This window comes from Sturnira hondurensis, unplaced genomic scaffold (assembly GCF_014824575.4).
Source record: "Sturnira hondurensis isolate 20B ecotype Veracruz unplaced genomic scaffold, ASM1482457v3 Scaffold0021143, whole genome shotgun sequence".
In the NCBI taxonomy this organism is placed as follows: Eukaryota; Metazoa; Chordata; class Mammalia; order Chiroptera; family Phyllostomidae; genus Sturnira; species Sturnira hondurensis.
The window spans coordinates 23,425,859-23,682,621 of NW_028093774.1; the positions used below are offsets into that span (position 1 = coordinate 23,425,859).

The window sequence follows — 256,763 nt, forward strand, 5'->3', positions numbered from 1 at the left end:
GGTTCAGAAAACCATCTGACAAACGTTTTTAAGCAGTGAATCTTGCAGAGTGCGAAGTCTGGAAACGTCAGCACAAGGCACACTGGGCTCTGAATAACCGCCGCAGTTTTAAATTAGAACAAGGCAAGAGAAATAGGTTTGGGGTGGAAATGCAGTAAGATGCTGTACACTAACTACTTCCTTCTTTCCACTGAAGTGCTGTGCGGCGCTGTACGACGTACATCACAGCAGAAAAACAGCTTCTGTCTTCTGTCACCTCATCCAAAAGACCCTTTAAACCCATGCCGCCCAGTGTAGAAGCCACGGGGCCTGTGTGGCTAGTGAGTGCCTGCAATATGGCCAGTGTCACATGCTGACACAGTGATACGTGGGATCTATCAGATGAACTAAAATGTTCTATGAAGATCAACTTCACCTCCACTGTCATTCAGGAGGTCCAGCGATGGCTGCCCCTAAACACTCGGAGGAAACATACAGTGTTCTTTTTCACTTAACAAGGTCAAGTTTTCTGAAGGACTTTAAAAATGGCAACAGTTGACAAATATAAATTGCAGCTCCCACCTAGCCCAGTTGTAAATCTAGGTTATATATTTCCCTGAATACATGCATTAAAAAAATAAAATTTAAGTTATGAGACAACATATGAATTAAGTCAATTTCACAGTTATAAATATTTTAAATTACAGGTAAATGCTATAAATTACAAGAAATAAAATTCAAGTAATAGAAAAAGGAGAGAGAGAAAAATAAAAGACAAAGCTGTGAAAGAGGATATAACAATAAGAACTGCACCATCTGGATAATTTTGTTTGAAAAAATTTTACTTGATTAACTGAACTGCACGTGAATAACTTCAAGAGCTGAGAGCTCTTAAAATAAAAGGCAATCAATCCATTCTTTAAACTCCTGGACGTTCATCTTCTTCTTTGAAAAGCACAAGTATTTTCTTCCCAGGACTGACCCCCACAGAGCTGGCCCCACGTGGAAGGCAGCAGAGGGCCCGGGCGCTCCCCGCACGCGAGCCCGACTGGGGTGCAGACACGGGACCTGGCGGCAGTGTCCACAGGACTGGCTCGCGGATGCTGGCTCCGGGAAACACCCAGGATGAAGCTGTGTCTCTCTTGAGAGTCAGTGCTCGCCTTAAAGAAAGCATCCGCTGTACTGGCATGAAGTACAAACCCAGAACAGAACGGGCAGCGCAGCTCCTGCTGTGCATGGTGATGAGGGAAGGGAAGGGGTTAATCCCAAAGGCAATTTAAATAAGGGTATTTTATTTTTATATATAAATAAATGTTCTGAGAACTCTCAGACTTTAGTGCATTGTTGTAAAAAATTAGTGCAGTTTTTTTTCATTAAAATTTTTAGCGCTCGAGGAATAAGATAATCTGTTCATAGTCTCTTTCACTGTACATTAAACTTTTATACTGCTATATGTCAAACAGAAGGTTTCTACACCGGTCTGTTTTTAAAAATCAAGGTAAATGGATTTTGTGTTCTATGACAAAACATGGCAATTATTTTTGGCAAAGAAATTAGAAAAATATGAGATCATAGCTAGAAATCAAGTTTGTTGATTTAAAGCATAGGCAATGCATAAGAAAAACCTTTTTTAAAGGATGTATTTTAACAGAACTTTATCCTTCATGCAAAATGTTTTCTCGGCAGCTAACTTAGAAAAAATACTCCAGCTTTATTTGGGGACGAAGACAGTAACAGGAGCCAGGGCAAAGGGCAAAGGAGAGGTGCGTAACCAGGCCCATTCTGCGTTCAAGTCTCCCCTTCGTAGGATCGAAATGACACCTGCAAGCATCTTCTGCTCTCTCCCCTCCTTTTCCAATGTCTTGAGATTGAGAGGGAAAAGAAATGCAGTTGTAAAGCCCGGGCTCACACTTCAGCCCCGAGCTCGAGGACCCCAGTTTCAATCACAGTCACGTATTTATCGTCAATCTGGACCAGGAGCACTGTCTTGTCGATGTGGGATCTAGTGCCAGGATCCCTGCTGCAAGGCACCCATCGGTGAATCACCTAATGATCAGAGTGAAAGGAGAAGTTAGAGGCAGAGACCTTGAATACATGCAACAAGCTCCTGTCCTTCACTTAAGATTAGAGGCAGCAGTTCTATCAGGCAATTAATCATGAGGACATACATCGACTAAAACCATGGATACACGTCAGTCAGCCACGCAGAGTCCGCGCCCCGTGAGCCTCGCAGGAGAACTTACGTGGCCTTCCATGCCCTCCTGAGGACTCCAGTCCTTCCAGCCGTTTCTCCCGGCTTTCAACCGGACGCCCTCATCAGGCCACTGCAGCTCTTTTCGTTTGGACAGGTTGATCCCATCCAGAATCTGACTGGGGTCCACGATCTAAATTGTAAATACACTGAGATCATTTCCAATTCATTTTTCTCTTGAAGATGAAAAATTGCATCATCTCCAGCAAAATTTCACAGGACTCTCTGTGTCTCAAGTTCTCCACTGTCTACAATGGAATAAAAAACAATCTCAGGACCCACCTGCCGAATCCCTTCGGCCTGCTACGCAGACCTTCCTGCAACGGACACAGGACAGGGGCGCAGCAGGGGCCAAACGTCGGCACCGAGACACGGCTTGCTTTCGGTTAACCCATGACAGAAGCTTTTGTTTTAACATTCAAAAATGTTCTAGTGCCAGACTAAGTAACATAAGATGCGTTTTCACAAGAGTCCTTTACACAACAAAGAAACGGAAATAAATGTGTAGGATGAACAGTGCAAGCAGCAGCCTGGGCTTACTCACTTGGACTCTGTAAATCACCTCCCCCTTTTTGGCGTGTGAATTATTGGCAGGACTTAAGGTGTTGCCTGGTGGCGCATCGGAGGTACTGCTCTGGCCCCCGTCTGTCCCAAGAAAGCCCACGAGGGTGTGGTGTTTGCAGGCTGGGATGCTTTGGCTGGAGCTGCTGGAGGAAGGCAGGCCGTGCTGCAGGCAGGCCGTGCCGCCCTGGCCGGAGGGCTCCATCTGGTTCACCATGGACAGGCGGGACTGGATGGAGGACGGCAGGTTCCGGAGCGATATCTGACTGGTGGAAGAGCGCCGGCAGGGCACGAACCCCGTGGTGGACATCCGGAGGGAGGAGTGCCGGCTGCTGTGGCAGTAGGAAGACTGGCTGGCGACTGAGGCCCGAGCCGGGGACTGCCTGACCAGGCCCGACGGCACAGAGTGAGAGCTGCGGCTGGTGCCTGGGGAACGGGAGACATAGAGCCCATTCTGAGTGGAATGATTCAAACACGGGTATGTTTTTAACAGATTCTAAGATCTTCTAAGACTAACTATTTCTCAAACTACAGTATTAATATCCTTACAACCTATCCCGATGACAATCTACACTACCTACAGACAGTGATACCACAGCGCAGTTTTCACACACATTCAGGGTCACATATAAACTATCAGAGATACTAAACAGTGGGTTTTTCTGTGTTCTTTGTCACAAGGCTTGGAGAGAAGTTAAATAAATTATATTAATTGTTATTAGCTTTCAAAAAAGGATACTCTGAAAGAAATACTTCAAGTAATATATATATTTATACGTATAAAACAGTTAATATAAATACACAATAATGTCCAGCTGTGAATCAAACAGAATATTCCATTTATATTACTTCCAAGCAGGTAACAGGCCATCCTCTGCACACATGCCACCTGAACCCCACGACTAAGAGGTACTTGCACAATTCTGTTTCACATTACCCAGTGCTGGAGGGTAGGACGTGACGGGCGGGTGGAGTCCTGCTCCGGGCCCCTGGCCCGAGTTTCCTGTGCTTCCCGGGGACACGGTGCTGTGGGGATCACTGGCAGCTGCTGCACTGTTACTGGTGCAGGAGGTTCCACCCCCAGTATCAGAATCTTCGATATTGCCACCACTGTTACACCCAGCTCCACAGCCTTTCCGTAACCTAGGGACGAATACCAGAGCAGGCAGCATTATCCTAAGAGCACTTCAAAATAAGGTATTTTATTCATTTTTAGCTGCCCCGAATGCTTGGTGCTGTTAATATTCACCATGGAAAGTCTCTCTGGTGCCACGAACGCTAGGAACACAGAGTCTGTTGGGCTGCCCTCCCCTCCCCTCACACTCACTGCCCCGACACTCCCCCCCGTCCCCTTTCCTGCACCATAATCAAGAATTGCACATGACACAGTCGTACCACTAAGGTCACAGCTGGGAACAGAATTCTTGCCAGTGTCTACTCAGCACCTCTGAAGTTCGAAACACCCGAAAACCCAATGTATTTAAGCAAAACCCAATAGCATCTGAAGGGAGCTGCTGCAGTGACGCCTCCTCCTTTCATTATTTATTTTTTAACGTGGGAGGGGACCGGCTGTCCCCATCTCCCACGACTGTCTTGGTTTGCGCACTGAAAATCCAGCCCCTGGTTTGGCCCTCAGTCCTGGGCAAACAAGGCAATTTCATGGTAATGCCTCTTTTCTAAAAAACTTCTTTGAATATTACCCTGCTTTGAGTTCTTCCTCCTGTCAGAAGGGGGACTGCTGTTAAAACGCTGAAGCCTTACTCTTGAATACTGAGTATTCCTAGAAGAATTTAACAACATGTATTTGAGTTTATTGCCCTAATCTCAGATCCTGTTTTTCTTAAGCTCTGATTTATGGATCTGAACGACTCTTAAGGAACTGAAAAGAATACTCTGCAGTTTTTTCATCACCTATCACCAAGTCAGGATGTTTGCACACCACACACCATGATCCACTAGACTAAATACAGAGAAAAGATAACGTGCCTTCCTGGAGACACACTACAGATCTGAGACCTCAGTGGTGACTGGGCGGTGGAAACGGCAGCAGTCTCTTTGCGCTGCAAGACCTGAGTTTCAACCTCAGTGGAGTGCTCCCCCTACTGCCAGAACGGGATAAGACAGAAGGAATTGATCTGCACAAGTTTCTCGTGTTTTTCTCTAATTTGTCCTGTTTGCTGACTACACATTCTAACAGCAGCAATAGGCTGCAAATAAAATTAAACAAAGGGGGTTAGTCAAGACTATATTAAATGCTAAAGCAAGGGCTCTTAACCAGAGTTGTACATTAAGTTTCTCTACTAAAAATCTGAAGATAAAAATGCTCAGACTCTACTTCCTAAAGTTCAGATACAATAGATTCACATTGTGCTGTGGAATGTGTATTTTTTCTAAAAACTTTCCAGGTGACAGTAACATACAAGGCCTAGCTTGAGCGTCAGGATGCACCACCGCTGAAACACGCAAACCCATGGCTCACCTGTGCCAGGTTGACACTATGAAGTTTCTGATATTTCCCAAACTGATAGGTCCCCCAAGAATTTCTTTAAGCTGTTCATGGCTGTCGGAGTAGGAAGTTGTCAGCGGTGATACAAAGATTGGGTAGCCAATAGGCTGATCACAAGATGAGTTTATCATGTTTCTCAGAGCTTGCTTTGCATTCTGGATGCTGCCTCTCTCGGGGTTCCGGTTGCGCAGGAACACAAGCTCCTGCTGTTGCCCGGCCCAAAGGCCGCGGACACACTCCTTATTCACCTGAAACCAGAACACACAGGAACCGGGCTAAGGGGCCAGGAATGACATTCATATAAACGCAGGAAGGGGAGGGTACAAACGGTGTTATGACAGTCAACTGTGAAGCGCAGGCAACAGGCAGAAACAGGTCGCGTTCGACCAGGTTAACCTATTTTCCACTGCCATTAGCAGGCTGATAAAAATGAGCACCTAAAGAGAGTTTCTTCTGCTGTGTCCTGGAAAAATAGCAAGCAACATGTAGTCTATTTAGTTTTCCAATTAGTGAAGCACTGAATTTTGTAACAGATATTCTTTATAGAAACTAGAGGTAACAAAGATTTAGAGTTGAAATGTCTGTGACTTTGGGGCTTGATTACATGAAGTTGAGAGAAAAATAACCACTATAAACTATCAAAATACAATTTTAGGGATGAAGCCTATTAAAGCCCTAAGATGTTTACCAAAACAAACAAACAAAATCCAAGGAAATGTTAATGTGAATCATTTACTAATTGCTACTCAGTACAATCTATGGTACAGTTTTGCAACTTAGGAATTGCAGCATATCAGCAATATAGAGAGCTGATGTTGGACATTTGCCCAAATGGCACATAAAATAGATTTTTAAAACTGCCAGAATAGAAATAAGAAAAAATGTGAAGGCTTTATGGCATATTAGAAAACTTCAGAAGACAGACTAAATGACTGACAAAATAATAGAATTAAGTGCTTATAAATAAGAAATGCTAATGCAGTATGCTTATTTTTTTAAGAGTTTCAACTACTTTTAAAAGTTTGGGTAAGATTATACATTGCCATTTTCCCAGATGCCAGTTAATGCCTCGGGAACCTACTTTGATGACCCTGAAGCTGAGGAAGCGCCTGTTGAGCATGATGATCTTGTACTCGTTGGTGCCGTCGTCCATGACGTGCCGCAGCGCGAGCAAGGAGGGGGAGTTGGCAAGCACCGCGCTCCGCCAGGCAGGGTCCCCTTCATGAGCTATCACGAGGTTTTTTTCATGAGATACAATGGCTTCATAGAGCACAGTAGGGTCATCGTACTCATCTGGAGAAGTGAAATGATCCTGTACACAGAAAAAAAAAATTATCTTTTTTAGGAAACAAAGAGAATGACTTCCAGGATGATAAAAACTTCTGTAATTACTAAGTCTGTTACTAGAAAATTTCAGAAGACTTCCGCCAAGATGGAGGCATAGGTGGAAACACTGTGCCTTCTCCCACAACCAAGTTTGAATACAACAAAGGTTTGGAGAACAAAGACACACCCAAAGACCAGAAAACGGAATTATACAGAAGTCTGACAACTACGAACCGTTCAACGGGGACGGTAAGAGGGGCGGAGCCAGCAGCGGAGCTGGGTCGGGCAGGACAGATCCCCTGACCTAGACGCGAAGGCAGCCTGGAACCAGTCGGCATGTGGGGCAGACTGACCGAGGTCGCACATTCGCGCACAGTGAGACGGACCACGCAGGCCCCAGGGGGCGAACCCAGTGGTGGGGGGCTGACAGCGGTGGCACACTCACGTGCAGTGGAACGAAACGCGTGGGCCTGGTGACAGTGGTGGCTGCGGTGCCAGTGGGGGCCAGGGCGGCAGGCGGCAGAGAGAAGCCATTGTCCCTCTTTGACCCCGCCCACACATACAGCATCACAACCCAGCAACTTAGTTGCCCTGCTCTAGTGAACACTTTAGGGCTCCGATCCTGCTCCAGAACAGGCATGAACAGCCCAAAAGATGGCGCAAGAAGAACTCAAAGTCCCAGAGCCAATAATTCTAAGCGACCAAGAGATAGCCAACCTATCAGATGTACAGTTCAAAATACTGGTGATCAGGATGCTCACAGAACTGGTTGATTTTAGTCACAAATTAGAGGAACATATGAAGGCTAAACTAATTGAAATGAAGGGAGATGTCCAGGAAACCAATAGCGATGGAAGGGAAACTGGGACTCAAATCAATGGAATGGACCAGAAGGAAGGACGAAACATCCAACCGGAAAGGAATGAAGAAATGAGAATTCAAAAAAATGAGGAGAGGCTTAGGAACCTCCAGGACATCTTTAAACATTCCAACATCGGATTATAGGGGTACCAGAAGGGGGAAAGAAACAGCCATGAGTGGAAAACTTATTTGAACAAATAATAAAGGAGAATTTCCCCAGTTTGGCAAAGGAAATAGACTTCCAGGAAATCCAGGAAGCTCAGAGAGTCCCAAACAAGTTGGACCCAAGAAGGACCACACCAAGGCACATCAGAATTACATTAGCCAAGACTAAAATGAAGGAGAGAATCCTGGAAGCAGCAAGGGATAAGGGGACAGTCACCTACAAAGGAGTGCCCATCAGACTGTCAGTGGATTTCTCGAAAGAGACCTTATAGGCAAGAAGGGGCTGGAAAGAAGTATTCCAAGTCATGAAATCCAAAGACCTACAGCCAAGACTGCTTTATCCAGCAAAATTTTCATTTAGAATGGAAGGACAGATAAAGTGCTTCTCAGATAAGGTCAAGTTCAAGGAGTTCATCATCACCAAGCCCTTATTATATAAAATGCTAAAGGGACTTATCTAAGAAAAAGAAGATGAAAAAGATGAACAGTGAAAGGACAGCAAACACACAGTTATTAACAACCACACCTAAAACAAAAGCAAAGCAAGAGGACAGCTAGATCAGGAGTGGAACCATAGAAATGAAGAACACATGGAGGGTTAGAAACAGGGGGGTGGGAGGGGGAGAAGAAGGGAGAAGGCACAGAAAATAGCATAGATGGTAGGCAGAAAATGAATAGGGGGGAGGGCGAGAATAGTGGGGGAAATACAGAATCTAAAGAACTTGAGACACATGGTTATAAACTAAGGGGGGGAGAATGGTGGGGGAGGGAGTGTGCGGGTGGAGGGGAATGAAGGGGGGAATAGAACAACTGTAATGGTATAATCAATAAAATATATTTTAAAAAAAGAAAATTTCAAATTAGCATGTTATTATTAGATATGAACTACATGAAAAAATACTCTGAAAATGTTTAAGTCCTTGTATTACCATCTAAACCTAGGAAGTAGCTAAGACTCTTTGAGCTTCCATTTTGATATTTGTGAGTGCCAGTAACATCTGCTTAACCTACTTGGCAAGGTTGCTGTAAGAGTTAGAGGAAACAGTGTCTTGGAGAACTCTTGACGTTACCATTAAACATTATTCACATGCCCCGCGAACACTTTTATTATTCTCATGTAGCCTAACCTCCAGACTTGGGTGTACATCCTTGGGGATGCTGCCTTCCTGCTCCCTCTCACCTCCCCTTCACAGAGAGAACACTCCTCATTAGCTGGCTTACGTACAAATCCATTACTTTACCTGTATATGAAAATTTCTCAGCCTCTTAACTATAAATATGAAGGCAGCCAATGCAACATTTGTGTTTCCTTAATAACACACCATTTCAGAAATTCAGATTTGTGTTACGGTTAGTTGGGTACCTGTCCTGTATCTTCTGTTAATTTACAGGTTTCTGAATGGGAGATACATTTTATACACTCCTCTGTTTCATCCATGCTGCCTGCCACAGAATCTTGCATATGGTAGACAGTTATTAAATACCCATTTATTAAATGAGTGAGTAGTTATGAAGACCAAGAGGGTTTTTTCAGAAAGGGTTCTACCAGCTTGTCTAGAACTAGGACCCTTGCTCTGTCCGCAAAGCTCATGGCTTTGAGCCATATCCCAACTAGAGGAGAGGCAGAATAGAACGGTCTATGAGCATCATTCTAGAGATGTGGCTTTGTGAGAGAAGTGCCTGGTTAATAAGAAACGCAGTCTTAGAGGCCATTTATATAGTTTTAATCTTCCTTAACTGAAAACAGAGAAATACCCTTTAACAGAAAAAAGATATATGGAGATATGAAAAACCAACTTGAGTGAGGAAAACAAAGAAAATGTACAAAATTGGAAATCATATTTGTTTTGGTAAAAGAGGACAGGATTGGACTGAGGAATTTAAAAAAGTAATATAGCAATAATGAGCCATATTTTAAGCTCTCTAGGAACAAAATCATTTTTGAAAGTCAAGTTTGAGGTGTAACTTATATACAACAAATGACAGCCATTCTGAGAGCAGTTACGTGCACTTCGACATCTACGCAGACCCTGTAACCACTGCTACAGTCCAGGTACAGAACATTTGCTTCACCCCCAAAGTTCCTTGCTGCCTTCTGGCATTCAGTGTCTACATTCCAAGCAACCATTGATCTGCTCTGTCTCTACAGGTTAATTTTGCCTGTCTTAAATTTTATCTAAATAAAATCATACAGTGTGTCCTTTAAATGTCTGACTTCTCTTGCTCTGCATAATGTTTGAGATTCATTCATGCTGTGGTACCTAACAGTAGCTCATTTCTTTTCAGTGTTCAGTACCATTCCATCGTGCAGCTACCCCGTCAATTGTGTGTCCGTCCACTGACGGGCATGTGAGTTGTTTTCAGTTTGGGGCTATGTGAATAGAACTGCTGTGCACACCTGGGTTTCAGTCTTTGCATGGACACGCACTTTCGTTCTCTAGGGTAATGTCTAGGAGTGAAAGTGCTGGGTCACATGGCAAGTACGTGCTAACCCTTTCTTTTCATACATAGGCCGATCATTCACTTTTGTAGATGACCAGTTCTGATGTACACATTTATCTTTTCCTGGCTCAAGAGTACCCTCATGGACACTCCAACTCCTGGCTCAAAGCGGTGGTCAATAAACGGCTGTTGCTTACTGCTTTGTAGGTCAATCTCTCCTTTCCTCAAAGGCCTGTGGGAATTACATACTTGTCCAGGCTGTACCTGAATTCTCTCTCACTCTCTCTCTCTCTCTGACCCTCCCCAGCCCTCCATGGCCCCCAGGCGCCCAAGCCCATCTCCTTACCCACCCGTCTGTCACAGTCATAGCTAATGGTGAGAGTGTGCTGCACCAGGTGGGCTGGGCCCGACTCAAGGTAGAGGAGCACTGTCACAGGCAATGATGCCGCAGCCAAAGGCACACAGGAGGAAGTGGACCTGGCGGCCACAGGCAAGAGAACTTCCAGGGGGAGACTAGAGGTGAAGAGCTAGGGCATCGGAGGCTCTGGACCTGGTGCCCCAGCTTCCTCTCAGCCAGACAGAGAGGACGTATCTATAATAATGTTAAGGATTAACCGAAGATGTGTGTCAGGAACTGTCAGATAATCCTGCCATGTAAAATAGATGACTTCTTACACAGCGGGTATTTCATCGGTACCGTTTGAGAGACCTGAGGTCTTAAAAACATTGTAGGGAGCATTTGAAATCTTGCTTCCCAGTATTGCTGTCAGTTTGGCTCGGATAAAATCTCCTAAAACTTCCTTACAGGCTTAGATGTTTCTTAGGACATAACAAGACAGAGGAGAGATACCAAAGAATAACAAAATAAGAAAAAACAAAAACACTGTCATCTGGAGTCTACCTCTTTCTTTTAAATCTACTGAATTTTGTCATGAAACTGTAAAGCTGCTCTGATGATAAACAATTCTGTTTGATCCCAAATATGTATTTTCCCCATCATCCTCCAAAGGGTATTCTATTCTTTCAGAGACCTTCAAGTCATATATCCCGTATTGAAAATGCTCCTAAACAACATGGGACATTAACTTCACCCCAACATTTCAGATCACCTGAAGAGTGGTTCGCCTCTCATTTGGGGAAAAACAGAGTCAACCAGATCTGAGCACAGCAGATGCATTTTAGCGAGTCTTACCACACCGTCTCCACCATCAGACCCAGTAACCACTGTCGGGTGGAGTTATCAGAGCAGCAAGCGCCAGTACGCAAGTCCTTGAACAACGTCACTTCGTTGTAATGTTGACGAGAAAAAAACAAAAAGGCAATTCCTGGCGCGGCCATAGTCTGTGTGGAGTCGGCACACTCTCCCCACATCTGCGTATTTCGGGAGATATACAGATGGCATTTCTTCCCATGTCCCAAAGCTGTGCACGTGAGGTCAACTGGCATGCCCACATGGCCCCAGTCTGAGTGGGTGTGAGTGCTGTGATTTAAAGGCATCCCATCCCAGATAGGTGCCCACCTGACCCCCTGAACTGCAGGGAGAGGCTCTGGGCACCTGAAACCCTGAGCTGGAATGATCGGGCTGGAAAATAACTACCTAACTTGTTTTTATTTATCTGCCTTAAACACATGTATAGTTCAAATTTATTTCAATGTTTAACTTTAGAAGTATTTTGGATCTTTATTTAGAACTTTGGCTGTTTCTGTGGCCAGAAATAGGCCATAGGAACTTAACAGGTGTTTATATGAATTAGCCTACGGGAAAAATTGTTTCATCATATGTTGTTTCATTTAAAGTTGCAGTTTCCAGAACCTACTGACAACATTAAGTGAAGTCTTATTTTACTTAATTTCCAAATATATTTTTTAAATGATACAGCCCTGGCTGGCATAGCTCAGTGGATTGAGCGCAGGGCTGCGAACCAAAGCGTCACTGGTTGGATTCCCAGTCAGGGCACATGCCTGGGTTGGGGGCCAAGTCCCCATTGGGGGCCACATGAGAGACAACCACACATTGATGTTTCTCTCCCTTTCTTCCGCCCTTCCCCTCTTTCTAAAAATAAATAAATAAATAAAACCTATGGGAAAAAAATGATACACAGCACCCTGACTGGTGAAGCTCAGTTGGTTGAGCATCATTCCCCAAAGCAAAAGGTCATCAGTTTGATTCCTGGTTCCGGGCCTAGTCCCCGGTTGGGGTGCATGTGAGAGGCAACTGATTGATGTTTCTCTCATACACCGATGTTTCTCTCTCTTTCTCCCTCCCTTCCCTGCTCTCTAAAACTGAATAAATAAAATCTTTAAAAGAAGAGATTCAGAGCAATATGCATTCTGGGGCCTCATTTTAATTTTTTAACCCTACTGGGATTAAACTAAGATTAATTCTGTCCCAGCCATCTACTTCTCAATAAAATGTGCTGAACGAAACTCACAGCTCAGTAACAACGGCACTTCCAGGCCTCCTGAGATGCTGCTACACGACACCGAGCGGCACCTAACACCCGCTCACGGAAGAGGCGTGACCTATAATCACGCACAGTCAAAGCAAGCGTTGCAGGGCCTGTGCAATTTCTCCTCACGGCTCATGCCCAGATCATACCCTAATATTAATATCCAAATTCACTGTTAGAGACACAGGTTCGGGATTCTAAGATGCTGGCATCTTGCATTGAATCATGTTTCCTTTGTTTCAAATCAGAACATTTCTCAAAAGTTTCCCGAGAAATATAATTTGGAAGTCAAGTGAAGAAGCGCCATTAAGTCACAGCAATGAATCGGCAATCCCGTCTCCTTACCTGGTGAAGTTTAATGGACATCCGGACCCCGGGGACCACCACCTTTCTCAGTAACTCCATGTCGGCAAAGATCCACTCGTCTCGGATTGAAGAAATACGAAAATCGCCCTTGAACAGGGCATGCAATCCATAGAGGAAGGACTCCAAGTTACTGTTAGGATTGAAGACAGAAGTTTACATATTTCGACAAGGGTCTTTCATTACACCGACTCCTACGCCTGGCAGTGCATCACAGTCCCCAGGGAGCACTTTAAAAACACAGACCCAAGAACTAACGTCAGCACCTAAAACCAGGATTACAGGGCATGGGGCCTCTTGACCTGGGACCCTCGACTATGAAACACTGTAACACTGAGTCCATGAAAATGAACAACAGGCAGAGTACACAGGTTTACAAAACTGAGGGGCCCATGGAAAAGATGTAGTAATCAGAAAATTTTAAATATATGCTACTTTTAATTCTAATTCTTTTGGATGAGTATGTTCAGAAATCCAGTTTATATTTAGAGTTCCAAAATCAAATGCACAACTACATTAAAAGTATAAATTCTCTGGGCAAAAAGGAAATACGGAAAAATTTAAAAAGAGGTGAGTTGTTAGAAAAATAGATGTAGATTGAGAGGAGACCAATCAAATGTTATGCGCTGATTATTTTTCAAAATGCCTCATATCTGTTAAATTCTTACTATCAGTAGTTGCCCGCATATGTCAATTTTCAAAACCAATTTTGTTACCCACTTAACAGAACTCAACCAAGTTCAGCAAAAAGATCTATATCATAACCACATCTGAAGAGATTTTTTTCAATAAATTAGCATCACATGCTTCCATGAGAAACGATTCCAGATTCTTCAGAGTCGGACCGTACAGCTTCCCACAATGCCTTCCTGAAAAGGGAAACACCTTTACCTGGACATGTGGTGGGACGCAGTCCCCAGAGCTCTTCGTCCCAGAACACACAGTCCGTAACACAGAGTCACCAGGGAAGAATCTTTGTCCACATCCAGCGGCTTCAAAAAACAAACAACAACAAAAACAAAGAATAGGGTGAAGGAGGTCAAAAGGTACAAATTCCAGTTATAAAACAAGTCAGTCACGGATATTTAATGTAGTAACTATAGTTGGTAATATCGCATTGCACATTTGAAAGTTGTTGAGAGTAGATTTTAAAAGTTCTCATCATGCCCTGGCTGGTGTGGCTCAGTGGACTGAGTCCTGGCCTGCGACCTGAAAGGTCGCTCAATTCCCAGTCAGGGCAGGTGCCTGGGTTGCAGGCCAGGTCTCCAGTGGGGGTACGTGAGAGGCAACCACACACTGCTGTTTCTCTCCCTCTCTTTCTCCCTCCCTTTCCCCCCTCTAAAAATAAATAAACAAAATCTTTTTAAAAACAGTGCTCATCACAAGGAAAAAAACTTTGTAACTATGTATGATGATGGAAGTTAAAACTAGATTTATTGTGGTGACCATTTTTCAATATATACAAATATCAATCATTATGATGTACACCTGAAAATAATGTTGAATATCAATTACACCTAAAAAAAAGAAAAACAAAGAACATTAATTATGAGAAAGCCATATAAGTACTTATCAAATCAGAGTGTATCTATTTAACATATCAGAGAGGTTAAGGAACTCAACTAGCTTCTACCTCCTCAAATAAAAGTTTCAATGAAAAGAAACCACAGAACATTGAATGACACATCGATGTTTATGAGGAGGGTCTTTGGAATCTTTAGATAAAATCTAACACTTCATAATACTTGGATATACTAAAATAAAACCCTAGGTGTAAGTACTTTGAGATGTTTCGCTGAGATCCCAATACTCTATAGAAGAAATTCCACTGCCATACGTAGTTACACAGCTTTTCTTCCTGGTGATGAGAACTTGAAAGATCTACCCTCCCAACGACTCAGAACAGTACTGTCCCAGTAATGGGGAAGAAGCAGCTCCAAACTAAAGACTGGTCCCTCCTAAGAAGGCTTAAAAGCAGCTCTGAAAGGATCAAACTGTCCCCAAGGAACTCAGCTGTGTCACAGAGCAAAAGTCAGGGATATTTACAGGCATGCAAAACCATCCAGCACCTCTCAAAGCAAAATTCATAAAGTCTAGCACTCAATCAAAAATTGCCAGGCATGTAAAGTAGCAGGAAAAAAGAACCCATAAAAGAATAATCAATTAATTGATCACTTAATCAAAACTGACCCAGAATTGACACAAATGTCAGAATTAGTCAAAAAGAACACTAAAAACGTTATCTGTTCAAAAGACAGAGAAATGACATCATGCTAAGTAGAGACATAAAAGATTTATGAAAAAGACAAGTTAAACTTCAAGAGATACAAAAAATACAATGTCTGAGATTAAAAAAAATACACTGGATGAAATTAATCACATATTAAACAATGTAGAAGAAAAAAATAATGATCTAAAAATATAGCAACAGAGACTATGCACAATTAAACACAGAGACAGAAGAGACTGAAAAAAGCACTGGTGAGCTGTACAACATCAGGTAGCCTAATGGAAATGCAACTGTAGGGGAGAAGTCCACAAAAGAGGGAAGAAGACAGAAAAAAGCACCAGGAAAAGTGAATAGCTGAAAAATGTCCAAATCTGATGAAAACTGTATGCCTAAGACTACAGCAGGTGCTAGGTCTAAAGACGGCCAGTGCACACCCCCGACCAAGAGAATGGTGCTGGTTGTCACGGAGGCCCACGATGCTCTGTGACCCAGAGTCGTCCTGTACCTACAGTGCTGCTGGTTCAACCACACCAGACTTTTGCTCGGAAAGCAGCAGCGGTGGCAGGAATTAGCTTTGGGAACCACAGGCCTTGGTGTGGTGTGTTACACGGAGCCTAAGTAGGGGAGTAATAACATAGCCACGGGAGCACAAGACCTAGAAAGAAAGCAGTAGTTGATAAGGTCTATAACTTGCTTTAGTTACAGGATAAAATAAGTTATCCTGAAGTGTGGATGAGAAACCAGCTGAATTACAACCACCAAGGTGAAGAAGATTCTGGACCCCCAGCCCAGAATTAGAATCTCAGGTAAGGCCCAAAAATCTGCATTTGTACACATTCCTAGCTCATTTTACCCATGTTCACACCTGAAAGTCAGGAGTCTAGACGAACTCTGTCCAGTATGGTAGCCACTAGCCCACTAGTCCTAAAGATAAGCCAATTAAAATTAAATAAAATTTAAAACTGAGTTCCTTAGTCATACCGGCCACATTTCAGGCGTTTGATAATAGCCACATGTGGTGGGTTAGTAACTACCACATTGGATCAGCAGAGACCCCTTCCATCACTGCAGAAAATTCTATCGGACTGTGCTGGTTTAGACTTTGAATTTGAAATGAAAATATGAAACTGTCCTTAAATGTGGCTTGTGGCAGAATGGGTATGGGGGTAACGGCCATTTGTGTGCGTGCACAGAGGGACGGCAGGCTGATCAAAGGGAGAGGGTGAACTGCAGGTGAAAACACAAGGCGGGCCACTGCCTGTAACTTGACCCGGACTGAGGTGGCTGGTCTGGCCCAGCCATCAGGAACCAGGAAGGTCAGAAACAGAAAGGCTGGGAAAAAGTGACCTCACAGTAACAAACAGAGATACCCTTTCCATCTTCAGAAAAACAGATTCAAAGAGTTATAAGTGAAATAAACTCTACCTTCGCTCTTCGGGAAGAGCAGTACTCTATCCAGTTGAGATAAATCACACAGAAGCTCTCTCTGGATATGCCTGCTAGTCGGTGGTCATAGTCTTCGTCGATGTTCGGGTTAAATGTTGGGTCCACATCCACATAATTGCGGTCAGCACACAAGCGCAGTCCCTCCTGCATCGTCTCATTAGCCAGCCACTCCTCCAGCTTCGAAGAGGTCGTGACATAGTAGATGATGCCCTGACAAGAAAAAGAGTTGTGAAAAAATCCAAGCTAAATCACAGTTTGAATTAACGTCAATCCTCAGTAAGTACATTCCAAGTATTTATTATGACAGTACAACTCAAAAATATGTTATTCTGGCTCAATATTATAAATACACAGCATTTTTAGGACTGTAAGATGCACCCCCCCCAATTTGGGAGGAATAATGGTTGTTAATGCTGCTGTTGAGTTCTGTTTACAGTTACGTTGGTGAAATAGTTATTTATGTTATTAAATATTTCACCACATTTTTTGCTTCAAAAATTTTTTTCCTATTTTTCTCCTCTAAAACCTAGGTGTGTCTTATGGTTCAAAAAATAGGGTACATTTTAAGAATGCTATAATAATATACTTCAGGACTTCCTGGATGGAAAAACATTTAGTATTTTTAAAATCACAACCATAAATTCAGCAAAGCAACTTCAAAAATAATTCTAGTCTAAAAAATAATAACTCTAGTCTATTGGTTTTAGATCTTCTGAATTTAGGATCTTTTAAGAGAGGTGGAAAGCATTTATTGTGGTACATTCATTTTGAGAAATTTCTCAGAAAGCTACTATATCATACTGTGGCCATAGCTCAAGTTATAGAAATATATCTCACATATTTCTATAAAGCAACACAAATATACATATTCAGCCCTGGCTAGTGTAGCTCAGTGTACTGAACACAGGCCTGTGAAGCAAAGGGTCGCCGGTTTGATTCCCAGTCAGGGCACATGCCTGGGTTGCAGGTCAGATCACCAGTGGGGGACACATGAGAGGCAAGCACACATTGATGTTTCTCTCCCATTCTTTCTCCTTCCCTTCCCCTCTCTAAAAATACATAAATAAAATATTTTAAAAAGAAATATACATATTCAGAAACAAAAAAAATGCCATGCGCACAAACACACATATGAAATATGTTGTAAAATCAATCTCTTTATCTTCCTGAGGTTGTGTTTAATCAAACATTAAATAGAAGATTCAAGGTTCACCCAGTCAGTACAATAAGGCGGTATATGTAGATAACAACATAAGATATAGAAATTTCACATATGGGCTATTAAAATTTAGCACACATTTTCATCTTGAAACATATCAGCTTTGCCTGGAAGGCCCTAAATCATAGCCATGCTGTATTTTTATAAAATCTTTAGCAAAAGTAAAATACCAGTGCGGTAAAGACCTAACTTTGCCCAGAGGTTTGGGCTTTGCTCCGGGTTCCGGGCAGGTAGCCTCCAATAGGGTTTCTGTTCACCTGGAGGCTTGGAGCTGTGACCTCTAGAGGAGCCGGAGACTCGGGCTGGCCAAGCGGGTGGTCGACCAAGCCTAAGTGACTCTGCTCCAACACAAACCCTCCACCCTGGGGCTCAGGTGAGGGTCCCTGACTGACGATGCTCGGTGAGTACTGCCACACTTACTGCTGGGAGAAACAGGCGTCATCCGCACAACTCCACTGGGTCTGAGCACCTGGGAAGCTCGCCCCTTGGCATCTCGGGACCCTGCCCTGTGTGCCCTTCCCTTGGCTGATTTTAATCTGCTTCCCTCTGCTTCAGTAAATCCTAACTTTGAGTATAAAGGCTTTGCTGAGTTCTGTGAGTCCTTGTGTAGCAAACTGTCAAACCTGACGGTGGTCTTGGTGACCTCCCCAGTCTTGTAATGCTTTTATTCAGCTTGTTGAAACAGTGCAAAGTGGTGGTTAACAGCTAGGGCTCAGGAGTCAGACAAGCTTGGGTTTTAAATCCCTAACTTTACCGGTTAGTTGGAGGACTTTGGCAAACAAACTTCTAATTTTTGTTTATTTGTAAAACTGGGACATCGCTTTAGAGAATGAGGTAAGACACATGTATGTATATATATGTGTGTGTGTCTATTCCTCAGCACAGTACCTAGAACATCTGAGCTACAAGTTGTAGCTATTAATATTATTCACTAAAGAAAAAAAACCAGCAAGACCATCATAGGTATAAATTACTGGCTATACTGGATACTAGAGAATTTAAATCACTGCACAGAGGCAAAGCACAAGTGAAAAAATACACACACATATAAATAAGTATCTATATTAAAGTTATCTATCTATCTACATGCACATATCTTACCCACGAAGAGCCTTCAATTGCCAGAAGACTGAAGCAGGCACACACGCACCCTCACCTTGACATAGTAAGTGGTGAGTACTTTCCGCAGGTCAAAGACTTGAAGCATAGAAGCAGCACTGTTGTCAGTGATGCTGTAACCCTCCAGAATGTACTTGGTGACTATGACTTCCCAAGCCAGCCAGCGCTGGCTAAACGCAGCGTTCAAGGAAAGCCCGTGAGGAATGTGGCCAGGCTCACAACAGCAGAACCCTTCATCTTCTTCAACACCTTCGGTTATCGCCTCCACTTCCCTCTGCTGGCAGTAAGTACCTTAAAAACGGGGACAAAGTCATAAACTGGGAAAACAAATGCTTTAAAGATCAAGATACTTGGAGAAGAGACATTTTGTAACAAGTGGAAGTATGTGACTGACTGGAATGTCCATTAACAAACCACAGCTCCTGAGAGCAGGGATGCTATCTCCTGCAGAACGACAATGCGCATCAGCACATTCGAGGTCCTGGAATTTGTAGGGTAACCTCCTTAATTTTTATCCACAGACTCCCAAACCTTTCAAATTTGCATTTGCATTCCTACTGGATGAAGACCAACTAAGTAACGGTACCACTCAGGAGGGTTTGAGTGAATTCTGAGGAGGAGGAGCAGAACGAGAACTGAACCATCCTGGGGCACTGACACGCAGACGCGCAGGACTCGGAAGAAGCTGAGCTCTCTCAGCACCACGTCTGTGCCACAAGCCAACATACCGTACACATCCTGCTTGTTCGGCTGTCTAAATTGTCACAGTCTATTGTAATTTAATATTAAGTACATAATTGAAACTGTTTTTGTTGTCGATTCCAACAATAACTGGCCTTTGAAGTTTGCTGATAGTTTTCATTATGTATGTATGAAGTCTGATTACTCTGCACGATTCTTTGAAGTTACATTCTTTTATATGATATCAGATTGTGCATGTACTAAATGCCCCTGATTTGTCTGTTTTAAAATTGATAATTTCATGTAATGTGAATTTCACTCCAATTTTTAAAAAAGGCTGTTGAGGACAAAGGCTTGGTGTCCATATGAAAGTAAATCAATTAGCTACTCTCTGCCTCACACGAAAACACACCGCACTCTGCCAGCCATCTGACAGACACACGCACTGGTCACAGACAGAGACTGGCAAGAGAGCAAGCGCGGAACAACAGAAACCCAACACCACCAGGAAAACAAGTCGGTTACACACTCACATTACTACCTTTACATACACAGCACACCGTGAAAACGGTTCCTCTCCGAGTGTGTAGTATTGAGGAAAAATCAGGTAATTACTCTCTAGTAACTTTTCTTATTCTACAATTCCAAAGATTAAGGATCAAATTTTATGACAGCTTTTGACTTGTGATGTAAACACACAAAACTTAGATATCACAGGAGTACATTATGGAAATAGAAGGCGAACATCTTACCTCTGAATTCGAGTCCCCGCAGTTGGAAGGTGACCAGCCCATTGCCGATCTCTATAAGGTGCACTAACGCATTGAGGTAGTCAGAGGCAAGAATGAAACAGTCCCCTGTACTGTAGTTCCCCCACCGTCCTAGGAGCAAATCACCACAGAGACTGTGTTGTAGGGATCTGGTTAAATGTTCGTAGAAGATGGAATTCAGATTGTTGTCATCTGATCCTACAAGAAGGGATTAAAATAATGTTAAATTTTACCCTAAGTCCCCTTTATATCAACATACAGGATTGTTAAAAATATTAAAACTAGCCCTAGCTGGTGTAGCTCAGTGGATAGAGCGCAGGCCTGCGAACCAAAGGATCACGGTTGGATTCCCAGTCAGGGCACATGCCTGGGTTGCAGGCTAGTTCCTGGCAGGGGACACACAAGAGGCAACCATACATTGACATTTCTCTCCTTCTTTCCTTCCCTTCACCTCTAAAGATAAATAAATAAAATCTTAAAAGAAATTTAAAAATATTAAAACTAATTTCTAGTTAGGGTTGTATCTATTTTTGTCAAGGAAAATAATTGTCATACTCTTAACAAATTCTATATAAAAATGACATATAGAGTAATAGGTAAAGTTTCAGAATTCAGAGTTAGAAGTCACATAACCTCTCAATGGTTCCCATCCATAAAACAAGGCAGGTGGAATAGATAAAATCTAAGGTCTTTCCCACCTTTTTAAGAGTCCACGATTGTTTCTACCATTGTTGAATGAACTATGCCTTATTAAAGCCATTCAAGAGAAATGAAATAGATGAAAAAAATCAGAACTAGAACAAAAAGAATACCAATAAAGAAAGTGAGTAAGGTAATACAAGATTTTAACAAATAAGATAGTTCAAAACAAAAAGAAATTGTCTGTCAAAATAACTTGTATACTGAGATAGTTAAAACTAATAAACTGTACACACAGAAACAGTGGCAAAGAACCTACAAAATGTATTAGAGTCATCCTTTTAAAAAATAGGATAAAACATCACTCAATAAAAAAATGACCATCTTTAGCCCTGCTGTGGCTCAGTGGGTTGAGCTCTGGCCTGCAAACTGAACAGGTCACAGGTTCAATTCTCAGTCAGGACACATGCCTGGGTTGTGGGCCAGGTCTCCCATTGGGGGCGTGCAAGACGCAACCTATTGCTGTATGTCTCATACATCAGTGTTTCTCTCCCTCTCTTCTTCCCTCCTTCCCCTCTCTCTAAAAATACACAAATACAATCTTGCGGGGGGGAGGAAGTGGCATCTTCAGAAGTAACCCATGCAAAGCGATAACCTGCAAACGAGTGCCTAAAGTATCATACTGGGAAATGGCAAAATATGTAAAGCTTAATAATTACTTTAAACTCAGCCTAACTAAATAATGACATATGAAAGGGCACTCCAACTCTCACTTCAGTAAGATGGTCCTGTACAAGGCACTGTGTGCCCACCACAAACGTGGTACTCAGGACGTGGTCCTTGACGTGCAGGTGGCGTCCTCAGCATTGTGAGGCCGACGAGCCTTTTACTGGGACATACTAGAGCTGAGGTGGGTTCATCTACCAGAATGTGATAATGACAGTCATTAATATTGATTAATTAGTTCTCCTTAATTCAATTTTGTAATTATGATTTAATCTGATCGCTATAATTTAGTTTCTTAAGTAGATGGCATTTGAAGGAATCTGAGTCAGATGAATACCAATATTCCTGCCTATTTGGAGAGTAATAGTTCTTTTAGTAAATTAATACCTTGGATTTCTGGTTGATATGTTCATCTCTATGGTTGAAGAAATGAGATTCGCACTCTCTGTATCAAATTACTAATGGCTGGGCCAACAAAAGGATGCTTCCCAAATGACCAAACTGTGAATCAGCTGTAAGATCATGGTAACACCACTGAAGTGCCGCCCACTGAAGCCCTATGTTGAGTGGCTATTTGGCCCCCCTATGTGACATTTCTGTATACAATAAACTAAATTAATATTTATCTAAACATTCAGGGGAGGGAAAAACAAACATATTAATAAAACACGTATTCATCAGATTGCACAGTATTCAAGACCCCTAAGCAATTTTCCTTTTCACTGTGTTCTACTTTTTAACCTATGTAATAATAATCTTTGAATGACATTTTTTATCCTTATCGGTGTTCTTTAAATGCACTTTATAAGAAAAGGGTATATAAATTGTAGATAATCTAACTCACGTATATTTTGCTAAAGTAAAACAAAATAAAACAAAGGATATTTGGTTTCTAAAACATGACCATTTGGAACTAATACAAGATCACCAACACAAGAGTGAAATACATATATACGTAACTAATTCATTAGACATGGCTCTTAATTCACAAATAAAACTATTACCTGGATTTCTATCAAGCTGGGAAGCCAATCTGGTATTTGAATGATCCACACGTTTTGTGCTGAAGATGGCAAAATAAACATTTTTAGTAAACTTTTTATATTTAAAAACGCCCACTATTTGACAAGTGAAACAAGCCTTGTCGCCTCACAACTACCTCCGAGAGACCTGCGCTCGGCACGCTGACAAAGCCCGCAGCAGCACAGCACCGGGGCAAGGCTCCTTGTCCTCACTCTCCCACACCCACCGTGCACGGGCACAGCAGTTATTTCTCAACTCGTGTGACACTGAACAGTGTGCAGAGAGACACTAATGAGTTTCATGCAAAAAAACTGAGGATGAAAAAATCCATTCCATATAAAGATCTTAAAAATACACAGTGCATGAAACACTCTCTGCAAGGGGAAGGTACAGCTACTAACGTCCAGTGGCACGGTGGTTCCCAGAATCTCATGAGTCCCACAGAGGGGGGGACTCAATGAGACCCTTCCAGGGGGTTTCCCACATCAACACTACCTTCACAGCAGCACTGGGCTGCTGCCTGCTTTCTTTCACTGTGCAGACAATGGCCCTGACGGTGCAACGGCAATGTGGGACGCCGCTGCTCTTTAACACGAATCAAGGCAGGGTGCCCACCGGTACTGGTTGTCACTGCCACTCAGACACAGGCAAAACAATGTATAAAAAGTCAAGTCTCACTTTAAAATGTTCTTAATGAAGCAACGAAAAATACTAACTTTATTAAATTACCAGCCCTCAGGACAGGTGTGTTTCACACTGAGGGTGGCTAAACACTCATAGAGCACGTCCGCTGCATCCTAAAGGCGGACAGTGTCTCGGGAAAGCACGGGTGCAACGGCTTCACGTACAAGCCGCACAGGCCGCTTTTCTTCATGGGAGACCGTTTTCACTCGAATGACTGAGGGGTGATTGCATAGACAAGTATTTGACAAAGATTTCTAAAAAATGAAAGTGAGTCTGCCATTTCAAGGAAAAGAAGTGATAATGGTATCTTCTGCCAATAATAAAAAATTACAATTTTCAAGCAAAAATTCAAATTTTGGAAAACTTATTTATATCTACCACTGTGAGCTTGATAGCTTCCCAACACTCATACAGTTTTCTTCTGGGACTGGTGGTGATACAAATGAACATATTTTAAAAATATTATTGATTGGAATGTGTCAAAATTTGGAAGGTCTACATTACTCAGAGAACCAATATTTTCTATACGATCAATAAATGATGTTATATGCTTACACATGGGTAAAAAAGATCCATCCGAAGTCTAAGACACATCAGTAGATTCCAATGTAACACAGTTCCAGAAATTTATGGAAATGGTTTTAGACATTGTAACTAATCTTTAGGAAACAAACCATTTGTTCACTTCTAGTAAATGATCAAAGAATATCCACAATTGTCAAAAAAAAGCTGTTAAAAAGCTACTTAAATAACTATGTCTGTGAGCCCAGATTTCTTTCACATCCTTCAACTAAAACAACACATTCAACAACAGACTGAATACAGAAGCAGGTATGAGAATTCGGCTCTCTTTTATTAAGCCAGACAGAAAAGCGATTTATAGAGCAATGACATTTCTTACTAATTTTTTTGGTGGGATGGTAAATATAGTTCTGTGTATTTAAAAAATGTTATTTTTGTTTACATGTAATGGGTTTATTGTTGCCATTCTGAAATTAATAAACACTTAAAGTTTTAAAGTTTTCTAATATGGTTAACACTGACAGATGAAACCTATACCAACAAAAACTCTTTGGAGACTTCCAATAACTTTTAAGAATCTAAGAAGGTTCTGAGACCAAACAGGTTAAGAGGTACTGCCACAGATGTGATTTTGGACTACATTTAAGTTGGCCCAGAAGAACAGAAAATAAATAACATTAAAATCCAACAAAAGGGAAAAACACCACGTGTGGTTTTTGATAAGAGACCAGGGCAAAATTTCAAATCCACAAGCTAGTTCATTGTTTAAGAGGTGAGAATACTATTTTCTATTGTATTTCATATTATACAGTATTTCATATTATGTATGTGTCAATATGTGAAAGTGTAGGCAAGTGCAGACATGGAGCTGGCCAGAATTATAAATTAGTACAAGCCTATTCTGAATCAAGGTTAATGCATATTAAAAGCCTTTTAAAATGTTTAAGCCCCACAACTCAGTAAGTTTCCTTTTAGATATTCTCTCTTAAATTAAATAAAGACATTTTGAGCCCTGGCTGGTGTGGCTCAGTGGATTGAGTGTTGGCCTGTAATCCACAGGGTTGCCGGTTCGATTCCCAGTCAGGGCACATGCCTGGGTTGTAGGCCAGGTTCCCCCCAGTAGGGGACGCTTGAGAGGCAGCCACACGTGGATGTTTCTCTCCCTTTCTCCCTCCCTTCCCCTCTGTCTAAAAATAAAATCTTTAAAAAGAATAATTTAAATAAAGACATTTGGAGAGATTACATACAAGGACAATTATTAGGCATCAGATTAAACAGCCTGAAGAAACAAGCCTAAATGGGTACAACTTCATGTACAAAATGGTCCCTGAAAACTTTCTTCATGCCCTGGCTGGTGTGGCTCAGTGGACTGCATGCCGGCCTGCAAACCAAAGTGGTGCGGACTGGACGCCCAGTCAGGGCACACCGCCCAGGTTCCAGGCCAGGTCCCCAGTAAAGGGTATGTGAGAGGGAACCACACACTGAAGTTTCTCTCCCTCTCTTCTTCATTCCCTTCTCCTCTCTCTAAAAATGAGTAAATAAAATCTTTAATAAAAAACTTGTTCTATAAAAACATTTAGCTCTAGAAATAGCTATTTCTAAGAAAAATATGAGATAACTAATTACGACTATTATAATGATATAACACTGTATGGCATTAAATTTCAGAGTATTGTAAAAGTGGAACAATTCTAAGAAATAATATTTTAAAAAGACAGAAAAATGAGCATATTCAACCAGAACTATGTTCTAAAAGTCTCATAACTAGCCCTGACTGGTGTGGCTCAGCAGGTTCAGCATCGCCCAGCAAACCAGACTGAAAGGTCACCGGTTCAGTTCCATGTTGGTCAGGGCACGCACCTGGGTTGTGTTCCAGGTCCCCGGTTGGGGGCCTGTGAGAGGCAGCCAATCAATTTTACAATACCTTACAATTTTATAATATTTCTCATAACTACAAAAAAGGCAGAGAGATCAAGAGTAATCATTCTCCAGCTCTTCTAATTTTATATAGTTTTGAAACTTTACAAGAATTTATAAAATTTTAGCAAAATATTTTTAATACAAAAAATTAACAACCCTCAATCACTGATATTAATGCTGTTGATAGTTTTTCCTAATAAAAAAATAAAGTTGGCTTTCGCGTGTTTTATTTTACTCACTTGTAGTCTCTCTCCCAGAACTTCACAGGTCGGACATACGACGTGATGAATATTGCACTGCCCAGGAAGGGGTTCAGTGGGGCCGAAAAGAAGGCGGACACAGCGGCCTGAACGAACAACATGGCCGAATCTACGGGAAAACTGGTTAAGGACCTTAACGTCCATGTGAACACACACAAACACAACACACACACAAACACATCTCACAAACAAGTTGTAATGACAGCAATTAGAATAATAACATTCATGAGAGGACAGGAAAGACTGCCCTTAAACGGTGCCACTGACCCGTATCAGGGAACAGTAGGAAAACACAGCTAGAAAGCACAGCTTGGCATGGTGCTCTGAAGGGAGCTAAATAAATATTTGCTAACATGTATTTGATAAAAGCCCATATATCACTTTTGGGTAGAGAGGCTTAGATTTCATTTTCCGGAAGATAAAACTAAACTTTACTTGTATTTGAAAAATACTTTTAAGAAACGATGACAACAGAAGATTTTGGACATAAAGTTCAATTACAATCATATTCATTAAAAATGTTCCTTCATTTAAAAATATTTCTATACATTTTGCATTTATTAAAAATTCCTGATATACTGGGGATGATCTGAGAGTAAGTCTAATCACTGGGGTGCACACCTGAAACTATTATAATATTGTATGTCAACTGTAATTGAAAAATAAAAAATGATTTATAAAAAAGGAAAATTCCTGGACTTTAATACTCATATATATAAACATAAAATTTAAATCAGCATTATTTAATTATAAAACCTTAATACTTTTCTCATGTTCAGATGATCTGCGGGCCACAGATGTTATTACAACTTGAACAATAAAAATGAGTATAAGTATGAACTAAAGTATTGTGAATTTTTGATAAGTTATTACACAGTAACCTATATTCTATGCCTGTGAAAGGTTACGCGTACAAACCAAGGTTCTCATCAAGGATATGACTGTCCTTTCTCATAAACTTTTATCAGAAGGATACGGGGCACTGCAAAGGGCTGAGCAAACGCGTGGAAGGCAGAGCCCCAGGTGATCTGCCACGGGGCAATGTACGTGTACACAAACTGCAACTTATAAAGGAGTTCCCAAAGCTGCGGGAGGAAAACGAACACAATCAGTACAGAACTTATCGGACATTTGAAAAGAAAATGAAACAGCTCTACCCTGTTTTCCCTACCTAATAGGGAAACAATTTTGACATTATTTGATATTCGTATAAGAGGAAAAGATACATCAACTGCCAAACCACCGTGTATTTTTAAGTAAAAACAGCCAACTGACTCATGCTTCGTGTTTCATCTGTTTAAAGAATGTGACGCCCTCTACTGGCTCTAGCTTATGCCCTCCTGTTTCTGCAACAAGCAAAACAAAGGTAAATGTCTGCAAAGCTTAAGTAATACATATATATTTCGATTCTAAGACACTTCCCTCCAATTTCAGTGCTCTGGAAACTGAGTACATTTTAAAAACAATGTCAAAAGAGTTTGAAAGCAGCCAGGCAGGGGATAAAGTTGTCACCTAGTTGTCACTGCCTGTTTGCCTAAGAATTTAGTAGTGTATGCTGGACATCTGTATATGACCTCAATTGTCATTGTCAATGGAAACACAATACACTTCTCAATCCTATTTAAATTAGGATCTGTTTTGTTGTTGAACATGTCTTTAGCACTGAAACAAAATTAGTAAAAATGCCTAAGAGTGCCTCTGCATGCCCTGTAGTGCAAGGCCCAATTCTCCTACAAGGTCACAGCATCGTAAAAGCCAGAGGTTCTCATTTAGTCCCAAGATTCATGCACCAAACACCTCATACTTAAATCAGTTAGCTAATTTACAATGAACCTCTCTAACTTCCAATTAAAAAAGAACCATTAACTTCAACCAGTTAGAAAATGCAGATGAACCTCTGTATTCTTTGTCATGACCCAAATTACGCTGGCAACCCTTGGTACTAATGTGATCAGGATGACAGGAAGTAAAAGTGGGACGCATGTTATCAAGACTCTATTATAACTCCTTAAAAGCAGTGGTCCAGAAAACTTGCCAGATTCTGAATGTAAAATGTACTCAAATTTTGAGTGTAATATTAAAGAAAAAATAATATACAATAACATGGGTAAGTAGTTAGTGGGTAAAAATATTTTTGTATATATTCAGAGTAATTCTTCTTGAAAAGTTATTAAATCAGTAGTGCAGCTTACAATGGTATCTTACAAAATCTATTTCAAGAGATCCCTTCACTATTACTTACTTATCACTTATTAAGTTCTATCAAGTAACTGTATAAACCACAAAGTCCTACAGGGCAGAGCTTTCTCTGATTTGTTCAATGATGTAGCCCAAGCATCTAGGACAGTCGGGAACATGATACGCTCTCAAAACCAATTCCCTTAACAAATGAAAGCATTAAGGAAATCCAAACTAATACAAAATAAGTGTAGTGACTCCATTTCAAGGACTGTTTAGTGTATAACTTACTGCAACTTTATCTTTTTTTCCCCAACCAGTATAATAAGATGCAACACATTTCCGATCTAAGTATTTAAATTTGTGAGACACCACACACTTCTTTACACAAACAAGTCTCTGATTAACTCTGGCTTCCTCCTCTGGTTAACCATGCTCACCAGAAGAGGAAATAAATGATAAAAATGCATACAAATTAGTATTAAATATAATATTGCAAATTTTGAAGTTATTTATCATAATATTTAGCATAATATTTTGAAATTGATCATCACCAACACCTTGTTCAGACGAATGATTTTCAGTTTGTACTGTTCCCATCCGGTCGGACCTCTATCACATCTAAATTACTGCCACAGTCTGTTAAGCTGTTCTCCATACCTTTAGGTTCTCTCTTCCCCAATTCATCCCAAATGTGGGTGACCAGGCTAACTTTCCTAAAATTGGACTTTTCACTGTGTTTTGTTGCTCATATGCTTCAGCTCTGTTACCTATCAAATGGGATAATATATGTCAAAGTCCTTTGTATGTGGTCAGTGTTAACACGAAATCTAAGCCCCACTGAATTTACCAATAATCTGACTGCACAATCGACATCATTTAGAAAGGCAGTGTGGTTCAGCAAAAAGGTTTTTGAAACAGTAGGAAGCAGACCCAGATTTTAGCATCTAATTTATAAAAGGACTGAAAGCACCTCTCTTACGGGTGGACATCAAATTTTAGAAGCACTCTGTAAACTTCAGAGCATTCTGCAAATGTCCCCATCAAACTAATTTCTGGTCGTTCCCACATGGCCTCCTGCCCCAGGTTTCTACCATCTTTAATCAGCTGTCAGGTTATTTCTTCTGTCTATCCAGTCCACACAGCCCAGTCCAATTGTTACTCTTTGGATAATTCTGAAATTATCCAAAAACCACACCCCCTTTTGGAAGATCCTGCATATTTAAAAATATATACCTAGTGTTTCTCTAATGTTTCCACATAACTTAATCTCATCTTCCTAGCTATTGCAAGAACTATATGTTATGGATCATAGTTACTAGCACTACTTAGGGATTCTAACAGACTCCTAAATAACTGGATAAATGAAGAAAAGCAGTACTTAAAAGATAATGATGTGAATGGAATGCAAGGATAGCCCTTACTAGTGTATTACCTAGGGAGATGCTGTTTACAGAGAGGGCTACTCCTTTCAGTGATGAATTACCTTGTTGAAGAGTATGGACATGAAGAAGAGATCCAACAGCATGGTCTCTGAAAATGCTTCATAGTCAATTTTAAAGAAGAGCACAGTGAAGATGACTGTGACGTACTGATACGTGGGGCTGCTGAAAGAGGATCGCAGCAACTTCAGACCAGCAACGGTGATCATTAAAGCGCCTAATCTACGAAGAAAAGAAAGCACAACTCATCAACCAAAGACTGAAAACTTGAGAAAATCTACTACCCTCAAAAAATCACCATTTCGTTTAAATTTAATTTCTGGTGGTTCCAACATGGCCTCCTACTCCAGGTATCTACCATCTTTAATCAGCTGCCCCCCTCCACACACACACACACACACACACGTGTGTGTGTGTGTGTGTGTGTGTGTGTGTGTGTAGTCTGTCTGGAAAAACTCCAGCCACTGTTAATATAACAAGAATGGTTTGCATGACATCAGTATAACCTGGCAGCCAAGGAGAGTGGACTGGAATGTGCACATGTGAACAATGACGATTTCACTGTACTAATCAGTGAGGACGGTAGACACCATTGATTGAGCATGTTCACTGTGTGGCCATCACATTCAAAATGACTGAGTACAGCAATGACTCTGCATCAAATTTTGCATTAAACTTGAACAGTCCTCCACGGCAACTATGCAAATGATTCAGAAGACCATAGCTACGGGCAACTGGTGATTGGCAGCTTCATCACCCCAATATGCCTGCTTATGCAACACGTCTCATGCAGAGATTTTTGGCAAAACATCAAATCACTCAGGTGACTCAGCCCCACTACAGCCCAGATTTGGCTCTCTGTGACTTCTGGCTTTTCCCAAAACTAAAAATCAGCTTTGAAAGGAAGAGATTTCAGACTGTCAATGAGATTCAGAAAAATACAATGGGGCTGCTGATGGCGACTGGGAGAACTGTGTGAGGTCCCAAGGTGCCTACTACGAAGAGGACTGAGGCATCACTGTCCTGTATACAATGTTTCTTGTATCTTGCACATTCTTCAATAAAAGTCTGGTTTTCATAGTGCGTAGCTGGATACTTTCTGGACAGGCTTTTTTTGGGGGGGGGTGTGTACATGTGCGTGTGCACATGCATACACACATCACACACACACATTTAGACTTCTAGAAATGATTTATATAGCTAAGTGAATCACATCTGATAATAAACTATCATTGTACTTCCTCTTAATAATATATATTATGATTCTTATTCTTTATATGAATCAGTTTAAAAATAAGTTAACAGTTTACAATTCTGACATTTGGTTCTCCATTTTCTCAGTACTTCTATTGCTTTAACATTAACAACACTTAGCACATAGAAAACATATTAACCCCCAATAACACATGCCTCGTCTAGTGGGTAGGACTATATGATAACTCTACAAGGTGGGGCAAAGTAGATTTTTCATGGAAAATACTACAACAATCCCTACATAATAATAGAAGAATAAATTGTTTCTTCTCATACTAACAAACTACCCTTGCCCCACCCTGTATATGGACTGATTTACACAATACATAAAAACAACCACTTCCCAACCTTACCATCCACTATTACAGACTAACCTTATTTACTAAATGTCCTCTCCTAAGATATCAACTGACAGTGAGAGGCCAGGAGCAGAAACACACGTTCAGAAAAGGGAAGGCGAAGACAAAACTTCACCTGGACTTTTCATCTCACAGTGCCTTGCACCAAGAAGACACTCAATTATTATCTGTAACTTAACTAGTAACTTTAAGACATTGCTTCTGACTGTCCCCAGTAGTCCAGTTGAAATCAAAGGAATATTATACTTACTCTGTATCCAGCTTTTTTGGACTAGCAATTGTCTCTGCACTGCTACTAAGCTCATTGAGAACAATCAATGGATAGATGATATTCTTCTCCATAAAAAGAAGCCACACATGAAGTTTCTCAAACCACATCACAGTGGCTGCACCTAACAAGGGAATATAAGTTAACAGGACCACATCATCTTATGTAGAAAGTAGTTTGGCAATGTGATAACAAAGGAAACTCCTACAACCCGAATTCAGCTTTATTATAAATGACATGAGAAATCCAGTACTTTAATCAACTGTCAACTTCTTTGACTTCTGAGGCACATCCAACTTTGCAACTTAAATGTGGCTTAAATTTGGATGAAATTTATTTTAATTCTTATACCACAGTTTCTAAGCATAACTTTTTCCCACTTATGCCAAGAACTTTTGGAAAACAGTCTACTGTATTAGACAGCCCCTTTGTATTTAAAATCCTAAGACACAGACCCACACACCTTATAAGACATACATCTCAGAAGAGATATGTTTTTTTAAAGATTTTATTTATTTATCTTTAGAGGGGAAGGGAAGGAGAGAAGAGAAGGAGAGAAATATCAATGTATGGTTGCCCCTCTTGTGAGTCCCCTGATGGGAACTGGCCTGCAACTCAGGCATGTGCCCTGACTGGAATCGAACCACGATCGTGTGGTTTGCAGGCCCGCGCTCAATCCACTGAGCTACACTAGCCAGGGCTGAAGAGATATGTTTTTGATTCACACAATTCCTAAGAGTCATTTTCACTACTAATAATATTTTCCCAATACTTTAACATTATTTCATTGGGGAAAGTGCCTAGGATAAACTGGAAGATTTAAAACAAGGCTGTCTGGCTGCATGAAAACAGTGTTGCAGGCTTTACGAAGTTTTCTAACGAGCTATCCCCTTTCAGCCGCTAAAACCAGTAGAAGGAGGGGGGAATCAACATTGCTAATACCTAGTACTTCCAACAAGTCAAAAACCTTACGTTGATTCAAAATTTGTAAACATTTAAACGAAATGTTTTGTTAAGATAAAAAGTAAAGAAACAATATGACCAACGATTTACTCTAATGAAAACTGCTGTTTAAAACAAACCAGATACACTTGTTTTCATTTACATATGACAGCAGTACTGATAGTTTATCACCAAAAAACATCATTCTGAGGTACTTTCTTGATGGCAGGAATGGACCAGCACAGATTCTTATACAGTTTGATGCTATTTTCCCTTATTTAAAAAGCACAGACGTCATGAAAGGTCTGCACAGTGCTGTTACTGCAACCTACATGCTGGTGTTTATTCAGTTCTCTCTCCAGGATCGACCTGGTGACCAGGATTACCGTACCACGATGCTGTGAGCAACTCTGCTAAAGGCCTAGGGAACTGGCTCTGGGAATGCAAAGTCAAGATGGGTATAGAAAGTTTTCTGTCCTGGCTGGTGTAGCTCAGTGGATTGAGTGTGGGCCTGCAAACCACACAATTGCAGTTCGATTCCCAGTCAGGGCACATGCCTGAGTTGCAGGCCAGTTCCCAGCAGGGGACTCATGAGAGGCAACCATACATTGATATTTCTCTGCCTTTCTCCTTCCCTTCCCCTCTAAAGACAAATAAATAAAATCTTTAAAAAAAAGAAAGTTTTCTAAAACGTCCGAGTTCTCTAAAGAAAATACTGTATCTTCAAACAACAGAGGGATTTCCTCTCTATAGTAATTTACTAACTAAAGAAAAGTTTGAGAAAAAAACACTGCCTTATTTAGTCACTAGTGGGTACTAAATTATGACATAGGTATCAACTTTTAATATTTCTCTAAAATGAGGAGTATTACACGTGATGGGGCCAATCGGACTGAATACCTTACAGGACAGAAAAGTCAGGGTATAGATGGGCAAGCATGAATCTTGCCAAGTGGACTGGACTTATACCTCTTTTCGAGTCATTTTATATACTTTATCACAAATGTGAACAAATGACAGCAATTACAGATGTTTTACCTTCTTTTCACCCCTTCAACTCGTTTAACCCCATCTGCGGTAGGACCCAGTATCTCTGGTGGAAATAGGAAGAGAGACCTCTCTATTCCCCCTAAGCTCTGAGTTAAAATATTTCAAATAGAAGCCTTAGAGAGGACTGTTGCCTGCACATGGCAAGGAAACCGAATCGAAGAGTAGGGACTGGAAAGAGGAGTCACAGACACACACGGACGGATGCACCAGTGAGGTCTGTGAAGGACAATCTGGAGAGGGGAGAAGGGAGTTTCGTTCTGCGGAAAGCTGCGCTGTGGCACCGAGAGTTACGCTTCCACCAAAACTAAAGCATCCTGCAAAGCTTCACTCATTACAGCTTCAAACCGAAGCATAAGATGTGCAGCCAAGGTGTGTGCTATTACTGATACTTATCTATCTGTCATCTGAGAGCAGAACAGCAAAGACTCACAGTGTTCAACAGAAGGGCGCTAGCGAAGTACTTACTTCGAACCTCATACTGACTGTACTCCACCGTCTTCAGCAGAGGGTGGGAGAAACAGTGCCACGGCAGCTGCTTCCTAACTTGCGGCAGCACATAGTGGGTGACAAAGCCGACCAAGCCGACCAGTGCATACAACACATACTTGAGAGCAGGCTGAAAGAAGAACAAGGTTGAGGAGATTAAAAGTGATTTTCATTTCAACAGGAGACCTTCTGATTTGTCGGTTCAACTCTCCACTTGATACTGGAGAAAGCAAAGTCCATTTTAGAATCTAAGAATTAAATACTTGTCCACAGTTTCTATACTATGTAGTTCTTCTAAGTCGGCTATCAAAGTTAGTGATTGTTCACGTATTACAAATTTTGTAAAATGTATTTACTACTTTCTTTGGAGTCCCAAACTTCTATATAATGAGAAAAAGGCCTGAAGTGTATCACCTGCTGCTCTAAGAATGTTCTATGTGACTTGCAGAGCAATGTATTTAACTGTCTTAACTGGTACAGATAAAGTACAGCCACTAAATAAACCTGTAAACCTGACTGAAGAGCAGGCAGGTATGAAAAAAAAAGAATTCTAATGTATATATAAGTTCATAAATGAAAAAATCAAGTACCATTGCTTCAAATATTCAAATTAAAAGTTGCATATTTAGAGACTCTGGAACCTCTTGGCCATGCAGAGGCCTCCATCTGAGCCCTGAAAACCACCAGACCTGACTCAGTTGGCAAGTGCTCAAGAATTAATAGCTCAAGTTGAAAGAGTACAAAAACAGGCAAAAATGTTAAGGAAAATGAACATTTTTTGCTTCTGGCCAAATGGACTGTTTTAGGGATTCACTCTCCTACACGAGACAACCAAAACAGAATAAAATATACGAACCAAATGGTCTGCAATACACTAGGCATAAGGGAATAAACAGTGAACCCTGAGAGATAGGAAACTGGTGAGGTCAGTGTTAAGAGGTCTGCGTTGGCACTGCCCCCATTTACTGCTTTGAGGGAGTTTCCATGTTGCAGTGCGGGGCGGGGGGGAACCCACACAAAGCTCTGCACCCACAGCTGACAGGATGACGCTGAGAGCACAGAGACTTGAGACAGCTAGAGTTCACCAGAAGAGACAGCACACAAAAGAGAAGAATCTGAAGATTGCAGAAGGTCCCCCTGGCTTATTCACGGGAATTAGTACACGTGTGCAAGGAAACTCCATGAGACCAGAGAAAGAATCACAAGAAAGGGTGAGAGAGAACAGTATCCAGCACACGCACACTCCCGTCCCCAGAGCCAGGTTGCTGGCTCGAGTATTCAAAAGGGTGTCGCCTCAGTGGGGGGAGTATTAGCCCTACACTGAAAACAGCCCTGGTTTCACAGGGGCTGAAAGCATCGAACTGTTAACAAGTAACTAATAGTACCGGAAAACAAAATTCAAGATTATTTCTAGAAATATAAAACTATCCAATACCCAACAAGGTACAATTTGTAAAGCTCAGCATCCAATCAAAAATTACCAAACATGCAATCAGAAAAGTATGGCCCATGGAGTGGAGAAAAACTCAATTAATCAAAACCAACCTGCAAGTGACAGAAGTTAGAATTAGAAAAGAGTAAGAATGGAATGTTCAGAAAGTTAAGTAGAGGCATGGGAGAATTAAAAAAAAAAGAAGACAAACTTAAGATGAAAATTATAAATTAAGAGACGAAAAATACACTGGATAGGATTAATGGCAGATTATACAATACAGAAAAATTAATGAAGTTGACAACGTAATAATGGAAAATACTCAAAATTAAATACATGCATAAAAAAATTAAAATGAACAGTGAACTACGTAACAGCTTCAAAAGGCCTAAGATGTAGGTCAGTGAAGTACAAGAGGTGGGATTGAGACAGGGCTGAGAGCAGAGCAGAAAGAGAAGGGTGGATTAGCCTTCATACGTTCCTCTAATTTGTGACTATAATCAGCCAGTTCTGTGAGCATCCTGATAAACCATGTCTTGAACTGTGCTTCTGAGAGGCTGGTAATCTCTTGGTCGCTTAGAGTTATCGGCTCTGGGACTTTGAGTTCTTCTCCAAGATTGCTTTATCCAGCAAAACTTTCATTTAGAATGGAAGGGCAGATAAAGTGCTTCTCAGATAAGGTCAAGTTCAAGGAGTTCATCATCACCAAGCCCTTATTATATAAAATGCTAAAGGGACTTATATAAGAAAAAGAAGATGAAAAATATGAACAGTGAAAGGACAGCAAACTCACAGTTATTAACAACCACACCTAAAACAAAAGCAAACCAAGAGGACAGCTAGATCAGGAGTAGAACCATAGACATGAAGAACACATGGAGGGTTAGCAACAGGGGAGTGGGAGGAGGAGGAGGGGGGAGAAGGTACAGAAAATAGCATAGACAGTAGATAGAAAACAGATAGGGGGGAGGGCGAGAATAGTGGGGGAAATACAGAATCTAAAGAACTTGAGACACATGGTTATAAACTAAGGGGGGGAGAATGGTGGGGGAGGGAGTGTGCGGGTGGAGGGGAATGAAGGGGAGGGAATAGAACAATTGTAATGGTATAATCAATAAAATATATTTTTTAAAAAAGAAAGAAAGAGAAGGGTGGAAAAAAATTTAAGGCCATAACTTTTCAAATTTGATGACAACCAGACCAGAGAGTCAACGTAACTCAAGCACAGAAGCGAGAATGAAACCACGGGAAGCTGCACAATCAAACCCACAGCAGAGGACACAGAGACCCGCTTTGGGGAGCGGAGCGAGGGGCACCGAGTGGTCTGCAGGTGATCGGGCACTGCGCACGGGGGGGGGGGGGGGGGGGGACCTGTGCCGCCCACCCTCACCCCGCCCCCACCCCGCCCCAAGTTGAGACGATGAGGTCCCAGACTTCCAGGTGTGCTGGAACAGACTTCAGGGAGTTCATATATTTCAGCAGGATGAACAAACGTTACAATCAAATCAGAAATGAGCCCAACAAGTCATTGTCTCCCCAACAAAAGACCCAAATGCGTCCTCACCTGCAGCACCGTGAACACTGTGCTCACGTGAACAGCAAAGTACAGCACACCGATCACAACACATACTACTAGGTCAGACTGCAAACGTTCACTCTGAAACAAAGCAGAAGCAGTGAACAACCACCTAAAAATTTTACAAAATATTTCCTTCATTTCCAACTGGAAAATTGTGTAAGAAATAATTTCTCACTGATCCTATTCTACATACTTCTTAACTCTAAGCCTCATATTCTTCCCTAATTCCCACATTATTTTGCTTTGACACTCCAATACCAAGGAAATTAAACTTATTCATCTAGTTCCACACACTGTGTAATGTATCATTACAATGTCTTTTATAATGAAACTGTGTATTTTTTTTCCCCTTAATGGTCTTAACTTTTATGGAAAAAGGAAATGAGGTACTGAAGTTACTATATCATTCATAAGGCATATCCTTTTAGATAACAAAGTTATATTTTCATTAATCTATTAAAATGATGAACCTGCATGCATATATCCTATTTTACTTATTGGACTTTTGTTTTGTTTACTGGTTATATACTAAAAATCAGAAATCTCTAGATATCTCTCATTATTGACTGACTCATAGATTCACACTTTGAATCAGGATTCAGAAGTAATCTACATTACATGTAACATTAAATATCCTTTGCTAACATAAAAACTAAAGTCAGAAAAAATATATCCTGAAGCAGCTTTGTATTTCTAAAGTTTTCTTAAGAATATGCGAACAGCCCTGAACGGTACGGCTCAGTTGGTTGGGCAGCATCCTGCAAAGCTGAAGGTGGCAGTTCGATCCCTAGTCAGGGCACATGCCTGGGTTTCGGGCTCATTCCCTGGTTGGGGCACCTATGAGAGGCAACTGATCTATGTTCTTCTCTTTCTCTCTCTCTTCTCCTCTCTCTAAAAATAAATAGATAAAATCTAAAAAAAAATGTGAACAGCTCCTGTTCACTGACAGTAAGTACTGTGTCTAATTCAAGACCTATATAATAAGGTCAGTTTTTCACAAATGAAAAAACTCTGCCCTGGCTGGTGTGGCTCAGTGGATTGAGCACAGGCCTGAGAACAGAAGGGTTGCTGGTTCGATTCCCAGCCTGGGCACATGTCTGGGTTGCAGGCCAGGTCCCCAGTATGGGGGCGTGGGAGAGGCAACCACACATTGATGTTTCTCTCCCTCTTTCTCCCTCCCTTCCCCTCTTTCAAAAAAAAGGAAAAAAATCTAAAATAGTAACTTAGAAAAAGAATTTTATGTTTTGTTCCATAAAACAGATATAAATTTACAGAATTCATTTTTCAAGTAATGACTAAAAGAATGCAGGCAACATTAAAATTCACTAAATCAGAAAAAATTTTAAATTACTATAATTACTGGAGTATATTAAATTAGTCCAGGTTATTGTTCTCTCCTTCAACCAGGAAAATAAACACACACAAGATGTACTTTTTAGATTGTCCTTGAGAAATAAAACACACTAATAAACTGGCAGGTCACTTACAAGAACACAGTTTTTAGCAGTAAGATCAATAACAACAAACTCTAATTTATGTTAATAGTCTTCTTTCAAATCCCAGTTTAAGTGAAATAGGATTAAGACTTGTATAAAACAATGAAATAACTTAATTTTACCTGATCTAAAAATAAATGTTTTGCACACTGTTCTCTGTAGAAACCAATTTGAGGAATGAGCATTTCTTACATGTTAAAATTTTAAACAAAGGCAATCAACAATGTATAACTAATCTGTAACTATATGTAGTTACAGTCTGTAGCTATACATTTTCTCCCAATTGTTAAAAGCCTTCAGAAAGTGTTCATTACATAACATGATGAACTGTCTCAAATTTAAATCTTTTAAGTGATTTTAAAAAGGTTGAACTTACAACAGAATTTCTAAGTTTTTCAGGCAGTGGATCTTTTACTTCAGACAGAGGGTCTTCTGGATTTTTCTCTTCTGTTTTTGGAAAAATCTTAGATTGCATCAAAGAGCTTTATATTTTTAAAAAAGAGAGAAAACAATTAATATAAAAATACACATGTAACCTGAAAACCAGTACTTCCAGTGTCAAATACAGGTCATGATAAAAACTAAGTGATCCAAGCATACTTAGTCATCAGCAAATGGTACATTCTAAAAACATTTAAGACGCCATCAATAATCAGAAATGCCAGCTTATTTAAATTTCTTTAATTCGGTAACAACTGAGTTAACTTACAAAAGTACAGATGGATCACTGCTTTGTCGGCTGAGATGATAGGATACTGCCACTAACAAACCACAAAAGACGGAGAAAAGTACTGGAATATGCTGGCCATCCCAAGAATCCTGTTGAGGGAAAAATGTGATCGGTAATATGTTTCTAATTTACGGTCTGCCATATAATCCTGTAGCTCTATACTATGAAGAAAAGTAACTAAATGCAACAAAAAACTTTTAAACCACATTATTAATTGCATTTTATTCCGGAAATGTTTAGATTTATAACTTTCTGATGGGCTGGAATGGGGCTGCCAGACCACGTTCACATTTGTCGTGGGACAAGAGCTCTATCTGGACACTACGGGTGACTCATTTGCTCCTGATGCACGCTGCTGTCAATCCCTCTCAGATTTAAAGTAATACTAAGCTTGCAGTAAACTATATTCTCCATTTTGAGAAGAAAATAACTTGGTGTAGTAAACTTTTGATTATAATAATAGAGAAGGAAAAAACAACACATGACATCACATTGGGCAAAAGAAAATGTTAACATTTGCTGCTTCCTTGATGCCTTTGCTCACGCAATAGCCATTTTATCTTCCAGAGCACTGAGCAGGCACGCGGTGTCTCCTGAACGAATGAACTGCATCACTAGCCGCACAAAGGCTCAGGTCTAAGGCCAACCAAACACGCATCTGCTCTGCTCACTGCAGTCGCTGGATTCCACCGGCGTGGTGGCTGGCACCGACCAGATAATACCAGTTAACATCTTTTCTCTTTCTCTGGGAATTTGGGAAGGCAAAATAGTACAAGCGAGGGACCAAATAATAGTTTATTATACAACTTGCTTTTTCTCCCCATTTAATAATAGCCTTAGAAACTGCTTCACATTGCAACATAGACACCTTTTATTTTATAATGGCTAAATCAAAGTCTTATCATCACACGGAACACTGTGTATTAAGCCCCATTCTTAGATCTTTGTATTTCCTAAGTAATTATTACAATGATCCTTGGAGACACATACTGTTACTCCCCGATCTACAGATGAGGAAAGCAAGGCACAGAGGGTTTAATTAATGTGTCCAGTTAAGTGGTGGAGCCAGGAACTGAACTTCCTGGTGTTTGAATTTACTGAGAAGAAAGTTAAACAATCTGCGAAGAGTCTGAGAAGGAAAGATAAACACATAAGCAAACAAAATGTATGCCGGACGAGCACTTGCACAGTGGTGATAGGTGAACCTGTCCGGGTATGGAGGGGACCAGATCGCCGAGGTGGAGGCCTGAGACCTGGAGTGGGGTGGGCGATGAAAACAAGTTAAGCCCACAACTTCCACAAAGCACAGCCAAAGGATAATGCCTAAAGCTTAAGAAAATACAAGAAGTAGAAATATAAGTTAGTTTCTAAGAGATATGAAAATAAATACCCCCCCAAAAAGCAGCTCAAAGAACTGAAAGGGGTGACTGTGAGGAAGAGATAAAGGGGCAGGAACTGCTGTTCCTGGTGCAAGTCCTGGAACACCTGACTCTGAAATAACATGCCCGTACGACTCCGGCGACAGCAGATACACTGGGGCACATTCATGCGATGGGAGCAAAGACGATTTAAAACTAAATGGGATTCTTCCCTGCACTAAAAAGGAACAGACTACAGATACACACAGTGTAGATGAATCTTAAAAATACTGTATTCAACAAAATAAGTTAGACACAAGAGTAAATTCCCTTTATGTGACATTCAAGAACAGCAAACCAAACCTACAGTAAAAAGTGGTCAGGGCAGGGAAATTTCTGGTGGTGATGGGAGTATTTTATGTCTTGATAGCGGTGTGTACTACACAGGTGTATGCACTTGTCCACCTTACCGAATTGTGTACTTAAGTATATGCTTTTCACTGTACATAAATTTTGCCTAAATTAAAACAAGTACTTGGAAAAAAAACAAAAGATGATTGACATTATTTAACAAATATTGACACTACTTTTTGACTGCTCTCAGATAAAAGCAAAGTACTGTTAATCAACCTCAAAATAACTTAGTTCATTGAGATAAGGATTTAGAATCATCACACATTCAAAGTAATCCATGACTATATAAAAAGATAATTAAGTACTAACTTACTGAGTAACTTACTAGAAAAACAAACCAAGCCACTTCTGCATTTCTATCAAACTCAGACAGAAGCAGGAGATCGAAGACAGATTCAGAAGCAGGAGAAACAACAGAAACTGTGAGGGACAAAACTGCTCAGGGAAGGTGACCCCATTTGAAAGATGGAAAGATGGTTTGTTCTGCCCACCATAAACTTCCATGGTCTGGAAGTTTCTGCTTCATTATGTAATGGCCCAAATTCTAGTAATCTCTTACAGGTATGAGAACATATGCAAAGTAGTCTTAAAGAAAAAATTCAGCTTTTAAAGAACAAAATGTTCATAAAAAAAACAAAAGAGTAACGCAAGGAAAGCAGATACCATGAAACAATAGATGTAAAAGTCTGTTAGTGAGTCGATCAGAAGAAAAATCATTCCTAACGGTATGTGATGATTTTACCCATTGATTTTAACTGTCCAAAGTTAACACTGTCATGAACCTCTTATGTACTTGTCCATCATTGTGCTATGTATGCACAAGGCACTGTGTGGTTTAAAAAAGAAAAAAAGCACAAAGAAAACATCCTTTATTGGCATACTGCCTATCTTTAAAAAAAAGAAAGAAAGAAAATGTGGACTGAGTGTGTGTATAATGCGACACACATATATATGTATAAAGTGATATATATATACATATATATGTAAATGGAATATTATTCAGCCTTAAAAAACAAGGAAACCCTGTCATTTGCAACAACATGGATGAAATTAGAGGGCATTATGCTAAGTGAAATAAGCCAGAGAGAGAAAGATAAACACTACTGAATGGTACCACTTATAAGTGGAATTGTTTAAAAAAAAGAACTCACAGAAGGAGAATAATAAAGTGGTTGCCAGGAGCTGGAGGAGGGGAAACGGGGGGGCTGTGCAAGTGCACAAACTTTCAGTTGTAGATGAGTAAGGCGTGAGGATCTAATAGATGGCGTGGTGCCTGTAGTTGATAACACTATTTTACATAACAGAAATTTACTAAGACAGAACTTAAATGTTCTCACCAAAAAAAAAAAAAGGTAAACATATGAGGTGATGGATGTGTTAACTCAGTGGGGGAGATCCTTCCACAATGTATACATATATTGAATCATCATATTGTATAGCACACACATACACACAAATCTGTTTTATTTTTGGTGACTGTATAGTATTCCATTGTGTGGCTATATAAAATTAACCATTCACAAATGACAAATATTAGTTATTTCCAGCTTTTGCCATTATAAACGCTGCTATAATGAAATCCTTGCACATAATCTTTGTTCACATACATAACTAAACCGGCAGATTTGTTATAATAGGTGACATCTAAAACTAAAATAGTCTAATGCAAATGCCATGACTAAGAAAGAAGGGAAAAAACGCATCCTCCCACCTATCTTAAGACATGGTGTTCTTAGTTGGCAATTTTACAATCGCTGCTCTTCTGCTACATAATTAAACAGGCCTTTGTAAACGAGGCATTAAAAAACTAACCACACTGTTCACGTCTATAACTGCAACTTCCGAACAATAACTCACTTAACAACACGTGACTCAAAACACTGATCTAAACCTTTTACATGAAGAGGTTTTACAGGTGGTGCAGGTGGGAGAAGCGTGGATCGGGACGGCATTGTCTCCGGTTCCGTCTTGGCCTTAGCTCCATCAAATACCTCCCTCTCTACTAGGCTGTTCCCCTTCCCCTTTAAATGCAATCAAGTTACATATTGTTGTAAAAATCAAAAACCAGAAATCAATCCCCGGCCTGTGTAAGTTTTCCAACTACAGTCTAGAAAGAGTAGAATACATTTCCTTAATATCCATTCAAAACTCCATTTAATCTTCTTCAGCTGAAAGACCAAAGCTCCTGCTTTTGTTACAGTCACCAGTATCCTATTTACTGGTCAGTTCAATAAAAACCTTTTTCAGACTCTACTGCCTCTGAAGTCTCCTTTCTGTTTCCTCCAACACTTAAATATTGGCATTTCCCAGGGTTCTATCCTCACCTATTTTCTCTTAGCAATCCACAGTAGCAGTCTCTTTCTTACTCTTGATTTAATTTTGTTGATGAATTTCGAATCTATTAATTTTAAACCTCAAACCTTTCTACATATAGCTTTCTACTATGTATTTCTGGATACCCCTTAAATGTCAACAAATAAACATGCCCAAATTTAAACAACCACCTTCCTCACTAAATGCCAAGGTTTCCAAGTCTGTGCATTGGTATTACTATCTAGTCAGCTATATGAGCCAGACCATACCCAAAGTCATTTGGAGCTTATTCTGGTTCTTCTCTCTCTACCTAGAGTCCCCAAATAAATTGACCAAATCTAATTTTAAATAAGTCCCACATAATTTTAAGGGTGCAAAACCACAGCCCCTTGCTTCTGACCCTGCTTACATTTATATCCGATTGCTGGAGACCAGGTGATCTTTCCACAATGCAATGTCAATCTTGCCATACTTCCCCTATTTCAATGGTCTTGCACCCCAACCCCAACACGTTCAGGGTGGAAAGGATTGCATAAGCCAGCCATGGCTTACCTTCCCAAACTGACTGAAGCCCGGTTTTCCTTACGCACCAGACCTCCAGCAATTCCAAATGCCTCGCCATTTCCTAGACACACACTTTACAGTTTCATGAATCTTCCTCCCGTGTTTCAATGAACTGATTCCCACTCATCCTTCAAGTTTTCATTAAAAAGCCACCCTTAAAAATTATCTTTAATTCCTTAGGCTGAATAAGGTAATGATTAGTATACCCATAAGACTCCGTTTTCATAGCCTTCATCACCCTCTCTTGAAAGTGTCTGAGTCACTTTTCATAGTTCTTTCAATCCTATTATTCTCTGATTGTTTTATACTAATCATAAAGAAAAAGTAGTAATAGGGATTGAGGGTTGTTTATGAGAAATTTAAAGCTTTTATATTTACAATTTGGTCATGATCTTTTAAAAACAGAGCTAATAAGGCTCATCCAGATCCTTCTAAACCAATAAATAATACCATTAAATTTCAGCACATTAATTTTACTAGAATATGTCTTAAATTGCAATCTTTGAACTAGTTTTCAAAAGTTTTATGAAGTCTTGATAAGAACAGTAGTTACATATATTCTTACCCAGAAATCTAAAACTAATTCTGTATTGTTAATACCATTCCCACCTCTATTCCAGACTAGCCTAGGTTTTTTGTTTTTGTTTTTTTTTAAATATTTTATTTATTTATCTTTAGAGGGGAAGGGAAGGAGAGAGGAAAAGAAACATCAACGTGCAGTTGCTTCTCGTGCATCCCCTGCTGGGAACTGGCCCCTGCCGGGAACTGGCCTACAACCCAGGCATGTGCCCTGACTGGGAATCGAACCACGATTATCTGGTCCACAGGCCCGCGCTCAATCCACTGAGCTACACCAGCCAGGGCTCAGACTAGCCTAGGTTTTGATAATCTGTTTTTAATATTAATGTGATAACTGCATGGAAAAGAATTTTATTTTTATAATGGTTAACTATGAAAATTGCTTGCAAATTCAAAGTAAATGAGAAAAATGTTCAACATAGGAAGATCTTGGGAATTCATGCTGAAGTGGCAGGAGAAAAAAATCATTTTTACTCAATTTAAAACACGTTTCATACTGGAAAACAGCCTTAAAGACAAAACACAGCACCACACACTGCCTACCTTCAAAGCGCCATAACACAGCCCATAGAGCAAGGCTACCGCCACCACGCTGCAGACGAAACTGTAGAGTGCCGCCAGCAGGCTCGTAGTGGCTAGACAGGAGAGGAAAAATAATGCTTCATGAACATTTATGGGGAGAAAGTATCTTTAAAGGGCACTGGAAAGTATTTAAAATTGTATAATGACTATAGTTAAATCTTTTCGTTTGATGTTTTAAAAATTCAGTTACTTTATCCTGTGCTTTCAAAGGATTCTGAAATAACAAAGACTTACTGTTCACAACTTTTGATACAAGATAAAACATATTCACTTTGAAAGTAATGAACACTTACAGCAAAAAAAACTCAGGGCTATATTATGCTTCAAAAATGGTATGCTTTACAAAAATATGGGGAGACAAAGGTTGCCAAGGCCAGAAAAGGACTAGCGATATATTAAGCATTCACTAAAAGATATTAGGCTATGTAAGCAGAACCTGTGTGACCCACAGAAGTAAACTGTACTCCCACGTGTTTGTTATTTCTCACTAAAAAGAACAGATCTGACTAATTACTAACAATAACAACAACACTAAAATAGATCCAATGGGATTATAGTATTAGGGGATAGAGGATGGCTAAAATAGCTTGTCTTTATCTTTAAAATATGGATTACAGATTTTCTGTAATGGTAATATTATACGGTTAACAAAAAAAGACATCTACAGGAAAAAATTTTCCTTAGGAGATATTTAAAAAAAGCACAAGCCTGTTTTTAAAAAGAGACTTGCACAAGTCTGTCAATCACATGACAAAGCCCACTGCTACACATTACCTACATGACACCTAATGTAGGCATCTGAGTTAATACAGCACCTATAATGGTCCCTGAATCCTGAAACTGTCTTCTACGTATTAAGGTATGCTGAAGATCAGCCCAGTCTTATATTCGCACCCCTTTCAAAAATTTTTCAAAACGTCAAAAATGCTCTACAAACACAGAAATGTAGAAAGGCATAGTTTCTATTTAAAATTTAAGACGCATAAGCAGAGATCTCTCAATGCACATATTTGGAAGATAAATGACGACTGCAAATGTGAAGTATAAAGAGAAATAGACAATAACGGTAATTTCTTTCCCTTTTATATTATTTCTCTAGTTGTATATATATCTTTCAGTAAATTTTTAAATGGTTAAACCAAGTAAGACTGTATTTTAACCATGGTGGTTGCTCGTAGGATTATTTTCAAATTGTGCAAACCATCTCTATTCATTCCGGTGTAATACTGGTCTTACTTATTTTGAAAATGAAATACACATATAATAGGGAAATAATTTCTCAGTATATCAATTCATAACCAAACTCTAGAAACAGAGATACTTCTAAAAAACATATTTAGGAAAATGCTTTCGCTAAAAGCTTTTGGTGTTCCCCTTTAAAAGGCACAAGAAAGCACCCAAACCAAATATATAAGCACACTAAATGCATACACCGATTCGAAATCCAACGATAATGCCATGCATCAGAGCTCAATTTGGAAAAGACGACCTTTTATAAATATGCCGTAAGTCTATACAGGTTCCATGTGAACTCACTATGACTTCGAGTTTCAGACCACAGCATCTCACCATTTCTATGAGTCAACTCCATTAGCCCTATATGTTTCACTAAAGTGGCAGACTTGACTGCTTTTTCATATCTACAAATTAATTCCTGATCAGTCTTCAATTAATAAATAAGTATATGTTTCTAATTTCAATTCTAAAATGAAAATTTAAAAATTTAAATCTAAAAATTAAACTTTTAATGTTCAGTTTATTCCTTAATGATTTGTAAAAATAATATTGTCAACTGCAATTTTTATGAGCAAGTACTCACCATTACCACCAAAGATATGAATATCCAATTGTTCACAAAGGTACATGACAAATGTATTCACCTGAGGCAGGAGACCAACGAAAAAAACCACTGGGAAACAGAGTATAAACACTATAAAAGGAAAGAAAAGCATATTTAAAAATAGGATATGCCTCAACCATCATTTTGTTCATTTAAGATCATAAAATGATAAAAAAATCAAAAAGTAAACTACAAAGCAATTTTTTAAAGATATTTTATATTATTTCTCTCTATGTAACTGCTGGGGCATTAAATAATCTTTTCAACTATGAAAGCTTTTAAAATCTGTTTTAACCATTTTCACATCACAGAAACCTGAGCTATAGAATCCAAAGGAAACCTTTCACCGTCCTCTTCAAAAACAGAAGAACTATCGTATTTGCTCATTCGCTTTTCTTCATTCATAATAGTCCTATTGTTGTTTCTCACGGTGAGGCTTACAATAAATAACAAAGTAAACCTATTAAAACTATTTATATCCACATATTTATCAGTAAACTATTTGTATACAAATAAATTAATGTTAGGACATGAAACACTTTAAAGATGACTCACCTATAACTAAATCTCTGGCTGACACAAGCACCAGTGGATTAGTGAAAGTGACTCCATATAATTTGAACTTGGTTGTAGTGAGGTTTTTGCTTCCGTAATCCAAGAGCCAAATAAGACCACAACATAAACAGAAATAAACTGGTCTACTGTAGGCAATGATACGATTATGACCCTGAAAATGACATTTAAAAAGTTAGTTGAGTTCACTTTAAGAGTCACAACAGCTACTGAGATCTTCGATGGCTTATATTCTAAGGATTCAAAACGTTTCTATATGGAAGCCTGATTTCTGACTGTTGCAAAAGGGAATTACAAATATGGAAAGGAAGAAGAACTGAATGAACCCTGTGAAACTGGATTGAATTAGAGGTATCAGTATGAGCTCATTATTATTAATATCTAAATAAATAGAATAAGAATAGATGTGTGTATGTGTCAAGTTGATCCTCGAACAATTCAGGCTTAGGGGCACCAACCCGCCACCGCTGCCACCACCATCGCCAACCCCACCCCTGACCGTCAAAAACCTGCATAACTTGTGACTCCCCAAAAGAGGGTTAGAGGCACTGACATTCTCTCCGCAGTCGAAAATCTGCATATAATTTCTGACTCCAGAAAAACTTAACTACTAATAGCCTACTGTTGACCAGAAGCCTTACCAGTAACATAAATAGCTGACTGACACATACTGTGTATGTTATACATATCATATGTGGTATTTTTATAATAAAGTAAGCTAGAGAAAAAAATGTTATTAAGAAAATCATTAGGAAGAAAAACTACATTTACAGTATTTATTTTAAAGAATCTGTGCATATGTGGACAGATACAGTTCAAAACCATGTTGCTCAAGGATCAATTGTACATACACATCTATTCTTATATCTATGGATATATATATATCTGTACATATGTATATACATATATACATTTCCTAGCTTTATACAATGAGAAGACCTAGAAGCAATGACATTCTAGGAATATAGATTACTACTATCCACATTTTAGTTTATATATACCATTACTCACTAAAAAACAAACAAACAAACAAACCAGGGCTCCATAGAGAAAAGGCTGGTTTCACGCTAGGGTAGGGAAAGTATGCAACGAGCTTGGAACACATTATAGTGTACCTCTCCCACCCCCCAACTGAAGGACGAGATTCAAGAATGATAAGGATACGCCAAAAAGACACAGAAGGCAGCTAGATGGACTCCCAATGGCCAAATCAGAAACAATTTGAGCATTAAAATAAATGACAGTAACATATATAGTTGATTGGATAAAACAAGAACGCATGAATCTACACCAATATTAAAAATAAAGACAGAAGGGGAAGTTATTCCTTACAGTAAAAAGTCAACAAATACATTTAGAAGGAATGATGTAATTAGAAAATTACTATTTGGCAACAATCAAATGATGGTTCAGGCAAGAAACATCAATAAATATTAAAAACAAGTGGGTGGAAGTCTGAAGGGCAAATGAATATATATATTATCTCAAGTATCTCCCTGCAAGATATTTAACTACAAAAGAAAAATAATAACATTACAGTAGAGTAGAGGTTCTCAAGGGAGTGGGAGGGGATTTTGACCCCCAGGAGACATTTGACAATGTGTGGAGACATGCTGGCTGTCACAGTTGGGGTGGGGGTACTGACATCTAGTAGGTGGAGATTGGAGATAAAGCTAAATACCCTGTAATACCCTGTGCCCTACCGGACAGCACCCTAATCTACAAGAAAGATTATCCAGCCCAAAATGTTCATATTGCAGAGGGAAAATACCCTGCAGACACTACCCTTAGCCAAAACACAAGTTAACACCACCAACAAAACAATCAACCAGTGCCATGTGCATCCTGAAGTGATGCACTGAGAACATACCACTTTTGTAGTGTTCCTACCGATACAGGCATGGCCTGTATCCAATCGAGAAGAAATAGACAAATTCAAACTGAAGTACGGTCTATAAAACACCTGGCCGGTACCCACCAAAAATGCCAATGAACTGCTCCAGGTTGAAGCAGGCTAAATAGACCAAATGCACTATCAGGGATGTTTTACTGCCAATTAAGAAAATAGAAAACACCCAAGTAAGAACTGTAGCTTAGAAAATAGTCGTGTATCAACATTAACGTCCTGATTCTGGTAATTATATTGAATTAATGTAAATAAATACCTTTGTTGCTAGGAAACAAAGACATAGGGGCATCGTGTCTACAATTTCCTCTCAAACAGTGTGCATGTGTGCGTGTGAGAGAGAGTGAGAACGTGTGGAGGGAGAGGGAGAGAGAGAAGGACTAGGAAGGAAGCGTGCAAATATGGTGAAATGTTCACACAGGGATCTGGGCAAACAGCATCAGGAATTCTTTGTACAATCCCTGCAAATTTTCCCTAAGCCTGAAATTATGTCAAAATAAAAAGTCAAAGCCAGTAATTCCACATATCATTATATTTCAAAAGAATTTTTACAAAATAATAAATAAGCAGTTGAAAGAAAACCCTGTGCCTCCTTGTTTTGCCCGTCTACTCACACTGTTAAGTGTCCCAGTGCATGGCTGAAAATAATGGCTATTCAAGGAAGAAGGCATCACTATAAACCATTTTTGGAGTCTCATTTTGAACCACTTTGAAGAGAATGCCCTTTGGTTCTTTCTACTAAGTAAATATTCTAGGGTGAGGTCTAAACCCAAATCATGCTTTATAATAAATAGTGTTAGGTAGCTAATACTTCTGCCTAAAAGTCCCAAAGTGAGTAACAAGATTTTTAATCTTCTTAGTGTCCACAGCTCTAAACATCAAATCAACTCATTACTTCTTTATTCTGTCTCTTAATGATTACTTAAGCGAAATAATGTAAAGTTTTTCCTACTTCAACAATTCTATTTTTCAATACTCATGATTTATTGTTCAAAATTTATTTAATGCAAGTCATCAAATAACCGTGAGTTTGTATGAACCATGTCTACCTACCTGCAGGCCTCCACCTGCAACAGGCTGTCATAAACGAATTATGCTCATTTCCAACCAAGATTTAGAGTCCACAATTACACTGCCATTTTATTTCATGTTAATACATCACCTGTATTTCTAGTAGTGTGTCAAAACTTAGATGAGAATGTAATAACATAAATATTAATTCAACCTGACATATGACCTAAAAAAAGGTTTTGATGAATGTTAAAGAGTTACTAGAGTGACTTACATGTCTGGGGGAAGAAGAATCTGGTTGAACACTCTAAAAATAAAACAAAAAGAGAGATTACACTACTGAAGTCTTGGTAATTTTACAAGCAACTTTCAAGTGCCTAATATACTTTCAAGTATTTCACAGCTAAGAAATGACCTACATCAATTCTGCTGAAAAATCAACAAAAAACAAAATATCACCTCCAGATAGCAGTGTGACTGTGGTATTAAAAAACATCTCAAATCTTTCCAGACTCTTACTTACTGTGGTTAATTAATCACTCGCATCTAGCATAACATTTCGGAAATGGCGAATGGAGGAAAGATCCATCTTAATGCCTGGCTCATTACCATGAGTAAGTATGTTAAGGTAGAATGCTTTCTTTTCTTTTAATCTTATTTTTCAATCACAGTTTATGCTCAATAAAGCTAAACAGTTTCAGACGGTTAATCGCAGTGGGTTTTTTTGGGGTTTTTTTTTTAAATATATTTTATTGATTATACCATTACAGTTGTTCTATTCCCCCCCTTCAATCCCTTCCACCCGCACCCTCCCTCCCCCACCATTCTGCCCCCCTTAGTTTATAACCATGTGTCTCAAGTTCTTTGGATTCTATATTTCCCCCACTATTCTCGCCCTCCCCCCTNTTATGCTCAATAAAGCTAAACAGTTTCAGACGGTTAATCTCAGTGGTTGATCACATACTTTAGGTAGAATGCTTTCAAATGCAGCATCACTCCATTCAAGAAATGCACAGAATATGGGTGAGCTTATACAAATTCTAGTTCTGCCCACAAATTCCAAGTTTACTACGCAGTTCAATGTTATTTATATCAAATATATCGTCTGCATTCTCACAACAAAATCATCAAATAAGTTAGGCTACATCTTTGTAAGAGACTTTATCACCTTTCCATAAAAATGTTCAAAAGGTGTTACTCTCCAAATCATGACTTTTCTCCCAAGTTTCAGTTCACTTCCAAAAGCATAGCGCGCAATTTCTCTAGGATGGTCTATCATCACCCTACAATTCTAGACTGGGCCAAGCTTACTGAGTTTGGCACGTGTCCCTAGGCTGGACAGGAGACAAGGTAATCTTTAAATTCTCTCAGTTCCAACATCTATCTGTTCAGACCTTTCATATTTCTGTTTATGATATTACCATTCTTCTAGTTAACTCACTTCAAAAACCTCAGTCATATTTTACCTTTTCCATATCTAACCACAGTACCTAAAAGCAGTGGACAACATTAATTGGGCAGGGAAGAATGNTTGGTTGTGTCTTTGTTTCTCCAAACCTTTGTTTTATTCAAACTTGGTTGTGGGAGAAGGCACAGTATTTCCACCTATGCCTCCATCTTGGCGGAAGTCCCTAATCGCAGTGGTTGATCACATACTTTAGGTAGAATGCTTTCAAATGCAGCATCACTCCATTCAAGAAATGCACAAAATATGGGTGAGCTTATACAAATTCTAGTTCTGCCCACAAATTCCAAGTTTACTACGCAGTTCAATATTATTTATATCAAATATATCATCTGCATTCTCACAACAAAATCATCAAATAAGTTAGGCTACATCTTTGTAAGAGACTTTATCACTTTTCAATAAAAATGTTCAAAAGGTGTTACTCTCCAAATCATGACTTCTCTCCCAAGTCCCAGTTCACTTCCAAAAGCATAGCGCACAATTTCTCTAGGATGGTCTATCATCACCCTACAATTCTAGACTGGGCCAAGCTTACTGAGTTTGGCACGTGTCCCTAGGCTGGACAGGAGACAAGGTAATCTTTAAATTCTCTCAGTTCCAACATCTATCTGTTCAGACCTTTCATATTTCTGTTTATGATATTACCATTCTTCTAGTTAACTCACTTCAAAAACCTCAGTCATATTTTACCTTTTCTATATCTAACCACAGTAACCTAAAAGCAGTGGACAACATTAATCGGGCAGGGAAGAATGGAACCAGGGAACAAATTTAACTGCTTTAAGGCAATAAAGGAATGAATTAAGGTGGTTGAAATGGAAAGCAAGAACAAAGGCCAGAAATTTTAACAAAGCACACTGAAAATCAAAGAAACCTGGAAGGAGCAGAGGCTGTAAGGTTTTGAACAGTATACTACTGTCAAAAGCAAAGCAACTGGGAAAGAAAAATATCAGGAGATGATGATGTGCTAATTTTTTTAATGTGCCTGTTAGATAAGTAGGACTAAAGCTTGTGAGAAAAAGGTGAAGACTTTGAGATATAAATATGGACATAATTCATTTATGGGACAACCAATAAAGTAATAAAATAGGATGACTTCACTGGCAAGGAATTGCAAATTGAGAAAAGGGCCAAATAAAACCCTTGAGAATTCTCATAAATTAAGAAGTGGTCAAAAGAACAAACAGGCATCAATAATGGAAAATAAAGTTATCTGAAAAGTAGGATAATTTTCATGGTAGTATAAAGTCACAGACAACAATGAGGAGAATATAAAAAAGAGAAGGTAGTATTCATAGGTGTTAGGTGAATATTCACCGAAAATGAAGCCTAAAAAAAGGACACAGATTTAGCAATTGGAGATCATTAGCAACCACAGACTATAACTCAGTGCTGCAATGAGGGGAAAACATGGATGGGTCCTAAAGAAGTGAAGCGCTGACTTAGGTGGCTTATCCAGATGCCTCACTACAGACACCTGGTATAAACACAACGAAACCAACAGTTTTCAGGATGTGTTCTTCGTGACAGCGTGTATCAGGCAAATGAACAATACCGGCAGGAGTACTTACTGATTAAGAAAGGAAGGGAAGGAAACAGTCCATGCTGACAGTCCACAGATTTTGCACAGAAGGAGAAAAATTTGTTACCTGATTCTCCCATTTTTAGAAATCTTAAAATTGATAAATTTTGGTATTTTACAGCCATTATTAAAACAATAGCTAAGGGACATCAATCTTCTGTTTTCAATGTCCCAAAGGAACATACATACTTATTCTGACATTATCGTACCTATCCATGGTGGGCATTAATAAATTTCACCTACAGAATAAAAGACTTAAAATATAGAAGTAGAAGAGTTAATGTTGATAAATAAAGAAATAAATTTCAAAAATGCAAATTCTTATTTGTAACAAATACCCAAATATTCTTTTTCCTTTAAACGTTTTTATTCAAATTTATTTTTATTTTTAAAGTATATTTTATTGATTATGCTACTACAGTTGTCCCACTTTTTTTCTCACCTTTATTCCCACCTCTGCCCTGCACCCTCCAACCCTCCTGCATTTACCTCAACTCTTAGTTCATGTCCATGGATTGTACATATAAGTACCTTGGCTTCTCCATTTCCTAGACTATTCTTAACCCCCCTGTCTATTTTGTACCTATCATTTACACTTATTCCCTGTACCTTTTCCTCCTATATTCCCCCCTTCTCCTCCCCACTGATAACCCTCCAGGTAATCTCCATTTCTGTGATTCTGTTCCTGTTCTAGTTGTTCACTTAGTTTTAGTTTTTTTTAGGTTCAGTTGTTGGTAGTTATGAGTTTGTTGTCATTTTATTGTTCATAGTTTTGATCTTCTTTTTCTTAGATAAGTCCCTTTAACATTTCATATAACAAGGGAAGCACTTATTCTTCCCTTCCATTCTGGGAAGACCTTATCTGAGATCTTACCTGACCTTATCTGGGAAGCACTTTATCTGCTCTTCCATTCTAAAGGATAGCTTTGCTGGATAGAGCAATCTTGGATGTAGGTCCTTGCCTTTCATGACTTGGAATACTTCTTTCCAGCCCCTTCTTGCCTGTAAGGTTTCTTTTGAGTAATCAGCTGACAATCTTATGGGCACTCCTTTGCAGGTAACTCTCTGCTTTTCTCTTTCTCTTTTCTCCTTTTAAGATTCTCTCCTTATCTTTAATCTTGGATAATGTAATTACGATGTGTCTTGGTGTGTTCCTCCTTGGGTCCATTTTCTTTGGGACTCTCTGGGCTTCCTAGACTTCCAGGAAGTCTATTTCCTTTCCTAGATTGGGGAAGTTTTCCTTCATTATTTGTTCAAGTAAGTTTTCAATTTCTTGCTCTTCCTTTTCTCCTGCTAGCACCCCTATGATTTGGATGTTGGAACATTTAAAGTTGTCCCAGAGGTTCCTTAGCCTCTCTTCACTTTTCTGAATTCTTGTTTCTTCAATCTGTTCCAGTTGGATGTTTATTTCTTCCTTTTGTTCCAAATCATTGATTTGAGTCCTGGTTTCCTTCCCTTCACTGTTTGTTCCCTGTATATTTTGCTCTATTTCACTTTGGATAGCCTTCATTTCTTCCTTCATTTTGTGACCAAACTCAATAAATTCTGTGAGCATCCTGATTACCAGGGTTTTGAACCCTGCATCAGATAAGTTGTCTATCTCTTTGCTGCTTAGCTCTTTTTCTGGAGTTCTGATTGGTTCTCTTCATTTGGACATTCCTTTGTCTTCACATACTTATGTTGTAAGGGGGCGTATTCATATTCACTAAGGGGAGGCAACCTTCTTTGCTGCATTGTGATGCTGTCTGTGAGGGAGGGGTCGGAGTGGAGACAGTGCCACTGGCTCCACTCTAGCCCCGCTTTCCAACGAACTGTCCCTGTGAGACTTGGAGTTCCCCCCACCTTCACAACCCCCACAGTGTTTTACAGCTAGAGGTGCTGAGTCTTTAGTTTCCCGGTCAACCAGCCCCTCCTCACCCAAGTGGGCCTTGCTGCAGTCCTTTCTGTCAGCTGGCTGCCTGTCTCCACCCCTCCTATCGGTCTGGGTGACTGTTTCTTTAACTCCTTGGTTGTTGGAGTTCCACGCAGTTTGGTTTGTTGGCAGTTCAGTTGTTTATTGTTTTTAAATTGGTTGTTATCCTTCTTTTGGTTGTGTGAGGAAGCAAAGCGTTTCTACCTACACCTCCATCTTGGCCAGAACTCCCCAAATATTTTCTTTTAATACCAAAAATAGTTTTAAGATGCTTCATTTATATCACTGTATTTTTTAAAGTTGATTGTGTCCCTTTTGTTTAAATATCCAATGCAAATAATTTTAAGAATTAATACCCTTTTATAATTCAGTGAATGATATGAAATCCTTCACCTTTTAACACAAATATTATTCCATAGCCTATAAAGAAGAGAGATGCTGGTACCTTAAGCAGCGAGTATTGACAGCTGGCTATCACCAGGCAGAACTGGAAGACCCAGATATCTCTGAAGAAGCCTTGTATGAGAAGAATAGATCCCAGAAATGCCACTAGAATAGCCAGGATGACAGCTAACACATTTTCCAGGACCTCCCGGTTTCTGTAGGCATGAAAATTTATGAGTAAGTACACCATCAATATGAGAAATTTATCAGAGTAAAATAAGGGAAGGCATCAATATGAAGTCCATATTATACTTGCTGAGATTTTTTTCTAGTACTAGGTTTGAATAAGATTTTGGGTCACACTGAAAAAGAAACTAGTTTATGTGGAAAATTAAAATAAATAATGCATACTATAGTAGATTGTGAAGTTCTCATTTTAATGCATAATATAGCTTTAATTTCTATTTTAAAAACTTTACTCTTAACATCTTTTTCTGTCAAATTTGTTGCAAAATAATTAACCAGGTTGGATGGCAAATTAAGGAGCTATACAATAAAACAAGTTTTAAAAAATCTCAAAAATAGTGTCTAGAAAATTAAATTTTATATGATAAAGTTTGTAGCCCAATTTTGATACCAAGTGGGTGCACTTTCTCCATCTCTAAATCCTCTGAAATCACCTGACAAGTAACGCACTGCAATGAACACAAACACCGGCTCTCAGTTATGTTGAGAATGAAGGCCGTGATGAAGACTGTCTCAGTCCTGTCTCTGCGGATGAACGGGTCCGATGCCCACAACACTGCACAGAGTCATGAAGATGATGTTGATGTCACACCAAAAAATAAGAGCTGGTCTCACTACTTCCCGGGGAAATTTTATTCACAAAATGTTAAATATTAAAAGTCTTAGTTCTAAAGAATAGATACTGGCATGAGAACGTGCTCACCCCATATGCTACACAAAGAAGCAGGACACAGAACCTTGTGTGGAGGAGGATGTAAGTTCTGTTATTTAAAAACATGTAGATATGGGTTTAAAAAGACAATGTATCAAAATGATACTAATAACAGCTCTCTCTGAGTGGAAAGATTATGGATGATCTCTTTCTGTCTTAAAATCTTTCCATATATTTTTCTATAATGAGTAAAGAATTACTCTTATAATCATAAAAATATTTTTATTAAACACCTGTCATCAATGCTGTATCTATAGTCACCAACTGACCTAAAAACAAAATTCACAATAACCTCTGCACCATTTCATTCGTTAGCTCTGCTGGGTTAAAACAAATGCTGTCATATTTTCAAAACAATAAACACCGCCGTTTTCGTCGACCTGCTATGACAGTTGTAGAATTCCAGATTTGCCAAATCCAATGTTCCCTGTCAATTCTCCTACACTACCTACTGTCCATACTGCTAGACGTGAACTTGAGCTCTCTTTAGGTTTTCTTTAGTTTTCAATTTTGATAAATCCAATTTATCAATTTGTTCTTTCACTAATCTTATTTTTGGTGTTACATCTAAGGAATTTTGCCTAATGCCACAATTATTTTCTATGTATTTTTTCCAGAAATTTTATTGTCTGATTTTACATTTAGGCCTATGATCCATTTTGAATTAACTCCTGTAGTATTATGCAAGGTAAGGATACAAGTTCTTTTGCATATGGAAATCCAATAGTTCCCGCATCCATTGTGCTTTTCATCTCAGACACTTTAGTTTTCATGGGGTTTCTACTTCACATTTTAAACATTATGAAATACAGTTATAACAGTTTTAAAGTCTTTACTACTCATTCTAACACCTGTGACAGTTACAGGCTGGTTTCAACTGACTCGCTGCTTCCCTCACTCATCCCATTTTATCCCTTCATTGCACAGTTGGTAATCTTTGGGTGCCAGAAATAGTGAACCTTAACTTACTGGATTTCTACGAATCTTCTCCAGCTTTGCTATACTGCTTGGAAATAGTTTGATCCTTTCTGGGTTTACTTTTTGACTCGTTACGTGGGTGTGGAGCAGTGGTCACGTCAGAACTCAGTATTCCGCACTTCAAAGCGAGACTTTCCTGAGTGTGCTCCACAGTGCACCGCGCGGCACGAGCGGTGGGTCCCCTCCACCTGGCTGGGGGAGCGGGTGCTCTTCCTGGCCCTGAGTGCTGGGCGCGGCTCCCCTGTTCCTCTCACATGGCTCCCTCCCTGGCCTCAGGCAGTTTCTTCACATGTACTCACTCATCAACACTCTGAACAGTCGCGGAGACCCACCGCAGGTCTGAGACCCTCTCTCTGAGCAGCAGGCTTTCCTCTGATAGTCTGTCCTCTGGGCTCCTGGCTCCACCTCCGACACAGGAAGCCTGCTAGGCTCTACTGTAGCACCTCCACCCTGTGCCGCAGCCCGGGCACTCTCTTAAGGCAGTAAGCTGGGGCGGCTGCATGGCTCTCGTGTGATTGACGAATTGTCAGAAATCACTATCCTTTGTTGTCTCGTTTCCAATGTCTTGAAAACCATTATTTCGTACATTGTGTCAGGTTTTCATTGTCTCGGGTAGGAGGACAAAGCCAGTCCTTATTATTCCATGTTGACCAGAAGTAGCATGTAGTCACCAAGTTTACCATGGGCTAATACTGTTTATTATTAAAATTAGTGGTAAGAAGTAGGGAAACAGAAGTTTCCCGTTATGCCTTTTATATTTGGGGTCATGTTACCTATAATCTGAAAATCATCAACACACCATTTTCTCTAAATTTTAAGTACAGTTGCATGATTCTTATTGAGAATAAAAAGAAATTCTTTGTGAACACCTATTAAAATGGCCACAAAAAAGGTTTTTAATGAATTCAAGAGAGTCAATGTCTGAGAACCCTATTAACTTAGATTTTATCTCAAGAGGACCAAAACAGAAAACATTTTCCAACATGGTAAACAAGTACAAACATTAATTACTTATTAGGGACATTTGAAATCAAAAATAAAATCTGCACACACTTTAGTATCACACCATATTCTCACCTATCAAACAGGGCCAAAAGTGTGAGTCTGTCAAAGTTGATGCCGACCCACAGCTGGGGCAGGACCCAAAAACGATAGTAGTGTTTAACCTTTTGGGCAGCTTCTTCTGTTGGGCCATAAGTAGCTGCCAGGTCTGGGCTTAGGTCAATGTCCTGTTGCTCCAACAAATCTGTATCGATGGTCAATAGTCTGTTTAACCGAATCTGTGGGAGAGAGAGCTAAAAGAAAGTCAGTGTTGAAAGGCGTAAAATACCTTTACTCAAGCCACAATTCAAGGGCTACTCGATTAGCTTACAGATTATTTCAGCCCCCTTAACTTTGTAGCAGTCCACTCCTCGCGGATATCTCATAGCATTAGAACCTACAGAAGGCGACAACAGGAACGGAACTAAAATAAAACATTAATCAATAGGTCTTTTTGGAAAGGCTTTATTAGACAAGTGTTTGAAATCTTACCAGTTTATGACTGCTTAACTAGTAAATCCGTTAAAATCACTTGCAGTGAACCGTTAATGGCTTCCCTACTGCCTGTCACACTTATGGTCTTTTCTTACTAAGCTATGAACCTCATTACCACGTTGCATCTAAACTCCCCTGCATTGGATTCAGTGCCTTCAGCTCTCACCTACCACAGTCTCTTACCACTGTTACTGCTTGCAAACCCCTCCTATGCCCCACGTGCCCCCTTTTTTGTTTTGGCATGCTGCTCATCGGGGGCTTTACAGGAAATTACCACACAACGTTTCTTTAGCTGTGTGTAACTCCTCCATTCACCAGTTCACAAGCTTCCCCTTCTTCTGAAAGAATCAAAAATCTACTGAATCTAGCCGAGTTCTAGCCAGCACTTAGCTAACGCAAGGCTCCCATACATTTGCCACCAGAAAACCATAACCATTTTCCCATATTTTACTTCCTGTGGAGCCTCCAAGAATTCACGACAGCACAGGAAGGACGGTTTTCATTTGTCAATCACATACTGAGTACAGTCAAAAAGTGTGCTTTCTATATATAACCCAGCCGCTACCCATCAGCATTCACAAAAACGGCCCCCGAAACACTTTTCTTATGCTCTTGGCCAGGGTTTCTCAACTTTGACACTACAAAAACTGTCAGCCGGACAATTCTATGTTGGGAGGTTGTGCTCTCCACTCTAAGACGTTTAACAGCGTCCCTGGCCTCTGTCCACTAGCTACCAGTAAAATTCCCCCCCGCGTGACAAGCAAAAATATTTCCAGACTTTGCCAAATGCCCACTAGTTAAAAACCTTTGCTCTATGGCCAACTTTCATCTATGGTCTTAAAACCCTGTTCATTACTCTTCATCTTCAGGAAGCTGCTAATAATTAACCCCTTTGCCACTATATTTATTTACCTACACCTCTTATGTGTTATTTATAAGGGCTTCCTCCATTTTGTCTTTTCTATCTTCAACATATACATCCTGATGGCAAAGGCAATGTTATCTTGTTAAAATATCCCCACTATTTTATTGGCATAGTTTTTATATAGTGAGTCATCACTAGGCTTCTAAAACATATACACTGGTATATAAATAACCAATAGTTAACCAATAAATAACTGTACCAAAATCATAACATTCAAAGAAAAGTTTTCAAATGATACAATTAAAAACAGCACAACCAGATTATGACGTTGGTGAGTAAAGGAACCTTCCCATACTGTCAAAAGTGTAGTAACTGATTCCCATACAGCTATTTAAGCTTTTATGGTATTCTATGTTTAACAAAAGACTACTAAGAAGAGATCCAGTATGGGATAGCAAAAGTATTTTGCCATATTTTTCACCATAATTCATACATTTCTGACTTGTGTAGCAACTTAATCTGAAAATACATCGTTTTATAAAAATAAAGGAAAACCTACCACATCATGTGGATAAAATCGAACTGAGGTAGAACTGGATACATGAGAATCCGTGTCACTAAAATAAAATAGAAAAGACTTCATGGCATAAACAGCTTGCCAGGGAGCAGAGAAAAACAAATCCTTTAACAAGTGGATGACGTTTACAGTGTCTTCACTTTTCTAGGTCAACTTCAAAACGCAAAACAGCATTTCCCTAGAGTTGTGAGTAGAAACACAGCCTGTGGGTCAGAGTATCCGTATTCGAATCTCTTCGTCAGCTCAGTGAGACCCGGGACACTTACCAACCTTTTCACACTCCAGTTTTCCTATCAGTAACATAGGATATTAGTACCTTCATCGCAAGGTTCTCGTGAACAAAGTTTAAGAAAGCAATGAACGTATTGTCTGGAACCGCAATAAATTTAGCTATAATAGCTTGGAACATGACAATTCAGTTTCCGCAGTTCAGTCGAGTTTAGATTTCTAAACTTGAGACCTTACCACCATAGTGTAAGCAATTGTTTCTGTCTTCAATTAAATTAAACAAAATTGTTTTCACTGCTCCATCTCCTATTGTTTCTACTGTTACAAAATACAATTTAACCATTTTTGACAAAAATTCTGAAACCGGACTAAAAGAGCATAAAGGGTATGATTTTCTAAATGTTCTAGGTTTTCAGCAGGTAAGTGACTTTTCATCTATGTGACTACTAGATCCTACTGCTTTAAATAACACCTGAAAACTTAAAAAAAATCTAAGTGAATTGTTCATAGATGTGTAACATTTAAATGGGTGCATCCATTATTAAATGGAAATCCTAAAATAAGAATCAAATGATCCTAGTGAAAACAGTGAGCTAATTAATCAATAATGAATTTGAAAGCAACGTGCACTGATAAACAGTAAGATTAAAATTTTATTTATAAAAATTTAACACATTCTAAACTAATTATATCATATAAAACATTTCTAATTTCTTACTTGCTTTTCTAACTTCCCCATTATCTTACATAATTCCTTCCTAAGGGAAGGTGAAAAAAGAAATTAAATGGAACATGACTCATAATTTCAGAATTCCTTCTTTTTATAGGGGGTAAACACATTCTAAAACAAAATGAAAGCTCATCATTTAAGATACTTGACCAAATCTTTACAAAGAAATAAAATTTACAGTACAAACAGGAAAAAGAGAATGGATGGTTATGAACTTAGTTGTGTAAATATTTTTCTAAAAGTTTTTTTCACATCACATATTTATCATAAAATCTACAGTTAACTTTGCAACCACAAACCACTGTCCCACTATAAGATCAACAGGAAATTTTTACTTAACTTTTAAAAACCCAGAGTAGCTTTTGTTTTAAGAATGCTTTCTTTTTTCCATAGCAACATTCTACTTTATCTCTTTAGAGATAAATGCACTATGACAAATTATTTAAGCCAATATAAAAAATATTTTCAGTCCTGGTTTGTGTGGCTCAGTGGATTGAGTGCCGGCCTGAGAACCAAGGGGTTGCTGGTTCCATTCCCAGTCAAGGCACACGCATGGGGGTTGTGGGCCAGGTCCCCACCTGGTGGTATGTGAGAGGCAATCACACATTGTTTCTCTCCCTCTCTTTCTCTCTCCTTTCCCCTCTCTCTAAAATAAATAAATAAAGTCTTTTAAAAAATTTCAAAACAACATTTACATATAAAGGCTTACAAACATTAAACATAGCATATATATGCAAGTACACACACTCTCCTAAAATAATTTCACACATACCAGATATTGGATGCTCTTCTTGCTGCTGGTTCAAAATTCACAAGTGACATATCACAACCACCAGTCTCATAAAGCGTAGAAGAGAACTTACCTAGTAAATAAATTATTTTTTAAAAAAGTCATTAGAATACTCAGAATTTTTCCTTTAAGAAAAATTTCTATGAGAGGAGACCCAAAAAACCCTGAAATTATCTGGAGGGCAGACCCCTTACAGTACATACAGGTTTCCCCTGTTATGTGAGTGTTCTAGGAACCCACCTGCATCAGTGTACCAGCTGGCATTGTTGTGAGAGGCTGTGTTCAACTTCAGTGAACTTTTTTTGAGGACTCAATGCATTTGCCCATTTCACGATGGGTGATTTACGACGAGTGCACCTGCCCATAATGCACTGGGTTTTCAGCAGTTTTTGACCAAAACGGCATGACCCCTGTGCCCCACCTTCCCTATTCACTCCAAGTGACTTTTTTTTTTGTTTCCCAGGATGTGAAAAAGTCCTCTAAGGAAAGTTTTGCTGATGTGGAAGAGATGAAACAAAAAAATGGCAGACGCACTAAAAGGAATCAAAATCAACAACTCCCAAAACTTCTGAGCAGTGGGGAAAAAATAGGTGTATTGCATCAGATGGAGAGGACTTTGAAGGTCATTGAGGTTTAAACATCTAAGAATAAATACACCACTTTTATAAGTAAATTCCAGGTTTATTTGGGCCCCCCCTCGTAAATTTTAAACTTGTTATAATTTAAGAAAATGTACCATAACCTCCTTTTTCCAAAATATTTTTAAAGAAATGATTGGTGCATAATTCAGCATGTGAACTGAAAAGGAATGCTAAACAGTGCGACAAACATCAACATACATAATATCAAGTGTTAAAAGTAAAGGACTGAGTCAGCTTTGCAATACCAGTCTCCTCTTTTCTCCTCCCAGTACATTCTTAAGTAATCATATAAATAACTTTAATGTTCTTTAAAAGTCACCTGACCGCTACTTGCAAGTGGTAAGTGGCCTATTGGAAAGCTGCTTACATTTTAAGACAGCTCAAACTGCAGACCACAAATTTGTGTGACTACTTTCAGAGTTTTTTGTTTTTAGAAAAAATGAAGACTGTAAAAATGGATATAAAAATAAAGTATAATAATGTTGGTAATTAAACCACAGCATCTAACAAATGTTACTAATTGTATGATTATACAAGAACTTGAAAAAATTTAGGACTATCGTTTGCTGTAAGTAGCACTCCTAAACTGATAAAAAGTTTAGTAATTATGTTGGCTGCAAAGAAATATAAGTTAAAAAACACTCTCTTAAAATGAACTCTATAAGATAAATTACTCCTGACAGTGGAATTTAAAAGCTCTGGACACTATTGGAAATTCATTCCCTTCCTTGACAATCTATGGCAGACATACACACTGTGAGTTAGGGAGCATAAATAAATTAATGTAAATTTCCAGTAAGGCAATGAGAAAAGGTCCCTATCTCTAAAACCAAGCGGGTCTAGTTTAGGCTGCTTTTTGAGTATTTATGAAGTTTTTGTTTTATTAGCTGGAATTACTGAGGTTACGGATGTGAAGAATCTTAAAGGGCAATTTCACCTTCATGGAAGGGCTAAAAGATTTCCCTCCTATGACTACAATGAAAACAGCATAAGGATTTTTAGTTAAGTGAAAACATTGAAAAACGACAATAAAAGGTTCTCATACTACTAAGGATGTGTAGAGCAATTCCAACAATTACTTCATTATTTAAGAGGACTAGAATCAGAAAAATAGTGCTTAGATAGGATTATTTGAGCATTTTCTATGGATCAGACAGAATATGCAAGTATTTTACTTTATTATGGTATTTTCTTATAGTAGCATTTTTTGTCAGAATAATATACTCTTGCAATAAATAAGAAAAAAGGCATTCTGGGAAAGGCTCGGTTCATTTGCTGTTTTTCAAGGGAGGATTATTCAGCGTGTGGTTTATCTGCTGATAGTTATGAGTCATTAACTCTTAGTACCACTAGCAGATTAATAAACTAAAATTAAATGATACAAGCTGTCAATCTGGCTACTTCTCACATGTATTATTGACAATTTTTTTTGAACTGGTAGGATAGGTTGCAGAAATTGTTAGTGAAGAAAAAAATTAAAAAATACTGGCTTGACTAAGATTTAAAAATTATTTTTAAATTGCAATTTTTTATGCTCTGCTCCTTCCTCAGTCATTATGGATAGTCTAAAATTGGTTATGCTACTATAATTAACTTACATTAATAGAAAAAAACTTTATCAAATCACACACTGCATAAACACAGAAGAGTTATAAACCTGTGTTAATAGCTAAATTACAGAGTAACAAAGAGCTGGAGGGCTTGGTGACTATGCATGAAATTCAGAATAATGGATGCATAAATATGTCTTTATCACATAATTTGTGTGTACTTTAGAAATAAGTTCATTCTGTATTCAACAGCAGTTAAATTATTAAAGTAAATTCTGAGTATTTAAGTGTTCCTGTTCTTAGGATACTGAATATTTATATGCAACTGAAATCAACTAGATATGACCCTTTGTAAATTTCCAGTGGAAAAGTAAACGAATATTGTCACTATACAACTATGTCTTTTATGTACAGATGTCTAATATGAAACTTTTACAAAAATAATTGCATTTAAAAAAATATAAGCATAAAAATAAGGCATGTCCCCCCAAAAGCTTTTTAGACAGAAAGCAAGCTGAAAAATGGAGTTTTATTTCTACATAAATCTACAACTCTGAATGCTTTTACACAAGTCAGTAACAAGTAATAAATCTTAGAATAAAACTTAACGTCAAGCATGTCTGAGAAAAGAGCAGCTATAATCTTAACAAATGTTCAGACTTCAACAGTACTTTTTATTTTTTCCTAAGAAGCTTTTGACTACCTACTAACTTTAAGGAAATGTTCAGGTCCCTAAAAATATACATGCTCATGTCAGAAGAAACTAACATCCTATTAAGGCTTCACGGTGCATTCTCCAATTTATTCCATCAAAAGAACAGATTCAATGTCCCCTTATGTCCTTGAGCTTGGCGACTGACAGCACCTCAGAAGTAACAAATTTTATTCAGAGGATAAGTACCTTAGAGAAAAAATTACACTAAAAATATGGAGCTTAAGGCTTCAGTGAAAAACTTAGTAACATTTTCATATATTAATATGGTAATTTAAAGGTATCTTCAAAAATATCCACAACAGAAGTGCATATTTCTTTGGTTTCTAGAGCTGAAAAATATCTTAAATTTGTCCAAGTCCTCTTGGCATGTGTAACAATTTTATATACAGTGTCCAGAACAAATAACACCCCTTCTTATTGCAAAACCTTTTACTACAAAATCACAAAAAAAAAAAAAATCACAAGCATGTAATTCTGTAACAACACTATCACACCCAAGCACAGCATGTGACATTTCAGGTGAAATGTTCAAATTAAAACTATACATTATTACCCTACCAACCACACTCATGCAGGCATTACTTTTGCCGGATCCTATATATGTTGTTCGATTAAAACCATGATCACAGTTATTAACCTTTAGATCCAAAGTAAAACGTGCCCTTACTAATAACCCTACCTTAACATTATTCCGCACTGAGAAAGGCACTTCAATTTAAGTATTTCTAATGATCAGGAATTGGGAAGAAAGTAGAATATCAACGCAGTACCTCCTCTTCACATGAATTATGATTATAAACTAAGTCATCTCATCACAATTAAACTCCCAGATCATAATTGTATTTAATATAGAATGGCTCTATCACAACTTTAAAGGGAAAAATCTATTTCTGAAAAAATAAACAATATGGAGGGTGGAATTTCAAACTTAATAATGATATTGGCTATGACACAGCATCTCCAAAGATAAAGAAAAAAAATAAGGTATCCAGTATTTCTCAGTCTTGAATTTAGTAACTACTAACTTCTATACAACTTAAAATAAAAAAATAAAAATTTAACTTAATTACAAAAAACCATTTTCTTGAGGTAGAATTTCTACCATAGGCCAATTTATCCGTGATGATCAACAGGAAGACAAGTAAAACTGGATACTGATTTAGGAAACATGGGCATTTGACGCATGTGCCTGAAGGCACAAATGGTGCGGCAGACAATTCACATAACCACTGGCAAAAAACTGATAAAAGATGTAAGAAATGAATGGGATTCTCTAACTTGTCCTATCAATTAAAATCCTCAACTAGGAACACAAAACTAAATGCATAAAGACTTGTAAGGCTAGTGCTCACCTGAGAAACCCAACAATCCGGCCTGCGCTGCCGCTCTGATTTACCCGTGCGTCTTGGAAGGAGGCAGGCACGAGAAGGTCAAATCGCCTGCAGGGTTCTAATCATCCCAGTACCAACAGCACAGGTGACCTCTTGAATTTCCTAGATGCTTTTCTTCTTTGAAAATCATCCTGGTCAATCTGCATCCTCAAAACCTAATCCTGACATGTCTTACCTGACTTCACTTTTCTAATATCACTCTTAGGGCAGATGAGGCTGGCAGAGCAAAGAGAAATAAATATACAACGGAGGCAACTTTATATATAAAGTGTTTTTTTAGAAGGCTGTTAAAGGACCACATATATCTATCTATATGACTAACTTAAGTACTCTACAAAAAATGCTCACTTCTGATGGTGATAAGGATTAATATATCATTATACTTTTGAGAGAGGGCCTTTAAGATTAGTTCCAATTTCTTGGATAGCACCCCCCTTATTATAATTAGTGACTATGAGTCTCTGAGGAAACATGAGTTTTCATGCAGACAGAAATGACTCATTTATTGTGCTTGTAGGTTAATGGCTTTGCTTCTCCCTGGATGAGAAGTCAGGAGACTTTCTGTAAAAGACAAGATAAATATCTTAGGCTTGTGGGCCAGATGGTATCTGTTGGAACAACTGAAGTCTGCCATTGCAGTTGGAATCCAGCCACAGCAAACACATAACATAAGTGCATATTTATTTGATATATTTTATTTGCAAAATCAAGCATCAAGCTGGACTTTGCCGTAGGGCTGTAGTTTGCCAACCCCTGGGCTCAACTAAAAGTCTTAGGCTTCTAAAACCACTCTAACTGGTACTACAATGGAAATCAGGTCACTATGCTATTTTTAATTAAAAGGTTCAATGTGCAACAATGTGCTGTTTTAAAAACAGGGTAAGAATAAGCAAAGGGCAGGTACAAGAACAAAGAGGCTAGTTTGGAAGCGAGCTTTTGAGGACTGGTAAGGAAAGCCAGGTAAGTCTATTACCTGGCAACAGTGAAAGAGATTTACGTGATACATTTACCGATGCGACCTAACAGGACACGCCTCAGTTCATTAAGTATTTAGTCCTACCATCTAATCCCCAGATCAGGGGACCTTTCCAAAAGTGAATATACAAGTTCATATTCTGCTATGATTTCATCATTCACTCACATTTTCTTTCTTATCTTGGTTAAATAATTGGTTATGATGATATTGATGACATCACAACTGATCAAGGAAACAGAAAGGTAAGCCACAGAATGGGAGAAAATATAATTTGTATCTAACAAATTAGTTCTATCTAAAATATGAAAAGAATATGTACATCTCAGTAATGAGACAAACCACCCAATTTTGAGAGTACAAGATTTAAACACACTTCACAGAAGATGTATGTATAGCCCATAAGCACATCAAAAAATTCTCATCATCCTTAGTCATAAGAGAAACGTAAATTCAAACCACAATGAGATACCATGCTATATCCATTGCAGCTAAAACTTAAAAGGCCGACAATAGCAAATGTCATCAAGAATAGTAACAACTGGAATTTGCATACATTGCCAGTAGATAGTAAAACCACCTTTGAAAACTGCTTAGAAGCTTGATTCCCACAGCCCAACTGGAAACAACCCAAACACTCATTAACCAATGAATGGACACAACAGACAGTGTGCCCACACACCGGAATAACACCCAGGAATACGAAACTATGAACACGTGCAAATCACAATGAATCACTAACGCACCAAGTGAAGCAGAAACTAAATACAAACGTCACAAATTGTGTAACTGTATTTAGATGAACTTCTTGGAGACAGAAAACCATAATGACATAAAGCACAGCGGTTGCCTGAGGCCAGAGGTGGGGGAGGGATGAGCGGCAATGGGGACACAAAGAATTTCTTGATGATGGAAATGTTCTATATCTTATGGTATTTCACAGGAATGCACATTTGTTAAAACTCATCCAATTTTACACTAAATGTACACAATTTATCATACCTAAATAATATATCAATAAAATTGATTTAAAACCAAAGGGGGAAAAAGAGTAAGAAAGTAAATGAGTGAGTGTAAGACAGCATGAGGTCAGGGAGATTCCACAAGATAACAATCAAGATTTTTGGAGACTGAATGTTTGTGTTTATTTTAAAAATACTATGCATTAGAAGATTCTAAAGTAGTCTCTTCAATGAAGAAAGTTCATGCCCCTCAGAGACAGCCACTGCCAAGAGCGGTTTCTGTGTTCCCCTGAACAACCTTAATACACCTTCTGTCCAAAGACAAATGAATCGCTCCCTACACGCTTCCTAAATATTTACCACTTCTGCTTACTAAACAGCTTCGTTTTTCATGTCAATACTGATGTGTCAAGTCTCAAATACTACACTACGTTGATGTACTATCACTTCTCTCGGGGTTCTCTACTGATGGATACTTGGGTTGTTTAAAGTTTTCAACATTACAGTGAATATCCATGCACATCTCTCTTGGCAGGCTTACAAAATTTGTACATCAAAATTTGGTCTATAGTTTTAAACACCCCCCCTCCCCCCGCCACATCATTCAGTAGAAACATTTTACTTTCATTTATATACACTTTATGTTGCTCTTCCCCACAAAAAGAAACAAGAAATAGAATTTAGTAGTTTTTGTATTTAAAAAAAAGGGTAACATCAAGGTTGCTGCAAAAAGCATGTAACATTTTGTTTAGATAAATAAAAATGGTCTACAGTAACACAGGGGATTGAAGGGAAGACTCCAAGGACCTGCAGACCCCTCTTACATCTGTGTTCATAGTAACAAGGAAAGGAAAGTACTTACGATGTAGCCCCAAATGCTACAGAGTAGTACATAGTACATGTAATCGTTTTTAAAAACCAGAACAACTCTAATAAAAATCACTGAAAGTATAGATCCTCTGAGTGTCTACTTTTTAAAGTGAAAACTTTTAAAGCCTTCAAATCATATTACTGCTTAATAAACAGCTGGGGTAAACTGCTTAATAAAAAGGGCAGTGGGATCCTGCCAAATTTCCTGTAGGCCTTTTCCCAGAGCCGACTACAGGTTCAAATTAATGAATTCTGTAGTGAAGCGGATTATCTCAGAGAATACCTTCTTTGTCAACCCTTGTTACGGTAAGGAAACAAAAGAATACCTTAGAAAAACCAATTCACTCACCACTTTTTACACCTCTAATACATAAATGAAATTAGGAAAGTCTTAAATTATCAGAGGAACACGACCTATGGTATTTACTATTTTATATTTATGTTGTGATAAACATAAAATCATTGCCCACTCTTCTTACCTTTAACATAATAATATTTTTTACATGAAAATAAAGTAATTTTGTATATACTTTTTCAAAGCAATGACTACCACTAATTTCACACAAAGAAAAAGGCATGTAAATTTTCCAACTTAATTTGACTTTAGCTGGAGCATTTCCTCTGAGAAGTTATGTTACATATTGAGTTTAACTATCAACTGCAATACAATGTTTCATCATTTCACCAATTTATTAGTTTTAATTCAAAATAGAAATTGGGATTCACTTGACAACTGAGAAGTAATTGCTAAATTTTATAGAAAAAGCTTAACAGATACAAAACCAAATTTCAAAGCTCCCTGAGTTCAGAGTCTCTTGTGTGACTTATCTAGCACCAACCACAGTTTTTTTTTTAATTTAGTAAAACTGCAATTTAATTCAGAATATAGTAGGTAATCAACTGAAAATAAACAAATCCAATAAAAGACTGATAGAAAGAAAATTAACCTTTAAGATGTGTTTTTTTTAGAAAGAGCAACTCTGAAGAATTAGAGAAAGTCTTTGATAGTAATTTCCTTTTTGAAAGATACTAACTTTAAAACTTATCCATCACTTGTATCATTTGAACCTTTTTTAAAGATAAGTTTGCATGGAAATAAAGTCTATCAACAAGAAAACCATCCAAATTTTTCCAACCAGGTTTTAAATTATACACTTATAATTCAGTTTTACCTAGTAACTTTGAAATGCTACTCAAAATGCAAGACAGAAATAAGGATTCTCAGTATAAGAAATGGTTATCTACTATGACACCACAGAATAAACATATAGAAAACAGTTAAGGAAAACTACCTGGGCCTTTAAGTTAATAATGTCTGACTGCAAGTTTCTTTTAATCCAAAAGGGCTATTCCTCAGGTTAAAAGTAAACACACAGAACAGTGAGAGGCCTTGAAATTAAAAACAAGGAACCAATTACATATATGTGCACAGGTATTTATACATGCTCAAACATACATATGTATGTGTATATTAAGTTTGAGTGTGTGTATGTGTGTGAGCATTTCATATAAATGTATTATGTATATATACGAGGTCTGTCTGGAGAAAGTCCAACCACAGTTTTTTTAAATTTAGTAACAATATAATTTTTAATCTTATATTAAAATAATATTAAATAACGAGATTTAATATTAAATATTAAATATCTGTTAATATAACGAGACCAATTTGTGCAACATCAATGTAACCTGGCAGCCAAAGGAGAGTGGACTGTAATGCACACGTGTGAACAATGATGAATTCACTATACTAGTGGGTGGGGGCAGCAGAGGCCACTGAGTGAGCATGTGTACTGTGTGGCCATCACATTCAAAATGACTGAACAAGCAGCCCTGACTGGTGTGGCTCAGTGGATCAAGTGCTGGCCTGCAAACCAAAATAACTGCGCAAGTAGAGCAACGCACCCGCATTAGATTTTACGTTAAGCTTGAACATTCCTCCACAGAAACTATTCAGATGATTCTGAAGGCTGCAGCTATGGGCAACCCGTGACTGGCAGCTTCATCACAACAATGTTCATGCATCACGTCTCACACAGAGTTTTTTGGGAAACATTAAATCACCCAGGTGACTCAGCTCTGCTACAGCCCAAATTTGGCATCCTGAGACTTCTGGCTTTTCCCAAAACTAAAGTCACCTTTGAAAGGGAAGAGATTTCAGACCACCAGTTGAGATTCAGAAAAATACAACAGGGCTGATAATGGCAATTGGAAGAACTGTGTGAGGTCCCAAAGTGCCTACTTTAAAGCGAACTAAGGTGACACTGTCCTATGTACAATGTTTCTTGTATCTTCGTCAGTAAAAGTCTATTATTTTTCATATTACATGTATATATTTTCAAACACAAATACTGTACATTTAAAATTTTTCAATTAAAGAAGCAAAATTTGGAAGAAGGATATCTTCATAAACAATCTGTACTTTTAGAGAATATTGTGGCTAACTTTAACATATTTGATTATATAATACCAAATTAATTCACACAAAATTATCTTACTATCGTCAAATTAAAAAATGTAGAAAACAAAAATATTCGAGTAGACTATATTATAAAAATCAATGCCTCTACCAATTCCATCAGCTCATCTGCAGTTCATTTTCAGAACCTTACTGGGCCAACGTCACACGCTGTGAACAGGCACGCACTGGCCTTTCATCACTTGTTTCGTGTTCATTATTACTGTGCATTCCATGTGGCAGTGCTCGGCTACCACAGGCCAACAACTAGCTCTCAGAAGGCAGCTAATATAAAAGATAAAACCCAATTTTCAAGAAAATATTCTTCACCAGTAGATGCTAAAGTCACCTCCAATCAGAAGAGCTTTTTGATCTTCAGAACTGCCAAGATAGTTCATATACACACATTTTCAATACCGTATTTTTCGGACTATAAGACGCCCCCACCCCCATTTGGGAGAAATAATGGTTATTAATGCTGCTGTTGAGTTCTGTTTACATTTACATTGGTGAAATATTATATTATTTATGTCATTAAATATTTTACCACATTTTTTACTTCAAAAATTTTTTCCTATTTTCCTCCTCTAAAACCTACGTGCATCTTACGGTCCAAAAATATGGTAATCTGTTTGTGCATTTAGGATGAGACTTTACAATTAAAACTTACTAGGCAAGTTTTTTGAGCAATGTAAGTTTTACAAAAGAAAATCATTTACTGTTTTCATGTTATGCTTGAGTCAATAAAAAGTCTAAAAATCCAAACGGATAATATCTGAGCCTTTCCACTTTAGAAGATCCACCACCACAAACCCAATGGGCAACAGTGACGGTGACTGTAATTTCACAGCCACAAACTGACAAGTCCTCTGTCCACAGGAACTCCAGAGCAACCCAAGAGAAGTATCAATAAAAGATATTATTCACTGACATATCTGTAACTAAAAAAGTCTCACTGCTGTAAGCCAAAGCTAGTAACTCAACTGAAGTCCACCCTATTCCCTCTCAAACAACCTCCTCATGGATTCCCTCGCTTCTTTAAACTACAAATTCAAAAGCAAAAGCATTCTAAAATGAAATCTTTTGTTGCCCTTTCACTGTATTTAGAAATCACCACACATTCTAATGTTATAAATATCTTAGGTGACCATTTTCGTTTCTACAGATTTTCTACAGATTATTTTAATCAATATGCATATCTAATATTTATTAATATCTCTCTGTAACTAAGTATTATCACAAAATGGGAAGAGAAAAATAAATGGCATTTGAATTTTTATTATACCTAATTTGGGCACCTTACACCACATAGCTTTCTAGCAAAGCAACAACTGGATTATCATTTTTATAAATGAAAGTTATAAATGGATCAACAAAATCATAGTGAACAAATGGAATCCCTTCAAATGTGTCCTTTTTAATAACAAGGTTTTCTTCATTATATTCATTTAAATTGTTATTCATTGGCATTCTGAGCACAAGAAAATGAAACTGTACAGAGAAATAGAAACCAAAGTGGTATAAAAAAACTAATGAAGGCCCTCGCTGGTGTGGCTGAGTGGACTGGGTGCCAAAGGGTCACCAGTTGGGGCACATGCCTGGGTTGCAGGCCAGGTCCCCAGTAGGGGGGTGAATGACAGGCAACCACACATTGATGTTTCTCTCCCTCAAAAAATAAATCAATGAAATCTTTGGGGAAAAAGGCTGTCATTAAGGCACGAAACTGGTACCTGTATTTCAGTGGAGATGCATTATTAAGATTTTAAACTACACCACCTCTCTGAGAATTAACTATTTAATAACATGTTTACAGATGTATTAAGTATTAAGAGAAAAAGAAAATTTAATGAAGTTATTATTTGATGAGTATAGAGCTGTAACGTCTTCGGAGTACTGTCTCCGGAACGATGGTAAGTTCTACTCCAGGTGAAGGGCGTCAGAGTAGACGCAGCACACCTAAAAGGAAGACTCTAGACATACGGACCGCTAGAAAGCGATGCCGCCTTTCCTGCGGCACACTCGGAAAATTCAAAGAAATTAAGGATTAATCAAAATAATTTTTTAGCATTTCCCAACATGGTACAAACCCCAAGGACTAACAGAACTGTCCAAACCATTATAAAAGACACCAAAGCATGAATATTTGTTAATACGTTTAACTACCTATTAATAATAAACATGCTCAAAAGAAAATACAGAGTAACAGTTGGAACAGAGAAGGGAAAAGAAAGTCAAATGTTCCTCACGCGCAGAGCAAATCCTATAAAAACTGCCTTTATGCATAGTTCCAAAATGAAGCTATCTCAGGAAAGAACTGCAATCACTGTTACCCCTTATCTGCTGCATTAAAGTTGTACCACCAAGATTACATAAGGCCTGCATACCAAGTTCATCGTGCAAACTGCTGCCGCCTACAGCAGATGCATTGTCATGTGACGCTTCTAAGTGGACACTCCCATTTCTCACCAGCAAGGAGGCACTAGCACTGAGCACTGCAGCCTGGGAAGGGGGGCGGGACTGCACTTTGACCTGGGCTGTGGACTGCTGGCCTTGCTGCCCATCTTGAAGGCTAGGAAAAAACATGGATTGGGGAGACATTACAGGGAAGAAAAGAGAAAACAATAGCTAGAATGAAGTCAACATAGAAAAAACGGATCTGAAAAAACTCAAAACTTTCTCAATGTAACATAAAAATCAACACACTTTGCAAAATATACAGGTTATACTGCCACCTTAAATCTTCTCGTCCTTAAAATCTGATTCATAGTGATTAGCGCAGGAAACATCTAAGGTATATGTAAATTAATCAATCTGCGACTTTTTTCCACCTCAAACCAAAAAAGTGCCAGTATATATAAGGAAAGAGATAGCAGCAAAGAAGAATCACAAGTACGTAAAATATATGTGGGTTGTAGCTGGTCCCCAATAAATAAATCCCATTTTTCAGTTAAATATGCACTTTTATTTACAATACTAATTCTAGAGTTGCACTTTCAAATATTCTGACCTCTCAAATTCACAATAAAACAGAATTTCTATACATCTAAAAACCAAAGAATCTTTATGAAATTCAACCAAGGTAATAATTTTGAGTCAAAAGAAAATCACAAACTAGTGCAAGAGAATCTGTATAACAAACACCAACTTGACCAAGTGAGTTAGTGACCGCTGGGACACCAGAAGAAGTATAATTAGTACATAAAGGGTTTTTTCTCTTAAAAGCCTATATAGTTCTGAAATAAGGCCATAGGTTTTATATACAAGATGTTAGTTAACAATAATTATGTTCCCTTACATTCTGTTAGTACCTTTCCAATCTATATCATAGTATCATTAACAAGAACCCATCCTTTTAGAAAGTCTTAGGAATAATCTGGAAACCAGTAATTTCGCAGGGGAATTACAGTCTTTCCTAAATTTTATAAAATTCTAAAAATACTTAGTATTGTGCTTATACATTTATTAAAAATTTTAATAAAAATTATGTTATCTTAAAATTATCTAAAATTAAGAAACTATACTATATTCTTAGCTCATTTTAGATTTTTATACTTATTTTAAAACACTGAAAATTTTAATATTCCTAGTACAATACTCAATTTAAACTGATTAAATTCATGAAAATATTTTGAGTATAATTATTATATGTCATTCTCTACATTATGTTCATGCAATACCGCATTCTTTTACTAAGGTCATTAGACCTTTAAGGAAACAGAGAAGAATGCTCCTTAAGACGGACGTCCTCCTTCAGTTACTCTATTATCTTCATGATTATCAACTTCTCTCTAATCCTTTGAATTCAGTGCAATGGTTTCTCTGATACCTACAAAATAAACTCATCTGCTGTAGACTATGAAGAGAGCTATCATTTGAAGTAACCATAAAATAAAAAACTAAGTAGAAAATGCTGCATATATTGCTTAAGTCTATGGTTACAGCAACAGAATACACTCTGTCTGATTCAGCAGCCACATATGATAATTTAAAGTATCTAAAAGGTCATTTCCACAGTTTCACTAACCCTATCAAGTACTTAACAGCCACTTAAAGTAGCTAGTGGCTACCATAGCTAAAAGCCACCAGAGTAGATAGAAGCTAGTAGTTAGTGTCTATCGTACTGGTCAGTGTAGATTATAGAATATTCGAACCACCACAGAAAGTTCTAGTAATCACCACTACCTGGAACATTCCTATTCCAGTCCTCATTTACAGTCGATGGAAAATATGCACTCTACATAGAGCACAGGAATGTACACAACATACAAAAAACCAAGTCTACAAAATGCTGACTTATCGATGCTTACAGGCATTTTTTAAGCTATAACTGTATTCATTTAATAACTTTCTTAGAGTAGAACTTTTGTACAATAGACACAAATCAAAAAATAATCCTGAGAACTAATATAATGAAATATTTTAGTATCTTCTACACATACATAATGTCTGTTATTCTTCCTCAGAAATGATCTAAACTTATCCACAAACCTTACCAAAATGACCAAATTTCACAAGGGAGAGAATTCTGAGGAAAAAAAACGTTTAGGTAGTTCAAGTACTATGTCCCTTCAGATTCGGAAGAGAATTTTACAGAATATATACTCAACAAATTTTGCTATCAATTTTTTCACTTAAAGTCATAAACAAAGGTGTTATATGGCAGTTAGGTATATTTTAATGTGAACACATGAGAACACACTAATCTTCAACATATCCAAGTACACAGAAAGGTTTTCAAAACATCAAGCGATGTCTGAAAACTCCAGGAATTTTTGTAAATGTCAAGTTTCTGAACATCAAAAGCCAGTCATAAAATGTTTATTTCCCTTGAATTCCTGTTTCCAAAATCCTTCAGCAACTAAAAGCCTGTCATTTTTCCAGAAATTATTAGGAAAACTGTTCCTCAAGGGTTGTATTTCACCTAAAGCTAATAATTGACCATAATCAATCCTTTTTAGAGTACAACTGCATATCAAAAACTACCAGTTTCAAGAAAGATAGCAACTATTTTATAACGAAGCAAAGGAAAGGTAGAAATTTAGGTCTGCCTTTGTTGGCTATCAATGGCGTCGCTGACATGCGTTCTTACTAATTAACATTTCCAGTTGGAATGACAGAATACAGGTGGCCTTTCCTTCCTCCCTACCACTTATTTAGTATTTGGCATATTCTGATGCATACTATTAGTTCTGTTTGCATGTGTCTCTTCAACTAAAAAGCAGACTAAGAGAGGATGATCGCATTATCAAGACATGCAGAAGAGGGTCTTGAACACAGTACACAGACAACGAACACGTGATGGACCCACTCCTGACCTTCACAGAATCATCTCTGTGAATTCCTGATCACAGACGCTTAGATACTGCTGCGACCTTATTTGGTTACAGATCTTTTAATCTTACGATATTTTTAAAAATAAATCTAAGGATACACTAAAGCTTTGTTCCCCCCAAATGCACTGATAATTTCTTTTCATTCCACCCCATTACCTAGAGTTCTAAAAAATGTCGCATTTAGGTTGATAACTACAGACATATAGACTTATTATTATTACCAAATTTTTAGATTTTTGTCTTTGCCTTTATCTCTAGTAACCAAAGAACTAGTAAGGGCCTACAAAACCTATCCTACAATGCTAACTTAACAACACAAAAATACTTTTAAAATTAGTTCTGAAATGGGATATTCAAATAAGCATTAAAAATTCTTGCAAATTTTCTTTATGAGGAAATTGATGATTCACCTCCAATCCTTGGAGACATATTTACCCAGTTGCTTTTTAGACTGTTGATCATTTAAACTGTTCACTAAAGCTTAAAATGTGAGTAGACTTTACTTTATATTTTAATTATAAAGTATTATCATACCTATTCCATTTCTTTTTGACAAATTTTTCAAACTTTGCATGACCATGCTATCCTGTATTTAGTTTAAGATGAGATTATCTTGATGTAACTCACACTGAGAATTAACACCAATATACTTTTCCTGAATATTTTTGCAGTTAAAAAAGGATTATTTTATTGAATCGGTGTTGCTCGGAATTCCTCAGAGCTAAATTTTCTATCACTTCACCCATGGCGAAGTCAGCCTATTTAAGACAGGTACAACCTTTGTACTGGAAATATCCTGGAGTCTGACAAAGTCTGCATACGAACTACTGGAAGATGACTTTTTAAAAATTCTAATGTGAGCCGTTTATAAATAAGTTTTATAGCATATCTTCATTTAATAGTGAAATATTTAAAATTCTACAAAAACATGGAGAAATCCTGCATGACTGGCTGGAGTTAGAGCACAGTTCTTCAATATTCCACCAAGGGGAGGAAAAAACTGTCTATATTTGTTTGATGAGTGGGGTCCAGCAGACTTGTTTGTGGCAAAGAATTAAAGGATAAAGAAATAGCAACATGGAGTGAATAGGAAAGCAAAAAGCTCTATGGCAAGTATTATTCAAGGGACAAAGAGGTTAGAAAACACAAAATAGAAAAAGTAAAATAAAATGCTAAGCTCCTTCTGCAGTTTGGTATCAGACCCCAAACCCATCGGCAGAAAGAAAAGCTCAGGAAGCGCAGGAAGGGAGGTGGGACGGAAACAGGAGACGAGGGCTTTAAAAAGCAAAGGAGCTCAGAAAAGGTTTCTAGATCAAATATTTTGTGAATTGGTGCCTACCCATTTTTATATTTTAAATATGGATTAAACTAATCTACATTACTTTTTACGGAATTATGTATTACTGCAAGATTAATTAGGAACATGACCTATGAAAGATGAAGTTCCTGATTATAATGTAAAATAACCAAGTCATAAATCCTAAAAGAATATAAAATAAAGAAGTAAGGATTCTGCTACTCTAAAGAACAATACTTTAATAAAGGAAGTGATTTATCTCTCTTCCAACCTTCCACGTATTCACCAGCCATTATTTCATCAAATGCCCTTCAAATTTCAAGGGGAAATCTAGAAAAACAATTTCAATAATGGCGCTTTCAAACACAAAGATTAATAGAAGTATGTGGTATAATACATGCACTGCTTAAGCAAGCACATGTACAGTATTTCTGTTTATATTTGTATTCTTTAAAAAAGCACAGACTTTTATAATTCTAACACAAGACATAGTCTCATTAGATTTGACAAAATTGAAAACACCAAAATTTTAAAGGAATACAAATAAAATAAAATTTAATATTGTTCCCAATATTAAAAATAGACATTTTCTTAATTAGGATACTGAAAAAAATTAAAATGTTTTTGTTCAGTACACTATAATAGGCAAGAAACTCAACATAATGTGCATTCAAAAATATGTATATATATCCAACTAGCCATACTTTATCACAAATTAAATATTTCAATTTCATATCATTTACCAGGTCCTGGTGATTATGAAATAAAAACACCAATTTTTCAGCAATATAAAATAAATGTATATTTTAGTGAAATAATCTAACTAGTTTCAAGCTGAGGTCAGTTATCTGTTATTACTCAACAAGTTTATATTTGTTGAGGAATACTCAGTCTATATTTGTTTGTATTAAACAAAGTCAAGATGTTGTACTATTATTAATTTGGAGTACAAAAAATGAAGAGCTGGCTTAAGGCCTCTATTTACATTTCTAAAACTACTATAATGTGATTTTTCCCAAAAGAAAACTGGCTACACCGATCTGATCATTTTGTTAAGAAGTGCAACATAAGGCATGCATAATGCAATAGGTCCATGGTCACATGCAGAAAAAACCTAAAGAGCATAAAAGTAAATGAGAGAAACTGGAATAAAGAGAAAAACAAAGCTGTTTCAATGCTTTCCTGGGACGGACAGAACACGTTAGAACGTCTGTGACAGGCATGCTAAGCTTGGTGGAACTTTAAGATACCGTACCTTAGGGGCGATCCGATGAGCAAGGTAGGAGGGGTAGGGTTACTCCCTGCATTGTGCCGGCGCCGTACTGCCTGGCGCCTAAAAGTGCTGCGTTCACGGCGAAATGCCACCGCCTCCTCGCTGGCCTGTGCTGCTGCATTAAGACAGACTTAGGTCAAATAGGAGCCTAGGTCGGACATTTAACTAGCAGCTGTGCCTTTCTCTCTCCCTGGCTTCCCACCCTCAAAGGTAAAGGGAACTTGTTTAACTGAGCTAAATGGTTTTCTTACATATACTGTTAATCCGTCATAGTAAGGAATACACAAAACATGAGTCACTTCTTTAAGGATAATTTTTCCTTTAAAAACAATGTCTTTGACCTGTATTATCTGTCCTCCCCATTGTCTCTTCGACCTCAATTTCCTGTTTTAAGATCTATGTTTTAAATGTTTTTCAAAAAGTCTTACTTATTTAGCTCCATATTCCTCTTTCCCCCTTCAATTAAGTCAGCCTTTATAATTGTGTGTTAGTTCCTACCAACAGCACGGGGCCCTAGTTTCTTACTCTCGTGAGGACAGAAAAAGCGGCCATGACCTTACCTCATCTCTGATGCCCAGGAACAAGGCCCTAGGTGTGCCTCATCCTACCCCGGGCCACAACTCTGGCAGCACTAAGGAAACCACTGACTGTGAGGATGCACGGCCAGTCTTTAAAAAGTTCAACTCAAGGCAGGAAGAACATGTATGCACCGTGAAGCAGTTTGCTGCCATCAGACTTGATCAACTCTATGCCCCGAGCACTGTCCCCTCAACATCAGGAAGCAAATATCAGCAAAAAGGCAAGTATGGAAACTCCTAACTTCATCCAAAAGCAATGAGGTACAAACTAAAAACAATACACAATGAGAAAAATCACAGCAATTGCTTAACAGAATGACTACATAAAATTTTACAAAACGATACTAATAAACTTGAGTTTCTAAAACAATATGCAAAATTATGTTTATCCATCTAAATTTAAAACAATTGTTTGCTAGTGATCTAAATAATTTAAGAATCATTTTAATTTATAGAAAGGATATTTTGAAATGAAATATGACTAAAGACAAAACAACTAAGTATAGAAGCACTGTTTCCAAATACATGAAAACTCCCATTTGTAGTAAGTATGAAATGGATTACAAAATCAAGAATATTATATTTAGATTTCAGCTCTATTGTAAGCCTTCTTCACATTTTAAAACATCACCAATTCTTAAATCATTACCCTGCTTAGCAACAGCCATTTCCATCAATGCAAATGCCAATCAATAAACAAACTATTCTTTTAAATGTTTACATTTCATCCCCTCCTCAGGCTGTACCAGTAAATATTCTTTGTGTAGTTAATCCATCATGACTGGTGATATACGGACTACCTCCAGAAGACACCGACTGCTTTGTCTTTAGGTACTGTTTTCATTATTGAAGGGATGACAAGCACAGAATGAGTTTACACATTTGGCAAGCTCCTGCCAGTAAGAAATGTAAGTCACAAATTATAGGATGCTTACATTATTTATAATTACATACTTACGTACACTTATTTCTTTTTCAGCTCACATACTACAGTGACATTTTAAAGTTAGGCAGCTAAATAAGAATTAAGCTTTGGATCCAAACCACAACTGATTCTTTGAGCTAATATTTCTTTTCTTTTTTCTCTAGTTTTACTGATACAATGAAAATTTTGCTGTGAGAAAGACACGATCTATAAGCTCACACATGCAAAGTTATATGTGACTTGTGAGAACAAATGATGATGATCAAATCTGGTCATTTAGACCATGCTGTCTAATGTAGTAGCCACTAGCCATTTGTGGTTAAACTTAACTAAAATTAAATAAAATTTAAAATTCAGTTTATCAGATTCATGAACCATATTTCAAGTGCTCAGCAGCTACCTGTGGCTAGTGGCTACCATTATTTTATAGTACAAATACAGACCATTTCCATCAACATAGGAGGTTGTACAGCACAGTGCTGATTCCAAAAGTCAAGGGCACCTTTTTGTACCACAATCTACAAAGCATATTGCGTGCTTTGCCTGTTTCTGACAACCTCGAACTCGACAAAAGAAAACCATAACCAGCACTGTCACCGGGGGAAAACTTACATTGGCGAGGTGTCGCTGGATGAAAGGAAGCAGAGCAAAGGGAACAAGCCACATGGGGGACAGGGAGACCCAGGTGAGAGACTGCTGTTAACTGTTCACAGCTCTTAGACATCAGTAAGGCGATCTCGGGTTGTGGAATTTAAAACCAATTTAATATTTTGTGAACTTATATTGAAGATTTCTATTCTACTGTAACAAACTATTGGTCAATTTACAGGTCTAGTCACTTCACTGAGAAACTTTCAAACATTCTAATTTTAGATACTTTCCTTCAACCAAAATAGAAGAATAAAATTTATACAGACATAATTTATGGAGAATAACTTAATCCATACTATGTACTGAACTTATTCAGAAGAACTGGGGAAAAAAGCAGTAAGTTATCACCAGATACTGAGAATGGGAAATAGGAAAACAGTCTTCTTTACTATCTTTCTCCCACTGAAGACTTCATGGAGCTAATTTCAAGTAAAAGTACTTACTCCATAGTATGGGATGAGAAGCCAAACTACAGTGTCTACTTAACACAAACTGTTCTTTAGCTTCAGAAAAGACAATTTGTTTTTGCTCTTTACACACCATTTATATTTTGTTATCTACAAAATCACTACACATATTAACACTTCTTACTTCCTTAATAGTTTTGTAAACATATCAAGAAGTTTAGGCATCCATTGAAAAATGTATTAAAATGGAGTTATGGTTATTGTCTAAATTGTCCTCTCTAATATTCAGTATATAAATATCTAATGCTAAAAGAATTTTCAAAGCTTAATACAGCAATTACCTTAACAGTGTCTAGGATCACACATTCAACCGAAAACACGACATTATCTATGGGCACAACAAACAAGACTAAATAATGCCTTTGGGAATGTGCCACTTACACAGAACATTTCTATTTGGCATAGGGTCCAGAGCATAGGGAGTCCGTTCTATCAGAGTCAAGAAAAGTGTCTTTAAAAACACTTAAAATAATATGCCATAAGCACAGTCACATAAATTATAGCCAAGCTTAATGAAAATTCACTTCCACAATCCAACTGCAATAAACTCTTTTTGAATCCTTTGACTTTGTAAAAGAAAAACAACAACAAAATCTTTAAAATGGGAAACTAGACAGCAGAGAGAAAACACTTTAAAACCAGGTTTTGAAGTTGATATTTTGATATTGCTTAAAACTCAGTGTCTCCTGGCAAAAAAAAAGAAAGAAAGAAATTAACTAGTAAAATAGTAAGAGCATAAAATGCAAACAGTAATGATTCGGAACTCTAGGTACAACTAAATTTTATGCATGTGTAGGCAAAGGAGAAAAATAACAAATATTCAAATGATTGAAAAACCATAATGACAAGACTTATGAAATACTTTCAAGGACATGTATTTAGATGATGTGGTTTTTAAATGTATTTTTTTAATTACAAGAGTCTTAACTTTTTTTTTTTTTTGCTGCCAACCTGCAAACCAAAGTGACAGGTCCCTAGTTGGGGGTGCGCAAGAGGCAACCACCCACAGATATTTCTTGCCCTCTCTTTCTCCCTCCCTTCCCCTCTCTCTAAAGATAAATAAGTAAAATATTTAAAAACAAACAAAAATTTCAAATATTTTTTTTAAAGATTTATTTATTTATTTATCTTTAGAGGGGAAGGGAAGGAGAGAGAAGGAGAGAAATATCAGTGTATGGTTGCCTCTTGTGAGTCCCCTGCTGGCAACTGGCCTGCAACCCACGTATGTGCCCTGACTGGGAATCGAACCGCGATTGTGTGGTTTGCAGGCCCGCGCTGAATCCACTGAGCTACGCCAGCCAGGGCTCAAATAATTTTTTTAATTTATTGATTTTAGAGAAAGAAAAACATCAATTTGTTGTTGCACTTATTTTTTCACTCATTGGTTGATTCCTGTATGTGCCCCGACCAGGGGCAGAACCTGCAACCTTGGCTCATTGGGACACCACTCTAACCAACTAAGCTAGCCCGCCAGAGCCAACATTTAAATGATTTGCAAAATTTTAAAGAAATACTATAGTGTAGGCATGAAATCCATTTTACCTATTCATCTTTTCCCTGTCTTGACTTCCTATGTCAGCCAAGGATGCCACTAACACCAGTGTGCAAAGATTTGTTCTAATACTGAAACATATTTTTTTTATGAGCACCATTTTTCTGGGAGGGCAAAGAATGAGAATCCACTGAACAACTGCTCATTCTGAATTAAAATAATTTTCATCTGTAAAAACACTATAAAGGACTATTCTACTATTTTTTTATCTTCACCCAAGGATATGTTTTATTGATTTTAGAGAGAAGGGACAGAGAGAGAAACACCAATGTGACAGGGAAACATCAACTGGATGCCTCCCGTTTGCACCCAGATTGGGGATCAAACCCACAACCTTTTTGGTTTACGAGACGATGTTCCAATTAAACAAGCCACCAGGCCAGGGCAAGACTAATCTTCTTTTTGACAAGTAAATCAACAAACAACAGCAAGTAACAAAATTATTAGCTGTGACTTGAGTTGAAGAGAATTTGCATATCCTTATTGATATTTTCCACAGCCCCAGAGAGCCAAATAAAAATAGCTGGGTAGAAGAAATGTTTTTAGGAAATAAAGTAACTCTGGAGTCGTAATTCATACAGAACAATTCCTAAAAGATACAGTTTAAGAATTACTTTCCTAGGTAGTTCCTAATCTTTTTAAATCCTTTGGGAATAGGATGAAAGACACTGACTCTCTCCCAAAAAGCTACACTCAAAAGCAATTTTATATATATTGTCAGGAGATTCAACTAACAAGGGGACACTAATGAAGAGTATTTGCCATGACCTATTCAAAAAAGAAAACTCAAATGATTAAAAGGCATCAGTGTCTTCACTTCCATAATAAATCTATAACTTACAAAACACTTTCACATACTTAAGCTTATTAGTCTCATAGTTAATTGTGAGACAAGTCTACACAGTTATTTCTGTTTTACAACTGAGGAAACTGAGGCACAGAATTAATGGCTTACCAGAGTACCCAGTTAGTAATTAGAGGTGGTATTAAAATGTAACCATTCAATCCCTTACCCAGAACTTCACTGCTTGTAGAAAGGAAAGACTATCATGTCGATTCCTGCCACACAGAATCAGGTGTGGGCTGGTGTTCGGGATTCCACACACAAACACTTATTTGCCTCATCAATAAATACCACTTTTTTTGATGCTTTTAGGATAATTTTTCCAAGTGACTGACACATCCAAACCTGTTTATTGCATCTAATGAGCATTTTTCTATATGGTTTTACACGTCTAAGCTTTCTTCTCAGTATAGACTAATACAATCTTTCCGTAATGAATTATGGTCAGTCACATATAGGGTGGGCAAAAGTAGGTTCACAGTCATGAATGCACAAAAGTGGTTATTCCTGTGTTGCTATTTATTAATTACTGTAATTTTTCCCATAACAACCATATGCATTTATTCTTGGATTATACTACAATACCGTATTAAGTTATGATACTAGGATGTCACTGACCACTATTAAAATTAAAAAGACAATCTGTTCCTGCACTCAACGACCCCACATCACTGTGGTGTTTTGCTTTGGTTTTATATGCTTATTCCAGCTCCTCCTTTAGTGTTAGCAGAGTATGTCATCTGCTGTCATCACTTTTGCTCTGCAAGTACCCTGCCCCTCCCACTGATTTCCTTCTAACTTGCCACGTGGACCAGAAGATCAGAAAATTAATTCGCTGGAATCTAGAGTCCCTCTATTTAGTAAACTACAAAGCTTTAATTTCTATGTTCTTGTCTGTGCAGTAGTCTTTGTCTTTTCTAATGTTCAGTGACATTTGGGTTCAAAAAAAACAGACTTCAATTTACATGTATGGCACACACCCTCAAAAACTATCAAAAAGATTTGACTTTCTTTGGGTAAAGTAATATTCCCTTAACAGAAGATTATCTTTGCTTCCCAAACACAAAAATATTATAATAGGATCCTATTTTTGTGCTTACAGGATGATGACCCGAACATTACACTGGACATCATTCTCTCAAACAAAAAAAATAGGTTAAGAAATTCCGAAAAAAAGTACAAAAAAATAATAGAGTGAGTATAAGCCTTTGCATTCTGATTGTTTTTTATAATCTGTTGACGCATGCAAGAAATAAGTTTAAGTGACCCAAAAGAAAATGCTTTTTTAAAAGTGATACCAGCAAGAAAAACAATACTTTTCTATCATATGTAACTTGTCTGTATTTTACTTTCAAAATATTAGTGAAATTATAATAGATATGCTTTATAACTGTAAAATTATATAAATTGAGAGCAACAGAAGAAATGCCTTCATTGGAATCTAGGACATTTTTCCTGCCTAAGCAATCACAGAACACTATTGATGAAATATAATATTAACCGAAGTACTTAGCTAATGGTGAGTAGTCCTAGGAAAACAGTTACTTGTCATGTGACTAAATATCAAAAGATAAGTTACATGACATTTTGCTGCCAAAATAAGATTAAAATCCATATTACCAGACTAAGATACTATAAAAATGATTTTCTCTTGGTATTATGTTAAGAAAGTAGAATTCAAGTATTATTATTTTTACCACTGTCGAGATTTACTATTGTAAAAACCAGTGGTTTCCAGCATGTTGTGAACGTGTATGATCTGATTTTCATGAGAAATCACCGAAACCAAACAGACCTTTGATGAAGAAGACAACGATATCCACGTCAAAGACTCAAGGGGTGGTTACAATCACTTCAAATATAATTAGTTCTCAATATTTAGGTCTGAGACTACTTTCTTTCTTAGATTCAAAAGATCATTTTTTTCCATTCTCATTAGAAATTAATCCTTGTTACAAGCTATTATACACAAAGAAACAATAGAGTCTTTACCACAATATGGACTTTTAAAATACTCTGGGCAAAATTAGAATCCTTTAAGAAAAAAAAGCATGTCTTTGTATTTCAGAATGTTTGTACAAACAAAAAATTCAGCATAATTTTTAATGTTGAATGTTATCACACCAACAGACTGTATAAGGTTTAAAACTAAAGACACAAGCTTGAAAAGAGGGAGTGGGCATGCGGGACAAAGAAGCCACGGTGCCAGCAACGGGTTTCACCCTTCTCATCTAGTCAAGGACCAGATTCCAAAATAACCAGGACGGAACAAACAAGCCACTACAGACAGGAGGAAACCCCAAGAAACAACTCTGAAATGAACGAAATGGCCAAAGCATATAAAATCACCTACCAAATTTATACGATTTCCCATAAATTTGAAATAAGCTATTACTTCAACCGAAACACTGTCACTGTTATCACAGAGAACACCACATATGTATTAATAGATACTAAAGGCCAAAATAAATTACAAATATTGACTTAATAAACACTAAGGAAAGTGTCAAGTTACAGAAAAATAAATGTTCTCAATGCCTGAAACCTAAGTAAGAAAAGATCCAACCAAAGACACAGACACAAAAGCACCACGAGTCTCCAAAGTGCACAGAGCTGCGCGCTGCAGTGTCGGGAGCGGGGGTGGGGGGGGGGGTGGTGGTGGTGGCTCTTTACAACAGGTCGAGTGCCCTGATTCTGAAGGCTCGCCGCACACACTTTCACTGTACAGAAGAGATAACTGAAAATGGTCTGGTGCCCCAATGAAATTGCCCATTTTGTCGTTGCTATTGTTGTACAAAGAAGGAAGAGGACCAATTTTTATTATTGACAGGTGGTAACTGGCTTAGAAAAAGGTGAATGCCATCAAGAATAAACTGATATATTCAAAAGCACAACTGAAAAATATATTTTCTTGGTGTTCATACCAAAACCTTATCTAAGATAATCATTTCCTTCTTTGTGGAAGAAAGTCTATTTCAATAACAGAGTGGAAGGGGAGCAAGAGTAACACAAAACATATTTCAATAAGTACTGCTCTAATCTATAGCAGCAATAATTGCGATGACTCTTGGGGAAATCTCTGCCTGTAATTTACTTACCTCCACTGACTGCATCTTGCTCTTCACCTTCAGGAAATGCCACCTGGCTTGGCAAGCTATTCCTGGATCGAGTGACTGTCTCTAACTGGGAAGCCCTTCCCAACAAAGACAACTCATCTAGCACCTCTCCCTCTTTGGCCTCGAGGTCTGATTTTGAAGTGGTTAAGGGTTTTATACTTTCAGGTGCCATTAGCCTAGTGGAGTCATTCAAACAAGCCACTGTGCCACTGTCCAGGCTCAGCACTCGGGCCCGGGTCTTGGCACTATTTGTGCTGGAAGTCCGACGTGCCGTCCGCTTTTTGCCAGTTCCTTCAGGACCCAAATGAGCTTTGTGTGTGTGCTCAGAGTCACTGCCCTTTTCTTTAGGGACGTGTTTGGTCTTCAGAGCAGTGTACCTGCCCTCGGGAGACTGGCACGAATGAGAGGTGGTGCTAGAAGAGCTATCACTGCTGAACTGGTGAGCAGACTGAACACTGGATGCTCTGCTCAAGTCACTTTGGTCACTGGAGTCCTCATCGTGACAGAATATAGCACTGTGGGGCTTGGTACCAGAAACACCTCGAAAGGAAACATAGTCCCTATGCCGACTTGAATCAAAACTGCTGGCTCGTTTTTTTCCTGTCCGTCTCCTGCCTGACTTATGGGCAGAGGCTGTCCGGTGGATTAGGCTGGAGGATTTAGGTCGTACATCTCCTTCCTTTTGCTTTCCACCATCTTTCCCAACTTTTGAATCCACTGAAACAGTGGACTTATTATTCTGCTCCTCTTTGCTCTCAGCAGCTTTCCCAAGTGGTTTGTCCCCCAGAGAAGTAAACTCATTTGCATGGGGGTTTTTATTGGCTTCTTCAGACGCAGAGGTGCTGAGACCTCTCTGATTGTGCATATCATCAGAAGTATTAGACTCCTTGGCCTCTTGAACCCCACTATTTGTACTCACTTCCAAGACAGTCTTTTCACTACTAGTCCTTTTGTCACTGGTACAGCTACTCTGGTCCTCGGGGTCGGCAGAGCACTCTTTTTTCCTACCACTCTTCTTTCCTACTCTGGGAGACTCCTCGTGCTCCGACAGGATGCTCTCTATGTGCGTTGAGCTGGTCTGCTCACTCTTATAGCTGCTGACGGTACTGTTAGTGTCTCGGTCCGTCCCACTGCAGTAGCTCTCTGTGGACCCACTGCTCCGCGAGCTCAGGCTCCTCAGGCTGTCCATGCTTTTGTCTGCTTTCAAAGGTTTGCTCTTCCCACTTTTGGTAGGTGGCTGAGAAGTGCTGCTTTTCAGCTCACCAACAAGCTGAAATTCCCCAGATAAATGAGAATTTTCCACCATGGATTCTTTGGATCCAGAATGAGGTTTGGAAGATTCTAACTCACTAACTGGATCTAGCCCACGTCTTTGCTGATACAGGGGGAAGTCATTCAGTGAAGTATCTGGAAAAGCCACAGCAGAGCTAGAGGTCCGTGGCACACCTCGTGGCCGGTGATCTTTCCTATACGAGTGTGAATGTAAAGGGACAAGAGAAGCTACTTCTGTGTCACAGGCACTGGACAGAGACTGATNTGCTCACTCTTATAGCTGCTGACGGTACTGTTAGTGTCCCGGTCCGTCCCACTGCAGTAGCTCTCTGTGGACCCACTGCTCCGCGTGCTCAGGCTCCTCAGGCTGTCCATGCTTTTGTCTGCTTTCAAAGGTTTGCTCTTCCCACTTTTGGTAGGTAGCTGAGAAGTGCTGCTTTTCAGCTCACCAACAAGCTGAAATTCCCCAGATAAATGAGAATTTTCCACCAAGGATTCTTTGGATCCAGAATGAGGTTTGGAAGATTCTAACTCACTAACTGGATCCAGCCCACGTCTTTGCTGATACAGGGGGAAGTCATTCAGTGAAGTATCTGGAAAAGCCACAGCAGAGCTAGAGGTCCGTGGCACACCTCGTGGCCGGTGATCTTTCCTATACGAGTGTGAATGTAAAGGGACAAGAGAAGCTACTTCTGTGTCACAGGCACTGGACAGAGACTGATCGACATGGTGGTGGTGGCTGTGACTTGGCAGGCTCACTTTGTCGCTGCAATCTCTTGGCAAGTCCTGTCCACAGGAGGATAAGGAAGGCTGAATGGAGATGAAGGAATCATTGGAGACCAGGCGGAAGAGCTTCCGATCAGTTGCCAAATCTGTTTCAAACACATATTTGGAAATGTTAACCCAAATCCATGATCTCCTTTCCTATTGTTTAACAATGGAAAGAATTCAGAACACATACTAAATCGAGTACAAAAAATTTCTCAAGTAATTCACTAACAATTGGCCAGTCATTCCAAAGATCTGGTTTCTTCTTCACAGCTATACAAGAAGGCAGTCTACTGATGGAAGGAACTAATGGCCTCAGGAAAGGTTCTACAGATGATCAACAATAAGAGGCAACAAAGGATTGTATTTTACACGGACCTAGATTTTTATGTGAGCTCTGTCTCTAACTCACTACCTGGGTAACCCTGGGTTACCTTTCTAAGCCTCTGCTTTCTCATCTACAAAATGCAGCATCCACCTCCCTGAGCAGGACCATGGGATAACTGAGACATGACCTACAGTGCCTGACACAGTGAATGGTAGCTATCACTATTTTACCTAACATAACACAAAAATATTTCTGAAAAACTAATGACTATTTCACTAATCAACAAAAACCTAGGATCATCAGAAACAGAAAAAAAGATTAAAAGGCTGACCAATACCCAAGCAAGATATAATATCTTGATGTTCATAACAACTAAACGATTAAAACAATAACTGTGTGGCAAAATATTGCACTTTCTCATTTCCCCGTCGATGGAACAATTTCAAAACGCCTCATAAAAAGGCTATATGTCCCCTTATTCTGTAAGACTATTCCTCTAACCCTCCATTTAGGGTAGTGGGTTAGTGACTTGAGTTACCACATATACTATGTATACAGGTATAAATATAAATAAATCCACCTACCTACCCACTTACACTGTAATTTTTCTTGAAACATAGCTTGACAACCAAATTGCCACAACAGCTTATTTTTAATACACTTTTGAGAAACAAGATGGTTGAATCTGCTGTTAGTTTAATAAGAAGAAAAATTATTCTTATTTGTCATAACTCCTTAGAAAAAAATACAATGATACATTCTGTTGCAAGTAAGACTCTTCCCAGTAAAATTTCCACAACAAATTCAGAGTTCCCCTGAGATTAATATATAATAAATTATTAGAAATGTGTACTTTTTAAAACATCTAAATCTAGATTAAATCTAAATAATAAAAACTTAAGAGACAGTCTCTAGGATGTATCATAGAAATTGTGATTTACAAATGACCTGTTAGGCTTTCTTTTATGTTTTAAAGTCCTTAAGGTAAGTAAAATCCGGGTTATTTGTTATTTGTTAGAAACAACTGTCACTGTGCTTAGGGTCCTATATTCTCTAAACACCAAAATTTGAAAGTTAGCACTTTATTTACTTGTTGCAGTATGAAATTATAAAGTTATTGTTATAAACTCTCTATATTTCTAATAAGCAACTACAGAATAGTGTGATATTCACATTTCAAAGTTGTGAATTTTATAGAGCAAAACTGAACTGAGCAAGTAGCTAAAGATCACCATTTCTAATATACAACAAAAGACTTTTTTAATACTAACAATCAAAATCAACTCCCAAGACATTAATAAAGCAGAAATGTTAAGTTCTTCATTCTAACAAAGAGTCAAACGCACTTTTTAGTACATGTGCTCTTTTCAACATTGCAAAATAAATATAGCATAAAAACTTTAACATTAAATGGTTTCAGGACACTTTTTAGCCAACATTAGATATTTTTCTTATTGGTAGTAATAGTCAAAAACAGGCTCAAATCAATCCAGAGAGATGTTATTTTCCACGTAACTAGACTTCTCCCCATGACTGCCACTATGGATTTGAGAGTAGGACATGCTCACACACTGCTCACAGTGGCACTAACTGGTGTATGACCCTCTGTAAGGCAATAAGGCAACATGGACAAAGCCTTCCAAAAGTGTACTCACCCATGATTGGTAATCTATTTCCAGACATCGTTGCTAAAGGATTAAACCAAATATGTATATACACTTTAGCAAAAAATTATTCCTCTCATGTTCTTATTAAAATTCTTAAAACACACAAAAATATAAAAATCTCCCAAAAAAACGGTTGAATAAATTATGGTGTCTATTAATATCATGCACTAATATCAGGCATGAAAATTTTTTTCAGAAATTATGTAATAATATGAGAAAAATACTTAAGTGAAAAAGATGACACTATATTAAAGTATTATTCCAATCTGTAAGAGTTAAAAAGAATACTAAGGGTATGTGCACATGTTTGTAGGAATATTAAAAGTAATATACCACATTGAACCATAAAAAAAGAATAAAGTCCTAATACATGCTACATGCCAAACAAAAGAAAAAGATACAAAAAGCTACACATGAGACAATTTCATGTATGTGAAATGCCATTCAGAATGGGCAAATGCCCAGACAGAAAACAGACCAGCGGTTGCCAAAGGTCAGCTGAAGAAAGAAATGTGAAGTATAATGGGTCTAGGCTTCTTTTGAGGATAATAAAAATACTGTGATATTGGATAGTGGTAATAGGCTTAGAACCTTAAGAATATACTAAAAACTCCTGAATTTTACACTTTAGAAGGGTGAATTTTATGGTATGCGAATTACATCACAATAAAAAATAAGAAAAAGTGACACACCAAAAAAATATTAGCAGTAGTTATCTTGGTGGCAGTAATATGATTAATTTCTTCATACATAACTATATTTTCTAAAATTAGCATATACTACTTTTATAAATAAAAATCACACTTTCATCCTCTCTTCTGGATCATCCCCATCAATTATATATCTAAAAAAGAGCTGTTACTTCTCCTACATAGTCTTCCAAAACCCAAATCTCCCCTTTATCATCACTTCCCCTCCTAGCATCTACTATTTCTGTCCCCTTTACATAAATTCACCAGAAGAGAAATCTGTCTTCACGGTTTTCAGTACTTTTCCTCTAATTCCCTCTCCTATATATGCTACTTCCACCCCATTAAGATGCTTGTCACAGTCATCAGCAAACCTCTGCACTGTTAAACTCGATGGTGGAGCCTCGGTCTGCTGTCACTCACCCGATGGGCCACATGCGACAGAGCTGATGAGGATCACCTTCCTGGGACTCTGGCTACAACACCTTCCTGGGACTCTGGCTACAACACCCCTGGTTCTCCTTCTGCCCACCCCCCCCCACCCACCCCCGTTGTCATGCTCAGTCCCCTGGACTCACTCACTGGAGTGCTTCAGGGTGCAATCCTGGGAACTTTTCACTTTTCCATCTCTAGTCTCTTTCTACAGAAAACTCGTTTTTCTGGCCCGATAACTAAAACCCAGAAATACTTATAACTAGTTCCTCCATCTTCTACCCAGCCCCCTACTCATATGGGGATGGGCTAAAGTTCTGATCTTGAGTCGAGAAATCATGAATGAATCTGGAGAGGGGAACTGCAGGTAATCTCCTCCTAGAAGTGAAAGAGTACACATCTCCATTTGCTCAGTTTTCTCCCAATTATCCTGACTCATGCTGATAAAACAAGTGCCAGCTAAGCAACTAACTAACTAAAGATCAACATCCTGTAAATCCAAACCATCGGGAAACAAGAACCCCAACAGATATTTAAGCCAGAATGGACACTTGCCACTAGGTGGTGCCAAACCGCAGCCCAGGCTAACATAGATTTGGATCTCCGAGCCAGGCTACCTCACGTCCAAACTGGCTAACCATGCAGGCTTGCCCTGTTAGTTTATGAACGTCATGATAACACAACCCTACAACTAACGTGACTGAGTTTTATGATATCTACATACTGAAAACTCCTAATTTTAAAACCTGAGCCTGGGCTTCTTAACTGAAATTCAGATCTAAATAGTTATCTAATTATTGCCACTTAAAGGTCTATCAGCATCTCATACCTGATATGCCTCAAACTGAACTCCGTATCTTACCCTCCTCCTCCTGCTCTGCCTACCCCTAAATCTGCTCCTTCTCAGTCTTCTCCCTTTCAGTTAACAGGGACCCCGCCCTCCTCAGTGCTAACCCCAAACCTCAGTCATCCATGACTACGATTTCTCTCACGTGATACATCCAAATCCATCAGCATCAACACATCCTCTCACTGCTATCTTCTACACACAGTCAAACATACTTCTCAATACCCCAATCTCATCTGTGTCCTGAATTATTCCAATAACCTACTAACTGAACTCCCTGCTTCAGCCTTTGCCCCTTAACATATCCTCAACATGGGGTCAGTGACTCTGTTACACTCTAACAGGTCTCACATGCTGCTCATCTGCACCACACTTTTAGCAGGTCCTGATCTCACTGGAAATTAAAACCAAAATCTTTAAAATGGCTTACCAGACTACAATTTGTCCCCTCACTTACTCCACACCAACCACACTATCTCTCAAGGCTGACAGGCCTGTCCCTGCTTAAGGACCTCTGGAGGGAATATCTTAATAACTCACTCTTCACCTCCTCGGCGTCTTTGGTCTCAGTGAGGCTTTCCCTCAACCACTCTATTGAAACTCCCAATTCCCCAGCCCCAGCGCCTCCCCGCCCTCTGTCTCCATTGCTGTATACAGTTATACATATTCTAGTATAACTCCACATAAACAGTATGGAAGTTACATGAGGGCAGGAATTTTTTTAATCTTTTGTTCACTGATTTATTTCCGGTACTTAGAGTGGTGGTGCTCAGCATGTACTAGATAATGTTACATGTTAACTCTGTGAGAAAATGTTGTGTAGTAAAAACAAGTTATAAACCTACACGAAAGCAGAGCAGCATAGCATTAAAAGCATAATTCAAAACTAGATTTCAATTACAGGACTGTCACTCTTTAGCTGTATGACTTTGGTCAAGTTTTTTATAAGTTCTCTCTAAGCCCAGGGGTATCAAACTCACTTTCACCAGGGGCCACATCAGCCTCGAGGTTGCCTTCAAAGGGCCAAATGTAATTGTAGGACTGTATCAACGTAACTAGTCTTTAATAATTCAGCAAGAGCTCAGCACTGCCACCAGGTAGAAACAAGGTGCCAGGCCAGATAAAACAGGGTGGAGGGCCAGATTCGGCCCACGGGCCTTGTGTTTGCCACCTGTGCTCTAAGCCATGATATGTGCATCTGTAAAGTGAGAGTAATAACAGTAGTAACATTAAATGCTTACAGTAAAGATTAACTGGGTGAGTGCAAGTAAAAGCTGAAAGAAGACCTACCCCAGGGGTTAACAAACTGAGGCCTGCAAGAGCCATGTAACACAGCCATGCCCCTCATTTATATGCTACTTGTGGCCCCTTCCACTCTACAATGCGGAGCTGAGCAGGCTGCAAGAGACCTTTCGGCCTAAAAGGCTGTCTGTTTATAGAAAAAGTTTACTGACCCCTAACCTAGATAACACTATGCACTCAGTAAATGTTAGACATCATTATCTATGTCAATAAGCATCTGCAAGGGTAGGTCTGTGGTGTATTAATTCTTAACCTGCCACACTACAAAATTCCCACTTGTGCATGGTGCTTTCCAGATATAAAGTAAAAAGATTATGTCCCCTAAATGCACTAGCCCTTCTGAGATCAATAATTAATTTTTCAGACATTTTGATAATTAAACATTAGAGAAAGGAAAATGTAATTCTCAAACCAATCAATTTATCTTTACTCTAGATGAGAAAACAGAGAGTCTGCACATCACAGACTATGTTTAAGAGTCCTGGGGTGGTCTACAAAAGCAAACAAACAATGGGGCACTGCAATCCTAAAAAAGCAGGGTTACAGTGATAAACTTAAAACTCCAACCACCAGAAAAAAAATACAGGTGTCAGAACTGAACTTGTATAAATGGGAAAATGCCACCATTCAGTGATCTACTTATAACTTCATAAATAAGTTGCGTAATTAATGACAGGAAATTTATCAGCCTGCCTGCCTACCAAACACCACCAACAGGCTAATAATAACAATGAGCCGGGATGAGGGAGACAACTTCCTGTCTCACTGATTATAACCTGGGATAGTCTCCACTTGAAAATCAGGATGACACATACATCCTTTCATGTCTGAATAAAAATCAAACGTGAGCATGTTACAGTCCTTTAAAAAACTGACTCCAAGAAAATCCAAAATACTCATTTATAATGGAGTTGAATAAGGAGGAAAAAAATCACTTAAATCCAAAATTTCTGTTAAAAATCTACTTACAGGAGGCAGGCACCATGTTGGTGGCAAGCATACAGTTTCTCAGAAATTCCAACCACAAGTTATTTCTCATAAAACGTATTGTTAGACAAGATATGAAGCACGGTTGGCACCCAGAGATCTTATTGAACGGAACAAACTGTTTTACACAAGCAGGATGCTCTGACCAGCTAAAGGAACTGCAGTCTTATCTCCCACGTCACGCTCGCCCTCGGGCATGCACTCATAAAATTTCCCTCTTCACGTGTAGTTTGCAGCACATGTCCAGCTGAATTCCAGCCAGCTAAAAGTACTCATAGCACTGTATAACTATTATCCTAGTAAATCATTTTATTTTAATCCTTAAAAAAATCCATATTAAATCATTAAGTCATCTGCCCACATGTGAGCAGCATACTCTACAAACTCATCCTGGCCCCTCACTCTGTAACGTCACTGGGAGGCATGAAGTTCTTACCTTGTTCTTCACTTCCTTCCTTACAAAGACTAGAGCTCTGGCCCAGACTTAAACTGATATCGTCAGAAGTCTTAGCAGTGTCTGTATCTCCTACAAAGTAAAGACAAACGTGTGAAGACATTATATGAAAAGTAATGCCTGTACAGCGTGTCGTAACAAGGAAGGACATCAAGGAGTACAGCAAACACCCACTACCTCAGTTCGCCACACACTGTATCAGTGCACAGTAGCTACTGAAGCAGCAGACCATCAGGCCACACGAGTCTCCTAATAGCACTGTAAGCAAAGTAATATGGAAGGCATCACGTTGTTAGCTAATAAACCTAGTTCTTCTTTTAAAAAAGCAGTTTAAAAAATAAAGATCACGTAATAAGTTGAATCAACATAAATTTCTTTCCCAGGGCAAATTAGCTAAAAAATTATAGGGACAAAATAATATAATTTATCTGAAATAAGTGTACAAAATAAAGGGCATATATCAAAAGTATAGAAAAAACATTTACCTCTTTTTAGTATCTCATTTGCAGCCAATTTAAAGGTTCCACATTAAATTACTCAGTTTTCCATAAACCTCACTAAAACCCACACAAAAAAAGTATTTTCCCTCGAGGCAAGGAAGTTTCTTTATAGATCAAAATGTACACTCCATGCATTGCAATGAAAATGGTCAAATACTTTTGTGCAATTTGGGTGATGAAAAGGAAACACAGTATAAATCAAGTAGCCTTTAGTAGAAGATGCATAGTTTTATCTACAAAGTAATTTCAAGAACAATTTTTCATTACATGTGAATATAAAATGCTCAGTTATCTGTATTTATTACAACTAAAAATGAAATGGAAAGTCCAAGACAACTTTCAAGTTAGATCACATCTACCTTTAATAGTAGCTGCTGTTCCAAGACGAGAGGAGCCAGATCCAATCTGAAAACATGACATGAAACAAGAAAAACTAATTAAAGTGCTAGCTCTGTTATTACCAATGTACACTAGCAAGATAAGCAAATGCAATTATTATGTTATCAAAGCATAGTATCAGTCACTTTTATCAGGAGGAAAAGATGCTGCTTAGGCATTTTTACAGCAGAGCCGCAGACATGCCCGCCACGGCACGTACTGTGTCTACATCACAGATGCACCAGTACTCGGAGTCCCTGCATCCCTCTGTGCGCTCAGGACTCCTGGAGCCCCCAGGGAGGGTGCCTCCCACCTTGAACAGTTTACTTTACACTATTATCATCACTTTTCATACTGCACCATGACATGTTCATGCTATAAACAAAAGCCAAATTAGGTGTTGAGTCTATCTGAAATAAATGTAGACCTGTCAGGAGATATAAAGGGAATGTTTTGAGCACAAAACAATATATGCAACAAAAAGCAACCTAAATCTTCAACTGTCAAATTGTGAACAAATCAATATGCAATTTCCTCAGTTGCAGACAAAAAAGTAACTACTTCTTTGCAAACCGCTATAACATGTTTAGAAAGAATAAAAAACTAAGGCATCCGTGAAAAAATGAATTTTTAGCAAAAACTAAACAAAAAGCTAAAATCTACTGAACTTTTAGTGCTTATACTAAAGATGGCATAACACTTCCCTAAAATTTCATAGCCATCATTTATTATACTACTATAAAAATTATATAAACAGCCCTGGATGGTGTGACTCAATGGATTGAGCACAGGCTGTGAACCAAAGGGTCACCAGTTCAATTCCCAGTCAGGCACATGGCTGGGTTGCAGGCCAGGTCCCCAGTAGGAGGTATATAAGAGGCAACCGCACATTGAGATGTTTCTCTCCCTCTATTTCTCCCTCCCTCCCACTCTCTCTAAAAAAAAATAATTAATAAGTAAATAAAATCTTTAAAAATATATATTTAAATTTGTAACAAATACCACAAATTCCACAAACAACTTCAGGAAACAAAATATAACAACATGACAATTACTAAATTAATAAGTCTTAGTAAATCTTTCTATAATCTGTTTTCAAGGGAGCCAAGAAGAAAATTCTCATGCAAATTTAATATCTTAGAAGAAAATTTAAAACTTTCAAATGATATTTTATATTTTAGTAAATCTATCCTTTCATCGATTCAATGGAACAAAAATACACAATAAGAAACTTGCTCAAAATATAGGTAAATATTGAACTGGAAAGGGCATGGACAATATTCTTGATCTGGATGGCAATTAAATTGGTGTGTGTTTATGTATATAGTATATACATGTGTGTAAAAATCTACTGAGCTGTACACTTAAAGTATGTATACTATGCTCTATGAAATTTACATCGCAGTAAAAATAAGCACACACAACATGTTAAAACTACTAATAAATTCTTGATATAGGCAACAAAAATGAGCTTTGTAATATTTTAAACTGTTTATTAAGCTCTATGCTAAGGAAAAATTGTACTTAATGTGAAAACTCAGTTAAAAATAGAATATTAACAAGAGATATTAATAAACAATAAAAAGTATTAACAAGCAAGATAAACCCAAACACTAAACGACTATTGCAGACAGGAGAATTCCTAAGACCCTTTATCAAGAGGGGGGGAAAAGGCAAAATAATATCATACAGGTTCCCACCTGGTTACTTGGATCCAGGCCAGCATAAGAATTTCTTGAGCTGCACCCAACTGGCGGTGTGGCCTCTCGAATGAACTCAGACATTTCGATCCCTCCACCAGGATCGCTGTTGGAAAAAACGAGTAAGAAAGAGTAACTGCCATTACTCCACCACCGATGGTTTCCTTTTTATTATTTTTTTCAAAGTAAAGAAGTTCTGATTTTTAATAGAACAAATGGCAAAAAAAAGATTATTCTTCACTTATAAGTCTAATAATTTGAACTATTTTATAATCACATCACTACTTTAAAATATTTTTTAAAAACTTTCCCAAACTGTCTACACTCAATCCAGCATTAGAAACTGACCTTAATTAGAATTACAGCACACTAAATATGGCACATATTTTATGATATGAGCCATGTGCACACTATAGCAAAGAAATGATTTGTCTTTTACTTCCTAAGAGCAAAGACAAATCAGTCACCGTAAATACAGAAAGTAGTCCTGGCTGGTATGTCTCAGTGGATTGAGCGCTGGCCTGCAAACCAAAGGGTCACTGGTTCGATTCCCAGTCAGGGCATATGCCTGGGTTGCAGGCCAGGTCCCCAATAGGGGGCATCAAAAAAGCAACCACACACACACTAATGTTTCTCTCCCTCTCTTTCTCCCTCCCTTCTCCTCTCTTTAAAAATAAATAAAATATTTAAAAAAAAGAAAAACTGTGGCATGTAAATAAGTAAAATGCCATAAACTAAAATATTTGACACTAAGATAATTAATATCCTTTATAAATATCTTCTCCAAATCAATAGCAAAAAAACTAACCATTAGAAAGACAACTGACCAATAACACAAGAAAACGACCTCCATTTCACTAGTAATCCAAACACTGGAAAACTAAACAACAAGATCTCTACCACAGTTCTGTCAAAATACTCAACACTCAGTGTTATCAAAAGTACAAATAAAACAAAAAGCCCTCAAACTAGTGGTCATTGTAATTACAAGGTAAAATCTTTAGAATTTGGCAATATATACTGAAAATCTTAAAAATTGATATAGTTTTCTAGTAATTCTAAATTATGATTAAATTTACTCATTTAAAATGTAAACATAGTGATCAATATTTGAATTTGAAAATAATTAAAATTACTTAACTAACTTATTACATGATCTAACTTAAAACATGATAATATAGTATACCCACAAAATGGAAAACTGTTAAGTCAAAAATAGTATCAACAGGAAAAAAATGATTTCACTACTTCAAATATTTCATGAGTACCTCTCAGTGTCAGATGCTATTTTAGAGCCTGGGAATATAACAGTTTATAGGGGGAAAAAAGTCCTCTGCCTTCAAGAAACTTATAAATGTTGTACTAACAAATGACTAAGTAAGATAATTTCAGATACTGATTAATGGTATGAACATAATTATGACAAGCATAAATCACTTGCTCAATGCAGAAAAAGGGTAATCATGTTAGAAATGGAGAAAATACAAGGGGTGGGAGTTTTTAAAAAATATTTTAAACTCCAAAAGAAATGGAGTTTACTTTTTAAAAATTGTGTATTTATTCTTACACGTTTAAACTTTAGTCACCTTTGAAGTATTCTACATTTGATGCAATACACCTATTGAGACATTTTTTCCACTGCTCAAAACAGTTTTGAACTTGTCAATTTTGAAGCCTTTTAGTCCTTCTGCCATTTTTTTGTTTCACCTCCTCCACATTGGCAAAATGCTTCCCTCTTAGGACTTTTTCATTCAGGGTAACAAAAAAAGTCGCTCAGGGCAAGACCAGGTAAATAGGGCGGATAGGGCATGGCGGTCAAGGCGTTTTTGGTCAAAAACTGCTGAACACTCAGCTTGGCGTGGGCAGGTGTGCTGGTAAATCACCCATCATGAAATGGGCGAACTGGTGACAGAGTCTTCAAAAACACTCACTGAAGCCAAACGCAGCCTCTCACAACGTCAGCTGGTCCACTGATACACATGGGTCCCCAGAACACCCACCTAGTGGGAGAAGCTGTACTACAAGGGGCACATGCTCCAGAAGATAATTCCTGGGGGTTTTTTGAGGCCCCCCCCCATATATTTGAAAAAGGATAAATGAATTTCATTGCACTGGAAAATATACAGAAACATTACCTGTCTTACAGCATTTCTATCTTGATACCTGAAATACTTCACATCTTACTGAGTGGAAACATCGCATAGTTGTTAAAGGCATGGACTCCAGATCTGACTCTGGATCTTTCTCACCTTAGTTTCCACATCTGTAAGTCAGGGATAATCACAATGTGTACCTTAGAACTGTTTTTAAGACTGAATGAACTTATGGATGTCAACTGTTCACATAAAAACTGTTTTTTAAGTTATATTGGTGGTAATCATGTCTATAAAGTTTTGACTATGGATAAAATCCCTCTATCAAAAAGAGACAGTGGGAGGGGCCAAGATAATGCAATAGAATGTGACTGACCCCCAGGGAGAATACTTGAGCTGGGACAGAAAAGGGAGCCTCCAGGAGAAGGTGACATTTACACGGATTTGAACTCCAAGAAGTCAGTTATGTAAAGATCTAGGGAGAGGGCAGCTAGGTTTCTAGAGTGAAAGTAAAAAATTGAAAAATATTTACAATAGATTAAGTGAAAAATTCAATTATAAATATGAAGTAAAATATTCCAGTTTACTAAAGATATATATATTTTACTTAAAAGTATAAAAAATATATAAGTACTAAGACTTATAAGTCATGCTTTATTATTTCTTTAGACTGTTTTTCATTGACTTTTTCAATTATATAATTATATACAATTATAATTATATATACATATAATTATATAGTTATTGTATATAATATACAATTATAACTATTGATTCCAATATAGTATTTAGCAGTAAGGATAAGGACATTGATTTAATCCCCCAGCTTTGCTGTGATCTAATGTGACAATCTGTACTTGTCACGGTATCCATAGTGGTAAGACCCAACACTGCCTTAAAACCACACAGACAGAACAGGCACAACACAGCATCAAATCACTATACACGATCTACATCATTACAGAGTGACATGGGTTCCCGTACCTTGGTCCATTGCTGTCCTTTCTCCTAGTTGAACAGTTGCCTTGCTCAGCTTTGGCTCGCTGATCTGTGAACTCATTTGTGTTCCTATCTACAACTTCTCCAGCATCAAGTGCTCTGTGGAGTCGATAGTTGACCATCTTCAGAACAATGAAAACAGCGGCTATCACAGGACAATAAACTGCAACTATAATCATGGAAGAAGGAAGGGCCTTTAAGAGAAAAAAATATGCATTTTTAAATATCTTATTCTTGATTCAATGAAGGAACTCTGTAACTATAATAAACGTACACAGTCACACACAAAGCAACAATTATGCTACTAGCACTAAGTTGCAGAGTATAAGACAGTACTGCCCAGTACAGTAGCCACTAGATACCAGGGGCTATTGAGCACCTGAAATGTGGTTAGTCTGACCTGAGGTGTGCACTGTAAGTAAAATAACCCAGGATTTTGCCCTGGCTGGTGTAGCTCAGTGGATTGAGTGCTGGCCTGTGAACCAAAGGGTCCCCAGTTTAATTCCTAGTCAGGGCACATGCCTGGGTTGCAGGCCAGGTTCCCGGGGGGGGGGGGGGGGGGGGGGGGAAACACCNGCAACCACACATTGATGTTTCTCTCCCTTTCTCCTTTCCTTCCCCTCTCTCTAAAAATAAATAAACAAAATCTTTTTAAAAAATAACACAGGATTTTGAAGACTTGTTATGAAAAACAAAAGAATGCTAAATATATCAATAATTTTTGTCTTGAGTACATGTTGAGATAACATTCACTGTACTGTTAAATAAAATATTATTTTTTAAATATTTTATTTATTTATCTTTAGAGGGGAAGTGAAGGGGAGAGGGAGAGAAATATCAATGTATGGTTGCCCCTGGTGTGTCCCCTGCCGGGAACTGCCCTGCAACCCAGGCATGTGCCCTGACTGGGAATCGAACCTCGATCATGTGGTTCACAGGCCCGCGCTCAATCTACTGAGCTACACCAGCCAGGGCTAAATAAAATGTTAAAGTTAATTTCATCTGTTTATTGTTACTGAATTTTAATGTGGCCACTAGAAAAACTTTAATCATGTATGCGGTTCACGTTACGTCTCCATTGGATAGCACTGGCATAAAGTCCACGCCAAAACGTGTATAATACACAATTGGAGAGTGAAGGTATCACATTACATGATATGAACAAGACAGGGCTGTGATCCAAATATATATAAGCTCTGTTCATGTGCTCTCTGTAAGTTTAAAACATAAACATTCTTTGTGTTCCAGAAAATTGCAAGTTAAAACTGTCATGAGAATCCTTAGAACTGTAACTGTAAACCCAGATAAGACATGGGACACATGCATAATCCAAGTTGTTTTATTTTAAAATATACTTAAAACACTTAGAAATTATAGACTGCCAAATAAAATAATACAGAACTGAATCAAGTAATAAACACAACTGAAACAGGCCAGAAGCATCCTAGGCACAGGGCTTACAGGCTTGACCGTCAGACTTGAGGATTCAGTGCTGTGGCCCTGGGTCCCGGGTGGCAGGCTTGGAGACCACCTGACTCAGAAGGCACGGCTGCAGGGTCACTATTGGTAGAGACTAAAAACTAGGCTCGACTTATGTCCACTTTCATATGAAAAAAATCCTTCTGGATACCTACAACTCTAGATTCCAAATGTTTTCATAAGATTCAACTTCAATTATCTGAACACACGACTCTAAATTTGCTTGGAAAGGTAACCTCAAATTGCCTCAGATGGTGAAAGCGAAAAGACCCTGATGATCCAGGGAGATTCAGAACACAGGTATACCAAAAGGGCCTTTTGTTTATTTGTTTGTGTAGTGATTTGGGAGGGAGGGAGAAAGTGTGTGGGTTAAAACTGGGAGGGAATAGAAAAAGTAACTCGCGCCCTGGCTGGTGTAGCTCAGTGGATTGAGCACAGGCCTGCGAACCAGAGGATCGCGGTTCGATTCCCAGTCAGGGCACATGCCTGGGTTGCAGGCCAGTTCCCGGCAGGGGACACACAATACATTGTGTGTCCTCGGCAGAGGCAACCATACATTGCTATTTCTCTCCCTCTCTCCTTCCCTTCCCCTCTAAAGATAAATAAATAAAATATTTTTTAAAGAAAAGAAAAAGTAACTTGGGCCTACAGTTTAACAGTTTTGGGTTGGATATGTGCGTAACAGGTACATATTTGCTATTTCTAAATACTTAGATTAAGAAGCCATTTATATTAGTATATCTAGAGAATGAAACTGCAATTCCAATTTAAAATGTCCTAACGGATTTCGGCTTATAACTGTAAAATGAAAAATGTATTTAAAATTTTATAAAATCCATAAATATGTTTAAAAGAGTTGAGTACTTAGAAATATTTGCCATATAACTTCAGTGCTTAAAATGAATACTAAATTTATAAATGCCATTTAAATTAAAAGGATATTAAGCTATATTTCAAAAAGCAAACTTCTAAAAATTGTTAAAATGTTTTCAATCTATAAAGAGTTTAAAATTTTAAGTAGTTTAATTTGTAGCATTAATAAATTTAACATACGTTGTAAAACAAAAGTGCCCTGAATAACTTTTGTCAAGCAGGAAATACACATAGTACACATACACTGATTCAAATTAACAAATGCTCATAGTATTTATCAAAAGTCTGCATGATGCTGGTCTACATATGATATGTTCACATGAGAACTAGAATTCTTGGAGATCATTTAGTCCAAAACCCTCATTTCCACACAGAAAACTGAAGGCCTACTAGCTTTGGATGACCTGGCCGAGACTACCATCTTAATACCATCTGCACGACAAAATTAGGCAAGGTTTCTAACACCTGCGCTCTGGTGCACGTGCCAATGAAAACACGCGCCCAGGTTCCATCATCATTCACCAGGAGTCCGTATTAAGATTAAAATGACTGATTACATTATTAAGTGGATAGGAGAGCAACCTCACCATTACTCTTCGGAGTGGCAAATTCAATGGAAATGTTAATGGCCTTTCCACACAGAAAAGATAAAAGAGACTCCTTAATATTGAATGGTCTATCGTCTTTGCCTCTACAAAAGAGTCAAAGATTATGAATGCTTAGAACAGATCTAAGTAAACTCTCCCCACCCCTGTATTGTCAAAAGCAGTAGATAAGTGAATGTCAAGAAACACACTTAAATATGTAGGACCTATATAGTTAGTACAGAATACCTTTATTTTTACGTTGAATATTGAAAAGAAGACTGAAAACAAAAGTTTAAGTGACCATTTCACACTAGAAACCAGTATCAGATGATGAACACTTATATCTTCTACTCAAACTACAAACGGTATCCATTTATTTTACACCGTGGGATTCAAATACTTAAACCCTGTCAGAGGTGGTTAACCTAGAGGTTCCTAGGTGCAGAGGACAGCTGTGCTACGAGTTTCACTTGTCCCAACTGAGGTGAAGTGCTCAGACACATTGGGCTGTCGTGTGACCCCATCCTCTGCCTGGTCTCTACTCTCCTTGCATTACTTCATTGGGCTCTCAGCGGATCCCAGCACACCTGACAATATTATTATCAAGTCATAAATAAATCATAAAACTCCTCTGTAACTGTGTTTCACCATTTAAAAGATGTCTGCATTTAATAAATATGTAATATATATATTTTTAAAAGCCCATGTTAGTGTGGTTCAGTGGATTGAGCCAGCCTACAAACCAGAAGGTTGCCGGATTGATTCCCTATCAGGGCACATGCCTGGGTTGCAAGCCAGGTCAGCCCAGTTGCAGGTGAGTAAGAGGCGACCAACTGATGTTTCTCTCCCCCTCTTTTTCCCTCCCTTACCCTCTCTTTGAAAATAAAGAAAGAAAAACTTTAAAGAAAAAAGAGTCTGCATTTAAAGTCTCAGTAAAAAAAAAATCAAACACCAAAAAAACCCTGAAATTAGGTCACCTAATTTTTAGTTTTACGGGTTATATACCAGAGAGCAAACCTAGTTTTATTTATTATTTGCTTTTACATTTTATTAAATTAAAGATATCAATACTGTGTTTTCAAAGAAAGATTTTCAGAATTCCATTTACCAATAAGCAGCATCTCATAGAAAAGCAAGTTCTTTTTTCTGAAGAAAAAAAATTTAAAAAGATAAAACTGCTTATGTTGCTATTAAAAATACAATTCTTATATCCCGTTCAACAACCCAATTCTAAATTAAAAACACCTATTTTAAAATTGTTTTGGCAGGTACCTATTGACTTAAGGTTAATTATGTTCCCTAACAAGAAAGAGTACTGGTATTTTGTAAAGGACATCTTTTGTCTTCTTAGATTCTAATATTTTGTTGCATATTTCATCTTTAAGTTAGTGCTGGTGCAACCAAGCACATTAGCTGCCCTCAGGTAATAAAAGCCAATCTATCTCATCTTCACATAAATGTCTGTCTTTTGTTACAAATTGCTCATATAGAGAGGCTGGTTTTACTTCTTTCCTGGGATACCACCAACAGTGAATAGCAGGGAATGAAGGTTGTGTAGCAGGTGGTGCAACACTGATGGAAACACAAGGCCCCCATTAAGTAACCGGAAAGGTCACAGCACTGCAAGCTGGAAATAAAGACCTGCGGTCATCACAGACTTCAAAGTACTCTCCCTGTACGTCTTAAACATCTGTCTCACAGCAAAAAGTTACAATACTAAAACAGACAAGCTGAGATTTATTCAGTTGAATTATGCTATAGTTAACTTCTTGATTTCTGAGATTTCCTTATCATGTAATCATACTCAGGCATTTGGGCCAGTTCGGTCAGAAATCCATGACCTGCAAATGAACAAAACAGAGAGCCCAGAATGAACCCGCACCTAGATGGTCAATTAATATATGACAAAGGAAGCAAGAACATACAATGGGTCAATAAACTACACTGGGGAAATTGGACAGATATATGCAAAAAAAATAAAACTAGACCAACTTCTTACACAAATACAAGAATTAATTCAAAATAGATTAAAGGCCTAATCGTTAGACTCAAAACCATAAAACTCCTAGAAGAAAACAGAAGCAGTAAAATCTTGGACATTTCTCTTAGCAATATTTTTTTCTGATATAGTTCCTTAGGCAAGGGAAACAAATGAAAAAATAAACAAAAGGGGCTAAATCGAACTAAAAGTTTTGTACAGCAAAGGAAACCACCAACAAAATGAACAGACAACCAATTGCATGGGAAAAGATATCTGCATGCCCTGGCTAGTATGGCTTAGTGGACTGAGTGCCAGACTGCGAACAAAAGGGTCACCGGTTCGATTCCCACTCAGGGTACATGCCTATGTTGCAGGCCAGGCCCCCACTAGGGGATGCTCGAGAGGCAACCACACATTGATCTTTCTCTTCCTCTGTCTAAAAATAAATAAAATCTTTAAAAGAAAAAGATATTCACCAATGATACACCCAATAAGGGGTTAATATCCAAAATGTATAAAGAACTCATAACTCAACATCAGAAAAACAAACAATCCTAGTAAAAAATGGGCAGAGGACCTGAATAGACACTTCTCCAAAGAGGACACGCAAATGGCCAACAGATATATGAAAAGATGCTCAACATCACTAATCATCAAAGAAATACAAATTAAAACCACAATCATATATCACATCACATGTGTCAGAATGGTTATTATCAATAAATCAACAAACAATAAGTGCTGGCAAGGATATGATGAAAAGGGAACCCTCATGCACTATTGGTGGGAATGCAGACTGGTACAGCCACTATCAAAAACAGTATGGAGGTTCATCAAAATATTAAAAATTGAAGTGCTTTATGACCCAGCAATTCTACTTCAAGGAATATATCCAAAGCAACCCAAAACACTGATTCAAAAGAATATATGCACCCCTATGTTCACTGCAGCACTAAACAATAAACAAGATTTGCAAACAGCCCAAGTGCCCATCAGTAGATGAGTAGAATAAAAAAAGCTGTGGTACGTTTACACAATGGAACACTACTCAGCAGTAAAAAAGAAGGAAATCTTACGTTCCGTGACAACATAAATGGGTCTAGAGAGTATTATGCTAAGTGAAATAAGCCAGACATTTTGTAGTGTAGAAAATAGTGAAAATTATGAATCCAACAAAGTATAAACAATCAGCATATGTCTTCACATCGCTGCCTAAGGAAATGAGCATTGTATTACAGATCACTTTTTTACTGCGCAGTAAAAGCTATAGCTAGCTTACTGCGCTAGCTATAGGGGAGAATTAGTCACTTGAGTTTTGAAATGAAATGTAAGATAAAGAGGTTACTTCACAACTGTGATAATTCTAGTCTGATCACTTTTTGTAAGTCCAACTATATCCTACACTAAGAACTATCTTGATTCATACCTCTTTTTATAACCTAGTAACTTGACATTTGGGGTATGAATCACTCTTTTAACAGTTTGATCAATCTAAGTAAATCCAAGTAATGTGAAAAAACTCAGTGAATTCATAACAATTCATCTAAATGGTAAATATGAGGACCAGAAGCTGTCTCATAAACTCCAACTTAAATAACCTGACATTTCTTTATTCCATTTGTTTCTGATATACTTTATTGAAACAATTTTAAGAACTCATTAACAAGGTCTATTAACACTACTTTGCAATTCTTAAGAATAGCAGCCAGGTTATCTTTTTCATTATACCTTACAAAATACCAGTTCAGGACATATTCAATGGGATTATTTTATAGGCCAAACAAGAGGATTCCTCTTACACTTATGAACTATGCTGGTATTTTTTAAAAGATTTATTTATTTTAAAAAATAAAATAATAAAAGATTTATTTATTTACTTTTAGACAGAGGGAAGGGAGCGAGAAAGAGAGGGAAAGAAACATCCATGTGTGGGTGCCCCTCAAGTGCCCTCTACTGAGGACCTGGCCTGCAACCCACGCATGTGCTTACTGGGAATTGAACCAGAGACCCTTTGATTCATAGGCCAGCAGTCAATCTACTGAGCCACACCAGCCAGGACTAACTATGCTGCTATTGATGTAAATACCATACAAGTACAAAGTAAATAGCTCGAATTTCATGCTTAAAAGTTAAAATAATTCAATTCAGTAACAAAAGTATAAAGCCAAAGGAAAGATAAAACTGTAAGGATCAAATAATAAATACTTTGAGATAAAATCATCATACACAAAAAACTAGGTTTTCAGAAGTTATTTATATATAGTCTTTTATGTTTCACTAAAATTCACAGGAATAAATTACAAGCTGAGACCCTAACACACAAAGGTAAATCAGTAAAAGATATAAATTTAAAGTATATTAACTCTCAAGAGTACTAATAGAACCCATGTATCATTTTGCCCCAAGCCCACTCAATTTGTTTGAAACAGAGTAATGGTATTGTATGCTTATATAACCCATTTTTATCTTTAAAAGTAAACACTAAAATTAGGTAATGTATCACACACAAGAGTTAAGGTGAGGTAAATATGAAAAGATACAAAACAAAAATGAAGGAAGGTATACAACATGTCTTACTACTACCACTTCCTCATTTTCCTGAAGGCAACTTTGACACAACGTGTCAGAGCTTTGTTCATTCATTCAACACACGCTTACTGGACACCTACTAAGTCCCTGGTACTCTCCTGAGGCATGGTAACACTGCCACATGGTAATACTGTCTCTAAAACAAGACCCCTTCCCTCCTTGGTCCTCTTAAAAATGACTAATTTAGTGTTTTACCAAGCAGTGGGCACTTTAAATGAATATTTTATAACAGTCTTTTGAAGAAAGCACTATTATCATCTCCATTTTACAGAAAAGAAAATTGAAACTATGAAGTCATTTACTGGCAGCTGGTAAGTGGTAGAAACAGGAGCTCTACCCAGTCTGACTTCAATGACTAAGAACCCAAGTTTTAACCACTGCATTCAACAGTCTCCTTCCAAGGCAGTGTTTTTCAACTTTTTTTCATTATTGCCTCCCTAAGGTACTTTTTTAGACAGACATTGTTTTCCCTAATCACTCCCTGAGAAATAACAGAATACATATACATGTGTACACACACACACACACACACACACACACACACACACACACAGGTTTCTGTGCCTGGTTCCCAGAACAGAGCTCCTAAAACCCTTGGAATTTCCCAAGTGGTAAGAGCAATAGGCACATCTTTTGTTCTAATATTTGGTCTTTGACTCTGGTTCCTGACACCTAAATTTCTAAAGTGATAGGAATGTCTCTTGTTCCAAATAAGTGACTCCGGGTGGGCTCCTGGTGGTCACCTGAAAGACCAAGAAATATTAGAAACTTGCAATTTTCAACCTCACTCCTCATTCTCCAGAGATGGGAGAGGAGCTAGAAATGGAGTTCATAACTGATCATGTCTACATGATGAAGACTCCATAAAACCCCAAAGTAGGGGTTTGGGGATCTTCCAGGTTGGTGAATTACTACAGGTGCTGGAGAGCTGGCACTCCCAGACTGGCGAAGAAAATTCTGCACCCCTTCCCATACATCTTGCCCCATGCAGTCTTTCCAGCTGGATATTCCTCTGTATCCTCTACTATATCCTTTTACTATAAACTGTAAACAGTAAGTAAACTGTTTTCCTGAATTCCATTGGGCCGCTCTAGGAAATTAAACAAACCTGAGGACGGGGTCATGGAAACCTCCAATTTAGAACCAACTGGTCAGAAGCACAGGTAGATACCCGCACTTGGGATTGGCATTTGAATGCAGCGGGGAGAAGGGCAGTCTCGTGGGACTGAGCCCATACACTACGACTAGGTGCAAGATGTCAGAAATGAATCAAATCACAGGACACCCAGCTGGTGTCACGGAAAACTGCTTGGGGCCAGGGGGAGACCGCACATCTGGTGTCAGAAGTGTTATACGTGTGGTAGCAGTATGAGTAAAAGAAAATCACACAGAAGTGTTGGTTTTCTCACCACCCTCCCCCTCACGAAATTTTACCACTGATACACTGTATTTCTGCATGTACCATATGTCTACCTGTACTTTATACATTAAGAGATGTTTTCATCACACCCCCAAGAACTAATTTTCACCCTCTTCAAGGTGACATCATACCCACTGAAAATGCATGCTCTACAGTAAAGTTTCTCAGCCTCAGCACTGTTGACATTTTGAGCCAAACAAACCTACGTTGTAGGGAGCTGTCCAACGCATTATCGGATATTGATGCTGAAATAGAGACAGTACCCACCTGAAACCAACAGCACCCCTGTGCCAAAGTTAAAATTGGCCGAAAAGTTTCCAACTCTCAAACCATACAGCTAAGTAGCAGCAGCTGCATTCTTGCTGCTATTTATATGTTCACAAGGACCACAGTTCCAGGTTTTGTTCATAAAAAACTGGAATGGACAGAATGTAAGCCAATAACAAATGCTGCCATCTCTGTAGCTGGAGTGAAAGAGCACGTGCAACAGCAGAGGCAAATGCAAGGAGGAAATAGTCTTTTACACAAACACAGCAGGAAAAGAACCGCACATTGGGACAATAAGCGAAAGGGTAATTAAACTTTAATAAAATCCATTTATAATACATGCCATACAACAGGCTAACTAACCCCCACCCCCTCCAAAATGATGAGCGAGACAAATTTAAGCCTATGCGAGAACCATAATGAAGCCCTAGGAGAACACTGTGCTTTGTAATGGGCTTCCACTGTATTCAGAGAATATGCGAGTCAAAAAGGGGAACCAGCCCTGATGAAAGGGGGTTTGGGGTGTTGCTGGTTTGATTCCTGGGTTCAATTCCCGGTCCGGAACAAGCCTAGGTTGAGGCTGGCCCTCGGTTGGGGGAGTGCTGAAGGATCGGTTTCTTTCTCTCCCTCTTTCTCCCTTTCCTTCCCCTCTCTGAAAATGAATAAATAAAGTATTTTTAATAAAAGGGGTAACCAAAATAAGGCTATAATTAGATGGTGATGGAAAGGGCAGCTCTGAAAATTATAGATTCAGAATACATATTGAAAAGATAAGGGGGACACTTAGTTCATCTCAATTCAATCACAGGTAGGCTTTCAGGAGCAGATTAATCAGAAAACCATCTTTTAGGACTGTGGACAGGAGGATGGTGGACAGTGACTGGTGGTGGTCCTGAGGTCAAAGGGAAGAAATGGCAGAAGTAACCTGCAGAACCCTGAGCCACTGATTTAACTTCTAGGAGCCTCTGTTTCCTCGTCTGTAAAATGGGGATAGTAACAGCTGTCTTCATTTCATAGGGCTATGATGAGGATAAAGTCAGAGAACTTTACATGGTGCATGGCCATATACATCACAGTGACTATGTGATAGTTTAATAATATTTAAGCAATGTAGTGACAAAACCAACATAAGTAAACAAAAAAACCTCTGAGTAGATATGGTTCAGTGGTCAATGAGTAGAAATGATTCAGAGGCACCAAAGATGAGCTACAAGGAGAGGAGGTAGGTTAAGACTTGTGAGACCTCAGAATACGTGAAGGCAAATACTAGACTGTAATGAATGACAAGAAGCCACTGAAAAACATATAAATACTTCCATAATATGATAAAGAAATAAACAAACTGTATGTTTAACAGTAAAACACTAAAGTTCCCATTAAAGTAGAGAATATGGCAAGGCTATACATATTTTAGCATTATTTAATACAGATGTATAAAGTATCATGCAAAGTAATTACATGACAAAAATATAAATATTGGAAAGAAGTTAAAATTTTTATTTACAAATATAATTGCATACCTGAAAAATCCTTTTAAAATAAAAGTATTAGAAACTATAAGATAACTCCACAAAGTTTCCAGTTGCAAAATTTATAGATTAAAAACAATAGTTTTAGATGGCATCCTAGAACAGAAAAGGATATAGGTAAAAATTAAAGAAATCTGAATAAAATATGGGCTGTGAGTTAATAATGATGTGTCAATATTGGTCACTGGCTGCACAAATGTATCACAGTAATCTGAAATGTTAACAGGGGAAACTGGGTGCAGGGTATATGGGACTTCTCTTTACTATCAACTTTTCTACGTATCTAAAACTTCTTTTTTTCTGCCTTTCCCCCCACCCCTCCCCACCTCTTTCCTGTTTCCAACCCCTACTCCTTATTATTATCCATGTGTCCTTAATAATTGTTCCTGTAAACCCTTCACCCTTTTCCCCCATTATCCCCTCCCCTTTCCCCTCCAGTCACTGTCAGCCTGTTCTCAATTTCAATGCCTTTGGTTCTATTTTGCCTGCTTGTTCGTTTTGTTGATTAGGTTCCAGTTAAAGGTGAAATCATATAGTTTTTGTCTTTCATCACCTGGCTTATTTCACTTAGCATAATGCTCTCCAGTTCCATCTGTGTTGTCACAAAGGGTATAAGCTCCTTCTTTCTTTCTGCTGCACAGAATTCCATTGTGTAAATGTACCACAGTTTCTGGAGTGCATTGAGCATGGGCCTGTGAAGTAAAGGGTCGTTGGTTCGATTCCCAGTCAGGGCACGTGCTCAGGTTGCGGGCCAGGTCCTCAGTAGAGGGTATGCAAGAGGCAACCACACACTGGTGTTTCTCTCCTTCTCCCTGTCCCTTCCTCTCTAAAAAGAAATTTTAAAATACTTTAAAAATATAAAATAAAATCTACTGAGGCACATAAAAGAAATGAAGAGATCACCTTAACTCAATATATAAAGATGTCAAACTTCCCACATAAAGTAATCTATACATTCAACCTCTTTCAATAAAAAATTCAATGGAATCCCTGGGAGACTTAAGAAAATGGAAGAATAAACATACAAGAATAGCAAGGAAAAAGGAGGAGGAGGAAGAGGTGCAAAGGAGGAGGAAACAATGACAAGGAAGAGTAACAAAGACTACAACTATAAAAGAAAAACATAAATATATCAAATTAGGATTACTGAAAAATACGGTATTCATGTAAGGACAGACAAATTGGTAAAACAGAAAATGCAAATACCACAGTGGGAACTCATATTAAAAAGGCGACATTTAAACCACTAAGAAAAAGATGGGATTCTTTATTAAGTTAGGTTGACTGGGACAACTGCCTATCCAAAAAAATAATTTTTTTACTAGGTGTTCACATATTGTTTATAGCAAAATAAATTCCAAATGGGCTAAACTATACAACTATTACATATTTGCATATACATTACAAACGGCTAATCTCCTTAATATATAAAAGGTCTCAGATATCAATAAGAAATAACCAAGCAGAAAATGGATTTAAAAGATGCATAAAGCACATGAACTGGTTCCCCTACACCCGCAAAGACACTAAGCTTACGAAAAGCTGCTCAACCCCTCTCAAAGTAGGAAAGATGCAAATTGAAAACACTCTAAAATACTATTTCTTGCCAATGAAAACGGCAAACTGTATGAGACTGTGGCACACAAGAGCACGAATGCTCGTATGAGGCTCGCAGGCACGCAGAGCGAGGGAGACAACCCTTCTGGGAGGCAGCTTGGCAGTTCCTTTCAAACTTTCAAAAGTACTTAACCTTTAATCTCAAGCAACCTCATTTCTAAGAATTTATCTTAATACTGTATCTAGACACACGTAAGATGACATTTGTAAAAATTACAGCATAGGCCCTGGCTGGTGCAGCTCAGTGGATTGAGAGTGGGTCTGTGAACCAAAGGGCTGCCGGTTCAATTCCCAGCCTAAGGCACATGCCTGGGTTGTGGGCCAGGTCCCCAGTACAGTGCACACGAGAGGCAGCCACACATTGATGTTTCTTTCCCTCTCTTTCTCCTTCCTTTCCCCTCTCTAAAAATAAAAAAATAAAATGTTCTTAAAAAATTACACCACAGTTTGTGTTAGCAAAAGACTACAAATTAAATGTCTACTGGTAGAAAACATGTTAAATAATACACATCCAGGCAATCGAATAATATGCAACTATTTTTTAAAAAAAGAAACCACCCTGACTGGTGTAGCTAAGTTGGTTGGGTGTCTTCCTGCAAACCAAAAGGTCACCTGTTGGATTCCCAGCCAGGGCACATGCCTGGTTCCTGGTCAGGGTGCATGTGAGAGGCAACCGATCAACATTTCTCTCTTACATAGATGTTTCCCTTTTTTTCTCCCTCCAATCCCCTCTCTCTAAAAATAAATAAATAAAACCTTTTTAAAAAGTGGCCCTGGCTCGTGTGGCTCAATGGATTGAGTGCCAGTGTGCAAACCAAAGGGTCACTGGTTTGATTCCCAGTCAGGGCAGAAGCCTGGGTTGCAGGCCAGATCCCCAGGAGGAGGCACTCAAGAGGCAACCACACACTGATGTTTCTCTCCCTTTCTTTCTCCCTCCCTTCCCCTCTATAAAAATAAATAAATAAAATCTAAAAAAAAAATGAACCCAACAAAAGAAAGTCCTGGACCAGACAGTTTCACTGGTGAATTCTACCAAATACTTAAGTAAGAACTGATACCTCTCAAACTCTTTAAAAATATGAAATACAGAGTAACATTTCCAAATTCATTTTATGAGGCCGGCATCACCCTGATACCAAAACCAGACAATGATGCCACAAAAAATGAAATTAGAGACCAATATTCCTTATGAATATCCATGCAAAAATCCTCAACAAAATATTAGCAATCCAAATAAATAATGTATTAAAAGGGTCACATGACATGATCAAATGGGATCTACTCTAGCAATGCAAAGATGGTTTAACATCAATCAATGTGATACACATTGACAAAATGAAAAACAAAATACGATCACCTCAATAAATGCAAAAAGAGGATCTGACAAAATTCAATATCCCTTTCTGATAAAAACTCTCAACAAGGGAGGTATAGAGAGAATGCACCTCAACATATTAAGCGTCATATATGACAAGCCCACAGCTAGTATCACAATCAACAGTGAAAAGTGGCTTATTGGGGTTTTCTTAATTGTTTGTTTTTACAACGTTTCTTTTAACTATTCCAGATTCTGCCCAGGAATAGTAATATTATAAACATAAATTGTATTCTGAGAAGTTAAAAAATAATTACTAAGAAAGCCTTAACATGTTAGATATATTATAATACTATAATACTGACAGCAGAGCAAACCACTACACCCAAGAACACATATTCTTTTAATAAACTATCTTTTCGCTGGAACAAAGATGCACTTGCCTGGTGGGAAGATTATGGGGAATGATGCTTTAGGACTAATAACAAATCTCACAAAGGTTTTCTGCATAAATCCGTCTAGGAAATAAGTGGATGTGCCTTCCAATTCCTGAGCACTTCGTGACACATAAGGAATGAGTCATATTCTACCTTGTAATATGGTTATTGTCTCATTGCTCCAATTTACAAATTAGGAAAAAGCAGCATTATACAGAAAGCTAAGACATTGGTTATGTGAATGGGAATGAGGTCTAAAATCTTTTTCATTTTTAGAATTATTTCATTTAATATAATTATTCATATGTAAAATACATCAATTTTAAAACAGCCTAACATATGTTAGTGGTCAATGCATTTAAAAATTATTCTGAATACTCTGTTCTTTTGTCCATCTAAAATGTATCTACAAGGAACATAAAACCTTTTACTAATTTTTCTTATGACACAATTTGATAAACTTTTATAAACTGTAAAGTCCTTTAAAGAATAACATCTTGGCATGGTAAGAAAAAGAGTAAGAAAACAATATTAAAAATTATGCTACTAAATGCAATATTTTATCCTGAACCGGATCCTGAAAGAGAAAAGGAACATTAGTGGAAAAAGCGGTGAAATCCAAGTTTGCTAATAATACTATACAATGTTAATTTCTTAAATTTCATAAATGTACCATGGTTATGTAAGATTTTAATACTAGAGGAAGCCAGGCAAAGGGTATAAAAGAACTCTATACTATCTCTACAACTTTTCTGTAAATCTAAAATTACTTCAAAACATAAAGTTTTAAAGACATTAACTATGGTGGATGAATCTGTTTAGTTTATGTCTAGACAACACCCAGGGAGTGAGGAGGAACAGTAAAAGTAAATGGCCAGATACACGATTCAAGCTTCTCAAATTTGTGACTAATCTTCCTGCCTATTCTTAGGGCAGCTGGCACTCAGGGTTCTATGTGGTTTGCACAAAGTAGTACAGAATAGGACTCTTTTTCCCCCTTAAAACCTCAAAAGGAAATGGCTTGCTTTCCCTAGGTTTTCTTTTCCTTCTTATCATAACACAAAGCAAAAGAGACTAGCACCGACAGTGCAAGTTATGAAAGATCCAACCCCTCCGTTCTGAAGATAAAGGAAGAGAATGCAGGTCTGAACTGTTTTTGCAACTCTACCAAAGAAAGCATTGAACCAACTCCTTGGGGGGCAGGCAGAGGAACCAGAGGAATCGGAATATTAACTACTTATTTCACTGGGAATCGGTAAAATTCGTCTACATGCTAAAACAGTAGTAAAATCTACAGAATGTCTGTTATAATCTGCCCTTTTTCATATCAGTCTATACTATTTCAGTGTTACTATTCCTGGGTGTCCTAGGTACAAAATAATTCTCTGCCTTCCCTAGCTACACAGAGACAGGAAAACCAAGTGATTTAAGTCAGATTAAATAACAGAAAGATGCAATCAATCTCCCAAAGAAACATTTCTGCTTGTTTATCAGTTGCCTGCTGTGAAAATTATCTGAGTACAAAATATAGGAAAGATCAGATAAAGTCATGTGACATATGCCAGTGCAATAAACAGCCTTAATTCAGACTAAGAAAAGTCTGAATTAGAAAAGCACTTTGAGGGTACTTTTTAATCTGCCTATTATCAAAAACAGACTATTACTGAAATGATTTTACTCAAGGTTCCATTGAATAAGAAATTTGTAACACTAACACCCTGTTTTGGAAAGTGTTGAGTAAAGGTGGGAAAACAAGTACTCCTAATACTGGTGATAAAAATTTAAGTTAGCAGTACCTTTCAGGAGGGCAATTTGGCATTTCAACCATTTTCTTTTTTTATTAAGATTGTATTTACTTATTTTTAGGGGGAAGGGATAAGAGGAACACAGAGAGGGAAACACCCATGGGTGAGAACCATGGACCAGTGGCCCCTCACATGCACCCAGTTAGGGACACAGCCCACAATCCAGGCCTGTGCCCTGACAGAGAATTGAACCAGTGACCTTTTGGTTTGCAGGTCAGTACTCAATCCACTGAGCCACACTAGCCAAGGATCAATAATTTTTTTTTAACTTTTTTATTTTTTATTTATTTTAGAAGATACTGTGTTTTTTTAATTTTATTTATTTATTTATCTTTAGAGGGGAAGGAGAGAGGCAGAGAGACATTAATGTATGGTTGCCTTTCTCGCATCCCCTGCTGGGAGTTGGCCTGCAGGGAACTGGCCTGCAACCCAGGCATGTGCCCTGACTGGGAATTGAACCTCGATCCTCTGGTTCACAGGCCTGCACTCAATCCACTGAGCTATGCCAGCCAGGGCCCAAGGATCAATAATTTTCTTCTCTTCAAAATACTGTCTTGCCTTGGCTTCTGTAACAGGTCCCTTCCTTCACTTTCCTCTTACTTTCTTGTCTCCTTTGCTGAACCATTTTCTTTTTAAAGAATTATACTTTTCCCTAGATCTTATCTACTCTGTAACTTGGATTGTCCTCTATCATGCTGATAACTTCCAAGTAAATTTTATTCCAAATTTCTCTCCTTAACATTTCCTTCAACACTCTGAACGCATGTTCTCCATCCTCAAAGGCACCCTCAATATTGCCTGGCAATTTCCCAACTCTTGCTAGTCAGTTCACTTCCCACTCTCCAAAAATAAGAATTACATTTCACCTACTGGAAATCCACTGCAAACCTTGAATATCCTCCTTACTCCCTCCTTCACTCAACAAAAAAATACTCACTCTGAACTTCAAGGAGATTACATAAATCAAAAAAGATCTACCTCAACTTTCACCACCAAAATCTTATCCCCTCCCGCCATCAGCATTCATCCTTCCCTTCCTCCTTCTGGAGAGTGAGCCCTTACTCCCTGTGTTTCCTGGGCCACAAAACTATTTTGCCTTCGCAGGAACCTCGTATTATCAGTTTCTCATTCATATTCTTTCTTGGAAAGATTTACTCAATGTTTGTAAAATGAATTATTTATCAAATAAAAATATGCATATCCTTTAATCCAACAAGTTTACTTCTGGAATTTATACAAAAGACTGGTACAAAGATTTAGCTTCCAAGACTATTTACCCAAGTGTTATCTAAATAGCTAAAAACTACAACCTACATAACCAATGACCAAATGATTAGACTCACCCCTACTACGGTCACCCAGAGAGCTGTTAAAACTGCATTTTTTCCCACATGGAAACTTCATAATCTCCAGTCAAGTGAAATAGGAGGCTTCAAAACAACACAAATTATATGAGCCCACTTTTGTATCCAAAAAGTATAATATATATTTATTTATAAGCTCCAAATACATTTTGATTACTATACTGTTTAACAGCCTGAGTGAATGGGACTGCAAGTGGTTTTTATTTTCCTCTTTTTACTTTTCTATAATTTCTGATTTACTATACATATATTTGAATTTAAAAGGTTGTAGTGCGTTAACAATACAGAAAAATCTAAATACCGAGAAAATAAAAGTAAGTACGGCACTACGGTCTACTGAATTTTAAATGCGAGGATAAAGTATGCAATTATCATTAACTTATTTTAAATTGAAACACAGCCTTATTTGGAAAAACATTTTTGATACTCGGTTGTTTTCCAATTTCTTTGAGTTGGGATAAAACCTTCCCTCATGTTAGGGTGCTACCTTTTACAAAGCAGCAAAATCTGGAAAGAAGTGCTCATCTCCAGGAGACTGGATGAAGACAAACAAACTAGCACATTCATACAGAGGAACGCTGCTCATCAATAAAAGGGAACAAGCTACTCACATGCACAATATGCGTGAATCTTAAAAACATTATGCTGAGTGAAAAAGGCTTACACAAAGTATATGCTATATACGATTCCATTTATATGAAGTTCTAGAACAGAATAAACTAATCGATGATGAAAACATCAGGCCAAGGTGGAGGGGGCTGTTTGGGAAGGGCACACAGAAACTTTCTGGGGGATGCTAATGTCCTGTAGCATGACAGGTTTGTACTACGCAGGTATATTCATTTATCAAAACTCAAAATGCAGCCATTGATTCACTTAGGATTTGTGCCTTTTGCCCTGGTTGGTGTAGCTCAGTGGATTGAGCGTGGGTCTGTGAACTAAGGGATCGCAGTTTGATTCCCAGTCAGGGCACATGCCTGGGTTGCAGGCCAGTTCCCAGGGAGGGACACCTGAGAGGCAACCATACATCGATATTTCTCTCCCTCTCTCCTTCCTTTCCCCTCTAAAGATAAATCAATAAAATATTTTTAAAAATATTTTTAAAAAATTTTTGTGCCTTTTAAAACTATCTGATAGTATGCATGCTGAAGTGTTTAGGGATGATCTGGACTGAGGTCAGTAATCTACCTCACACGCATCCCTCAAAAAAAAAAAGCCTTGATAGATAGAGGGATGCATAGACAAAGACATGTAATAAACAAAGACTGTAGAATCCAGGTAGCAGGTACAATTCTTTCAACTTTTCTGTAAGTCTGAAAACTCTCATAGTAAAATGTTTGAAAAGCATTATTTTAACTTCAGCATAGTCAGCTAGAGAAAGCAAACTGAGCCCTGGCTGGTGTAGCTCAGTGGATTGAGCATGGGCCTGAGAACCAGAGGATCGCGGTTCGATTCCCAGTCAGGGCACATGCCTGGGTTGCAGGCCAGTTCCCGGCAGGGGACACATGATACATTGTGTGTCCTCAGCAGAGGCAACCATACATTGATATTTCTCTCCCTCTCTGCTTCCCTTCCCCTCTACAGATAAATAAATAAAATATTTTTAAAAAAAAGAAAGCAAAGCACCTAGTTAAATCTGTATATTCAAAAGCTGGAAAATAGAAACATTCCTAGCTTTTCAATTGCCAAATAATTTTACAACTTGGAGTAATTTCTCAAATAGCAGAAAACATCTTTAACAAAAAACACTAAAACATTTTGCAAGTTCGCAGGTTTTTCTAACAGCTAACAAATATGGCTGCTTTCTTGGAAATTTATTTGTAAACCATCTTTAGACAATGTATCTTTAATTGTTACAGGTGACATCACAGAGAGATAAGAGCTACATCTGTGCCATAGCCAATTATGGAAATAATGACATTAATCTCAATGCTAAATACTGAAATACCAGTAACCAAAGGCACCAAGTATAGGTCAAAACATACCATCCACTATTCATTAAACTTTTCCTAAAGGGCACAGAAAATACTCTACTACTAAATAATCATGTTTTTAATTACTGATTTATAATACAATAACTTTCTTAACTGGAACTTTTTTTAGGAAATAGAAAAATTCCAGTTTTAGCCATCATACCTTAATCTGGTTTACATTGGTCTTTAAAATATTTTTAAATCTTTGGAAAAGAAAATGACTTGAGAGTCTCAGAGAAATCCTCACTAATAAAGGATCTATCATTCTGTAGATGATAAAGATTAGCGACAGAAAATAGTAAGATAACCAGGAAGGAAAATTGAAACCTTCATAAAATTTACATGAGTAATTCAGTTTCTGAATATGATTTCTCCAAAGATTTATATTACATGTGTTACTGTATGTATCACATGTACACAGATATGCATGCATGTGTAACTGTACCAAGTGGTATAACCAAAAAGCTCCATACGCTGCACTTTGACTTAAGGGTTTCTCGAGAGTCATTCTGCACTTGATTTTTAAAGTAATCCTGTATCTGATTTTTGTCTTGCACACTGGTATTGCACACTGGTATTACCTAACCCCCAGGTAAAATGTGACTCTACCACCTAACACTGGCTATCACAGTTCTCCTCTTACCGCCAACTAATCCATATATTACTTAAGTTGATAAATCTGAAGAAGATCCTGTATATAACACAAAATTCATTCAACAAATATTTATTCAGAAACTACTACAAGCCAAGCCCTGGAGCAGACACTGGATATACACTGCCTAATAAACCGTGCATGGCCCTGGCCCTCAGTAAACTTACAAGGCATTGGAGGGAGGGAAAGTTAGAGGCAGCAAAAAAGTAAACAAGACGTGAATACAACTGTGATAAGCACTGTGGAAGGAAGATACAGGATAGAGTGATGGAAAAGAGAAACTGTTTACAGTCATCTGGGCCAGGCCTCTCTGGGAGGATGACATTTAAATCCAGCTCTAAAGACCAAGCAGCAACCAGCCCTACAAGGAGCAAAACGGAAGAGTAGGTATCCCTTCGGAAGGCAGCACCTGCGGAGGCCAGGGTGGGGGAAGGGGGGAAGGCACGAGCTCAGTGGGTTGAAGTAACAGAAAGCGGGCCAGTGCGACTACGGCACAGAGAGAAAACTGCACAAACTGCAGACAAAGGCAGAACTGGCTTTGTGGGGCGGGGGCTGTAGTAAAGATGCTAGACTCTATTCTAAACGCAAAAGATGCTAAAATAGCATCAAATGATATTAAAGGGGAGTGAGGGGGTGACACAAACAGACTGATGTCTTCTGCTTTGTGGAGAAAGAATTGTAGGAACAGTGGAAGCTAAGGTAGCAATGCAGACAGAAAGTTAGTGTGGCCGAGAAAGCGGATGAAGGTTTGAGATGCCTATAAGACAATCAAGAGAAGACGCTGAGTAGGCCACTGGATTTGAGTCAGGGGTTGGGAATTGTGATCAAGTGCTTTAAACTGACCTGGATGTTTATAAAACACAAGTTAATGGGCAACACTCCACATCTTCTGCATCAGAATGGACGTGCACAAGTGCACATTTTAAACATGTTCAAATAATTCTATCAACTGGAGTCGGAGATACACTAAAGAGATTTTAGTGTTATAGTTCATCACCTGGGGTGTAACTCTTTATGGAAGAAAACAATACGTTAAGCAATGTGTTAAGACAACGGTTTCACTTCTAATAAAACGGTTTTACCGTTTTACCCCTATCTAATCTCCTGAAGTCACAAAACATTACAGAGGAAACATGTTTTAATAAATCATTCTTCAAAGGACTTTTACTGAAGGCCACTCAGAAGGTGAATGACTTTTCCTATTTCGCAAGTATTTTCTTACACAATGCCCACGTAATTTCTCACAAATGAGTAAATCAAGGTTCAGAAAGGTGGTGAGTCTTGCCCGAAGGACACACATTCAATAACCGACCCAAGACACATAAATCAAGATAACACCAACCCCAGTCTGCTTTCCAGCACACAAAAATGCCGTGAAGCTCACACCCACAAAGCTCACCATCTGTGACATGTCATCTGCAAAATTAATCTTAACAAGATAAAACGGGGTGAATGTCTTAAGAGAAACAGAAAAGACAGTGAAAGAAGAAAAACGTGACTTCCACAACTTACAAGTATTATAACTGCAGAAACAATAAATTCTACCTTTAAAGTCTCCATAAAAGCTACTAACAGCAAGTGTTTGAATCCTATACAGAAAGTCCTAAGACCTTATTGTGCTAAGCAAGATAAATCAGACAAATACAAGTACTGTATGATTGTAACGGGGTGCAGCCAAGAGGGGGGCCCAGTAAAGCTGGAAGAATGCAGGAGTGCTGGCAGGTGTAACTGATTGTAGGAGGAGCTGGAAATGGGGCTGCAGCGGAGGACTGGCTGGGATTTAAACCCAGGCGCAGCTGCCATGCCAAGAGATGACCATGCAACTTCAATGGAATAGACTGGGACCCCACAGCTTGGTGAAAGTTAGGACCATGTGACTTTGGGGTACTTCTTTTTGCCACGCCGCTTAGGAAGCAGGAGAGACTTTGCCAGGAAGAAAAGGGGTGAAAGGCCTCTTGCTGGTGGGACATGAGAAGGTGCTGCATGGTTTTGGAATAACTGGAAATCATGGCAGCAACACAGCTGATGGTGCCAGGAGCCTGAATCACAGACTTCCACTTCTTTTCCTGAGATACAGGACCCAGACTGGGCAGAGAGGGAAGGAAGGACTGTGTGCGTTTGTGGGTGTTCTAGAGGACTTTAGTATTTTAATGAAGACATTAAGTCACTTCTCTAAGTCTGCATAACTTTTAAATAAATAATTCCTTTCCTTTTCACCAATCTCTGGCATTGAGAGATGTCCTCCCTCTGGCAGCGGGTAAAATGAACCTAGTGCGGGGGGAACCCCTGGAGAAAAAAGGGGAGTCCTTTTGGTAACAGTATATCGTACACCACCCCCATCTGTTCTGTGACATGATCACTTAATATACGGAATCTAAAACAGTTAAACCCATTTTTATAAGGGTACAAACTTACAACCAGTAGTAAATAAAACACAGAGAAATGGTGTGTATATGTATAAAATATTATACTATTGTTATGTAATGTGATAAATCTCACAACAACAGCAATCACATTACAATATATAAATGTGTTAAAATAACAAGTTGGGCCCTGCCCAGTGTGGCTCAGTTGGTTGGAGCGTCATCCTGTAAACTGAAAGGTCACGGGTTTGACTTCCCAGTTCAATTCCTAGGCATATGCCTAGGTTGCAAGTTCAGTCCCCAGGCAGGGCACGTACAAGAGGCAACTGATTGGTATTTCTGTCCTTCTCTTTCTCCTTCCATTCCCCCTCTCTCTATAATAGATAAGCATGTCCTCGGGTGAGTATAAAAACAGAAGTTGTACACCTTCAATTTATACAATATTTTATGTGAAATTTGCTCAATAAAAAACTTTTAACGAAAACAAACAAAAAAAGAAAAGCACTGATTACATTTACCAAAACAAACAGATACTAAAAACAACAAAAGCTCACCCTGGCTGGTGTAGCTCAGTGGACTGAGCAGGGGGCCTGCAAACCCAAAACAACCAAAGTCCTAAGAATCTTCCTAAGTCAATGTATGACCTCTCCAGACTCTGAATCTAAGAAAAGGCTGCCAGTGTGATGGCTTTTAGAGTTCTCCGTAAATCAAATCCCAGCTCACATCTGCCTCAGGCCACGAAACAAGGCAGCGATGGCTGAACCTCAGGTATCATCATCAATAAAATGAGGACACTGGGTTTGGGTGGAGAACAGGACCAATAAGTGGCACTGGTCCAACTATGATAGCATCAAGTACATAAAATAAAGTGGAGTCACTTATGTCAATTAAAATGGCTGTCAGTCAGCCATGACACTTTGGTTCAAAAGGAAAATTCCCTAAGTCAGAACAAACACATCTGCAAAGAGACACATCTGCCCACATGGTCAGAGCAGCCGTGTCTGCAGAGCGAGACCACCCATAGACAGGCTCCTGAGCAAATTCCCCACTTGGCAGCAGGGGTGCCAAGACATTTATCGAAAAGACCCAGAGGGGTGGCGCTCACCACTTGCAAGGTATCACTGAGGCAGGCTCCAGACCACTGCTGAGACAGCCGAGCTCCACACACCAGAGTGCTGCCCCACACCACGCTCATTTCACGTGGCATCGGCCACCGAAGGTTCTGCCCTGCTGGACTGAGGACCACGCCTGCCCTGCTGCCCACCTGGATCCCAAAGTCCTTCCATGCAAGACTCTGACAATTCCCTTGCCCACCATGCTGTCTCCTAGATCTTCACATTGAGATTCTGGGACTCAGGCTCCTTATCCCCCATTGACTGTTCTGTGTGTAGGATATTATTGTGTGCTGATGTTCTACTATGAGTGAACCTGCACTCAATAAAAGCTGAGTGAACAGCATAATTACTGTGTGTGACTCTTGTCTATTCCTGGGTGCCAGGCTGCTCAGCAGACAGCTAGCCGAGAGGTTGCCGGCTGACTTAGAGAAAAGACTATATCACAAATATATACTCATGACAGTTGGGGATAAATAACATCATAAAATAGTTATCATCTATAATTATTATTGGAAGAACAAAGAGTAATAATCTATAACTGTCTGAGTTTTTAACATGAAATCACGGATTTTCCTTCCAGTGTGTATTTCAAACTACCTACCTTAATACTGAAGTACAAGCATGCTTTCTAAAACGTTAACAAATCCTCTTTGCCGGCTGCCCAGGAACTAAGATCATCCCCCGGACTCTAAGCTCAGGGTCACAGACAGTCCTAATGCTTATAACTGTTCACTGTCCCCGAGCTAGACTTTAGGTTCCTTGATGGCAAAAGCTATGTCTTCTTCACTTCCAATCATTTATTTAACATCTGAGTATTGACTCTGTGCTTGGCACTGACATTGGCCCTGACAATAACACAGTGAACTTCCAGAAGATTTGTTTTGGTTGGTTCACAGCCTTTTCCTGCCTGTTGCTGAATCTGGTACAATCAGCTTCTCCAAATGATCTAAGTTTTTAAGCTCTATTTTCGCCAAAAGCTGTAAGCACATTTTTAAACACATTAGTCTCTGCCCCCTTATACCTTATAATCTAATGAGACAAGAGAGACATTAAGCAAGTAAATGTGTACCAATTAGTGGTAAGTGCTATCAAACAAAGACGGGTGGGGGCTAGGAAGTATTGTAGGAGCTGGGAAGTTGGTATTTCACATAGGTTTTTAGGGAAAGCCTCACATATAAGTAAAAGCTGAACTAAGTGGAGCACGTCACATAGCTACCTGGAGGAAAGGAGTCATCCAGACAGAGGGCAAAGAGCATGTGCAAAGGCTATGAGGCAGGAACACAGTGTGTGGAATAAATTGTAAGAAGGCAAATGTATACGGCGGGAGCGGGTGACAGACACAAGGGAGGGCAGGCTCTGAGCAGAAGAGTTTAAAGAATCTCTCAGATTTCTGTACGGAGAACAGAGAATAAAGAATGGAAGCAGGGAGCCTGATTAGAACACTGAAATAATCTAGAAGAGATAGCAGTGGCTTGAACCCAGGAAGCAATGACGATGATTGCTGGACTCTAGTTAGGTTTTGAAGGCAGAATTCACAAGTGTTGATCAACTGGACGTGATGAGAGAAGAAGAATCAAGGAGAGCTTTTAGCCCTGGCTGGCGTAGCTCAGTGGATTGAGCACGGGCCTGGGACTCAGACGATCGCGGTTCGATTCCCAGTCAGGGCACATGCCTGGGTTGCAGGCCGGTTCCTTGCAGGCTAACTACCAGCAGGGGACGCACAAAAGGCAACCATACATTGATGTTTCTCTCCCTCTCTCCTTCCCCACTAAAGATAAATTTAAAAAAAAAAAAAAAGGAGAGCTTTTAAAAGATTTAATAAGAGTAGGGTTTCCATTAACTGAGACAAGAAAGTCAAAGAAGCAGTTCTATTTTCCCAAAACCCAACAAACTGCCCAGTACATAGCAGATACTGAAATATACTTGCGAATTAAATTTAACTGAATAAACTCCCCCAAATGAAGCATTAAACTCAGTGTATTGCTTTCTATTTGCTCTCAATTTTCTTTAGTAATGTTTGTTAAATACCCAAAGACTTGGCCACCAGCACAGTTCACATGCTAACATGGAAACCTCACACTGGGACACAGCACCTAATCCTTACATCTCAAAGACCTGTTTCACTTTCAAATTCACAGTCCTCCTGGATATAACAGGAATCCACTACAAAAGAAAGCTCTGTGACAGCCTGAGCCTTCTTACAGCCAAAGTAATTAACCTGTACATTAATGATGTCATATTCCTGGAAGGTACAGAAGCACAAAGAGTACTCCCTAGGCCAGGATTAATTGAAAATTGTAATACTTTGTGATAAATTTTCAGAATGGGACAAGACTGTACAAATCCCCTAAAAACAAACAAGCCATCAGTCATCAGCATTTTTGAAATGATTTCTTTGCCTCAAGCAATAAGTCCCTTCAAAACAATTTCAATGAAAAATTAAAATCTTGAGAAAAGTGAGATTTAGCACATCTTTTCCCAAGCAAGCGCTTTTCCTACCAATTAGCAAACATAATCTTCGCTTAAGGAAAAGTTGGGTGTTCTGACCTTTAGCACTTCTTACAGTCCAAGTGTCAGATTTTCTAACCCAGCACCCTCATTCAGCTCCACAAAGAACCACAAAGTTAGCTGAAATATATTCAAAGCAACTCTCCTAAAACAAAGTTACTATCTTTTTCTCCCTTCCCGTTATATAAAAAATTTTAATTGAAGCTGAAGTACCATCCCTCTTCCACATTATTTCCCCTATTGCCCCACCCTAACCTTAAGTGTTAAAAAAAATACGTTTACAACTTTCAGTAAAAATACAGCTTAAAAACCTAGATCATTCGGAGAAGGCTGATCACACACTGAACTCAGCAACAGGCAGTACTTGCCTTCTGCCAATCAGTGAAAGGCCTTGAACCAACCCAAACAAATCTGCCGAAATGCCAGCCAGATTCCCCGTATTGCCCCCGCGCCCTACCCCCAGAGCTGGCCAGGAAAGAACACAACAGCCACTGACCACGGAGCCGAACCGAAAAGAGCCCGTGGTAAGCAAAAAAACAATGATTTTTCAGAGGCAAGAAGGTTAGGAGGTAGATTTTCAACCACCACCTCTTAGTGAGTTAAGAGGCGGCGACCCACAGTTCCCAAAAGAGCGGCGCCCGGTCCTCCTCGTTCCCAGGGCTCCGCGTGCGGATCAGGGCGAGGTGGATGGAGCGAGGGTTCTCCCGCGAGAGAAGGCACAAAGCGGCCCCGGGTGAAGGGAGTGCCCCGGGGTGCCCCAGGAACGGAGCGCGAACGGGCGCGCGTGCGGGGCTGGAATGCGGCGTCCCCTCTGGCGAGGCAGGCTCAGCGCCCAACACAAAACGCTGAGGGCGGGGAGCCCCACTAGGGCTTTGCCCACCCGGGTAGAAAAGCTGAAGAGGCTAGGGGTGCGGGATCCCCCCACCCCATCCCACCCTCCCACGAAAGGGCCTAGGAAGCTACCAGTTTCCAGTTCACCGGTTGGTTGGGCGCACGGGGGCGGGAGGTGGGGGCTGCTGCTGTTTCGTTTCTCGTATCACCTCCAAGATAGAGGAAACCCTAAAGAGGCGAGAGCGGAGAGTGTGGGTGGAGGAGGGGAGCATGACAGCGAGTGGGGCAGCGGGCTCCGAGGGACGGAGGGTGGGGAGCAGCCTGGGGAAGGGAAAGAGGGCGCAACCACGGCCCCGGGCCAGGGAGGCGCGACTGCCCGCCGGATTCTGGAAAGCTGGCGCTCCCCGACCAGCCAGAAAGGGAAGGAGCCACCTCCTCCCCGCCCCCACACTCACCATGTAGAGGGTGAAGGGCAGGCCGAGCAGAAAGAGCCACAGGTAGAGGTGCAGCGCGTTCACGAAGGTGGCTTGGTGCGGGTCGTAGTACCAGCCCCCGCTGAGCGCGGCCCACACCCCCTGCCGGAGGATCTGCAGCGTCTGCGACCCCATCCCTCCCCGGCGCCGCCGCCGCCGCCGCCGTCGCCCCCGCCCCGGCCCCAGCTCTGCCTCGGTCACCGGAGCCCGCGGCTGCCCCGTCTATCCTCCTCCGGAGCTCCGGCACAGCGGGCCGGCGCCTCGGCTGTCGCTAGGGCTGCTGCAGCGGGAGGAGGAGGCAGCGAGCGAGGAGGAGGCGGCGAGCGGTGGGGCGGAGGAGAGCGAAGAAGAGGAGGAGACCGGCCTCCGGAGCGCCGCCGCCATCTTGTCCCCTGACACCCAGAGCCGGAGCCAGGCCCCGCCACGCGCGGCCCGCCAGTGTCGCCGCCGCCGCCGCCGCCGCGACCCCCCGCCGGCCGCCAGCCCCGGACCCGGCGGAGACGTAGGCCCTGCGCCCGGGAGGGACGGGCAACAAGCCGCGCCCCCTTCAGCTCCTCCTCTTCTCTCCTCTCCCCCCGCCCCCCCCAACCCTCTCAGCGCGGGTGCGCGCAGCCCCTGGGTCGCCGCGGGCGCCTCCTGCCTGCGCCCGGGAGAAGCACGCGCCGACGCGGGCCCGGCGGGCGTGGGGCTGGGCTGCGGGTGACACGCCGCAGGGGCTCCAGGAAACCCCATTCCTCTCCGGGCCGCAAATCAGGCAAGTTCATTGATTAGTCCCTGAATCTGGACTTTCACTCTGCAAACCCTTGTCTTCAGAACCTTGACAGCACCCTGGCTGGCGTTTTATGATATTTAATAAAGGCCTAGGAACAATGAGGCTAACACTGAGATATTCACTGAAGGCCTGGAAGAATTAGGTACAGCGATGACACTGTTGAAAAATCACAGATGCACCCAGTTTGAACAAGAACTGCGTTGGTGATTGGAGTGGCCTGGGAGTCCTAGGGTGAGAAAAACAGCTTTGTCAAGTGTTGGGAGGACTTACCACTTCCGAAAAGAGATTCATTAATAGAAGTTACAAGAGATGTGAAAGTGTGGAGTGGACAGGTTTATCACGTGCGTGGTGATTTTATTGTTTACCGCGCTGTAACTTGTAACCATTGTTATTAATGGGCCAATCTAAACAGGGATGAAACATTAACTGTAATTGTGCCGCAAGTCACGATAGGGTCTTGTACTTTTCAATAGCTGTAAACACTGAGATTCATTCTTGGCTCCATTTAGTGTTTATAAGGCATGTCTGATCTCATTGAATGAAATTTGTGTAGCGTTTGAAGTTTGAGTTTTGATAGCAATAGCAATAAAAGTACTCTTTTATATTCCTGGATTAAAGTTGCTGTAATTAATGAGAAAAGAAAGAGAGCCAAAAGAAACTGGTGACATTTTAAGAGTGTGGAAGAACCATTGCAGTACCTTCTAGTGCCGTACCACTTTGCAGTTCAAACATTTTCACACCCATTTCATTTGCCTTCACAACACTCCAGGGAGGGCAGCATAGAGGCTGCCCTTATTTTATGGATGAGAAAAACCAAAGCTCAAAGAAACTGTCCCCATTCTGTAAGTAATAGGTTGTTGCAAAGACCTCTGACATCAGCAGCCATCCTAACAGTGGGAACTGAACTTGGGAAGTCTGTTTCTCAGTGCTGTCTACCCTAAGCATTCAGATAAGAGTTTGAACTGATGAATAACTGCCCAGTAGCTTCTGCTTACCTGTGGCCTGTTTGAATGTATGACCAGTTCTCAAAGTAGTCCCAGAACCAGCTGTATAAACATCACCTGAGAGCTTGTTAGAGATGCAAATGCTCAGGCACTACTCCAGGGAAACTCTGATCTTCGGACCCAGCAATCTATTTTAACAAGCCCTCTGGAAGATTCTCACGTGCCTTGAAGATTGAAACTGCCACTATAGACCTATCCACAAGTTGCAATAAGATACCTTGAAATTGAGAGATAGGAACCACCATTGGCCAAAATTAGCTTTTAAATACATTAGTATGTCTAAAAGCAAAGTTAAGGTTAAATAATACAAGTTTTACAATGAAAATAGTTGCCTTGAGGCTTGGTCACGGATACAAGGTATTGTCAAGTGTTCATTTGTTTCTTCCAAGGAGACAGGAAAGCTCCCTGAGCAGATTTTGGAACTGATCCCAAGCTTTCCAACACAAAGAAAGATGTAAACAAGGATAAAATTCCAGTACCACATCAGTTTCCACACCAGTAAATACCTGCTGTAGCTTAATATAGAAGGATTAACTGTAATAGGAGTGAGGTGGACTGGTAGAAGTAGACACATCCATGGAATTGGAGGCAGACCCCCCCTGGTAGGACGAGCTTGCAGCCAAAAGACAGTATCTGGAGGGTGTGGAACAGCAGCCAGGACGGCAGCCAGCATCAGGCTGGTTCAATGCAGAGAATGAGTGTTGTAAACTGGCAGCTGGAACACAATCTTGGGAAATCCAGGAGCAGACAAAAATTGGGAAATCATGGCAGGCATTAAGAAAACGTGTTGCTTAGAGCAGGGCCCAAGCCTCAGTGCTGGATTCCAGGTCTGGATTCCTCTTCCAATGAGGAAATGATGAAAGCAGATAGAATGCAGCTCCCTGAGATGATGTAAGACTGGGCAAGTTTGGGGGGCAAGGACTTGGGCTCAAGGCAGTAAGACAAGTGTCCGAAGGCCAGACCTGGTAGACAGAGTGAGAGTTAGAAACGAAGCAGGAACTTAATGCCCAGAACCGGGACCAAATTTCACACTCATCATGGTTGTCTTATGTTGAAGTCCTGGAGTGTTAATATGGAACTCGAATTCCCCTCCGGTATAGCTGGAATTGATCCAAGAACTTGAGATGGGAGTCATGTGGCATCAGCCACTGAATAAAAAGGGGTCAGCAAGATGGGCAGGCCCAGAAGGTCAAAAAGGCAGTAAGGACTGCATCTTTCAGCTCAGGACCCGTGAACGCATTTTAGAAAAATGCTAATTAACTGACTTAAAGAGTTAGCAATTGAAAGGATTCAGTGAAATGGATGACCTTTCAGAGAGACTGAGTCAGTAGTTGGAATGGGGGTGGGAGGAGAAAGAATCCTACAGTGCCTTTTATCTGTGGCTTTCCAAATGTTTGTGAACGCTGCCTCTAAAGCTTCCTACTCTAGAGACACGAAGTCGAGCCACGGAGGGTTAAATGTTTTGCCCAAAGTAACGTACTCTATCACACCCATAAATGATACGAGCAGGGCAAAAGTTTTGGAATCTAGTGTGCTAAGTGTTAGCCCTCTTGGCCATGCATAAAAGCCATTAATAAGGTTACACTTAGCATGTCAAAATTAGCAGCCATGACACACTTCCAGACCACCACCTGACATTTGCTCATCTTTCAGCTAACTCTATTAAAATCGTACTCCCTGACAGTTTATAAGTCCCTTGAGGACTGGGGCTGCTCTGACAGCAGATGCTCTCTCCTGCCTAAAAGGGACAAAGCTGAGCGAACAAAACCTTTTAATAACTGCCCCCAAACCCACTTGGAACAGAGGCGTACAAACTGCACCTCTGGCCAGTTTATATGGCAGAAGTCGCCTGTTGTATTTTGGACATCATAGCCCACGCGTCCAGCGCACAACCTAAATGCAACAGGTTTCCACGTCTCCCCCATGTCACCCCAGACTAGCCCTTCTTATTTATTTCTCTCAGTGAAATCCACATTTTCCAACCTGCTCACACTTGAAACCTCATATACCCTCCCCCATTGTTTGGTTTGCTACAGTCTTTTTCCTGCTCAATCCTTCCTTCACGTTGCCAGAGCAACCATCCTCCTGGATGCCCGCATCAACTCCAACCAAATAGCTTCCTCTTGCCTCCAATCTCGCTTCAAAACCAGGCTACATTCCACCAACAAATTAATCTCCCTAATCCACTCTCCTTGTGCCCCTTCCTTTCTCAAAAGGTTTCAATTCTCTTCTGTCACCAGTGGTACTAAAAGCGTACTCCTGAGCCGGGCATCCACAGTCCCCACAACCTAAATCACCGTTTTCCCTGACTTAGCTCACGTTACTCCTCACCGTGAACCCCTTTTTACTGGTGAAGATCAGCCTACCCGTGTATCCAGTTTTATTTACCAGCCCAGCCGTGTATTGCATCCTGCCTCCAAGCTCCTGTGCCATTTGCCTGATCTAGAAAACCTTGTTCCTCCAACTGCCTCTAAAGCCCACTATGACTACTCCAAGAACATTCATCTAGTTTTTAAATAGCCTGGAGCACTCACGTGTTCCATTTATAGCCCTGCAGTGTGTACTATTGGATAGCCCCCAACAAAACTGTCCGTTTCTTGAGGGCAAGGCACTTGGCCTGTAGGAAAATGCCTAGCAGAAAGCTGTGGGGATCAGCCGACAGTCAATGTTAAGTGGAAAAAATAAAGCAATACAGAAAGTGCTGTTTTCAATTAAAGATTTTCATCTATTTTAGCTTTTTTTTTTGGTAGCTCTTCAACATTCTAAAGCATTTCACCGGCCTACAAGATCAATTCAAAATAGGAGAAAAATACAGAATAAAGGCGAAGAGATTTGGAAGAGAAGGGAAAAACCCTAAAATTCTCTCAAGATTCTCTTTTTAGTCATTCGCTGTGTACTACTCTACGTCCCACCAGGAAAAGTAATGTCAGAGGGAGAGGGGGGCTTTCCAAATCTTAGGTAATATAATTACAAAATACCAATGTCTGGATGTGGAGCTAAATAACTAAAACAAGAGCAACTCATCCTTCTTGGAAATCTCAACTCAGTCTATTATTCTGTTTTCTTAAATATGTCAATTCCGTCTGATGAATACTTCAGAACATGTTTTAATCAACGCTAACTAATTCAGTAATTCTCACTATGGTTTTGTGTCATTTGTTGTATCTCAATTCACTTTTCTTGAACTCACACACAGGACTTTGAAGAGGAGTGATAAAAGGAAAGAGGAACTATGTGGATATTGCAAAACTCCCCAAACTGGGGGGGATCCTGAATTAGAAACAATACATACACGAGTGATTTCCCATCTTTTACCTTTAAACTATTCTCCTACGTCAGTTAGATATCTGGTGTGTTTAGCTAGACCATATTAAAGAGCTGGTCTGTCTCAGCCAGGGCAGCGTAATCCCCACAAAATCTATGTAGGCCAAAGGATGCGGCTGGGTGATTCTCAGAAGAGCTCGCTGGATTGTCACCTGGGTCATCTGCAGGGCCTGCCTGGAGTTAAGCGGAGATTAGGCAGTCGTCCCCTCGGGAGGATGCATGCCCGGCTCCTCCAGCAGGGAGCATCATGAACACCCTTGGTGGGAAGGAGTGTCTGGTGGTGGAAAGATCATGGTGCGGGGAATCAGATAAACTCATGTTTTAATCTATAGTCTGCTATTTTCTTTTTTAATGTATTTATTTACTTATTTTTATTGAACCTATTGGGGTGACACTGGTTAATAAAATTGTATAGGTTTCAGGTGTACAAGTCTATAATACATCATCTGTACACTGTATTGTGTGTTCACCACCCTGTATATTGTATTGTGTGTTCAAGTCTCCTCCCATCACCATTGATCCCCCGCCTTTACTCTCTCTTGCTTCCTCCCACCCCCATTTCCCTCTGGTAATGGCCATACAGTTGTCTGCCTGTGAGGTGTTTTTTGTTTCATTTTTTTGTTTGTTTTTAGTTTTGCTTAATCTTTTCACCCGGTCCCCCATCCCCTTCCACTCTGACAGCTGTCAGTTTGCTTTCTGTTACTTTCTAAATCAGTCCTAGCCCCAAGTCAAGAAATCCAAGCAGAATTGAAGAACGTCAGGGAATTCAACGCTGCAGAGTCACTGTATTGCTAGAGCTTTTTTCTCATGGAAAAAAATGAACATTTTAATGATCTAATAAAAAGCCCTTTCCCATGGAGATTTTCACAGCTTTCTTTATGGAAACCCTGACGGCACATGGGAATGTAGTTCTTACTGGTTTTGTTTATTTGATTAGTTTGGTTTGGTTGGTTTGGGTCTTTATTTTTAGTTTTGCTTTGCCTATGGTCACTGGTATTTAGCAGCTGTTAATATACATAATGATTTTCTAATCACGCACGCATAGTATATTTTGTGTACTGGTCTAGTGGGGTGATATAAATCAGTAGCAATCATGATGTAAAGTAAAACCTCTGTCATTCCATTTTTCTCATGTCCTTCTCTAGTTTGGGTCACATGGTTTTGCAATTTAGTCATTTGGTGGCTAGTGCCTTTTCACTCCCTCACCTCTCATTTCTGCCATCAACCAGAACCGTAATTCCCAACTCCAGGCGGATCTTTTTCTTCCCCCAGCACACAGGCTAACCTTCCAGGTTCTAAACTCAGCTACTGCCTGGATTCTTCCTGACAGTTCTTGGGCTCCTACTCAGCACATGTGGCATCCCTCTCAATGATTTAAAATCTCACCAAGGTTCTCCAGACATCTACACCACTCTCGCTCCCAGAGCACAAAGTAAATAGAGGATATCAGCCTATAAGCTCTCAATTTGCTGCCCTCATACTTCTAAATTTATCTACACGTACATCCATCTTTCCTTTCCTTTTCCTCTTTCCTGTTTCCCCTTTCCCCTTCCCCCTGTCCTGTCCTGTCCTGTCTTCTCCGAGTGGAGTAGGTGGTGTTCTGTCAAAGAGCTCACTCTACCTGTTCTCTGTTCCCATCTCCGGCTGTTTCTGAATCGTACTCAGTGTATTAACCTTGGTCTCACAGGCACCGCAGGCTTTTCTTTTTTTTCCCCCTCCTGACACTTTCCTTACACCTGTAAACAGGTACTCTGACCCCAAAGCTTTCTGTCTCCTCTAGCTTCCACCCTCTTTCTCCTCTCCTTCACAGCCAGGTTTCTTAAGAGTTCAAGGATGCCCCTTGAACTTAACTCGTCACTGCTCTTGCCTCAGCCACCAGTGACTTCCTAGCTGCCAAGTCCAACAGGTACTTTTCAGTCCCTATCTTATTAATCTTTTTGCTTCTGGCTATTGCTCCCACTTCCTGGCTTCCTCTTACGTCCCTGATCATCCCAGACTCAAGATTCCTTTATAGAGTTCTCTTCTTCCTTCTCCTCCTTAAAGGTTATCAGTGGGCTAATAAAGGGGAAAAAATCTCTACCATGCACTTCCAAGTTCAGAAGATGCTGAAGCTTCCTAACCTGAATCCTGTAGTGCCCTTCAGCTTGTGGGGGTTACCTGAAAATGAAAGCAAACTTTATGTGAGGGGTGATTAGAAACAGGACACCTCAAAAGTATTTGTCAAAATCATTGTCTCAAAAACAGGAAAAAAAGCTTAGTTTTCAATATTATAGCTGTAACCTAATGTTGCTTTTTGGTTTTTCTTTGTTTTTCTTAAATCCCCCACTTGTATTAGCTTAATGGAAATTTCTTAAAGTTCCTGATCTCTAATTTATGAAGAGCTTTGTTTTAAGCATTTATTTATTTAGCCTTCGGGCTTGTATTTTGAAAACCCGACATTAACTTATGGGTGGTTTGCTTGGCCCACGCTCTCTATCATTCTGCTTCCAAGTGGCCTTTTTGGCTGGTATTTAGTTTTTCATCATTAAAGTATTACATTCATATTTTTTATCTGAAAAAAACATAGAAAAGAAACCCGTAAGCCCCCCCCTACTCAATCACAACCACTATAAATGTTTGATATCTTCTCAGTTTCTCCAGCCCTTCCCCCCAACTACTTCTGTACCATATTCTAATTAGAGTTCAGAGCCTGATTTGGAAAGTTTTTGTGTCAACACATGCCATGTGCCTTGGCAGTTTGCTTAGTCTGAGAAACTTCGGGAGGCATTTTTTCCTTCTGACTTACCCATGTGTTTCCCTTAGATTCTTGGACACATACCCCTCTGTGCAACATGGACATGAGCCCACAGCTTCAAGTAACAGAAAATTCCATTTAAACGCACATCAGCAATAAGGAAAAGTGTTGCTTCATAGAACTGCAAGGCCATGAAACAGGGCAGGCTTCTGGGGCCGTTTAATTTAGTGGCTCTGGATCTATTTCTCTGTAATGCCCCGAGATGGCCTCCTCTAGGTATTAGCTTTGACCTTGGCCTTCTTTCTTCATGGGGGCAAAAATGGCTGCAGCAGTCACTGGTTTCACATGGAGATGACATTAGTTTGGGTGAAGTTCACCTAAGAGCAAGGAAACTTCTTTCCTGGGAACCTCTAGCATATTTTTGGTCACATGCCTATTCTCGAGTCAGCCTCTGCTCTCAGGTCAATGCCACACAGTGATTCTGGTCTGGGTTCCTGAAACAAAGATTGGTCAGGGGAATAGAATTAGCCTTAGACTGGGCAGTCCAGAGGCAGACTGACACACAGGGGCTAGGTGGGGAGGGGCAGATGCCTTAATAAAACAGGGTTATATTGAGAGACATAGAGGAGGAATAGAAATTGAATAACAACCATGCATGAGTTTAGAAACTTGGCCATTTGATTAAATTTATTTATTCATTTATACTTTTGACGTATTTTTATTACATTTTAAAATTTTTTGTTTATCTTATTTTTAGAGGGGGGGAGGGAAGAAGGGAGAAAGAGAGGGAAACTCGGATCAGTTGCCTCTCACATGCCCCCTACTGGGGACCTGGCCCACAACCTAGGCGTGTGCCTTGACTGGGTATCAAACTGGTGACCTTTTGGTTCATAGGCCAGCACTCAATCCGCTGAGCCACACCAGCTGGGGATATGTGTGTCATATTTTTAAAAGTTTGAATAGGTGATACCTTCATACAGTTCAATATTTTTTAAAGAACCAAAACATACATGTGAAACATTCTTTCCACTGCTGGCCCAGCCAAGCAAATTCTACACATATACAAACATACTCTCTTTTTGTACACCAAGTATAGCGTGCTATCACACTGTTACGCACCTTACTGTTTACTTGACAATATGTATCGCTGATTATTAGACCAGTACATAAAGAGTGTCATTGTTCTTCTTTGACACTGCATCGTTCATATTGTATGGATGTGCCACCGTTTATTTAATGGCTCTAGGTGAGCATGGAGGTGACTGGTACTGTTTTGCTCTAAAAACACTGCCATACGGGATAATATCATATATATTTTATAATGTCCATTTGGGGAATATCTAAAGCAGGGGTGTCAAACTCATTTTCACCGGGGGCCACATCAGCCTCACCATTGCCTTCAAGGCTGTGAAATAATTTTAGGACTGTATAAATGTAACTACTCCTTAACTGCTAAGGAGTTGAAATTATATTTAGCCCTTTGAAGGCAACCGTGAGACCGATGCGGCCCCCGGTGAACATGAGTTTGACACCCCTGATCTAAAGCGTACATTTCTCAGAGTGGACTTAGGCCAAACTGCTCCTACTGGCTGTTGCACCAGCCTGTGTTCCCACTGGCAGGGGACGGACGTGCCTGTTTCAGAACGCCCTCCTCAACAGCATGTTATGGGACTTTCGGGGCCTTGCTTATTTCATCATCAAAAATTAATGTCTCAGTGTAATTTTAATTTGGATTGTTTTCTGTTGTGAGTAGGGCTGAGCTGCTTTCATGTGCCTGGGAACCATTTGAGTCTCTTCTTCTAGGCCTTGCCTGACCGCATTCTTTGCCCACATTTCTATTGCTCTGCTGGTCTGTGCCTTTCTGGTTTGTAGGAGCTCGTATGTTAAGGGAAATTAGTCTGTGGTCTGTGATAGAGCTGCATGTATTTCCATCCAGTCTGGCATTTGTTTTTCAACTTTGCTGAGGGTCTTTTCCATGCATAAAATTTTAATATTATAAGATTGAATACGTTCATCTTTTCTTTTGTGGTTCTGGATTTAATGTCATAACTAGAATTGCCTTCCCCACCCTGAGGTGACTAATTCTCTTTTAGTTTCCTCTAAAAGAGAAAACAGTTGAATTTTATACATTCTAATATTACATCTACTTGGAATTTATCCTGGTCGGGTGTAAGAAATAAATTTCACTTTGATTTTTTTCGCATTTGATTGACTTTAATTTTGTGCTGTTTCATGACGATGCTCCTTCTTGTTTTGCAACACTCAAGGTGTTGCCAATATTCTCCATAAATGACTAAAGATTTAAGTCTTCATTGGCTTCAACTAGCCAATGAATAACTCACAAAGTTTCTGATCTTACCCCAGGCCATGATCTATTTTGGAGACTGGGGAGATGATGAAGCGAAAGACCTTGAAATCAGACAAAGAATAATGTTTGTTGCATGTCATCATCATTGCTGTTTGGAAATCTGCATATTCAGGACAGGTACTCACAATAAAAACCATTAAAAACAATAAATACAGCTTAAGTGATTTAAGTCACTTAAAACTGCCGTGTTTAATGTTCTCATTGTCCTATTAGGCTCTTTTTAGACATGGCATGATGAATATGCTGCAGCATTCTGGCTCCTGTGTGCACTGTAAGGGGCTGCTGCACCCCCAGAATCTTCAGAGGCAGCCCACCATGGGGTGTGAAGCCCCCTCCAAGGCTTCCCATGGAAAGGGGAGCTCAGCAGCAAAGAAAGAACAAAGACAGATCTTGGCTCCTTAAGGTGTGGATTTGGGCGGTTGGCCTGGCCAAATCCAGATACCCAGGGACACTCTACTCAACTCTCTTTCGCTGCAAGGAGAATGTCCTTTGTGCTGATTCTCTAGTAAGATAGAAACTAATGTCTACCCACAGCAAAAGGGTGTCATGGTCACTGCTGAGTAAAACTCCTTTGATGAGAACAAACAGACTTCTGCCGACACACTGTCAAATTGCATTATGGTTATTTGTTTACTTCTTCGTCTTTCCCAGGAGACTGGTTGTCCTCTGAGCGCAGAAGCTCTTTGTCTTCTCTGAACGGCGATAGTGCAGCACACTCACCCCGCTCCATGGGAGTGTGCCTATTGCGTGCTTTTCGTCTTACGTGGGCAGTCTCCTTATATATCCCACTCTTCAACACTCACCAGTTATTGAAGAGCTTCCAAGTGTCAGCCACTGAATTCAAAAGTGCTTCACATACATTACCTTCTACACTTCTCACAACAGCTCTGTGAGGTACATACTCTAGTTTCCCTCATTGTAATAGTGAGAAAACTAAGGAACAGAGACGTTAAGTAACTTGCCCAAAGCCACACAGATAATAGATGATGGAGTCAAGATTCAAATCCTAGATGGTCTAACTCCAGTGCCCACTGCTCTTAACAGCTACATCACATTCTCGTTGCTCCCCAGCCTGTTGGGAAGAAAGAAATTTCAATGTAAAACAAGAGCTTAGAATTTTGACTTCCAGAACAATGTCCTGATATATCCCAGGGGACATGGGATTGTTGTTGTTTGGTGATCACTGTTGTTTGTCTAAGATAGAAACTTTGATGTTCCTGTTTGAGGCATTCCTCTCTCACCCTACCCAGGCCGGGGGAAGAAGAGAGTAAAATGAAGAAGGCCAAATTGTTTTATATAAGGAAGAACTAGGAATATGCGGGTTTTCAGCAGGCCATTCAGGCGACAGCCTAAGGGACAGCAGGGGTGAGATGTGAAGGGGTGAGGAACTCTGGCAATTGGGTGGGACAGTTAAACCCAAAGCAAGATCATGGCCAGTGAGAAATTTCTTCTAGTGAGTAGGACAAGGAATTCACAAATCACCCTGAATAACAGTGCAATAGTTGCAATAATTTGCAACCCCCCATAAGCATGAGCGTATGTAAGAGGTGTTTGGCCAGGATCTGCAGCGAGGGAGAAAGAAGAATGATACCTACCCTGGAGCCGAGTGGTCCTGGGCGGAGGGTAGCAGATGCCTGAGCTGAAAGCAACAGTTTGGAACTGGCAGTAGCAGTGAAGAAGCAAATAGTGTCAACAGCCCACCACTAAAACAAAAGCCACCTGGAAACCTACAGGAAATGCCAGGAGTCACTTTCCACTGAGGATTGGGGACTTGAGCAAAACTGATTACCAACGCTGAAGGCCAGAGGGATGGCTGGGGAATAGTAAACATTTTCTCCTCTTCTATGATTGAATCAGCTGCATTAGATATACATTGCTACAAATATGCTTATCATTTTGGTGTCAGTGTAGACCAGAGTCCCTTAACCTCAACCCTGTTGACATTTAGGGGTGAACAATTCTTCGTTGTGGGGGGCTGACTTGTGTCTTGTAAGATGCTAAGCAGCATCTGTAGCCCTGGCTGGAGTGGCTCAGTGGATTGAGCACTGGTCTGCAAACCACAAGGTCACCGGTTCAATTCCCAGTCAGAACACATACCTGGGTTGTGAGCTAGGTCCCCAGTTGGGGGCATGTGAGACGCAATCTATTGATGTGTCTCTCACACACTGATGTTCCCCTCTCTCTCTCCCTTCCCTCCCCTCTCTCTAAAAAAAAAAATACAATCATTTTTTAAAGCAGCATCTCCAGATGCTAATAGCAGTGGCATACCAATCCCCGCACAATAAAAAAAATGTCTCCAGACATTGCCAAGCGTTCCCTGGGGGGACAAAAATCACAACAGCACTACTTTGTGTAAAAATAGCTCCCCAGTGTATTTCAAGTATTTCTACTAAGTCCCACTAAGTCTACAAAGTTTACTAAGCACTTTAAGAATGTTTACATTATATTTGCATAATAATAGGGTTATAGTTTTCTACAGCCTGTATTACAGACATAGTAATAATACTACTATTAATAGAAAGAGCATTGTAGTTCTAACATTGTGTACAAATAGGAATAGAGTTGGTTATACGAGTTTTTCCCTATAAGCAAAAGTCCATTAGATTAGTAGGTTAGGGTTCAGTACCCAGCTTGGACACGGAGCAGTGTCTCAAAGGAAGTGAACTGTGCCCTACACGTCAGATCTGTTGGGAAGGCTGATGATGTGCCACAGTGATTCACCACTTTTTTCTCTTGGAGAAACTCAAGACAGATGACATTCACATGGGCAAAGCACTGTTGTAGCAGAATCCAGAATCATACTTTGGTGAGATGCAGTTCTTTGCAGGGATGCAAAGCAAGTACAATAATTTATAACCATGTCAACCCTTATTGTCTCCCCCAGGCATGGTCTTTTTTTGCTATCGCATAGATGAATCTGACATGTGTGATTTCCCAACGATCTGGCTGCCATTCAACCCATTCTCTTTGCTCTAAAAGCACATTTGAATACAAGAAAACGAGAGGGAGCGTCTCCCCTGATTTGTGTTTCTAAAATACATCACTATCAGACCTAACGTTTTTGTTAATGACATTATTCTGTGACATATCTCACAACCCATCACCATGCAGTGATTTAGAGCATCTGGTTTATTGTGAAGGATACAAAATTGGGACTCAGACTGGGTTCATTTCTAGATTGCAATGGATGGACTATTGTTTAAGAAAGTCAGCCTATTTCTTCATCTGTAGGTACTAAAATAACAATGAAATCACCCCTTTTTCTCAGGCTTGTTGAGAGGATTAAACAAGATTTAAAACAATCTTCTAGAAATTGCTAAGCTGGTGTCAATCATTGTCATTCCCTCCTACCACCATCAGCACCTTGCATGGATCACTACGTCCATAAGACAGCCCTGCAGTGTGTCTGGCTTTTTCCTTCTCCAAGCCCACAGAAAAACCTCCTCGGGAGTGTGGTACCTATGTTATTTTCTTAAGGTGGAAAAATAATTCCTCTAATTGGGGTGAGCTGATATGCTTTTCTAACCCAAATGTCAGGTCTGCTTAAGCAACTGCTAAAGGAAAAGGATTAGCTCAGCTCCTATTTCTTGCTGCTACTGCAGAGTGCAGGAGCAGCTGAGAGCCAAGATTCTCTGACACCATTTCCCTTCTCAGCATTATAGGCCAATATCCTGGGACCTGACACTAACCATTAGGAATTTCTTAAGCAGCAGTAGGCTGAGAAGGCAACTGCCAATGCTAAGGAAGCATGTTAAAACTGTTTTTTTTTTACAGTAAAAGTCACGAAGACAGATGAGTATGCTGAGTTGACTCATACCCCTCAATTTAGAGTAAGCATCCTGCTGGTGACACTCATCTTGATGATGCTAAACAGGTGACCTATTCTGTCAGTAGTGGGATCCAGAAAGGCTGGAACACAATGTGTACCATTATGTCATCTATGGGGGGAAAAGGTTGACTAAGACTCCAGATCCCAGGGGTTTAAATTAATAGGAAATTGTGATTCAATCGTAGTCATTAAACAAGTGGAAAGGAAACAAGGAGTTGGAGTGATATGGGTGGGGAGCATAGGCAGGAAGCACAAAGGAAAATGCCCAGTGGGCTTGCAATTGGCACTTGTGCAAGTCAAGACTAAATTAGCAAGGATGCTGAAACAGGCTCAGCCACAGGTACAGAGGCTGGGAGCTACCTCCACAGTCTTTCTCAGTGTGTTCTCTTATCAAGCAAACTCCACTTCCTGTCTTTATTCCCTACCTCCTCAGTGCTCACGAGCCATTCTACTAGTGGCTTCTCTTGCAGGAATGAGAAGCTCAACTATTCCTGCTTGAGGAGGAACAGGATGAGGGAGATATCTCAGGCTGTCTCATCCTCTTCTCTCCACCTCCATGAACATTTCCCACTCCTAATGCCCCCAATCTGCTCTTCTTTGCTTAAAAAAAATTCAAGCCATCCTCCAAAGCTCATCTCTTCCATGAAACCTTCCTTGACTTCTTGCATATGAATTTCTTCTTAACCCCCACGACTTATACCTAGCACAGTTCATGAACTCGGAGACCTATATTTTTCTCTGTCTCATGTGTGTTGACCTTTGCTTCCTAAATAGGTTATGAGAACCTTAAGGACAGGAACCTCATCTTAAACCTCTTGAAATCACACACCTGATGCTATGATTTGGAAGTTAGCCCAGTTGAGGCCCTACAGTACCTCTACATATGGGAGAATTGAAGGAGCCCTAAGTTGGTTCCCTCAGTAGAATAGAACCAAATCAGCCTTGCCGTTGGGACTACACAAATGTTCCTCCTGGTTCTAACAGCAGCCTGCATCTGGGTCCCTTTTTGGTGACCCTTGCTATCTCCAGTTTGTTCTGGATTGGGTGCTATGCTTTCCCTCCTGTCAATCCTCCCTAAGACCCCCACCCCACCCCTGAACCATACTGTCAAGCCACAGTCCCTGGTACCCACTACCTGGAGCAGCTCATTGGGAGTTCAGACTGCTCAGACCTCTCTACCCACTGGCAGTGCACATCTCAGCCTCCCTGGCACTGCCCAGCCAGTCCACTTCTCAGTCGGACTCTTTCTGCCAAGACGATGGAATGCCTGCCTTGCTCCAGGGTTTCTGGATGGTCTCTGAGTCTCTTCCAGTCTGTCATCAACAGAGCCATCATTTTGAGGTTACATATGTATGTTTATATTTACCTCCATGTTGGAGACAAAAAGACACACATACCCACCCTCACAAATTCTTTCACCAGTTGAGATTTCCACTACCTCTTCCTCAAGAGGGAGAGTATGAATTTATCATCATTTCTAAGCCTTCCATTGTCTAACTTGGAATTTTCTTTAAATCAAAGGGGTGCTTAGAGCTCACTGACTCTCAGCCTCTCATTTGACTCCTAGCCTCTATTTTACACAACCCTATGTTTATGCTTCTATTTAGAAGCAAGAGGCATAGGATTTTTGTTAATGATCACTTTAACGAGGAATTCTCTTTCTCCATTAGTAAGTTGCCGTGGAGCTAGAAGATGTTATAGATCTCCACTTAGTAATCAGTTACCATCAAAATGCATCTATACATTGCTAGGACGAGATCATTCCCTTCTGTGCCTCAGAAAGGAAACACGGACACCACGGAAGCACATACCACTCACATTCCCAATGTGACCGCTTTCTGTCTGGAATAATCAAAATGCCTCTGGGCTGGAATGACAGCACTGTTTTATTGACGCTGAAAGAGGAGAGCGATAAAGCAAGTCTCAGCAGGCCTAGCAGAAATGCACTGCTTTCGTGATTCATATTTCAAAAATGATGCCATGAGATCCACAGAGCAAAGCAGAGTTTGTCCTGGGTTGGCAAAAGTGTAGTTAAGAGCAGTCACTTCAGCTGTGCCTTTCAAGCTTTGGAGGAAGAAACGCGACAACCAATTTTGCCTTCTTGTCCTGAAGTTGCAATGGGCACTTGGATTTTCCCACAGCCATGCTCTCACTGTGCTCTATGCTGTGAGCAGGCTAAGGAAATTGTGGTATTTCTTATGTGGTGATCTTACTGTCGCTTTGAGAGTGCTATGGAGACTTGCAGTGCAAACAGTATTGCCAGGATTATGTCCTGCTGAGCCCCACCTCTTAATGGCAGGCCGTCTTTGGGCAACACTCTCCAAACCCAGACGCTCCAGGGTTTGCACATTGCTTCTCTCCCCGGTTTGCTTTGACAGGGTGATCTCCCCACTCTAGAAAACCCCTGGGAATTCCCGCCCCTGCAGGTTTCTAGTAACTTGTTTCCCACTTCTTACTTTGACTTGTCTTCTCTGTAGACCCAAGTAAGAAAAACCACGCTGGGTTAACACTTTATGAGCCATGTAACTATAGGCCAGTGTCATTGGGAAGAAAATAGGATGGAACTCAGAAAAGAAGGGAGTTAAGTTCTGGGACTTGAGACAGATCTTTGACTTCAAGGTATTACAAACTCTATTTCTTAAAAATGCAGGCACTAATATTTATTAGCTCATGTCACCTAGAGAGCATTTCGAATTCCTTGAGTAGAAGCTGCTGCCTTCATGTAGGCACTGCTGTGCCTGGAGACTTACTCCCGGACACTGGTTATGAGCCAGTTAAAAAACCCCAAATGACCTATGTATCAGTTACTATTTTATGCTTTTAGTTTGCACAACAAACAGGAAAAGGGGCTTCCCTCAATTTGCTGTAATCTTCCCCAGGACAGTTCAGTTTTATTTTGAAACCATTGTCGGTAAATTTTAATACTGAAGGAGAGGCTTATAACAAATGAATAGAAATGAAAGCAGAAATGAGGCAGTTTATATAGTCTCAATTTCTTTTTTTTTTGGTCACATCTACCATTGTTTTTTAAACTATTTTACATTTTTAAGTATATTTTATTGAATATGCTATTATAGTTTTCCTAATTTTCCCCCTTTGCCCCGCTCGGCCCGGTAACCCCCTTCTCTCCAGCAATCCTCTGCTTAAATCATGTCCATGGGTTGTGCATATATGTTCTCTGGCTTCTTAATTTCCTATACTATTCTTAACATCCCCATATCTATTTTGTACCTACCCAATTATGCTTCTAAATCCCCATACCCCGTCCCCCATTCTCCCCCTTCTTCCTCCCAGTTGATAACTCTCCAAATGATCTCCATATCCATGATTCTATTCCTGTTCCAGTTGTTTGCTTAGTTTGTCTTTGTTTTTTGGGTTTTAGATCCAGTTGTTGATAGTTCTGAGTGTGTTGTCGTTCCAATGTTCATAGCTTTGACTCTTTTTCCTAAGTAAGTCCCTTTAACATTTCATATAATAAGGGCTTGGTGGTGATGAACTCCTTTAGCTTACCTTGTCTGGGAAGCACTTTATCTGCCCTTCCACTCTAAATGGGAGCTTTGCTAGATAGAGTAATCTTGGATGTAGGTCCTTGCTTTTCATCACTTTATGTAATTCTTACCTGCAAGGTCTCTTTGGAGAAACCAGCTGAGAGTCTTATGGGAATTCCTTTGGCTGTAACTCTGCGCTTTTCCCTTGATGCTTTTAAGATTCTCTCTCTCTCTTTAAACTTTGGCATTTTAATTATGATGATTCTTGGTGTGTTCCTCTTCAGGTCCAACTTGTTTGGGACTCTTTGTGCTTCCTGGACTTGCATGTCTAATTCCTTTGCCATATTGGGGAAGTTTTCTTTCATTATTTTTTCAAGTAAGTTTTCAGTTTCCTGCTCTTCCTCCTCTCCTTCTGGCATGCCTACGATTCAGATGCTGGCACTTTTGCAGGTGTCCCAGAGTCTTCTTAAGCTCTCCTAGTTTTTCTGAATTCTTATTTTTTTATTTTGTTCTGGCTGAATGTTTATTTCTTTCTTATGTTCCAAACAGTTGATTTGAGTCCTGGCTTCCTTCCCTTCAGTGTTGGTTTCCTGTGCATTTTTCTTTATTTCACTTAGTGTAGCCTTCATTTCTTCTCTTATGCTTTTGCTGTATTCAGTGAGCTCTCTGAGCGTTATGATCACCAGTGTTTTGAACTCTGTCTGCAAATTTGGTTGTCTCCACAATGCTTAGTTTTTGTTTTTTTTTCTGGGAGTCTGTTCTGTTCTTTCATTTGGGCCATATTTTTTTGTCTCCTCAATTTGGCAGCCTCCCTGTGTGTGTAATAGGTAGAGCCGCTTTGACTCCCTATCTTATAGTGCACCTGTTCATTTGGAGCCTTAGGTACTCCCCAGGGTGGGCAGCCTGCTTCACTACTTTATGGCTCTGTGTGTGGGGGAGGGGCCAATGAGGGGAGGATAGCACTGCTGGCTGACTTCTGGGGACTTGCCTTGCACTTGCCCCATTTCCAATCATTTCACCCTCTTCCCATATGCAACTGGTGCCCTTCCAGCTGCTGTCCTGGTTATGGTTCCCAGAGTGGGTGGGTTTGCATATGTTCCAGGGACTCCTGAGAAACTGGCAGTTTCTTCTGCCATACCACTCCCCACTGTTTTTTACAGCCAGAAGTTATGAGGCTTTGTTTTTCCCAGTGCTGGAACCCTGGGCTGTGCAGTCTAGCCTGGGTCTCAGATTGCTTTCTCATAAGGTGTCCTCTGGTTTTTATTTACCACGTGTGACTGTGGGACTGCCTGTTCCACTGGCGACTGCCTCCACTGGCTCGCTGCTGCCACACTGCATCCTACTGCCCTGGCTCCCTAGCTCCGCCCCTCCGACCCATCTGGATGAGTATAGCTTCTTTAAATCCTTGGTTGTTGGACTTCCATACAGTTTAATTTTCTGCCAGTTCTGGGTGGTTTTAATTTTGAAATTAGCTATAATCCTTCTTATGGTTGTACGAGAAGGCAAAGCATGTCTACTTATCCTTCCATCTTGACTGGAACTCAATCTCAATTTCTATGACTCTAAAAACACCGATCAATCAACAATTCAGCTCACCCAAGAGAATGGAAACACTTTATTATAGGCAGACTTCTCAGAAGGCCCCCAAGATTTCTGGCTGCTGGTATACTCAAAGCCTTTTCCTTTTTCTCAAACACTAACCTACATCAGGCTGTGAAGAAATTTTGCAGATATAATTTAGGTCCCAAATCAGGTAGAGGGATTGTCTCGGTGGTCATGACCTAATCACATGGCCCTTTAAATCTGAATCTGGAGGTCAGAAAGAGAAGGAGCCCAAAAGATTTGACATATAAGGAGTCAACAAAAGGGACATTCTCCGTTGCTGGCTTTGAAAGTGGAAAGGCCCAGTGGCAAGAATTGCATCTCTAGGAACTGAGAGTGGGCCCAGTTCACAGGCAGCCAGGAAACAGGGACATTAGTCCCACTAGCTAAAGAAACTGAATTCTGTGTCAACCTGAATTCAGGTTGGACAAGAGCTCTGGGCTCTTGGACAAGAGCCCTGAGCTGCAGATGAGAGCTCAGCCCAGCAGATACCTTGACTCAGACTTCTGAGAACCTGAGCACAGAGTCATGCTGTTCCCAGGGGCCTGAGCCACAAAAGCTGTGAGATCATAAACAGGCATTGTTTTCAGGTGCTAACTTTGTAGTAACTTGTTACTCAAGACAGAAAATGAATATATACTACATAAGTGGTTTAAAAGCTTCTTATCCAAGACGAAAATCCAACCTCCTCGGAAGAGAAAACTACCAACTATTGTAAACCAAATCTATCAGGCAGCCTCCTTCCTGCTGAAAATACGGGCCAATGGAGACCAAGAGCCAGGGAGCTGGTAGAAATGCAGCATCTCGGCCTTCATCCAGATCTTCTCAATCAAAATCTTCACTCTAACAAATCTGCTGGTGACTCATATGCACATGAAAGTGTGAGAAGCACTGGTTAGCATTCTAATTCCCATCTGGAGGTCTGGAATCAGTCAAATCTGGATTCCCAACCTGGTTCAACAGTGTTCCTAGCCGTGTGGTCTTGGACAACTTGCTTAACCTCTCTGAGCCTCTATTAATCTATAAAATGGAGCAAACAAATAGTACCAACCTCATAGGGTTGTGGTGAAGCTTAAATGGGACAGGATATAAAATGCTTTAGCCCAGTGTCTAGCATGCAGTAAGGGCTTAATAAGTGTTGGTTGTTATTGGATGGGGCATCTAGAGCTGGGTGATTCAAATGTAAAGCAGGCAAACCACATCAGTTGGAAACATGCAGGATCACTGCAGTCAATGTCCTTGTCTGATGAAATATATTGTCACAGACTCCTCAGAAGCTATGGAAGGTCATGACCTTGATTTTCTAACCCAGTGAGTACCCCCTGATACCAGACTGGGTTGGTCGCACCCTCCCATCATGAGCACCATCTCTCATAACCACCTGTGTCTCCCCTTCCCTCCCCCGGGATCCACACTGCCCCGCAGACCCCATCTCCCCTGCCAGCATTAACCTATTAACCTCCACCTCACTTAGCTAATTAGATCTGGCCAGAAACCATGGAGACAGTGTCAGAAACTCCAAGCAGGTGGTGTCCCTGGTGTTAGATGACAGCTCACCCCCCAGAAAAGACAAATGGATATGCCAGGGGCAGAGCATAGGCAGCGTGGCTGGTTTTACAGAAATCTAAGGTTCTTTCTATTTTTGTTGGAGGGAATAATGGCAATGATGACAATAGTGATAGTGGCCCCAGGAATAAGAACAAATGAGCATAGTGACAATTACAAATGGCCAAACGTGAGAGAAGTCATCTGTGATCAGTTCTGGGGAGGCCCAGCTCCCCCTCCTGGTTTCTCTGTTCTTGGTAAATGCTTCTCTCCCATGCTTTATCTTCTCAGCTGAGCCGAAGAAATTTCTGTGGTCCGATATAAATAATGAGTATGATGTTAATAAAGAGAGCTCTCATTTGCTGAGTGCTCTGAGAATGCCAAGTACTTTTCATGAATTATTTATGCACCTGATAACAAACCTTTTATGGGAGACATTGTTATGTTTCTTCTTAGACAAGGAAAAGGAGGCTCAGAGAGGTTTAGTGGCTTGCCCAAGTTTACACAGCAGATAAATAGTCATCCTTGGATTCAAACCTGGGTCTGTTCAACTCTAAGGCCTGTGCTCTCTTTGCTTTGTCTCTGCCACATAGCTGTGGTCCTGACTCCTGGCCTAGACTCTAGCCTCTGATGCTACTTTCCACTCAGCCCCTGAATTGCTTCTCTCCTGTCCTTCCCAGGAGTGCACCACCTCTGTGTCCTGTCTTCTCTGCTCAGGTGCTCACCTGTCTGGCCCCTGCAAACATATAGCACTCACCTACTTCTCATTGGTTCGCATGGTTCCTTCCAGGGTTTTCCTTACCTCAGTGCTCATAGGTGTGTTGGCTGGGCCTGAGCAGCGAGACACCTGACACTAGGCTTGACACTCCCAGGCTCTGGGTTCCTGTCCCTCCCTCCAGACCCACCTCACACGTAGAGTCTCTTATATCCTTCAGCCTCGTCCATGACTACAGGGGAGTGTTTCCCGGATGTTCCAGGTGTTAGAGTAATTAAACAAGAGGTGGCCCTACTGACTTGCTAGCCCCTGGAAGCACACCAAAACCTGAGCCACAGACAGTGCGCTCCAATCCAGGACAGTGAAACTTAAGAACGACTCATCACAAGTAGCCAACTAGGCTATTCGTTGGCTTTCCCAAATAAAGCAACTGCTTAAGCTATAGCCAATCAAGTAATTTCCTAGCAGGTAGTAGATGCTCAGTAAGTATTTTTAAAATGACTAATTAAAATTGTCAATAATGCAAGTATTGGCTTGGGGGGCTGGGTGGAAAAGGTGAAGGCAGTAAGAAGTACAAATTGGCAGTTACAAAATAGTCACCAGGACGTAAAATACAGCATAGGGAATAGAGTCAAGAATATTGTAATAACTATGCATGGTGCTGGACGGGTACCTGAAATATGGGGGGATCGCTCTGTAAAGTATATGATTGTCTAACCACCATGCTGTATGTATACCTGAAATTAATACAAAAATAGTGACTGTCAACTGTAATTTAAAACTAAACTAAAATAAATAATGTCAGTATTGACAGAAGGGATTCTTTGGAGGTAATATGGCGATGCAGGTGTCTTCACAGCCATGAGGCCACGCAAGCCGTTTCCAGATTAACGTCAGACTCAAGCTGGGGGTTGTTAGGGGTCCCTCTTCCTACGTGCTTAGGGTCTGGCAACTTGAAATGACACGCAATTATCGTGTGGCGGTGGCAGTGCACTGTGCTTGGAGTGCGGGTTCTGAAGTCAACACGAAGAGCAGAAGTCACATGAAAAGACAGATAATCCCCCTAGGACGCTCTTAAATCGCTCGTATGGTGCAGGTGACATGGTTTCATGAGTTCTGCGCCATCCCCCGTAAGTTCAGCACAGCCAGTTTCTCCCCGGAGTTGGAGCAGATGGCCGTGATGGAGCACCAGATGCAGGAGTTGGCTTGAATTGCAGGGCCATATTGTCGGGGGGAAAGTTACACATGTATGTGTATATCCATCCGCATCATTTCCTTTTGTTGAACATGTAGTTGACTTCAAGCACCTTAAATATGTACGTATGTAACTCCATTGTGCTCTCTGATCCTGAGTGTTGAGTGCTCTTTTCTGTTTATCATGGAGACAGGAGCAAAGGAGGTAAAAAAAATTCCCCTCCGGAGGCACTGCAGTAGTTGGCATGACCAACTAGGAGAATGTCAACTGTAATGATTTTCCAAATTAAAAAAACAAAAGCGTGTATCTAAATTGTCTGCAGGCTCTAAATCTCTACAAAAAAATAATAAAGAGCATGTGTGGAGTGCCCACTGTGTACTGGATACTAAGTTCTTTCTGTATATCGTCTCATTGAACTGCCTCATAGCAACCCTTTGAAGAAGGTTTGTAATTCCTGGGACCCTGCTGTGATTCTTCACAAGGGCCAGGCGTGCCCTCAGGCTCCACCCACTGTCTGGGGCAGCAAGCTTGGCTGTAACCAGCGCTGGAGACACCCCGAGCCCAGGGCAAGATACAAATATTTCTGTCCTTTTCTCTTGGGCTGCGTGTCTTTCAGTGCACACCAAGACAGCCTTGCAGCAGTGTTTGGAGCCCTTTGGAACGTGTTCTCTGCTTGGCGTCCTACTTTCCACGCTGAATCAATTCTTTGCTTCAAGCCGCTGCCGGGGACAGGATACGGCACCATCACTGCAGACCAGCACCATTGGAACATTCCTTCTTGTTCATGGTTCACACCTCTTCGTGCATTTTCCCTTGGCTTCTTTAGGTGTCACAGTCTCTTCCACATCTCCCCCAAATGTATTTAATATCGATCGTAAGCCTGATCTATGTTGCCAAGCTATCTAAACCTTTTAGCATTTTTCCTTCCTTTCTTTTCTATCCCCTCTTCCTTAGGAGCCCAGCTTTGCCCTACCAACAGACATCATGTTCGATATGGGGACAAAGAACCCTCCATGGTCACAGTGGTGAAGATGGGGAAGAAGCAAGGGGGAGGAGGCAGAGGTGTGGTGATTCTGCATCTCACATTTATAGATGACGATTGTGGTTCTTGGGACCTTAAGTAGCTTTTCCCATGTTACCCAACTAGTAGGGAGCAGTGCTGGGTGTTGAACCTTGGTGAGTACAGCTCCCAAACCCCTACTGTTTCCATTATACCCCACTGCTTACCATAAGCAAGAAAATCCCATTAAATTCAGGTTTGGGGCCATGATAGGCAGGCTTTGTGTGAACGGGTAGAATCCTGTGTGACTCACTAAATGGGGCTGCTGGTGTGGCTCTTTACAGAACCCCGCCCATGCTGTTCTGGGATAGCTGTAGGGCTCAATTGCCCGCCACCAAGGAGCTTGACTCCCAGCGCAAGAGTCTGGTGAAAAAGGAAAGGGGTTGTTTACTTAAAGGCTGTACAGATTTAGAATAGTGGTGGATTTCTGCTGTTAAGTCCCACTCCCTCCGAAACACCCCAAAACACATAGTCCCACTTCCCTTTGCCAAACCAGAGAAGTTTCAGAATATGCCAGTGAGAGGTACCATCCTTCAGAAAAGCAGAAGTCTGCAGGTCAGCATTCCCAGTCACAGTTCGGCTCCAAGCATCTCTCACGAACCCAGGTGGCTAGGCAGGTCCCCACACAGCTGCATCAGGTGTGCCACTGTCTTCTCCAGGCCACTTCCCAGTGGGCTTCCTCTTTCTTACTCCAGACCTCATGGCATGCTCTTACTCCAAACTGCGTGGCACCCCTTACACACCAGACCTCATGGCTGACAGGACCCTGTCCTACACCCTTTCAGACTGCGTGGCTGCTTCCTCTCTCTCAGCCCACGTGGCTTCATCCTTCTCTCTCAGCCCACCCTTATTTTAAGTGCTCAGCCCAGGATTTCCTATGTCACCTCGTATCTGGCCCCTCGTGTGATGTGTCACTTTTGCCAATTCCCGCATACCTTTTACCATCTTTCAGCTACCATCTTTAGTCAGGACCAGAGTTTCCCATGATGCATAGACATCCGGGGTTGGCATCCACCTGCCCTGGCTGTGTCACAGGACACTATGTGCTTGTAAATTCACACACACCTTCCACCCTGGGTTCTAGAAAGGCACAGCTATTAATTAGCCATTGTTATGCAAAGTATCTTAAATGCCGTATCATCCACTCCCCCCTCCGCCCAACCTTTGTTTGGGGGATTTTCTCCCACTTTCAAAGGACCCCCACTCTGCACCCTGTTATATGACCTTGGAAAGAGGGACCAAAGTAAGTGAAGGACTTTCTTGAGATGATCCGCAAGCATTAATGGCCAAGTTTCCTCTGTGCAAAGGACCATGCTAGAAGTTTCAAAGGAGATACAAGGCATCCTATAAGACTGAACCTAAGAGACAGTCTAGCTGAAGAGAAAAATTATACCGTGTACTAGTCAGGGCATCTCCTGGAAGCAGAGAGCACACTCAAACTGTACAATTAAAGAGGTGAGCAATAAAGGTGTGGGTGGGGTTCAGGGAACTGCAAAGCAAAATGCAGCACCTTGGGGTGAGCAACAGCAGGATTCTCTTACCCAGCCCCCAAGCGTGCAGGGGCGAGGGGAAGCAGCAGAGTGCAGCTGCTTAAAGAGGAAGGGACACTCCCCTCTCCTAGGAGCTGTGACCTTCAATAGTGAGAAGCAGCCAAGGTGTGGTCACCCATCAGGGTGGGGACCACAGCAACAAGTATATCCACCTCACTCTGGCTTCTCTTCAGTCTCCTCTTGGTGATGCTGCCCAGTAGCTAACCCCACGAGAAGCTAGAGGCCACTGATTTCATCCATAATGATCATTGGTCCAGGCACAGCAAGGAGTGAAAAGGGGGAGACAATGAATGGAAAAGGCAAATGAAAGATAATTCTATACATCAGCATGCCATTTAAGTGTACTGTAGAGGTTGCTAATTGTAAGTGTGTGACTGTGAATTATTTTGTGAAGTAATATCTTCTTTAAGCACTTTCAGTCCACAGTATCAGTTTTATACATCCTGTTGTCTACTTGTTAGGTTAGCTTCAAGTAAAAACAGCCTGAAGCCAGATTGAAATAGACTGGCTTCCTGGCCCACCCAAAATGAAAAGGCAAGGTGGGCCTCAGCCTTCTGAAGAGCGCATTCCAAATGCTTGTCATAAGCAATGTTTTTGCTCAATTTTTTCTCAGTGTAGAATTTTACTTCACTGACTCAGATTTTTCTTCATAACTTTCTGTATCTTCCTTTTTTTTCCATTTTTACTTTCTCCTTTCCTCTAGTAGAAAGGGGCTTCTTGGGGCCTTGGCCAGGTGCTCAGTTGGTTAGCACATTGTCCCAATACACCAAGGTTGCAGGTTTGATCCCTGGTCAGGGTACATACAAGAATCAAACAGTGTGGTAATTTCTAGGGGGAGAGGGGTATAAGGGGACTAAATGATAATGGGGAAAAAATACAATAAAGATTACATTTTTAAAAGAATCAACCAATAAGTGCATAAATAAGTGAAACAACAAACTGATGTTTCTCTCTCTCTCCCCCACCCCCTTCCTCACTCTCTAAAAAAACACTTTAAAAAAGTGGGGCTGCCTGGCTCACACTTCCATCAACAGATGCTTGGAAATAATGCACCGTGGCAGCTTTTCAAGGACTTTTCTCTTCCTCCCTCCAGAGAGAAAAACAAAAGGGTAAGGATGGCTTCAGGGGTTGGATCCTAATGCAGTTTTACTGGCATTTGCAGCTGTTTCTGGATTGCAGAAGTCACTGGAGGGAAACAATGTGCTCGGGGCCTGAAGGAAATGGTTTGGCTCCAATCTGTCCTAAGTCATCTGGGGAGGAATTTTCTCATTGTTGCGGGGATTCTGCACCTCTTCACAGGGAGTATGTGTGAGGAGAAGCATGGGAAAGTCACGTATGAAAGGAGCAAAGAAGGCAAAGGTCAACAGTAACTGACCTTTCTCTGGGCACACACCATTCTGTGGGCTCTGGCCTAGAGGTGTGGCTTGTGAATGGTTCACCATTTACTGCCAAGAGCCTGAGGACTGGGTAAGTCAATGAGATTTCTATGTTCACCCAGAAGACAAAGTGAAGACTGGATTTATAAAAGCAGGTGGTTTCAGTTGATAAATGAATGAGTGAAAACAGTCCAGGGGACGATTTTCAAATGATATTTATGTAGGAGACTCATGTTGGCTTCTCTCCAAGGGTGAAAAATCTTGATTTATGTGCTTGAGTATTGCTGGCACTATAGACACACAAATAAATCCATCTATGCCTTTTCACTTACGTGTATGTATTATTGGTGCTACTTGAAGAAGCTTTGGAAACTCTGTTTTCCTCCCTCATTACTATGCCTGCCATAGATTCTGTGATCTCTATGGAAGGGGCCCGTAGAACAGTCTGCAATTACATGGAGATCAGGCGAGGTGGGCAGCTGTAGTCACCTACCCAATATTCATTCCAGCTTCTCCTGGTAGATATTTCAGTTTACTTTTAGGTACACATACATTTCCCCTTCTTTTTTACAAAGTTAGTGCTAGCGATTGAATTGTGTCCCCCTAAAAAGATACTAAAATGTTAGCCCCCAGTAGCTATGGATGTGACATTATTTGAAAATAGAGTCTTTGCAGGTGATCAAATTAAGATGAGGTCATCAGGATGGGCGCTAATCCAATAAGACTGCATCCTTGTAAAAAGGGCAAATTCGGACACAGACACAGACATGCATAAAGGAAAGACAGTGTGAAGGTGTAGTGAGAAGACTGCCATCTACAAGCCAGGAATGCCTGAGGCTACCAGAAACTAGAAGAGAGACCAGGAAGAGTCTCCCTCACAGCCCCAACCCTGCCAAAACCTTGGTTTCCGATTTCCGGTCTCCAGAGCTGTGAGAAAAAAATTCTGTTGTTTTAGCCACCCAGTTTGTGGAGCATTGTTAAAGCAGGAAACTAACAGTTAGGTTGATGAAATCTTCTGATATCATCCTTTAATTTCTTCAGTGAAGAAACTGAGTCTTAAAAAGTAACATGGCTGTCCTGGCCAGGTAGCTCATTTGGTTCAAGCATTGTCCCCAGACAACAAGATTGCAGATTCGATTCCCGGTCAGGGCACATGCAAGAATCAACCGATGAATGCATCACGGTGGGACAACAAAATAGGTGTTTCTTTCTCTCTCTCAAGTCAATTTTTAAAAAGTAACATGGCTTAGACAGTTAAAAAGCCAGACAGAGCCAGGGTAGAGCTCTAAATTCCCAGATCATCCCTCCATCCACTGTTGCAGCTCACCTGATTTCCATAAATCACAGCAGGCTCAAGAGGATGGAGGTGATTTCCCTGTTGTCTAGTATATACGCTACTAGACTTTGAACAGTTCAAAGAAGACTTTGGCGTGGTTGATTGAGTCATTTGCCATAGGATTGAACTCAGTCTTCAGATTCCTCCCTCCCCTTTCCAGGAGGTCAGGCTGATAGCACAAGGTTCAAAGCCATGTCCCGCTAATTGCACAGTTGGTCTTTCTGGTTCAAACAGCCCCTTCTTAGCACAAACTCAGGTGTACTGCTAAGGCCTACTGTGAGTAACAAAAACATTAGCACTCAAGAAATCCCAAGGAGTTAAAGTCTCCCACCCAGGAATCAGGGACAAAGTCCAGTCAAATGCTTTATCATATATCACTACCTATCATATTTGATATGAGATCAACACATTTAAAATAGTATGGTACATACTAGGCACTCAACAAATGATGATTACTAGTTATTAGTATGAGATTGTTTATATTATAAACTATTGAGAAAAGGTCATTGTATAGCACCTGTGTAATACCACATGTAAAAAGACAATGAAGCATTTAATAATGAGATTACTCCATTATTTTATAGAGTCTCTGTTTACTAAAGTTGTTGGATCCACATGGGATTGGTACCAGGCTCTCTTTGTATTTTGCAAAGGACCTGCTAGCAGATCTTTTAGTTGTGAAAGAGAGGGTATTAAATGGGAAAAGGCCAATTTTGTTCACGATTATGTTGACACTAAAATACATTTTAATTAAAAAATGTTTAATTCATAGGATTCAAACAGGCTTAAAATATATATATATGTTCTTTCTTACCAATGGCCTTTTGCACCGTTGAGGGTGCTTGCAAAAACTGTTGCCTCATTTGCTTGAAAAATTTCCTACCTAAGCATACCATCATTTCAATAAATTTAAAATCTCCCAGACTGGATTTTTAATTCAGGAAGCCTATGATCAGGTTGTTAGAATTGTGAGTGTTAGCTACATCACTAGTGATAGTTAATGATGTGGAAACTATATTCTCCTATATAAGACTATACACCGAGATGATGTCATTCTACTTGAGTGGTTCCAGTGCAGAAGAATAGTGATTACAAGGAAGTTCTCCAAAATGCTATGGGTGATTGTGTTAGGATGGTGGGATTGAGGATCATGTATTACCTTTTCCTGGAACCTGAGAAAAGTCCCAGTTCAAAAAGGAGTTGGGATAGGAGGTAAGGGATGAGCACAGACCACAGACTAGGACACTTGGGCAGAGCCAAAGGAACACAGATTGGGTGGGTGGACCCATGGACAGGAGCCAAGCAGGAAGATTCCTCTAAAAGGTAAATAAATAAGAGCTCCCTAAGGGTTTTGTGTATAGTTATGACATTCGCCAGACAAAAAGAAAGAGGGAGGGAGGGAGGGAAGGTGGAAGACAATGGGAGAATGTCAATGAGCTGCTTGTCAGGACACAGAGAGGACACGTTTAGATCAAGAACTGGTCTGCTTAATGCAGAAGTTATTTTCATTTCACTTCATGGGTGTGCTAGACAAGCCAACTCTGACATTTGCTATTTTCCTAATCTTTACTATCTGCATTTCCATTGCCTTTCAGTCTCCAATAGAAAATTAGCTCCAGTTACATTTTGTTAAATGAACTAGCTTCAGAGAACTCTATTAAGCCAGCTTCATAAATCAGCTTCTCTGTGTCTTAATCATTTATTCTGCTCTCTCCTGAATTCTCTCCCACTTATCTCTTTCCGGCATGGAGTTATCTACAGCTGAACACAGTGTCCTTGGGCACAGCACCCACTGTTACTAAATGTCCTTGCTACTATCTTCCCTCGGTCCTTTCTCTTAATTTCTCCTTTCCAAAGTCTTCGTTTTAGCGGAAGGTGTTTCAGATGCCATTTTGTTCTCAACTCTGCCTCCAGACTAGACCCTGGACCGAACGTTACCGAGGTACTTCCTGTGCAGGTCTCTGTCTTTGTCTATACTCTTGGCAAACCTGTTTTTCTTTTTTAAAGATTTTATTTATTTTTAGAGAGAGGAGAAGGGAGGGAGAAAGAGAGGGAAAGAAACATTGATTGGTCATCTCTTGCACGCCCCCAACTGGGGAGGTGGCCAGAAACGCAGGCATGTGCCCTGATTGAGAATCACACTGGTGACCTTTCAGTTCACAGGCCAATGCTAGTCCACAGAGCCATACCAGCCAGGGTTCTTGGCAAACATCTTCAGGCAAGAGCGACATATGGTGCACTTCTGAAACAAGAAAGCCCCATAAAACATGTCATGAAATTGAGGCTCTCAGAAAATCTGGGGGCTGAAATGAGGTGTTAATGGTGATAAAACTGTTAAGGGGGACTGGAGGCCAAACTTAGACAAAATTGTGAAGCTGGCAAAATCTACCTTCAGACCTACCACTCTCCTTTCAGCCCTCGTCACCCTTTTCCAAGTTTTCAACATCCACACACTCTTCCTGCATGTCAGGTCTCCCTTCACAGGTCTGCCCAATCTGGACAACTAGCAAGATTTTGGATCTAATTTTTTATGCTTACGCTCATTTGAATTTACATTGTTATCTCACAGTCAATTACAAAAAGGGCAAAAGACTTGAATAGATCATTCACTGAAGAAGATAGAAGGATGGCAAATAAGTGTATGAAAAAACGACCAACAGCATTGGCCATGTGGGAGGTGCAAGCTAAACTCACAATGAGATGCTATGGCACATTTACCAGAATAGTGAATTAAATTGCTATTTAAATTATTTAAAATAAAAAAGATTGTGCCAAGTATTGGTGAGACTGTAAAGCAATTGGAAGTCCTATGCACTGCTGGAGGGGATGAAAAATGTTACAGCCACTTTGGAAAACAGTGTTGACAGTTTCTTGAAAAGGTAATGTACATGGAGACAACTGTACTTGAACAACAATTTTTTTAAAAAGGTAATGTACAGATCCTTCTGTAGTTCATAAGTGTGATAATTGGGTGTTCACACTCTTGTGTGAGATGTGTCTCCCTCAAACCTTGTAACAACATCAGCACATTACCCATTTGATGTTAAAAAGAAATAAAGGCAATGTACATGTGTACCCGTATCACAGAACCTGGCCATTCCACTTGTAGATATTTACTGAAGAGAAACAAAAGCTTTTGTCCACACAAAGACTTGTATACAAAGGTTCCTAGGAGCTTCATTTGCAATAGCCCCAAAGTATAAATAACCTGTATTGGTCACTCAGGTTGCCATACAAAATATCATATACTACATGTCTGAAACAACAGAAGTTCATTTTCTCACAATTTTTGGAGAGGTCCAAGATCAAGTTTCTAGCAGTGTTCAGCTTCTGGTAAGGGTTCTTTTCCTGGCTTGCAGATGGCTGCTGTGTCGTTTCCTCTGTGCTGGGCATGGGGTTGGGGGGCTGAGAGAGGGCACTTGAGTGAGTGCAAGAGTTCTCTGGTGTTTCTTTTTTAAGGACACTGCTTCTATCTGACTAGGGACCCACCGTATGATTTCATTTCATCTTTTTAAAAGGATTTTATTTATTTATTTTTAGAAAGAGAGGAAAGAAGGGAAAAAGGGAAAGAGAGAAACATTGATGTGAGAGAAAGACATCTATTGGTTGCCTCTCATTTGTGCCCCAGTCCAGGGACCTGGCCTACAGCCCAGGCATGTGCCCTGACCAGGAGTCGAACAAGTGACCTTTCACTTTGTGGGATAATGCCCAACCAACCAAGCCACGCTGGTCAGGGCTACTTTATCTTAATTACCTCCTAAAGACTCATTCCCAAATACAGTCACACTGGGGGTAAGGGCTTCAACACATGAATTTCCATGGGGAAAACATTAGTACACAGCATGACCCCAATGTCCATCAATAGGAAAATAGATAATTCTGGTATATTGGTACAGCAGTATGCTACTCAGCAGTTAAAAGGAATAAACTATTGCTGTATTCAACACTGGGGTAAAACTCAATCTAGAGAGTGAAAGAAACCAGACAAAAAAAGAATGCATACTTGATAATCCCATTTATATAAAATCTTAGAAATGTAAAGTCATCGGTAGCAACAAGAAAGCAGATTAGCAATGGCCTGGCGATGGAGGAATGGGAGAAGGTCAGAAGGGAGGGATTATGAAGTGGCACAAGAAAACTTACGGGGCTGGTGTACCTGTTTGTCGTCTTGTTTGTACTGATGCTTCCATGGGTAATAGCTGCATCATCGTATCATCGACTATAAATTTGCGCAGCTTGTTGTGTCCGTTATGCCTCAGTGAAGCTGTAAAATAATTTGCATTCAAATAGCTCTCCCCTGGACAGGTCGAATTCAAATTTTTAGCGATGTTGACTTCTCCTAGTTATCTTGTGCTGAGCCATTTCTGGCTCTTTCCTCACTTGCTGGCCTCGTTGGAGCCAATTTTTGTTGTTCTGCCAAATATCCAGAGGTCGGCCTATGAAGACAAACAACAATCAAGGCTAGAAAAGTATTTAATTTGTTTTATTTTTATTTATTTATTCTATTTGAAACATTTTATTTATTTATTGTTAGAGGGGAAGGGATTGCGAAAGAGAGGAGGGGAAACATCAATGTGTGGTTACCTCTCGCGCGCCCCCTACTGGGGACCTGGCCTCAACCCAGGCATGTGCCCCAACTGGGAACCCTTTGGTTCGAAGGCCAGCGCTCAATCCACTGAGCCACACCAGCCAGGACAAAAAGTATTTTCCTTTAAAATACATTTTGAAATCTGAAGAAAATTTCTAAATTCATCTATGTGGTTTTACTTATTACTCTATAGTAACTGTCTTTGGAGAAATGATGTCAGCCTGGAGATGCCAACCTATCACCTGAGAAATCATTGCCCATGAATGTATGTCTGACCTGTGCACCTGCACACGGATGCCCAGGCAGCAATCACCTAATGAATGCATCTACACAATGGTTAATAGTCTGCAACTGCGATTATAGTTTCAGCATGTATTTGGGAAAATATCCCAGGAGTCTGGGTATCATTCAGGGGCTAGGCTAAGTCTCCAAGCTTCCACGCTCCAGTGTAGATGTTTCTTGCCACTACCCGCCCCGCCCCCCACCCCCCGGCAGCAGGGGCTGGTAGATGCTGGCCAATTCCTGGCTGCGACAATAACAGCCCTTGCGTGTGGACTGGTAAAAAAAGAGCCACCTCTCACTGTGAGAAGCGCAGTCACAATATTTTGCATCTCCTGCTTTCAGGAGGTGGAGTCTGTTTCCCCACTTCTTGAGTTCGAGCTGGCCTTGCCACTTGCTCTGACCAGTGGGATGTGGCAAAAGCGACACTGTGCAAGTTCCAGAACCAAGGCCTAAGAGCACCCGCATCTCCCTGGTGGCGCTCTTGGCACCCTCCTGCAGCCAGAGAAGCCTGTGCTAGACCTCAGCTGTGGAGAAGCTGACAGCAAGCATCAAGGCCCCAGTCCTGCAAGCGAGGCCAGTAGTATCAGCCTGCTCCAGTCCACCCACAGAAGATCGCAGGCTCACGAGGGACCCCAGTGAGATCTGGAGGATAGTCCCAACTGCAGAATCACGCACCAACAGAAGGGTATTGTTGTTCAGTGGCTACGTTTGGGGGTGGCTTGTTACGCAGTGATAGGTATCTGCGATGCTCACAGAACTGCCAGCCGAACGTGAAACGTAAGGCCAGTGAGCTCCTCAGAACCAGTGTCCAGGGTTTTCACTGCCTTGTGGCATAACAATAGGCAAGTCATTCATCATCTCCACCTCGATTATTTTGCTCGTCAAACGAGACAGCATCCTGTATTTCAGAGAGTGTGTTGAAAAAAGTTATTCTTGGACGATTTTTCTATATGCAGTTGTGGGGGAGTAAAAGCTTTAGCTACATATTTAGAAAGTGGATTTATTTGGATAGTTTTGGCTAATAAGATTTCTCTCTTGAGACTGTCCTGAAATAGACTTAATGTCAGGCTGTTCTGGTTTTACTAGCAAATAGTTTTCAAATTGATTACTGCCTCTTCCTTCTTGTCTACCCCCGCCCCCCTTCTTCTATCCCCTCCCCATGCCCTTTCTGTCATCTTTGGGGCAGGAGCCCTGGGATGGATGTTGCAGCCTTGTATACCTATTATCTGTTTCATTTAGGAAAGCCTGTATCTTATTTCTACATCTCTCTCTCTTTTTTAAAGATTTTATATATTTATTTATCTTTAGAGGGGAAGGAGAAAGGGAGAGGAACATCAATGTATGGTTGCCTTTCATGCGTCCTCTGCTGGGGCCTGTGACCCAGGCATGTGCCCTGACTTGGAATCGAACCGGTGACCCTTTGCTTCACAAGCCCGTGCTCAATCCACTGAGCTACACCAGCCGGGGCTTATTTCTACCTCTCTTGCTCCTGGCACAGGGACCTACATGTAAAAGGTGCTCATTATATGTTAAGTGATGATACAATTAAACTCCCAATGCTTGGATAGAAGGACTTAAGGAAGGTAAAAATTAATTAAAAATTCCATTGAAGAGAATAGCTGACCTCTAAAAGAGGCGCCTGACAAATCCTGGGTTGGGTGCAGCAAAGGATGTTGGGGAAGATTCTGTTCTGCAAGACTTGTCTGAATTGGCTCTTTGGTTATGCAAAAATAAAGCCAATGGTGGTCCATTGTCCTGAAGGAAGGAAGCTAATAAGGTGAGTTTCATGGCTAAGGCTTGGTCTAAGCCCAGGTATGTAGTTGACTGTTGGGGAGATGTTGAAGAAATACCAAAGCCATAGGTGGCTTTGGGGGCCAAGAACTATACTTTGAATGAAAGGGATCTAATACTCAGGCTACTTCCATCTCAGGGTTAACCTTATTCTACACCTCTGATGCCTGAAATGGTCCCAACGGAGGTCAGCAGGCCGGAAGGGGTGCCGAGGTTCCCCAAGGGGAGGCTTAACTTGAGAGCAAGGGAAGCCTGCCATGGCAATTTGGACTCCACACCAGCCCTGCAATTGTGCTACCGGAGAGACTGGTATGTGCCTACTTGTCTAAAGCTGGGAACCCTTCCTGACCTAGTCACTGAGCGCTTTGACTGAGCTTTGGAAGCAACTGTGTGAATGTGAGAAACACACAGATGAAACTTTAAGAGCCGGGGCCATTAGAGGTGTGGTAAGACCACTATCACACCCAGGAGGCATGAAAGAGTGGAAAGAACTCTAATCCGGTATTAAGAAGGCCGGAGTTTTGGTCCTAGGGCTGTTATTGCTGATTGAGCATTATTAAGGAGTTACGGGGTGTTAGTGTGCCATTTCCTGTCTCTGCACCTTACTTTCCTTATTTGTAAAATGAGGGGTTGGGTCAATGGTCCATTACTTGGGGTTCTGGGAGTGTTACTTTGGGAGGACATCTTTATGAAATTAGGAATGCACTTTCATGAGAAATCTGTGTTGATTAAAAAGAATATGTAATGTCCATCAAGAAAGTTTATGGCAAAAATTACAGGCCTGCTTCCTTAAGTACCACTCATGTCCTACTTTGGAACCTGGGTCCCGATCCCTTTTTCTTTGAAAATGAGCCATCGGTGGTTTGGCAGAAGAGAGAACAGGTGTGGAAGGATCTAACGGGGGCTTTGGGACAATGGCAGACTCGCTTTCCTGAATCAAGCTTTAGCCTTCAAATGACTTGTGCAGATTAAAAAAACCCTCATGGCAAATATAGATTCATTAAAGTGTCTTAAAAATAGGATCTAGGCTTTGCCTATAGGCTTGGGTAGGGTACACAATGCAACTTCCCCAGGGCACCTGGGGATTGTCTGTATGTGCTACTGCTGCGAGATGACCTTCTGTATTTTTATCTCAGCTCAAAATTCAGATCCTCCAGAAGGACATTCTGATTGTCCAGCTGAGGTTTTATGTCCACCACGGGATCAGGGGGAGGGCGCCTGTGGTTAAAAGCCTCATCAGAGGAGCATGGAATAGGGTGGGGCAGCCCCCCAAAGTGTGTATGCGTGTGGTAGGAGAGGGGTCTAGTTTATGCTACCAGAAGGGGCAGAGGTGACGAGCAGATAAATGTCATACTGTCTGAGGCTCCGGAACTACTCAGGGATAACTCCGGTGACAGCAAGTTCATGTATTAACAAAGCGCTCCCAGGGCACAACTGGGCGGTTTCAGGAGCTTTCAGGGCCTGCTGGTTAGAAGGCTGACACCCAGTGGCTGGTTTGTGTCATAGACGGTGCAGTCAGCCTTTTTTGAACCTTGTAAATATTTGACATTCAATAGCATTCATTGACTGACTGACTGACTGACTGAATGAATGAATGAATGAATGCTATAGCTCTTACATGGGCTAAGAAAGGACTTCTGTTCTACATTCACCTGAGTTGAATTCATTTAGAAACTGTTTATGAGTCTTTTAGCTGCAAGTGATTGAAGCTCACCCATGCTATCTTTAGCAAAATACGGTCCTTGCTGGGATGTCATTCCCTGCAGGTGGGGACAGACACCAGCTAAGACCTCTGCCTCTTGTCTTTCTTCTTCTTTGAACCGCTGCTCTATTCTTTTATTCAAATATGGCAGCTTGTCATTCTTTAATTTTCAGTCCAGCTTGTCGGAATATCATGCCCCCAGGATCTGTACCTCGTCTACACAAGAGCCCGGGGTGGATGGGACTGAGTTTCCCTCGTTCCCATTACAAACCCAGAGCCAGGAGTCTAAGTGGCCCAGCTTGAGCCAGGGGTCTGCATTTGGCTCAATCGACCAAAACGGCCAAAAGGTGCTTGGAAAGGGGGCACCTCGATGATCATGTGGATTTGGCTATAGGAGCAGTTCTTGGAGAAGAAGGGGGATTTAAGCCAACAGCCAAATTGGTGTCTCCTACAGAAGCCAAATAACAGTGTTTGCTTATATTTACATAGTGCTTTAAGAACACTTGATATTCATGACCTCATTTGGTTCTTGGCACAGGCCCATGAGATAAGCAAATCAGGTATCTATAGTCTTTCTTCCATATCTGCTTTATTACTCTGCCGCGAGGTCTACTTTTCCATTCTTATCCCTCTGTTTGACTTTACCTTTATTGAGAGCAGAGACTAGGTCCTATTTATTTTTGCATCCATAGCCCACATACCTAGCTCTGGGGTCTGTATGAGGGGCATTCTAATACATATTTATAACACTGAATTTCTGTTTTACAGATGAGAAAACTGACATCCAGAGTATTGAATGGCTTGCTTCAGGACACAGGGAATGTTAGAAGCCTGAGGTCTGGTAGCCTCTCAGAGGACAGTCTCAGCTTGCCAGGGGTATTTGCCAGAGGACATAGACAATGTGGACAAAAGGGGCCACCTACTGACAGGAGTGGCCCCTGACAAGGGGAGTACGTAAGGCCACCATCAGGGGAGGCCTGCATGGTGGTCTTATATACTCAGAGACTGAAAGGAACCACATATCATGGTCTGAACTTAAAAATTCCGAACTAAAAGTGAGTCATAGCAGATAGTCACATCCTAGGCCAGTAACTTCCTTGATGTAAGTCAATCTTTATCTTAACTGAGCCTGTCTGCTCTCTGTTTTGCATCTGCGATAACGTACCCTTGGAATGTCAGAGTAATCCTCTTTTCCAGACCGCTCAGGGCACAGCCTCCCACCACAGCAGGAGACCACAGAAGCCTCACTGTCATCTCGTTGCCCGCACACCGTCTCTGTGTGCTGTACGTGTTCATCATTAACTATCCGGGCCCCACCAACAGAGAAGAAGTACGAGTCTCTGTTTTACTTTTTATCTAATCCCAGAAATTTTACTGCTCCCCGCCCCTCAGTCTACCACCAAGGAACTGCATGTGACCCTCCTTACATTTCCTTCATTGACTCTAATGTATAAAATACCCTGCAAAACTGCCATTCTCCGGAGCATTTTTTCAATCCCTGGAGATTTTGCTTCCTGGCTGTTGTCAGTTTTGCTTTAGGCTGGACATCCTTTTGTTGACAGCCAGCAAGAGGGCAGATTATTCAAACTTCCATTTCCTTGGGAGTTGGTGCAGTTGTCTTGGCTGCCTGACATTTGAACCTGATGGGAGAGAAAGGAAGAGGTCGGAGGAGGACGCTGCCTTTGGGAGCAACTTTGTACCGCACGGCACCTGGCAGTCAGGGATGGCTGCCAGCTGCGGTCTGTGGTCTCTAAACTGCACTAAATCGTCCCGTCCTGTCACTTACCAAACGACCTGGGCAAGTCACTTCTCTTTGTATCCACCCTCCCAGGGCTGTGTGGGAGGGCAGAATGAGAAAATGTGGGGAAGAAAGCTTTACAGACGGCAGACCATTATACAAGTGGTAGCACCTCTCTCCATTCAAGTGGGACCAGCAGGAAATTGTGCCCGGCATGGGTGAAGAAGGCCAAGTCTCTTTCTTCAAGGATCTGATGGTCAAGGGAGGGGAACAGATGGCAGTGGAAAGTGGTAAGGGCCCTAAGTGTGGGTCAGTCCTGTGTGACCTGCAGAGAAAGCCTTTAGGGTCGTCAGGAAAGGGTTCCCAGAATGCAGAACTGTCCCAGAAAGCGAGGTCGCACAGGATGGGGGGAACTCACTGGGCAGAGGAAGCTCTCTTTGCAGGAAGCGGTGGAGTTATAACAGGGATGCTGAAGCGATAGGGATGCTGAAGCGATAGGGATGCTGAAGCGATAGGGATGCTGAAGCGACAGCACGGCCTGAGGGTGCCATCACTCCTGTCAGATATCGTCAGTGTCTTCATGTTTACGCTGGTTAGGCAGCACTTGGCCGTCTGATTTTGGGGGACCAATCAAGAAGTCTCTCTGGTATTTGCAGGTTCTTAAGATTCCTTCTCCCTGACTTGCTGGTAGCACCCATTCCTCTGCTCAACGCCACATCTTCAGAGCTTGAAGGAACCTGAGAAACGATCTGGTGCCGCCCTCTGCACCAGGGTAGGTGTGGAGGAGGCATTTCATAGATGAGGCAACTGTGGGTGAGAACCCCATCGTTAACAGGGGACAGAGAACCCAGGATGGCTTCTCCTCGACTTCTTATTCTCTTCCATCAAGATGCTTCTTTTCTTTGGTCCCTTTTAAGTATCAAACCCCCATTTTGGGTAATACTGGAGGTATTATTTATTTTATACTTCCAGCATCAAGTCTTCTCTTGGAAGGTTATAAAAAGAAGTTGGGACAGGGAGGAAGCCAACAGGCTGCAGAGGCTGAAGGCTTCATGGACAAGATAGTAAACTTCCTTGTCTGTTAGTGGGTTCAACATCCGCAGCAATCCTGCCCAGTGGAAAGGCAGGATCCCAACCACAGACCTTGGCCGCTTCCAGACCAGAACCACTATTTTCATAAGCCAAAGACCAGAAGGAACCAAGACGTATAATGTAAAGGGTTTGAGGGTTTACCAGAATAGATTGCTACTGAAATTTTTCCAGTCCCTTCTCACCTACCCCTACTAATGTCATGGCCACTAAAGAGAGTAACCACCTGGAGCAAAGAGCCAGCAAGTTGGGGGAGGCGGGTACGGGTGGGGAGCCAAGGAGAGGAACTGTAAAGCGTGTGCAGACCCAGCTGCAGCCCAGAAGGCCCGCGGATGGCTCTTCCAGTGCACGCAGAGCTGTGGAGAGGAGGGTGGCGGAGTGAGGGGTCACTGTGGGAGTAATCAGAGTGACAGGGGACAAGTGTGCTGACTGTGGGTTATTAATAGGCACTAAGACATATATTTACAACCGGTGGCTTAAATTAGGGGCAGAACAGTCACCTAGCCAAATCCGTGCCCCGTAACAAAGACACCTGAAGCATGTACAGTGACCTGTGATGAACCCAGCTCACCCAGCTAGTGGGAGTTAGTGTGCAGGCTGCCAGGGGCCAGAGTAGCAGATCTTTGGTGCTTGCTCAAGGGTATGTTGCAACTCGGCCCCTGGGGGCAGCATTCTCTTTGACGAGAAGGAAGGAAGGAATGGATGAGGGTGGTAGAGAGTGAAAAAGAGAGAGACAGCAGCATGCTAGCTCAGGCCAAGCCCTTCAGAGGTTTTCTATCCAAAACCTATCTCCCACGGTCTGGCCTCATGTCAACGGGAAAATTGTGCCTGTTTAACCCCGAGAAGAATTCTACTTAGGACATGCTGGAGGCCCAGAAGTGAAGCTGGGGAATCTATACTTCAAGAGGCAGGGAAGGAATCGAGGCAGGTTCCCAACCAGCTGCAGGAGGCGGCTTCGGAGGGGTGCAAGGAACCCCTGGTTCCCAGTCAGGAACCACGAAGTGAGTGTGGAATTGAGTCCAAACCTCATTTCCTCTGCACTCTCCCCTGGCCCAAACAGACACCCTCAGTCCGTCCTCCACCGGGAGAGATGCTCTGAACTGGGGACTCTCTGCGCTGGAGGCTGCACTGCCTCTGGAGTGGGCCCTGGGTTGGGAGGGCTGCCAGCTTGCTCAGCCTCTGAATTTAGGAGGAAAGGGAAGGGGCTGAACCCAGGGCGGGGCCGCCCCAGGTGTCACTCTTTGGCAGATGCCCCCTTGGCCCCGGGCTGGGGTTATGATCTTGGGGTGGGAGGCAGTGTGTCTCCCCCAATCCTACTGAAGTCCGGCAAGGGAGCTGCCACCGTGAGAGTCCAGTGAGCTTCCCACAGAGGGAGCTGCTGGGGGATGGAAGTCTTTCTGCGAATAAACGGGGTGGACCTTGGGTTGTGTTCCAATTCCCCTGTAGTTATACCACCCCTTGGATTGAGTTCTAACTGCCCTGAGTTACACCGCCCCTGTGACTTCATGGCTCTGGGCCCCAGGTTTTGCACAAAAGGCTTATTGAAAGTACCTAGCACCTAGGGTTTTGGTGACGACGGAGCGGGAGCAGCACCCAAGCGGCACCCGAGGTGCTCGGCCCAGACCTGACAGCCTGCTGCGCCCAAGAAAGATTGTTTATTTTGGCTGTTACTCCCCTGCAATCCCAGTGCATCATCTCACTAAGACAAAGCCAGCGGACACCAGGAGACCTGGCGAGAAAGTCTGGGATGTTTAACACAAAGTCAACACTCTTGGAGGAAGCGGATTCCAAGGGGGAAAAGCCTGGGAACTGAAGGCTGGGGCTAGTGCTGGTGCCGTGTTTCCCTGTGTTGTTTCACTGGTGGAGCCTTTCTGAGCCTCAGTTTCGTCGTTAGTACTTGTGGCTATAAGAGTATCTACCTTACAGGACTTTCTGAAGGCCCAAAGAGGCAATGTAATCACTTCTGCCCTCACTGAGTGGCAGGCACTGCCCTTGACATCCTGCCTCGTTAATCCTTAAAACCACTTTCGATCACAGGTGTTTGCATCTGTCTGCGCTCATCACATTGTGTCCATTAAACATGTGTGGCTCCTTGTAGTCAGTTATCCTGCCCTAAAGCTATTAAAGAAAAACACTTTAAGAGGTAGGTATCATTGTTTTATCCCTGTTTGGCAGTTGAAGAAACTGAGGCTTAATAGAAAAGTAAATTGTCCTAGACCACACCACAAAGCACAGCAGAGCTGAGATTCAAACCAAGCGGTCTAGCTCCAGAGTCTCTATTCTTAAGCAGTGTACCAGTGCCTCTATGTAAGAGTGTTTTTGGAATTGCAAAACTCTGGTTAAATGTTGGTTGTTGTCCTAATGGGTGACCCAGGTGGTAGGCTAGGTGGCATTGTCTTGGCATAGTAAATGAGGGCATGTTGCTCAGCTCCTAACGTACTCAAGGTACTTGGTAAGCTGTGTGCCATCCCTGGCCCTTGTCCCCAACAGAGGACATGATGCAAAAGAAAGAATGTCAATTCCATCACATATAGAGCTACAAGGGGAGGAGGGTGATGGGTGAAGGGGCATTAGTTACAAGTAGGTAATAAAATAATAGCGACAGATCACACAACTGCAAGAAATTGTACTTGACCTGAGCATCCAAGGCAAGTCCCCAAACCGGGTTCTTCTCCCTCTTTTGTAAAACAGGAAGCACAAAACAGTTTCCCTGAAGTTCCACTGAATGGACAGGCTCCCCTCTGGGCTCCTGCTGACCTCGTGAAGGGCTCCCTCCATTAGCCCAGGGAACACACACACACACACACACACACACATTGTCCTAAAGATCTAACCTCGTCAAGAGACTTGTGTCTCATGTCTGCGGGCAAAAGTTTCACAGTCTTCACATATGCGGGGCAGAAGCCACTTGAAAAGGTTTCTTTGGGTAAAAATCTGGAAAGTCAAGTTCTAAAACAGAAATTACTTTCCCATTTGGCCCCAAATGTTTTCTAATCATTACGATGCCCGTAGACACTTTATGGAGTTAATGTTTTCGCTGACTGGGCAGTTAACGACCTAACAGTTCTTGGCCGAACTCCAGACCTACACAATCACCTGCCTACTTGGCATCTCCCCCCGGGTGTGGAGTAGTGATTTCCAACTTCGAGTGTCTAACAGTAAACTGCTGAGGTGTTTCTGGTCTCCTTTAATGGCAATGCTACGCTTCCCATGGCTCAGGCCAAAAACCTGGGTGTCATCCTTGACCTTCTCTTTCCTTTATACCCCTTCAGATACATCAGCAAAGCCTGGTTGCTTTATTCTCCAAATGTTTTAAATTCTAACCACCTTTTGCCATATCCACTATTGCCTCCCTGTCTTAACTTGCTGTTATCTCTTTTCAGGATTACGGAAGTGCGTCCTTGTCTCCTGTGCTTGCCCTTGTTCTCTGAAGCCCACGGTGAACCTAACAGCCTGAGCGTTATAAAGTCAGTCCGACCACACCACCCCTCGGCTTGAAACTCTTACATGGCTCCCATCTCCTTCAGAGTAAAAGCCAAAGTCCTCCTTTGACCTGAAAGTCCCACGTGACCTGTCCCCTCTCCCCAACCTTACCTCTCCTACCTCTTACTACCCTGGAACTCTCATTCCTGCTAGGTTGGCCTCTTTGCTCTTTTCTTGAATACACAGGCACTATCCTGCCTCAGGGCCTTTGCACTGTTGTTTCCGCTGCCTGTGTGCGCTTCCCTAGTATCTGTACAGCTGGTTCCCTCAGTTCCTTCAATCTTTATTTCCAAAGCCACCTTGCTAAGGAGCCTTTTCTGGTCGCTCTGAAATGGAATCACTTCGAACATTCATTTCCCTCACTGCACCTTTCCCCCCTTTCAGCACTTATCTCTTTAATATTATGTTATACGATGTATTTTACTTGCTTATCTTACTGGTCTGTCTCCCCTATTAGAAAATGAGGTTTATAAAGGAACTTCTGTCTAGTCTGTCTATTTTGTGTACTATTATATCATCAGTGCCTCAGACAGCCCCTGACACACAGTGGACACCCCGAGGAATAGTTAGTGAGTAAGCAAGTAAACTCAATAGGAGAACAGGGGACTCAAAACGAGCTGCAGACACTTAGCAAGTCATGTATCCTCTCGAGGCTTCAGTTTCCTTGGATGTAAAATCGACTTTTCGCACTAGAGAGTACTTGGGCTCCCTGCAGCTGGCAGGCAGATATCCTTAAGTTAACTTGAAGAATTGGAAGCATTGTGTGGCAAGAAACGGTCTGAAAAGGGCCCATCTGAAGATTTGGGTTCAAGCTCTAGCGATTCCACTTGTCTGGGGCTTGGTTTCCACAACAACAGCAAACTGAAAGAGCTCCTCCCAGAGACCACCCTGGTTACTTTCAAGGCTAAACGTGGAAAACTAGAAAAAAAATTCTTACCAAAAAACAAACAAAAAACACCCCCAACAAAAACACCCCAAACTGGCCGCCATACCTCCTCAATACCACAGGGTGGCGCAGTTGTCTATCATTGCCTCTAAGGACTTTGCTCCCGGAATCCTTAAATAAGCAGCTTCGGCTCTAGTGAAGTATTTTCAACTGTGAGTTGCATGAGCATCAGATATTACTGGTTTGTTTAAATAAAAACTGATAAAAATATTTAAATGGATTTTTTTCAAATAGAAGGCATAAATCTTAAAAGCAAAACAGTGAGCAGAAGTTTCAACTAAATCTTAGTCACTGTGATTAAAAGAACAAGCTTTGAAAAGCTGAAGAATAAGACAAGTTTATTGCTAGTGTTAGGTGAGTAAGATCACAGCTACATTAAATTAGTTCTAAAGTATGTAGTCACCTATCTGTCTGCACATAACCAAGAATGTTCCATCTAGGAAGTAGGAATGATAGGGAAAGACTGGACTATTCATATTCCAGGACATTTTTGTTTGCTTGGAAGAACTGTTGAAGACTCTGATAAATAGAAAACATTGTGATAAAAGACTTAAATATAAGCCATAACACCATTAAAGTCCTAAAGGAGAACATTGGCATGAAAATCTCAGATATTTCATGCAGCAACATTTTTACTGATATGTCCCCTAGAGCAAGGGACATAAAGGAAAGAATAAACAAATGGGATCTCATCAAAATAAAAAGCTTCTGCACAGCTAAAGAAAACAGTATTAAAATAAAAAGAGAACCAACTGTATGGGAAAACATATTTGCCAATGATATCTCAGACAAAAGTTTAATCTCCAAAATATACAAAGAACTTACATGACTCTAAGAAGACAAACAACCCAATTAAAAAGTGGGCAAAGGACTTGAACAGACATTTCTCCAGGGAGAACATACAGAGGATCCAGAGACACATGAAAAAATGCTCAATATTGCTAGCTATCAGAGAGATGCAAATTAAAACCACAGTGAGATACCACTTTATGCCGGTCAGAATGGCCATCATAAACGAAGTAACAAACAACAAGTGTTGGAGAGGTTGTGGAGAAAAGGGAACCCTAGTGCACTGTTGGTGGGATTTCAGACTGGTACAACCACTATGGGAAACAGTATGGAATTTTCTAAGAAGACTAAAAATGGATCTGCCTTTTGACCCAGCAATTCCACTGCTAGGATTATATCCTAAGAACCCTGAAACACCAATCCAAAAGAACTATGCACCCCAGTGTTCATTGCAGTACAATTCACAATAGCTAAGAGTTGGAAGCAACCTAGGTGCCCATCAGTAAATGAATGGATCCCAAAACTATGGTACATTCACACAATGGAATTCTATGCAGCAGAAAGAAAGAAGGCGCTCCTATCCTTTGTAACAGCATGGATGGAACTGGAAAGCATTATGCTGAGTGAAATAAGCCAGACAGTGAAAGACAAATACCATATGATCTCATCTTTAACAGGAACCTAATCAACAAAACAAACAAGCAAGCAAAATATAACCAAAGACACTGAGATAGGGAACAGGCTGACAGTGACCAGAGGGGAGAGGGGAGAGAATTTCAGGGGAAAAGGGGAAGGGTTTGCAGGAACAAGTATAAAGGACACATGGACAAAAACTAAGGTGGGTGGAAATGGGAGGGAGGTGGCAAGCACTGGGGGGGTATGTGGGATGGGATGGGAGTAAAAGACAGAAAACTGTACTTGAACAACAATTAAAATAAATAAATTAAAATAAAAAATAAATAAAAACTAGAAAACATTGTAAACAGGCCCTGTCCAGGTAGCTAAGTTGGTTGGAGCAGTCTGGACACACCAAGGTTGCAGGTTCAATCCCTAGTCAGGGCACATACAAGAATCAACCAATGAATGTGATATTTTTCTGTTTCTCTCCCCACTTCTTTCTCTAGAAAATCAATAAATAAAAATAGAAAGTATTGTAAACAATGCATGTCATCCAGTAAGCCCTCAATTCATAGGAGCTGTTATCATTATTATTGTTATTATTATCATCCTCTGGTTCCAGTTTTATCCCTTCCTCTACCATCTCCCCAACAAACAATAAGGCTTTCTGCTTGAAATGTATTTCACTATTACAAAACATAAAAATGATTTGTGGATGTTTATCCTAATTATAACAGTATCACATGGTTATTGTAGCTATACGGGAAAAATGTTCAAAAGGAAAATGAAGATGAAGGCAATCCAATTATCCACATTCTGCCACTCAGCTCAGAAATAACTAATAAAAGAAAAAGATTCTGATACTACACAAACACATAATCATACACATTTGTGGTCATAGTGTATAAAGGGGTTTTTCATTAATCATTATATTATGCACATTTCCATATCATTAACTTTTTTTTCGATTTTATTTACTTTTAGAGAGAGAGAAAGAGAGAGAAACATCCACTGGGTTGCCGCTCCTACACCCCTGGAACTGGGGACTGAACCCGCAACCCAGGCATGTGTCCTGACAGGGAATAGAACCAACAACCTCTTGCTTTGTGGGATGGTGCCCATCTGGGCCACACTGGTCAGGGCTCATTAAATATTTTCATGATCATCATTAACAATAATATACTTTCTGATTAGAAAATCAGTACATTTTAATGATAGAAAATATTGAATATTCTGGGTCAAAGAACAATAAAAATAACAATCCCATCATCCTCCCTCCCTCCCTCGCTCCCTCCCTCCCTTTTTAAAAATTGTTTGGTCTTCCCTCCCTTTCTTCCTTCCTTCATCCTCTCTCCTTTTTTCCTTTCCCACCACCCTCCCTTTCTAAAGAGAAAAGCCCTAGTTCAATTTCTAGTCAAGAAACTTTTGCAGTATTTTAGGGTGTAATTAAAGATGTTTCTGAAAGAGATGGGCAGAGGTAAGAAGGAATACCTCGAGTTGTTAGTAGATGCTAAGCAACATGCTAAGACCTTTTGTTTTGTTTAATCCTACAAACCTCTAGAAGAAGCAGTTTCTATTTTACACCTATTTAAAAGTGAGGAAACGGAGGTTCAGACAGATACCTTGCCCAAAGTCACATAGTTTTTCATGAAAACAACCACGACAAATCATGATCTTCTGACGTAGGTCTAGTGGTGCCACGCTGTTCTACTCCCATATGAAACTCTTTTTCTTTTTCCATATGAAACTCTTTTTCTTTTTCCATATGAAATTCTTGATCCCTTTCTCTGGGATGTGTCTAACTCCCATATGATTTAAATCTTTAATATTATGGCATGTATTTAGGATCTCATGAGCAGTCATTCATCAAACATTTCAAAAAGCCATTCAGTAAACATTTGTTGAATGGATAAGTGTTATAACATGTCTTATGCTACGCTTCTGAATGAGGTACAGAAAAATGGTCCTTTTTGGGGGGTGACATGTGTCAACCCCTGCTCAAGAACTTTTTATTACCTTTTAATTATTTTTTTCAGAGAGAGGAAGAGAGGGAGAGAAACATTGATCAGTTGCCTCTTGCATCCCCCCAATTGGGGGCCTGGCACACAACCCAGGCACATACCCTGGCCGATAAACTGGTGACCTTTCACTTCACAGGAGGATGCCCAACCCACAGAGCCACACCAGTTAGGGCCCCGCTGAAGACCTCAATTGTGGTAAAATCTTGGTACTTCTACCTGGTTTTCAAGTCTTTGCAATTTGCCCTTCTTTTATTTGGTCCATTTATTTCCCATCACTCCGTTTCTGTACTCACTCCTCTTCTCAGACGGGCATTTCTAGTATTGCTATACGTTACACTAATTTTCAGCTTCACACTTTCTGTTCTCCACTAATCAAGTTGTATACCTCCTTCAGTGCCCAACTTAAGCACCTCCTTATGCATTTCTCATCTATTCTAGGCACTAACATTTGATCACCCCTCAGCCCTGCTCAAAAACTTTCAGTAATAACCTTCATCTGCTCAATGAAACCTAGGCTTAACTGGGTGCTCAAGCCAGCCATTCATTCACAAATAGATACCGAGAGTCAGTTACATGGCAGGCACTTTCTAGGTACCGGGAGAACTATAGACAGCCAGACAGATGGGTCCCTGCCCTTATGGTAAACTGGGCATTAAATAATTACAAACAACCAGTTACCCATATTTTGCCATGTATAATGTGCACCCACGTTTTTGGCCCAAACTTTCACCAAAAAAATCTTTCATTTTAATTTTTCAGTTCAATTATTTATTTATTTATATGTAGACACTTATTTATTGTATTATAAAGGTATTTCAGCATTTTTTAAATTTTTATTTTTATTTAATTCTTGTTCAAGTACAGTTTTCTGTCTTATATTCCCAGCCCTGCCCCCACCCCAGTGCTCCCCACCTCCCTCCCATTTCCGCCCCACACCTTTAGTTATTGTCCATGTGTCCTTTATACTTGTTCATGTGAGTCCATCCCCTTTTCCTCTGTGATTCTCTCCCCTCTATCCTCTGGACCCTGTCAGCCTGTTCCATATTTGAGTGTCTTTGGTCATATTTTGCTTGCTTGTTTGTTTTGTTGTTTAGATTCCTGTTCAGCATTTATTTTTGAACATATTATGGTACAAGACATTTTATGTAACAAGGAATTACAAAACACAAGAACAGATACAAGGTACTTCAGGTATTATATATATATATATAATGCACATCCATATTATTCCTTCAAAAATTTGGGCAAAATAGTGTTCATTACACACAACAAAATACAGTAAATGATTATTAGTGTGAATCAAGTCATTACAAGGCCCTCTGCAATCTGGTTTCAACCTATCTTTTCAGAGTTCCTTTTTGCCCTTTTATTCCATCCAGATGGGCTTTCTCACCTCTGGCTGTGCCCACATCCTCCCTCCTTTCCCGGCTCCATCCCGTACCCCCCCAGGACCAATTTTGGTTCTGCCTCTTCCATGAAACCCTGCTGGACAAACATAGCCTGAAGAATCTTTCCTCATTTGAATCCCTATCACTTACCCATTGTACAAGTATTTACGGAAAGACTTCTTGAAACGTTTGATGAATGACTCCTCATGATGTCCTAAACACATGCTAGGGTATTAAAGATTTAAATTATTAAGGGGACTTAGACTTTCCCTACTGAGAGGGATCAAGAAATTTTTTTCCATTCTCCTCTGGGTAAAGGAGAAATGAAGAGCCACAAAACTATATAGTAACACATACAAAATTACAAATAAACAAAATGACAATAAAAACTGTCCACTTACTCTTAATCCTACTACTTGAAAGAGACCTACCACTGAAGATTTTTCTCTGTATCTTTCTAGTGGTCCTTTTTCTGTTTCTCTCTGTGTGTGTCTACACCATTTTGTAAAATTCCTTTTATCTCCAAAATAAATTTTTATCAAGAAATACTTTTTCCTTATGGTCTTTTTAAAAACACAAAATACCTCTATCTCCATTAACCTCTTCTGTTCTGCTTTGGGGGGGTGGAAGAGTTTGTCTTAAACAAAACCTAGAGAATTGACTCAAAGACTCATCCATATCTTCCCCAGTTCACTGAACCTATGAGCAAGAAGAATCTAAACAATGTTTTAGGGCACCTACTCCGAGGGCCTTTCTCCCATCCAAGTACTAACCAGGCCCGACCCTGCTTAGCTTCTGAGATCAGACGAGATCGGGCGCGTTCAGGGTGGTGTGGCCGTAGACTCCCGGGGTCCTTTCTCAATACCTACTTGGGACACTTTTCAGAACAGCACTCAAACGTCTCTTTTGCAAGACCTCAAATGCGTGGGTATGCAGTGCGGCCATACTCGTGTGCAACTGCAGAATGTCGGGCCTACAAGAACACAGCAGGCCCTCCAGTCCACCCGCTCACTCTGTGGATGAGCACACTGCACTGTAACCTTAGTACTTCCCCAAGATCATGCAGCTGCTGGCAGAGGAGCCAAAGATGCCAGCCCTGCTATCTTTTCAAGTCACCCCACTGTCTCCACAGTTTGTCCAAGAATTAACCTGAACTATTGATAACATTAAATAAAAAACACTCAGTGAAGCACTAAATCTTGCTAAATAAATTGTATCTATTCTTACCACTAAAGGGGAAAGGGCAAGGCAGTTGGGTAGAGATTGCACTGGGTCTTGCAGCATTGAGTTGTTTTGAAATGCCAGAAAAACCTTCTATTTGGAAATCTTCCTTGTTACGATAGGACTAAAGCGTAGAAGAAATAGTAGGGCCCACCTATCTAATTTTTTCTTAATGTTTGAGAAGCGGAGGATCACAAAAATATGGAGACAATGGTCAGCCCTTGGTCATGAACTGCAGCATTGTCTTGAACAGCAGTCTCATCTTGTATGTATGTTCTACTTCGGTGGTTCTTCTCTTCCTTCTTCTTTTTTGTTTACTTTAGGTCTTAACCTGATTTCTGTGTAGGTCACCACGACCCGAGGTGCAGTTCACCCAGGTGAAAGAAACCCACGATTGTAAAATAGTTGTCTCTTCAGAGAGACCAAGCCGATTTCGCCATAGTTTTCCCGGTCTCAGTTTGAAGTCCCTGTAAGGTGGTGTCTTGTCTTTCTGAATTCTAAAAATCACTGTATTGGGATCTCTTCTTACAGGCACCCAGGAAAGGGAGGGCTGTGTGCCCTCTTCATAAAGGCGAGAACTGTAGTTTTAAAGTTTCTAAAAAACATTCCAATGGGCCTTAAACTAGAAAATGAAAGGTTACGGAGATGGGGTGGAGGGGTGTAACTCAGTCCGCTGGGAGCTGAAGCTGATTCACCTGGGCAAAGGCAAATCCAAGAGGGAAGAATCCAACTGTAAGAGACGGAGATGGGGAAGAAGGAGCTCTTCCGTGGGGTGCAGCTCAGCTCCCTTCTCTTTTGCTCACCTTCAAAAACTAGGATGAAAAACACCGGTGCCGCCTAACAGCCCATACCCGTCCACCGCAAACAAAGGGAAGAGGATCCTCCAGCCTCTTTGGAATGAATGAAGTCTTAGCTTTACCTTTTAGGATCCACCCATCCCTCCTCACGCACCCAATGAAGATGCAGCCTCTTTTCAGCTGGGAGGTGTTGTACTCTCCCAGGAAATGGACAGGTACATCGGGCCAATGGTTGGAGCGGCGGCTGGCCAATGGGAGAGAGAACTGCGTGACTGGGGTTTGAGAATGAGAGAGCCCGCAAAAGAGGGCGGGAACGAGGGGGGCGGTGGACGTAGGCGCAGGGTGGAGAGGGGCGGGCCGGGTGGCTAGCTTGTGTGCTCCAACCACCACTGTGGGGTCGGCGGCGGCCAATGGAAAGGCGGGTTGGAGCAGGGGCGGGTCCGGGTGCCGGGAAGCCCCGCCCTTCGGTTCCGCAGGGCTGAGGCGGAGCCAGGCCTGCGTCAGGTGGTCCTGGGCGGGTGGCCGGCTCTGGGGGCGGGGCGCGGCGCGGAGAGGGGAGCGGCCGCTGGCGGGCGGCGGCGGGCACCAGCTGCGGGAGCAGGTAGTCTACGCGGAGGTGGGCAGGTGGCCCCCAGCGGGTGAGCGCGCAGACTGGGGCTCCGACTCTCCGCGCCCCGATGCTGCGGTGAGCACACGCGCTCGTTGCACTTGCCGCGCTAGCCCCCGGCAGCCCGCTCTCTCCGCTCAGCCATCCCGGGCCCTACCTGCGGCCGCCGTCGGGGGAGGGGGTCCCCCCAGCTCTGCGGAGCCGCATGAACAATAGGCGGCTGCGGCTCCTGCGGGCGGCGGCAGCCCCGCACCCTATGGATCGGCCGCTCCATGGAGCCCTCCAGAGCGCTTCTCGGCTGCCTGGCGAGCGCCGCCGCTGCCGCCCCGCCGGGGGAGGATGGAGCCGGGGCCGGGGCGGAGGAGGAGGAGGAAGAGGAGGAGGAAGCGGCGGCGGCCCCCCGGGAGCTAGGCTGCGACGCGCCGCTACCCTACTGGACCGCCGTGTTCGAGTACGAGGCAGCGGGCGAGGACGAACTGACCCTGCGGTTGGGCGACGTGGTGGAGGTGCTGTCCAAGGACTCGCAGGTGTCCGGCGACGAAGGCTGGTGGACTGGGCAGCTGAACCAGCGGGTGGGCATCTTCCCCAGCAACTATGTGACCCCGCGCAGCGCCTTCTCCAGCCGCTGCCAGCCCGGCGGAGAGGACCCCAGTTGCTACCCGCCCATTCAGTGTAAGGCGAAGGCGGGGCCCGGGACCCCGGCGGGAAGGAGGGAATGATCGAGGGGGTGGTTGAGAGGAGACAGGCGCCCTCCTCGAGGGTTAGATTGAGAGTGGGGAATAGTTCATCTGGGGGGTAGATATGTGAGCGCGCGCACTCGGGCCACAGGGGCTTTGGTGGGTGCTACGGGTAAGATAGAGACGCCGCAGGCCTCGCCTGGAACCTCAAGCGCTTGGGCTTCTTAACCTTGATCTGACCACCTCAGCAGCGACTGCTGATTCCACTTCCTGAAGCTCCAGCATGAGAATCTCCCCATTTCGCACCCCCCACCCCCTCGCCCCGAAGAAAATCTGGAAGGATTTCAGGCAAGCTGGTGGTTTCTGTCGTAACCTTAGTCCCCAAGTCTGGGACCTCCCGGCCTTTTCGTCGGCTGTCCCCGCCTCTTAAAGGCATTTGCTTTGAAGGAGATGGGGGTTGTCTCCCGCAGGGCTAGGTTGGCTCACAAGTCCCGGAAGCCTGTGTGAACTCAGGGACGAAGTGTCTTTGAAATGTCGTGTGGATTTCTTGGATCCTAATCTTGTAACTCAGAAGTTGTACCTTCAGGAGTCTCACTGAATAATGTGCTAAGAAGGTGTGTGTTGTGTGGAGGGGCAGGTGATGCGAGGAGAAATGATTAGAGAAGGAAAAGTGTGTCATTCTCCCACGAGAGATCTGGAGGTCAGGATACAGTGACTAAATCCTAGTCCCTTGGCACCCAGGATGTTAAGACAATACATTTTCCTTTTCTTCTCACCCTAGATCCTTGCCTATATTTGGTATTTGCTAAACCCCGGGGACTCATGCCCAGAGGTCTCTTCCAGGGCCTTTCTTGCAGTGTCCTGGTTTTCACCGATTTCCCAGGCGTCCCCAGTTCCACACCCTGTAATGAAATTTCCTTTGTTTTTTTAAAGGAGTTAAGTTGCTATTAAAGTCCCTTAACCAATGATACTAAGTGGTTTTAGCAGAAAGATGTAGACATCTCATGGTACAGTTTGCACTATTTTGTATTTGAGGGTTTCTGTAATTTCTGTTAAAAAAGTATTGTTAATACATATTTATCATTCTTTATTCCATATTCTGTACATTTTGCATCTTAGTTGATTAAAAAAACCATCACCAATGGCCAACTTCAAACATTTAGTTTTAAAATTTCATTTCTGACAGTTAACCTTCTGGCCTTGTAACTTATTTTCACCTGAACAATTGTGTTATTATCGTACAACATTTATTAAATACCATCACTTAATATCAAATTCATAATCTCTTAGCCTGTTTTTCTATTGGCATTTTGACTGTCAAGTTAATGTTCAAATTTTTAATTTTTTTCTTCTCTCTCTCCCTCTCATTAAGTTAAAAACTTTGTTTCTACATTTGATAGTAGGTGGAGGCAACAGATCACTTTACGTTGTTTCTAGGTGTTAGATCCTTTCGGCACTAGTACTGGGAAAATGAAGGCCAAGGGTCGCAGCATAATGTCTGAAATAGTGTTGAAGATGAACTTGGTCACCCACTGGAAAAAATATTGGAAGGGTGACCTGGTGTGTTAGAAAGCAGTGTAGTTTTAAACACAAGTCAGATTTTCAGGTGTTTTGTGAGCAAAGTTGGTGATTTCTTTTCGCTTTTCAGGAACAGCTAATGTCAGAGCAGAAGGCTGTGTGAGGCTCATGAGCAGGAACTCAGTTCCCTCACTGTCTGGGGCTCCGTGCTGTGAGAGCAGTCAGGAGTGAATACCACATAAGCTGAAAGAACCCAGCCAAAGAAGGCCAGATTTGTCCAGCGTGCTACATTAGATGCTCCTTCTCCTTTAGGTGCCCAGGACTTAATTTTTATGGAACAAAAGTTACCTTACATAGAGTAGATTCCTATACCTAGAATGGAGATGGTGAGAAAGTAGGAAGTACCTTGTGCTTATTGAAAGAACTGACTTGATGAACATGTGGCATTTGAAGGTTCTGGTAAATTATTTAGCGTCACCAGGAGTTCTGATCTTGACTGGAATGAATTCTTGGTAATTCAGGAAATATAGTTCCAGTCAAAAACCAATCAGAGGACCTAGTGAAAATGGAGACTGTGTTAATTACCCAGGGATAGAGAAACGATAAGGTATGAAGGTGGTTATAAGTCACACATAGGGGAGATTGGTGGTATAAATATATACTTTCAATGCAGCACTTTGATAAAGATGGATGCTGGAAGTTGCTGACTGGTGTGCTTCTGATCTGTGCGCTATGTCCGCCAGTTCAGTTAGCGTCACCGAGAAATTGAAGGTGATCGACAACCTTTCTCCAAAGATTTGGCATGAAAGTGAACCACTGGTGGCTTTTCCCCAGTTACCCTTTTGAACTTCCCCTTTGGGACATGAATAGTGACATTAGGTTGTGAACAGAAAACATTGAGTAATAATGTTCTGTTTTCGTTTTAAATCCTGCTTTCAAAGTGAAAATTTTGTTTCACATTTTATTCAAAGCAGAAGAGGAAGAAATGATTAAGTCTTATGACAAAGAACAATATAATAGTGATATTATAAATCAGCTGACATTTACATCGCACTTTGATCCCCTTCAAAGTAGATATGAGAGTAGAGCTCTCCATGAAGCTGACAAATAAAAGCAGCCCACGAGGGGCCCTGGTTTGTGTGGCTCAATGGTTGGGCATCATCCTGCAAACCAAGAGGTTGCTGGTTCGATTCCCTGTCAGGACACATGCCTAGGTTGTGGGCCAGGTCCCTGATTGGGGGTGAGCAAGAGGCAACTGTTGGATGTTTCTCTCACACATTGATGTTTTTCTCCTTCTTCTTTCCTTTCTCTCTCTCTAGAAATAAATAGTCTTTTTTAAAAAAAAAAATAGCCCATGAGCTCCCTCATCTTCCTCATTTTAGAAAAAGATGGAAAATGTAATTCCAAATCTATCATCTTGGGAGATATATGCATATTTTTAAAAGTTTCTCCTATAGGAGAGTCAGATCTGTTTTCAAGCAGGGCAGGTGTTAAGGTTATTACAATTTACTTTTTTTCTTGCACCCACTAGAAATATAAGGGTGCATTTTCTGAAGTACTTAAGATTTTTAAATGAGTAAGATATGTACCACTTGTTTGCTAAAACCTACCAGAATATGCCTATACATTTCCAAGGATACTATTGGGAGGGAATAACATCTTGACTCTGAAAATGAAAGAAATAAGGTTTTGTTCCTGATATTCCTGGAAATGTCCTTCCACAGAAACTGAGAAATCTGATGAGTGCAACTTGACCTGATTCTTACTTAAAACCAGGTCTTGACTGGAGCAGGGAATGGAAGGAGAGCCCCACATCCTGTCAGGTGCAACTGAAGGTCTAGTTCTTACTCCAAGGGACTTCTTAGCAGGGAAGGGAAAAGAAAGTGCGATCCTCCAGTGCCCTCATCCCCCTCTGTTCTGTCTTCTATCTGCTTGTAAGCTGTGTTCCACACTTTCCTTGAAGTCTGGTCATAATATTTTCTTAACTAAGTAGCAGAAACCTGAGCATTAATGTTCTACCCAGAGCAAGACTTGCTTTGCCTTCCCCACAGAGGTTTTCCATCTTCTGCAAAATGCCACCAGAGGAGCTGTCCTTTCAGCACCCTGGTTCAGAATCCCATCTTTTAAATCCTCAGGCATATAAATAAATATTTAATATAAATACCTCCTATGTGTTCACAACTATGCTTCAGATCAAAGAGAAGAAGGCAGGGTACCAGAGAAAATACCATGGTTCATTCCCTTAAGAAGAATTCAGATATTCAGTTAAAGAAATAAGATGTATAAAAGTTTTTAGAAAAAATGAATGCTTCTTTCCTCCATGGTCTAAGAGACTCCTGATGTATATTTCTCCAAGAGGGTTCTAATCTCTCTTTAGCATAGGCATATTTTTTCTCATTCATGTGGTTGCAATAAGGCAGATATTAGTAATGTCAGATTTCATTTCAGGACCTAGAAACACTCAAGCTCTTTTAGCAGGAAGTGCTGGAGCTCAGGAAATTAGGAGTTTACAAAATTATTGGAAGGATAGGGAGGAGGGATGATCAAGTGGGTAAAGCTCCCAGAACATCGCAGACCTGGCCCGCCAGGCAAGCTGCTACTTCTCTAAGTGGGGAGGTACAGAATCGGGCGTTGCCATTGAAGCTGTCCACTTCGGGAACACTCGGTGGTTGTTGCAGTCCACAATTAGGCAACCGCCTGGCCTTGCAGCGTGCCTCTCCACATCCACAGAGCTAATGACCGGACACTGGTGTGCCATTACAGAAAGACCCCACTTCCCCGCAGCCATGCTTGCTAGGAGAAGCAGCAAGAAGATGGTCTCCATCTCAGTTCTGCCTTATGATCTTCTGCATCTAATTGGCAGAACCTAATCTGCATCCAGAACTCCAGCTGTCAGGGAGCCTGGGAAATGTAGTTTCCAGCTTTCTGGCATCTGTAGTCCTGAAAGGCATGCCAGAAGCATTTTAGAGTGGATGCTGATTGCTAGTCTGCAGGACCTGCTGCACCATAGATTCTTCAGGAAAAGGACTGGATGGGGTGATAAGCTTGACCACAGACCTTTGGGAGTCAAGATGGCTATACTTTTTATATACCTGAAGACAGTTCAGCTAACTTTTCCTAAGAGTTTTTTTTTTGTACAGACTGCCAGTTGCACTACAAAATACAAGTCAACATCAACCCCCAATAGGACAGAAACACTACAATTAAGCAAGAACGTAGTTTGGAGCACCACTGGCTTCTGAGTGGAGAGTGGAATCATCATGAGGCTGGCTGTGGAAGGAGGCCGTGGGCAGTTCCTCTTTTGGTCTTGCCTAAAGTTCAGAATCATAGTTTTGTTTTCTTAGTTCTTTAGAAAGTTCTTTTTGCTTTGTTTTGTCTGTATGTGTGTGTGTGTTGCCAAAGTACATACTATTCTCTGTATTTGTTTTAGGAAGTCCAATTTAATTTTTCCTTTCAGATCTATGTTTGGTTTATTTCCTACTGAGGTATGCAACCCCACCCCCCACCAACATCCATTTTGCTTCACCTGCTGAATATTCAGCATGATGAATATGGTGGTGAATAAGGCAGACAGAATCCACCCTGGCGGATCTCACAGTCCAGCAGCACAGCAGGCATTGAACAAGTAATGGTAACTGCATTGTTGCCAACTAGAGACTGCTATGGAAGTGTTTGATGGGGGCCTGATCTCATTTAGTTGGGAGTTAGGAAAAGTTCCTCTAGGAAATTGAGGTCGAAGCTGAGACCTGAGAGATGAGCGTGAGGAAGTCAGGTAGAGAGAGTGAGACTAAGAAGATAGAAAACAGGGCTTTCATGAGAAAAACATATAATCACACTTTGCTCACATAGCAGCACCATATCTAGCCCAAGGTTTATGTGCTAGTTGCTGAGGATATTGCCACAGAAAATAAGTTTATCACACTTCCTGCTGTTATGGAGTTTACCTTGTAGTAGGAAGACAGAAAAGCCAAGTGAACAGACCACTTGCTATGTTTGCCCATCCCAGTAAATGGGTGATTAGATGGTGTTTTCAGAATGTTTTTGATTTGATTTTTTTTCTTCCTTCTCTTTCTCAGTGTTAGAGATTGATTTTGCGGAGCTAACCCTGGAAGAGATTATTGGCATCGGGGGCTTTGGGAAGGTCTATCGCGCTTTCTGGATAGGGGATGAGGTTGCCGTGAAAGCAGCTCGCCACGACCCTGATGAGGACATCAGCCAGACCATAGAGAATGTTCGCCAGGAGGCCAAGCTCTTCGCCATGCTGAAGCACCCAAACATCATTGCTCTCAGAGGAGTGTGTCTGAAGGAACCCAACCTCTGCTTGGTCATGGAGTTTGCTCGTGGAGGACCTTTGAATAGGGTGTTATCTGGGAAGAGGATCCCCCCAGACATCCTGGTGAACTGGGCCGTGCAGATTGCCAGAGGCATGAACTACTTACATGATGAGGCGATTGTCCCCATCATCCACCGCGACCTTAAGTCCAGCAACAGTGAGTGTGAAGGGAGGGGGCCGGGGGGCTGGAGGGCTCGAGGGCACGTTCAGACTCAGGCCGTGGCTTCAGTTGGAGTGGATTCCTAAAGGAATCTTAGTGGACAGTGGAACTCCTTGCTTAAAACCGTTCCATCCTTGAGCTGAGATGTAAGGCCAGAATCATGCCTTCCAAAATTGGTTTAGGAAGAGAAGAATGAGACACCTGAGGGGTTGGAGGAATTCTGAGCTCACATTAGCAGGCAGGTTCGGCAGTGTGTACCTCTGATGTGCTGTGCAAAAACACTGCACAACAGCATAGATTTATTTTTCCCTTTTAGGGACCTGTGTCTGTAATCACAAAAAGGGATTTCCTCTTTCATGGAACATCAGGTGAAGCACACCTGTGCCACCTGTTTGCATTTCTGTCCAAACACCCGACTAGAGGTACCCCCCAGACAAGGGGCGCTAAAGGAGAGGAGGCATGCAGTTGAAGCTGCGAGGCTGATTCAGGTGACAGTGTCAACTTGGAGAGCATGACCTGACTGGTAGTATTACGGACCTGGGCTGCGATAGCCTAGGGGTAGTGTTAATTAATTGTCGTAATTACCTAGAGTTTAATAGCAGGGCACAGAGAAGGAACTGTTTATTAAACATCTATAATCCATAAACTGGGTTGTAAAGCGAGTGTTAGACATAATTAAGTGGTGAGTTGGTAGACACTTCCATCTCTTTCCGTGGCTGAATCAGCAGTTACTGGAAATAGGCTTCTTTCGTGTGGTCATTTGTGTTTCCTCTTTGCTACACTGTGTGGTAAATGGTATGTACTTAAGATCACTGTGAGCACCTGTCTGGGGAGGGGGTGTTAGGGCTGTGGGGGTTGTATGGGCCCAGGAACTTCACTCTGTACCCCTTTATAGCTACGAGCCCAGAAATCCTTCAGGCTCCATTTTATTCCGGGTTATTCCGGGCTAAAGTCTTTTCTGTTGATGCTAATGTGAATCTGTTTAAGAAAATGCATTCAAAATTATATAAGTAGTGAGTGTTTTTGTTGTACGAAAATTATAAAGTGTAGATGAATGGAAAGGAAAGAAAAATAACCTATGAGGTTTTCCCTCAGGGAGTATAACTTATATTTGGCATTCCTTCCAGACATTTTTAGAGCATATATGGTTTTTATGTATACAGATATACTTCCCAATTTAGTTTGAGTAGCTTTTATTACCCTTATCTCTTCCACCTGCACTCTCTTCCCCTTTAATTCGTTCTTGCAAGAGTATGGAACGTTAGGTATGTATTTTAGACACAATGCATGTGAAGGATTTAAGTTCCATAAAGGAAAACCTGGTGTCTCTTTTCCTTCCATGGTTATTCTCTTCACCCTATGATTATTCTCATATGAGCCTCCAAAATTCTGCTCTTTAAATGTACTAGGTAAATTAAAACTTTGGTGACCGCTTTTCAAAGTAATTTCTACCTAGAGATGGCTTTGGATGATGGGGTAATAATAAGATGTATTGTTATGACAATGATATAGAAGCTGAATTGTCTTTATTTGCTTTTGTCTTATATCCTTATCGTGCTGGGAGAACGGAGTCAAGTGCTTTAACCTTAAATATTGAGTCCACAGAGACTCGGGCTAGGATGATGGAATTGTCATGGCGGAAACTTAATAATTTCCTCCATGAAGTTTTAAATTTAGGTGTAATTTCAAGCTGTAAATACAAGGTTTTCCCTTTTATGAGATTTGTGTTTGAAAGCCTAAACTCTTGTGAAAGGAAAAGCTAACTTGTCGAGGTCCTGCTGTCAGCAGGCGATGGCAAGAGATCTGAGTGTCGTTTTGTCATCCAGGAAGCAAAGCCCTGGTCCTTTCTGCATCCTCAAGTGAGTTTTAGGATGGCAGGTGGGGGCGGGAGCCTTCAGGTGCGCCTTGTGGCGCGTGTTGGACTTACATGTAGAGCAGTGTTTCAAGGACCTCGTCAGCATAACGGACGTCCAGCAGCGTGTTGGAGCCCCTGGGCGGCATGGTGGGTGCTGCTGTTGATGCCAGCTGCGAATCTCACACTGTGGGCAGGGGCCTCCTTGGTGGTTGTCTGTGGGTGGCTCTTCGCCTGGGATTGTATACAGCACAGCCCGTGTGCCCTCGATGGCACTGTTGTGCTTGTTTTGTTGCTGTGTGTCCATGACTTGGAAGTCATTTCAAAAATGCTATGCCTCTTCGTTGCCTCCATTTGGAGAGGCATAACTTCGTTGTGCTTTGCAGACCTTGGGGATACTGGCCTATCTCGCTCGGCTTTATTAGGGGCTCCAGAGAGTTGGATTTGGGTCAGTGTCATGTGAGGGCAGAATTCTGTGAACTACATGTATTAGCTGATTTTGAACCTTTAGAGAAAAGATTATGTATATATGGGGGATGTCTTTGTTGGAGAAAAAGAGTAGTTGGTGATAAACATCTAGCTGTTACAAAAGGTTCAGTAAAAAAAGCGGTTTATTAAAATGTTTTATCATCCTGGTCACCTACTTGAAAAGAGTCATGTGTGGTTTAGTGGCAGTGGAATCTGTGTAGCATGTGACATCCTGTGTTAACGTATAATCGACAGTGTTTAGGTTTGACTGTACATAACCTAAAAAAACAAAATAACATTGGCGAAAACAAGGTACATGTTCATTTGTCTTCGAAAAGAAGTCTGGAGGTTTTGGGGCATCTCCACAGTGTCATCAGGGACTCAGGTCCCTATTTTGCACTCCATCATCCCAGTCTTGCACTCGTATCCTCGGGGGTCACCTTTCAGTCCAAGACGCTATGCTTTGGTCTAAGCTGCAGGCCTGGAGGAGGAGGTGGCGAGCAGACCTCAGAGGTACTCCTGTAGCCAAGTTCTCGCCCACTAACCTCCCCAAGTTCAGCACAACACAGCTGCCTACATTGATTGGTCCAAATGTAATCGATCACATAACCATGTGATCAATGAGCCAATCGATCACTAGCCATGGCTAGTACAGGAGAGGCCTGGGAGATGGGGATTTTGTTCTGGGTGCTGTGGGTGCAGCTGACAATCAGGTCTGTTACCAAGAAAGAGGGAGAGAGTGGCTGGCGGGGAAGCAGCTTACCATGGAATCTCCGTGCGGGGCTTGCATTGGGAAGAACCGTTGTACTGGATCCTTAGCAGCAGACGGCCAAACAAGGTGAGCTAGGCCCCGGGATGAGTGGCTCAGACCGCTGATTTAGCTAATGGTTTATACTGCTTTACCACATTGTATCGTTAACTTAAACATCACTCCTTGAAGTGACTTGTTAAAGCGCTGGCTGTAAAGATGGATTTATGTGTCTCTGCTCCGTCAGACTGGGGAAAACCAGCTGCTTGGTTGTTAGCAACAGTGTTAGTGAAAGAGGGTCTCTTAGAGCAAAGATTGTCCTTTTGGGGGTAGGTGGATGGATTTCAGGGTTTTGACTTTCAGGCATTTGGCAGAAGAGCAGTTTATGAGTGGCCATTAAAAGTTACATTAGTGTAAAAATGAGATCATGTGAAAAAGCTTTGGAAAATGGAAAGGCTTGCCCAATGTGTAAGTAGTGTTATGCTTGTAGTTTATCATTAAGTAACGTTTTTCCTCCTCTTAGGAAACAGAAAAAACGTAGAGGTGAAAGAGTGTGTTTTTTCAGTTTTCGCATTTATGCACGTTTGTTTTCACTCCCAAATCATGCACCAGAAAGCTTGTTTAAAAGATTTTATTTATTCATTTTTAGAGTGAGGGGAAGGCAAGGAGAAAGAGAGGGAGAGAAACATCGATCTGTTGCCTCTAGTATGCGCCCTGACCGGGGACCAAACCCACAACTTAGGCATGTGCTCCATTCAACTGGGAATCAGGCTGAGACCTTCTGGCTTGCCGGACAACACCCAACCAGCTGAGCCACACCGGTCAGGGCGTGCACAGGAAGTCTTAGTAGACATTGCTTGTAGCATGCTTTCCCCTCTCCCACTTGTCAGTGTATTGTTGCCACTTTCTTATACAAGTAAATAATCATGTACATTTAAAGGTTGCATGGTATTCCACTATTTAGATACAGTATTTTGTATCAACAAAGTTAAATCCCTATATAATATAGTAATATTAACCATAACAGCTAATGCATATTGAGTGCCCTCTCTAGGTCAGGCACTGTCTGAGCATTTTATGTGGATTCTCATTTAATTCTCACCACAAATGTGCAGAGTAAAGACTGTGAATGTCTTTACAGATGGGGAAACCGAGGCTGAGAAGAGGTCAGCCATTTCTCTAGGCTGTCACTGCCAGTCCTACGACCAGACTTTGAGCCCAAGTCTGACTCTTCTGCCCATGCTCCTAATCACCATGCCATTGTTGGCACACTGCTCTTGGGCAGCTGGGGTGTTTCACTGCATTATTTCGTGCGGCCCTACACTACTTCAGCTTTACACACTTAGAAGTGATATTACTCTGCTCATAGAGCCAAGCGTCCACATTTCATTAATGTATGATCTCTGTGTCCTTAATGTCATGGTTGAAAGAACAGGGGAACTGTATCTGGTTTGGGACCAGCCCCGCCTGCCTTCCTGTTTTTGGATGTCAGCTTAGTCTTCTCATGAGGTTTGTGTTGCCTTATTTCCCTCTTTTCCTCAAAGGTACTTTCCCCTTAAGCCAGGCTGGCTTCCCCTTTTCCGTGGAACGCATCCTCTGCTTTCGAGCCACTAGGCTCTGATCACTCTGACCCTGCTGTGGGAATAACCATGCTTTCAAGATGCTTTCACCTCATCTCTCTGCCTCTCCAAGCCCTACCCATTTCTTTGTGCTCAGCTCAAAACTGCCTGCTGCTGCTTCCTGACAGCCCATCACTCTAGTCCATGTTAAGCAGTTGTTTGGTGCTAAACACACAGTACTTGACAGTTGTAGGAGAGCATCAAGGTGACAGGACTAGAGCTGCTAGTCCAGTGGTTGGAAGCTCAGATGCCTTTTGGTCAAGAGCAGTGAATTCGTGAAGCAGTTGATGTGAAGGTGTAGGGGTTGGTGGGAGTGGTGGTGAAGTGAGTGTCTGCTCCGCCCAACACAGGCCATTGCGAAAAGAAGCAAAACACTGGGCCGACCTGCAGCTAGCTGGCTGCCAAAATGCATCCCTGGCCTCCTGTTTTTGTTGGCTCTGACCTCAGGAGCATCCCCTATGTCTCTAAATAGATTTCGTGTCTTTAGTTCCCAGGCACTTGAATGAATGAATGAGTGAATGAATGAATGAATGAAATATCACTTCAACGGGCCTATGTATAGGATCTCAAAATGTAAAAATTTCCCTTCTCTTGTTGGAGGAGGTTCCTCATGCCTCACTTGCATGGAATTTGCTTTTTTCTTCATTATAATCTCCAGGTCCTTGATCCGCACTAACATCTGAGTTCATCAACCCGTTCTGGGTGTCGTGTGTGGCATTTTTGCAGCATATTTGTTACCACCCTCCAGTGCTTTGCCCTCTCCTTTCTGTGCACACTTCTCAGATGCTAGCCCTGAGTGACTCTCGCTGGCCGATGTCTCTGCTGCAGCCAGTTGCAGCCTGCCGGGCACTGCTGGAACAGGCCACTGTTCTGCGCTGCCTGGATCCCCTGCCAGCCTGTCTCGTCCAACCTCAGCATTCCTTTTGTTCCCAACTTGTGACTTCCCTGTCATGTTCCTCACAGTGCCTGGTCCAGTTTTGTTGAGTTGTTTGATTGGCAGGTCGTCTTGCAACTGGAGGCCTACGAGGCATCCCCTGCTTCCCAGTTCTTTGCTCACAAGTGCTTTGTGTCCATCTCAAACCTTCTCTCAGAGCCTACAAGGCAAGGAAGAGGAAGACCTGCTTTCTTGCTGTGTGAAGAGGTTCCAGCTTGCCCTTGGCCTCTGGCCAGCTGTAATGTTCTAACCCTGGTGTGCATCTAGATTGGACACTGGCTTCAGCCCCTGCCTGAGGCCTGTGGAGGATTTTTCCACACTGTGAGCTTGCTGGCTGCAAGGCTTGTGAAACCGGTGACCCACTGGAACCTTGTTCTTGCACACATTCCTCCTGAGGTAGAGTGCATTTCTGACTTGGGGGTAAAGCCACTGAGGCACAGGCATCCTGACCAGCAGCAGTGTGGCACAGACTTGGGTTGTGCACAAGCCTGCAAACCAAAAGGTCGCTAGTTGGATTCCCAGTCAGGGCACATGCCTGGGTTGCGGGCCACCTTCCCAGTTCGGAGAAACTACAAAAGGCAGCTAATTCATGTATCTTTCACACACCAATTTTTCTTTCCCTCTCTTTCTCCCTTCCTTCTCTCAACTAAAAATAAATAAATAACATAAAAAAACAAAACAAAATCATAGAACATTCCTAGGGCGAATGGGGCATAGCAATGGAGGGCAGTCAAGTATCAGCTAGAGAACCCAATTCTTTGTCTTTTGAGAGATTCATAAAATGACTTTCTATGCCCCATGAACACATCTCCAAGTGAGATACTTCCAACAGTACCTGCCTTTGGTATTACTGAAGTTTCTCTCTGTTATTCTCTCCATTTCTGGTCTTGTGGTTCTTTGCTACACGTTCCGTCTTACGGGGAGTTAAAGGATGACAGATGTGTTTTTGAGGACCTTTCCTGATGAAAGCATACACATGCTCAATGAATTGGACTTCGGTTGCAGGAGACTGTACCTACGGTCAGCTAGCAGCCACCAGGCATGTCCCAGGGGATTGTGTTCAAGCGACAGGTAGCATTTTCCATGAATACAAAGACATGTTCTGCAAGTTAAAATAAATACAGAAGTGAATAAAGCTGAAATGAAGCAAGCAGCCAGCCAAGTGACATGATTCAACAGAAGGGGCCAAGGGGTCTGACCTGCAGGTCACAGTGTGTCTTCAGTTCTTTACCTTTGTCTGGGAACCTTGCTTTTCCCTTTTCCCTTGGGTGTGATCATCTTCTGCACAAAGGTGGTTCTCGTTTGTGTGTCCGTTTGACCACGTGGATTTGGAATATAACAGTGAGCCAAACCAGACACAGTCATGAGTCTGGTGAGTGCGGTGGAGGGAAGATGTGGGTGCCGTGAGAATGACTAATAAAGGGACCTGCCTGGGGCTGTGCTGAGATGGGATCTGCACGGGACAAGAGGAGTTACTGAGACGAAGTGTTGACGGTAGGTGGGGCGAGGAGGTGCCAGACTGGGCCACCAGCAGACACAGACGCCCAATGAGAGCTTGGTCCCTGGGGACTCCATTCCCTGTGGAGTCTCCTGCCCCAGTCCTTTCCTGTGGTTGGAAGGGCTTTATTAGGGAAATTGATCTCTTTGTGGGATGTTTTTCTTTATTTCCCCCAAGTTTTCTCTGGGATGCACCCACTTTCCCTTCCTCTTGCTAACTCTGTAGCTCACTCAGTGGGGCTGGAGTGGCCTGGGGCTCTGAGCTACATTTAGGCACCTATAAAGCCTGTGTCAGAGTTGGAGCAGAACATGGTGTTGTGTGGAGAATCTTGGTAGATATTTCTGGACTATGATCGAGCCATTAACTTGGGGGAAACAGCCTCAGTGAAGGCTCAGGTCCGCTCAGAGTAAACAGTGTGGGCTCTGATTTCTACATACAGGGTGGGGCAAAAATAGGTTTATAATTGTTCGTATAGAAAATAATACAGTAGTTTATAAGCAATAATAATACAAGAATAAACTCTGTTTCACGTACTTACAATGGTAAGCCTACTTTTGCCCCGCCCTTATTGTTTTAGTCTCATCTCCTGGACCTCTGTTTCTACTGATTCGAGCCATTGTTGCCTTGAGCATCAAATAAACTATTACGCCTTTCCTTCCTCAGCTCTTTCCCCATGCGAGCCTGGTAATAGCTAGGTAGTGACCCCCACCTTTCACAGGTGGCCTGTGGCGCCGTCGCCGCTCAGGGACAAGATTTGTCCCTATGATCGCTAAGGAGACAAGACAGGAACCTGCCTGTCTCTCCTGACTCGGCGCTTTACCTCGTTTCTGAGAGGTAGCACAGGATCACTATAGATAGGGAACCTGAGACATGAAGTGGCGACGTCAGCGGTCTGGTTGGGACCAGAGAAAAATGTAGCTTCTTCCCCAGGCCGCCCGTCTCTTTACCTTGGACTCCCCTTCAGTACTCCCACCCGCTTCTTGTAGAACCACCATTGTTCTTTTTATTAAGAAAGGGTCGTTAACTTGGAATCCGCTGGAATCTAGACAAAATGTGTGTTGGTTCATTTGCGGGGGAAAGGGTTAGAGCCTTTACCCGTCTAAGGCTCAGAAAAAGTTACGAACCAACACTGTTAGAGAGAACATCTTTAACTGAGCACCTGGGTAAGAGGGCTGGTGCAGTGGGAGGGGCAGCAGCCTGGGGGGCTGCCCTTGGCACTGACTGGCTGGGTGGCCCCAGGCACACCTTGTGCTTTCTCTAGGCCTCAGGTTCCTCGTTTGTGAAATGAGAGGTTTGGATGGGATGGCCTCTGTCCCTCCCAGGACTGACATTATGGGACTTAAGTGTGAATGTGTGTGTTTTGGGAGTAGGTGACAACCACACAGTCTGTCTGAATCTGTGTGCCCAGGTTCCCCCATTTTGTAGCTTCTCGTTGCAGGGGCAAAGCTCCCGGTGGGGAATCTTGGCCAAGTGAGAAAACAGTTGACAGGAGCCCACAGGTGCTCCCTTTCCCCTTTGCTGCCCAGGGCACGACAGATGGCCTTGCTGAGAGAAGATGCTCCGGTCACATGAATCTTAATGGGGATTCAGAATAAGCCAAGGGCAGCCTGCATCTGCCATCAGGACACAGTCAAACACCTCTTCTGTCCTTGGAGCTGAGCGATGGGCATCCTCGTGTCCCAGGGCTTTGCTTTCTGGCCTCCCACTCACTTTTCTGAATGTGCATAAAGCTTTTTCAGTCAAGTCCCAAGACCGTTTAGGTATTGTGTGCCTCTGTCCCCTCTCACCAGTACACTTGTAGGGAGACTTTGCTGTGCAGGCCATTGGGCTGTGACAGCGAGATACAGATATGAGACATATTAAAGCTGTGGATTGCATATTCCTTTCCTTCCTACCTTCCCGGGGGCTTTTTGTTCTCTGCGGGAATTTGAAGGTTTTGATTTCAGAAGAAAGCATTTCCCCCTTAAGCTTGATTTTTGGAATTAGTGTGCTCTAATGGAAGGGACGCTGGCTTGGGAGTCAGAGAGACATGCATTTAATCTGTTTCTTGAGCCCCTGGCATTGGGCATGTGGCTAGGACTCTCATCTGTAAAATGCAGACAAGTGCAGAGGAGAGCAGGGCTGTTTTGCACGGCACGTTCCCCAGGAACCCTAGTCAGCAGTGTGGCTGCATGCACCTTTTTCCTCTTTCCAAGGAGAGAAGAAACTTCTTTCTGTGCTCTGTTGTTTTAGGTGCACGCAGGGCATAATGGGTTTTCCTTTTTAAAGCTGCATGAGGATTTTAGGCAGCCCTGAACTGCTGTCTCTCAAGTCAGCCAGGTGTAGTTTTACCACTTCCACTGAAATAGGCAGATTTATTTTCGCTGAAGCCACAGAAAGGGACTGATCCCACCAGCCCCTTCCAACTGTGCCTGGGCCTCCTGTGGACCCAGCTTAACTCCTGGTGCTTGGCCCCCTGAGAAATGCTGTCTCCTCTCGTTATGGCCTCTGGCCTGATTGAATGGGACAGCTGGCCAATTTTATGGCTCTGTTGGCCTCTCGGCCGATAATTAAAATGCTTTTGCCTCAAGAGAAAGGCCATATATTTCTCTCTCTGTCTCCCTTCTCTGCTGCCGAGGTCAAAGGGAATGCTGTTTTTCAAACCATCCTGGACTTCCCAAATCAACTTAGCATTCTTGTTGCAGTCTCTTTTAAGCGGGGAATACTCAGGGCGGATAGAAGAGATTTGGAGAATCAGAGTCTTCTTCTGGAAGGAAAATGGAGCGTGATTACCCCCTTTTCATCTCTGTATAGCAACTCTTACTTCCTAATGCTGTTCCAAATCTGGTTGTGCCCAATGCATAGTGGGTCCTCAAGAAATGTTTTTGGTTTTAATCATCACAGGTTCCAGTGCTGCACCTTTCCCCATATATTAACTATGCCCCTCAAGACGTTCTCCAAACAATGCCAGAACCCCCCTCCTTCAGATCCCCCTCCTTTAGTATGCGAACCCCCTACCCATTGGAGGTGAGCCTACGGGAGCTCTGGGTAAGACTGGGTTTGAGCCCTGGCTCTGTTCCCTGTTAGCTGGGACCTTGAGCAAGTGATCATTCTTTGTGCCTTAGCTCCTGCACACGTGAAATGGGAATAATTATAATCCTAGATAGGATTATAATCTCATTTTACAAGGTAGAAGTGAGGATTCCATAAAATAGTCTAGGTGAAGCTCTTAGCTGTGCCTGGCACGTGGTAAGAACTCCAGATATTGATCATTATTATTGTAAGTCCAGCGCCTATGTTTCTTCCCTCAGTATTTAGATCCACAATTTATGATCTTGTACTTTTGAGTATACTTTGTCTTATACCTACATTTTCAGTGTTTGAGCCATACATATTTTTTCCAAATTGCACTATGGATTTTTTAAATTCAAAATGTAATACATATACATGGTCAAAAATAGTGCAAAATTGAAATGCAAAGAAAAGTCAGTCTCCTTCCTGCCCTAAAGTTTACTTCTTAGAAGCAAATGGAGTTAAGGTTCTTTGGGCCTCCTCTGGTGGTTTTTTTCTATGAAAACAGGAATTCCCATAGGATTCTTGACAGCAGAGGTGCTGTGTTTTCCTCTTCCGTCTTCCCCTGCTCCGTCTCCCCCTCCCTTGAATCCTGCCTAATGTAGGACTTTGCATATGGCAGTCCAGATGCCTAGCCCCAGTTCCAGTTTCGCTGGGAAATCTTGCTGTTCCTGTGCCTAGTTCCTTTTTGGATGGACTCAAAATCCTTTACTGAGTGAGCTGCGTTTGCTTCTGTCAGGTCCTTGCTTTTATGAGGTCGGTTCAGAAAGTATCCAGCACTATGAAAAAGAGACATTTACTGAAGACACCAGATACAGGAAAGATTGTGCATAGGACAATGACACCTCAGACCCCTTCAAACTAGGCACCTTGGGAACTCACACTGTTCTCTTGGAATCTCTTCCACTGTTCAGAGCACTCTGTAGAATCCTTTTCTGGAAGGCCATCAGCTGTCTCATTGTATTTTCCTGAATCTCACTGAAGGTCTGAAATCTTTCCCCCATTTTGGGAAAAGCCAGAAATCACAGGGCGCCAAATCTGGGCTGTTAAGGGGGCTGAGTCACCTGGGTAATTTGATATTTTGCCAAAACCTCTGCACAAGACTTGATGCACGAGTGGGCGCATTGTCGTAATGAAACTGACAATGACCAGTTGCCCACAGCTGCAGCTGTTTTCATCATATTGCATATTTCAACTGATGAAGATCATAGAGGTAGTACTCCTTATTATTTGGCCTGGAGAGGCATACTTGTGATGGACAACACGTTTCCAATAAAAAACCACAGTTAATATGGTCTTGATCTCGCTGTGACTTTGCTGCACCTTCTTCAGGTGTGGAGAACCAGGAGACTCCCACTGGGACGACTGGGTCTTTGTTTCTGGATCATACTCGTAGCCATAGGTCCACACTTCATCTCTGGTGATGACCTTGTTGAGGGACTGTGGTTCATTGGTAGCGGTCTGAGTCAAGTCATTAGCAACTGCAGCACCATGTTCGTTCTGCTCTGGTAGCAGAAGCTGCAGAGTGAATTTTGCCACAACACGTTTCATGCCAAGATCCTGCATCAAAATCTCAGGCATAGTAGTTATTGGAATCCCCAGGTCAGCCTCTCACCCTGTCACTGATCTTTGTTGATTGCAGCCTGTATATATTCAACATTCTCAGGTGTTCTGCTTGTTGCAGGCCTTCCAGAACGTGGGTCACTTTCAACAGATTCTCAACCACCTTCATATCACACTTTTTCTTTGCACTGTACTCATTGCATTGTCTCAAATCATTCTGAATCATCCGAATAGTTTCCATGGGAAAATGTTTAAGCTTAACACAAAATTTGACACAGATTTATTGTTTTCTTCACTCAGCCATTTTGAATGTGATGGCCAACCAGTACACATGCTCACTGAGTGATGTCTACCACCCCCACTGACTAGTACAGTGAAGTTGTCATTGTTCGCACACCTGCATTGCAGTCCACTCTCCTTGGCTGCCAGGTTATATCAATATCGCACAAGCCATTCTCAGTATATTAACAATGGCTGGACTTTTTCTGGATAGACCACACCATTTCATAAACTTTGCAGAAGGTTGGGCCCCTGAAGGAGGGTGTTCCTTGAAGTTGCTCAGAGAATCAGAAGCCTAATGTTTGTCTCTGGAGTTGCCCACCTGCAAAGGCTCTTTCTTCCCATCTCTAGGAGGGGGGTGGGATGGGGTAGGAGTAGGGGTCGGGGATGTCTCCATACCAGTGCAGCTATAGGGTCCTGGCAGTGATGGATATTGTAACTAAGACCTTTCCCTGCCATTTCTTGTGACTCTTTGCAACCCGATGTACCTAGTGAGGCAATGTAACAAGACAAATTAACATTGAAACATGAGAAAAATTATCCCAGATTTCACTGTGCAAATGTGACTTTTTATTGTTCTATATTATTTGCCAATTCTTGTCTATATTCCTCATCTTCTGCCATTTTAGTCATAATGTGTATGCCGTCTGGACACATTATATGATTTCACTTCTTCTGTTAACCTTCAAAATCAAGCAGAAGGAGAAAAGCTCTATGGTTGAGGGAAATAGTGATAGTCTTCAATTTCCTGTGATTCTTGACTTTCTTTTGTGTTTATCGATAAGGTTAGTGCTTAAAGAGACCTTGGAGTGGTGACCCGAGAGAGCTAAGTGACTTGCCTAAAGCCATGCCATTGACAATTCTGAGTCTCAGGACAATGTTCTTTCTTCCGGCCACCCCCAGCCCCTGACTGTGGGGGCTTGTGACTCTGCCAGGCTTTCCAGCCACGTCCAGGGTATTGTGGACGATGTTGGGATGAGGATTTATGCAGTGTCTGAGGAATGGGGATGGATGGTTTAAAAGGCCCTGGGGTCAAAGCTGGGGAGTGAACTCTACCTCTTTCCTGCTCACCGACAGGAGCTTGGTCATTTTCTTCTCTGTGTTAGGTAGGAGGATAAGAATGTCCACTGCTCTTCCAGGTGGTTTCATTTTCAGGAAGAAAAAAAAAAACCGTAAAAGCATTTTCTGTTTTCCCCCAACTGTGTGGAGATGTAACCAATGCATACTATTGTATACATTTAAGGTGCATCCAGTGGTGATTTGACAGACCTATGTACTGCAAAATGATCCAACCCCTCCGTCACCTCATATAATTAATTGCCTTTTTTGTGTGGTGAGAACCTGCAAGGTCTAGTCCCTTAGCAACTTTCAGATTACATGGTGCAGTATTGGTAACTATAGTCCCTGTGCTGTACTTTGGGCCCGGAACTTACTGTAAAACTGGACATCTGTTCCCTCTGACCCTCGTCTCCCCACTCCCCCACCCACAGCCTCTGGCCATCACCACTCCACTCTCTGTCTCCGTGAGCTTGGCATTTTTAGCTGCCACATACACATGATATTATAGGATTTGTCCCTGTCTGCATCATGCCCTCAGGGTTCTTCCAGTTGTGGCAAGTGGCAGTGTTTTTTCTTTTCATAGCTGAGTAATAGCTCACTGTATATGTTCACATACCACATCTTCTTTATCTGTTCCTCTGTAGGTGGCAGTTAGATTGTTGCTTTATCTTAACTATGCGAATGATGCCGCAGTGACCGCAGGGGTGCAGGTACTGCTTCTGGACAGTGACTTTGTTTCCTCTGGGTGTGTACCCCGAAGTGGGAATGCGGGGTCATGTGGTAGTTCTCTTTGTTTTCCTGAGCAGTGGCACCGATTCACCTTCCCACCAGCGGTGCAAGGGTTTTCTTTTTCTCCCCATCCCCACCAGCCTTGTTATCGCTTGACTTCGCTGACAAGGGCCATTCTGACAGGTGTGAGGTGATTGCATCGCCCTGATGATTAGTGATGTTGAGCATCTTCTCATGTACCTATTGACACTTTGTGTATCTCCTTTAGAAAAGTGTTTATTCTGGTCTTCTGCCCATTTTCTAATAGGATTGAAAAACATTTTTATTTCTTAAGCAGTCAAGTCCTGGTACCTGTGCTTAGGGATAGGGATTCTGGGGTGGATCAGGAACAATCTCTCTGCGATCTGTATTTCTCTTGTCCCCCCATAGAGAGCTACCCATTCTAATTATTTGGATTAAATTAATAGTAAAATGAGCTTGTCTATCCCAAGTATGTGGCAGCTGGTGACAAGGAAAGATGCACCATCAAGTCCCATGGGTGGCAGTGGGAAACCATCTTACATTTTTCCCACAAGCTTTTTTCAGATGATTTAAGATTAGTTGTGTATTGTAGCATTATCTGTTTTTTCCCTTAGCATGTTATTCATGGTGACAGCAAGAAATGAACCCTCATCCCTCCCTACTCTCTACGCCGTATTTCTAGAGATGGAACAAAGAATAATTACATTTTGTTTCTGGTGCTGTAGAATTTATTTGGAACAATATCTATCTAATGTATTCCAGGCAGAGGTGATGCTAGCCCCATTTTACAGCAGAGGAAACCGAGGCTCAGAGAGGTTTAGTGCCTTGCCCAGGAACGCATAGCTAGAGAGTGGCGGAGCCTGAACTTGAATCTCAGGCTGTCGAGTGCTTGAGTGCTGTTCTTTCTGCTCTGTTCCTTGGGAACACATAGGAGATTCTCTTCCGCAGCTTGCCTTGTGGGATGGCCCCTGCGACTCACCAGAGCCTGGGTGTGATGAGCTGTTCCCTGACTTTAAACCTAGTCTTGGGGCCTTCATGGGGCCTTCACCCCTACAGGGAACTGCAGGGAGCATATCATTCACTGCTCCAACCAGGGACCTCTAACACCTCTGGGCCTGATGGTCCTAAAACTCACAGGAGCTGTGGGCCATTTCCTCATTTCTGTCTTCCCCAGAGACCCTCTGAAAGCACTGCATGAACCCCAGCTTTCATCCTGTAGCCTCAGCTCTGCTCTGTTAGTGTTACTGGCCCTGAACCACCAAGGTGCTCACGTAAAGCTGTCCAGAAGTTGGGCCATACAGGAGTTTCCCTTTATTGGACTCTTGTTTTCATTTGTGTTTGTGTTGTGGTTTTTTTTTTAAGGGAAGTATGTATAGATTTTAAAGTCATAGATGCTCCTTAATGGCGTTTAAAAATTCTTAACCAGAAGAGCGATGTGAACATTCAAGAACGTTTGGCCACATCTGTTAGTGGCAGAGCCCCATGCGGTCGTTCAGATCCCGTGGCTTTTAGCTCCCTTTCTTCTGGGAGGTGAGCAGGCCCCTGGGTATTTGCAACCTGAAGAACCGTGTTGGGTCAGCGTAGCAATTCTGTTCCCCTGGAGGAGAGCTAGGCGTGCTTCGGTGCCTCCTTACAGTTTCAGATGCGTATTATCAAAGAGAAAGTTGACTTTTCACCATTCATTCTTCAGTGCTTCAACTGGGATCGACTTCGGGTGGAACAGCCCCAAACTATTATCAGTGAAGCTTCTCCACTGTTCCCTTCTCCCATCTCACTGCAGAGGTTTGACTGTTTTGCTACGAGTACTTTTGAGCTTCTGTGACGGGAGGGAGGGAGGGGGACAAGGACTAGAAGCCTCCAATTCAGCCTGNCGTGCTTTGTGGTACCTCCTTACAGTTTCAGATGCGTATTATCAAAGAGAAAGTTGACTTTTCACCATTCATTCTTCAGTGCTTCAACTGGGATCGACTGCGGGTGGAACAGCCCCAAACTATTATCAGTGAAGCTTCTCCACTGTTCCCTTCTCCCATCTCACTGCAGAGGTTTGACTGTTTTGCTACGAGTACTTTTGAGCTTCTGTGACGGGAGGGAGGGAGGGGGACAAGGACTAGAAGCCTCCAATTCAGCCTGACAGAAACACTTTTTTAAAAGGAATTTCAAATATAAATAAAAAGAAATTTTAAGCAGGAAATTTATGAACCTCTCAGTGTAAGGACAATGAGTGGGAGCAAAGGGCATTTGAAGTGTGGCTGTGGGCCTTATGAACCCTCTGATGCCTGACAAAATAAGGAAACAGGCCAACTAATTTTGATTTCCTTTAGTACGTTGCCTCCTTCCCCCACTAGGTCCCCCACTGGCTACATCTTGCCCTGTGATTGTAACTGTGAGCCTGGCTTTATATGCAGGGCTCTAGGTGGCGTGGACCATGAATCTGGCCAATCTTAGGCTCCTCTGAGCTTGCTGGTACTTGATTTGATATGTGGTATATTGGAGGAGAGGCTGGGAATGACAAGGTAATGACCTTCCAGAAAGAGTAAGAGTGTCTTTGTTGAGGAAAAAAGAGATATTCTCAGACCTATCTTCTCAAGGGTAGGAAATAAGGCATAGGAATATTTCCCCAGCAGTTTCTGATATGCTCACGATGCCTGCCTTCCCAGGTAGCAAGGATGAAGGGAACAGACAGACTGGCCCCTTCCCGGAAACTCAGGCATTCGCTCCCAGCCAGTCGAGTCTTCCATACGGAAACAGCCCTGGCTGGCAAGTGGCTGGAGAGCAGAGCGTGGGCCCTGAGTCAGGCCGATCTGGGCAGGGTCCTCCACCTCTGAGGCCGGTTCCACTTTGTAAAATGGGAGTAACCTTAGCATTTACTTGTAGCATTGTGTTGAGCATTAAATTACATTGTGTGTATAGCCCTTAGCATAATGCCTGGCACAAAGTAAATGCTCAATGAAAGGGAGCCTTTTGTTTTGTTTGTTTGTTTTAGTTGAATTTAATGGAGTTGACATTGGTTAATAAAATTCTGTCAGTTTCAAATGTACAATTCTATAATGAGCCTTTTCTTTTTGAAAAACACTATAGTGGCATCTTGGTGCTTGTCCTTAATTTGTTTTGGAACTCATGATGAGAGCCAAAACTGACGAGTACTGAACCTGAATGGGAGGAGTGACGGAGCATTTTCTCTTGCCGGGCATTGTGACTCCTCCAAGTTTCAGCAAGTGCAATGAGTCCCAAGCAAGTGCCGAGTGCTGAAACATTTTTCTTGTCGAAATGCGACGAGTACAGGGTTTGATGAGTTCTGAAGCGCACGAGTACCGAGGTGTGACGGTATTTGCTGCTTTGGTAGCAGCAGACGTGAGAACACAGTGATAAGTGTGTCACCGACTGTTCCTGTTACTGCTGCTTGGAACAAAGCACCTCACACAACTTTTGTTGTGCTCCTGGAGACTTTGGAAGGGGCGCAGTAGGAATGGCTGGTTCCTGCTCCTCAGGAGGGGGCCTCAGCTGGGAAGGTTCGAAGGCTCAGGGCGAGGCCCGAGATGGAGGCAGGAATCGTTGGGAAGGCTTGTTCACACACACGTCTGACACCTGGGTAGGAAGACTTGAAGGCTAGGGGTGCTGATGGGGTGCCCACCACCAACACCTGCACGAGTGTGGCTAACTCAGGGCTCTTGGCCTTCTCATGTGGTGGCTCAAGGCTTCGAACACAAGCGAATAAGGTAGAAGCTGCATCATCTTTTCTGATCTGACTTGGAAGCCACACAGTGTCACTTCCACTGCACTGTAGGAGCCAAAGTGAGTCTGCGGCCCACTCCGACTCAAGCAGAGCAGACAGAGACCCCCCCACTCAGTGGGAGGAGTGTCCAGTTATATGGGAGAAAAGCTTATAAGACAGGAGAGGTTGTGCCATTGGGAAAATGTCACCTTCCATGCCTGCTGAGGGAATCCGGTGGCCGAGCTTGGGGATACAGGTCCTGAGAACCTGTGCCTCAGCAGCACCCCTCGCCCACGTGCCAAGAAAGAAGCATGACTTTTTGTTGACAGAATCATCAGAGGTGTGATGTGCCACCTGTTTTTTGATTATTTTTATCCAGTTGGTAGCTGTGTGTGTCCAAGGCACAACACGAATCTGGCAGCCCCGCTCAGCCCATCTGAGCTGGTCGGTGGGAGTATTCAGGGCAGACAGGTGTTTGAGGAGCTATTCTTTCCTGAGGAAACTGGCCGCACAGGAGCTCTGCCTCTGCCTTTCTGTTCCTTGCCCGTGACCTCTGTGGCTGGACGAGCGCAGGGCTAGAGTGCCAGCTGTGTAATCTGGGCTTAATTTGCACAAGATGGCAGTAGCTGTGGGGACCCAAGTTGACATCTTTTGAAGTGGCCCTATTTTAGGATGTTGGAGAGAGCAAGGCATCCTGCAGACACGTGCTGGGAGATGGACAGATGGCACTGGTCTTTCTGTTTTAACCACAAGGAAACCTTACGGCAGCAGCATGAGGAAGGTGGGAAGCAGGTACAGCATCCAAGGAGGAGATGAAAGTGAAGTTCACATGGAAAGCTGGGGCTACTTAAAAGGGTCATTGAAAAATAGCTTGAGAAAGGCTGGTGAATTGTGCTGTGCCTGCTGGAGACCAGGCATTATTAATCTATAAATATTGTTCTTCCCTATCACGTCCACTGCTATGCTCCAGGCCAACAGGGCAGCAGAAACCCACCCCTCATGCCGTCGAATCATGTGGCAAGCACAGATAGGGGCACTCTATGAAGGTTGGTCCAGGAGAATGCATCTGATTTTTCCTTGTTCCCATGGTGTTTATTCACAGGATGGCTGGCCAGAGTTGGGAGTGGCCTAGAACCCTGGGTATTCTCTGGGTTTGAATCAAGACCCCAGCTGCACAGGTCTGTTAACTGCCTAGCCTGCCTGAACACTGTGCTAGAGGCCCAAGTACCTGTCTGAGAACTGGCTCCTTTATCAGACTGGTCCCCTCTGGCCTCATTCTTGGTTGTGCCATTCTCTGAGCTCTCTATTGCACGCCCTTGGCTGGCATTGTGGAGCTCAGTCCATTATTCCAGATGAATGCAGGACCGAGCTGCTTTGGCAAGTAGCGTCTGGTCTCAGAACATCAGGACTATGGAACTGCATGTGGTCCAGACGGGGGCAGTTAGTAATGCATGCATTGATGGTTACAACTGGAAACAGAGGAACCATGTTCCTAGGTGGTTGCGGGGCAGGTGGAGGGGGACGGGAAGCCTCAGTCGCTGTGGGAAGGGAAGAGTGGCTGGGTGGGTGGGTGTCGGTGCAAAGGCAGGGGCAATGGGACTTCTAAAAGCCCCTGTACTCACTGAACCCCCATGTGTTCCCATAAGAGTGGTGACATACAGGTACCCAGCTGGAGAAAATGAGTGATATGATGCCAGGAGATTCCGTGGGATTCATTGGCCACTCTTGCTCCCTATACACGAAATTAATACTCCATCTCTTGGTCCCATCATCCCCATCTCTGGAACCTTAGTTTATTCTTTACCACCTTCCCCTGGATAATTACAACAGGTTGTTGCGTCCTTGCTGCCAGTTTGTTCTTGCTGTCAATCTCTCTCACTGCAGCCGTGCTGTTTTGCTAAAACACGCATTCGATCATACCACTTCCCTGCGATCATACCACTTCCCTGCGATCATACCACTTCCCTGCGTAAAAACTGCCTGGGACTCCAGGGTGGATGCCAGGCTCCTCCGTGTGGCCGGTAGTCTTCCAGTCCTGCCCCACCCTTTGCTCCAGCTTCATCTTCCCCCTTTTCCCTTCATGAAGGCTCTGCTCTAGCTACCAGGGACTTTTTCCTAGATATGTCAGGGTTTTTATTTTCCTTTGGCCTGAAATCGCATTATTCCCACTACTGAGAGTGGCCTTCTCCTGAGTCTGCCCCTGGACCAAGCCCTTCTTTACAAGTCTAATAGCAGCCGCACGCCCTCTGACCCCTTCTGAGACATCTCTTTCTCTCTGCGTCTGTTATTTTCAGAGTGTTCCAGTGAGATGGGTAGATGGGTAGAAGGAGGTCCTCATCAAGAGCCTGGGAGCTGAAGCCCATCATCGCAGCTGTGCCGCTGCCTGGCTGTGTAACTTTGAGCAGGAGCCTCACTTCACTCAGCCACAGCGTTTTCATCTGTAAACGGAGCTTAAAACAGTAACCAGTCTCATGAGGGTTTAAAAATAGTGCATGTAAAATGCTGAGCACAGTGCCTGGCATATAGTAAGTGCTCTGTAAATACTTGCAGTGACGATGATAATGGTTTTAGGGGCAGACTTATGGCCAGAATGAATAGGAGTAGAGATGTGAGGATGAGGGAAGTTCCATCCTATTTTTCTTTGTAGGATCAACTCTTCATCACTCTCTCTTTCTCTCTCTTTTGCTTATGTAGGTGGCTGCTGACCTTGTCCAATAACCAAAGCAGTTGGAAGTTTTATTGACCAAAGTCGGTAGATTCTCAGGCAGAATGTTAGCCGTGAGGACTCGATCTCTTGGAATGACAACCTGGATTCTCTCCTGCTAATTGTTCTGATCCTGGATGTTGGTTGTATTTTAGAGGCTTCTGCTAACCCCAACTCCCTTTCCACCCGTGGGGGTGCCTCTTTCCCAGAGACTGGGGCGGGTGCTGCAGTTTGTCAGGGTGGGGTCTTGTGGTTCGAGGACAAAGGCGGCATCTCAAGAGGTGACTTGCTGGGGCATGTGAGCCTCTGGTGAGAGGCTGATCCTTGTGCTACGGAACTCCGCCCAGAGTACCCTCCCCGCTTTTGGTAGCGCTGCCCTGGTCTTGTAGGGGAGACCTTCTGACCCCAGGCCTGTGATGGAGCAAGCAGGGTACCCTTCTCTAAGATAACTGGCCCTCCACTTTGGAATGTGAAGGAGGGTTCTTCCTGCGGCGCACGAGCAGTGAGGAATGTTTGTCCCTTGGTTGACTGTGGCCGTTTCAGAGTTGACACTTATCCTTTGCTTTTCTTAACACTCTCTGGAGGCCCTTTCTGCTGGCCTGGGGATGGATCCCGGGGTAGGGCACACGGTATAGGAAAGCACAGAGATGTGGATGGTGACTGGGGGTGGGTAGGGCCGGAAAGAAGAGTCTGCTGTGAGAGGGACAATGAGATAGGCACCGGGCCAAGCAGCAGGGCCCTAGGGATGGGTAGAAAGTTAGAGGCCAGGCAGTCAAGCGCGGGTCCTAGTCCTTTCAGCCTAGTGACTGAAGGGACGGTGGAAGAGGATTCTGTAAATCAAAGTGGAGATCCTGAATCGAGAACATTTCGTTTGGGGCTTTGCTGTATTGGGTCTACCTACTGCTGCTCAGCCCCACTCATGTACTTCTCTTGAGGATGCAGGTCCAATGGTGGTATCAGAACTTTAAGATCCCAGGATTCCTCAGCTTTGTTAGTTCTTATCCTCACAGTGTTGAACATGTAAGTTTTCTCTTCTCAGCTTCCCCACTGACCTTACTGGTGGCTTTGCCTCGGTATACCATGTGGGGGGGTGGGCCTTAAAGATGATCAGTGGTATTGAGTTTACAGGGTCCAGTGTGTACAACTCAGAACTTCTAAAACAGCGTCAGAGCTGGTGTAGGAGGGTTACCTGCCCTGCCTATCAACACCTCCTCTTCCTCAATCCCCAAGCTAATGTCCTGTCTTAGCTACGGTGCTTATTGTGCACGTCTGCACGAAACTGCCCAGGGAGATGCTGCCCACCTGCAAGGGTGGTGAGCCATCAGACTGTGCCAGGGCTGCCCTAGTGTGGGTATCTGACGTTCCCTGCTCTTCGTAGTCTTTACTTCTCTGAAGCACTCCTCTTTAAATATACAAGGCCATTTCCCTTCCCTGGAAAAATGCAGAGCAATCCTCCATGGTGTTTTGGGTTCAGAGGCCCCCTGAGTTCCAGTGGGAAGGACAGTGGACTCAGGTTGAATTGGGTCTTACTCCGAGCTTTGGTGGCTCCTCCGCCAGGTCTTTTGTTCTAGATCTAGACAGTCACCCATCCTCGTCCCGGCCGGTGAGAAGTAGCCATCGTCCAGTTGCCAGTGCTGTGAGCAGACCATTCTTAGCAGCGGCTCTGTCCATAGAAGACATAGGATCAGGTGAGGCACCCGCCCAAGAAACTTATGATACGAGCCCACCCCAAGAGGACAGATAAAATGAAGGCGTGGGATGCACTGTGGCATAGGAGAGGCCAGTCTTGTAGAGATGTGATTGCTACACTTGGAGCCCCAAGTGCAGGGGACAGCATGATACGGTGAGTGGAAGGAGCTTGGGCATAGAAGCCAGAGCAGCATTCAAATCTTGGTTCTGTCTCATCTTAGAGTTACTTCGCCACTGAGCCGCAGCTCTCCCATCTGTAGAATGAGCGTGCTGCTGCTCACCATGCAGGGTGGCCTTGAGGATGAACGGGGTAACAGACGTGAAGTCCCTACTGTCATGCCTGGGACACAGTGGGCCTGCAAGAAATGGTAGCTGCTGCTGTAATTAATGTCACTGTTGTTATTATTAAGTGACCCACTGTTATATTAGCAAAAATACATGTTTGTTTTAGGCAATTTCACCTATATGTGAGTATAAAGAAAAGTGTCACCTCAAACCCCAGTGCTCAGAGAGAACTACTGTTAGCATTTAGGTGTTTTCTCTGTGATAGATAAACGGGCAGACAGCATATCCTTTTCAAAAAAAGTATTTATTTATTTTTCAAGAGAGGGGAAGGGAGAAGAAAGAGAGGGAGAGAAACATTGATGTATGAGAAAAACATTAATTGGTTGCCTTTCCCACACCTCCACCCAGGGACCTGGCCAGGAATCGAACCAGCAACCTTTTGCCCTGTGGGATGACTTTCAACCCACTGAGCTATGCTGGTTAGGGCCAGACGGCATATTCTTAACAAAAAGAAATATGATCAAACGATGTATTTTTGTGTACTAATGTTTTATTTTAACAGTCACACATATTATTAAATTGCCTACTGCATCTTTTCGATATGTATTTTTAAAGTAACACACATGTAGCATTTAGTCTAGGAGCCAAGTTATATCACAGGGTTTATGATAAAAAAGAAAGGTCTCCTGCCCCATCCTTTCCCACTCCCTGAATCTTCTTCGCAGCCATGATCTTCCTGAGAGGAGGCACTGGTTTGATTTATGTGCGAACACCCCGTACTTGGCACAGTGCACGTAGGCCCTCTATTAACATGGGCTCCTGTTTTTGAAATACTTAAGTCAACACCTATTATAAAGCATGACATACAACTTTAAAAATATGCAGTTGAAACATGTTTCAAGTTGATTTTATTTGATAGCAACTTGGAGAAGCTGTCCAAATCTTTGGCTGTATTGGGTAGAAAATTTTTAAAAGATTGTTTTAATCTATCAAATTTGAGAGAGAGAGAGTGAGGGAGGGAGGGAGGGAGAAACATTGACGTGTTGGTCCACCCATCCGTGTAGTCATTGGTTGATTCGTAAACTCACCCTGACCAGAGACCAAACCCACAACCTTGGTGAGTGGGGACAGCCCTCCCACCACTCAAGCAACCTGGCCATACCTCGGGAGGAGATTTTATTGGCTGAAATGTTACTTTGGGTTTAGATTTTCAACTGTAGTATGTCTGTTTCTGTTTTGCTGTAAAGAGGTTTTTGTAGCAGTAGAATGGAACTTGGCATTAGTTAGGTTAGGGCTAGCTATGTGGAGTGGACACTCAGAGTATCAGTGGCTGAAAGAAGTCTGTTTCTCTGGGACCTAGAAGTCTGGTGAGAACGGTCCATGGCTGGTGTGGCGTCCCTGTTCTACGAGCCCTAAACTTTCCATTCACAGCTGTGCCAACTCTTAGGCATGATCTTATCCTCATGATCTTATCACACTCATGTTTCCAGCACAATGTAGGAAGGGATGAAGAAGCAGAGCCAAAGGCCCCGAGCTGATATCTTTTAAGGCAAATTACAGAAAGTAGCTACAGGATACATCATAGTCACTTGGCTATACCTAAGAACAAGGAGGCTGGGAGATGTAATGGATGTTGTAAGTGGCCAGGTGCCCATCTTGAAATTGGGGGTTCTGTTACCGTGGGAGGAGGGGAGAGTAACCACTGAAGGGTGGCTAGCGGTCTGGGTCACAGATTTCAGGCTCTTTCCTCTCATTAATCCCTGTTAGTCCTTCCACAATATGTTGCCAGGATTGCTAGTGTAGCAAATCGTTTCTGCTGTGTTTTCAATTTGTTTTCTCTTTCTCACAACCCTGCTGACTCTGTCCTTCTGTTTTAACCCCTTGGAGATTCTCTCCCATCCACTCCTCTGGAGTCAGAGGCTTTGAGACACCTGCTTGGATGTGAGATGAGGGCCGACAGGTGATCCTTTCCTGGGTAGGGTATCTGCTTCTTTCTGCATGATGGGCTTCCGTTCACTGAGCTCAGTGGTTCCCAGCAATGGGCTGTAGACCCCTGGGGAGGGGACTGTGGCAAGGTGTCTTTGAGTTTAAACATGTTTGTAGAAAGTGCAAGTATCCATATTTCTGCTTTTCAGGTGTGTGAGGGTGTTGCTGCATTGATAAAATATGAATCCACTCAAAAGCGTTTTTCTTCTTCGGTGGTTAATCTGGTCTGGTGGTCTGCGGCCCCGATGGACTTCCTTCTGACCTGGCTTATGTCCTGGCACGCCTCTTCCTGCTTGTGGACAGCCTCTCTGAATTCCAGCCTCCACGTTTGAAAGTGCCTTCCAGAACTGTTGAGAGAATTAAATAAAGTATGGACAAATCACTTAGTCCAGTGAGCAGCACACATTAAGGCCCTCACAAACATTTGTTCTGGGTATGGTTTTCTTCTTTTTTTAAAGATTTTATTTATTCATGTTTAGAGAGAGGGGAAGGGAGGGAGAAAAAGAGGGAGAGAAACATCAGTGTGTGGTTGCCTCTCGTGCATCCGCTACTGGGGACGTGGCCTGCAGGCCAGCATTCAGTCCACTGAGCCACACCAGTCAGGGCTGTTTTCTTATTTATTGACACACACTAAAAAGTACACTCACCATCATGATGACTTTTTTTAAGGCTGAAAGAACACATTTTAAAATGTTAGGAGTTACTGCTGTAGTTTCTCTGGTGATTCTGACATTGCTAGCCCTCAGGCAGATACAATATTTGGGGACCATTGCCTTAGCTGATGCAGTCAGAAGCCCCTGGGATGATTTGTGTTCACTCATTCATTCACTCAAGACAGATATTTCCTGAGCACCTATATGCCTCTTCAGCTTACAGGTGTAGGGAGGCCATTATAGTTCAGCTGTGTTCTAGCCCGGGGTCACGGGAAGGGGCACTGTGCTGAGAGTTGGCTGGCTTTTCCAGAAGCGCATTGCACACCTGCAATGGTTTCCTTTTCTCTACCAGGAGGGCGCAGATCCTTAGTCCCCACAGACCCAACTCTCTCTACCTGTCTGTAGTTCTTCTGACAGGTGACTTCTAGCTGATGGGTCCTGAACGTTTGTTGGGAAACTCAGCTTTGCTGGTAGTGCCAGTGGCACCGTGCAGCTCTGCCGACCTTGCCGAACTCGGTTGGGGCCTTAGCTGCTGCTGGCCCCTCCCTGCTGTCTCTGGCAGCACCACACCTCTGCTGAGCCAGAGAATTGGGAGTCTAGGTAGTGAATCATTTGCCTCAGCAGGCAAGTCTGGCCTCTCTTGGCCTTGCCTGGAGGGACAGAGTGGGCTGAGGGCCGCTGCCTACAGAGGCTGGGGGTTGCATGCTGGCTTTTTCTCACTTTGCTGTAGTGGCCCATGAGTCAGGCTCCTCCAGGTGGTTCTTGCTGAGTCAGCACAATGGGAGTCTGGCCTGTGGGGGTGGAGCCCGAGCCCTTCCTTCTTCTGCAGGAAGCACTGTCTCCAGTGCTGACTCAGGCACCTGAGGCCTGGCTCTGCCCGTGGAGCTTTCCCCTGGGGTAGACTCCTCTTGCCTAACTTCTCTTTGCCCTTCAGTTTAGCTGTTCTTCAGCTCAGGTGGGTGGCAGAGCTTGGCTGGGCCCAGGAAAGAGTAACACTACTTTCCGGGAATGACAGTGAATGCCAGAGGTGGGGCAAGGGGGTCCCAGTGATGGTCACACAGCGAGGAGCCCAAACCATTAATAATAATATTATTGTTAATAATAATAATAACCCCTTATTATTATGGAAAACATATACACAGGTGAGGGGAATGACATAATGAACCCCCAGGTACTCAACCAGTGTTAACAACGACCAGCCAGCTCATGGGTAATTTTATATCTTCTGTCACCTGGCTTGTTCCCCACCCTTGATTATTTTGAAGGAAATCTGCAATATCATATACAGGGTCTGTCAGAAGTAATGACTGCTTGAGTGTGGTTTGTAGCGTAATACAGCTGTAACAATTTATAGTTTTAATTTGATCATTTCACCTAAAATGTCAAATGGGGTGCTTGAGTGTGATATTGTTATGGTACAGAATTACATGTTCATAATTTCATAATAAATGATTTTGTAATAAAACAGGGGCATTATTTGTGCCAGACCCTGTATATTTTTTTGTAAATATTTCCGTATGTACCTTTCAAACCTGAAGACTTCCTTTTTAAAACCTAAGCGCAGTAAGGTTCTTAATCATGAACAGACAACCCAGGATTGCTATAACTTTGAAAAAAAAGTGCAATACAGACCCAAGCACAAGTAGAAAAGGAGCTGGAACAAACAACAGTGGGAGAGAACAAAGAAAGACCCCTCAGTAATGCGCTCAGGGAAAAGGAAGGCTGCTGCACCTGCATGACAGAAACCGCTGTGACGTGGCGACGTTGGTCTTGCCACTCAGCTTTCTAAAAAGTCAGTAAGTAAAATGGANTATGTTACAGAGTTACATGTTCATAATTTCATAATAAATGATTTTGTAATAAAACAGGGGCATTATTTGTGCCAGACCCTGTATATTTTTTTGTAAATATTTCAGTATGCACCTTTCAAACCTGAAGACTTCCTTTTTAAAACCTAAGCGCAGGAAGGTTCTTAATCATGAACAGACAACCCAGGATTGCTATAACTTTGAAAAAAAAGTGCAATACAGACCCAAGCACAAGTAGAAAAGGAGCTGGAACAAACAACAGTGGGAGAGAACAAAGAAAGACCCCTCAGTGATGCGCTCAGGGAAAAGGAAGGCTGCTGCACCTGCATGACAGAAACCGCTGTGACGTGGCGACGTTGGTCTTGCCACTCAGCTTTCTAAAAAGTCAGTAAGTAAAATGGAGCTGTCTTAAAGTGAAAACCGTAGTAGGGAAATGGCAAAGCCAATAGAAGAGTTACAGGGTACAGTGATGATGCCTCAGAAAGAAGAGCAAAAAGAAAAAAAGCTGGAAAAAACAGAAAAGATAGGAAATTGGAGGACCTTTCTAAAAGCCCACTATCTGCAGAGAGGTTCTAGAGAAAGAGAAAACAGAGAAATATAGGGGAGGAAATTAGCAGGAAAACAATTCACGCAAATTCCCTGTAACTGAAGGACATGAATGTTTAGATTTGAACCTAGTTGCTGAACTCCCACTGGCTGAGATTGTGTTTTGACACTGGGGATTAAGAAGAGACTAAACATTTCCCGAAAGAAAAAGAAGTATCTCATACGGAGCAGCAGGAAGCAAAATGGCTGGGGGCTTCTTAAGGACAGTATTGGAATTAGGAATACAATGCATGGTACCTTCAGATTTTATGAAGGAACATCTCCAATCCTGGAGATGGAATATATAATTGTCTAACAAAAAAAATGTTTGTTCCATGCCTTCTTTCTAAGGAGTTACTGGAGAACACACCACCAAAGCAGGAGAACCAGTCAAAAGAGAAAGTGGGGTACCGGGGACAGGAGGTAATACAGGAGTAGGCATGGGAAGGTCCCCGAGGACTGTGAAGGGAGGTCCCAGGAGAGCGGCTGTGCACCAGACAGAGAGGATGGGCAGTGTGACTCAGGCTGTCGTCACCTACTCACCTGCTCACCTACTCACCTACTCACCTACTCACCTACCACCGTGTTCCATCAGTTTAACCCGAGGACTGACTACCTGGGGAGCCTGCTCCAGATTCTTATCTGCACTTGGCTGACTTGCTCATGTGCTGATGAAGCCCCTGCTCACCTCTCCTTGCTCTACTGACAACAGAGATGGAGTGTCCAACCCTGAGAACCAGAGGCGGGCCGTGGTGAATTTAGAAATAGAAAATTAGAGCCACTAACTCCCTCAGCCATATTCCTGATGGATGTCCAGTGTCTGCACCTTGGCCCGTGTCCCCACCCCCAGATGTCCTTACTGTGGCCACCTACCAAAATCGCTGGGACTCATTTATGATCTTGCTTACGGCTTTCCCAGAAAGGGCTCTTGGCAATTTTCTGGAACCGTGACCAAACACTCTGTTTAGCTTATTCCTTTCTGGGAGGCTTCCTCTAGCAAAGGCAATATTTTTATTGTTATGCTGTATTGTGGGTAGATTGTGTTTCCCTAGAAAAGATATGTTGATTGCCTAATCTGTGAATGTGACACTGATTGGAAATAGGGTCATCGTAGATGTAATCAAATGAAGATGAGGTCATGCTGGGTGAGGATTGACCCTAGTCCAATGATTGGTGTCTTTATAAGAAGAGGGTAGTTTAGATGCAGACACACAGAGATGAAAATGTCATGTGAAGACACAGACTGACACACACAGAGGGCAGAGGACCAAATGAAGAGACTGGAGTTATGCTGCCCTAAGGCAAGGAATGCCAAGAATTGCTGGCAGCTACCAGAGGCTGTAAGAAGCCAGGACGGATCTTCCTGGAGCCCCTGGAGGGAGCATGGCTCCGCCTGCCCCTTGATACCGGACTAGAATTCTGGCCTCCAGAACTGAGAGAGAATTACTTTCTGTTGCTTTACACCACCACCTTTGTGTTCATTTCTTCTGGTGGCCCTAGGAGACTAGTACACACAGCTGCATTTGTGCTTGTCTCAGTCACTTTTGCAAAACAAAACAATATCTTATTTAGGGGTGTAGGCATAGGAGGTGATAGTACAAAGAGAAGTAAAGGAATGAGTAACAGAAATCAAGATTGTGTGATGTCTGGGGAGAGGACGGGGATGACAGAAAGGGCCACGTAGAGCTTCCAAGAGACCAGATGGGGTCACGTGGGTTTTCATCTTATTTTCTTTAAGCCATAATACATGTTTTATATACACTCTTCTATGTGTATATACCTTCAACAATAAACTTTAAAAAAAAAAGACTGAACCAAGCAAAAAACATAATCCTCAAAACAAGAGTTGGATCAATTGTTTTATCTGAGAGAGATGATGCTGAATCATTGGAGCCAAATGGAGCCCTTGATGCCCAGGTGGACATTTAGCAAAGCCCTGGTGCTAATGGGGGGGAATAATGAATAAGAAATCTCAGAATGATAGCTCCACATTCACCATTGGGACTTCTGGGGGAGTCCTGAGAGCCTGGCCTCCAGCTAACTGAGATGAGGTCAGCCCCAGGAAGCCTTTGTGACCATCCTTCTCAGCTCGTTTCTCCCTCTGATGCCCCAGCAAGGAATGGCCTTGAGGCCCTGTCAGGTGGTCTGTCTTAAATGCCATTGAATCCCATTGAAAATCATTCAACCGCTCTGTGTTTATAGAGGCTCAGCTTCATTTTGGTGCTAGTTTGCCTTTATTCCTAACACTTGTAATCTTTTATTTCTAACCAAGAAAGTAGGCCTGAGGCTCAGAACTTCGGCTAGTAGCAGGATCTACTGAGACTTAAGAAGTTATTTTCATTGTATTTATTTGTACCTATTATTAGAATAATATTTTTTCATTTTTCATGCTATAAAGTTTCTTCTTGAATTTATTAAAAAGTCAATTTAAAGAAAAATACTAAGTAAATAGTATATAGGTGGTGCCTTAATCTGAACATAATTGGGAATAATGTCTTTGAGTTACCGAGGTTTGGAAAACTGATTATCTTAAGTGATTGTAGCAAAACTTGAGCCCTTATTGGTGGCTTTGTCCTGGCCTGCTATTCAGTTTTGTCATGTATCTTTCCACTTTCAGAAAGATACACCCTCTTGGTGGCTTTTGGAAGGCCCTGGGTGGCAGAGTCACCGGCTTATCTTTCCTTGTGTACCACCACCTCCATCCTCCCCCACACGCTGCCCCCCTCCACCACCTGCACCAGCTGGATGTATTAGTCACCAGTGAACCCTGGCCGAGGTATTGCTCGTTCTCAGGGTCTTTGTCCTCCCTGCTAAACACTCGGCTCCCCTTAGTTCCCCAGGGATTGACAGAGGGAAGGTGCCCCCACCACCCGGCGAAATAGGACTGGGCAATGGATAGTCTGGGAATGATGGTCCTCTTTCAGTAGAGTAAGTGACCAGCGAGGGGGCAGTTCTCTTGGTTCCTGACGTGGAGACAGCGTGTGTTCCAGAAGAAAGAGAACGAGTTGTTTGCCCTCTAGGAGTCATATTCCATCACGTTCCAGAGGAAATGAAGAGACACGTGTGTTCAGCAGTGGGCATGGTTAGAAGGAGCGTATGATGTAAAGTTATGTAGTATGGGTTTGGGGTGCTGAAGGAATAATTCAGGAAAAGGGAGAGCAGTGAACACGAGTTCATCAATGACTGTTTTTAGAGATCAAGCAGACATTGAGATAGGCCTTAAAGATGCTTAGGGTTTCTTCCTGTCCTCCGGATGGCACAGCACTCGAGAGATCTGGCTTCAGATTTCATTCCCATCCCTCACTAACATAGCTAACCTGTCTGTGCCTGTTTCAGCACGGGTTGTATGGGGGAAATAGTGATGCCTACTTCATAGGGGTTGGTTTAATAATGAACTCAGGTGATATATGCCAGCCTCTGTCCATACATCACGTAAAGAGCAACATGTTGCTGTATAGCAAGCACCCCATAATGGGCAGCTGTCGTTATTACTTCATCAACCACTTCATTTATTGATACGGTTAGAATTTATTCCATGGTTTTTATGTGTCAGGGACAGCCAGGCTTCCCACCTCAACACCTTGACTGCCGAGTCCTGTGGTTTTCAGTATGTGCAAGACACTTAACAGTAGTGATGACGGCTGCAGTGTCCTGAGCACCTGTTCATGTGTCAGGTACCCTGCTACGTATTGATCTGATGTTACATTCACTCTTTATCCCCACTGTGTCGAAGCAGGAATAGAAGGGCCCCGTGTATGAAACTTGTCCAGGATCGCATGGAGAGTGTCGAGCCTGAGATTTTAGTTGTCTGCTATTTTTTTCTGTTCCATACTGACTCTTGTTACTGTCAGCATAAAACCCTTATGTCCCAGACAGAACTTGGTTCCTTCAAATGGGCTTTGTCTAAACTTCTCAGTCAGGCTCACCACCTGACCCTTGGCACCCTTGTCTGAAAGACAGGAGACCTCTCCCTTGTCCATCAAGTCCCTATAGCTGGTTTATCACTAGGTTTTTAGTCCACATGCATCTTTTCCTCTCTGTTCCCCTTACCCTGGCCAGGTCCCCACTGACTTAGGCCTGGCCTGTTAGTCGGTCTCAGTATTTGTTCCACTGCCTCATGCATGGGAGGTGAGGTTTACAGGATAGACTTATGGAATTTACTACATTTTAGTAAAGCATTCTGAACTCTTCTGTGATGTACAGCACAATAATTTGTCACTGCTGCAACTGTCTGTCGATTGCAGAAGCTTACAGTGGGCTCGCGCCAGTGGTGCAGGTAAATTAGCTGCTGTGATTGTAGCCTTTCTCTCCCTCCTGGGAGAGCATCTTGGGAAAGAATTGTGCTCCATTCTGTTCTAAAAGGTAAGGCTTTCCCCTTTAACAAATGGTATGGGGACAGCTGGATATCCACAAGCAAAAAAAATGAAGTTGGATCCCTATCTCATGCAATATACAAAAATTAACTAAGGATAGGTAAGTGACTTACATGCAATAGTTAAAACTATGCAACTCTTAGAAGAAAACATTGAGGTGAATCTTCACACTCTTGGATTTGGCAATGAATTCCTTGATAGTATATCAAAAGCATGAGCAACAGAAGACAAAACATAGGTAAAGTGGGCTTCATCTAAATTTTAAAACTTTATGCATCAAGGATATTATTACGTAAGTGAAAAGACAGCCCACAGAAAGGGAAAAGTATTTGTAAATCATATATTTGGTAAGGGTCCGTTATCCAGAATATAAAGAACGCTTATAACTCAAAACAAAAAGGCAAACAATAGGCATTTCTCCGAAGAAGATATGCAGGTGACCGACAAGCTCATGAAGAGATGCTTAACATCATTGATCATTAGGGAAATGGAAGCCCAAAGCAAGATGAGACCCCATTTCACATCCACTAGGAGGACTATTTAAAAAAAAAAGAAAAGAAAAAGGGAAATTAGGGTGGTGAGCGTACGGAGAAACTGGACCCCTCATACATTGCTGCTGGGAATGTAAATTGGTTCAACTGCTGTGGCAAACAGTTGGGTGATTCCCCAAAAAGTTAAACATGGAATCACCGTGTCACCCAGTAATTCTACTCCTAGGCACACACCCCTAGGTGTGTGCACCCCAGGTGCTCAGACAAGTGTCTGTGCACCCATGTTCGTGGCACTATGCACAATGATCAGAGTATTCACAGCAACCAAAAGATGGAGGCAACCTCAGTGTCCATCACTGCACAGATGGATGAGCGTATCGTGGTATAGCCACACAATGGAGTATTATTCACCCATAAAAGGGAACGAAGTACTGACACGGGCCATTCTGTGGGTGAAGCTTCAAAACGTGCTCAGTGCTGTAGCCTTCTGTGCCACTTACTGTATGATTCCATTTATGTGAAATATCTAGGATCGGTAAACCCACAGAGAGAGAAAGCAGATTGGTGGCTGCCAGGAGCTTGGAGGAGGGAGAATGGGGAGTGGTTGCTTAATGGATTCGGGGTTTTCTTGTAAGGGTGATGACAATACAGGGGCCGGCAGAAGTAGTGCCCTCTCGAGTGTGGTGGTAGGGCAATAATATGGGTGTGAGAGCGTATAGTTTTAATTTGCACATTTCACCTAAAATGTCATATGCTGTGCTTGAGTGTGATATGTTACAGAATTACATGCTTATGATTTTGTGATAAAAGATTTTGTAATTAAAAAGGGGTGCTATTTGTGCTGGACTCTGTGTTTTGGAACCAGATAGAGGCAGTGATTGTACCACATTGTGAAGGTACTAAATACCATGGAGTTGTCCCTTTTAAAAATGGTGAATTTTTATGTTACATGAATTTCATCTCAATTTTTAAAAAAACTACGGAAAACAAAGCTTTCACGGACTTTATAACCATAATTATTAGTAGTAATAGATGCTTGGTTGATACCAATGTGTCAGGACACTGTTGTTGAGAATCATTGGCTGTAACCATCTCCTGAGATTACTAGCTGGCTTCTTTTTTTTTTTTTCTTTGCTTAATTTCTTCACGTTTTTCACCCAGCCCTCCAATCCCCTGCCCTCAGACAGCTGTCAGTCTCTTCTCTGTCGATGAGTCTGTCTTGTTTCTTAGTTTATTTTGTTCATTAGATTCCACCTATGAGTGAAATCATATGGTACTTGTCTTTCCCTGACTGGCTTATTTCACTTCACATAATACTCTCCAGGTCCATCCTGCTGTTGCGGAAGGTAAGACTTCCTTTTTTATGGTGGCGTAGCATTCCCCTGTGTAAAGGTACCACAGGGTTTTTTAATCCCATCTGCTGATGGGCACTTGGGCTACCTTCAGATCTCCGCTATTGTAAATAACGCTGCAATGGACAGAGCAGTACTCACATTCTTTCAGATTGGCGTTTTGGGTTTCTTTGGATATAGTCCCAGAAGTGGAATTGCTAGCTCATAAGGCAGTTCCATTTTTAATTTTTTGAGGACGTTCCATACCATTTGCCACAGTGGCTTCCCCTGTCTGCATTCCCACCAACAAAAGTACACAAAGGTTTCCTTTTCTCCGTGTCCTCACCAGCACTTACTGTTTTTGATGTATTGGCGACAGCCATTCTGACCGGTGTGGGATGATACCTCACTATGGTTTTGATTTTCATTTCTCTGATGATTAGTGACATTGAGCATTTTTTCATATATCTATCGGCCATCTGTATGTCCTCTTTGGAGAAGTGTCCATTTATTCAGGTCCTTGGACCATTTTTAAATTGGATTGTTTGGATTTAATGTCTGGATATTTATTTTGTAATCTGCTACTTTACTGAACTCATTATCCATTCTAGTAGTTTTTTGGTGGATTCTTCAGGGTTCTCTATCATACAGAATCCTGTCATCTGTAAAACTGCCTGGCTTCTGGTTACAGCTTCTCCTGGTGGCTGAGGGCAGGACGTGTCGGCCAAGATTTCTAACTCAGATGCCTTCAGGGACCCACCCTGTTGGGATCAATGTTTGAGGTCAGCTGGGTGTAAGACAGCAGGGAGTTGGGGGGATTGGGTGAAACTGAGCTGGACCTGCACTATCTATAGGCCTTCAAATTCAGACCCATTGCTCCAGACTGATTCTTGCCCCATCTCCATCACTCTGCCATTAAAAAAAACCATCTTCAGTATACCATTCAGTTGCTAAAAATCCATTTCCCATAACCGCATCTAAACTTCTCTGCATCCCTGTCCGGCATAGAGTGGGAGGCAGTTCAGATGCTTCCACCTGTCCCTGGCAACTCTAATCCTCCTCCACACTGCACCCTGCCCCAACCCACCTGGAGATTTGGGGTAACAGGACTAAACCCTGCTGACTGTGGAAGGGGGAGGGTTCCCTCCGAACCTTTGGTTCAGTGTCGGCTCGGAGAGAAATGGTCAGCAGCTGGTGGTCCCTCTTTAGAGGAAACAGTGGGCGTCTTTGGTGTCATTTTCTTTTGGGGTCAGCAACCTGAGTGCGTATTTGTCTGTGATCTCTGTTTGAGGAGAAGGGGAGAGAGACACAGAAGGATCTGAAAAGATTTTTGTTAGATGACATGGAGAAAGGTTTTGGTTTTTTTTTAATCTGCCCACGCACTCAGAGACCTGGACTCTTTGAGGATGATGGAAGCTCAGGAGCTGTGTGTCAGAGGAGAGGGTGTGGAGGAAGGCGTCTTAGTCCATTAGATCCAGGGAGTGGCTGGCACTGTTTCCTTTCTGTGCCTCCAGCTCTGTGGCTGCTTGTAACCCCTCTGTAGATGGTTTCTGAGAAGCACCTAAGACTTAGAGATCTTTTGCCAATGTCCTTTCAGTATGGTAACAATTCAGTGGACATTTGCCGGGTGGGGGGCATGGCAGGAAGAGTACGGTTGTGTGACTTGAGGGACCTGCCTAAGGCCCTTGCCCTAAAACTGACCCCCCTGACCCTCTTTCTGAGTGGCAGAGAGAATTTTCTTTCCTTCCTTGAAATCCTATGTTCAGCACTCTGAATCCCACATGGCTCAGTGTCCAGGCCACAAGAGATTGTGTTGGTCTCAGGCCTTACATCCCTCTTGTGAAAATGGAGGTTTGCCTTCCACAGATCCAGGGAGTTGGACGACTGCCCCCTTAGGCGGAGTTCCTTGGCTTAGCTTACAGCACTGTAGTCATTTAGTGTTTTTGCCCGTTTGAGGGAGATTGGCTCCCACAAGGCCACCCTTGCCACTGGCACCGTCCTGTGGGTGAGGTGGCTGCCTCAGCTGCTCTCCTAGGAATGCCAAGGTGGCTCCCAGACCAGGGCGCTTTGGTGTTACAATTGGGAGACAGGGCGCGGTTCGGGGCACCAGTTCCTTTTTCCTGGGCCATGTTCACAGAGCACATCATAGGTGTGAACATGTGTGTGCCCTCTGACCCTGTCTGCCAGTTCTTCATGGGTAGGGTTAAGTTCCTGGATTAAGGGGAAATCTCTTTGTCCCCAAATGTGTTTTCTTAAGAGCTTAAATAAAGTAACTCAAATAGTTCATGGAAACTGTTCAGACACTGAAACCTTGGAAATCAACTAGGCGCTTCCATTCCTTACGGTCTGAAAGTGGTCATAGCCCGTGGGTGCACAGGCAGACAGGGAGCCCAAGTAGCCCCTCCCAAGGAGGGCAAGCAGTGACCGCACAGCTCCTTTCCTAGGGCATGAATGGGCTGCATGGTTTAAATGTTAAGAGGAAAGGCTCTCGAGTCAGGCTGCCTGAGTTTCAGTCCTGGCTTTTTAGTTGGGTGGCCTTGGAAAATTTATTGAACGGTGTTATAGTTCAGTGTCCTTTACAAAACAGAGATGGCAATTGTACCTACCCTGTAAGGCTCTTGTGAAGGTTGGAGATAATGCCTGTCAAAGACTTGGCATAAAAATGCCTGTGTCGCAGGTGTTTAAGAGATGGCGGCTCCTACCATCAGTCAGTCCGTGGTAGCTACGTGATGGAGCCTGCCGGAGAGGACACATGATGGCAGGAGGGCTCTGTATTTGGTGGTTCCCCTGGGATTAATTCAGACTCTCTGGTTTCTTCTGTTATTCCTTTCCTTGCCTAGTATTGATCCTCCAGAAGGTGGAGAATGGAGACCTGAGCAACAAGATTCTGAAGATCACTGATTTTGGCCTGGCTCGGGAATGGCACCGAACCACCAAGATGAGCGCGGCAGGGACCTATGCTTGGATGGCACCCGAAGTCATTCGTGCCTCTATGTTTTCCAAAGGCAGCGATGTGTGGAGGTAAGGTCCAGAGGTGCAGGGCCAGTGTTCCCCAGGTCTGCTTTGGCTGTGCACACGCTCAAGGCTTGGAGAACTGAGGTTGCATAGACTCCCAGGAACCCCGTGTAGGTCTAAGTGACCCCTTCAGAGCAACCTACACTAATTCCCACATTGCCAGGGGCCAGTTTCCAAAGTCTTCATCTCTGTTGGTGATTGTTCCCCAGGGAAGATGCACACACTCTGGAGGCAAAGTGTACTCCCATCTCTGAGTGCAGGGTGGTGAGGGCACTCAGTCACTACTGGAGACCTTCACCAGGGTCACCCTGGCTTACTTAGCAACAGTAGCTTTTATTGCTGGACTGATAAGTAGCTCCTGGGCCGATAAGTGTTCTTTGTGCTGTCTCTTTTTTTCTTGGTGGGCTGGAAATGATTACTTCCAGTTAGCTGGTTAACCTTTTTAGTCTGTTTGTTGAATATGGATATAGAAATGGGAAAAGATGGGTTTCAAGCATGCCCCCAGAAATGTAGTCACAGACCAGCTATTCCCCTGGTAAATGTCAGCCCAGGAGGTCACTAGGACATGGACCTACAATTCTTGTCCCCAGTGATGGGAGGAGCATCTACAGAGCCAGCAGGCATCCTCGTCGCTGTGAGACAGTGGCATCACCTTGGTATGCAGGAGAGAGGACTACAGGTTATCATTGTACTTCAGTCTATAAAGTTGTTTCCTGTTGTGAAAAAATGTGGGTATTTGTGTGTATTTTAAATAATAGCATTCTTGGTATTAGTATTCATATACCACAAAGTTTACCCTTTTAAGAAGTATGTCAGTGGTTTTTAGTGAATTTACAAAGTTTTATACCAATCACCCCATTGTTACTAGTTTCCAAGTACTGCTGTAATAAACTACTACAAACCTGGTGGCTTAGAACAATGGAAATTTATAGTCTGGGGACCAGAAGTCTACAGTGAATGTCAGCAGGGCCACACTCCTGCCGGACACTCTAGAGGAAACTGTCCCAAATAAGGGTTCTGGGTATTAAGACATGGACATAATTTTCTAGGGCCACCATTCAACCTACTATAACCAATATCTATTTTCAGAGTGTTTTTATTGCCCCAAAAGCAATATGACACCTGTTAGCAGGCATTCACTAACTGGCCTGGCAACCACCTGCTTCCTTTCTGCCTCTGTGGGGCTGTTTTGCACATTTCGTACAAATGGGTTCGTTTCATGTGTGGTCTTTTTTGAATTGTTTCTTTCATTTTGTGTGTATCCATATGTCAGAATATCATTCTTTTAATAGGTGAATAATATTCTATTTATGGATATACCACAGTTTGTTTATCTACTATTCATTAGTTGATGAACATTTGGGTTGTTTCTGCTTTTTGGCCCTGGACATTAGTGTACAAACTTTTGTGTGAACATGTTATCCGTTTGCTTGAGTATATACTGAGGAGTGACATTGCTGACTCCCATGGTAATTCTATGTTGACCTTTCTAAGGAACTGCCAAACTGTTTTTCACGTTGGCTGCACCATTGTACATTTCCAGTAACAATGTATGAGAGTTCCAGTTTCTCCACAGTCTGTTCACACTAGTTATGGTCTGTCTTTTTGATTATAGCCATCATAGTACAGTCATACTTCATTGTGGTTTTGATTTGTATTTCCCTAATAACTAATGATGTTGAACATCTTGTCCTGTACTTATTGGCCATTTTGTATGTTCTCTGGATATATGTCTATTCAAATCCTTTGCCATTAAAAAAATTAGGATACATATCTTTTTATGTTGAAATACTTTTGAAATACTTTTATATACTCTGGACACAAGTTCCTTATCAGATATGATTTGCAATATTTTCTTCTATTCTGTGGGGGCGGTTTCTTCTTTCTTGATAGTATCCTTTGAAACAAACATTTGTAATTTTGATGAAGTCCAAGTTATTTTGTCTTCGATTGTTTGTGCTTTTGGTTTCATATCCAAGAAACCATTGCCTATGCCAAGGTCATGAAGATATATACCTATTTTCTTCTAAGAGTTTTATAGTCTTAACTCTTAAGTTTAGGTCTCTATTCCATTTTGAGTTAATTTTGTGTGTGGTGTGAGGTAGGGGTCCAACTTTATTTTCTTGCTTATGGCTATCTAGTTGGAGAGTATTACTGTCTTAATATTATATTAAGTCTTTCAACCAGCGAACAGGGGATATCTGTCCATTTATTTAGGCCTCTAATTTGTTCCAATGATGTTTTATAGCTTCTGTATATTGAATCTTATTTCAACACACATTAAATACAGGGTACAGTAACCATTGTGAAGAGAAGAGTTTTCCTTTACTTAAAATCGCTGACCAGACCTCATTAGATTGATCTGTGTACTGATATTTAACTGTTTTTGACCTACAAAAACAGCAATTTCATGTGCTTCAAGCTAATATTTTTCATTGCTTGTCCATAGGCTGAAATGAGTAGTTAATATATTAACTAAACTAAGCTGCTATTACAAAAAGCCTACAGATACGGTGCCTTAAGTAAGGTAGAAGTGTATTCCCTTTAAGGAGTAGTCCAGTTGGTCCAGGCTGGTGGGGCAGCTGTACCCTGTGAGATCATTCGGGAGCCCAGGTTCTTTCAGGTCCCTCCATGTGTTGCCCTTGTCTGAATGTTTACCTCTGAGTGATTGTCACTTCTACATGATAGTCTGCAGAAAAGGGGAAAGAGCACCTATGCATGGCAAGCAGTTGGTCTGTAATTTGGAGATGACCCAGAAGTCGGGCACCTCTCCTCTGTGCATACTCCCATTGCCTGCTCTGGGTTATGTGGGCACACCTGGTCCCAGGGAGGCAGACGAATGTCGGCTGCAGCTGGACACTGTGTGCCCGTCTAAACCTCTTACTGTGGAAGAGGAGAGAATGGGTTCAGGGGAACATTCAACCAACCACTTGCCACACTCAGCTTCATCTTACCTTTCTTCTTCATGGGAAGACATGACTTCTCAGGAACATGATTGTTGTCTACTTTCTGTGTTCCTGCTAGCCTCTTCTCCCAGCCTGACCCTGAACTCATTCGTTTTCTTGTCACACATTTCAAAGCTTTCTGCTGCTACAGTGATTTGAGCAGAATTGCCTCCGGTATCCAGGTACATTCTTATTGGGAAGGGAAAACCCAAATGCCTAATGTAGTGTCTTCTCACAGTGAGAGAAATGGGCTGTGCCCATTGTGGAAGGGAAAGGCAGGGCCTTTCAACTTTTACCCAAAGTGTCCTTGTTCCAAGATGGACGTCTAGGTCTTGCCCTTAAACTATAGGTCCTGAAAGCAGGCTTGAGGGGCCTCGGGTGAGAGGCATCTGATGATGTTGTTCTACTGTCTGAAGGGAGCAGGTTAGAGGTAAACTTCAATCAACAGAACTTTGGATGAGATGTCTTAGAATTTGTCATGTGGTCTGCTCTGCCAGTTGGTCTCTAGGTTAGAATTATTCCAGGACTTAAGCTTCCTGACTCAGATTGGCTGATGAATGTGGTTTGAAAATATAATTCACCCTGTTCTGTTTTAGCTTTTTGGCCTTCCATGCTGCAGTATGTGTCTTTCCAGGACACAGTCTATTGAACCCAGTAAATGGGCCTTTTGTCCCTCCCTCTGCAAGCCTACTCATCCAAGGGGCTCCAAAGAATCTTGCATCTTTACCAGAAGAAAACCTGTGTCTGTTGCTGTTCATGCAGGGCACATACACTGGTAACAGTGTTTACCGCCTGCAAATGCCTACAGGCCCAGCTCTGTGCTGAGGGCCGTACGTGTTTGATCCATTTGCCTGTTATGTGGGGGATAAAATGCAGACTTTTTTTGATCATTATAAATTTTTAAAATTACAGTGGTAAAACATGTTCACGATAGAAAAGAATTAGAAAATGTAGATAAACGAATAAAAATCACCCACTTCTAAAGATAACCTATATTGATATTTTGGTGTGCTTATTCCTATTCACATGCTCATCCACCCATCCTTTAAAATGGGATCTGTTTATTAAGATACTTTTTGAATATAATATCCCATGAGCATATTAATAAATATTTATTGTCGGAAATATTAATATATGCGTTACTCATATGTGTTAGTAAATATGTCATCACTATGAAAGAGGTCTAGTTAACCACAAGAAGAATCATAGGTTACTTTACTTTATAGTTTAGTGTTTTCACATATGGTAAGTTCAGTTGTCTTTGCCAGAGATAAACAGTGTGGTTCCTGAATGTGGGGTCACAGCTGATTACTAAGTGCAAGAGCCCATTCAAGGGGCACCACTCCTTTCAAAGCATGGACCCCTGAGTTGACAGTTATCTCTAACAAACAGGTTATTTCTAATTTAGAGATAACACAGGTTTGTAAGAAAACAGTCCTCGTCCAGTTCAGGTGTACACTTTTTGTGTCTCTGATACATTTCTTCTTCAAGTTGGAAAAAATAAAACATCCCTCCCCCACCTTTGACCAAACCAAACAGTGGAAAGGGTCACTGTACCTCTGGAGGTGGCTAATTAGTGACACCCGGGTGAATTCCATGAACGCTTGGGGTTAGGCTTGAGGACTGTTGGGAAATCGCTGGCACGGGGGTGGGAGCTGCCAGTTCTCTGTGGGGGAGGGGCTCTGTGGCAGTGTTTGAGCTGGTACTTCCAGGCTGCTTGTAAATGGTCGAGAAAGGCCCTCTTGACCTTTTCTCGGTCCCAGGAGAGCAACAAAGTTGGCTAAGCCTGAGGTGGAACTGAGGGCTTCTGCCCACTTCCTCCTGGGGCTCAGACCCAAGTAGTGTGTGTTTCTCCAGTTTCCTTCTCAGACTCTGTCTCTGTGAAAGGAATACCAAGACTGCGTTTGTATTGCCTGCCTTCTGTTACAGAATTGACCCAGGACACTGGCAGAAGAAAACCTTCACTGGTTTAGTTCCCAGAAGGCTGGTGTCCTTCAAAAAGGCTTCCTCTAGGCACTGGGCTCTCCCAGATCCCACCAGACACTTTCTCATTTCAGGTCTTTGCCAAGGGGAGACACAGTGGTTGCGAGCCATAGACGGTCCCTTCTGGGAGAGGGGAAGTTGTTACATATTCTTTGCAACTCTCCGTGAGGTGTAGGGATGGTTGGTTGTCTTTGTTGTACTGACGAGGAAACTGAAGTTTGGACGTGAACTTGCTTTCCCAAGGTCACACAGCTGGTAAGTGGTAAAGCAGGCATTTGGCTCAAGTCTGTCTCAGTCTTTCTTGAGCAGCAGTTCTCTTATTTCACTTAGTTGTAGAGCCCTTCAAGCAGAATGGAATGCCAAAGAGCAAAGAAGCAAGCCAGGAATGAGCAGAGCTGCCCTTGTGGAAGCTGGGAGGGGTGGGTGCCTGGCTCCTTCCTTTCCCAGGTGGCCTGAGGCATCTCTGTAGGTCACCTGGGGCTCCAGGTGGAAACTGTCACTGAAAACGTCTTTCTGCGAGACTTGGGTTTTTATGGAAGTCCCTCTAACCTAGGAATCTAATCAGCAGTGCTGAGACTTCTTAGAGGTCACTTGGTAGAAGCTTCCCAGCGTGACCACTGTGTGGGTGAGTCACAATAAAGGTTTGGCAGGAAGTATACTAGTGCCATTCTTGGTGGTATGTGGGCTTACTCTGGGGCACCCAGTGCGCCCTGCAGGACCATCTCACCACGTACTCCCACACCCATCCGCCAGCTCCCTCACTGTGTGAGAGCCCGGGCAAGGCCCTGGGAATGCAGGTTGAAAACTACAATCCCAGCCCTCTAGGGGCCTGAAGGCTGGTGAACAATCAACTGCAATGCGTGTCAACCCAAACGAAGTCTGAGTAACAGCTGGGGGTGTTAGGGAAGGCTTCCTAGAGTATTCAGTTGTTTCCATCAACCTTACTCTAAAATCTGACTCCTTGTCTAGACAGGGCAAGACGAGACTTGCAACTGCCTACTAGGCTTTTGTTCTGTCAAGGAACGTAAAGAAAACAGTAGTATTTGAAGGGGGTCACTGAGGTAAAGCCATTGTCCAAGGAGACTGGCCAGGGCACACTGAGGGTCCATCTATAAGGATGTCCGTGTCCGGTGCATTGGTTGGCACATGGCTGCTCTTTGGAGCAATGCCAGACCGCTCAGGCTTCTTTAAAGGCGAGTTCATGACCTTGTACATGCCAGTCCCTGTCTCTGGAACACTGACTCTTCCCTCACTCAGCAGTCAAGGTTTAGCAGTCTCCTGCCCAGGCCTCTTCTGGTTTGGGTGACCTCCCCCCCCCCTTAATGCTCTCATAGTATCTCTGCTGTGACTCATTCTCTGTATTCTAATGGATGTTTTTTCTATTCCTCTCACTAATCTCTTCATGGATTAGATCTCTGTCTTCCATCCTATATCCTAGTACCTGGCATTGAGCTTGATGCCTAATAAATATTTAGTAGATGTTTAAAATAAATGAATAAATGGTGGTGCATTTGAGTCAAATCTTGAAAGACTATTAGACTGTTAGAGGGAAAGATGGAGAAATGGTAGAAGGGCATTCTAGAGAGAAAGAATTGAAAGTCGGTCCAGGGTCTGGATGAATTACTTCACGTACACCCTTAAAACTGAGCTGCTAAGCCTATCTAAAACTCACTTTGCTCATCTGCAAAATGGGGATGAAACATCTTGCAGGTTTGTGGTTGGGATTCAGGATGATGTTTGTAAATGGCATAGCACCATGCACATGCAAGTTACCACGATACAATAGACACTGTGTTTATTTATTTTTAATTAATATGACTTCTTGTTGGTTGTAAACTATTGATGAGTAGTCAAATTTCTGAGGTTTGTGTTGAAATATAAGGAGAGCCACAGTTCTAACTGTTCATGGCCTGGCTTTTTCTTGTCTGACTTATTCCTGGAAGGATTGAAGGCTCCATAATTTTGTCTGGTTCTGATTGTGAATTTGTTAAATAATTATTCCATTAAGCTTTGTGACTCCCAGGACCTGTGAGGAGAAATTCTGTACGTGGATTTGCAGTGGCAGAGGGGACTCTGAAGGCTCACAGCTGACTATCGGCACTGTCCCCTGGCACAGGCCACCCTGGTGAAGCTGTCCCCTTTGAATTAGACAGAGGTGTCGATAGAGGACTCACTGATGGGGGCAAGAATCTATTCAACCTAGTGGGCAGTAAAGAAATTTTTCACAGGAAAAAAAAATTTGTGTGTTTGGAGTGTTCAGCACTCTGCTTTTCTAAAGCTAAAAATATATATATTTGAGACTAAAGCTGAAGTTTTTTTAAAACAGAAAAATGTATTTGGGGCAGGCTCCCTCTTCTCCCAGTTCATTACATTAACAATAACAAAGACAAACTAGCCGTGGGCCTTAAGCACTGATTTAAACACCAGAGCAGCTCCCTTAATTTCATGATGGTCTTGAGAGGCTACTAGTGTTACTGGCCCTTTACAGGTGAGGAACTTGAGGAACAGACTTTGAAACAAAGTGTGCCTGACTCCAGAGGGTTTGCTTTCAGCCGGCAGGCCGTGTGGTCTCCCTTTCATAATACATTAGTGTGTCTATCCTGTTAGTCTCCCTACCTGCTGGAGAGAATGTGGGATGCCCCCCTGAGCTATTTCGGAGAAGTTGCCTCTGTGGGGATTACGGGGCTCCTGTCTTCTTCCTCTCCTTAGCTATGGGGTGCTGCTTTGGGAGCTACTGACCGGTGAGGTGCCCTTCCGAGGAATCGATGGCTTAGCAGTCGCTTATGGAGTGGCCATGAACAAGCTCGCCCTTCCCATCCCTTCTACATGCCCAGAACCTTTTGCCAAACTCATGGAAGGTAAGTGATCCCTGGCCGGAACAAAGCTGGAGGCAGTTCACCTTCCCAGCAGCGCTCGATCGATTCTGGCCAGGTCTGCAGGCTCAGTCACTGAAAGAGGAGATGAAGGATCAGTCACTCAGGGAGGAATGCTGTAGGCAGTTGGAAGGGCTGCTCCAGGACGACGTCAGCACCCTGACACATTGATGTCTTAGATGTCATGTCCCTTCTGCCCATCCCCAGTGACTGTCGATCTCGACTTAGTAACTAGAGCCTGCTGTCCAGTACTAAAGCGGCTTTCGACCAGTGTGCTGCAAGAATTTTTAAGACATGCAATACCTGCTATTTAGTCAGGGGCACTGACCTCCTTTCCCTTAAATTGTCAGATAAAACAATGACAACAGCCAACACAACAAGGGCCGTCCAGTGTGAATGAGTCAAAATTATACCTATTTATTTTGTCAGATAGGCAAAAAAAAAATATGTGTTGGTGTGCCACAGAATTTTAGTAATTAGTTTATGTGTGCCATGAGATGAAAAAGGTTGAGAATCACTGTAGTATTTTATTATATTATTCCTTAATACAAATTAAGGGCATATAGCAGTTTTTGCTTCAGGACCTCGGGTGGCTTACACATAGAAATAAAGAGCACTCGAGAAGAAAGGAGCTCTAAGAGACATGTAGTCAAATCCTCTACTTTTGCAAGTGAGAAATCCTAAGCTGAGAGAGGCAAAGTGGACAGGATAGGTAACGGAAGTCCATTAGTTAGGGCTGAGCTCAGAGTAGAAAGGATTCACTTTTCCCAACCCCCACTCCAGTGCTTGGGGCATGAATCCCAAGGTGCAGTTACCCATTGTGAGGACTGGAATCATGGGTAACTTGCTAAATTGTGGTAGTGAACTTCACGCAAGGGAACTCTGGACTTGCTTTTCTTGTGCTAAATCCACAGTAACTGTTGGATGGGTGCAGAGGGGCTGCGTTTTCTTTGCAGATTTACTCTTAATGATCATGATGTTGAGCACCTTGCTTTACTTTCTAGGTCCGTTCGTGGACCTAAATCCCAGTCTCTGTTTCCTGAAGGGGAAAATGAGAGATAGTTTTCTGTGAAATGCCCTCACACAGTATCCTAATCTTAAGTTTGCCTCTGCCCATTTATGCTTTTTGTCTGCTCACGTGTTCCATGAAGATTGCTGGAATCCTGACCCCCATTCACGACCATCCTTCACAAATATCCTGGACCAGCTAACTACCATAGAAGAGTCTGGTTTCTTTGAAATGCCCAAGGACTCCTTCCACTGCCTGCAGGATGACTGGAAACATGAGATTCAGGAGATGTTTGACCAACTCAGGGCCAAAGAAAAGGTAAGAAAAAAAGACGAAGGCATGCACTGAATCAGTGGACCTTCTCTGCTGGGACCTCTGGACTGACCCTGGGACGGCCACCTTCCTGCTTGGTTTGTGCTAACAGGGCGGTTCTTTCCCTCCTGGCTCTGCGTGGAAGGAACTCCCCAGGCCTCAGGTGTGACCTGAAGTGGTGTAGAATTTCTCTTTCTTTTTGGGATGTGGCAGGGATAAGTAGGGGAGTCATTGGTCAAAGCTCTCCTTGAGCACGGCGTCTTCATTGTCCAAACTGGAAGGACAGTACCACTGGGCAAGTGCCAGCGTGGTGTCTCACCTCCCCAGCTGAAAATATGAAAGGGTTCTAGAAAGGTTTCTTGGTTTTGCAGTAGACTTCTAGAGGTTAACCTGATACAGGGACGGACACTCCAATGTTGAAAACATTTGTCAGAACATCTTGCCAGTGTCTTTGGGTATCAGAATCAGAAATAGCGTGTGGGCTAAAAATACCATGGGTTTGAAAATGTTTGGCATTTTTCATGTTTTTATGAAAAGGGCCAAAAGCCCAAACCAACTGGGGAGTTCCGAGACGTAGCCAAGTCGAGATCCATCTGCTTGTTTTGGTGGTCATTCCTTAAAGGGCCCCTCTCTGTGCCCTCGGCGCAGTGAGCGTCCACACAGGTGCAGCCAATCAAAGCTGCTGCACTGCAGAGACAGGACTGAATCCAAGGGCTGCGGCAAGAGGTAGGAGGGATGCCTATACATAGATTTGGCTAACTTCTTTTCCCCTTTCCACTCCCCACCATGGGAATTCAGGAAGCAATATGATAATAATAGTAACTAAAATTATACATGTCTTCGTGACTTCCCAGTTCTTTCACTTGAAAGGTCTGATGAGACCTTTTCATGTGTCTTATCCAGGAGTCTTATGGCTTCTGCCACCAATGTGCAGGGCAGGTGTGGTCTTTTTTACCTGAGCTGAGGGTCAGTGACTTGTCTAGTAAGTAGGGGAACAGAATCTTCAACCTGGGTCTTCTGATTCCAGAACCATCCTCTTTCCAGTGTCGTTGTTGTTTCCCTAAATGAATAACTTAAACATAATTTCTGGAGCTGATTTAAAAAGATGGAAGTCATGCCCTGGCTGGTGTAGCTCAGTAGATTGAGCGCGGGCCTGCAAACCAAAGGAGGGTGGTTCGATTCCCAGTCAGGGCACATGCCTGGGTTGCAGGCCAGTTCCCAGCAGGGGATGCATGAGAAGCAACTATACATTGATATTTCTCTCCCTCTCTCCTTCCCTTCCCCTCTAAAAGATAGATAAATAAAATCTTAAAAAAAAAAGAAAGAAGTCTTTATTCAACGTAGCAGTCTTAAACTTGGTACTGTTTGACAAGTTAACAAACCTTCTGCAGGGAAATGGAGTGAGCTTCTGACAAACGCTTAGGGATCCGGGGGAGAGAGGGTCGACCTGCACTGGCCAGTGAGCAGGATGACTAAAGCAGGCTGTTCTTAGTACAAATGCTATTCGAAACAGAAGAACCACAGAGTTGCTGGGTTTTTTTGGATTGTGTAATCACTGACTGTTGGTTATTTCTTCTGATTGATGAAATTATAAGGGTACCAGCCAGTAAGAAAAATGAAAGTTGGATTTTGTCAATAAGTAGTTACTAGGAAAAGTCAAACCCATTCTCCTAAGAGCTAACATTTGTAGAGCATGTTCTATGTGCCATGGTCTGTTATAAGTCATTTATATGAATTCTGACATAATCTTATGTAATAAGATAATGATTATCTTATGTGATACAACCCTGAGATGTGGGCGCTCGTAGCTCTGTATCACTGATGAGGCCCATACTAAATGCCCAAGGCCACAATTCAGGCAGCCTTTGCAGGAGTTCTTGCTCTTAACCACCATGCTGTGGTGCCTCTCAGTAGAAGGCTCATAGTTGGGCAAGCGAGGACCAGACGAATAGTGAGTTTTCTCTCTGGAGGGATTCCTCTTACATTATTGTAGGTGGGAGATGTGAGTTGCATACTGTGAAGTTGGTCCCTAAACAGGTGTTTCACAAGAAGGGCATTTACCATGTGTGAGGGTCTTCCCGGTAGGTGCTGCCATAGGCGAGTACTCTGTAAATGTCCTGGTTTCTTATGTGATTCAAGCTACTCTTCAGGTCGGCTCAACCTACTGCTCCTAGGTTCTGTGACCACGGACTGGTCTCTGGACTGGGCTTTGAGTTCCCTTGGAAAGAAAAGGGCTTGGACTCAAACCACCCCTTTCACGGGAGCACGCAGGAGAACGGACTTAGGAAGGCCGACACTGTCTTCAACTGTTCAGTTTTCCCATTTAGCAGCAAAATCAACCAATCAGGAATAACTTCTCTGAATCTTCCATGTGTTTTTGTTTTCCTGATGATGAAAACAAAGTAGTGGAACAGGGAAGCCAAGGATCTGGAAGGTGTAAATGAATCTCTTTGGAGCTTAGTTCGTCAAGCTCAAAAGTTCGAGCTCATCTTATAGATACTGATGATGAATCTATGTTCCATAAAGAAGGATTGCATTTATAAAAGTGTCTTCTATCTCCTTCCCCATTCATTCATTCATTGACTTGACAGTTATTCTGCAGCTACTGAGCACTTCCCAGGTACCAGACAGTTCTCTAGGTGCTAAACTTCTTCTCATTTCTCTTCTTTCTGTGACTTTTATGGTTATTTTGATATTCTCTTGAGAATGGAGGACAAGTCAAATGAAAAGCTCCAACCTGCAGAATATTTTATTCCCATCACTGTTTTCTCTTCTGCTCTCTACCTGCTGCTCGGCTTCCCCAATCCGTGCTCACCTACTTTTTAAAATATAGTTCTAGGTTCCTTATCTACAGTATTTTGTTTAGTGCAGAATGACTTCTAGTGCAGCATGTCATTGAGAATTTTAAGTTTCATCCACAGAAGTGTTGCCCTGGCTTCTTTATTAAAGAAACTTCCCACTTTGTAGACATGATTCTTTCAGGTTATTGACACGAAAGCTTCTTCAATTTTCTCCTTTCCCTACCCGACTTCAGTCCTAGGCCTGGAGTACCCAGTGTTAACAGTTTAGGGTTCCTATTTTAAAATTTTATACACATGCTTTGCTCTGTTTTCTGTTTTCTGATGCCATAGCTCCCACCTCTTCCCAGGAGTCCATGCTGGGTTCGTTGATGACTTTACAGAGAGGGCAAAAGGGGAGACAGGGAAGAGGTTTGCGAGCAAGTGCCTGGCACAGACGTCAGGAAACGTTCTCTTCTCTCTGCTGCGTTCTCACCTCTCCCGATCTTCCCAGGGCAAACGGTTCTCCTTTAGGATAGGTTGAGAGCTCCCAGCACCTGCCTCAGTGGATTCACTCACCGAGTGAACTGCACATGCCATTTGAACAGCCACACTGGAAGTCTGTTTACTTTTACTTGAATGTTAGGGGATGTCTGGGGGAGCGATTTGTTTACAGTGGGCCCATTTTAAGCTAGATCACATTAAGTTACTTCTGGTTTAAAAATGATTTTCTTATTTGATGGAAAAATTAAAGTAGAACCAAGTCTGTAAAATTTAACTACACATTATATTTTCTACCCAAACCCCCATTTTCTTCCTGAGTCACAGGCGATTTTAATCAGTAATCAAGGAGCAACTGGGAACTATCAGTCCCAGTGTGGCCTGTGGCTACTCGAGCTGTAACCTCAGTGTGGCTGTTCAGAGCCTTCCTTTCCCACCAACCAGGGGGCCAGGGGCTCATTTACCAGCTAACTAGCGTGCAGCCGTCTCCGTGGGGGACTTGATGTGTGGGCACTGTGGGAGCCTCTCCAGGCTGGACCTCGCCCCTGGCCCCGGGGCCCTGACCGACGGTCCTGCCCCCGCAGGAGCTCCGCACCTGGGAGGAGGAGCTGACGCGGGCCGCACTGCAGCAGAAGACGCAGGAAGAGCTGCTGCGGCGCCGGGAGCAGGAGCTGGCCGAGCGGGAGATCGACATCCTGGAACGGGAGCTCAACATCATCATCCACCAGCTGTGCCAGGAGAAGCCCCGGGTGAAGAAACGAAAGGGAAAGTTCCGGAAGAGCCGGCTGAAGCTCAAGGATGGAAACCGCATCAGCCTCCCTTCCGGTGAGTGCCCGGGGGCTGCTGGGAGGTGGGAGCCAGGCAGGGGCTGGCGTGGCGGGGTGCTGGGAGCCAGGGGCTGAGCTTGGAGAAAAGGGACCTTGAGATTCAATGGGGAGCCAGCTTGGGAAGCGCCATTCTATTCAGTGGAAAGACTGGCCTGGTGGAAGCTACCCTACTCCAGGGGAATTTTTGAGACTACGCATAGAATAGGAAGGGAGGGCAAACTGGTGACGGACCTGACAGGCAAGCATGGGCCAGGCTGCTAGAAGCATGGTCCCTGGCTAGACACGCCGGGAGAAGGAAGCCAGTGATTGGGGGCAACACAGACTCCGGATTATGTACGTGTGAAGCAAAAGAACGCTTGTCTCTGCAAAATAACTCATCTCAAGAAGGATTAATGTATAAGAATTTGATTTACACATACCTTTTCAGAAACACATCAGCTGAATACAAGTACATTTGTGGTAGGCACACCCTTGGGAAAATGCAAAAAAAAATAAAACTGTGAATTAGAATCTTGTGGGGTACAGTGTACCCATGAAAGGAGATGGGTGCTCAAGTGTGTATGTAGATTAAAGTCCTTAAGGCCCCAGGAAGCAAGCTTAATAGAAGTTAAGGAACCAGCCCTAGCCAGGTAGCTCAGTTGGTTAGAGCATCATCCCCATACACCAAGGTTGCAAGTTTGATCCCTGGTCAGGGCACATACAAAAATCAGCCAGTGAGAGATTAAGTCAGTGGATGCAACAAATCGATGTTTCTCTCACTCTCCTTTTCTCTCTCTCTCTCTCAAAACAATTTTTAAAAATTAAAAAATGGCTTAAGTACAGACAAGGGAATTCATTTAGTGGAAGTCAGTGAATGTGTTCAGGGGACCCGTTTACTGGTGTCCTTGTCGTACTTTTTTTTCTTTTCAGGAAACAGAGTCTCTAAACACTTCTTGAGCATCCAGCATGTGGCAGCTACTGCTGCATGCCGGCTTTAATAATAGCCCCCATCCTTCGGGAGATCACTGTCTAGGGCACAGGTGGCAAACACAAGGCCCTCAGGCTGGATCCGGCCCTCCACCTTGTTTTATCTGACCTGGTACCTTGCTTCTGCCTGGCTGCAATGCTAAGCTCCTTGCCCCCAGTTAAGGAGTAATTGCATTGATACAGTCCTAAAATTATGTTGGTCCCTTTGAAGTCAACCTCAGGGCTGATGTGGCCCCCGGTGAAAATGAGTTTGACATCCCTGGTCTGGGGAGGAACTTAGGTGCCAACATGCAGCTGTGCTTACTGTACCTGTGTGACAGGTGAGGAGAATGACTCGCCGGCACTTAGAGCCGTAGGCTGTGCCCTGCCTGAGCCGCACTGCAGCTGCTCTGGACGCCTCAGAATGCGGCCCACTGGCCCCGTGCCCTCACTTCCCTAGGTTCCCACCAAGCATTAGTCCCTACGACCTACAAAGCCGCCTGTACTTGGTGAGAATCATTTATCTGGGCCCCCTGAGAAGAGGTGGCGTGCACTAATAGATTATATGAAGAGAAGGATTTAAAGTCAGGTTTCCTAGAATAATCAACTACTCTCATGATCTAAAAAAGACTGTTCTAAATATGTAATTGCTATACCTGTATGCATTTATGAAAACTGCCTAATGACTTTCACTCAGATAAGGAATTGCCCTTCTCCTTGTATGTTCATTTGCCTCTTGCCATCTTTTGGGGAAAGGAGATGATTCCAAAAGAGACCATTTCCTGGTTGAACAAGGAGTTTCTCAGGAAACGAGGGCCTGTCCCTCCAGCCTGCCAGCAAGTGTCAGTTTTCTCGGAGGAATGTGATTGTGAGAAAATTCTAGTGCAAATGCACATGTTTGTCTTCCCCCAAACAGATTTCCAGCACAAGTTCACAGTCCAGGCCTCCCCGACCATGGATAAAAGGAAGAGCCTCATCAGCAGTCGCTCCAGTCCTCCTGCAAGCCCCACCATCATCCCTCGCCTTCGAGCCATCCAGTGTGAGACTGTCTCCCAGATTAGTTGGGGCCAGAACACACCAGGGGCACCTGTCCCCTACTCTGTCCAGCCACCGACTGGTCCAGGCTTGCGCCATCCATAACTTCTGCCACCTCTCCTGGACAATGTGTATTACATGCACATATGTACGCAAACCTTAGCCCCCCTCCATGCCTCCCTTCATTAGCTTTACTGCTGCCTCCTCTACCTCCTGCTCTTAGGCAGAAACCAGCAAAGGGGTCTGTAGGTACTGTGGGTCTAAAGCAATTTAAAAACTGGTGTATGATGTAGATACAGTTTGGTACCGTAGCCTGGACACCTCTCGTGCTCTGCCGTATCCGGGGCACTGTTGTGTTTCTTTTGTTCATGCTTCCCAGGGAAGGGTGTTTTCAAAGTGTGGGTTCTAAGGAAACTTGCCAAGTATTTTACGATGAATCAGATCTGGACCAATTTTACTTTTACAGAGGTATTTACTAAAAGAACTTGTACATACACAACACATACATGCACATATGTGTGTGTGCCTTTATCAATGAGTTAGTTTTTTCATCAAAAAAGTCCTGGACTTTTGGCTTTCCTTGAAAAATCAAATCAAATCAAATCAGCGGATTCCCCTGTGCGGGTGGCCGTAGTTGGGTGGAACTCGTGGCATGTATGCTCTGTATTTTGCCTGTTCCTTCAGTTCTTTAGTTTGGGGTGGCTGACTCACTTCACTCACTTAATGTATAAGCCAGGTCTCTGCAGCATTTGGGTTTCAGCCCATGCTCTGAAGTACCAGCTTTGGGAGAACGTTCTTCCCCTCTCATCTATTATGTTCCTCTAGGCCTGTTCCTTCCCCTGCCCTCCTACTCCTGACTTCCCTTCTCCGCAGTCTCGAAACCCTCATTTTCTTCCTTTCCAACACTTTTCTTACCAAATTGCTACACTTCCACATCTTCCTTACTCTTATCTTTTTATTCTACCACCCACCCCACAATCCAGTTCCACCCAATGAAACAGATTCTTTAAATCAGATCTGTTGGGCGCTCTGAGCTCTGGCTGGCCCAAGCTCCAGCTTTGTATCAGATTTATGAGAAGCTAGGAAATGTTTCCATGTCTGGTACTTGGAGAATATGCTAAATGATTGGTGGCCGAGAGCTCCATTACTTTGCTGGGAGGCTCCACTCAAGCACAGAGTTTTTGAAGAAGCCTAACTTCTTCCCAGGAGCTCCAGAGGGGGTGTGTGTGTGTGTGTGTGTCTGGTTGGGTAGAGGCTAGTTTGGGAGGGCAGGGTGGGGCCAGACAGATCCCATCTAACCTTTGTTCTTCGCAGTGACACCAGGTGAAAGCAGCAAAACCTGGGGCCGGAGCTCAGTCATCCCAAAGGAGGAAGGGGAGGAAGAGGAGAAAAGGGCTTCCAAGAAGAAGGGCCGGACGTGGGGACCAGGCACACTTGGTCAGAAGGAGCTTGGCTCAGGAGACGAAGGGTAAGAGCCGGGTGATGGGGAGTTCTCATTTAAAGACAGGACACCCTTTTAAAACTATGATGCGAAATACCTTGTTCTCTGTTGTATTTCACTTCTTTCTGAGAAATTATAAGTTTCTTGTTCTTTACAACCCAGTTTGCCAATCTTCTTTCCCCTGGAACCTTTTAGGACAGGGGTTGGCAAGCTTTATCCATAAAGAGCCAGATAACAAACATTTTTGGTTTTGTGAGCCCACGCACCTTCACTGTAGCCATGCAGAAGCAGCCTCAGACCATGGATGAGATGCAAGAGAAAAACAGGTATTGGGCAGAATCTAGCCCAGTGAGTTGACCGACCCCTGGAGGTGTCCTCCTCAGAGTAGCAAGTACCCTAAGCATGAACTGGATGTATGGTGTTCGACCTGAGTATTGTATTTATATCCGGCTCTCCTCCTTAAAACATCTGCTCCGAGGAAATAGGAGGAGGAGTGGATTATGGGTCTCTCTTGACTGGAAGCTCATACCCAAGCTGGGGCAGGCAGAATAATCCAGCCCTTGTTAGAACTCCAGGACCACTGGATTATTCTAGGCCCCACCCTTGGCCACACTGACAGGTGTGAGCACCGCCCTGGGCAAAGCACAGAGCACATCTTGGTGCCTTAGGTGTGCTTGTGTTCTCTCTGTGGCCTTGTATCCCCCGCCAGTGTCTGACCCTCAGAGGCCAGTTACTGTTGTACAGTAGTGAAGAGCTTGGATGCTGACCCTGGCCTGCCTGGGTTCGAATCCTGGCTCCCAGGATCCCTGGCTCTCGAATCCTGGTCGTGCCAGCTGTGGGACTTTATGTTTTCTTATAAATGGGGATTATATCCATACCCATCTCATGGAGTTGGAGGAATAAATAAGTTCATCTTTGTGAAGTGCCAGAGAAGATTAGCTGGCTCATAGTAAGCATTTGCTATGCTTCTTCCTTCCAAATAGTGTAAATATTTGCTTTGCTTCTTCCGTGCTTCTAATGCAATTCAGTTTCATACCTGAAGAACAAACATAATAATTTATACTTCTTACTCTTGGTTTTAGAATCTAGAACCATGTGGGCTTTTTTTTTACTTTTCCTTGTGTGAATATAAGCAGCATTCAGCTTCTTTCTAGTGGCTTTCTGAAGAGCTTCTAAGTTGAATGTTAGGTTTATAGATGCCTTGAACCTGTCATTGGCCTTGGCATTCCTCTGAACACTAAAATTTCATGTCCAAATTCTGTTCCCCTATGTCAGATGTGAGCCAAAGGTGAGAATAACTGTTTGCTCCCTAAAGAACTGACTGTTCGAAGCCAGGCTTTGGAACTCACTAGAGACGTTGGGGTAGAAAATTTAGATAGGTGGGGCAAACTACCTGCGCCGTGTAAGGATCCAGGGATTGAGCGCTCTAGGGAGGGCAGGGTGCTCTGCTGCGCTAAGTTCTGCAGGAGCCCTAGGCTACTGTAGCGGTGAGCCGGGGCCCAGAAGGAGCTCAGTCACCCTGAATCCATGATGTTTCTGACATTAGTGTGATTGCAGATGAGACTTAGCAGGTTGGCTACGGATCCCCATAGTTTCTGCGGTTCAGCCTCACATAAAGGGTTGTTTTTTTTTGTCTTGCTAATACATTTAAGTTTATTTTGCATTATAAAGTTATGAACTTTGGGATTTTCTTCCTCCTTACATAGATTTGCCCTCAAAACGCTTGAATCTGTTCAAAATATGTGAATGATTCTCAATTTCCTCTTGAAGAAATAAAATATATTCCACCGAGTCTCGAGTGAAAGACCTCTTTAATGTCAGAAGTTTTTGAGAGCTTCTATAGGACAATATTTCTAAATTTACTGCCTATTGGCTAAATAAAATATGTAATGACATAAAGCTCTGTTGAATTTAGTAAGGTTAGGTGGATTTGGCTCTTCATACTTTAAAAAATATTGTCCACATTTGTAGGAAACATGTACTTGTCTGCAGATAGCTCGGGTATCTGTGAGTTCAAAGGCTCCTGGAACTACTCTGTGGCTGCTCAGGGACTTGTGTCCCAGGGACTGGGAGGCCCTGCCTGGGCTGTGGCATCTCTAGCAGGGCCATCTGGTAATGATCCCTTCACCGCGTGAGCTTTGCTGACTGGGCAAGGGGAGGGTGGCTGGTCACGTGGTTCCAGTCCAGCCTTGAGGGGTCTCATGCGGGAGAGGCTGAGCTGGATGCCCCCGCTGCTGCCCAATGTCGATCCTTTTTATTCGTTGAAGATCCCCTCAGAGACGTGAGAAAGCTAATGGTTTAAGTACCCCATCAGAATCTCCACATTTCCACTTGGGGTGAGTCGAATTTCCACCCTTTCAGATGTATTGCCAGTACTCCCCCTCCCATGTCGTTGTTCTCACAGCACACCCGGTAGAATCAAGCCTCGTTATTGCCAGGCTCTGCTAACCTTTTTTTTTTTTTTTTAGCAGTACCATCGTGCACCTTGGGAAAATTCCTGTGTTGGTCTGACTTTACCTTGCTCTTCACTTCTCTGGCCCCTCCTGTTGTTGGGGTGCCCTTAGTTTTAGGGAGATAGTGCTGGGCTTTTTATCCTTTGGTCTGTAGGGCTGGCTCTGACTTTGCTAATCTGGATTTCCTTGGATCCAGAGCTGGGGGCTGTGTTATGAGATTACCAGTTAGAAGTCCCAGGCTTAGGGATTTAGCAGCATGCTTATCTCTCTGGCGGTGTATTGTGGTTTACACCACTGGAGTTTGGAATGTACTTTAATTCGGTGGTATTTGTGATAGCACTTGAAACAGAGATCTGAAGTCAAGGAAAAAGTTGGCCCTTCTCTGTCCCTCAAGATAGCCCTGGAAGAGTGTACTTTAGGTGAATGGCTCTCTCCAGCCCTAAAATGAGAGCCACCTCTGGTTATAATCCTGGTATTTTTAAGGCAGTCATATCATAGATTCCTGTCCTTCCTTTCATTCTCAAGAGAAAAGACCAGTGCTTTTGGGCCCCTGATTTCCTCAGTTTATAAGGGGGTTAGTGGCGTCCAAGACTGTGTCCAGGTGTTTCCAGCTTGCTAGTGTGGCTGATTACAGGGATTTGAAAGTGAGCTCCTGTCCTTTTGCCCTCCAGCCCTAGACAAACCAAGGGGTCAAATGTAGCCTTACCGGCTCCCCACATAGGTCTGTCCCAAAGTGCACTGGGTGGGTGCAGCTTTGTTCGCTGAGTTTTGTTTTTGAAAGTTGCCTAAGCATGCCATAAGCTTGGAAGGAGAAATCAAGAAATGATGTGAGTGGAGTGACCCGGTGCATCTCTGCTGGCTTGTCCGCCCGGTGCTTGGCTTGCATTGCAAGTTTCTGCATTGCAGTGTTTCTAATGTCACCAGTGTGCTGCATTTGGTGCAAGACCCCGGCAGGTGCCGGGTGCTCTTGCTCCTTCCGTCCTCTTTCCAGCCCCCCCGTCAGATCCTGGCACAGCCCCAGGCAGCATGCGGGGAGGGGGGGGGTCCTGCCACTGCTTCTGTCTCTCTGCAGCATGTGCACTTTTGTTAATGAAGCAGGTGGGCTCAGTAAGGTTTGTTGCCTGTACCCCAGGCTCTTGGGCTTGGATGTAATTAAGGTAGACACATTTCCACAGACCCCTAAAACTGAGGGTGGAGTAAGGGAAGTAGCCAATATTAACAGTTTCCTCGTTTTCCCTTATTTAGCCTCAAGTCCCTGGTAGATGGGTACAAACAGTGGTCATCCAGTGCCCCCAACCTGGGAAAGGGCCCAAGAAGTAGCCCAGCCCTGCCGGGGTTCACCAGCCTTATGGAGATGGGTAAGCATTGCCCTTGTCCTGACTCTGTCCCCGTTCTCTCAGAAAGTTGTTGGCCAAGCTTCTAGGACTATTTAAAGCCCTCATGTAACTTCATGGGGGTCATCTCCTCTTTTACGCAGATTTCTGCCCCCACCTTATTTCCTTTTAGTCTGTCCCATTTCATTGAATCTTCCCAAAGCACTACTGTTGCCATGAAGCCTGCCCTTGACTTTCTATCCCAAGGGGCCAGTTATAGTCTCCTTAGGGCAGTGCAAGAGTGTGAGGCCTTGAATTAGGCATTTCCCTTCTCTGGGTCTGTTTCCTGGAATTGTAGTGGGGAGTCCATAAAACAAGAGATGCTGGTAGAAGATGCCACAGTCTTCCTCTTAAGGAAACTTTGTAACGTTGCCCCTGATTACCGAATGGGTAAGGTCTTCTCCAGTCTCGCTCTTGGATAGTCCTCTTATTTCTCTACATTTCCAAGGTCGTAGTAGGTCAGTCTATGGAGTAAATTGGCCTTCACTCCTGTAGGGGATTCCAGTCCTTTGCAGGAGTCCAGTCCTAAGACAAATGTCTAGGCTATCATTCTCCAAGTCCAAGGTCCCTTGCAATGCCAAGGTACAGAAAAACCAGGGATATTTCTGTTTTATCCAATGCTCTAAAAAACTCACTGTGCTTCTTGTGTCGAGGGTCCCTGTGAGAGAAGGAGCAAGTCAGCGGTCCCCTCTCTGCAAATAGGGAAGCAGGCTCTGGAATGCAGAGCGATTTCTCGTTGGTCACAGTTGAGTGTTGGAGGGTAAAGTGTTGGTTCAGTGCCCAGGCCTTTGTCCCACCAATCAGACTTAGTGTACCTGACACTGTTGTGCCAGGAGGCCTGGGTGTGGGAGGAAGGACCGGAATCTTTTTCTTGCTGCTACATTCCCCTTTTCTATTTCCTGCCTACCCATCTCATCCTCACAGAGGATGAAGACAGCGAAGGCCCAGGGAGTGGGGAGAATCGCCCACAGCACTCGCCCAACCAGTCCTACCTCTGTATCCCATTCCCTCGTGGGGAAGACGGGGATGGCCCTTCCAGTGACGGAGCCCACGAGGAGCCCACCCCGGTCAACTCAGCCACCAGTACCCCTCAGCTGACGCCGACCAACAGCCTCAAGCGGGGCAGCACCCACCACCGCCGCTGTGAGGTGGCTCTGCTTGGCTGTGGGGCTGTTCTCGCAGCCACAGGCCTAGGGTTTGACCTGCTGGAAGCTGGCAAGTGCCAGCTGCCTCTCCCAGAGGAGCCTGAGCCACCGGCCCGGGAGGAGAAGAAGAGGCGTGAAGGTCTTTTTCAGAGGGCCAGCCGTCCTCGTCGGAGCACCAGCCCCCCATCCCGGAAGCTCTTCAAGAAGGAAGAGCCCATGCTGTTGCTCGGAGACCCCTCCGCCTCCCTCACACTGCTGTCTCTCTCTTCCATCTCCGAGTGCAACTCCACCCGCTCCCTCCTGCGTTCGGACAGCGACGAGATCGTGGTCTACGAGATGCCTGTCAGCCCAGTGGAGGCCCCGCCCCTGACCCCCCGCACCCACAACCCCTTGGTCAACGTCCGAGTGGAGCGCTTCAAACGAGACCCTAACCAATCCCTGACTCCCACCCATGTCACCCTTACGGCCCCCACGCAGCCCAGCGGTCACCGGCGGACTCCTTCTGATGGGGCCCTCAAGCCAGTGGCCCTGGTAGCCAGCAAAAGCCCTTCTAGCAACGGGCTGAGCCCCAGCCCGGGAGCAGGTGAGTCCTGCCCTCCTCCTCTGTTCTCCTTCCTGCCTCCGTGCCTCCCCCAGGAGGAGAGACGCTGGGGTGAGCTCCATTCCCCCTCTGACTCAGCTGATCAAAACAGGCTGATCTGGGGTGGAGGAAGTGGCCAATTTCTGTCTGTGCCCTGTGTCAGGGGGCCTTTCCTGAGGAGCAGAAGAGGACTGGCAGGTGTTAGGAAGGATCAGAGCCAGGACTCCTGTGGACGTTCGGGCCCTGGGTCTTGGAACACGCGGTGCCGTGCTTCTGCAGTGCCCCAGGCGCATAGAGCCAGTCAGGGTACAGGAAGGGCAGGGGTCTAGCTCTGCTTGTTCCCGGCAGAGGAGACTGAGGTGACTGGAAGGAATCCTGCCCTGAACCTAGGAGGGGTATTTTGTGCCACGTAGCTGTGCTCTTTCCTGTCATTATAGCATTAGCACGGGCACGCCCATAAGACAAGCTTCCGCCCATGCCTCATGCCCTTCATCACTCACCCCTTACTCACGGCTGACTGTTCGGAAGCGGAGGTATGTCCTGGTAAATTGCTGTGCTTGTACAAAGGCCTGCCATCTCCATGGGACACCTGGGACACCTGGGCGTGCATACACCCATCCTAGGTTTTTTCCATCACTGTCCCTTCCTCCCCAGGAGACCTGGGTCCGACTCTCATCTAGTAGGAGGGGCTGGCCATAACCTTCCAGCAAGATTTGCCTGTGAATGAGCATGGTGTCTGACCATTCAGCTGTCCCTCCCCCTTTAGATTTTTTTTTTTGTTGGTAAACACAAATATGTGACCTCTTTAAAGATAGAGAACTCTGTACCACTCATCTATTTTAAATTTCTGACACCTAGCTCTGTTCCCATCCCATGTTTATTAAAGGGATGAGATGTGAATGAACAGACATTTTCTTAAGTGATGGGGCAGTGAAGAGTTTTGGAAAAGGGCCAGATAGTAAATATTTCAGGCTTTGTGGGTCATATGGTTTCAGGTGTCACTGCTCCGCGCTGCTGCTGCTGCTGCTGCTGCAGTGGGAAAGAAGGCAGTGGGTGTGGCCGTGGGCCACTAAACTGTATTCACAAACACAGGTGGCTGGCCTACGAGTTGTAGTTTGCCAACATCTGCGTTGAGTAATTTGATTACAGACATAACTCGCATATGTCCCATTATCATTATCAGACATGGTGACCATGACCTTCTAGTTCACTACTGTGTGATATCTCCAGTGCTTCCCAACACACTACAGGGCACACAGTAGATGCTCGTGGAATACTTGTTGTTCATGTTATCCTGAGTGGGCAGGGCTGTGGCAGGGCAGGGATGGAGGAGCGTGTACCTGGCCCGGAAACAAGCTGCCCTCATCTGATGCCTCTCTCTGTCTTTTTGACCAGGAATGTTGAAAACCCCCAGCCCAAGCCGAGACCCCGGTGAATTCCCCCGTCTCCCTGACCCCAATGTCGTCTTTCCCCCAACCCCGAGGCGCTGGAACACACAGCAGAACTCGACCTTGGAGAGACCCAAGACCCTGGAGTTTCTGCCTCGGCCCCGGCCCTCTGCCAACCGGCAGCGGTTGGACCCTTGGTGGTTTGTGTCCCCCAGCCACGCCCACAGCACCTCCCCGGCTAACAGCTCCAGCACAGAGACCCCCAGCAACCTGGACTCCTGCCTGGCCAGCAGCAGCAGCACTGTGGAGGAGCGGCCTGGACTGCCAGCCTTGCTCCCATTCCAAGCAGGGCCGCTGCCCCCTGCCGAGCGGACGCTCCTGGACCTGGACGCAGAGGGCCAGAGTCAGGACAGCACTGTGCCACTGTGTCGAGCTGAACTGAACACACACAGGCCTGCCTCTTATGAGATCCAGCAAGAATTCTGGTCTTAGCGTGAAAAGCGTCAGGGGTGGGCTGTGGGGGAGCAGGAAGAGATAGGGGAGCTGGCTGGCACAGCCCTTTCTCAGAGTTGGACCCCCTGGGATCCAGTCCTACTTCTTGCACTGAAAATGCACTTTGAAGATGGAAGGGATGGAGGCAGGGCCACTTCAGAGGGTCTCGGGCCCTGCAGACCCGTGTCCACTAGAGGAGCTGTGTCCCTCAGCTCTGGCTGTGTAGGGGAGGGAGGGGTGCATGCACATCCCCCGTCCTCCACAGCCTTCCTCGCCTTTAGGGTGACCCTGCAGCGTCACTCAGCCAAATCTGTCTGCTGCTCCCTCCCCTCAGCCTCCTGTGTATGTCCAGAGCCAGTCCCGGGGTCCCTCAGTTAGCCCCGAGTGCAGCCTTCCCAAGCCCACCAGTACTGAATGTTCTGTGATTGATTTCGTTCTGCCACGTTCTTCCCCCGCACCCATAAGTCAGAGCCTTGTTCGATGCGAGATAGGAGCTTTTCTGTGTCCTAAGCCCTTACATGCCAGCTGGAAGACTGCAGGCGAGGTGCCCCAGCGTGCGCCGTGGGAGTTGGTGGACCCCGTACGACCTGCCTGCGCTTCCTGGCCTCCCAGCTTATTTATTGGAGCCTACCAGTGAGTGGTAGGGGGAGCTGCCTCAGCAAGAACTGGTGGGAGGGGCGGGAGTTACGGAAAATACAGTTGAGTTGCAGTCAAGAAGGTAACAGAGTCTGTCTGTCCTTGTTCCCTTTGGAAAAACTCAAAGGAGGAAAGAAACCAGCACCTGTTGATGGCACGCATCTCCCACCTGGGGCCCAGACGTGGTCAGACCAGTTCTGATACAAATAGACGCTCGTCCCATGATTAAGTTTCTTGGGATGCCAGAGACAAAGTTCCTCTCTCTGTCCCTTTTGTTGTCTGATCTTCAGGTATTCTTTCCTCCCCTCGATCTGTTCTCCAGTCCCTGGAAATAGTGGACTTCGGGTTATGTAATTGGTTGGTAGACATCTCTGTCAGGGTTGGGGGTCCTGGACCCTGGGATTGGAACTGGGTGGGGGTGTTCCTCAGCCAGGCCCTCCGTGCTGTAATCCCTTGAAATAAAACGGAGCCGTAAGTAGTACCTTCCGTAAATGGATGTACTGAGGCGATGATGTCTGTAAGGGGCTTCATGAGCCACCAACATACTGTAACCTTCAAGTCCCAGCCTGGGGCCTGACCACGGCCTCTGGTCTTTGTGCCCAGGTAGCCCCTAATGCTGGGCTCTGGGCCACGAGCTGGGTAGAAAGGACAAGAGTGGCCAACCCTGAGCTTTCTGGAATTTGTTTCTTTGACTTGAATGTTGAGCTGCTTCTGGAGCTTTCTCACGCATGTCTTGACTATTCTGCCCACTCTGAGACCTCCTGTGTCAAGTGTAAACAGTTGCCTTTGTGGGGAGACAACTACTTGATTGAGACTAGAGTCCTCAGGTCCTGCTCCTCCTGCCTCAAGTCTAAATGTTGCTCCGCCGTTTTCTCGTGGAATGTTCCTCGGGAGATACTGGAGGCCAACCTGCTCTCGCTGCCTGAGTGCCAGGATGGGGAGAGCAGGGAGCTGGTCCCAGTGGTAGATCTGGTCACTGCTCTCTCTCTCTGTGACTGGTAGACATCCTGCCTTGGGAATTGTAAGGGGTGACCTTGGTTTTCAAATCGTTCCTTGTTTTATGAGTCCAACTGGCACTTTGGTTCAGGGCCCACCTGGTCTTCGGTGGAGAGTCGCTATTGGTCTTGTGTCCCAGGGTCTGCTGTTGCATCTCACCCCTCTCCTTCTGTTTGTTCAGTGAAGCCCACATGTAAGAAAGACATCATTTGGGCCCCAGTTCCCCACTCCTCAGATCAGAGGGATAACATGTGAATCCAGCCAGCAGTTCAGCCGGCCAAGTGATCCTTCTTCGTTCTTGGTGGGGAGAGGGACACAGGCGGTCTGTTCTGCGGCCGTCCCCTGCACTGTCCATCACCCCAGTCGCTAAGCCACTAACACATCTGTAAACCATTAAATGGCCCTCTGTGGGGTACAGCTTACAGCTGGATCCGAACCATGCTGGCTCTGGGCAGTGCTCTGTGGTATGAGAGGCACGGGTTTTCCCTTGCTCATTTTCTACTTGTGCTTGTGTTGGTTGTAGCCCTCTTTCTTGGGAGTGGTAGTGTAACTGGTGCAGCATAAACCGAATGGCAGCTACTTGCCATTGAGTGACAGCTTGAACCCAGTTCTTACTCCTCCATCCGGGGGAGACGGGAAGGCTGGGACTCTGCTAAGGGAAGAATTGGGCCTGCCAGGGCAGAAGCAGAGTTATTCTGAAGACTCTTCTGTGAGAGTTCCCGTGCAGGTGGAGGACTTACCGTCTCTCTCTGATGGGCCCCTGCCCACCACACTCTCCCTGTGGGGCAAGGCTGGGATAAGGATCCTGTATGGTAACAGGTTTGAGTTGCTTTCTGTCCACTCAGGTTCCCTTGGTCATGGTCAGGATCAGGCCTTGAACCTGGGGCTCAAACCTCTGCAGTGGTGATAGTGGCCTCCCTTTTCCCTCTTCTTCACTTTCCTCTGAGACTTTTTCTCGCTCTTGGCAGGTGCTTGCTACATGGGAGATGGTGAAAGGAAACAGACCCTGCCCTCTGCACCTTCTCCTTGGATCTGTGGGCTCTTTCTGCTGATGCTGAACAGGATTATTCTTTGTTTACAGCCTTGGGCATCCAGATCACTTCCAGGGCTGAATAGATGCCCCAGACATCTCGTATGTTACTTCTAAGAGGCCTTGATGGGTGCTCTTAACTTTGTGTCCTTCAGTATCCCGAGGGTCTGGTAGTGGTGATGGTGATGGTGATGGTATCTCACATTCTCATGACTCGGAATAATGCTAACCTTTCCTCCTGACCTCTACAAAATTACGTCATTTTCCTTCTACATTTGATGTCCTTGCTGACGGAGAAGGGGAAATGCTTAAAGACAAAGATCCAAGTGGAGAGAAATTAGAAAGCTGCTTGGACTGATGGCTGAGTTGGGCACCAGGCTGTGAGACCTGAGCAGGTTGGCTCTGCTCCCTATTCTGCTTTTGCTGTCTGACCTCGGGCTTGTCTCTTCACCCGTCTCAAATTCCCTTCCTGTAAAAGCTGCTTCCCTCACAAGGGCACCGAGAGTAAGTGTCAGCAGGCCGCTGAGGCTTGCGGCTGGGGCTCTGGCTCCAGCAGGCGAGACTCGGACAGACTGCCCAAGTTGACAGTGTGGTTCTCACCCCCTTTGTGTCTAGAGGACTCAGCTGCTGTGTCTTCGTTTGCCTTCTAGAAAAGGAGCGATGGGGAGTTGGCTTGGCATGATTCATAGGGACTGGGGTCAGGCATGTGTTCTCCTGCATGTATGTAGCACCTGGTGTTTACGAGCAGCCTTCCAAATCCCCCCCTTGTCAGGCGGTCATCGCTGGCTTTCAGAGCGGGAAGTGGTTGGAGCAGCATCAGGATGACAGTTTGGGGTCTCTGGTTTCCTGGAGGCATTCCCAGAGCCTTATTTGTTTAGAGACTGGAATCCACCCAGTTCCTGGAAGAATCTTTGGGAGGGGTCTGCTGGCCCTTGGGATATGAGTCATGGTACGGACATCCTCACAAAGCCCTCCTCCCTCAGACCACGCTTGCTCAGGGACATGGTGACACACCCCAAGGGCAGGTAGGCCTGACCTTGTCCACACTCTTGCTCTACAATCCCCATGTTGGGACCTCAGCTCCCACAAGGAGGGAGACACCTCCTGATCATCCCTAACTCTTCAAGCTCGCTTTTAACAAAGCCTAGAGCAGCAGATACTGAAACTGGGTGGCTGTGAGTGGTGTGCATCAGGGGTGAAGTGTCCGTGTGGCAGACCCCTCTGAATGCAGAACCTGACCCTGAGCTCTTCCTTCCATTAAGCCTGTGCCTTTGACTCAGGAATGTGCTGATCTGAGCTGCCCACGTACTAGTCGTGTGACGTTGCAAATGTCTCTCCCTGTCTGTGGACCTCAGCCCAACCGTGAACTGAGGACGATGCTCCCTTCCCTACCAGAAGCATGAAGTCCTTCTAACTTTAAAATGTATGGGCCTGGAGCTCCTGGGCCAGCCTCATCTTGCTAGATCACTTCTCTCTGTGGAGAAAAATCATGTATATATGTGGGGTGGGGCAAGGGGTTGTAGGTAAAAACCACTAGAAAAAAAGCAGTTTCACGTGGTTCAACCTACTAGACCACGGGCCTCTCCTCAGCTTCAGGCCTGAGAAGGGTTTCCTGTTCAGCCAGTTTTGTAGGAACACATTCCCAAACATGCCTGTCTCCCTTTAGACAAACCATTGTTTCCTAAGATCAGGAATTCAGATTAATAAGGGTCCACCTCAGAAAGGAAAACCCACCGTGGCTTCTGGGGGGTCCTCGGCCCCTGATTTTTCCTGGCCTGGCCGCCTGCACACTCCCCACCTCAGGCACTGGTGTTGGAAGGCAGGAGGCAGAAACTGGAGTCCTGGCTGATTAAGGCTAATTAACAAGGCTTAGGTGCCTAATTAACCTGACCCAGCCCTGGGCTTCAGGTTGGCTGTGCATGCCAGGTGAGCATCTTCTAGACCTCAGACTGTTGACTGAGTATTTTCCATCCATCTGGATGAGACACTGACAGTCCCCACCCCCTCTGTCCATGTCCGGCTTTGGGCCCTGGAAGCACCCTGGCCTCGCTGGGCTTCTGAGGGAGCCCTGGCGTTTGTTCTTCCGAAGGTCGGGCTCCCATCCTTAACGTGGAGCCAGTAGGACTGGTCCTTCCTGATTCTTGCTGTCTGCGGTTCCCTGCACCCCTGCCTCAGCCCTGCTCCGGGCCTTCAGCTCACAGCTGTAGCTAGAAGTAGAGAAGAAGTAGAGGAGGGGCCCAGTGGGTTACCAGAGCCAGGAGTTTTTCCACGCCTCTCGAGGTTTCGGAAATAGACCCACCTTTCTCCCGACTGGTCTGACCACCCTCCCTGCAAACACCCACAGCCTAGTTTTATCTAGATCCATTGGCAGGCGGGGACCTGGCACCTAGATGGGTGTCTCAGGACGGGGCACTGGAAATAATTCCAGAGGCCAGATGAGTTTCCCAAGGAACCCGGGAGTGCTGGCCCCGCCTCCGACATTGTTGCTTGTCTGCACCTGCTGAAGGGCAAGACCACGCTGCAGAAGTAAGGTGTTGCTCACGTTCCTGAACTTCACACTCAGATACCTGCGTTGGCAGATCCTGACTCTAGAATTTCAAATTCTAATATTGTGTTCAATGTGGATGTTTTCATTTTTTTAAATACCGCATTGAAATATGATTCCCCTTGATGACTGAGTCTTTTTGGTGTCCCCTTCAATTTTTCGTCTGAGGTGAGCCCTTCACCGGCCTCACCCTAGCCTGGGTCCTGCCTGCCCCTCACCTGGATCTGTGGTGGTGCGCAGGCAGAATTGGGAAGCAGGTCTTAGGTGTTGTTGTCTGATTGCCCTTGCCCGCAAGTCCCGAGTGAGGGGGTCATTTTCTGGGAGGGTTTGCGTTTAAACAGGAATGTGTCGATTTACAACGGTGAAGCACCTTAGGACAGTTTTCAGCTTTGGACCTGTAATTGGGGTGACTTTTCCTTGAAGTTCTCTAGCTTCCTTTCAGCCTCCTCGAAGCCACTTAGAGGAGTGTGTGTGTGGTTTAGGGCGAGAAGTAAGTGACTGTATGAGAGAGGACCATTTTGATTCTCATCTTAAGCTTCTTCCCGACGTCTTTGAACTCCAGGAGGAGTGCGTCCCTTGTGCTCGCCCTCCCTCCCAGGTCGCGGGTAGGACTGCAGTGGGTGGGGGCTGTTCCACAGCTCTGTGCCTGGCCCTGCAGTCTCCGTGCTGTCAGCCATGGCGTCCCTCGCACTGCCGTCACTCTCGTCTCATCTTTGTTCCCCGTGTCCTTCATCTCTGCCTCCAGCCCCGAGGCCATGCTGGCTCTGGCTCTTCGTCACTCTCAGAGTGAGGCACAGGTTTATCTGGACCTGGGTGTGTGGACTAACGAGAAATTGTAAGAAACCATTACATTTCCTCTGTGTGGAAGGTGCTGCCCTAGAGGGGCAGAGGCTTATCACTGCTACTAATTTCTATTATTTTGATTCAACAATGATCCTGGGAGGAAACATATGACCCCCATCTGAAATGTGGAAACCGAGGCTCAGATAAAACATGCCCAAGGCCACACAGCTAGGAAGCAACATTACTGATCTGCGTGGCCCCAAATTGATCTCTCATTTTCCTCTGAGCACATTGTGGGTCGCTGTTTAGAAGCCCCAGGATAAAATCAGCCTGGCCTGGGCCCACCTAGGCTTAGAGATGGCTCTTCGTCCAAGAAGCAGCGTGTGCCATGGCTAACCCACCTGCCCCCGTCACTGGATTCACCGGGCATACCTGCAACTCCCCACACTCGGCTGACGTCCTCTCTGCTCCCGGCTGCGTTCTCTGCCACTGTTTCCGAGACTGTTCAGGGATTTGTTCCACGCAGGGATCGAACGTATCATTTCCGCAGCTCCTCTCCCAGCTCCCCTGAAGGCCCCAGGGCCCTGCTCCTCCGTGTCCAGCCCCGGCGGGCCCCGTGACTGCTCTCTCTGCCTCAGCTGCCACCCACGTCCCTCCCAGTCTTTCGAGTTTGGAAGCCTTATTGCAGCTCCTTGGGAACTTGAAGTCAGGCTTTTGCCTTTTTGTTGTGTTGGGGACCCATGCGCCCTTTGTACCCAGTCGTCGCAAGAAAGGGAGTTGACGAGCCAACTTCCTGCTCATCCCCCGTCCACACCTGCTCACGTGCTCACCCAAAAATGGAGTCTAAGACTATATTGGTATCTCCTAAAGGATAAAAAAAGGGTTGGAGATGCGTTTTATCTAGTTCACAAAGAAAGCTTTCTTTGGGATTTTCCTGCCTGTCCGAGCCTTTGAGTCTCGGTAGCGTGGAAGTTCACACACGTGTTCGTTCTGCTCTGTAATCAGCTCCCACTTTCCATCCCTCAGTCCTCCCTGCGCCAGTGTCCTGTCCTCGTGTCCTTGAATTCCCATTTTGCTTTGGGATGTAAGTTATTGTAATTTGTCGACAATATTTAAAAATAGAAAAGGCCTGAAGGAAAGTTTTCAAGTTCTTTGGCTTTTTTTTTTTCCAAGGTACTGTAAACTGTTGGCTGGGGATGCCAAGCAGGCTTGGTCCAATGGCTAAACCTCTTCTCGTATTCCAGCGTGATGCTGATCCCAGCCTGGTCTCGCCACCAGAGCACACACAAACTTGAATAAAACCGTTATAACAATGACTTCTGGTCCACTGCAGTGTTTTATAAGCTTGTCCTTTCCCCTCTTTTCTTTTTAATTAAATTAGATGTCCAAGGACCTGGCTGTTTCTGGGGAATTTCTCTATGTAGGAAGAAAATAACTAGAGAGAGCGGGGGATATAGTGCAGGACTGAGGTGGGAGAGGAGCCTCCGTGAAGGTCCCAGCACCCTCACCGGGACCACGGCGGCCTTCTGAAGCTGCACGACACCTGTCCAGAGGACCCAGTCTCTTCGCCCAGCTGACTTTGGCACACCTCATGGGCTCTGGCTTCAGAGCCCCCGACCAACGTGTGTTGTCTCCTGCTCTCTGTCGTTTTCCAGCCGGACATTGCTGGTGACGCTGTGAATGGGGATAGGAGCGCAAACACAAGTGGAGTTTTGTCCTCGTAGACCAGGCTTGTTGGCTGTGAGTCACAGATTCCTTGTGCTCTTGACACTCCTGATGGCACTTGTTAGCTGTGTGACCTGGGGCAAGACACTTCACTTCTCTGGGCCACGTCCACGGCAAGCTGATCGTAACACAGTATTGTGCCCTTACTCTGAATGGTTGTGTGTTGCGTGGGGATGAGGGTAAAAGCAGATGGGAAGACTCTGGTTTGGGGCCATTCTGTGCCTCTTTAGTGCCCTATTTCATCACTTAGGTGCACGTGGGAAAACAGCTCTTGTTCTTCTATATTGACACCATCATGCCCTGATCACATGACCCTTCGTTTCCCTCTATGCTTGTCCTCTGCAACCCTGGGGAGGGGTGACAGTGAGGTGGGGTTCTCTGCCGGATGCTTAGATTATGAGCAGAAAGGTGACATTTTGCTGAATTTCAAGGTAGGTTTGTCCAGGGTCCATATATGCTGTGTGAAGTAGGTTGGGTGATGGTGATAAATTGACCAAACTCCTTGCTGAGAAAGATGAAAGGTGCCCCATGCTGTGCCCATGTACCGTATATAACTTGTTCCATGTTTCTGGGAGGCAGTGTGGTCACGTGGCATTAACTTTATAACATGGGCCCGGAAATTCCATTCAGTAGTAAAAACCAGGCACAGTGTGCTAGGACCAGACTTACATGATCTCGTTGACAACATCTTAACATTCTTAAGAGTAGATCTCATTATTACTTCCATTTGGTATTGAAGAAAATGAGGCTGAGAGTCAAGTGACATGCCCAAGGCCACACTGTCACATAGCGGGGCTGGGACTTGTCTGATGTTAGCATGTGCACGTGTGTCGTCTAAATGAGTCAGATACAGACAAAGACTCATTTACAGGTCACCCCAATGTTGTTTACAGGAGGGCTCAAGTGAATACAGGTGACCCAAACAAGACTTTGGGGGGCTTCCTCCACCCTCTTCCTCACTCAACAAAGAATCCGACCGACTGAGAGCATGAAGGCTCTTTACAAGTTAGAAACTGTCTAAACCAGTGATTTTCAACCAGTGCGCCATGGTATAGCGGCAAGAGGCACAACGGTGTGTCGCGAGAATTTCTAAAACATGCAGTACCTGACAGTCTAGTCAGGGGCACTGACCTCTTTTCCCTGAGATCATCAAACAAAAAAACAGACAATAGC

The 256,763-nt window shown here is 42.4% G+C and overlaps 2 protein-coding genes and 1 non-coding gene across 14 annotated transcripts; 2 read left to right on the top strand and 1 right to left on the bottom strand.

Moving 5' to 3' along the window:
* Positions 1-803: 803 nt before the first annotated feature.
* PCNX1 (pecanex 1) lies at positions 804-130,270 on the bottom strand. Of its 10 annotated transcripts, none has more exons than XM_037031511.1 (37): positions 129,680-130,270; positions 102,505-102,713; positions 99,428-99,533; positions 97,709-97,754; positions 96,832-96,921; positions 90,066-90,247; positions 88,086-89,607; positions 79,953-80,082; positions 74,452-74,636; positions 62,490-62,580; positions 60,742-60,799; positions 58,859-59,076; positions 55,907-56,060; positions 50,774-50,806; positions 47,565-47,736; positions 46,989-47,099; positions 45,131-45,222; positions 39,339-39,448; positions 39,006-39,111; positions 37,119-37,211; positions 34,102-34,252; positions 31,627-31,768; positions 29,808-29,985; positions 27,120-27,228; positions 26,123-26,252; positions 22,739-22,797; positions 20,352-20,567; positions 18,956-19,209; positions 16,560-16,790; positions 13,796-13,896; positions 12,887-13,037; positions 6,379-6,609; positions 5,271-5,545; positions 3,705-3,934; positions 2,775-3,217; positions 2,223-2,363; positions 804-2,025 (listed from the first exon to the last, which is right to left on the bottom strand). In XM_037031511.1, the coding sequence occupies exons 1-37, from the start codon at positions 129,830-129,832 to the stop codon at positions 1,885-1,887; spliced, it is 7,044 nt and encodes a 2,347-aa protein (XP_036887406.1). In that variant the 5' UTR covers positions 129,833-130,270; the 3' UTR covers positions 804-1,884. The 10 variants fall into 10 exon arrangements, with proteins under 10 accessions (XP_036887406.1, XP_036887407.1, XP_036887405.1 ...); XM_037031512.1 differs by having other exon boundaries at positions 58,859-59,061; positions 79,953-80,085; XM_037031510.1 differs by having other exon boundaries at positions 79,953-80,085.
* A 30,264-nt stretch (positions 130,271-160,534) lies between these two features.
* LOC118977011 (small nucleolar RNA U13) lies at positions 160,535-160,638 on the top strand. The gene has a single exon (XR_005064420.1). It is a non-coding gene; the product is annotated as a small nucleolar RNA U13 (small nucleolar RNA).
* Positions 160,639-180,591: 19,953 nt separating this feature from the next.
* On the top strand, positions 180,592-249,718 carry MAP3K9 (mitogen-activated protein kinase kinase kinase 9). Of its 3 annotated transcripts, XM_037031261.1 has the most exons (12): positions 180,603-181,327; positions 186,927-187,340; positions 223,622-223,802; positions 231,434-231,582; positions 232,749-232,924; positions 236,781-237,021; positions 238,885-239,007; positions 240,318-240,471; positions 242,712-242,780; positions 244,143-244,255; positions 245,195-245,998; positions 247,391-249,718. In XM_037031261.1, exons 1-12 carry the CDS (start codon positions 180,928-180,930, stop codon positions 247,873-247,875), a joined length of 3,309 nt encoding a protein of 1,102 aa, XP_036887156.1. In that variant the 5' UTR covers positions 180,603-180,927; the 3' UTR covers positions 247,876-249,718. The 3 variants fall into 3 exon arrangements, with proteins under 3 accessions (XP_036887155.1, XP_036887156.1, XP_036887154.1); XM_037031260.1 differs by lacking the exon at positions 242,712-242,780 and having other exon boundaries at positions 180,592-180,649; XM_037031259.1 differs by lacking the exon at positions 242,712-242,780.
* The last annotated feature ends 7,045 nt before the right edge of the window (positions 249,719-256,763 follow it).

Excerpts from the sequence above, each read along its gene's own strand:
- PCNX1 (XM_037031510.1), bottom strand. The coding sequence starts at position 129,832 with ATGGGGTCGCAGACGCTGCAGATCCTCCGGCAGGGGGTGTGGGCCGCG. Across the intron at positions 3,935-5,270 it reads ATAGTGTCAACCTGGCACAG|GTTACGGAAAGGCTGTGGAG; the intron begins GTGAGCCATGGG and ends ATTCGTCCCTAG. Across the intron at positions 2,364-2,774 it reads AGGTGATTTACAGAGTCCAA|ATCGTGGACCCCAGTCAGAT; the intron begins GTGAGTAAGCCC and ends TTTACAATTTAG.
- MAP3K9 (XM_037031261.1), top strand. The coding sequence starts at position 180,928 with ATGGAGCCCTCCAGAGCGCTTCTCGGCTGCCTGGCGAGCGCCGCCGCT. Across the intron at positions 231,583-232,748 it reads TTTTGCCAAACTCATGGAAG|ATTGCTGGAATCCTGACCCC; the intron begins GTAAGTGATCCC and ends TGTTCCATGAAG. Across the intron at positions 242,781-244,142 it reads TCTCCACATTTCCACTTGGG|CCTCAAGTCCCTGGTAGATG; the intron begins GTGAGTCGAATT and ends TCCCTTATTTAG.